The 284,747-nt window shown below is 50.3% G+C and overlaps 1 protein-coding gene across 6 annotated transcripts; it reads left to right on the top strand.

Moving 5' to 3' along the window:
• The first annotated feature begins 52,709 nt into the window (after window positions 1–52,709).
• Window positions 52,710–276,593, top strand: TBC1D1 (TBC1 domain family member 1). Of its 6 annotated transcripts, none has more exons than XM_075544442.1 (21): window positions 52,710–53,199; window positions 182,031–182,531; window positions 186,818–186,907; window positions 191,556–191,660; window positions 192,324–192,456; window positions 195,409–195,500; window positions 199,210–199,320; window positions 203,691–203,810; window positions 205,445–205,531; window positions 208,854–209,095; window positions 211,382–211,528; window positions 212,248–212,367; window positions 213,377–213,516; window positions 242,872–243,060; window positions 246,728–246,889; window positions 253,277–253,435; window positions 261,857–262,101; window positions 263,243–263,402; window positions 267,340–267,509; window positions 272,936–273,109; window positions 276,088–276,593. In XM_075544442.1, exons 1-21 carry the CDS (start codon window positions 52,789–52,791, stop codon window positions 276,265–276,267), a joined length of 3,738 nt encoding a protein of 1,245 aa, XP_075400557.1. In that variant the 5' UTR covers window positions 52,710–52,788; the 3' UTR covers window positions 276,268–276,593. The 6 variants fall into 6 exon arrangements, with proteins under 6 accessions (XP_075400557.1, XP_075400556.1, XP_075400558.1 ...); XM_075544441.1 differs by having other exon boundaries at window positions 208,854–209,134; XM_075544446.1 differs by lacking the exon at window positions 52,710–53,199 and adding an exon at window positions 132,548–132,756 and having other exon boundaries at window positions 208,854–209,134.
• The last annotated feature ends 8,154 nt before the right edge of the window (window positions 276,594–284,747 follow it).

Genomic DNA, 284,747 nt, shown 5'->3' with positions numbered 1-284,747 from the left:
GGCAGTGAGTTTGGCTTTTGAACAAGGAGAACAGGTTAACCAGCTTTATTTGTATTAAAATTAATTTCAAAAAAATAAATAAATTTCTCTAAATCTGAAAAACTAGACAGTTGGTTATTGGGTACTTGTAATGGGATTGGTTGCCCTTTTTGTATAATATAATTTTACATGATCTTTAATTCAGTGCCAGCATTGGCTATGAGTGTTCACGGCTTATTTGATCATGGTTTCTTATGTAATTAAGACTTGACTATTCTCATAGATTTCCTTTTCGAGTCTATCAGCTTGCTTCATTTCTAGGGGCTATCTTTATTTTATCATCACTTGTAGTCTAGACCTATATTCTGGGCAAAGAAACTTTCACTCTGTTTCTCTACGAGCACTTTTTGTTTGAGCATCTACCTTGGATTCTGTAACCGAGTTTACTCTGGAGCTACAAAAATGATTCAGACTCAACTGTGTTGTGCTGTAGCTAACCGTGTTGTTGGGGGGTTACTGATGTTAACTGCGATCAAGTCAGCTCTGACTCAGCGGGGGATCCCCTGTGTTACAGAGTAGTGCTGTGCGCTGTACGTGTGTTAGGCGGGGTTTTCTAGAGAAACAAAACCAAGATACTTAAGGTTTTATGTAAGAGGATCGGTTTATACAGTGAGAAGGAATATGACAGCTAATTAGTCCACACAGCAGTACAGAGGACTCAGTTCAACTCGCTTAAACTTGGAACACTTAATAGACTGCAAGCCCTTCAGCTCACGTGGGCTGCTGGGTCCAAGGTCAAGGAAGGAGACAGCCAAGTCCTTCCTCAGTCAAGGCAAACAGTCTGCCCACAGGTAGCAAACGATAGGGTGGGTCACCACCAGTCAGTAGCTCGGGAGCTTAACGAAGAAGACCTGCATGGGAAACAAAACACAGGCTCCACCAGCCTCAAGCTCAAGGGATGTACGTGCCAGCAGCATGGCGAACACAGGTTGAGGCAGAGAACTAGCTAAAGAAGCAGCACACTGATCACCAGAGAGCAAGAGAGGGCGGTGGGCCTTGCAGAGCCGTCTGCCCTCCCTTCAAACCATGACCTGATTAATCCCACATGTCCCTATTGGCCAGGTTGGCACAATAAACCTACCTATCACAGGAAGGTTTTCTAGGCAGGGGTTCAAACCAATTTTAAATGGTCCTGTCATGGCAGAGGAAAACAAGGGTATCGTGCATGTTACTTCGCAGCTAAGTATCTTGCACCTGGATTCTGGACTCTAGTTGGAGCCTCAGTGGCATAGTGGACTACTAACCCCAAAGTCAGCAGTTCAAAACCACCAGTAGCTCCGTGGAAAAAAGATGAGGCTCTTTACTCCTGTAAACAAGGTCACAAACACCCACAGGGCAGTCATACACAGTCGTTACACATCGGAACCGACTCGGTGGCCTTGAGTATTGAGGACATGTGGTGTCCCAGCTAAAAATGAAGTCTGCCTGAGCTACTTGGAATGTACCTCGCAGCCCAGTTGGCTGCCCTCTGATCCAGGCCCTGCTGCCCACGTCCTGCCCTTATCAAAGTCTGACCTGTGAGAGGTGCTTGCGAGGCCGTGCTGACATCGTTCTTGCTTTCATCGGCCTTCGCTGAGCTCTTGAACCCTTTTGAAGCCCTGCCTTAGGAAGCCGAGAGCCAGGCCTCACTTCCGAGGCCCTGCCGCATGGGGTTCACACTGCTGCCCTTCAAGTTAACAGCCAGTTAACCATCTGCACCACCTGCTAACGACAATGCTTAAACAATCCTCCACATATCATATAATTCTATAGTTCGATTGTATCAAGAAGAGGTGTACAGTCATCACTATCACATTTTCATATAATCAATATTAGTGTATTAATTTTTTACCTGTGGGAAAAATATACACAGCAAAACATTCTCCTATTCAACACCTTCTACACGCATATTTCAATGCATTGGTTACACTCGGTTAGGCAGCCATTATTGATCTCCCTTTCCAAATTATATGATCTCTAAGTGTGGTCTGCAGATTGCTTAGAGCTCAGAAGTACACGAGATTATTCTACCCAGACACGGCTCCAGCAAGGTGGTGAGTGAGCTGCTTCACCTGGTGGGATGAGTGGCACACAGCCCGGTCTTCAAAGAAGGGAAGGGAAGGGGAAGGTGTGGGTCAGGAGAAACAGTAAGTCAGGCATTGCCCACTTCAGTACCAGTCACGTGAGATCAGTTAGACCCCAGGGGCAGCCTTTCTTTTGACTTGTTTCTCTGAGAAATAAGAAACATTTTAAAATAAAATGAAAAGAAAATATTTCTATGAACTTCGAAACATCCCCGTAGCCCCCATGGATGTTCATTTAGTTGGGATTTTTCTCCCCACTCTCAACGGTGAAAGCGTCAGAGGGAGCGGGAAGTCTTCCCTCGATCTGCTAGGAAGCAGCTCTGTGCCTTTGGACAAGTCGCTTCCTCTCGGAGGCTTCATTTTGTGTTTTAAATGGAGAGACGGTTCGTACATACATGGTTCTTACATACACGGTTCTTACATACATGGTTGGCGGTTCTCTGTAGAATGCACAGCCAGCCCTCCGAGACTCGATCATCCGATTCAAAAAAACCAAGTCCATTGCCATCGGGTTGATCCCAACTCACCATGACCCCAGTGAACATAGAACTGCCCGTGTGGTCTCGTGGCTGTAATCTTAACAGGAAGGGGCTGCCATGCCTTTCTCTGGTGGGTTTAAAACACCAAATGTCAGGTTAGCCACCAAGTGCCTGACCAATGAGCCACCAAAAAATAGACACTTGGCACAAGAGGGCAGCCTTGGGTTCCTATTGTGCCTTCAGGCCTCTGAAGGGGCCATGTGCTGAAATGGGACAAGCAAGGCCAAACCCCGTGGCGTGGGGACCCAGCCAACCTTCTGCCCTCACACTGATCCCGACTCAGCCACCCACCACACCCAAGAGGGATGCCTGGTGGATTTGAACCACTGACTTTGTCTTTAGTAGCCCAAAGGCTAACCCACAGTGCTACCAGGGCTGCAACAATGTTTCCCAGAGGAGAGGTGATCAGTGGCCTGTCACGGTCGGACCCAGAGCTGCCTGCAAGAAGACGGTCAGGTGCAAGAGGAGAGAGATGGCAGCCCGTGTCCTCTTGGCGCTCAGAAAGAGCAGCTTCTAGCTTACCTCTGGGAGAGGGACTTGGAGGGGGAAACGCTGCTAGCTGCTCCTTTGTTCCCATTTATTTGTCTCAACTGTACCTCAGCCTTCCTGCTATTAAGGGAAATTATTGCTACTTCTCTTGACATTGGAAGCTCACAGGGTTTTTAAAACAAATATTCTGAGAGAACAAATGTGTGCCCTACTTTGAAGGGATTTTGAAAGGATGGCATCTTCATATTTCTCAGTTCCTTCTAAAAGCTCACAGTTATTTATTCATTCAGGCGCTCACGGAGTGACTGCGAGATAGTGGAGCCCTGCTGTGAGCCAGACACCCTGCCGAGTACCGAGCATGGACAAAGGAGCCTGGTGACCAGTGTTAAGGCCTCCCTGCTAAGCAAATGGTTGACTGTTCAAGCCCACGTGCCCCTCCAGGGGAGGCAGGGAGGGCGTGTGCTTCAGTAAAGAGCACAGCTTTGGAAACCGGTTAGAATCGGTCCGTTCTTTCCTTGAGGGCCGCCATGAGTTAGAATGGGCTCGGCAGTAACAGGTTGGGGTTGGTAATAAACAGGAAGTCATGGTCTTAAAGCCAGTCGAGCAGAGGAGATGCGCATGGACGCAGAAAGTGGGGATGCCAACTTGCAAAGCCATGAGCTGCCGCGTTGCCGTGTCAGGAAGGACTTGGCCATGGATGGGCAAGCAGCTCTATGATGCCCCCGATAGCGGAAGTTCTGCTTCTGGGTAAGTAACACCGTCTGACTGCAGCAGGCTGTTTGCATACTACTTCCCTGCGGCGGTCCTGTGTGCCATTCTGACACTAGTATTTGTGTAAAATAGCCCAACCATTTAAAGCAGTGGTCCTCAACCTTCCTCATGCCGTGACCCTTTGAGACAGTTCCTCATGTTGGGGTGACCGCCCCAGCCTTAAAATTATGTTTGTTGCTACTTCATCACTGTCATTTTGCTACTGTTAAGAATCAGGCAACCCCTGTGAAAGGGTGTTGTGCCCCACAGGTTGAGAACCGCTGATTTAAAGCAAAACATCAACCCTCCGAGGCAGATGGAGTTCAGAATCACTTCCCTTCATCCTCTAGAAGCGTCTCTGCTCCAGCAAAGCACACTGGCTATTCGTGCCCTGGGGCTGGCGTCAAACTCAACAGCAACACACACACACACACACACACACACACACACACAGACTTCAAACAACACGTTTCTTCTCAGTTCTGAAGGGCAGACATTCAAGATCACGGCATCAGCTGGGGAAGGTGTACAGGAGAATCCTTCCTCGTCTCTCCGGCTGGTGGTTTCTCACCATCCCTGGCTTGTACCTGCGGCATTCCAAATCCAGCTTCCCAGTTCACAGGGCTCCTCTGTGTATGTCTGTCTCCAGATCCCCCTCCCCTCAAAAAGACACTGTCCATGGAATTAGGACTGGCTCATGCAAATGGATGAGTCCCTGGAGCAGGGCATCACTAGGTAGAGTAGAGGGTCAGTGACAGGATGGTGTCCTGATGGACACAGTGGCTGCAGTGGGGGCTCAGGCCTGGGAGGGATGCTGAAGACGGCGCAGGCCCAGGTGGTATTCCTTCCGTTCTGTGATGCATCGGGTCGCAAAGAATCAGAACCAACTGAACGAACCTGATAATGATGACAACACCACCCAAATCGACCATGACCTCATCCTAACAGAGGGCATCTGCAAACACCCTTTTTCCTTAAAGTCAGTCTCTGGTGACAAGATAATTGTTCACAATGCCTGGGGTTAGGGCCTTCACTTGTCTTTCTGGGGTACACCATTCAGTGCACTCAGTGCCCGCCCCCAGATGGGCGGGAGGAGAAAGAGCATCTAGGGGGTGGTGCGGCCCTGAGACATAAGGGCCCGGCTGCCCGGATGAGAGCAAGGTTAGAGCCTCAATGTGGATCCTCACAGATGAAATGCGGACCCACGCAGGTGAAATGCGGATCCTCGCAGGTGAAATGCGGATCCTCGCAGGTGAAATGTGGGAGGCAGCTGCCAGCCACCTCTCCGGACGCCCCGAGCAGGCCACCCTGGGCTTGTTCTGACCCTGGCACCCCGTGATGGTGGGCACTCCAGGAGCCAGGGCCATGTCTAAGTGGCTTTGGAAAGTATTTCAAAACAGCATTGCACAATTTCCACAGGGCAGTTAGGGCTGCAGCAGGGAGAGATGGCTGGGCTTGCCAATGCCCTCAAAAGCCGTGGTGCTGAATGTGCGCTGTAACAAGAAAGGACCATTTTAGAAGCCTGTCTTGAAGGGACCAGGGGGACCTTGAGCGATGTTTGTGCAGTTGACTAAAATAAAAGTAAACTTTTAAGTGGAGACTTGGAGGCTAATTATTGCCTTTGCTGGTTCAGCAGACTTGCATTCCCCCTTCCTGAACCTTTCTGAACCTCAAGTAGCCCGTTCCCTAAGAAGCAACCATCAGCAATCCACCCTCGGCGAGTTGCTTTATGCTCTTGGCGTTACGGCCTTAAGTGGATGTCAGGTCGTGGTGTGCCTCGATGGCTTGGCAATTCAGGCTTGCTCAGAAGCATCTTGGAAGGCAGGCCTGGCGAGCCGCTTCCAGAAGGTCACAACCTTGAAAACCCTTGGGAGCATGTGCACTCTGCACACCTGGGGCCGGGGCCATCGGACATCAGAATCTGCTCCAGAGCACCTAACCACGATGACACACACTGAGGGGCAATGACAAGTGACACATAACCTTGTGAAGAATGGGGACCCAGTGCACAGCTGTGCTCGCGTGGAGCCTGCACCTGGATTGAGAGAGAATCCTTGGAACAAGGGGGATACTGGACAGTTGAAACTGGAAAAAGATGTGTTGCCTGTGCAAGAAGCACACCAGCCTGTGTGATCATGAAGCATCAATGGGATCAGGTATCAGGCATCAGAAGACCCAAAACAATCACATCGATGCCAAAACAAACAATCACATCGATGCCAATGAGAGGGGTCAGAGTGGAGACACAAAGCCCTTCTGTAGACAATAGGACATCCCCTCACAGAAGGGTTACAAGGAAGGGATGAGTCAGCCAGAGTACAGTGTAGCACCAGTGAAACATACAACATTCCTCCAGATTGTTTATCCCACCTATCTTATCTAGAAAGACATGCAGAAATGATAATATGCACAAAAATAAGACAGAGCAAAACAAAACAGCAGCAATTAAAAAAAAACAAGGACTAAAAGAAAGCCTATCATGACCCCATTTCTACCTTACAAACCCAGTGAGACCAGAGCATGGACACTGGTACAGATAAGAGCTCCCAACACACAGAATCCAGGAGAGATAAACTCCCCAGTAATAGTATTGGGAGTAGCAATACCATGAGGGTAGGGGGAAAGGGGGGGTGGAGAGGGGAGAAAGAGGGAACCGATTGCAGGATTACAGAAACATAGGTATTGGGTGACAAGGGATGATGTAAGATATGAAAAGAATAATATTTATAATTTATCAAGGGTGCAGGAGGGTGGGCGGGGGGTAGGGAGGGGAAAAAGGAGCTGATGCCAAGGACCTGATGCCAAGGACCCAAGTAGAAAGAAAATGTTTTGAAAATGATGATGACAACATATGTATGAATGTGCTTGATACAATTGACTAATGGATTGTTACAAGAGCTGTAAAAGCCCCCAATAAAACGATTTAGAAAAAGAAGATGAGATGTGGCCTTCTTGTCTGCTGAGCAACTAATCTGGCAAGGCTGTATGAGGACGAACCGGCATCAGGAAGAAGACTCAGGAATGATCTGTGACATGCGGATGACCCGGCCTTACTGACTCGAAACCCTTAGTGATGAAAATACAAAACTACCTGGCTGCAGTCTAGACAGTGGGAAAGGGAAGACCAAGGGACTGACATAAGCCAATGTCATGTTGATGACAAATGTTGAAGGTACCAGAACCGCCAGCATCCGAACCAGCAAAGCTGCCTTACATGAAGCACAGCCAGAGTGCTCTAGAACCCGGCATGATGAGAGGTCTCGCTCTTTTTAAAAATCATTTTACTGGGGGCTCTTAACAGTTCTTATCACACTCCATCCATCCATCCATCCACCGTGTCAAGCACACTTGTACATACATTGCCATTATCGTTTTCAAAACATTTTCTTTCTACTTGAACCCTAGTCTCAGCTCATTTCCCCCCTCCTCCATTCCTCCCTTATGAACCCTTGATAATTTATAAATTATTTTTTCATGTCTTACACTGACCCCTGTCTCCCTTTATCCCCTTTTTCTGTTGTTTGTCCCCCTGTGTGTGTGTGGGTGAAGGGTTATATGTTGATTATTGTGATCGGTCCCCCCGCCTTCCCCTTCCCCTTCTGGTGTTGTCACCCTCATTATTGGTCTGAGGGATTTATGCATCCTGGATTCCCTGTGCTGAGAGCTCATATCTGTATCAGTGTACATGCTCTGGTCTAGCCGGATTTGTAAGGTAGAATTGGGGTCATGATCGTGGTGGGGAGGAAGCGTTCAAGAACTAGAGGAAAGTTGTATGTTTCATCGGTACTACCCTGCACCTGGATTGGCTCGTCTCTTCCTTGTGACCCTTCTGTAAGGGGATGTCCAATTGTCTACAGATAGGCTTTGGGTCTCCATGATGCTCTCCCCCTCATTCACAATGATATGAATTTTTGTTCTGGGTCTGAGATGCCTGATACCTGATCCCATGGACACCTCATGATCACACAGGCTGGTGTGCTTCTTCCATGTGGACTTTGCTTTGTTGCTTCTCAGCTAGATGGCCGCTTGTTTATCTTCAAGCCTTTAAGACCCCAGACACTATATATGTTGATAGCCAGGCACCATCAGCTTCTTTCACCACCTTTGCTATGCACCTATTTTGTCGTCAGCGATCATGTTGGGAAGGTGAGCATCATGGAATGCCAGGTTAATAGAACAAATTGTTCTTACATTGAGAGAGTCCTTGAGTAGAGGTCCAATGTTCATCTGTTATATTAATACTAAACCTATAAATATGTGTACAAAGATCTATTCCCTCATTGAAATATATAAATATATTTACATATGTACATGCCTGTATTTATATCTCTTTAAATGCCCTTTGTCTCCTTGCTCATTCCTCTATTTCCTTTTACTATCCTCTTGTCCCACTATCATGCTCAGTCTTCCTTTGGGTTTCAGTAATTCCTCTTGGTTACATTGCCCATGATCAAGCCCTACCGGGCCTCCTACACCCTTCTCACCATCGATTTTAGATCACTTGTTTTTCCCTTGTCCCTGGGTTTGTTGGCTACTCCCTTCCTTTCCCCCACCTCCCTGTCTCCCATGTCCCCCTGGAACCATTGGTCCTATTGTTTTCTCCTCCAGATTGTTTATCCCACCTATCTTATCTAGAAAGACATGCAGAAATGATAATATGCACAAAAATAAGACAGAGCAAAACAAAATAACAGCAATTTTAAAAAAAACAAGGACTAAAAGAAAGCCTATAAATAGTTCAAGGTCTGTTTGTTGACCTTTACGAGTGTTTTTCAGTGAAGTCTGATGCAGTGCCACGCCCTGTCCCCCCTCCGCCCCCCGCAGTCTATTTTTGGCATTCCCCAGGGACTTCATTGCTCCGCTCCCCTTGCTGTTCGGTTTCATGTGCTTAGTGTTTTGCCTCTGTGTGGTGGGGCACAGTTCCCGCACTGTGACTCCAGTGTTGTCCCCATAGTGCTATGGGTCAGGGAGGGACATCGTGTCCTGTGGTGGGGCTGGCCCTATGCATTGGCTACTCTGAGCAGGGATATCGTCCTCGAAGCTTGGTGGGCCAGGATGTACTGCACTCTCTCTTCTTCCCCCTTCATTTGTTCCCGTGTGCTCTAATCAGACATGCCCCTCTCCCTGAGCTGTAGCTTCAGTGCTGTCGTCTGACGTGAATTCTTCTGGGGAGAGGGAGGCTGTCCACGTAGTTGGGGTTGGGGCCGGTCCCCTAATGACATCTTTCAATCACATAAATATCATATATAATAGATAACACATACTATATCAATGAATATACATGATGAGATTTATTTTGAGAAACCAACTCACATGATTGGATGACCTCCTGGCAGACTGGAACTCAGGGAAGAGTTGCTAGTCCTCTCTTGTGGCAGAAGTCCTTCTTTGCAAGAGAGCCTTGGTTTTTGCTCTTAGGACCTTCAACTGGTTGGATAAGACCCGCCCACATTTTCATAAGCAATCTTTTACTTTAAAGCCAGTTGATTGTAGATGTTAGCCACGGCTGCAGAAACACCCACACAGTAGCACCAAGACTTGGGTTTGAGTCAGTCCTTGGGGTCCTTGCCTAGTCAAGTTCACCCTAAGCTAACTATCACAGATAATGTTCCCAGTGGTTTTTGAAGTGTCATGGATTCGTGTTCATGGACCACTGTGCTCACGCTGCCTCTGCCCTGCCAAATCAAAGGGTGGTTGGGATGAATGGCCACGGGGCATAGTGCAAAGAAGAGGCAGACTGCATCTGTGCAGCAGCATTGTCCAGAGAGGGAGCGAGAGCATGCAGGAACTGAGGGACGCAGGAGAGGAGCCCACCCATCCACGGCCAGGTCTTCTACGAGAGGTGGGTGCTCTCTCATCCAACCTGCAACCAGAGCCACAGGCCTTGTGGTGAGAAGCCGAGGGGTCTCATTGGGGTGGGCGTGGGGTGAGCCGGTGAGGCTGGTTGAGAAGGTGATATGATATCATTGGGATCGACATCCTTTGTCTGTTTAGAACAAAGCATCTCCACGGAAGACATTCCACGGCAAGGTCATTGCATAGAAAGTTTTCACTGGAGTACGCATGTCTGTGGCAAGCAATGGACTGGGTCTAGTTCCTAAAGTCTGACGAAGGAAACAGATTCTAGAAGCAGTCTGGGCAGTCCAGTCACACAGGGTGTGGCTGAGGGCATTCTCGGGAGACAGGCTTGGGGATCTATGTCTGAAAGATCGGCCACTGGAAACCCTGTGGCACATGCTGCTGCCCCCTGACACAGGGGACCTCCAGCTGTGCATTCAGCATGCGTTCAGTGGTGACAAACCGCAACAGTGACAGGATGAAGGTTCCGTTTGTCCCCACTCTTCCACTGTGGGTATCAATAGTGTGTGCGTGTGGAGGGCTTATCCGAGCTCCTCTGGCTTCCCTGTGACCACGCAGTGGCTTTTCTGCACACGCCATCCTCCGTGGACACCACAAAGTCCTCCCAGGTCACTCCACTTCTACGCTGGGTTAAACCATTCGTTGAAATAGGTTCCCACCAGTCAGGATCACCAACATTAGGGATATTGTAATGGGTTCAAAGCAACAACCCTCCTTACCCAGCTACCAACTCTCTCTGTTCCTCAGCCTCTCAGCCACCCCATCCCGTGGGCTCTGGACCAGGAAGCCAGCCCATCCCTGTCTAACAGTCCCCATGTCTCTGAGCGCCCCCTCTTGCTCTACCCCGTGTTATCAGTGTCACAGTCTCTGGTACCTCAGGTCTCAGCTCTGCCACTTCAGATGGCGATCTGAAACATTCTTGCGCGTGCTCTCTCTGCTGCTATTTCAATAGTGGTTCAACCTTAAAGCCAGCTGGTGGTAAGGAAAATGGACCAATCCCTGATATTAGCATTGCACACCCCCTATTTGCATAATCCCACCCATTCATTCGGTGTACAGCTTTTGTTGAAAATGCCATGGTTTGGGTCAGGCATAGATTAGTCCTCAAAATTATATCCTTGCTTTTCAACACTTTCAAGAGGTCTTGTGCAGCAGATTTACCCAACCCAGCTCATCCTTTAGAGTCGTGACTGCTGCTTCCATGAGCATTGACTGTGGATCCAAGCAGGATGAACTCCTTTGACAACTTCAGTCTTCGTTCCATTGTTCCTTACCTGCTGGTCCAGTTGTGAGAATCTGGGTCTCCTTGGCATTGAGTTGTCATCTGCACTGAAGGCTGCAGCCCTTGAACTCCATCAACAAGTGCTGCAAGCCCGTCTCACTTTCAGCAAGCCAGGTGGTGTCATCTGCACATCACCAACTGTTACTAACGCTTTCTCAAACCCTGATGCTGAGTTCTTCTTCCTATAGACTAGCTTTTCTGATGAGGAACTCAGCATACAGGTGAGTAACACCTTTCTTGATTTTAAACCACGCAGGACTCCCTTGTTCTGTTCACCCAACTGCCTCTTGGTCCATGAAGTGTTCTGGAATTCTCAGTCTTCGCAAGGCCGTCAGAGTTTCTTCAAGTGTGGATCAGAACAAGCCACATTCTCATTTTAGTATAGGACAACTGTTGTTCCAATATGGTACATAGTTCTTGTTGAAAGGGTGGCGTGATGTGGCATATGTGAGAACAGTCTGTAGATCCCAGTTGTTCGGCATTATTACCATGGAGTAAATGAACAAGTTGGAGTTATAGACGGCATTTCGTAATACACAGTTTCGTGTTTGCAACACTGCCTTAGAATCTAGTCTCCTTTTTTGCTGCCTTTATCACCCAGAGGTTGGCGGCAGTCTTTAAAGAGAAACACCAGTAATTATTCTAAGCGTGCCCGCAGAAGCTCACGAAGGTTAAGGCTGCAGGCTCCTTGGCCAAACTGCCTGAGGCGGGAACTACGATGCTAGATACATTTTTGGACACTTCTGTTTTAACTTGAATTGTGACTTCCCAACATATGTGTTGAAATCCTTACCCCCGTGTCTGTCAATGTCATCCTGTTACACATCCTACGTTCAATGTGTATCCTTTTAGTGGCTATTCTTAAAATCTAAATATATGTCCATATCTTAACCAAGTCTGAAGTTAGTGTCTTTAGTCGGCACCCAAACAATAGTAGGGATTTCCTTTATGCTTCCATGCGGTACTCAAGCTGGACAAAATTCCCAAATGCACCCAACAGAGTGACAGGTTCCCAGTGGCTAGCATCCGCAGGCAGCTGGTTCACCTGGGCAGAGGCACAGCCTGTACCAGTCTCAGTGTGGCCTTTCACAGAGGGCCACACTTAAAGCAATTAAGTTGAGGGTCTTTGGTGCTGATTTGCCTTAAAAATAGTAAAAAAAAAAAAAAAAAGATTAATGCTTGCTTTATTTCACTTCCTACTTGTCTACAAGGGGAAAAAAGATACAAAATTAAACAAAGTCAGTTGACAATGTTGATTCAGACGCATGGAATTCACTTGAGTGGAGATTGGGGTGCAGAGGCTGTAAGGTCCTGTGTCACACCTCGACCAGGGAGGTCAGGAGGCCCAGACCTGGCGCTGGAAACGGTCCTAATCTGGGTCAGTGCATGTGTCCTTGTCATGCTGATTGCCCTCCTTCTGTGGTCCCACTTACAACGGAGACAAATTAATGTGATGCGAGTCCCGATCTTGTGATCGTGTAATAGCCAGAGAAGCCCTGATGGCCGAGTGAGTTAAGTGCCAGGCTGCTAACCGCAAGGTCAGCAATGTGAACCCACCGGTTGCTCAGTGGGAGAAAGGTGAGCTTTCCAAGCCCTGTAAACATGGAGTCTCAGAAACCCACACGGCAGCTTTCCTCTGTCCTATAATGTTGCTGAGAGCCGGGATCGGCTCAACACGTTTGCTTTTCTGGTTTTACTTGGTAGCCACATCCTATCATAGCCCTCTGCAGACCACGATGGCCTCATGCTCCTGGGGCCCCTCATCTGAGCTTTTGTCTTTGTTCTATCTTCATCCTGATGGTGCGATTGTTTAAGCTTTGGGCTGCTCACTGGAAGATCTGTGGTTCAAATCCACCACGTTCTCTGAAGGGGGAAAGCGAGGCTTGCTGCTCACATAAAGATGCATAGTCCCATAAGCCCGAAGGAGTAGTTCTTCTCTGCCCTGTAGGGTCGCTAGGAAAATGGATTCAATGGCAATGGATATGGATTTTTTTGAGATATCTTTTTCCCATTTAGGATTTAATAAAGATGGGTTTTTTTCCCCCTAGAACAGTTCCCAGGCTCTTATTTTTGTAAGTTTTTTTTTGCTTCATAGAGGTCCCTTGATTAAGCCTGAAATATGACAAATCATTCAGATGCGGGAGACCATCGACATGAGACTGTAATGGTGTCATCCAAAGCATTATTATGTAGAATGTGACTAATCACATAGCGCATGAAATACGCAGGAAACTGTGCCCACATCCAGATTGGTATTAGATCAATTCATCACTGTCACAAGCAGGGCTATGGAAGCAGGAAAGGCACCACGATGGGAATAAACTATTGCAGACTTGAAACGCCCACAGGATTGGCTCTGGAGCCCTCTGACCACCATGGTCAGGATATGATTCACGGTCACGGAGCCCAGGAACCCCAAGCTCCACTGGGAGCACATCCAGGCACATCTCCGAGGGTGAGCCTACCCTTCCCTAGACTGTTTCAGGGAGCCATCAGCAGCTTGACTGAACACGGAGTGGGTTTCCACTGTAAATTGTAGTCTTCCACAAACCAAGCACTGGGAGTTTAAACTTTACTACATCTGCTTTTCTGCTCATGGATTTTATTAAAAATCCTTTGATCACTTTTAGGTTGGTGTGCTTTCTTCTGCAAAGACTAGTTGATGGCTCATTTAGATATGCATTTCAGCCCCCTCCCCCCCCACACACACACACACTATCCTCTCTGCTAGCCTGGCACTATCTAATTGCTTCATTGCGTCTTACCATATCCCTCCTCTCTTCTGTGGTCATGTAACGGGGTAAGCAATGAGCAGGGCTAGACTCATTTAAGAACTAGCTGTTCTTTGATGGGGGCTTACTGTAAGATGCAGGCTCAAAATCCACTCAAATGACATATCTTGTTTATACATCTATGGTTCGCTTCATGGGCTGCACATTCACCTTCATACAACATTGGAGAATTCTAGTAATAATAGGATCCCAACACATAATTTGGAGGGGTATGGTTTAATCCATAACAGATATGATGGCAGAGAGATTTCTTAAACAAGACATTAAAACCCAAACCATGAAACAAAAGATTAAATCACTAAGAATTTAAAACCTCTGTAAACAAATGAAGCAAAATAAATTGAAATTTAATAACCATCATCTATCAACGAGAAGAGATTTACAACTCTTCTACTTATCAAAATGAATGATAACTTTTCTTTTTCATATAAACTATTTTATTGGGGGCTCTTACAGCTCTTATAACAACCCACACATTAATTTATCAAGCAAATTTGTACATATGTTGCTCTCATCATTTTCTTTCTTTTTTAGTGTGAGAAAATTATTATATTTATATATTGATATACTATATATTTTAAAAATAATTTTATTGGGAGCTCATACAACTCTTATCACAGTCCAGACACACATCCATTGTGTCAAGTACATTTGTACATTTCTTGCCATCGTCATTCTCCAAACATTTGCTTCCTACATTTTAGCCCTTGGTATCAGTTCCTCATTTTTCCCCTCCCCCCCATGAACCCGATAATTTATAAATTATTATTATTTTGTCGCGTCTTACACTATCCAACATCTCCCTTCACCCACTTTTCTGTTGTCCACCCCCCAGGGAGGGGGTTATATGTAGATCCTTGTAATCGGTTCCCGTTTACGCCCCACCTTCCCTCCACCCTCTTGTCATTTTCAAAACATTTTCTCTCTGCTTGAGCCCTTGGTACCAGCTACTTTTAATAGCTTTGAGAAGTTTTGCTAGCATCATGCTTACATGTTGGGCTGCCAACGACAAGGTCAGCGGTTCAATACCACCTCAGGAGAAAGACAAGGCTTTCTACTCTTGTAAAGAGTTACAGTTTAGGAGGGGGGAGGGGAAACAAACCCAAAATGACAGTTTTGCCTTGTCCTGTAGGGCTGCTATGCATAAGAATCAACTCAATCAAGGTGATGAATTTGATGAATTTGGGTTCATTAGCTTTGGGTTTTATGCATCAACTTGTGAGTAGGAACTCAGATGCCGTATAGCTGTGCGATGGGAGTCCCTGTAACTGGTAAAGCACTCTGTGACTAGTCAAAGGGTTGTTGGTTCTACCCCACCAAGAGCACCTCCAAAGGTAAGCCTGGCTGGCTGCCTTTGAAAGGCCACCACCTGGAAAACCTACATGTCTACTCGCACACCTGGGGTGGCCAGGCATCTGAATCAACTTGACAACAATAAACAATAACACCTGTGCACGATACCGCCTTAACGTTGTGATTTCTGATCAGGAATTCTCTCTCCTTCTGCTCCCCAAACCCCAACCCAGAGTCTTGTACAAACTACCAACCTCTCTTAGGCTTCCCAGGACCAGGGGGTAATTTTTTTTTAATCCAGTGCTTTGTTTCGTCTCGTTTCACAAGAGTCCTTGAGTTGTGCAATGCTTAGCAGGTAACCAACAGTCTACCTAGAGAGTCCTTGGAAGAAAACCAAAAAAACCCAAACTCACTTCTGACTCAGGGTGTCCCTATAGAGCATGGTAGAACTGCCCCTGTGGGTTTCTAAGACTGTAACTCTTTATGAAAGTAGAAAGTTTAGTCTCAGAGCAGCTGGTGTCTTGCTTTGGTGACTTTGTGGATAGCAGCCCAACGTGTGACCACTATCCTGCCAGGGCTCCTCCGTTGGCAGAAAGGCCTGGCAATTTACTTCCGAAAACTCCGTCATTGAAAATCCTGTGGGGCACCATTCCCTCTGACACGCAGGGGATTGCCAAGGGTTGGAGTCACTGCACAGCAGCTGGTTTATCACAGAGAGGTCCGTCTCTGCTCCGTTTCTAGGGCATTAAGGACGGTGTGGTAGGTACATAATCTGGTGTCAATTTGGGACTTGAGAGGAGTAAGAGTGAAGGGATGGCATCTAGTCTGTCAGTCCGGTCATAGCTAATGAGGCCTCTGTGTGAGCATTGCTTTCTCCTGAGAATTCTGGGAATTCCTGGATTTCTTCCTTGGAGGCAGGAGAGACTCTCTCTCATTACTCACTCCCTGGGAGACTCTATAAGAGACTCTTGACTGACAAGACACATGAAACTACACTAGTGCCCTGAGCTGACGGAGCCACGTGGAGACCCCTGCCAGCACTGAGATGTTTACAACACTGGATCTATAAGACTTCCCACCCACTGGCCTGAGATCTTCCTGCATTCACATCATTGCATGTGTTTTGTAAGTCTGAAGAGGACTCTAGATTGGTATCAGGCATACAGGCTCATATCAGACTTATGGACTTAATCTGGACTGGGCTGGGACGTTTTCTCAACCTTCACCTGCTCTCGTATGTAGAGCTCTTTCTTAGACACATAGGAGCGTCTGTGAATTTGTTTCTCTCGCCCACCCGGACTGACACAGACGGTGCTTCATTGTGTCGGACAGAGGGCTGCTGTGAGTCTGCACCGACGGGACAGCACTGACCAGCAACAGGGGCTGGGCTAGAACTGCCCTCGGGGGTTTCTAGAGAGAATCGACCACCAGGTCCTCTCTCTGGAGCAGCTGGGTGGGTTCCAACTGCCAACCTTCCCGTTGGTTGCAGTTCTACTTTGTCACTTAGGGTCGCCATGAGCCAAAATCCAATCAGTGGCAACAGCCCAGCATAGGACACCACAAATGACAACCCTAAGATTTGGACGAGAAATCACAGAACTTGTAGGGGGTTTAGAAAAAGTGTGTGTGTATATATATATATATATATATATATATATATATATATATATATATATATATATATTCACACATACACATATCAGGCAAGTTTCAACTCCCTGTCCCCTCCAGCCTGCAAGCCCGCTTCGGGCCTGTTGGGGACGTTAAGCTGCTGCCCCGTACCCTGGAGGGAGGCCCAAAGCAGGTTTCCTGCCTTCCCGGGGCTATGGCTGCTTCGACAGCACTTCTCAGTTCCCACATTTTAACAGAGAGGGAATTTCCCTTTGATTTTCTTTTGAAGCCCAGCGATGTTTTAAAAACGTGTTCTATGTTATCCAGCCCCGACCAATTCAAACGGTGTTGCCCACAGTTGCTCAGTGTACGTGAAGTCAGAGCTGCCCGACCCCTGCTTCAAAAATAACTCACTGCCATCAAGTTGGTTCCGAGGCAGAGAGACCATATAGGACGGAGGGGACCTGCCCCTGTGGGATGCCGAGACTCCAGCTCTTCATGGGGGTCGAAAGTCTTAGCTGTCTCCCTTGGCGCAGCTGCTGGAGCCCACTACACCACCAGGGCGCCTTGCACCCAACTTACTCACTGACGTTGGGTCAATTCTGACGCATGGCACCACTATAGGACACAGGACAACTGGCCCTGTGGGTTTTAGAGACTGTTTATGGGACTAGAAAGCCTCATCTTACTCCCTACACCCTACTAGCACCCAACAAATTCTCATTTTGAGGATTAAGGGCTTGAATTTATTTTGAGAGCCTTCTTCAACTGCTTAAATTTAACTTTAAAAATGTTACTGGCTTTGGATAAGCTTTCTTCTTCTTTTTTAAACGTTTTATTAGGGGCTCATACAACTCTTATCACAATCCATACATATACATACATCAATTGTGTAAAGCACATCTGTACATTCTTTGTCCTCATCATTTTCAAAGCATTTGCTCTCCACTTAAGCCCTTTGCATCAGGTCCTCTTTTTTCCCCTCCTTCCCCGCTCCCTCCTCCCTCATGAGCCCTTGAAAATTTATAAACTATTATTTTGTCATATCTTGCTCTGTCCGACATCCCCCTTCACCCCCTTTTTTGTTGTCTGACCCCCATGGAGGGGGTCACATGTAGATCCTTGTAATCAGTTCCCTCTTTCCAACCCCCTCTCCCTCTACCCTCCCAGTATCGCCACTCATACGCCTGGTCCTGAAGGTATCATCCGCCCTGGATTCCCTGTGTCTCCAGCTTCCTATCTGCACCAGTGTACATCCTCTGCTCTATCCAGACTTGCAAGGTAGAATGCGGATCATGATAGTTGGGGGTGGGAAGCATTTAGGAACTAGAGGAAAGCTGTATTCTTCATCGGTACTACATCGCACCCTGACTGACTCATCATCTCCCCTAGACTCCTCTGCAAAAGGATCTCCAGTGGCTGACAAATGGGCTTTGGGTCTCCACTCTGCACTTGCCCCTTCATTCACTATGGTATATAATGATGGTATATGGTATATATGGTATATATTATGATGCCTTATACCTGGTCCCTTTGGCACCTCGTGATCGCACAGGCTGGTGTGCTTCTTCCATGTGGGCTTTGTTGCTTCTAAGCTAGATGGCCGCTTGTTCATCTTCAAGCCTTTAAGACCCCTGACACTATCTCTTTTGATAGCCGGGCACCATCATCTTTCTTCGCCACATTTGCTTATGCACCCCATTTGTCTTCAGCGATTGTATCCTGGAGGTGTGCACCCAATGGTATGATTTTTTGTTCTTTGATGTCTGATAACTGATTCCTTTGGAACCACATGATCACACAGACTGGTGTGCTTCTTCCATGTGGGCTTTGTTGCTTCTGAGCTTGATGGCCACTTGTTTACTTTCAAGCCTAAGCTTTCTTCTTACTGACAAAACTCTGACCATAAAGGATGTGTTAGTTGCCTGGTTCTCTGAGGATGCTAACTGAAAGCTCCGGAGTTCTAACCCACTAGCTGCTCTGAGGAAGAAAGAGGAGGCTGTCTGTTCCAGTAAAGATTTATGTTTGCACTTGGCTGGGGGGGTGGGGGTTGGGGCAAGCATGTGACTGGCACCATTTCGATGTTTAGTTTAAGGTCTGGAAAAACCCACCACACTGGTCTCTCCAATGTGCGCCTGCACATGACCTCCTGTGAGCTGATAGCGTCTACAAGTATCCTATTTCTAAACACAGTCACAGAAAGGGAGGAGGCTTAAAGCCTTTTCTTGGGAATAACAAAGGGGGTCACTGCTGGCAGCCTTTGTCGACTGCGATCATTACACTGTTTCTGCAGCAACCAGATACTCCACTCCTGAGCTCTTTATTTTCAAATCTCTCCAAAGGTTGGGCCTTTCAGATGCTCCAAAGAGCGAGCTCCTCGGGTTAGCTTCCTGTTCTCCTAGAGAGACTACGTGAAAGCTGAGGAAATCCAAAGAAAAGAGAAGAGGAATTGCGTCCTACTCCTGGAAACAGTTCCGGTCTCAGGAAGCCGCAGGAGCGTTTGCAGCCTGCCTGCGGTGTCATCTGGGCTAAGAACTGACTCGAGAGCTGTGAATTCATTTTTTTAAGTAATAATGAGAGTGATGATGGCATGATTTACGACAGGCCCGTTTTGTCCTCAGTATTTTATGTTTACTCACTAAGTTAGTCAGAGAGACACTGTTTGTTGTATAGATGGAAACACGGAGACACAAGGAGGTCCTGTCAGAAGCTCACCTGAGGAATTTCACTGGTAATCGGAAGCCAGCGATGGCGGAGGACACCGGTAACGAATCCTGGGACTCAAGAGAATTTCCAAGGACACTGAGAATGGTTGCAGGTGTTGTCTGCTGCGGGGTGCAAGGGAGACCCCAAATCTCAAGTGTAATTTAAAGGGAACATTTATTAAGATTTAAACAGGGCAAAGACAGATAATAGGGACAGAGGAGACCATTAGCACAAGGTCACAATGGCGTCCAAGTGTTTACAAAGAACCGATGGTTTAAATAGGACACAAGGTCAAAGGGAACTGCTGCAGAAGCATGACTCACGGTGGGGAATCAATACTGCATAGCTGCAGGTGGGACGTCTACAGAAACGGGGCCATGTTATGTACCTTCTGCTAGATAGACGAGTTTACAAGATCGGTCCAGGACTCTCAGACCAAGGCAGTCTGGGTACTCATGAGCAGAGGATGCCAGTACCCAAATATCCTTCTAGAACACACCCAGGCCAGCCCCTGAGGGAGGCTGCTCTCCCTTTGCGGAGCAGTGGTCATCAGCTTTCCAGGGCACTCTGCCTGCGTGCAAGACTGTTCACATCCCTGGCTCCAGGTCAGGAGGAATTCAATGGAGGCTTCATCTACGTGGGCACTCTGCATGGGGATTTGGGGCTTTCGCTGCTATCCTTCCAATTGTGTTAGTTAATCTCAGGAAACCACCTTAGTTATCTCACGCTGCCAGATGGAAATACCACAAGGAGGTGGCTTTCACAAACAGAAATGTCTTTTCTCACCGTTTCGAAGTCTGGAAGTCCGAATCCAGAGCTCCAGCTGGACGGAGGGCCCTCCTGTCAGCTTTGAAAGAGCTTCTCACAGCTTGAGCTTCTTCTGCTTGCTGGTGTCATGATCTCCCTGTGTCTTGGCATTTTTCTTAGTCCATCCCTTCTTGCCCAAGGAGTTTGACTACACTTTGGGCTACTCACCACAAAGTCAGCAGTTCGAAACCATCAGCAGCTCTGCAAGAGGAGGATGAGGATTTCCACTCTTGTAAAGAGGTACAGCCTCAGACACACACAGGGGCAGTTCTACCCTGTCCTGAAGGCTTGCTTTGAGCCACAATGGACTCAACAGGAGTGAGTTAGCTTTTGGTTTAGTATTTACTAAAGGGAACTGCGTTCACTAATCCAACGGACACCAAGCCAAGCTCCTTCCCTAGATGGAAAGAGGTCTTGCCTTATTAATGAAAGGAATCAAGTAGGCACTCTTTATTTTAGCAAGATGTTAGGAAGTCATTCATTAAATGTTTATAGATTAAAAAAAATCTGTCTGGACTCCTTGCTGGTGAAATACGCAAAGCCAGAGAATCAGTACAGGATCATTGTGATCGCGGTGCAATCTGGTGGCATGCTGTTGTTAGTTGCTGATTTTAACATCGACTTAGTCAAACATTTTTTATCATCAGTTTTTATGAACACAGAAAAAAATACATGAGAAAGAAAACTGTGTTATGAAGAGTCTTGGATGAAAATATGATGTTTCCAAAAGTTCAGCATATTCACCAGCGTTTTGAAACTAAGAGAGAAATTTAACAATAAGCAGTGTAGCATAGAAAATTAGGAACACCAAGCAGTTCCATAAATAAAGCATCAGAGAGCTCTCTCTTTTTTTAACTCAGGGGGGAAAAAAATCAAAGGATTGCCCTTCACTCCATGGAACAGTTGACTCAATTCAAGTCTGTCTTTTTAACTTTATGGCCCTCCAGCTCTGGGCCTGGCCCATCTCAGCTACTTTGTGAAGACATTTGGTGAGAAGGGCATGCGTGGCTTGTAGCTTTAGAGTAAAAGAGCCAGAGGTAAGAAATGTGCTAAAATAAATGACTAGAAAGGTTAGTTCACTTGGTCCAGAGAAGATCGGGATCATACTTAAAAAGTACAACCAGATTTGGGGCTTGCACTAAATCCCAGCCTCAATTTAAGAAACATTAATTCCACCACCACCACACACACCCCCACCACCACCACAGATAAAAAATTTTTTTTTTTAAAGAACCATTAATTCTTACATCATGCCCTGCTCGTTAATTGCCCTCAGGAAGGGAACACAGAAGATACGGGTGCTATAGCAAAATGTGGCGAAGAAATTAGATGGTGCCAGCTATGAGATAAAATAGTGACTGGGGCTCTTAAAAAACACTTGTCACCAAACAAGCAGCCATCTAAATGAGATGTCAACTAAGTCCACATGGAAGAAGCACACTATCATCAGTCACTGAAGGATTGTAAATCTTATAATCTGAAGTCAAAGGAGGGATTAATTTCAGAGCCTGAATTGTGAGAATCCAGTTTGCACAAGGCTATGGAGGACAGTGGGAGCCCAAGGTACATTTGTGGGAACTTCATAGGAAATAAGCCTCCAGCGATCTCCCCCATCCATAATTGAGTGATGGGAGGAAATACTAAACAGAGCACTCTGGACCAGATCAGGTCGGCATATTTTCTGTAATTTTGTTTGTTTGTTCATATTTGGGTTTATTTCAGAGGTGTTATGCCATTGGGAGGTCACCCTCTTGAAGTTGTGTTATCTGTTTTTGGTCTATGAAGCCCAGGATTGATGGACCTACAGGGACAGCAAGTAGAATAAGGGTTTTGGAGTGGAGGAGCAGCAGGGAACAGTGGTGGTGGTCGGGTAAAAGGGAGACGATGTCAGGAGTCCAGGAAGAGAAAGACTGGAAACCGATTGTGGTAGCGATTGCACAATACTGCTTGACATGACTGAACTATGGGACGATGCGATATATGTATGAACGCCCTATTAATAATACAAATTTAAAAATAAAGTACAACCAGGGGATTTAACTACTTAGAGGGGCAGCCACGTTCCGCTCTCTGTCTTTCTCCTTTGATTGTTTTAGAAAGAGGAAGAGGTATTTGTGAAGTAGCGACAAGATAAGGGAAGCTGGCACTGGAAAGGCTTAGACATGTCCTCACACGAGCGGAAGGGAGAAATGTTCGTCTTAGGGAGAAACGGAAATGACAGGCCAGAAACGCAGCTTTAAAGAGACGTCAAGCTGGACTTCCAGTAAACACGGCCCTTGCCTGCACTCTCTGGACCCTCCTCAACAACGGCGTGCTCCATGGCTCCCAGGGAAAACCCGGAGCCTTCCTTGTATCTCTGCGGGAAGAAAAGTAAGGGAGCTAAAGAGAACGCCAAGACGAATGGCTAAGGGACCCTGAAGCTGGGACCAAGGGGTCTTGGGGGCCTAGTTAAGTTGGAGTAACTTGCAGTGGTGAGGAAACCAAAGCGCTCTGTACTTGTCTCCCTTTCCTCCCTTCCCCTTGCCTCCCCCCTCCCCCCATCCCCCCTTCCTTTCTCAACAAGCCTGTTCCAAACTGATTTCCCAAAAATAATGTTTTAATAAGCACACTCGAAAGGTCCTGTTGGCAGACGTGGCATGGAAACACTCTGTGTCGGCCTGGCTGGTCTGGCACAGCAGCCGCCGTATCATAAGGACCCTTTTGTGCCGGCCAGGCTGCGGCAAGCCCAGCCTCCCCTTCTCGTAAGGGAGGGATGTGGGGCAGGCAGGCCATTTGGATGGGGACAGATTGGCAAAGAAGACAGTGGCACCTCTTCTCTGCTCGCCGCACCCACAGCCTACAATCCAGCCTCTGTTTACTGTCTCCATTAGCATTGTGCTCCCCAAGACCCACAGCCTCGCAATTGCCCACTGATGCCATCTACCTTCTGCTGGACTCCTCTGGGACTCTCACCTTGAGAGCACAATCTTCTCTTTGCATAGAGTCCAGGGATAGCGGTGCCTGTGGATGGAAAACACGACTTTCGTACTGTTTGCTTTTCAGTTAGGTCTAGCCTCCGACAAGATGGATTGACGCGGTGGCGGAATCGATGGGCGCAAACCGAAGCGGAGTTGTGAGGATGGCACAGGATCGAGTGGAATTGCATTCTGTGGTACAGATGAGTCAGAACTGACGTAACTGACAACAACAACGACAACAACAGCCTTTCTACGTGTCTGGGTGTAAACAGCACACTTCACTGTTAACGAGAAAATTGACGACTCCTGTCCACTCGAGGTGCCTCAGACACTAGCCACTGAGGACCCCCTGGAGATCAGTCATGTGGACAAGCACGGAGTCGCTGTGAGTTGAAGTCAACTCCACTGTGGTTGGCGGTGTCTTGTTGTATCGCTAGGTGCTTTGGAGTCCCGACTCAGAGAGACAGCTGAATGGAGCACTGCCCAGTCTTGCGTCATCCTCACCGTTGTTAGCTCAGCACATTGCTGCAGCCACGTTGTCAATCTGTCGCTTCTCTGCTGCTCCTCTCCTTGGGCAAGCACGATGTCCTTTACCAGGAACTGGTCTCTCCTGGCAACATGCGCTAAGTCCATGAGAGGAAGTCTCCCCATCCTCCATCGAAGCATTCAGAAGAACAGACAAATTGGCCTCGGAAGAACATGGCCAGAAGGGTGGTACCTAGTTCTTGTAATTTCCCTTCCATTTTGAACATAGGAACAAACCACTGGGATCTAAAAATTAATAATAATTTTATTGGTGGCTCTTACAACTCTTGTCACAATCCATACATCCATCCATTGTATGTCAAGCACATTTCTCCATTTGTTGCCCTCATCATTCTCAAAATATTTGCTTTGGTATGAGCTCCTCATTTTCTCCCCTCCCTCCCCCCTTCCTCATGAACCCTTGATAATTTATAAATTATTATTATTTTGTCATATCTTACACTGTCCAACATCTCCCTTTACCCACTTTTCTGCTGTCTGTCCCAGGGAGGAGATTGTATATAGATCCTTGTAATCAGTTCCCCCTTTCAACCCCACCTTCCTTCCACTCTCCCAGTAACACCATTCTCACCACTGGTCCTTAAGGGGTCATCTGTCCTGGATTCCCTGTTTCCAGTTCCTATCTGTACCAGTGTACATTTTCTGGTCTAGCTGGATTTGTAAGGTAGAATTGGGATCATGATAGCGGAGCAGGGGGGAGGGGAAGCATTTAAGAACTAGAGGAAGTTTCGTTGCTACAGCACAGGGATTTTAATGTCTATTTTTTTCATGAATAGAAAGCTCATATTTTCAGGTCACTTGCAGGGATTGCAAGCATGTCAGAATATCATTTATTCTCATTGCTACCTCAAAATTACAGTAGTTATTAGACTCGCTGTTAGATCTTGTTATTTAATATGTTAATAGCAAGGAACATATATTGTTCTACCACACTTTCAAAGATAATATTGATAACTGTATTTCTACATAATTGATTTCCTCTGTAACCCTATGTGTGGTTAGTGGTTCAAACTACCAGGCGCTCTGTGGGAGAAAGAGGAGGCTGTTTGCTTCCATAGAGATTTCCAGTCTTGGAAACCCTATGGAGAGTCATTTTGATTTAGAATGGGTTTGGTGGCCGAGTTTGTTTGCTGAGTCATCATATATTTTAATTTACTCACCTACCACAGGGTCTGTAGGCTTCATGAAATCAGCAAACGGGGTCTATGGCATAAAAATTACCATGAACCCATGGTCTCGAGCAACGCCCAGCAGACTATGGCCTGTGGACTTGAACTAGCTGGCAGTCTGTTTTTATATGACTTACGGCCTAAGCGTGGGATATCAATGTTTATTGTTCTATTAGTTGAACATTCTGCTGGATCATCTTTCTTTGAACTAAGTACAAATACGGATCCTGTCCAGTCAGTTGGACAAGTAGCTGTCTTCCAAATTTCCTGGCATCGAGAAGTGAGTGCTTCCGTGCTTCCTCAGCCTACTGAAGCATTCCCAGCTTGCATTCCATCAGTGCCTGGATCCTTGCTTGTGGCTAATATGCCTCTAGTGCAGCTTGAACATCTTCCTTCAGCACCACTGGTTCTTACTCATGTGCTACTTCCTGACACGGTGCAAGATTGACCAGTTGAATACTGTACCACTTCTTTTTGGTACAGCGACTCTGTGCGTTCTTTTTTTTTGGTCTGTGTATTCCTTCCATCTTCTTGCTCTTGTGTGTGTGTGTGTGTGTGTGTGTGTGTGTGTGTGTGTAAGAGAGAGCCTTTATATCAACAAGCCGTTGTATATTGAGAAAACATTCCAGCCCAGTCCACATGCGATTAGCCCATATGTCCAATACTAGTCCATAAATTCCTCTTTAAACTCACACAGCCACACAATGATACCGAATGCAGGAAGATCACAGGCCAGTGGGTGGAAAGTCATGGATCCAGTGGTGGTGGAAGCATCTGAGCACTGGCCTGCGTCTACACGTGGCTCCTCCAGCTCCAGGGCTCTGGCTCTCATCAGCATGGCTTCATGTGGCTTATTGACAGGTTAGACTCTGCCCCCACATCCTATTTATCAAGTTGACATGAAATTATGTAACTACCACAGATAGGTAGTCCATTGGAGCCATATCAGTTGGTTTCCTAGTTCTTGCTTCTTTCTTTTAATCATTTTATTGGGGGCTCATACAACTCTTATCACAATCCATACATACATCCATTATATAAAGCACATTTGTACATTCATTACCCTCATCATTCTCAAAACATTTGCTCTCTATATAAGCCCCTGGCATCAGCTCCTCATTTTCCCCCCTCCCTCCCTGTTCCCCCTTCCTTCATGTAACCTTGATAATTTATAAATTATTATTTTGTCATATCTTACACTGTCCAACATCTCACTTCACCCACTTTTCTGTTGTTCATCCCTCAGGGAGGATGTTGTATATAGATCCTTGTAATCAGTTCCTCCTTTCTACCCCACCCTCCCTCCACCCTCCTGGTATCGCTACTCTCACCACTGGTTTTGAAGGGATTATCTGTCCTATATTCTCTGTGCTTCCAGTTCCTGTCTGTACCAGTGTAGAGCCTCTGGTCTAACCAGATTTGTAAGGCGGAATTGGGATCATGATAGTTGTGGGGGCAGTCGGAGGGGGGGCGGCAGTGAAGCATTTAGGAACTAGAGGAAAGTTGTATGTTTCATTATTGCTACACTGTTCCCTGACTGGCTCATCTCCTCCCCGTGACACTTTCGTAAGGGGATGCCCAGTTGCCTACAAGATGGGCTTTGGGTCCCCACTCCACACTTTCCCTCATTCACAATCTGAATTTTTGTTCTTTACATTCAAGCTTTTAAGATCCCAAACGCTATATCTTTTAATAGCCGGTTACTGTCAGCTTTCTTCACCACATATGCTAAGTACCCATTGGTCTTCAGCAATCATATGGGGAGGTGAGCACACAATTATGAGATTTTTTTTTTCTTTGATGCCTGATAACTGATCCCTTTGGCACCTCGTGATCACACAGTCTGGTGTGCTTCTACCATGTGGGCTTTGTTGCTTCTGAGCTAGAAGGCTGCTTGTTTACCTTCAAGTCTTTAAGATCCTCGATGTTATATCTTTTGATAGCCGGTCTCCACTAGCTTTCTTCACCACATTTGCTTATGTACCCACTTTGTCTTCAGCGATTGTGTGGGGAAGGTGAGCATCATGGAATGTCAGTTTAATAGAACAAAGTATAAATAAAGGCATGCATATATGTAAACGTATTTATATATGAGGGTGGGGAAATAGATTTATGTGCATATATTTATAGGTTTAGTATTAAGGTAGCAGATAGACATTGGGTCTCCACTCAAGCACTCCATTTCTTTTGATGCTTCCTACATCACTGAATAGTTTGTCTATAGAATCTTGCAATATTTCAATGTGAGCCATGAGGTTTTTTTCTTTAGCTTTCAGTTTAAGATAGATGAGTGTGTTCTTCCCTTTGGTTTTCTAACTCTAGGTCTTTACACATTTCATTATAATATTTACTTTGTCTCCTTGAGTTGCCCTTTGAAATTTTATATTCTGCTCTTTAACTTCACCATTTCTTCCCTTTGCCTTAGCTATTCGATGAGTAAGATTTCAGAGTCTTGCTTGGGTACATAATCAATGCTGATGGACGCAGCAGTCAAGAGATCAAAAGACAAGTTACATTAGGTAAATCTGCTGCACATACCTCTTTAGAGTATGGAAAGGCAAAGATGTTACTATGAGGACTAAGGTGTGCCTGACTCAAGCCATGCTATTTCCAATGGCCCCGTATCACGTGAAAGTTGGACACTGAATAAAGAAGACAGGAGAAGAATCAATGCATTTGAATTGGGGTGGTGACAAAGAATATCGAAAGTGCCATGGACGGCTAAAGCAGCAAACTAATCTTTTTTAGAAGAAATATTGCCGGAGTACTCCTTAGAGGTAAGGATGGGGAGACGTCTACTCACGTGCTTTGGAAATGTTGTCGGGAGTGCTTGGTAGAGAGGCAATGGGAGAGTGGGAGGCCCTCACGAAGGTGGGTTGACACCGTGGCCGAAACAACGGGCTCATGCATGGGACCAATTGTCAGGACAGCGCTGCACTGGACAGTGTGTCCTTCTGTTGTGCCCAGGGTCGCTATGGGTCAGAACAGCCTCCATGTTCTGATAACAACATGGTCTCACCGTGGTTTTGTAAATCTTTTAGTTGAAAAAAAATTTAAAGAATAGTATTTCCTGACATGAAAATTGCATGAAGTTCCAATTGCGGTGTCTACAAATAAATCTTTTAGCAGCATTGCCATATTGTCTGTGGTTGGTTTCTGCAGCGACAGAGAGGAAGGTTGGGTCAGAGTCTCTACGGCTAGCAAGGCAGAAACCATTTCTTAAATGGAATGTGAGCAGAAGTTGGTGTGGTTGGTCCTGGAAGGAGAAGAGTGGCCGTGTTCTGAGGCCAGGGACGATGCCTCTTCTTTTCCTGCGTCACTTTAGGGAGCGCTTCGGTGACTCTGAAGCCCTTGTGGACCGTGCCCAATAGGAAATCCTGGTGAATTCTTTGTCATAATTCTCTCTCTCTCGGCTTTCCATACAAGGACTCCGGTTCCCTTGAATCACAGAAGAACATCGTCCTGCATTTTATATTTAGCAACAGGAAAACGAGGAGAGGACTGGATGTCTCTAGCCCAGCAGCTTTGCCGTTAAAGGAAATTCCGAAGCAATCAGCAGGCTCGCACTCTACTGTTGTTGCACAATAGGCACGGTCAGGCAATAGGAAAAGCGATCATCTCCACTCCAGCCTTGCGGAGCCCAGAAGCCACCCCTTGGGTGGGGGTAGGGGTGGGGGGGGGACTCCCAGCCTCGGCCATTGTAGACAGAGATCTCAAACACGACTCTTCCTCCATGATGATCCTGGGAATTCCTTCTGTTCCTGCTTCAAGGATGGTTCATGCTCTCACCACAGCAGTGAAACAGACCAATCCCCTCTATTAGGGTTACACACACCCCATTTCCATGGTCCCCCCGCCCCCTGACCAGTCATTTGGTGGGCGTTAGAGGCATGGCTAGAAGGGACCTTCACATTCAGCAAGCACTTTTTGAATGTCCACGGCGGTGTGGTTACACAGTGGGCTGCTAATTGCAAAGTCAGTGGTTCAGAACCCCTAGTCACCGCGTGGGAAAAAGACAGCCACGGGGGCACTTCTGCACTGTTCCATGGGATCCGTTTTGACTATAAAGTCAACATTGACTCTATGACAGTGAATTTGGAGTTTTGTTTTTCACTATGTGCCAAGCACGTCGCAGAGAAAACTCTCCTCCCCCAAGGGAGGGTGAGAGTGGAGAAATCGAGGGCAAACAAATACACAAGGAGCTGAACAGACTGTGACCAGCTGCTAACCTAAGGCTCGCTTGTTCAAACCCACTCAGTGGTGCCACGGAAGACAGACCTGGCGAGCTGCCTTTCTAAGGATTCCTGCCGAGAAAACCTGGGGGCTGCAGTTTGAGTCTGTGGCACATCGGGTCTCCGGGAGTCTCCGTCTGCTCATTGGCATTGGACTTGCTGTTTTGGCTTTCTTAATATTTGTAGTATAACTGAAGGTGATTTATGGACTATGGAGAAATGTAAAGAAGGGGAGGGGGACTAGGGGTGTGCGTGTGTGTGCGCATGTGTGCGTGCTTGTGTGCGTGTATATATGTGCGCGCGCATGTGTGCATGAGTGTGTGTGTGCGCGCACATGTGTGCGTGTGTGTAGCACGTGTGCGCGCATGTGTATATGTGTGTGCGCGTACGCACGTGTGTGCGTGCATGTGTGCATGCGTGTGCATATGTGCGCGTGCGTGCATGTATGTGTGTGCGCGTGCATGTGCGTGTATGTTGTGTGCACGTGTGTGCATGAGTGTGCGTGTGTGCGTGCGTGTGTGCGTGTGTACATGTGTGTGTAAGTGATATGATGCTGAAAGCTCTGGTACTAGTCCTTCACGTCTTTCAGAGGCTGGTAAAAGGAGGAGCTCTGGAAATGATCATTGAGGACCTGAACAAGTGTGGGGCTGAGGGCGGAGCCCAGCAGGTAGAGGAAAGAGTGCGAGCGAACAGTAAGAGTAGAGTGATGAGGCACAGGGGGAACAGCACAGGAGTGGGGCAGTGGGGAAGGCCCTTTGGGGTCCTGTACGCTCTAGTGGCAGTTGTTGGGTTGGGGCGGTTAAACACCACCAGGTGCTCTAAGGGAGAAGGACGAGGCTTTTGACTCTTGTTAGCAGTTAGTCTCAGAAACTCGTAGGGGCAGTTCTACCCTGTCCTGTGGGCTCACTCTGAGTCGGAACCCACTCGGCGGCAGTGGGCAAGCCCTTAGAAGGACTTCAGGTCTTTCTCTGGGAGACAAAGCTAAGGGAACATTCGAAGCAGAGCAACCACCTGGCCCAACTTGTAGGTCTTTTAAGCGACTCCTTGGCTGTTGTGCTGAGAATAGACTGTGGGGTGGCCACGGCCACAACAGGGAGATCAGCCCTATCATCACCCATTCCGTACCAGCCACGGGAGCCTAGTATTTGGGGTAAGATAAAGCAGAGATCCTGCAGTATCGGGAGTTTAGTAGCCTTCAGTCTGAGCAAAACCACTGAGATTCATAACTCTGGCAATTACAAAGGGATTTTCACAGACTTTGGCCAAATGCCGTCCTCAGAATGGAGTGATATGCCCGGGAGCACTAGCCCAGCTCTGAGCGTGACATCGGCCCCACAAAAAAAACGACTCAGAGGACTGAATCCCTGAGCGAAGGTTACAAAGCCTGAAGGATCTGCCCCAGGCAGGTGCTTGTGTGGAGCAACAATGTGACCCAGAGGAAACTGGGGGCAGTGCCCAGAGTTTTATCTGCCGCTTCCATAAAAGGAGCCGAGGAACTTCTCGGAGACCTACGCCTGTGCTGGGGGGAGTTCTCACACTGCGTGAAGAGCTGGTTCTTGGCAGCCGCAAAACGTTTGCTGATTTCACTCACTGAAACCCTAGCATCTCTAATGACTAAAGCTGGGCCCCAAAGCTACTTGCTCCTTTTGCTTGTTTTGTTCCCAGATCTGTCACCATCCTCAGCCTTTTCATAAAGTGATCTTGGTGGCTTCCCAGTCGGCACATCATCTCTGATCCTGATGCCGGTCTGCGTTCTTATCATAATGGCTACTTCACAGACTAAGGAGCCCTGGTGGCATGGTAGTTACACACTGGGTTGCTAACAGCGTTGAGGTCAGCAGTTTGAAACCACTAGGTGCTGCACTGGAGAAAGATGAGGCTTTCTACTCCTTTAAAGAGTTAGTCTCAGAAATTCAGAGGATCTGTTCTACCCCATCGGGTCGCTAGGAGTCAGAACAGAATGGCTGGCAGTGAGTTTGGTTGGTTTGGGATGCTAATACTCAGGTGTCAGTGTATTGTACAACGGTCACCTGTGTGCTGATAGGATGTTCAAAGCTGTGCCACTGGTATTTCAGATACCAGTAGCTTGCAGACCAAGGAAGACTAGGAAGAAAGACCTGGCACTCTCCTCCTAAAACCTGGTCCATGCAAACATGACGGAGGACCGCAGCAGGATAGTGTTCGATGGAGGGAGGAAGATGAGCCCCCTCGGTGGAGAGGCACCACACAAGAGTTGCTTCAGGGACTCAAGCATAACAATGCTCACGAAGCTGGCACAGGGCCAGGCAGTGCTTTAGTTACATGTAGAGGCTACCATGGGCAGAGTCAGCTCAATGACAACCGACAACAGCAATCATTGAGCCATGTGCTGTCACGCCCTTCTTAGTAAAATGACTTACCACGCTGTTCAGATGTAATTAGTTATGCCGGGAGCTAGCAGGGTTGGCAAGTTACCTAGCTAAGGGGCTGCGAGGCCACCACCTCCCATGCTTGAGGCAGAGGCTGCCCAGTGACCATGCACTTTTTCCCACCCTGTGGCTCTGCCTTCCAAGCCTCCTCCATTACAGGCTCCACGAAGTCCCCATCTGCCCAGGGGAGCAAGCAGACCCGGGGAAGCTGTCTCATGAGCCTTGCTCGGCTTACTCAGCTCACTGCCATTGAGTGGAGGTTTACTCCTAGCGAGCCTCAGGACAGGGAAGAACCCCACCCCACCACCATGGGTTTCTGAGACTGTCCCTCTTGATGGGAGGGAGTAGAAAGCCACATCTTCCTCCCGTGGGCGTGCTAGTGATTTTGACCCGCTGACTGTGCGGTGCACACACTACCACGGTGCTCCTCATCTTCATCTTTTGGTGTGGTTGATGCCGGTTGGTCAGTGGGCCCTCTAGTTAAGAATTCACACTTTATGGTGCAGATTTTGGAATTGAGTTAAAGAGGCTCAAAGCAATCATTGGAATTTGAGGAACTATGATGAACATTTAAATAATGAGTAGATTGTATGAAAGCCCTCTTTCATAAGTTAGTCAAAGATTCATACTCTTGATTCATGAATGCCTTGGACTGGGCTCTCTAGAAAAACAAAACCGATGGAGCTTACATATGCTATTCAACAGAGAGCTTTATATCAAGGCAGTGGCTCACACAGTTGTAGAGATTGGCAAGTTCCAAGTCCTTGGGTGAGTTGTCAGGCTGGAGGCTTCTCCTGACTCACATAACTGGAGGGGCTGATGACTCTAAAGGTGGCAAGTAAGTTGGCAGGCTCCTGATAACTTCCTGGAGGTCATAGGCTCAAGTGCAAAGAACCGGAGGTCAGGTGATAAGCCAGATGCAGGATCCAGACCTAGCGAACAGCAAGCCAGCTTTGCCAGAGTTTCCACTTATATTAGAAGCAGTCACAACTACAAGATCTCATCACAAAAAAATTACTATGGCTTAACTGCCAAGCCTGTGTTATATACCTGGTCCAGCCAAGTTGACATAAAACCGTAACTATCTATGTTAGGTTGGGTTGTCTAAAGAAACGAAGCCAATGACACTCATACACGTATAAGAAAGAGTTTTATATGAAAAGGTAATTCTAACTCCAGAAGGCATCCCAGCCCAATCCAACTCAAGTCCACAAGTCTGGTGCTAGTGGGGGCCCTTTCACAGTCACGTAGCTGCAGGCAGATGATGCAGAAAGGTGACGTGGAATGCAGGAAGATCACGGGCTGGCAGGTCAGAGTCCCATGGGTCAAGGTCAATGGAGATGTGGCAGGGCTCCAACAGCTCTCTGGGCTGCCTCTAGAGGTAAGCAGAGACCCAAGAAGCAAGAGGCAGAAGGAAGTTCCCAGTGTCTTCCTTATTAGACGGCCACACCCCCAGGAGTCATCATCAAGCTGTGACCTGACTGACAAGTTGGATTCTACTCCCCACACTTTCGTGCACATTCATGTGCACATAAAATAATCATCCAACCACCACGCGATCACCATGAGAGCATGCGGTTCTCCCAACGATTTAAAAATACAGGCCACGATCTTCTTTCCGTGTTTGGACTTACACTTGATTTCATGGCACCAGTGGTAGTTCACCATCTTCAGGAATTCTGTGGACATCTTAAAGCAGATATTACTGTTCCTGGCCTTGGGCAAAGAACCATAAATTATGCAGCAAATAACAAAATTAGCAAGAGCCTATGGGGAAAGCCTGTGAGCAACGATCCACTGTAGGATTTCAGGGTGAGCTGGAGGCAGTGCAGTCATTCACACAGGGGAGCCCCACGGCCACAGAGCATGATCATGCCATCTCACCAGGCTTTTCAATGGCTGAATCAATGCTTACTATCTGATGTCTGCTAAATGCCCCTGGGGAAGATATATGAACTCCTTGTGCTCTGGGTGACTCAAGTCAAGAGAATCAGGGGGGCTGACGCTGAATCTTAGTGTCTGGGCCTATTTCCTACTTAGTTTCGTGCTTGATGGCATCACAGATTGAATTGCATCTTCTTTAAAATATGTGTCAAAATGATTCTCAGTCTTATGGAATTATCCATTTTGTGACCTGATGTAATGACCCTACGCATCGTCGATCTTAACCTCAATGATGTTAATGAGGCAGCATGAGAGGTGACCACAGTAATGAGACAGGGTACAAGCTACAAGGTGAGGTTGAATCTAGCGTGCATCGCTTTTGAGGGTACATACGACAAGAGAGACAGCGAGACCAAGAAGACAGAAGAGCTGGGAGGGGCAGCATCCTTTGGACCTGAGGGCCCTACACCGAGAACTTCCCAGACTCAGGGAGCCTGGATGCCTAGGCACATAATGATCTCCAAAGACTGCTGGGGCCGCAGAGGTTGAAAGGCGAAAAGGACTTTTGCTCCAGAGCTACCAGCAGGAGGAAGACTTATTCTAGAATTGGTCCCGAGTTCAGATTTGTAGCCCCCTAAATTGTGGGGGAAATGGATGTCTGTTAAAAACATCCATTGGTGGCGCTTTGTCTTAAAACAGCGCTAGATGTCTGCGACAAGAGACAAAGTAATACCTACAGGATATTTCCCTGGGACCCGGGGAATCTGATGTTGCCCTCACCAAGGCCCGGTGGCCCCATGCGGATGCGACAGTGGCGGACCAGCTCTGCTTCCCTCCTTCAGCAGCAGTGTTTGCAGGTAAGAGCGCTGCTTCTCTACGGCCCTGGGATATGTCTTTCTGTCTTCAACCTGCTCTCCGATATGACCGTCCCACCCAAAGCTCCTCTTTTCGGTTGAGTCCAGACCTGCTAGAACACTCAGAGCAAGCAGGTTAGATGGCAGTGTGTCCCTAAGGCTCTGGGAAAATGCTTTAAACACACACACATACACACACACACACACACACACACACACGAAAATCCTAATCACACAGAGAGGAATTTTTGTTTCCAGGAGGCTAAGATAATTAAACAACAAAACCCCCATCATCTTTCCTGGAGGCAAGGACAGTGGGTGGAACTGGGATGTGGCACCCCCACCACTGTTTCTCACAAGCCCATGGCCCTCCCCTAACCCCTAACCCTCAGTCAGGGTTCGACCATTTGCCAGTGATTTATAAATCTCTGAGCTGGAACCTGCTTGGGGTCCTGGGATGGTAGGGGAGGGGTCTCGGCCTGTCTCCCTCACCGCAGGGGGCTTCAGCCTTCTGACACTAGGGGACAGGGGATGGTTGGAGAGGGGAAGAGGGGGGGTTGGGGAAGAAAGGAGGAGGAAATGGCAAGATGGGAGGGTGTTCTGGCCAAAATGCTCTATGAACAGAATCCAGTAAAGCATCACTGACCTAATGCCCTTCCCCAGGAGTGGGCGCTGGTCACACGGTCCCACCTGACTAATTTCAGTGCTCATGTGTCAGCTCACTGGTGAAAGGCAGTGTAGGAATGTCAGGGAAATGAAGGGCCGTGTGATTGCAGGAAACGGGCCTGTTGAGTTGGAGGCAGGGTGGGCTGTTGCTGTGCTCTGACCCAGGAGATGCCCACGTGACTGGAGCCCCTTGGGGGTGGGAGGAGTTGACGTACAGTGACTGTTCACCAAGAGGGTTGAATTCTCCAGACACGCCTCGGAAGAAAGGCCTGGCCAGCTGCTTTGGGAATCAGAGATTGAAAACCTTGCAGAGGCCCGTTCTGCTCTGACGTAGTCGCCATGAGTCGGGCAACTGGCGTTTGGAAATGCTTCATTCATTCATCAGAGTAGCTATGGGTTCCATGCCTCTCTTCATCAAGGAGTTGAGGCCAAACACACAAATAACGAGGCAAAGGCCAAGAACGAGTGGAATACCTCCAGGGGTATTCATCACTACGCAGTGATGGAGGAGGAAGTGTTAGAAGGAGCTTTGGCTTGTCGGGAAAGATGAGGCTTTCTACTCCCATAAAGACGCATAGTCTCAGAAAACCCACAGGGGCAGTTCTACCCTGTTCTATAGAGTTGCTATGAATTGAAATTGACTTGATGGCAGTGAGTGTTGGGCTCTTGAAGACTCTAAAATCAAAAAGCAAACCCAGTGCCATTGGGTCAATGCGGCGCCATTGAACAGGGTAGACCTGCCACTGTAACTTTGAGACTCTAACTCCTTACTGGAGTAAAAAGCCCTGTCCCCCTGGCAGGGCATGGTGGTTTTAAACTGCAGACCTTGCAGATTACAGCCCAGCGCTTAACCACTACACCACCAGGGTTCCCATTGAGACTTTAGCACCAGCTCTTAGCTCTATGGTTCCCAGTAGACACCAACCTCTTCGTTTTCCTATTAGTCAAATGGACTTAATAATCCCTGTCCTGAAGCCTCATTGTGAGCACTGGAGCCAGGACTCATGCATACAAGGTGTCTGCCATGAGGTCCTAGACGTAGCCAATATATTGTGAGAATTTTAAGATGATCTGCTGGTGCAATGGGTTGCTAACTGAACAGTTAGCAGTTCAAACCCACTAGTCACTCTTCAGAAACAAGATGAGGTTTTCTCTTCCCCTAAAGACTTCCAGCCTCAGAAACTCAAAGGTACACTTCTACTCTGTCCTACAGGGTCGCTGTGAGTCTGATTTGACTCGATGGCATTAAATGAATATTATTAGAGCTTTAAATCAAGCTTCCGAGAAGGCTTTTGTGGCTCACTTGAATGTATGCACACCCCACAGAATATCCTATAAGAGATTGCTAACCCCCAAACGTTCTTGGATCCTCAGGGCGCTTCTAGGAGCACATTGTTGCTGGGTGGGAGGAGGGTCCTTGGCCCCCCACTTGCCATCTGGGTTCCGGCAACAAGGCCGACTCCTGAGAGTCCCATCTGTGTCACAATATAAATGAGCTCCATAGGGTTTTCTATTCCTGGTCCACCAGATGAAAATCATGCCTGGAGTTTATTTTTTGGTTTGTTTTCTTAAAAGAGCAAAACAAAAACGTTTTATTGTGAATTGGGTGAAAGTTTACAGAGCAGATCCTCAGTTTTACATTGAGAAATGTATGCACATTTCCCCCAACGATTTCCATTGCAGTCCTCTCAATGTCCCATCATTCACCCCCCTCCCTCCTCGTTTCCTAATCCTCTGAACTTTGTCCTTGGCGAAATGCTTCCCCTTTGACCTTAAATGGCTGATTCTTCTACTACTTGGTTCCGTTTTAGACCTAGAGGGTGATTAAGGGTCATAGTTTGGGGGTCCCACAAGTCTCCATCTGGCTCATAAGCTTGGTATTCTTTACCAACTGGAGTTGTGTTCCCCATTTTACTCCCGCTCCATCTAGCAGACCTCTAATACGATCCTTCTTCAGCGCGGTAGGTAGTGGTAGCTGGGCACCGTCTAGATCATCCAGTGTCAGGAAGGTTGATATTCATGTTCCCCATGGTCCCTGCATCCACTGGACTGCTTCCCTATGTCTTCCTGTTTTCCTCACTTTTCTTCCCTCTGGATGGGGAGAAGCCAATAGCTGCACCTCATGTGGCTGCTCACAAGCTGGTGAAGATCCCAGCCACCATTCATGCAAGTAGCATGCAGAACTGTCTTTGGGAGCTCTGTTAAGCCAACTGACCTCGGCATGCCCCGACACTTCATAGGGTATTCCATGGCTGATTTTTGTTAGACCTCCATGTCTGTCTTCTGAGACACCTCGGGATGAACATGAACTTTCACTTTCTCCCCTAGCACCCCGCACCCGTGAACCATTTTGCCTACTCAGGTAAGGACAGCTGCTGTATTAGTTGAGGTCCATCGTAAAAGACACTGTGCCACTTTACACACTCATTCCGCTCCATCCCCACAGGGACCCTGCAAAGGGCTGGCTCCATTCCCTGCTAGGGAAAGGCAAGCACCTTGCACAACTGTGATGCCGGCAGAATTCGGGTTTAGATTCAACCCTACAGCCCGGGAACCTCGGCCTCTCCCTGAAGCCCCCAGCTACTAAGCACACACATTTAGAAACAAAACAAAACACTGGATGGTGGGGGGAGGGGGGAGGAGGTCCCTCTCCCTAAACCCCTGGTCTTATGTCCAAAACTTCTTGCCCTGCTTACACATCTCTGGAGAGAGGATTAAACGTGCGTGCATGCGTGTGTGTATTTGCGGGTGTGTGTGCGCGTGCGTGTATTTGCGTGTGTGTGTGTGTGTGTGTGTGTGTGCGTGCGTGTGTGTGTCCTCACCTCACTCTGCAGTAGGTAGAACAGGAATAACTGGCCATTCATCGGGAGAGAACATGTCAGTCGTCAATGATTCGGTTCTCCTGACCGGATGCCCTTCTCCAGGGACCTCCCCGCCTCCGTTCACTCCCTGTCCTTTCCCAGCGCTAGGACCGCAAGGGGTGATGCGAGGAGAGCCCACGGCTAGTCGCCTCCCCGTGTTCTATGCCACGTCCGGTGGCGGGGGGTGGGTGGGGAAAGGCGAGGCCCCCGCGGGCGCAGAGCGGGCTAACAGTACCACCTGCTGAGAGCCCCACCGGCGGCGGGGTGAGCGGCGGGCAGTGCCACCTGCTATAAATAGGCGGCCCAGGACAGGGTGTGCGACTGCACATCCCGCCGCGGGGGCCTTCAGCCTGCGCCGGGCTCGCGTCCCCAGCGCCCCTGACCGCACCTGGCTCTCCCCGGCGCCCAGGGCCCGCCTGCTCTCGCTCCTCCAGGTGGGACTCCGCGCGCCCCGCCAAGGGCGGGGAGGGGCCGCCGGGAGGGGGGGGCGGCGGCCCGCACTGCAGCAGCTGTCGCTCCCGGGTAACTCGGCCGGGACAGAGCCCCAGGGCGCGGCGGGGGACGGGCACGGCCCCGCGTCCCCCTCTCTGCTCCCGGGGGACCGAGCCCGGAGCTCCCGCCCGCGCCCGGGCCTCGCCTGCCCCCGCCCGCGCTGGCCCCGCCGCCGGGGAGGGGAGGAAACGCCAGGCGCGCGCAGACACCTCCTCCTCGCCTCGGGCCGCCGCCGCGCCTGTTGCTGCCGCCGCCGCGGGACCCGCCAGACCTCCGCGGGCACCGAGCCGGGGACCCCGGGCCCGCGCGATGGCTGCGCCGCTAGCCCAGGCCGCCCCCAGGCGGGCCCCCGCCACCTGCTCGCCCCGGCCGGGCCCCGCGCCCTAAGCCGCCGCCGCCGCCAACCAGGTAGGCGCCTTCCCGGGCTGGGCGCACCCCGCTCGCTGCCCGCTGCATCCCCGCCCCGAGCCCAGCTAGGGATGGGGCCGCCCTGGGCGTCCATGCCCCGCCTGGCCGCCGGAGGAAGCTCCCGCCCGCGCGCTGTCCCCTTACTTGGACAAAAGCGAAACCTTCACCTTGCCGGCGACCTGGAGCCCTGGCAGCCGACCCCCTCCACTCGCCCGACCCGCACCCCCCGCTCCCCATCCTCCCACTAAATATCTCTGGGGACGAGCGTGGCTGAAGGGCGGCCGAACTGGGCGAGGGTGGTCAGCGTGCCCCCGAGCCTCCCCGGAAAAGTTCAGGGTACTTTGCAAGGCTAACTTTGGCAGCTCCACCAGGGCGCCCCACGTTTCTCTCGAGGGGCACATCCTGCCCCAGTCATTTTGAGACGCGCCTGAATGGTTTCTGGCAGCTTCCTGGTCGCTGCTTGACTAAGAGACCCTCTGACGTCACCGCCTACAGCTCCCCCCATTTAAAAAAAATTTTTAATTTAAATAGGTGTCATTTTGCTTGCACTCCGCCCCGCTGTGGCTTTTCCTGTTGTAATTTTCTTTCGAAGAGCGCGTCCTCTGAAAGTTGCTTTGAAAAGGTTTAGAAATGGAGGGATACGGCTTCCCCTGGACAAGCGGCTGAATTTTCACAAAGTCCCACCGGAACGGGCACGTGTGGACTTCACCGGGCGCCCCTTCTTTCTTTTAAGTGATTGGGTGATTTCGCTGAGGAATATAATCAGACACTGAAAAGAGCATTAAAAAAAATGACCTGGTTCAGATGGGTCACACCCAAGAGGCTCAGCGATTGGCTCCAATTTTAGACTTCTAAACGTCTTGCCCTGCCCCTAAGCTGCAGACAGTGCCTGAGAATCGGGCCCCTCCTTAGGAAGGCCCTCCTTAGGAAGGCCTTTCTCTCCCGGAGAGAGGGGAATGGATGGAATGGCTGGGGCTGGAGCGGACCCTGGCTTTGTTGTTGTCTTTGGGGAGCCCAGGCTAAGTGGGAGGGCTGGGGTGAGAGGCTGGGAAATCACCTTACAGAACCACACGGATGATGTTTCTGCAGATGGCTGGCTCTCTGGCCCTCTTGGGTTAGAAATCCCTGAAGCAGCAGGTAAGTTAGGCAGCACCGTTTCCTAGAGAGCAGGTGGCGGTGGAGGGCCCTTCTGACCAGCTCCTTCCTGGGAACTGGGAGAGACTGCCCTCAGGGGTCAAGAAAAAGATTTGTTCAGCAAAGGCTTGAGTGCTTTCTTAAGCAGGTGTTGCTTTACTGCCTGGTGTGGTTGCCTTGCCTTTTGTTTGGTTTCTGCCCAGTGCTAGAGGAGAAGCCAGCGTGTCCTGGGTGCTTCCTGTCCAGTTCCCTGTGCCAGGACCCCTGCCTTTCCGTGGACTTCGGACTAGCCCACGCGCCATGTGGAGGGGACCTCTGGGAGGAGAGTACAAGGGCCATGCGTGGACTAACTGTCAGCTTGAGTTCAGGCAGAACGAGAAAAGAATAAACTCCTGTAAAGAGTTATCGTCTCAGAAACCCGCAGGAACAGTCCTACCCTGCCCTACATAGTTGTGGTTGCTTTGAGAAAGAGAGAGAGAGAGAGAGAGAGAGAGAGAGAGAGAGAGAGAGAGAGAGACCCCTTCTTGTGGGTTTGTCCAGTTGTTATCCACAAGCCAGTAAGATGGGGTGGGGGTGGAGTCATGGGTATGCTTATAAAGTATCATACAAGTCAAGTTTGCAAATGGGACTTCCCTGCTATAGCCAGTCTTCCTCACCTCTCCCCTCTCCTGGGATCACATTCCTGGTTGAGTGACAGGGGACTCAGGATGGGCCTTTTGTCTCACATGAGGCACCGTGGACCGTCCACATCTTGTCTCATCTCTGTCATGACTGGGCTACTGAAAATCCCTGATCCTCACCCCCAGCCCCTCCCCAGAAGGCAGTCTCACCTGGGACCCTGTGGTGGAGACAGGGAGGATGGGGTGGGGGATGCGTGGGGCTGCGTCTCTCATAGGCTGTGCCTGGTTCGGGCCCAGATCTAGATTGTCACACAGCTCGGGCCACTACGGCACAAGGGGTCACACTGCCTGTTTGTGTGACCACAGGCTTCTTGGTAGTGTAATTGGTGGGGGCAGGAAGTAGGGAGCCGGAGAGAACTCCCTGTTTGGATGTGTTTTTTGACTTGAGCTCACAAAAATGATAGCTCCCCCAGGCCCCTCTGTCTCCCTTCCCAGCATTTCTCACAGGGTCCCATTCCCTGCTCTCTTCAGATTCTTCAGGGAACCCAACATGTGGACCAGCCCACTGGTGGCTGAAGTGACTGATGGGGCCTGGTCCCCCTTACTGTTTACCTGCCTGCTGTGCTGCCCTTTCCCAATTTAATGGCCACGTGAGCGCCAGGACTGGACACGTTGCCAGCTCTGTTCGTTTTTCCTGGTCATTAAAACTCGGAGGAGCAGAATCTGTTCATTAAAATGACGGTGTGCTTTGAGTCTGGCCCACTCAGCAACTGAGGGTGTTCGGGCACGCATCTCTGTAGTGATGATAAAGGGTTTCAGCTTTCAGGGCAGCGCAGTGACCTTACAACTTCCTCCGCTGACTCTGATTCTCATTTCTTCCTCTCCAGCCCCACACCTCCTCCCCCAAGACACATATATTCGCCAGCCTTTCCACCAAAGACATAAAGGTTTTCATTTCTAAGGTTGCTGTGTGTGTGTTTTGGGGGAGGGGCTTTGGTATTTCCAAGCTGGACTTTCCATTTGATAGGTTCTTGCATGGGAGGGCAAGGGTCCCTTTTCCAGGTCTCAGATGTTTTGAAAAAGATGTGTCATATTTGGGTCTCTGGAAAACAGACTTGCATTTTGGTGTCAAAGAAGCTGCGTAAGATGATGGTAGGAAAGGCTTTAGCGCCAACACCAAGGCATTTAATTTTAAATGTGCCAGTTTTCTCTGAGGCGAGCCCAGCTATTTTTCTCTGGAAAAGAGAGTGCCCGGGTTTAGCAGCATATGACGTATGTTCAGTGATTCTAAACTTCCAAAACAGGTAAGCGCTTGTGGGCTGATTATCAGGGTTACATAAGTTCGTACACACAAAATGTTGACTCTCTGTGTGGTGCAGAAGGTTAATGAGGTAGAGGTTTGAGTTTACCCAGGGGCACCTCCGAGGAGCCTTGGCGGTGTAGTAGTAATATGGGTTGGGTTGGGAATCGCAAGATCAGCAGGAGAAAGAGGAGTCTTGGTACTCCTGTAAGGAGCTACAGTCTCAGAAACCCACAAGGGCAGTTCTACTCTGGCTTAGGGGGCTGCTGAGTCAGAATTGACTCAATGGCAGTGAGTTTGGTTTGGGTTTGAGGGGGCACTGCAGAAGACAGGCCTGGCAAATTATTTCCGAAAACCTGGCCATTGAAAATCTGATGGATGATCGTTCTTCTAGGAGCCCTGGCCCCATAGTGGTTATGTAACCACAGGGCCAGCAGTTTGCAGCCACCGGCTGCTCTGCGGGGAAAGACGAGGCTTTCTGCTCCGACAAACAGTACAGTCTCGGAAACCTACGCGAGCAGTGTGCCCTGCCCTGTGGTTGAGGGTGGCTCTGAGTTGGACTTGGCTTGCGCTGCTGCCCTACAGGTCTGTAGTGTGGAACCCCTGGCCACTGCTCGGGAAAGACAGGCATTCGACGCCTTAAAAAGTCACCTTAGGAACCCAGGGGGCAGTTCTGTCCTGTCTTATGGGGTCCCTAAGAGTTGGAATTGACTCGGTGGCAGTGAGTTTATTTTTACTTTTGGAATATAACTTTTGACATTGGGTTTTGATAAGCGAGCCCAAACAAAATTTAGATATAAGAACAGGCCAGATAATCAACTAGAGAGAGATTCGTTTGCTCGCTTATTCCCTGCCATCGAGTTGACATAGACTCCTAGAGACCTTTAGGACCAAGTAGAATGGCCCCTGTGGGTTTCCAAGATGTAACTCTTATTTTGTCATTATTACTTTATAATTGGGATTTAGTACACTTAGCCTGAGTTTCCATAGTTCAACCACGTCAAGCTGAATTGTGCAATTCAGTTTCCAAATATTTTTTTTCTTCCTGGACTCCTGGACATCATCTCCCTTTTTCCCTCCCACCAGCACTGTATCCACTCCCATCCCTCCCCAAAAAAGGCCTTATTCTACTTGCTTTCCTTACAAGGCTCATCAATCCTGGGTTTCAGATACTGAAGCACAGCAAAACAGAACACAACTTCAAGAGGGTGACTGCCAATGACATAATACTGAGATAAACCCTAATATGAACAAGTGAACACAAAACAAAAATACAGAAAATATTGAAAACCACACCAGGTCTAGCTTGCATCAGAGGGGGGACCAACTGACAGTTTTGACTGTTCAAGTCAAGTCTATCCCTTTGATCGTCTATATACCCATCTCTCCAATGCACTCTGTGCAGTCACCCCTTCCTCCCATTGCTCAATTGTGCATAGAGGGAGTTCACTGTAGGCCTAGTTCCAATGTAGTCACCACAAATGAATCTTCAGCTCCCACTGCCACGCATCGCCTTCTTCAAACTGGATCCTCACAATTTAGGCTCTGATACTAATCCGTCCTTGGCCTTTGCATTACATGATGAACAATCCTTCGGTGACAGAGGATGGTGCGCTTCTTCCATGTGGACTTAGTTGACATCTCACTTAGATGGCTGTTTGTTTGGAAACAAGTCTTTAAGACCCCAGATGCTATTTTATCTGATAGCCGGGCACCATCTAATTTCTTCACCATGTTTTGCTATAGCACCCCTATCTTCTGTGTTCCCTTCCTGGGGGCAAGTATCGAGCAGGGCCATGATGTAAGAGCTAATTGTTCTTATGTTGGAGCTAGGATTTAGTGGGCGCCCCAAACCCATTCCTGGATCTATGGTTATGGTTGTTGTTTTTACTTTATTATTAATTTGGGAGTTAATACATCTATCAATTCATAGTTAAATCACGTCAAGCAGAATTGTACAATTGCTTCCACGGTCGGTTTCCAAACATACTTTTTCTTCCTGGACTCCTTGACATCAGCTCCCTTTTACCTGCACCCCCCCCCGCCCCCATCCCCACGACTGTCACTTTTTACGGGAGTAGAAAGACCCGTATTTCTCTTGCGGAGCAGCTGGTAGTTTCCACCTGCTGACTTTGAAAGATCGCCGCCCAATATGTAACCACTACGCCATGAGGCTCATCTTTGAATGGCTCTTCCCTTCTAAAGACACTCTTAGAAAGGAACAGGCGTTGGGGCAGAAGAGAGGCCTGTGTTCCAGTGTTGCCACCAGCACTTTCTCAGACTGTTTTCTAAGATGTGGTTGATCAAGCATGCTTCCACAGAACTGCGCGACGACAGAAGGAAGATAACCCGTGACAAATGTCCTGGGAGTTGTCCACACGTCACTCTGGGGAAGGGCCAGCTCAAGCTCTGGACTCAAAGACCTGGGTTCAAATTCTGATTGTACCACCTCTTCCTAGGACGCCCTTGACCTTGGGCAAGCGGCCTCACTTCTCTGTGCCGCAGCTTCAAATGAAGGTTGCGAACAAGAGTACTTATAGGATTCTAACCGGCAAGGAGTGTGAGACTTCATCTGACATACCTGGGACATGTTGTCAGGAGAGACCTGTCCCTGGAGAAGAACATCATGCTTGGTAAAGCACAAGGCAGGCCCTCAAGGAGATGGACGGCACAGTGAGGGGCTGCAACACTGGGCTCAAGCGTAGGAACCATTGTGAGGATGGCACAGGACTGGGATGTATTCTATTCTGTTGTGCATGGGGTCACTATGGGCTGGAACCGACTCTAAGGTACCTAAGAACAACCACAAGGAGTCTCATGGGAACTCATTTAGCAGACACTTAGCAAGTGCGACTGTATGCTGACAATGATGCTCATTTCCCTCAGGGGAGTCCGTTAGAGTCACCGAGCAGGTAGGAGTGTTAGACACAAGCCCTGAAGGTCAGCTAGGATCCTCTCCGCTCTCTTGCGGTGACGTTTTATCTGAATGTAAGCAAGTGGCAGTGACATCCTAAAAGACCAACCTCCCACTGGCTCTAGTTCGTGTAAGAAGGAAATCATGCAAAAACAGCGTTACTTTGCCTGTCAGAGGAGAGGCATGTCCTGGCCATGAGGCAGGAAGAACCGCTGGCTGGAGGAGGAGCTGGGCTTGGTGGTCACCAGCCCCCTGCTCCAGTCACTGCCAGGCAATTCCCAGGGGAGACAGCGCTGGCTCCCATTGGGGTGGGTTTCTCTGAAGGAAAAGGTCAAAGGGCTCAGCTGAGCCAGTGACCTTGCAGCACAAGGTGGATACTTCTGGTTGTAGTATGATCCTGCTCATGTGTATGCCCACTCATATCTGGGGTGAAGAACAAAGAGAGGAAACTATCGATTTGCAAGGGAAAGTGAGTGTTCCCCAGTTCTCGCTGCCCGTTCTGTGGGCCCCCTAAAGCTAATCAAGGTGAGCTAGTTCCTGGCAGCTCTGTGGAGTAGGCATTGGGCTGTTAACCTCAAGGCAAGGGTTTCAAGCCCACCAGCTGCCCCACTGGAGGAGAACGAGGCTCTCTGCGCCTGTAAGGATGAGCAGTCTCAGAAACCGGGGAGGGGACTCCTCGGTGTTGGGATCGACTCCGTGACAGTGGGTAACCGATGGACTTAACCAACTGCAGACTCCCGCTCATGACAATGGCAGCCTTCTGCTCTGTCAGCCGGAAGGCTGCGGGAGTCAGCGCCCCCCCCCCCCCGTGGCAACTAGAGATCATCACAAGTACCTTCCGTGGCTTGCAAGGAGCCCTGGTGGTGTAGTGATTACATGTTTACCTGCTTACCAAAAGGTCAGCAGTTCAAACCCACCAGCTTCCCTACGGGGAAAGATGTGATAGATAGTCTTCGTTTATGTATTACTCCACGGTAGACTAGAGGAACAAATTCATAGACACTCCTGTGTATAAGAAAGAGCTTTAGCTAAAAGAGCAATTGAATATCGAGAAAACACCCCAGCACAGTCCAGATCAAGTTCACAAGTCCAACATTAGCCCATATGTCCGATACCAATCTACAAAGTCCTCTTCAGACTCACAAAACACATGCAATGATGCTGAATGCAGGAAGATCACAGGCCAGTGGGTGGGAAGTCTTGTGGATCTAGGGCGGTAGAGGCATCTCAGCACTGGCAGGGGTCTCCATATGGTTTCTTCAGCTCCAAGGAGCTAGCGTAGCTCCATGTGTCTTGTCAGCAAGCCTGTCTCGCAGGGAGTGAGTGTGTCTCACCTCCAGCGAACTATTTATCTTAGCGCACTGGTTCTTAACCTTCCTAATGCCGCGCGACCCTTTAACACAGTTCCTCATGTTGTGGTGACCCCCAAACCATAAAATTATTTTTTGCTACTTCATAACTGTAATTTTGCTACTGTTATGAATCAGATGACCCCTGTGAAAGGGTCGCTTGACCCTCAAAGGAGTCGTGACCCACGGGTTGAGAAACACTGCCTTAGCACCTCTGAATGAGATCATTGAGCTGCAACCCGAATGACAGGCTAAACTCCATCTTCACTCTTAAGTCTCAAATTGACAACAGATTATGTAATTACCACAGTCTATAAAGAAATTCTATGGGATTTCTTTCCTGTTGGAAAATCCTAAAAGGTAATTCTTCCCTGTCCCATAGTGAGTTGGGGTTTCTGGTAACGTGGCTTGGAAGCTAGACTTCCAGGACGCTTTCTTTTCTCTCTCTCTCTCTCTCTCTCTCTCTCTCTCTCTCTCTCTCTCTCTCTCTCTCTCTCTCTCTCTTTCCTGCAAATTAGCACTTGTTTGATGGTCAGGGTTGAAACTGCAGCTGTGGAAGTACGTTTATTGCTGGAGAGTCCCCAAAAGACAACCCCTACTTTCTGTGGTCTGTGGGAAGGGGTGGAGAGGGGCTGGGAAGAGAGGGGCTTCCCGAAAGAGGACTTACTCACTTCCTGATCAATCCGTCCCGTCTTTCTTCACGTCTGTCTGCCGCCTTCACGTTCCTGCAGAGAGCTGAGAGCAGCTTTCTCCAGTCCCACACCATGTCGGGCCGGTTGGTGTCATGGAAATGAGATTCATCAGGAGGAAGAAAATGTCGAGACCATCTTGTTCCATTCACTTATGATAATCAGCACGAGGTTTGGCAAGTGGAATGATGTGCTTTGTCAAGTTCACTCTTGAAAGTGTTTTCCCGAAGGTTCTTTGCAGCCCTGAGATGGGCTCCGGGGACTTGCATCGTCCTCATTGTGTCACCCGATTGGACAAGACCCTTAATTTCTCCACGACTGCATGTCCTCACTTCCAATATGCAGGAGGTTTCTGAATGGCTCGGTGGTGTAGTGGTTACGTCTTGGGCTGTTCATCGTAAGGTCAGCAGTTTGAAACCAGCGGCAGCTTCTCTGGAGCAAGAGGACACTGTCTACTTAGAGTCACAGTCTGGAAACCGACAGGGCCAAACCAGCGGCAGCTTCTCTGGAGCAAGAGGACACTGTCTACTTAGAGTCACAGTCTGGAAACCGACAGGGCCAGTTCCACCGTGTCCTGCAGGGTTGTTCTGAGGTGGAAGCCACACGATGGACGTGAGTTCGGTTTGGAGCTTCAGTATGTTAGGAGCCAGAATGGTTGAAGTTGTTCTAGCAAATGCTGTTTCTGTGCTTTGGGCATCTGCTGTGTGTCAGAGCGGTACTGGATGTCTAGTGCACCGAGCGTTCTGTAGAGGGATGAAAGACTCCTTGGGAGGTTCCAGTGCTTAATGCCTCAGCTGCTAACTCAAGGTTGGAGGTTCAAGCCCAGGCAGTGACACCTGGAAGAAAGGTCTGACAGTCTATTTCTGAAAATCAGCCCATGACAGCCCTAACTCTGACCCCTGTGGTAGTGTTACTCTGAAATGGAGCTAACTTCATGGCAACGGGTTTGGTGAGGTTTTGCTTGTTTGTTCTGGTGGGATAGAGCCTGTCCATAGATGGTTGTAATGATAATGTACATGAGCCCTGGTGGTGTTGTGGTTACGCATTGGGCTACCATCTGCAAAGTCTGAAGTTCGAAACCACAGCTACTCCTTGGGAGTCAGACTGGACTTTCTCTCCCGTAGAGAGGTGCAGTCTCAGAAGCTCACAGGGGGCAGTTCTGCCCTGTCCTACAGGGTTGCTGTAGCATCGATTTGATGGCAGTGCGTATGGAGTTGGAATGATGACGTAAATGGAGGACCATGGACTTCATCTGGCTGAGGGTCAAAGACATAAGAGGCCTCTTTACTTATGTATTTTGATGGTTGTATGTCTCATTGTTTCTCCAATCCTCTAAGTCAGGGCCTGTATTTCCAGTCGCATACATACTCACCTGACTGAGGAGACTAGATGATGTCATGGTATATAATGAGGACATAGGTCGAAAGCAGGAAGCTGGTAGGTAAGCCATGGGATGGCCACACCGTTTTTCACAATAAAATGACATTCACCAAGAGTGAGCCTGCCATGATATTAAGAGTAGCGTTCAGGACATAAATGTATGTGCAGTGTGCTCTGAGCTATGCAAGAATGTGCATAGAAAAGAAACCACAGGGAAGCAGCCAGAATGCTCACCGTGGTTATTTCCCATGAGAACCGGAAGAAGACGATTCTATTACCTTCTGCACATATGCAGGTGACTGACAAACACTTGAAGAAATGCCTGTGACCATTAGAAGAGGCCTCTTGGAGTCGGTGCTTCCACCTGAGACTTACAGGATGGTCCGAGGTTGTATGCAAATACTGCCAATTGAGACCTTTGAAAACAATTTAGTGGCTTGTACATTACTATTTGAGTAGCCTGTTTCTTGGAACTTTTTAATGGAAAGGCAGTGAAAACAATTATTCATCTGCTCTGAGTTACCACGAATTCAGCAGAATCTGAGTTGCTTACAAATGAATAGGACTCTATCCGAAGAAAGGAGGCCTGGTGGCACAGTGGGCTACACAGCCAGCTGTTAACCAAAAGTTCGGCATTCAAACCCAGCGGTGGCTCCTTGGGAGAAAGATGAGGCTGTCTGTTCATGTGACGACTGAAAGTCTCAGAAACCACAGGAAGAGTTCTATGCTGTTCTACAGTGTCCCCATGAGTCGGAATCAGTTTGATGTGAGATTGATTGATTGATTGGCATCTGAAGTAGAGTTTACAGTGTTTAGAAAACAACTCAAGATTGAAAGGTAACAATTTCAGGGGTTCAAATAGCATGCCAATGAAATGGCAGAGCTCATTTGTTGGCGGGTTTTCGAATTGCTTTATGGTGATAAGAAAAACAGACCTCACAAAACATTTGCCAATTCCACCTTGGCTGTAAGTACAGATCAGTAAGATTGGGTAGGTGCATCATGTTGAGTCATCACACCCACATCATTTCTAGATTATTCCCCCATGACTAATGGAACCTTCATGTCCTCTGGGCTGAACGTTCCTTCCCTCCCACACCTGGTTATCACTAGTGAACTGTGGTCCCTGTACATGGGCTGATTTCATATATAAATGAGATCACTCACTCCTTTCACCTCTGTGACTTCCTTCCCTCAGCCGAATGTTGTCCAGCTCAATCCATGTTGTAGGACGATCAGGAGTTCATGGCTCTTCCAACTGAGGGCCGCTCCTTGGCCTGTCGACACCACACTCAGTTTCTCTTGTCATCTGTGGATGGGTAATTAGGTTGTTTCCACCTTTTAGCTGTTCTGAGCAATGTGACGGTGGCTGTTGGTGTACAGGTTTCTGTTTTCGTTTCTTTGGGGGATAGAACTAGGATTGGGACTGCTGGGTCATAGATTCTTCTGTGTCTCACGGTTGGCCACAGCAGCTGCACGGTTTTGTATGGTCACCAACAATGGCGAGGGTTCCAATTTCTCCACAGACTTTCCAACATCTGTGATTTCCTTTGTTGGCGTCATAGCCGTTCTAGTGGGGGTGGCAGGGTTAGGAAGTGATATCTTATTACACTTTCATTTGCATCTGCTTATGATACGTGAGTTAAATTTTTTTTAGCCAAATGTTTGAAATGACTCAATTGAGCCTTTAACAAAAATTTTGGGGGTGGGGGGCGTGGGCACAATGTGCATGTACATCCTTACAAGAAAACTAAAACGGATGATGCTGTGCATATTCCCACTTTCCTAATAGCTGTCACACAAGGAGAATTGATAGATCTTGGGCTTCTCCTTTGTAATAATTCTAGTACTTCTTTAAACATGTCTTGGGATTAGCAGCTGTCAGCAGTTAGGTCTGAAAACAGATTTGGTTACAGGAATGGAAACTGAGCCAGGCGAGTCATGCTGCTTTCACCTGTAGGCGAGAGAGAGAGAGAGAGAGAGAGAGAGAGAGAGAGAGAGAGAGAGAGAGAGAGAGAGAGAGAGAGAGAGAGAGAGAGAGAGAGAGAGGAAGTAATAGACAGGGAGACCCTGCCACAACGCACCTTTGGAATTTTACTATCAGGAGGACTTGGGTGGCCTTCATGGGAGAGTCTTAATGACTCTACTCCACACTGTGGTCTCACTATTAAGTCTGGCTGGGCAGTGGGAAGTAGACACAGCAGCAGTAGAGGTTGCCTGGTGTAAGACATCTGCGTGAGGAAGGCCGAGCTGTGCTTGGGGAGATTTGGACTCTGGAAGTGTGGGAAAGAATATATATATTGTTGTTAGGTGTAGGTGAGTTGGTTTTGTGGCCCATGAACAACAGATGGAGACACTGCCTGGTCCTGCCCCATCCTCACAATTGTTCTTCCGTTTGAGCCCATCGATGCCGCTGCGTTTCAGTCCATCTTTTGGGGGGTTTCCTCTTCTTTGCTTCCCACTGCTTTACCAAGCACGGCAGCCTTCTCCAGGGAATGGTCTCTCCCGACAACATGTCCAAAGTACGTGAGATGAAGTCTTAATATCCCTGCCTCTAAGGAGCATTCCGGCTACGCTTCTTCAAAGAGACACTTGTTTAGTTTCTTGGCAGTCCAGAGTGTGTGTATGTGTCGCAGTGAAAAAGAAGACCTCCAGGCCCCACGTGGCTGCTACAGTGGGCTCAATCAGGAACAATTGTGAGATGGCTCTGTTCCCTTCTGTTGTGTACACGACCACTAGGAGGCAGGACCAATTTGATGGCACCTAAAAGCAACATGAGATGCTGCCTGACTACCTCTCTATATGTATATATGCATCCACTCTTTTAATTGACACATATTTACCCCTTGAAAATATCCATTGAGTCTCTACTGGGAGTCAGGCACTGTGGCAGACTGACGATACAGTGAGCATTAAGACCGAGGCACCCTTGAGCACCAGGAGACCCCTCTGTGTGCCCATGCATGCTCGCGGAGCAGAGACATTACTGTGAGGGCGTGACATCTTGTGGACACACCCACTTTTGCACTCAGTGGGACTGCGAGTGACGACCACCCCCTGCCACTGCCATCCAGTCGATTTCGCCTCCTGCTGTTGGTGCCACCACGGTGTCTGACTCCTGGGAACCCTGTGTACGACAGAAGGACACACTGCCAGGTTCTGGGCCATCCTCCCAATTGTCCCCATGCTTGAGCCTGTTGCAGCCACGGTGGCCACCGTCTCCTTGAGGACCTTCCTCTTGTTCACTGACCTCTTCTTTACCAGCCGTGATGTCCTTCTGCAGGGACGAGCCTCTCCTGACAACCTGTCCAAATGGGTAAGATGAGGTCTCACCATCCTCGCTTCTAAGGAACATCCTGGCTTTACTTCTTCCAAGATAGATTTGTTTTCCCAACTCACAGCGACCTTATATGACAGAGGAGCACTGCTCCCTATGTTATCACCCCACCTGAGGGTCCTGGTCTTGCTTCTTTGCCAACTGCCATGAAGGGGAGGGGACACAGGGTGCCCGAGAAACAGAAAGGGAGTTGATTGGGCATTCAAGGAGCTGTTAGGAAGTCTGGCGACCAGAATGCCACAGACTCTCTGAAGTGGAGGCATCTGACTCTCCTTATCCCCTCCGACTTTTGAGATGTTTGACTTCCTCCTGCCCTTCCCAGACGTAGACAGAGATCTGACTGGTGAGTCGTGTTCTCTATATAAACCATCTGCTTGAAAAATAGGCCTGCGGAGAGTGGTGGGTTGGATGACATGTTCCTTTCCGGGCGGTCTCGGGTGGGGGTTAGTTGGAGGATGTGGCTGTGTGGACCACGCTGGCTCTCAGACTTGGAAGGGTGTTGGGATGGACAAGATGGACGGTTTAGATCGAGCTGGTTGGCGAGACAACTTATCAGCAGCCAGGCAAGAAGTCACCCACCAGCCCTGTGAGGGAAAAAGATGAGGCTCACTGGGTGCCTGACCCAAGCCATGGTATTTTCAGTCACCTTCCTGTGTGTGAAAGTTGGGCATGTTCCGTATTTGGTGAGATTTTTGGTCATTTTTAAACAACTGGTAAAGGCAAGGTATTGGGGGGAGGTCTTTCAGTACATGGATTAAATACAGCTACGTTTCTAGCGTGCTCAGAACACTGTAGTGCTGAGAGGGACAGGGGGGGTTCGGTGGTAGAATGTGAAAGAACCTTTTGGGGACCAGACAGCTTTATCTTTCACATTCTACCACCGAACCCCACTGTCCCACTCAGCACTACAGTGTTCCAAACACCCAGCAACAACAACACAAATGTATGTTCAGTAACCTAGCTGTGTCTAGGCCCGTGAAGGTGTTGGTGTGCTGTTTGCTAGGAGGGTAATGTTTGACAGCCACTTCCCGGGGGGATTGCTGTACCTGGGAGTGAGCGAGGCAGGGATGGGGTTGTCAGGGTTGATGCGTCACCTCATTTCATGAAAGCTCTTTCTTGGTGAAACAGATTCTTTGAGCCGATATTCACGTCTTCCTATGTTTGGATTGTTATAAGTTCGTTACGAGATGATCTCACTTTGAACATCGCCACGGCTGTGACATCATTAAACTAGAATGCCTCTCCTTCTCTCCCCTCCCCCAGGGATCCGCGTCCAGAGGGTGTGCAAAAAAGAGTGCTTGGTCTCAAGTAGACTAGCCGTGGCGGCCTTGTGCTGAGCTTCCCAGACCGGACTCAAGATGGAACCAATCACGTTCACGGCCAGGAAGCATGCGTTCCCGAACGAGGCCTCGGTGGACTTCGGCCTCCAGCTAGTGGGCTCTCTGCCGGTCCATTCTCTGACCACCATGCCCATGCTGCCCTGGGTCGTGGCTGAGGTGCGCAGGCTCAGCACCTCCAGGAAGGAGCCGGTGAGCAAACAAGTGCGGCTTTTCGTCTCGCCCTCTGGGCTGCGATGTGAAGCGGAGCCGGGAAAAAGTCAGCCCTGGGACCCACTGCTCTGTTGCAGCGTCTTTGAGTGTCAGCCTCAGCAGGTCCACAAACTGATCCACAACAGCTACGACCCCAGCTACTTCGCGTGCCTGATCAAGGAGGATGCAGCCAGCCAGCAGAGCGTCTGCTACGTGTTCAAAGCGGACGACCAAACAAAAGTGAGTGCACCTGGGTGGTGGCTTCGCTGAGGGGGAGAGGCAGGGGTGAGTGTGTGTGTGTGTGTGTGTGTGTGTGTGTGTGTACCACAGTGTGTGGTGACACTGCCTGAAGGAGGGACACCAACATGACTTTCCTTAAGAGTTTTGTGCAGTGTTCCGTGGGAAGGTATTATGTCATGAAAAGCCCCCTAGAGTTGGTTGGAATAACTGAACGCTTTTAGTGCGCTCAGTCTACAAGAATCAGTACACCTACAAGACTGGAACGCGGTGCTGATGTGTAATCTTTTCCTCTCTACTGCAGTCTGGTGTTTTTGTCATTGAGGCCTTCGTCGAATTTTCTGCTGTTGTTTTCCGTGACAATATTGTGGTCATTAGTATTTGTGAACCTGGCACGGGAGTTCAAAGAGTTCACGGGAAAATTGTGTCATTTTTTAATTCTGGTTTCCCCGAACAGCTTTTGAAGCCCCCTCCTCTACTGTGAAGGCTGGGTTCTCTAGAGAAGCAGACCCAGTGACAATTGTGTGTGTCGTCTGTAGAAAGAGATTGATGTCCAGAAACGGCTCACCCCATTGTAGAAATAGTCCAGTCAGGTTCAAGTCAGGCTTCTCCTGACTCGTGAAGCTGAGGAACAAGGAAGCAGGATGATGCAGCAGAGACCACAGGGGGCACAGGCTGGTAGATGCAGAGGCCCGAAGTTGGCCAAGTGAATCCACTGCCCGGTAGCCTGCTGAGATCGGCAGGTGGCGCAGCAGGAAATGGAGGAAACAGTTACAAAATCTAGCATCTGGCAGAAGGCGAAGGACCATCAGGAGTTGATTGTGTTCTGTCTCTCTCTTATACAAAAGGCCACCTCCTCCAGCCCCCCCCCCCAAGTGTCATCAACTGTGACCTGTTTGGTAGGTTGGTCTGTGCCCCTACCCTTACCCAGGAGTGTCCAGTTGGCATCATTCCCAGCCATCACAGATCCCAGTCACCTTCTTGAGAATTAAATAATAAAGAAAAAAAAAAGGACTAAAAACGTTAAGCTTCTTTCCAGCTACTGTACACAATATTTTTATTGTTCATATTCACAGGATCTAAGAAATGTTACATGTAAGCAGTTTACAATTGCAGTGATCACATACTGCTCTAGAGTTAGAACAGATGATCAACATCACTGAGGATTCGGTATGGGCCGGCACGGGAAGGGGTGCTGGCTTGGATGGGGGGACAACGTGAGATACCACCCTGAGGATGTTACCACTGGATCTGGCAATCCAAGAGTATGGTGTGGTGGGAGATTTTAGTCACAGGGAGATCCGAAAACGTATTTTCAATATGCTGGAATGAAGAAAAGAGAGAGTGGTTTGGTGTAGTGGGTTATGCACCGGGCTGCTAACGCAGGGCCAGTGGTTTGACACCACCCGCCTCCCTGCAGTTCCATTCTGCCCCAGTCAGAAGTGACTTGATGGCTGTCAGTTGTTTGGTTTAATGTCATTGTTGTTGTTTTGTTTAGGAGTTATTTTTGTTATCGCTTGGAAGAACATTTGTGAATGGATATGAGAAATGATCAGTTTATGAACCGAGAGATCTTGCTAACGGTATACACAAGCCTTGCGGTGCTTGGATGAAGTATCATAACTTAAAGCCAGACTTCTTAAGCCGAAGTATAGGTACAAATCACCTGAGAACTCTGATTCAGATCCTGTGGGCCCAGGGTGGGCTCTGGACCCAAAGACAAAATCGACTGGTCACAAGGTGCAGCTTAACTTAAGACCGTGTTGTCCCTGTTGCCGTCAGGCGCCTTCGAGTCCGTCCCGCGACCCTGTGCACAGCCGACATCAGTGGGCATGGTTGAAGCAGAGAGAAGATAGCGTCTTGGGTCAGAAGGCAGGGATTTTGACATGTAGAATTCAGCAACGTTAGTTAATTCCCAGACAAATCTGTCTTGGCAGAAGTACAACCAGAATGCTCCTGAGAGGCCGGGTTGGTGAGACTCGGTCTCACGTACTTTGGGCATGTTGTGAGGAGAGACCAGTCCCTGGAGAAGGACCTCGTAGTGGTGAAGTAGAGGAAGACCTTCGGCCAGATGGACTGACACAGGGGCTGCACGGATGGCTCAAACCTAGGAACGACTGAGGCGGGCCAGGACCAGGCAGTGTCGCGTTCTATTGCACGTAGGGTCGCTGCGTGTGGGAGCTGACTCAGGGCACCCGCAACACAACAAGCCGCAGTTTGGTCCCCTAGCAGGAACCCAAGCCCCCAGTGGAGGACCTCACCAATAACCCCGGATACGGAGGAATCGCACCCCGGCAACGGGAGGGTGCCAGTGCTGGGAAAGGTGAAGGGTCTCAGCTTTTCACAAAACTGTAACTAGACTGCTGCTTTCTCCTTCAGCCTACTGGGCTGCTTTGCATGCCCTCCGGGGTGCAGACGTCTCAGCTGGGAACCAGTGTTCTTGGCGCTCATGGTGATCTGGGGGGGACTCGCTCTCTTGCTCATCCCTTGGTTCAGACCCACCTGCCACTCTGCAGGCGCGCCATGAGACTCCAAGGATGGGCAGTCGCGGCAGCTCGAAGGGGCCACCCTGCTCCGTCTCGAAGGGTCTCCGAGAACGGGGATTGACTCCACGGCAGTGGTTGAGTTGGTTTGGAATATCTCCTAGAAGTGCTGGGAGGACTACACGGTGGAACAGAACCTGGGACACTGGCCCTGCCCTCACCACACTCCCTGGCATCGACTGCCAGCGACCTTGTGGGCCAGGGCAGAGCCAGCCCCACGGGTTTCTTCGGAGCGGCTGATGTTTCCACACTGCCGACCTTGCAGTTAGCGGCCCAACGTGCAGCCACGAAGGCACCAGGGCTCCGAGCCGGAGACATTTTCCTTTGACTGGGAGCAGATTGCAAGCTAATTTCAAAATTAGTCTCAGTTTAAAAGCCAAAACGGGAGGGCAGTGAGAGAATCTGTCGCCCTCCACATGAGATCCTAGTTACATTTGCACCGATTTTATACACGAGACACTCAAAAAACCGCCTCAATACAATCTAGTGGTTGCTGGTCTTTGGGATTCATTCCAGCATGGAAATTAGAGGGTTGACAGGCAGGCTCTCTGGCTGGACTGAGATTTTCCCGGCGGGGAGAAAGGAGAGTTAATCCTGATGTGGATAGTGGTTCAGAACGTTACCTCTTCCTGCCTTTCCCAAAGTCTTTTGCAGCTTGCTGAAAACACACCTGCAGCCAGCCATCCAGATAGCTGAGCGAAGCACGTAATTTATAACAAAATATTGTAGTTAGGGCTTCCGGCCTTGCCCAAAGTCAAGAAGTGGCCTTATTCTCTGTTCTAAAAAGCTATGGTTGAAATATGAATGAGCCCTTCAGTTATTTTTGGCTTGGGCACAGGTTTCCAGTGGCCACTACGCTGTCATCACGCTCATGTTATCAAAGAATCATTTGTGTCTGAGGGACCTCAACCTGTGATTTTTTGGGGAAGGGGGCTGGGGGCTTGTTGTTGGAGACAGAATGGTAAACCAGATCGGCCATGGTTCTGGCGGGGGATTTCTTATGTTCTCACGGGTGTCCTGGGGGTATCCCATTTAAGGGATTGTTCCACATGCTGGGTTACCTGTGCAGAAGCATGTTAGCCTACCCCCAGCACTCACTTGGCTTTTGGTATCATTCTCACATGAACGCATTCTCCAGATCAAGAGTACTCAAACTTCCTAAAGCTGTGACCCTTTCATACAGTTCCTCATGTTGTGGTGACACTCAAACATAACATTATTTTTGTTGCAACTTCATCACTGTCACTTTGCTACTGTGATGAATCATAATGTAAATATCTGATATACAAGATGTATTAGGCGACCCCTGTGAAAGGGTCTTTCGACCCCCAGGTTGAGAACCGCTGCCCTAGATTGTCTTCTACAGAGATGAGGGGAGGTCCGCCGAGACTGCAGCAGAGAGGAGGTGGCCATTGACTGGGATTGTCAGCACAAGACTCTGGTGAGAAGGGAGCCTTGTCACCATATGCATCAGCTCTCGGAAGACTGTGAAGCAGCCCTGGTGTGCCACGGGAAAAGGTGACATGAGGGCAGCGCATCGCAAACGTTTTTGGCAAGAGGTCGGTTTTTCCCTCGTGAAATAGATTGAGAATCCCAGAGCATTTGCTCACGTGGGCTATATATGTCTGTATGTGTATCTGCGAACCTCCAAGTCAGGAGTCCCACCCCAACAACTCCATTAGTGAAAGTTGAGGCTCTGTGCTCCCGTAAAAATTTACAGCCTTGAGAACTCACCGGGACAGTTCTTTTTTTTGTCCTGGGGGGATGCTCTGAGTCAGAATCAACTCAATGTCAGTGGAGGGGGAAAATATATATCTCTATCTATCTATCTGTTGTTGTAGGTACCATCGAGTCAGTCCTGACTCAAAACAGCCCCAATGTATAACAGGAGTCAATATTGCTGGGCCCTGCGCCCTAACTCATAATTGTTCTTATGCTTGAGTCCCTCTATGTATCTGCTGTGTCTTCCTCTTTTTCACATGATATTCTTTCCCAAATACTGGCCTCTCTTGAGAACATGTCCAAAGGACGTGAGGCAAGGCTGACCGACCTGGCTTCTAAGGAGCCTTCTGGCTGTACTTCTTCCCAGACAGGTTTGCTTGTTCTCTTGGCAGTCCACAGTACTTTCAGTGTTCTTCTCTAACACCATAGTTCAAATACATCCATTCTTGACTTCAGTCTTCCTTCTTCAGTGTCCAATTTTCACATTCATATGAGGCGATCGAAAGGACCATGGCATATACACAGTAAATATATAGACATATAGACTTATATTTCACTGTGTTGGAAATTAAAGCGGAGACTCCAGAGCCCTGTAGGTACACGGCCCTTCTCAGTCACTGCTTGGGACTTAGCGTTCCCTCTCTCAGCCTCTGCAGACTCAGACGTTGTTGTTTGGTGCGGCCAAATTCAGTCCGACCCCAAGGATGAATGAACCATCCTGACCACTTGCTGTATGTGAGCCCATGTTGGAGCCACTGTGTCAATCCGTGTCTAGGAAATTCTTCTTCTTTTTCACTGCCCTTCTGCTCGATCAAGGCGATGTGCTTCCCCACGGACTGACCCCTCCTGATCACGTCAGAAATCCACACGACTCATCTACCGGGTGTGTAAAAGGAGAGGGTGGTTGAAGTTACTCTCCTCAAATAGACTGCCATCAAGTTGATTCCGACTGCTACAGGCCAGATAGGACAGAGTGGAACTACCCCCTGTGGGATTCGAGACTGTAATTCTTTATGTGCGTCGAAAACCTCTTCTTCTGCCCATGGAGCTGCTGGTGGTTTCAAACTGCTGACCTTGCAGCATGTAGCCCAATGCATAACCACAGCACCACAGGGCTCCTATGGCTTCGTTTTATTTTGAAAAGTCTTCCCTTAGTTTTAGCTTTGATTGTAGCTTTGTTACGGCTGCATCTGATCCAGTACAGATGTGCTTTACTCCTTCACTATCTGCTTGAAGGTTTTACTCAGTGGATTAAAATGAGCAACCGCTGGACCAGAGTTTTCCCCGGGCCCTCCTGACCGTGTCTGTTGCTTGTAGTTGGCGGCACATTACTTTTCTCTCTCTGCTAGTGGGAAAGGAGGCGGTGGGAGGGTGTGTGTGTGCGAACAATGACTGACAACACAGCCCTAGAGCACCCTGGTCCTGGGAGCAATGACTGGGAAGTCCAGCTCTTTATTGGAGCTAACCTTCCCAGTCTCCCTGGTTACGTTTCGTTATCATTTTGAAATGTCAAGAGATGACTCTTCTTTAAATAAATATTATATAAATATAAATACATATATTTGCTACTCCGGGAATGAGTTCCATGCACAGCTCGGAAGACTCTTCCTCGACGCTGCCTCTCCGCTGGGCATCTCGCATGGCGTCCTGGCTTACTCTGTGAAGTTTTACGTGGGGTCCCTCACAGTGGCCATGACCCCGTCACGCCGCGGGAACAGTGTCTCCCATCCAGCTCACCGACAGTGGACCGTCTGTGGAGTTAGATCGAAGTCAGTGGCTGGGTGCTAGGTTGGCAGGGATCCGTTCTCGTCTATAAAAAGCATGGCCAGGGCTGCATGAACTCCAAAGAATTTGTGGGAAGGTTTGGGTTCATGACACAGGATTGATTACAAACTTTATTTTTGAATTTGAGAAATGACTAAGGGCTTCAGAAGCATTGACCTTGTGATGAAACAAAACACTAAAAAAAAACAACCCCTAAAAACCAAACCAACCCATGGCTTGAAGTCGGTTACTCTGGCTCATAGCCACCTTCTAGTCCCTTGTGATAGATGCCTGGAATTATTTTTCAATCCTAACATTTTAGGTAGCTGGAAATTTTCCACTCTATGTATTGAGTTTGCTTGTATGATTGCTAGTTATTAAAAAAAAACAAAACCAAAAAGCCATCACTAAGAATAGATTTTACAAGTCTCTTGAACCTAAGCTTGACTTGCATTTTAAAAGGATGTATTTATAGACTAGACCATTCTCTTGAAGCTGTCCAGTCCCTGTGGTGGCATGTATCCCCCGTTGGGCTGTGATCCTCATGGTCAGCAGTTTGAGATTACCAGCTGCTCCTGGGGAGAAAGACGGCCTTCCCCCTCCTGTGAAGAGTGACAGGCCCAGAAATCCACAGGGGCTGTCCCGCCCTGCTCTAGGGTTGCTATGAGTTGGCAACGACTCGGTGGCAGGGAGTTTGTGAGTCTGAGTCAAGGAGCCCTGGTGGCGTAGTGGAATTTGCATTGGGTTGCTAAACACAAGGGCAGCAGTTCGAACCCACCAGCTTTTCCTGGGGCGGAATAGGTAGCTTTCTACTCCCATCAAGATTTACAGTCTCGGAAAGTCACAGGGGCATTTCTACTCCTCTGCCTGTAAATCCGAGTTGATTTGGTGGCAGCGTGTACTGTATAAACAACCTGGTGGCACTATCCAGTAAGTGCCACTGCCCACTGAATCGTCTGCAGTTCAGACCCACCAAGGCTCTGAGGGAGAATGACGACCGTCTGCTCCTGCAAAGATTTACAGCCTGGAAACCGCAGATAGACAGGGCTGCTGTGAATTGGAGTTGACTTGATGGCAGTGAGTTTAGTCTTTTGGTTGGTACTTACAATCAATGGCAGTGGAGTTGCACATATCGGACCTCCGACTTCCCTATTGCCCCAAGGCAGGGGTCAGACATGCCTCCACGCTCCACCTTCCGTATCTATTCTGACAGCACCGTCCCTGTTTGACAGGCTACTTCTCTGCTGGGCTCGAGCCTTTGTTTCAATGGCCACGCAAAACTCACAGGCATTGTGGGGACCCGCACAATCAAATGGGTCCAAAGGGCGGTTGTGTGATTGAGGGGTAAAATTAGAGAGAATCAAACAAGATAAAGCATGCAATTGCTCACTTCCCGGATGGCCACGATATCAGCATCCAGGTCTGTGCAGAGAGATCGAATATATTTCTAACCGAGGCTTATATATACTTATAGGCTTGCAACCCCCCCCCCCAATTACATAGTAACAGGAAGGGGCTGTACAATAGTCATACACGTAACAGGAGGGGATGAGCTAGGGGTGTACACGCAATAGGAAGGGGAGCTACTGGGGTGTACATGCGACAAGATGGGCGGACTCCAGATTCAAGATGGCAGCCTCACCTTGGTCCTCCCTGAGTTGCCTTGACCTTGTCTCTGGGCGCTCCTTCAGGGGAACAATCCACTGTCCTTATCAGAAGGGAGTGGGCCCACCTAGAGTGGGACAGACTGTAGGGTCTGGTCGTTCTAGACAGCTGATCACCCTCAGGAGATAACCTTTAAGCAGTTGACCTCCAAGTGGATAACCATTGACAGTGGGTCAGCAAGCAGCACCTTAGGTTTGGCATAGAGTACAGGAGGACACCCTGGGGTATAATCACCTTTCTGTTCCCCACAAGGCACTACTCAGCATTATGGAGATTTACTAGGGAAGTTAGCGGCTTGCCACAAGCCAGGCTAAGTGAACAATGCGGAGACAGTCACTGGTTCACAGCGACACCTCTCCTCAGCGAAGTAACCAGGTCTCTTTCAGTTCCTCAGCTTCTGGGTGACATGGTCCCTCAGCCTCTCCCTCCATGGGCCAGAAAGCTAGCCTCCTGCTCTGTCTCCCAATCGCATCATGTTTTACACTGCTCTCCTGTTCTGTCTCCTGGTCTCCATGCGCAGCCTCTGGCGTCTCTGTTCTTGGTCCCTGCCGGTACTTCTGACAGACATCTCTGGACTTCCTCCTCTGCTGGCTCTTCTTTCAGTGGCCCTCGCTGTTCTCTGTGGTCCTGAGATGGCTAAAATAGGCAGGAATGGCTTTGATTGGGGGTGTGGTTTTCCAGCAGACTGTCCCCTAAAAGAAACAGGGTGGTGGCTTGGTTCACACCCTCTCTTCAGATGGACATTTAACCCTACCATGATCCTATCTATCAGCATAGCTGACAGCTCCCTTCCTCAGTGGGGGGATAGCCACTAGCAGAAGCTGGAAGGGATGATGGCTCCCCAAACCTCGCTGCTTTGAATCATTCTGAGTCATGATAGCCCTACAGGATGCTAGAACAACTCCTGTGAGTTTCCAAGACAGTGAATCTTTACCGGAGCAGAAAGCCTCATCTTTGTCCCATGAAGCAATGGGTGGTTTTGAACTGCTGACCTGGCAGGTAGTCGCAGGACAAGTAATTCATGGTGACACCAGGGCTCCTGGATTCTGGCTAGAAGGGCCATATTAATGGACTATCCTCTAAGGTACAAAATCAAGCAAGGCCTGATTGTGCCCCCAAGAAGTATAATTGTGTTTTATATGCTAACTGTAGATTCTGAATGCCAGGAGTTTGCAAACATCTGTTTGTTGTCAAAGGGAAAACTTGAGAGAATGGTAGGAGACCTAATATAATAAGTGCCTGCAGGCATTTGGAAAGCTGCCTTGAAGAAAAAGAAAGACTAACTTTGAATTGCTCCAGTGGGCAGACGTTGGAAGAATAAAAATTTATAGGGAGACAGACTTTGGACTCTTCCCAGCAACTGTAACTGTCTAATAATTAAATGGATTATATTGAACAGCAGTTGTGGATGGAAATTGTCTAAAGGAGCTTTTATCCTGATAAGCCATCTTTTTGCTATTTCAACAATGCCCCCTCTGAGGAAAGCACTACCGCACAGTCTCCCTCGGTGGCCTTTTCTTGGCATTTGTTGGTGATGGTTCTGGAATAGGTTTCATGGATGTTGAGCAGTCTTTACTATGGACAAATTCTATCTGGTGTGGATGTGAAGTCTTTTCTGCTGTGATTTGAACCCACTTTCTTTGCACCAATCTTAAAACATTTTGCAGTTCTAGAGATTTGGACATGTAGTGTTCAGTGACATTAATTAATTCACGATTGCAGAAAATGGCATGATGGCCATATCTGGCTTCCTCATTGCCCACGAGGCAGGCATCCAGCACACCTCCACTCTGTCCTCCTGTCCCTATTCTGACACCAAGAGTTCTTCCCAGCGCACGCCACTTCTCTGCTGGGTCTGATAATTCCTTGCAATGACCACCCAGAATTCACAGAAAAGGCTCACCACGGTGGCAGTTTCTCAGGGAAACTGACAAGTCACCACAAGTCAGAACCAGTAAGGATCCAGTCCTTGTAACATAGCAACACCTCTTCTCAGTCTCTTTCTGCTCCTCAGCCTCTCAGCCACATGGTCTCTTGACGTCTGCGTCTGTGGGCCAGGACACCAGCCTCATGCTCTGTCTATAGTCTCATAGTCTCCGCGCTGCTCCTCTGTTCTGTCTCACGGTCTCCTTGCCTTGACCTGAGGTCTTGACCCCACTCCTTTGCTCTGTGTTAGGGTCTCGTCCAGCGAGACCCTCACATGGTGACCCTGAGGGGCAACGAACCTGGATGGGAAAAAGAAACAGAGACATGGGGCAAGACAAGTGCTGATCAAGCCCGTTTATTTTGCCAAAACTCTGGGTATATATTCACAACAGAGAAGGAAGTGGGAGGCACATATTCCAATGAAGCACACTGTGAAACAACCGCACACTGTACAACAACCAATCAGCCACATGTTCCCAATAAGGTACAAAGGGTGCGCAACAGTACTCAAAGACGTCCGTGGTGACGTCCGCAAGCAAATCAAGGCTTACCGGGTGAACTTATCACGATGTTCCTAACATGGTATATCTGCAGTTCAATGGGTGCTCAGTACTTTGACTGATGGCAACAAGGTCAGTTATCGCAACTGCTCATGCTACTGAGCACGTAGTTTGGAATGTGGGGGCGAAGTTGGGCAGGAAACAAAGCCTTGCTGTTAGAAAGCGGCCAAGTTTCTGCTACGTGTCTGAGGCCAGGGTCTTAATGGCTATCGGCTCCCAACAGCCCTGTCCCATGGTTTCCATACCACAGCCTCTGATGATGCCTCTGGTCTTGACCCGCGCCACTTTAGACAGAGATCCCCAACTGGCTCCACTGGTGTCCCCTCTTCTTGAAGTCCTAGGGTTTCTCTCTCTGAGTTCCTGCTTCTTAGATGGCTCTTGTACATGGAGGAACGGCTTCCATGGAGCTGTGGTTTTTGTCTTTCAGTCAGAAGTGAAGTGGCGATTTCGTGCACACCCTGCACCAAAGTAGAAACCTGATGCCACCTTAATGCCGTCCATTCGCAAAGCCGCGAACTCCCTCCAAAGTGGGATTATGGCTACATACAGAGGCTCGATGGGATGATGGGTGGACTGGCCTCATTAATCTCAACTGTGCTGTGCTGCGTCAGCATCTTCTATTTCTAAAACTTTTGCATCATCAAAAACCAAAAATCAGTCCCCCTTTAGTAATAATTTCCATTCCCTTCTCTCCCTATTTGCTAATGTACTTTGGTCTTGATACATTTGCTTACTCTAATTATTTCATATAATTGGAATCAAATAATACAAGGATTTGCCCTTTTATGTCTGACTTATTTCATTCAGCACAATATTTCTAAGGTGCATCCATATTGTAGCGTGAGTCATTTATCTTTATGGATGAATAAGATTCTGTTTCATGTATACAGCTCACTTCTGTTTCTCTATCTCTCTGTGCTGAGGAATTTGGGGTTATTTCCATGTTTGGGGGATTGTAAATAAAGCCACAATGAACACTCATGTTCATGAGCCTTCTTTAAGTTTCACTTCCAAGTCTCTGGGTACATTCCTAGGAGTGGAATTGCTGGGTCTTAGGGTAATTTTAGGTCTTATTTTTGGGGAAGTGCGAACTGTTCCCCACGATGTCCATAACATTTTTCTTTCCACAGCAGTGCACCGGCATTCTCGTGCCCCCCATTCTTTCTAGCTCTTGTTCTTTTCGATTGTTCTGATACAGGGATCCTAGTGGGCATGAGATGGTATCTCATCGCAGCTTTGACCTGCATTTTCTAAATGACAAATGACATTGAAGATGTTTTCATCGTTTGACTTTGAGCCATTTGTACTTGACCTGTGAAGAAATACGTAGTTACTCTAGTCAACTGCCGATATTTTAGTTGGGTTGTTGGTCTTTTTGTTGTTGAGTTTCAGGAGTTCTTTGCATATCTGCACGTTAAACTCTCATCAGCTCTGTGGTTCTCAAACACTCTTTCCTATTCTGTTGATCACCTCTCTGCTTTCTGAAAAGTCCTTTGATACAAGTTTTTAATTTGGCAAGTCATTTTTCTTATCTACTTTCTTTTTTTTTGTGACTTGAGTATGATGTCATACTAAGAATTTATCGTGAAAAAAGGTAAGTTTTACTTCTATGTTTTCATTTAAGAGCACTATGCTTTCAGTGCTTATGTTTGGACCAGTTTGAATTCGTTTTTATATATGGTGTGAGGTATTATTTTTCACGTGCAGACCCAGTTTTCCTAGAGTTGGTTATTCATTAGACAGGCTATTCTCTCTTCATTAAATTAACTCGGCAGCCTTAGTTGAAAAATCAGTGTATGGGTTTATTTCTGAACTCTCTCCATTGACTTATTGTATGTCTATCATTATAACAAGACCACACTATTTTGTTTAGCTTTATAGTATATTTTGCAGATAGGAAGTGAGTCTTCATTTTTTTCCCTTTTCCAAGATTGTTTGGATACTGGGGGGCCCTTGCAATTCCTTATGAATATGAGGATTAGCTTTTCTATTTCTGCCCCAAAGTTTGGAATTTCTGGAGGGATTTCACTGAATCTGAAGATAGTGTTGATAGAATTGACCTCTTAACAACATTAAGTTCCCAACCATGATTGTGGGATCTTTCAACTTATTTAAGTCGTCTTTAACTACTTTTAGCAATGTTTACTAGTTTTCACTTTAAATGTCTTTTACCTGGTTAAATTTCACCTCGATTAAATGCATTCTTAGATACTGTATTATTTTAGATTCTCCTATACATCTTGTAACTATGATTGGGGAGCTCTGGTGGTGTAGGGGTTACACACTGGGCTGCGATCCCAAAAGTTCAGTAGTTCAAAGCCACCAGCCTTTCAGAGGGAGAACGACAAGACTTTCTACTCCCATAAAGAGTTACGGTCTTGGAAAGGCACAAGGGCGGTTCTTCCCTGTCCGATAGAGGTGCTTTGAGTCAGTACTGACTCGATGGCAGTGAGTTTAGTTTTGGGAAATTAAGATCATTTCTTGGTTTCCTTTTAAAAGTTCTCATTGCTGTTGAAAAAAACATATCTGATGCAACACTCCTTTTTTTTTCTCCTAAAAGTAAATATTGATTTTCTGGTCATAGAAGCATTTATGTTATATGTAAACAAAACAAAAACATTTCAAGAGAGTTAAAAGTTATGGTTCTCTTGTAATTCAACGTCTTAGAAAACAATAGAACTGAATTTGTGTGTCGTGTATAGATTTTCTTTTATCATGTAAACAGGTGTTTCTAGATGAAATCCTTTGCTCTGGTTGTTCTTTTTAAACTTGGCTTTTTCCCTCTCCCATGTATCCTACATTACTAGTTGAGCTGCGGCCTTCTTAGTGGCCGTGAAACTTGGCCTGACGGCTAGTTTGCTGGCTCTGGCAGAACTGCGTTTAGTGTGTTTCGCTTTGATGAGTCATTTTGGTTGAGCTAAGGAGAGCACAACTACTGAGGGATGGAAGGTGACTCAGAGCAGCCAAATCTGTTTAGCATAAGAAAAGAACAAGTGTTTATAGCGCATAGTAGACTGCAGTAGGAGAGGCAAGCCAGAAATGGAATCCAGTGGCGGAGCAGCAAGGCCAGTGACCAAAATGTTTGTTAGCTGCTCTGTTCCCTGCTGTGCGATGTTGCAGAGAAACACCTCACTAGCACTCTTATAGGAGCCCTGGTGGCATAGTGGTTATTCACTGGGCTTCCACCACCAAGGTAAGCAGTTTGAAACCACCTGCTGCTTTGTGGGAGAAAGATGAGACTTTCTACTCCTGTAAAAATGTAGTCTCTGAAACCAGTTCTACGCTGTCCTGTGAGGTCCCTATGAGCCAGAATCCACTCAATGGCACTGACAGCATGCCTTTGGCTTCCCCTTGTTAATGTCCCCAAACACCTGAAACAGATAAGGACATGCAAGAGTGTACGTGTTGGTTGTGAAAATCATAGAAAAGGGTTTATGCATTATGACTGTCCACAGTTATGCAGGATGTCTCTCCACAGTGGACCGAGAAAAGAAGGGCAGGGGGATGAGAGGCAGGAGTCACTCACTGGAGCAGGGAGCAGGGAAGTGGGGGCTGGGGTGTCTGAAGGCATCCTGAAGAATGACTCATCAAAGCTAAACACCCCACAACTTTCCAGACAATATCGGGTGGGTTGTGGGTTCTCAGAGCCTTGAAAAGAGATCTTGAGCTGGTTTTTTTAATCTCTGAAAAGATGATGTGACTCCTGATATGATCTAGACTATACAGTATACGGATGTTGGACCGCTAACTGGATCATCAGCTGTTCAAATCCACCAGCGACTCCACAGAAGAAAGGATGGTCATTTAGATTCCCCCTCCCCCACATGTTTCTTCACTTTGTTCTAGAATGTTCTCTGCATTGAACATCTTGCATAGCTTGATGCTCATTCTTAAGCAGATGTTGTCAATTACTATGGACGACATCCCCCCACCCCACCCCACCCCACCCCACCCCACCCCACCCCACCGTGGGCAGGGAGAGAAGGCAGAAAGCTTTGAAGAAGACCCTTTAGCTGGGGGAGGGCTGCGGGGCGTGGGGGGGTGAGGGGTATTCATTGCCTTGTGCTACTTCCGTGATGTCGATTTTCAAGCCAGAGAACGCGTTGTCATGACGAGGGGATGCCTTGATGGGATTTAGAGTCTAAAATCAGTGACAACTGGGCACCGTTTGCACATGCAAGGGGATAAATGTCACATGCATGTGGTTTCCATTCTCGAAGCGTGATTTATACCACGTGGGCTTCTCAAATCTGTTCTTCCCTGCCCCCTTCCACCGTGCCACGTAGGTTATCATGAGAAACGGGGCGGGGACTTTAGTGGCTTTTCTACTAAAGAACAGACGAGAAGAAGGCTCGTTTTACACATGGACGCCGCACCAATCTGCAGTGGTTTAGGAAGAAAATAAAAACGAGACGTGGGAGTTTGAGGTTTTCTTTTTCTGACTTTTCGGCTTTGCACAGTGAGCACAGCAATGTCATCACAGAGTGTTTCTGGCACGTTCTTTTTGTAAGGACAGCGGTTGTTAATTTTTGGTATGGATCCAGAACCAGGTACACTTAATTTATCAACAAATTATAAATTATGTTCTTCTTCATATATATATACAAAGCTATACCTATAATTGTGTGTGTGTGTGTGTACACAAGGAGGAGCCCTGCTGGCATAGTGATTATGAGTTGAGCTGCTAACTGCAAGATCAGGAGTTCAAAACTACCAGCCGCTCAATGGGAGCAAGATGAGGTTTTTTTTTAATTCCTGTAGAGAGTTATAGTCTCAGAAACCTACAGAGTCAGTTCTACCTTGCCCTGTAGGGTCATTATGAGTTGGAATCAACTCAATGACAGTGAGTTTGTTTTTTTTTATATGTACAATAGTCACTATTTTTTGCTAACTCCATTTCTGGTATATATACTAAAAATGTGAATTAACAATTTCACATATTGCTAAAAATTCATGTTGAATATTTTAAGGTTTGAGACAATGTTCTACCTCTTAAACAAAATGGTGGCAACAGAGAGAAAGGATGTACAAGACATTGATTCCTACCTGGATCCTTGGAGGTTGATCTGCCTCCCCCACCTTCCCCATCCTGATAGGTTTTCAACTGACGACTTGCATCTTAGATATGAAAGATTCAAAATAAGACATAACCTGAAAAATTGTAAGGTTATTATTTAATTCAGCAGTTTGTGTGCAGTTTGTGATTGGAAAAAGAACAGCTACTGCTATTTAAGACTTAATGGGATTCTGATTTTTAAAAAAAATTCCATGTACTTAGTTCCCAATATAAATTCTCTAATGTAAAAGCAGAACCTACGGTATTATCAGTTGCACAGTTTGTATAGAAGAACTTTTCCCTCTTTGATTATTTTTAACAATTCTATCAGTACTAAGGGATACGTTAGATAATCTATACTTGCTCTTGGTAGGCTTTGGACTGCTAACTGCAAAGTTGGTGGTTCAACCTCACCAGCTGTTCTGGGGGAGAAAGATGAGGCTATTTGCCCTCGTGAAGATTTACAGTTCCAGAAACTCCTCTGTAGGGTTGCTGAGCCAGAATTGAAGGCAGTGGGGTGACACTAGCACTTACAAATGATTTTAGTCCGAAGTAACATGCTCTTGTGTAGCTTCACTGCAGCTAATGAGAATTGGATCTCTTCCATAAGCATTACCTGAACAGTTACTGTGTACCAGCCGCCGTGCTAGGCACAAAGAGTACCAAAGCCGACAGGTTTGCCCTCGAGGAATTTGGAGTTCAGTGGGGTGGGAAGCTCGAAGAACAGTCAAGAGACAGATGCTTTGACAGAGGCTTTGATGTAAGAGGTGAGGTGGTGGAGGTATGCCCAAAGTACGAGGCGAATGTCCATACATTTGGGAAGCCGTCTTGGAGGAGGCGATGTGTGAGCTCAGCTTTGAGGAACGAAAATCAAGGGGGAGGCAAGCCCGTGGCCACAAGAAGTGTGAGGTGAGCAGTGGCGCACATGAGGAGGAAGAATGAGTGTTTAGGTTCTGGCCGTAGTGAATCGGAAGACCAAAGAGCAGGTTTGGGGAGAGGAGCCGATGACTTCTGCTTTGGACTTGCGGGAGGTTAACTGAGAGCCGCCCAGTGAACACTAGCTCAGAATGGTCAGGGTTGGAGATGTACCCATGGAGCATGCAGATGGTAGTCTAAACTAGATAGTGGTTGGCAACATTAAGGAGAAAGGAGTACCGGGACTATAAGAGGTTTCGGAGGGAAACAGAATCTGTATAAATTGTTTGTGGAACGGAAAACCGATTTGCTCTGTAAACTGTCACCCAACTCATAATACAAAGTTAAAATTTCTTTTAAGAGTGTCAACTTGGCTAAGCCATGATTCCCAGGATTGCGAAGTTGCTCTCCGTTTTGTGAGCTGATGTAATCACCTTCCATTTTATGGTGTGTTATAAGTGCTAACCTCTATGTGTTAAAGAGGCAGCGCTGGTGTGGGTTGTATCTGAGCCACAGCCTTGCAGGAGGATGTGAGTCAACTAACACCCTTAATGGAAGACGCCATCATTTCTCAGTTACCACCGGGACACATGCATGGCATCTCGATGTCATTACCTTCTGTTCACTGCTCAGACACCTGGCACCCAGGCCTGCTTCTCCACTGAAACCACCAAAGCGCATTCCCACCCGAATTTAGACTTCACGCCTGGACTCCCAGAGCATGAACTAATTGTAGGAGGTCGGGGGCTGGGAGAAGGTGAGCGCAGAAAGGAACATTAGGTAGGAGACCTGTGAGGCAGGAGTGACCCAAGAGCAAAGGCACTAAGGAGTTTCAAGAATGGGCAGATGGGCAGCAGGGTTCAGAGCAGATACGTCGTCTGTGAAGACAGCCCAGAGGGGTCTCCTAGAGGTGGCCGTGTGGGTGGTCACAGATGACCTTGGGCACGTCGGTGAGTAGGGAGTGGGGGATAACGACATGAAGATGCCATTCAGGACTGCTCATCCTACACTGGAAAGGGACACAGCCTTGCTCCCCAATGAGGACATCTTTTGAAAGTAAAAGATCCTCTGAAACCTTAGTTACTCAACATGCTGAAGCAATGATGGGAAATGCGATGCATCGTGTATTTAATTTTAATTCTGCCTGCCCCATTTTGCTTCCGTTTTTTCTCTCTATGTACGCCCTTCTACTTTCGCTTGTCCTCCAGTCTAGCCACCCTTGCCTTTGACCCTACAAGCCATCACCAGGGTTCTTTGTAACCTCTTTGTAACATACAGTACTGCATTTACCAAGCCCTCTCTCTCTTTGGGGTGGCATCAGCATCCCTGTCAAGTTGTCTAGGATGGGGACTCTGCAGTCTTGGGGTGAGTACAGCCAGGATTCTCCTGAGAGGTGAGGAGGACGGATGCGGACTCGCTCCCTGGGGACGCATCATCAGGAGGGACTGATTGCCGTGCACAACATCCTGCTTGGTAAGGCTGAAAGTCACTGTCAAGGAGGGAGATCCTCCGTGGGATGGAGTGACACAGTGGCTACAGCAGTGGCTCAGAGAGCAATGAGGACACAGGGTTTTCACTGGCTGATACTCAGAAGTAGACAACCAGGCCTTTCTTCCTAGTTTCCCTTCACCTGGAAGCTCTGTGCTGAATCCTGTTCAGCATCATAGCAACACGCAAGCCTTCTCTGACAGATGGGCGGTAACTGTGCAGGAGCGGTGCCTTGACGGGGAATTGAACTAGGGTCTCCTGCATGGAAGGAAAGAACTCTACCAGCGAGCCACGGGTTCTTCGTGGGCTCTTCAGTGGATTGAGAGGAAGCACAGTCGTGGAGCAGATACTCTGCAGGGCCTGGCTGCTTTTTCACACGTGTCTTCATTTGTACTTCCAGCTCATTCTTGCCAAAGCCTCTGGCCAACCTTTCAGAGCTAAAGAGGATGCTTCTCTCGTCAACCCATTTCTGTCTGTAGGCGGAGGGATTAAGGAAAACACCAGTCAAAGAAAACACCAGTTACACCTTTCTTCTGTTAATGAACAACAGCACATTGTCACTGTAGACAATTGGGGGGTGGTGGTGAGGGGGTAAAGAGCCATCTAACAAAGACAATAAAAACCAGCTCATAATCATGCCATTTGGAGATCATGGTTTTTAGTGGGAGATTAGAAAGAAAGCAACATAGGGATACATTGGAAAGAATAAAAGGAGAGAGAAAGAGAGAGACGAAATTAACCTTCAAAGCCCGGCTCCTCTCCCTGACCTGTTTGGATCCCTTAATGAGGGAAGTGCAGAGTGATGGCTTCCTGTGTGGCCGACATCCATCCTGCAGAATTTGCCAGCTGGTGCTCCGCGACGCGTGTATGAGGATCCATCATCTCTAGAGGAAACCGCTTCCGAATCTGTCGGCATCCACTTTAATGATCTGAAAGGAATGTGGTGTTTTGGAAGAAAAACACCCCTAGCTGAGAGCCTGCAGGGAGACCCCAGCAGGGCAGAGGGCAGAGGGCAGAGGGGGCATTCCAACAGCAAATGTCTGGGTCTGAATCTTCTTTGCCAGAGGCAGACAACGTACAACTGCCATCAGGTCTGCTCCACAACGTGCATTCCTTCCCTTTGTGGCTCCCAGGTGGACCACTCTTTCGTACTGGCCTCCAGGGCTGCCGAAGACATGTGGCATTAGGAGATAGATGACTTCCTTTCCTCCCTCTGGAGCCCCGGTGGTGCTGTCTGGTGAACATTGCAACTGCAAGGTTGGTGGTTCAAACCACACAGCCACTCCACCAGAGAAAGATGAGGCTGTCTTAAAGAAACAGGGGTCGCTGTGCGTCAGACTCAGCTCAGGGGCAGCGGACTTTCCTTCCGCTGGGAAGAGGCAGCACTTTCCCACAACTCGGCAATGGAGCAGAAGTGAATTCTTGCTCACTCGCTTCTTGGACCAAGTACACTTGCTCTGTCAACAACATTTCCAACCGTGTGTGGTGTTGCTGGCTCTGGCTTTCACAGCCCCGTCCTCCGCTGGAGATGTGGAAGCTGTTGTTATTCGGGGTGTTGGTGCTGCAGCTTCAGTTCCACGTGGTTTGTGGGTATGTTGCTTTCCACTGAACGTGGCATCTAGTGAGCGCTGCTGTCTGAGCCTCGCCTGCAGTTGGACCTAGGATATCAGCCCCACCTTTTCCTTGGCCACTGTCCCCATCAACTCCGAGTTACAGAGGCTAGAGTTTGAAGCACATTTCTCTGAGTTGTTTTTTGTTTGTTTTTTTCATTTCTCTGAGTTTTAGCTGAGCTTATTAGAAGTCGCTTTAACTCCGGGAACTTTAAAATACCATTAAACAATGGTTAATGCCTATTCTAATTAGCCAAGAACCCTGGTGGTGTAGTGGGTTATGAGTTCGCCTGCTATTGCAAAGTCAGCAGTTCAAACCCACCGGCCACTCTGCGGGGGACAGAGGAGGCTTTCTGCCCCTGGAGCAGAAGAGTTGCAGCTGCGGAAACCCAGATGGGCAGTTCTGCTTGGTGCTGCTGGGTTCCTCTGAGTCTGAATTGATTCGGTGACAGTGAGTTTGGTTTATTGGTGATTCTAATTGACAGAGGCTGCTAATATTACAGACAAGAACAGATTAGATAGATCTTCCAAAGCCATTGCATTTGCTTTGGGGGGGGGCGCTGTTGAGTCAATTCTGACTCACAGGGACACTGGGAAGAACAGAAGGCAGCTGTCTGGTCCTGCACCGTCCTCACAATTGTGGCTCTGTCTGAGCCCGTAGTTGCAGCCCCTGTGTCCATCCGTCTCGTCGAGGGTCTGTCTCGTTTTCCCCGATCTTCTGCTTTATCAAGTATCATGTCCTTTTACGGAGACTGAGCACTCTGATACCATGTCCAAGCATGTCCTATGTCCCTCGCTTCTAGGTATCCTTCCGGCTGTTCTTCTTCCGAGACAGATTTGTCCATTCTTCTGCAGTCCATGGTGCCTTCAGTGTTTTTCCCCGGCCCCACAATTCCACGGCCCCACAATTCCACTGCACCACCCCTTCTGCAGTCAGCCGTATTCATTGTCCAACGGCCACATGCGTGCACGGCGATTGAAGAGAGTTTCCAGAGCCGAGGACAGGCTCACCTAATCCTCACAGTGACATCCTGGATCTTCCAAACTTGAAAGAGGGTGTGTGTGTGTGTGTGTGTGTGTGTGTGTGTGTGTGTGTAGCAGTGTGTGTGTGCAGCAGTGTGTGTGTGTGTAGAAGTTTATCAATGCAGTGGGTCCTTTGATCTCTTGACTGCTGCTGGTTCTTCCAAACTTGAAAGAGGGTGTGTGTGTGTGTGTGTGTGTGTGTGTGTGTGTGTGTGTGTAGCAGTTTACCAATGCAGTGGGTCCTTTGATCTCTTGACTGCTGCTTCCAGGGACTGTGGTGGTAGATCCGTGTGAAATGAAACGCTTGGCAACCTCAGTCTTTTCTCCAGTGATCATGCCATTGTCCACGGGCCCGGCTGTCTGTGATCACCACGCACCTCGCCTGTCCAGTTATGAGGGATTTTTCTTCTTTATGCGGACGTACAAGTTGTACATGAGGCTGAGACGTGGTGACTCTCAAAAGTGCTCGCTCTCTGTTGTCAGCCCAGACAGCCTGATGGAGCAGTCCTGCTCCGTAGCGTCTGGGACGCCACACGTCGGCATCGGCTGGATGGCACGAGGCCGCAGGGTGTTGGCTTTAGCAAATAGAACTCTGCTCCCTAGTGTGTTCAATGGCTACGATCTTTCAAAAGTGGGTTACCGGGCCTTTTATAAAAACAAATAACAGCGATGACATTTCCATAGTGGTTGTGGTTAGGTGCCGTCGAGTCGGTCCTGACCCACAGCGACACTATCTATCCACACAGAACGAAACACTGCACGACCCGCCGTCATCCTCATTGGTTCCTGTGCCCGAGCCCCTTGGTGCAGCCACCGTGTCAGTCCATTTCCTTGATGGACTTCTTTTGTGCCCCGCCCCCCCCCCCCCACATTATCAAGCATGCTGTCCTTCTGCAGGGACTGGTCCCTTCTGACAACATAGCCAATATGTGAGGTGAAGGCTCTCCATCCTGGCCTCTAAGAAGCATGCGGACTAACCTTCCAAGACAGATCTGTCTGTTCTTGTGTCCGTCCCCAGCACTCTCAGTATTCTTCACCCGCTCCATCATTCCAATGCATCGATTCTTCTTCGGTCTCTCTTCCTCAGCTCCATGCACGGGAGGTGATGGAACATTCCATGCCTCGAGTCCTCAAGCAGCAACATCCAGTCGTCACTGGCTGAGGGTGGTGAAATGACTTGGTAGGTCTTTTCACTCCATGGTTTTTGTTACGTCCTGAGAATGAAGGGCCAGGAGTAGAGCATGTCCTTCCATCCCAGCTTGTTGTATTGAGAACGCCCGCCCACTAGGAAACAACCGTGAGCTTTATAACTCCCTGCCGAACCTGCAGGAGACAAGGAACAGCAGTGGCAGAATACCGCCGTCAGAGACAGCACGACAGTTGAGAGCTAGAAGAACAGGGTACCCCTGGCACTTACCTGTGTACCAGAAGAGCTTTCTAATACCTGAGGAAGGTAGAGGGCAAGGGGCCAGCGATGAGGGGGAGAGGAAAAGGGCCAGAGAGAGGTGTGTCTGTGGGCACTGCTGAGAAAAAAATGTCTCTTCGTAGAACTGTATCCTTTATGGTTTCTGATCCTGAAGTGTAACCCATCAGTTCCCTAATAAGCGCCATAAGCATGTCTGTGGGTTTTCTGTGGCCACCCCAATGAGTGATCAAACCCAGCAGAGACCCAGAGCACTCTGGGAGAATTGGCGGGCGAGGGTGGATGTATGTCTGACCCCTGCCTGATAGGCATCAACCTTATGCTGTTGATCTTGATCTTCTTCCGAACTTGTGACGCCAGAGGAGGGCAGCCACCTCCTCCGTGCCATTTTCTCACGTCCCCTCACACAAAAAGAGTGGTGATCGGCACATGGCAGATGTGCCCCCAAGGCATGCGCCCTAGACCTTGGCAAAGGTTCTGAATCTCTGTGCCTGATTCTTCATCTTGCAGTGGGACCACTAACAGTCACATGATCCTGGTTGGTTTTGAGGATTCAACGAGTTCATAAACTCAAGGAGTAAAACTTTAGTAGAACAGGGAATCCCTCGTCTCACGTACTTTGGACACATTGTCAGGAGAGACTCGTCCCTGGAGAAGGACATCGCACTTGGTAAAGTCAAGGGGCAGCCAAAAAGAGGAAGGCCCTTGTGTTAGACAGGGTTCTCTAGAGAGATAAAACCAGATTGCTGATAATTGTGTGTGTATTTATAAAGATAGATATATAACATACGAAATGAACTGTTAAATTATAAACAGATTGATATATAATACAAGATACGAACAGTTAAATTATAAGGCAGTACAAATGGCTCAGTGCAACTCACTCCCGTGAGAGTTGTGAGACACTAGCAGTCCTTCAAATCTGAAGGCCGCTAGGTAGTTCTCTGTAGAGAGAGCTAGGCTATCCCAGCACAGGCAGCAAACAGCAAGGCAGGTCACTAACCGTCAGCCAGGTCACCAACTGTCAGTCCCTTGCTGCAGAGATGTAAATTCCAATCGTGTGGTCTTAAAGGGACTTCAACTGTCAGCAACACACTCCACAGGCTAGGTGTCTCATAGGTAGTGTGCCCTTTAAATTGAGGCACAAGACAAGCAAGGCAGCCACACACTGGTCCGATGATTAAAGAGCGAGAGACAAGAAAGGCGAGGCTCACCCAGCCATTTATCTCTCTGCCCTTGAATTAATCCCACTGCGTTTATCGGCCAGGCTGGCACAATAAATTAACTATCTGAGCCCTCGACAAGGTGGATCGACACAGTGCCTGCAACAATGGGCTCCAACTGAAGGACAGTCGTGAGGCTGGTGCAGGATGGGGCGGTGGCTTCTTCTGCGGTACTATGTCGCCGTGAGGCAGCCCCGACTCAGGGGCACCTAACAACAGTAACGGCTGGTGTATAATAAGTATTGGGTACTACATGGGAAATACCAAGGCCTACAGCCATCGCGTGTCCATTGCGACTCTTAGCGACCCTATATAGGTTTCTGAGACTGTGCATCTTTATAAGAGCATACTGCCTTATGTTTTTAATCCCCAGAGCCAGGGGTAGGTTTGAACTGCCGACCTTGTAGTTAAAAGCCTAGCACCTATCCCACCTCGCCACCACAGCCCCTGGCCGAGACATCGCATGATTACGTGATGCTCTGGAAGTCAGCGTGAATGTAGGTCTGTATTTGATTACACAGTGTTACTTTCCAGGCTGCTTTGGCCAAGCTAATTGTGATTAAACCCAATAAAGATAAATACCACATGCTTAAGTGTTTGAAAGCCAGAGTTGTGTTTTCTCTTTGTTTTGCAAGCTTTTGGGTAATTGAATTACCCAGGGGTTTTCTCTCCGTTGGGTCGGGTATGTTGGATATTAGAGGCAAGTTAAGCGCAATCAATAGAACCATGATTTTCCTCTCTCCTGGCTTCCCCATCTGCTAATTGAGCCTCTGCTGCTGTGCGCATTTCTTCGTCGCGGGGCAAGCCTGCTCTCCTCTCTGTCTCCGGCCCAGCTTGTACAGTTGCTGCTGGCCCTCGTTGCAGTGAGGCAGCCAGCCTTTGCAGTTGGTGTCTTTTGAGAATTTAACTCTTGGTCTTTCAGCTTTTCTGGGCACAATAAACAGTCAGCCTGTGCCAGCATCTCCCCAGGCCCTTGGCAGTGGTCAGACGGCCGGCGTGCCAGGCTGAGGGTGCTGTGGACTGCTGACTGCGCAGCCAGTGTGTTCGCGGAGACCGAGGACAGCCAACCTTCTTTCTCAAGCTTCTCCGAGTGTTTTGGTGGCCATTTGGGTGCCTCAGTCCTGAGAAATGCACAAGGACCACTCACTCTGTTTTTAATACCACAGTCGCTGTGTTGAGCAAATCATTCCTGAGATCGAGGGTAATTGGAGCCGCAGGCAGAACTATGTGAAGCACTCACTGTGTGCCTCCTCCCAAAAGGGCTCTGGGCTCGGCTTAGGGGCTGGGGAGGCAACAGAAGGTGCTGTGGGCAGCTATCCTGAACCCATCCTTACCTCTCTTTATCTGCCGGACCCTCTCACTTGCCCTCACCCCCATTGAGTGCGTTCTCACTCACAGCGACCCTGTACAGAGTCCAGGGGAATGCCCACTGTGTCCCGTAGGGTCTGTGAGCACCAGTCTCTCTACCGAGGCTCTGCTTGTGTAAGGAGAGTGCACATCAGCCGGCCTCAAAGCCAGTCCCAGTTACTGCTATCATCTTGAGACTACATTGAGTAATTAATCTTAATCTATATTTGGTGGCTTCCTAGGGAGTAGCGGTATCTTTCACGGGGTGCCCTGGTGGTATCATGCCTGTGCAAGGGGGCTGCGAACCCCAAAAGTCAGAGTTCGAAACCACCAACCTCTCTGAGGGAGAAAATGGGGTTTTCTACTCCCTGAAAGAACGATCGTCTCGGAAAAGTCCCTGGGGCAGCCCTGCCCTGTCCTAAAGAGGTCCGTGTGAGGTGGCATTGACTCAATGGCAGTGAACGAGTGGTGTCTCTCAAGGTCTCCAAGGAGCCCTGGTGGATCTGCATTGGGCTGCTCACCACAAAGTCCACGGTTCAAATCCACCAGCCACTCAGGGGTGGTAGGGGAAGCTAGCTCGCTCCCTTCAAGGTGTCCAGCCTCAGGAACCCTGCACAGGGTCAGTCGGAGTTGGAGTCCACTTGATGGCAGTGGGCTTGATTATTAAGATCTGTGGGTGGCACGGATGGTTTGCACTGATTGCTGAGCCCCCTCCTGTGCGCTTGCATTGAGATTTCCGGTAAGGAAATCCTAGGGGCAGTCTCACTGTGCCACACAGGGCTTCGCTGTGGAGGGACACCATGGCAGTGACACTGGGACAAGGAGGTTTTGTTGTGTGTGTGTTTGGGTTTGTTTTCTGGTTAAGTGGTACTTGTAGTTGAAGGTTTGTGATGAACTACTCATTTACAGATTAATTAGGGGCCCTGTTAGTAGTGGGTCCCTGTTGGGTTACTAACTGCAAGGTCAGCAGTTCGACACCACTGGCCACTCATTGGGAGAGAGTTGGGGGAAAGAGTTCAGTTTCAGAAAGGGGCAGTTCTATCCTGTCCTATGGGGTTGCTATGAGTCAGCATCGACTCACTGGCCGTGAGTTTGGTTTGGCTTTCAAGTTAAATGTTACAATCTACCCAACAGGACTTTGGGAGGCGAATCTGGCATGAAGATTGCAGTCAAGAAAAAACCCCTCGGATATTTGTACTCTGTCACATACAGGAGCGTTTACACCCTGGACTGCTAGCCACAGGTCAGCAGTTTGAAATTACTCCAACTGGGAGAAAGATAAGGCTTTCTACTCCTGTAGACAGTCACAGCTTCAGAAACTCACAGGGATAGCTCTACCCTGTCCTATAGGGTCACTGTGAGTCAGCATTGACTTGAAGACAGTGAATTAAAAAAAAATCTGTCACACAGTGAGTCACGCTGAGTCAGAACCAACTTTGATGGCTATGGTTGGCCATATTTTGTAGTTGAACACAAACCAAACTCACTGTCACTGAATTGATGCCGACTCATAGTGACCCTCTAGGCCAGGGTAGAACTGCCCTGGTGGTTTCTGAGACTGTGACTTTTTATAGGAGTAAAAGCCCCACCTTTCTCCCTTGGAGCAGCTGGTGGTTTGGAACTGCTGACCTTGCTGTTAGCAGCCCAACGTGTAGCCACTACGATGCCAGGGCTCTATCCTGTTTTGTCAGCACAGGGTGGCCAGATCAACTTTTGTTTTCTATGCAGCTAGCTTAGCATTCATCTGTCTATTCTTGAACCAGAAAGGATCATAAGTGATTTATAAGTTACATAAAATACAACACTATCCCATGAACCAACTGAACACTGAGTAATAGAGGAAAGAAGCAGTAACTGTGTTGGTCTGGGTTGACTAGAGAAACAAATCCAGAGACACTCAGATGTGTATAAGAGAGAGCTTTAGATCAAAGAACAATTGTATATTAAGAAAACATCCCTCTCACCCCCTACTATCATGACCCCAGTCTGGCCTTTCACTGTGGGCTAGACCGGAGCACATACACAGGTTCAGATAAGAGAGAGCACATGACACGCAGAATCCAGGAACAGAATGGGAATAGTGATACCAGAAGGGTAGGAGGAATGATTGACACATAACCACACACCCCCCTTCCAGGGGAACGAACAACAGAAGCAACGGGGGAAGGGAGACAGTGGTCAGTATAAGATATGAAAATAATAATGATTTAAAATTTATAAGAAGGGTTCATGAGTGGGGGGATTGGGGAGAGAGAAGGAAAAAAGGAGCTGATAGCAAGGGCTCAATAGAAAGTAAACATTTTGAGAATGATGATGGCAACTAATGTACAAATAAATGTACATGACACAGTGGATGTATGTGTCGATTGTGATGAGTTGTATGAGCCCCCAATAAAATGATTTAAAAAACCCTAAATGTCTAGAAAAAAATGATGGCAACATATATACAAATATGCCTGATACAATTGATGTATAGATTGTTGTAAGAATTGTAAGAGCCCCCAATAAATTATCGTTAATTAAAAAACTTAAATTTAAAATTAAAAAAAAGAAAGAAAACATCCCAGCCTATCAAGTCCATAAGTCCAATATTAGCCCGTATGCCCTATACCAGTCTATAAATTCCTCTTCAGACTCACGCAACACATGCAATGATGCTGAATGCAGGAAGATCACAGGCCAGTGGGTGGGAAGTCTTGTGGATCTAGGGCGGTAGAGGCTTCTCAGCACTGGCAGGGGTCTCCACGTGGCTCCTCCACCTCCAGGGCTCTGGCTGCATCAGTGTAACTTCATGTGGCTTGTCAGCAGGAATGTGTAGCAGAGAAGACAGGAGTTCCCAGAATCCTCAAGAGAAGGGCAGGCCCACCCAGAGTCACCATTGGCTATGACCTGATTGACAGGCTAGACTGCATTCCTCCATTCAAGTTGACATGAGATTATGTAACTGCCACAGTAGCCTCTCTAGGGGGCCAGGGGGTGCAGATCACACCCCAACATGTTTGTTTGGGGAGATGATGTAATGGGCCCAGGGTGCTGGCAGGTGGGTTGTGGCATTTGTCATTGGGCAGAGAGGAATATCTTCCATTTGGCCAGTAGGAGAGGGGAGGGCTGTGGGGAGCCACAGGGGGCGGGGGATCAGGAGGGACAGGGAAGTTCTGTGCTGAGCTCTACCGCTGTGGGTGACCTCAGCCTTGGTGACAACGTGGAAAAAACACAACGATCTGAACATAATATTAAGTTGGAAATAAAAGTTAAGATGCAACGCTTGTCATGTGGTATCCCAGTCTTGGGCTCCCTGCTCCCAGTGCAAGATCCATTGCCTCCTTTCCGAGCACTGGCCCCTACCTGTTAACATGCACCCCAGGAATGCTGATGCCGGGGCTTAGACACCGAGAACGGATCTGCCGACTTGCAGCATCTGGCTCCAGTTCTCTGGCAGCCAGCATGAAAAGGAGTACTGTCTTCTCAAAGAGTGTGGAAGATACCATCTTTGGCATAAGGAGTAATTGAAGGTTTAATTAGTGCCGCTGTCAACCCGAAGAGCTGACTCGAATAACCTTGACTTGTACAGGAGTTCAGAAAAGAAACTCGTTTCTGTAGTCCTTCGTAATCTAAAGTAAGTCTCTGATTCTGTTGTTTAAAGAGGTGACATTAACTTAACGCAGGAGGCGACAAGGCTCAGCTGCTAACGAAAAGGTGGGGTGTTCTAGTCCACCCAGAGGCATCTACAGGGAAAGGGCTGGTGATTTATTCCAGAGGACTCAGCCATGGCCATCCTTACGGAGCACAGCCCTGTGGTAATGCACTCAGTCACCGTGACCCAATGAGACCTGGCTTCCCGGATCTTTTTGGAGTAAAAGTCTGTGAGGGAGGAAACAAAGCCACAGGTGGGGAATTCCCAAGAAAGTAGAGGAATGGGAGATGAGAAAGTGAAGATGGCCACCGCTTTGGACACTCGTTGGGTCCCTATCAAAGGTGAGCCCCGACACTGCCCTTGACTGGAGAGCCTGTTGTTCTGTTGTGCGTGGTTCCACAGGAGCCAGAACTGACGCACGTTGTCTAACAGCAAGGCCAGTCGATGCGCGCACAGCCTGGCTGCATCTCGCAGCCATGATGCTAATGCAGGAAGCTAGATGGCAGAGAGTACAGTGCACGACTCCAGGGCCACACATTCTAGAAAATGACAACTATTCTGCGGTGACAGAAGCCCCGTTTATGCCTGGGAACTGAATGGAGTGGGAGGGAATGTGGGGGTGTACAGGGTGCATGAGGACACTTTGGGGGAGTGGTGAACGTATGCTTTCATGATCGATTGTACACATTAAATATATGCAGATCATTTATGACCACTCTGGTTATGCATCCTGGTCGCATAGTTGTTACTCAATGGGGTTCTGAGCACAAGGTCAGTAGTTCAAAACCACCAGCTGGTCATGGGGAAAAGAGACTTTCTACCCCCCGTAAAGCATGATAGTTTTGGGGCCGTTCGACCCTGTCTTTTAGTGTTGCTATGAGTGGAATCAACCTCATGGCAGTGAGGTTCCCCCCCCCCCATCATATACAAATCTTGCAAGACAGCTTATTCTATCTCTGTGTTTACTTCTTAGAAACTACAGTCTGTTTGAAAGACAGAGCTGCATGGTGATGCTCTGTATTTGTAAGGACCAGGCTCAGGGGTGTGGGTGCACACAGCACATTCCACTGTACTGCGATTCGGGTCTGTTTCCACTTAAGAGCACTTTTAGAAGAACATATCTAACAAGTGAAATACGGAATTCCAATTAGGCCTTAGCGGCTCGCCACAAGGTCAGTCGTGTGAGCCTACCAGCGCTCTGAGGAAGAACACGGAAGCTTTCTACTCCCTAAAGATTTCCAGCCTCGGGACCCCCCGGGGCAGTGCTACTCGGTAGGTCATGGTGAGTTGTAATCAACTCAACAGCAGTGAGTTTCAGTTTCGAGTCTGAGATTTGGAATAAGTAAGCGCTTTCAGGCTGAAATAAACCCAACTCTGTTCTTGAACTTGTCCTTAAAATGCGGAGTACTGTGATGATGGGTTTCCCGAAGGACCACTAACTGAAAAGCAAGTCTTCTTTAGCTAACAAAATCCTACGTTGAATAACATGAATGCTGACACACATGTAATTTGTTTTTCTAGAGAGCTGTGTGCCAACTATCTAAATATCAGTCGACCAGCCAGTCGCTGTTGATTCAGACTCTTGGCCACCCTGCTGTGAGGTGCAGTAGAAATGCTGCTTAGTAGGGTTTTCATGACTGCAACTTTCTGGAAGCAGATTACCAGGCCTTTCTTCTGGGGCACTTCTGGGTGGGTTTCAGTGGCCATCCTTTGGATTTGCAACTGAGTGCCTAGCTGTCTGCACTACCCAGGGACTACCCCAGTCAAAGACTAAGTGATGTTCTTAAAAATGATAAATTACATGCATGCAGTAATAACAAAGTCAAGGATTTCCCACATTCCTTATACCACAAGGGAGCCTGGGTGCAGCTGTGGACCAAGCACTGGGTTATACTAACTGTAAGGTCAAGGGTTCAAACCTACCAGCTGCTCTGTGAGAGAAGGCGAGGCTTCCGGTCCTTGAAAATATTTACAGTTTCAGAAATGATTTAGGGTTGCTATGAGTTGGAATTGACTCGATGACAGTTGATTTTTTGTGGGGGGGTTATTATTTATTTTGTTATTAATCCAGGCTAGAGGAAATTACCCTGGCTTGCACATGGGGAATTCAAAACGTTTGGTGGGGAGAAATGCCCTGATCTCTCCGCCCCATTTTCCATGAACTTTTCGAAGTCCCCTCATCCTCTGAGGACTCGTCCATTCACCCGAAGACAGAATAAATGCGGAGAACCGTGCGGCGGAGAACCGTGAGGTGGTCCGTTCTTGCCGTACCTGCTTTGTGCCGACCACCAGGATGGAACCTTCGGTATCTTATTTTGCACTCGCTCCTGAGAGTCGAGAACGCTTATCTCTTTCAGCCAGAGGCTTTCTACTCCCCCAGCCCACTCTGTTCACACGCGTCCAGCCACACCAGACTGTCCCCAAACACACTTTCTGATACCAACTAACGCCCGCGCTTCTTGTGCCTCAAAGCTGAAGTTACTTTGCCCCTATTATAGTAACTGAGCTGGGTCAAAAACAAAACCACAAATGTTAAAATCATTAGTGATATCTAAAAGGCTTCTGTGTTCTATCCGGTCCGGCCCCCTCTCCCCCTTCCTCCCCCTCTCCCCCACATCCCCTTCAGTCCTGGGAAGTTGATGAACATTCAGAATCCCTGAGAAAATCTCCAACTCATCATCATTGCTTTGGTTCCCCCTCCCCCACCCCCGCCGCTGGGGCAGCTAATGATTGCCCTGTGGGCTTCAGCCAGAGTAAACAGCCTGGCGGCTTATGGAGCTGAAATGTTAGGGCGAGTCCTTGGGGAAAGCTGGGCCAACATGAAGCCTCTGGAGTTTGCCCTCCACAATAGCTGTGTGAGTCTTCTCCCACACCGACTTCTGCCATCACGCTCATTATAGTTCGAGAGACTGTGCTGTTACAGTGATCTCAGAGCTTTCACGGCGTGTGAGAGATTCAGACTGCTCAGCACAGGGTGTGTGTGCACACAAGGAACCCTGGTCGGGCGGTGGGGACAGCGTGGACTGCCAGCCGCAGGTGGGCAGGTGACGCCCACCGGCTGCACTTCAGAAGGATGAGGATGAGGTGGTCTGTTTCTATAAAGATTTATAGCAGCCGGTCCTCAAACTTTTAAAACGGGGGGCCAGTTCACTGTCTCTCAGACGGTTGGAGGGCCGGACTATAGTTAAAAAAAACAACAACTATGAACAAAGTCCTATGCACACTGGATGTGTCGGCTGCTAAGCAGGACAGGCAGCAGCAGCAAAAACACCCGGCGGGCCGGATAAATGTTCTTGGTAGGCTGCATGTGGCCCGCGGGGCGTAGTTTGAGGACCCCTGATTTACAGCTTTGCAAGCCTTATGTGGGGTCACTATGAGTTGGAATCCACTTAATGTCGATGGATTATTTTTTTAATGCACACACACACACATCTAGTATATTAGGTTGGGTTGTCTAGAGAAACATATCCAATGACACTCATCGAAGTATAAGAAAGAGCTTTATTTCAAGAACCAATTTTACACCAAGAAAGCATCCCAGCCCAGTCCAACCCAAGTCCATAAGTCTGACGCTGGTCTATAAGTCCCTCTTCTGACTCACGTAGCTGCAGGCCAGTGACCCAGAGAGGTGAAGCAGGAAGCAGGTAGATCACAGGCTGGTGGGCGCAGACAGGTGGATCCGAGGTCGGTGCAAACATGGTGGGTTGCTGACAGCTCTCAAGAGCAGAGCAGAATCCCAGTGGTCAGGAAGGCAGAGCGGCAGAGAGAGAGGGAGGTTCTCAGTTTACCTACTTATAAAAAGTCCACACCCCAAAGAGGCGTCATTAGGCTGTGACCTGATGGACAGGTTAGATTCCGCCTCTACACTTTCATGCATCTTCAAGTTGACATAAAATCATCACATATCAATATTATCTCTCTCTATATGCATACAGAGCAGAATAGTAAAAACCAAGACCAAACCCTGGAGTCAGGCAAAACTACAACCCTACCAGTACTTTAAATCCAAGTTTATCACCTGTGAAACGGGACCAATAACACCTGTTAACATGCCCGTGAGAAGCAGATAATGAAGTTTGGTCCGTTACCAGCCATATAATACGTGTTCAGGAACTGCCTAATGCTGTGAACAGGTACAGACTATAGAACAGATAAGCACGGCTCATCCCCTTGGCCTCTGGGTGCACTGTAATCACCACAGGGAGGTGGGTGCCCTGGTTTGAGGTCTGGACCCGAACCAGGAGATGCAGGGCAGTCTCACTTTGGGGGGGTGGGGTGCAGGGGGAAAGGAGAAGAGGGATACTCTCAGTCCTGATCCATGGTGGAAGTAGGAAACCTTCCCAGGAGCCTGGAGGGTGGAGGCAGCCCGACCGTCATTGACTAGCCTTGTCCTCATTTCGGTGAGCCGAAGTCCCACAGGCTGGCTTGTGGCTCATGTGCATGAAGACACTGGCATGTGCCCTCACTCCGCGTACACAGTGACTCTCTGGATTAGTTGGGAGCAAGCTAATGGAGAAGAGGCTTTGGAAAGAGACAGCAAGTGTGCCCCAGTCTGCCTTCTGTGGCTGGCTGGTGGGAGTGTGAAGTCAAGAGGAACCAGACTGATTGGAATCTGGAAAGGTCAACTGGCCGGACAGCTGCCCGTTTGGGACACCTCCAGGAGCAAAGGCCAGAGCCCAGGATGAGTCACAATGGACGCGAACAGCACAGGTGCGGGGTGCCCCAGGGGCACATGTGCGCCAGGCAGTCCTGACAGCCTCAGGCACAGGTGGCTTCAAGCCCAGTCATAAGGTTAGCCAGAAGCTAGTGTTTTACACTGAATGTAAACTGCATGGAGCAAAGACCTGGTCAGGACGGGCACAGCCTGGAGGAGGGAGAAGGTCCATTGTTTCGATTGTCTCCTAGCCGCTGTTGTTCTACGTGTGGGGTTTGTGCCAGGAGGCGGGTGCGGGTGGCTTCTGACAGCAGTGACCAGGAAAAAGAGAGTTTGCTTTTGTTAGGCTGGAGACCTCAGTGGCCCAGCAGCTCTTGCTCTGTTCCATTGATCACTACGGACCCCACAGGGCAGAGGAGAACTGCCCAGAGGGTCTTCTTGGCTCTAGTCTTTGCAGAAACAGAATCACATTGTTCTTCAGCAATGCAGCTGATGGATTCAAACCACTGTTTTACTAGTGGGCTGCCGAGAGCTTCAGCCACTGCGCCACCAGGCTCCCTTTGTCCAGCATACCAACCCTCATGCTATTCTGACTCAGAGTGACCCCATAGTAGCATTATTCCAGGGGGTTTCCAAGGATGTAATCTTTATGGAAGCAGAGTGTCACATGTTTCTCACACAGAGTGGCTGGTGGACTCAAACCATCGACCTCTCGGTAAATGGCTGAGTGCTTTAACTGGTGCGTCACCAGGCCTCTATTGTCCGGCACAGAGGAGTCTAACTTGCTGAGGCTACTTTGGGCCACGGGGTTTCTCTGTAGTTGCCATCTATCAGCTGCTCTGTAAGCGCTCCTTTCTCTCCGTGATCCAGAGCGGCTTCTCTTCCTACCTGTATTTGTTGGAGTGGACCGAGGTTTGCCGTGGTAACGCATGGCCCCCAACTCTCCGTGATTGACGACACGTCCGTTGTGAGTTGGCTACTCTGTGGTCCCGCATAGTCTACATTCTGAATCAGTATCTATCTAAAACTTACTGCTTGTCACAAAGCAAAGCAAACCAAACCAAAACCAAGCTGACTGCCATCGGGTCGATTCTGACTCACAGTGACCTTATAGGACAGGGTAGAGTTGCCCCCATGGGTTTCTGAGACTGTACCACTTTGTGGGAATAGAAAGTCTCATCTCTCCAATGGCTGCTTCCTATCCCTCACTGATATTGAGTTGATGCTGACTCACAGTGACCCCACAGGACAAGGTGGAACTGCCCTTATGGGCTTCTAAGACTGTAACTTTTTGTGGGAGCAGAAAGCTTCATTTTTCTCTCTTGGACCAGCTGGTGGTTTTCAACTGCTGACCTCGTGGTTAGGAAGCCAACACATAACCACCTGTTCTTTCAAGCTAGAAGACTCTGTATCCTCGTACGCTGGTCTGTTGACATGAAATGACTTTCTATGGCTCTCTCATCCATAGTCTCTGTAACTCCTACCCAGTGTCTGTGTGCAAGCTGGAAAATAAAATAGGTTGAACATCCAATCTATTGCTTGGCAATGGATGGAGTACATTACCTGTGTGCTGTGCCCAGCACATGCCCCAAACCAACCCCCTGCCGCTGAGTTGATTCCCATTTGTAGCCGCCCTTTAGAGCAGCGCATCTCCACCTGTGGGTTGTAGCCTTTGGGGGCTCAATGACCCTTTCCCAGGGGTCGCCCGATAACAGTAGCAAAATGACAGTGATGAAGTAGCAAGGAAAATAATGTCATGGTTGGAGGTCACCACCACGTGAGGGACCTGTGTGAAAGGGTCACAGCATGAGGAAGGTTGGGAACCGCTGCTCTAGAGGGTTTCCGAGTGATCGCCACAGGGGCGGACAGGCTCATCTTTCTCCTGCGGAGCTGCTCCTGGGCTTGCCTGCTGACTCTGCAGTTAGCTCCTCTACCCCTTGCCCACCTTGGCACCAAGGCTTGGCGTGGAGTAGGCAATGAATGTATATTGATAGATTGAACAAAATACATGGTCGGTCTCGGTTCTTGGTTCTAAGAACCAACCCTGGCTGACTTAGGCAACCCCAATAATGTTTTTGGAAGGAAATAGAGTTCAAAGGATAAGCCTAAAGGCCAGAGAATTAAGCCTGGAGAACTGAGCAGCACCCAGAGGGAGCATTCAGGCAAAGAGAAACACGGCCAAGGTCACATCACAGGAAGACCCTGCTGAGGGCACCACTGTGGACACGGCTCCTGCCAAACACTGCCGTTCTCGACCCTGGCACATCCACTGTGGCGCCAGTGGACTCCCGACTCCACTGCCCGCCTAGTGAGTCAGCTCTCACTGACCCCATCTGTGTCTCAGTGTGGTTTCTCCTTGGCCCGAAGCCCCAGACCAGTGTATTGACCGGCTGAGCCAAGATGGGTTGTTAGTTGCCAGAAAGTTCAAGAGAGAGGATGTTTATCCTCCGTCAGCAGAGGGGGCCATGCTGCCTCTGGTGTTAGAATTTCTCCCCATGTAGGACGCTGGTTCAATGCTAGGGAGCCAGGGGGAAGGGCGCTGCTTGTGTGGCAGCTTATGCACAGAACGGCCAGTGGGTTGAGCCCACCAGCCACTCAGCTGGACAAATATAAGGCTGTCTGAAGATTTAGAGTCTCGGAAACCTGAAGGGGCAGTTCTCCTGTGCCCTAGAGAATTGACTCAATGGCTGTGTGTGTGTGTGTGTGTGTGTGTGTGTGTTAGCCAAAGAGGAACAGGGGTTAAACACTTGACTGCTAACTGAAAGCCTGTGGGGAGAGGAGAGTCCACAACAGATCATCACAGATCTGGCAGGCGCAATTGTACAGCGATAATAAGTAAAGATTGTAGTAAAGTCATAGAGAGCATGAGAGGTAGAGGAGAGATTGGAATAATGGAGTCAGACACAATTCATGGTAGCATGCTCACCTCAGCCCCGCTTGGTGGTCCTCATGGGGGCAGCCCAGCCACGAGAGCCTCGGGAGCAAGAGCAGGAGAGCTCCCCTCTTTTATTGCTCACCAAGGGTTATAGCTCATTAGGGGTACATGATTACAGGTAACCACATGTCACAGGAAGGGCAGTACAACAGACACACACATTGTAGGAAGGGGATGTCTGATAGGCACAAGCGTGACAGTAAGGGGATGAGCTAGGGGTGTGCCCAAAGGAATGGGAAGGTCTAGGCGTATACATGTGACAAGATGGGCGGACCCGAGATCCAGGATGGCAGCCTATCCTTAGTCATCCTAGGGCGGGTTTGACCTCTCTGGTGTCTCCTACAAGGAAACAGACAACTACTATCCTTATCAGAAGGGAGTGGGCCCTACTTGTTGTGGGATAAACAGTGGTGTCTGCTTGGTCTAGATGGCTGATAACCCTTAGGGAGAATGACCTCTGGTCTACTCCTGATGACCTTAGTAGTTTGAGCCCACCAGCCACTCCCTGGGAGCAGTATGCCCCTTAAAGATTCCAGCCTAAAGGTAAGTCTCCTCTGTCCTATAGGGTTGCTGTCCGTTGGGCTCAGCTCAATGGCGGTGGGTCCCGTTTCCTTAGAGGGAAGCCACAAAGGCTGCAGGCATCCGCTTCTGGAAAGCTGGACAGGAACGATTCAGAACCAAGGAATGTATTTTCTCATACTTTTTTTCTCTCATCTATTTGAATTTTTATGAGAGGCATGCCTTATATTATTCATCACATTATTAATAAATGCTCCCTCAAAAAAGTCAGACCAATCAGAAGAGTGTAAAGTATAAAATGTCAGCCCCTTCCTACTTCCTAATCCCCCTTACTCCTGGCGACGGCTGGCTCACTGCTGAATTCTGTCCTTGCCTGCAGGAGCCCATGCGGCTATGATTCTGAATGGGTCACTTCCAGACTCGGATGGACTGGGAAGAAACCCCTGACCATCTGCTTTGGGAACCTTTATCAGTCACAACAGTCTGATCTGCAACATCAGGGAGATCTGACAGGGCCGGTGTTGTTCCAATCCATTGTGCCTGGAGCCACCAGGAGCCAACCGCAGCAGACAGCAACTGCAGTGGAAGCGTGTCCTTATTTGCTCTTGAGAAAGTGCTTGCATAAGACGTGTTTCTTAGCCTGGAAGTGACTGGTCTTCATCGTGGTTTCTCTGTGCATGTAATTTACATGGAACACGTGTAGTGTAATGCTTTTCACTTTAGAATAGGGTAGTTGTTTGCACTGACAAGATCTGTCCACGATCCGAGAGTGTAAGTGATAAAATCCAAGGTGAGAGGAGAGAATTGTATTTGAGCTTAAGTTCTGAGCACCTGGTCTGCAGAAGACGGTGGGTGACAGGGAAAGCCTCAAATCAATTTGCAGAGTCCCCTCAGGGGTTGAGTCTCCATTGAGACACACACCCCACCCCCCCACCCCCGCCCCGGGCCCTTCACCAGCAATGTGAGCAGTCTTGCCTCAGATCGAGTGCATTGGAACGTGGATTAGTCCTGATGAGTTAGGTTGAAATTTATCCTATTATCATTTGCTTTCTTAATTCCTTCTAGTTTCTATTATCTTCTGCTTTCCCTCAGATTGAGGCTTCTCTGTGTATTTCATTGTCATTGTTGTTTCTCCTCTGATTTTCTTGATAAGAAATCCAGGATAGTTAGAAAGATAGAGATAGTAACTAGCTTAAGTGTTCCTGAGGGTGATGGCTGGGGAGACTGATGTGTAATCGGGGATAATCATAACGGGTACAAGAACGAAGAACGTTTTCTGAAGTTGATCGTGGACATGGCTGTGCAATTTTTAAAAGTTCACTGAAGCAATTGAAATGTGTGGGCCACGTATTACATGTCAACAAAGCTGCTGAATAATGAAGTTTAACAGGCATGGGTTACCTAACAAAACCTAAACCAACCAACCAACCAAAAGCTCTGCCATTATGTGGTACTGTATTGCTTGTGACTCATCAGTCCCCGGAGGGGATTACCTGCCTACTAAAGAATAAGCAGGCTGGGTCAAACTATTACTAGATAGCTTTGGCTCTGGTGGGTTCAGATATGTGATGGTAGCTAACATTTTGAAGGATATCTTGATTACTTTGTAGTCCCTGGTTGGTGCAAATGGCTAGCAGGCATGTTTGTCTGCTAAAAAGAGATTAGAGGTTCAAGTTCCACAGAGGGGCTTTGGAAGAAAGGCTGGCTAATCTCCAGACCCAAACCCATCCATTGACAACCAAGCAGAGCACAGTTCCACTCTGACACGCCAGGCGTGGTCATGAGTCAGAGTTAACTTCAAGGGAACTGGTTTAGTCGGGTAGTCTGGTGGATATGGGCTTGCTAACCACAGCAGCAGCAGTTTGAAGCCACTAGCTGATCCCTGGAAGAAAGAGAGGCGTTCTGCCCCTGTAAAGACTTACAGTCTCGGAAACCCACAGGGCAGGTCTACCTGCCCAATAAGGTCCCTATGAGTCAGGCTCAACTGGGTGGCAGCCGGGGAGCGCTGTTGTAACTAAGTACCACGAAGCGGGGATTTTAGTGGAGCAACAATACAGCTTCTGCCCATTCCCATCCTGGAAGCTAACAGTTCCAACTTGGCGTTGGCCAAGATGAGAGCCTGGAGGGAGGGAGGATCTGTTCTCTTCCCCTCTGCATCCCGTGGGCCTCGGGCCTCCCCCGAGGGCCTGCTCTCTCTTTTCTCTCAGATACTGGTTAGCACCCACCCGACTCCTGTAGGGCCTCCTGCTAATTGATAACATCTTCCAAGGCTCTGGATCCAGGTAAAGTCCAGCTGACTTTCACATGCCTTTGGAGGGAGGCATGCATCACTCCATAGCCGTGGAGAAGCAGAACTTGGTTCCGACGGTAGGAAAGTATCCATGCCATCTCTTCCCTAATTAACTTGGGCAACTCGTGCTCAGAATGTTTCCTGTGAGGAATTTTACTTCCCTTAAACATCAACAACAACCACAAAACTGACCCCCAAACTGAGCTTTTAAAGAAATGGCGTTTTCTATTTAACGTATCCTCAATGACCTGCGGGGAAATGCGTTCTGGGTGCACGTCGATTCTTTTTTCCTGTGCTGCCAGTTGGCTGGAGGTGAATGCAGGGAAAGCAGCACTCGGGTGGCACACTGTGGTTGGGAGGGCAACATAAGACACTTACAAACGAGACCGTGTTGCAGCAAGAACAGAGATTCATTGCCCAAATTAGTGATACACGTTTTAACAAAGCAAAACTGACCACCGTTGCCCACCGTGGCTTATGTAACAGCGGTAACTAAGCTGTAGACCAGTAGAAAGGGACCGAATGGGAAATCCGATGCAACTTGGGAGACACTGGTGGAAAATTCCATGGTCTGTTGATTTCCATTTGGAAGCCTTCTCATTCAGTGCTATATATAATTTGTTGATACTACTAAGATACAGCTAAACACTTTGCTATGGTTCTGAACCAACTCAGTGGCACTTAAAAACAACCACCACCAACGTTTCATGGGATTACGTTGTTGAATTCGAAGGCTGAACTACGTTGCTGAATTTGATTGGCTCCATCCAGTCAGTCGACCTAATGTTCTTTTTAGAGCTTCTGTTCTGCTCCCTACAGCCTTCAGTATCGATTACCATTCAGTGTAAAGAAAAGCAAATTCCTGGCAATGGAACTAATAGGCAACATCATGGTACGTGGAGAAAAGTTGCAGTTGGACTTTGTCTCGCTTGACCCGCAGTCACTGCTCATGGAAGCGGCAGGGAAGAGATCAAATGACGCACTGCAGTGGGTCAGTCTGCTGCACAGGTCCTCCTCCACGTGCTGAAGGGCAAGGGCGTTGCTCTGAGGACTAAAGTGCTCCAACGCAGCAGTGGCCTTTTCAGTCGCCTCCTAGGCACGTGGAAATTGACAAGGGATCAGGAAGATTGAAGGAGAATTGATGCATTTGAATGCTTTTGTTGGTGAACAATGAAAATACCATGGACTTCCAGAAGAAAAAGCAAGTCTACCCTGGAGGAAGGACAGCCATACTACTCCTTAGAAGGGAAAATGTCTCATGTCCTTTTATTTTCCTGGCAAGTCTACTTTGTACTTACTTATTAAAATTTTTTTATTGTGAATTAGGCAAGAATTTACATTTCAGATCATCAGTTTTGGAATCAACACTTTAAACTATTTCTCAAAGCCAACAGTTTAAGCTAATTATCCATCCCCAAACAGCTTTCCCTGTTCCCACTCCTTTGATGTCTCTTTTGTCTCTTGTGGATTACTTACCTTCCCCTTCCCCCCAGTTAAAATCTGTCACCTCCCCAACCCATTACTTCATCTTCCATCTCTTGGTTCCCCTACTCCCAGCCAGCCTGTGCCCTTTGGTAAGAAAGTCTTTTCCCATTTGCCTTTTAAAAATATCAGGAGTCTTATACGATATTTGTCCGTTTGTTTTGGACGAATTTCATTGAGGACAATGTGATGAAACCACAGCTCCATCTCTCGCCCTTTGCACGTGCTGTCAGCAGAGATGACTCCCAGGATTGTGATCGGCAAAGTGCGGGGTCATCCCCACCGAGGAAGGCCACCTAGGAGATGATTGAGACAGTGCGGCAACCATGGACTTGAACTGAACACAACTGCGAACTGGGCAGTGCTGCTTTCTCTGGTGCATAAGGACGATGGAAGCAACCGAAGTGCTCCTCGGTGAAACGATGCTCAGTAAACCTCGGTGCCTGGCACAGTGGAACAAGACACGACGCATCATTAAAGCATGAGATCAAACTGAAACACCTCGTGACGTAGATGGGCGTATGCTGAGTGAAGCTAGTCGAATACAAAAAGACAAGGAGTGTTTGAGACCACTGGTGTGATTCATTTAAATCAAGAAAAGGTTTTCATACCAATAGAAACAGGCTTTGATGGTTGCCGGGGTGGGCGTGGAATGACGATAAGGTGAAGAGAGGTTTAAAAGCCAAAAAACTCACTGCCATCTAATGCATTCTGACTCTTAATGACCCTGCAGGACAGGGTAGAACTGCCCCTGTGAGTTTCCAAGACTATAACTCGTTAAAAAAAATTTTAAATTAAAATATCATTTTACTGGGGGCTCTTACATCTCTTATGACAATCCATATATCAGTTGTATCAAGCATATTTGTACATATGTTGTCATCTCTGTTTTCTGAACATTTACTTTCTATTTGAGCCCATGGTATTAGCTCTTCTTTTTTTCCCTCTCCCGACCCTTGTGACCCCTTGATAAATGATACATTATGATTATTTTTTATAGCTTACACTTACCACTGTCTCCCTTCCCCCATGGTTTTTGTTGTTAGTCCCCCTGTGTGTGGGTGTGTGCTTATGTGTCCACCATTGCAATTGGTTCCCCCTTCCTCTCCTCCCCTCCCCACTCTCCCTTTACCCTCCTGATATCACTACTTCCATTCCTGTTCCTGTATTCTGTGTGTCCTGAGCTCTTACCTGTACCTGTATGCATGATCTGGTCTAGCCGGAAGTGAAAGGCAGGACTGGGGTCATGATAGTGGGGGTGGTTGTGGTGGTAGTGAGGAAGCCTCAAGGACCCAGCGGAATAGTGTGTTTCGTTGGTGCTGTTATGAGCCCTTGTTGACTCATCCCTTCCTTGTGACCCTTTGATGAAGGGATGCCCCATTTTCTACAGATGGGTTTTGGGTCTCTGCTCCGACACCCCCTCCCCTTGTTCTCAACAACATGTTTTTTGTTGTTGTTTGTTTTGGGTCTTCTAATGCCTGTTACTCACTCCCGCTGACACCTCATGATTGCACAGGCTGGTGTGCTTCTCCATGTGAGCTTCTTGCTTCTCTGCTAGATGGCCCTCGGTTCGAGACTCTTTAACTCTTGAAGAGAGTCGAAAGCCTCATCTTTCTCCCTCAGAGCAGTGGGTGGTTTCAAACTGCTGATGTAGCAGTTAGCCAGCCAACTCGTAAAACAGTACACCAGGGCTCCTGAGGCCGAAGGGTACATAGGTATCAACTTGGGTGAAAGAGAGGGTAATATACAAGTGGGCGATGGGGCGGGGTGGGGGTGAGGGTGGGAAGGTGGTTGGAAGGAACAGGGCCAGCCATCGGGAGATTAGATAATTGTATTGCCTGGATTGGCTTGTATGCCGATAGATTGTCCTATCACAGAGAGCATTGTACTTCAAAATAGATCTTGAATGACCTTTTGGACAATGAATGTGACACCCTTTCTCTTGAATCTGCATAAGAAACCATATGAGGAAAAAAGTTCTAAAGACGTAGGCAAACTTTAGTGGAGAGGATGACTTAAGGTAGTGGTTTAAAAAAAAAAAAAAGAAACCATATGAGTTTCTGATTCAAAATGGCTAATACGAGTCAATTTCAGGTCACTAATGCCTAGAATGCTAATCTTTATGCGTCCCATTTCATTGTTGACAGTTTCCAATTTTCTTACATTAGAGGTTCAATTATTAAATGGTGTTAACAGCTTTCTTTTCATTTTGAGTTATTCTCTATCAGCAAATGAAGGCCCCAAAGATGTTACTCCTGAAGGCTTTACCTTACCCACATCACTTAGGTAGACTCTACTTTGAGAAGGCAGCTCTTCCTCAGTCGTATTTTGAGTGCTTTCTGATCCGAAAGGCTGATCTATTGGCACTATCTCTGATGATGTTCTGTTCTATTTATTAAGCTTTCAGTTTCTGATCCTGTTGTGATGCTATCCTAAAGTGTTCAGAAGTGGAGCCTAGTTCTTCTTCATAGTCTGTCCTTAATCTGGAAGCTCTGCTGAAATCTGTTCACTTTAGGTATTTGAAACACCAATGACCTAGCTTCCAGCATCACAGCAACACACAAGCAGTTGCCACAGTACGACAAACTCAGAGCAGCGGTTCTCAACCTGTGGGTCACGCCCCCGTTGGGGGTCCAACGACCCTTTCACAGCGGTCTTCTAGGACCATTGGAAAACACATATTTCTGATGGTCTTAGGAACCAAGACACCTTTCCTTTATTCGTCTCCAGGCAGGTCTGCCCACATGCAGATACACCCACATATGAGTGCCTGGCTTGAAGGCTGTTACCCATGCTGTGCCATGCTTTAAGACAAAATATTATTGATTTGTAAGTAGAAATAAATATTTCACTATGTTTTTGTGATTAACCGCTATGCTTTAATTATGTTCAATTTGTAACAATGAAAATACATCTTGCATATCAGATATTTACATCATGATTCATAACAGTAGCAAAATTACAGTTATTAAGTAGCAACGAAAACAATTTTATAGTTGGGGTCACCACCACATGAGGAATTCTATTAAAGGGTTGCAGCATTAGGAAGGTTGAGAACCACTGCGGGAACGTATTTGAGAGTAAGTCCAAATAAAGTCTGATAAAGAAATGTAGATAATCTTAATTAGAGTGAAAAATATGGTGTAGAGAAAACGGGTCAGATATCGTTTGCAGCTCTGTGAAGGTTATAATGAGGATGGGGAACTCCTTGGACGCTCTCTGTTGCTTGAGCAGCTTGGGTGGTCAGTGTGGGCGGGAGTTTGGTCGATGAAGACGGACAACAGACTGACATGAAGAGGTCTGCATAAGTTGTAGGAAACCTGCTACCAGGGGCTTCTGTCTTGGTTTCTCAAAGTTTGGTCCTTCAACCGCAGCATCACCTTGGAACCTGCTTGTAGCAAATGCACTTCAAAAGTGCTGGATTAAAAAATTCAATTTTAATGAGATTCCTAAATGATTTGTAGGCACACTGTTTTGTTTAGACAATAAAGACATGTGGATATCGCATTAAGACTAGATCTACATCAATAACAGACTTTCACCTCATGCCACGCCTCCATCCTTTGCTATTGTTTCTAGTAGCTCAGACTCATGACAACCTTATATACAACCCAATGGAATGTTGCCTGGTCTGTACCATTCGTGATGATTGGTATGATGGAGTCCATGGTTGTGGCTACAATCCCATTGGCTACAATGTCAGTCAATCTCATTGGCTACTATGTCAGTCAATCTCACTGGCTACTATGTCAGTCAATCTTCATCTTGACTGATTTTCTACCAACCATTGTCTAGGGATCAGGCTTTTTTGATATGATGTACCCAAAGTAAGCAAGCCCAAGTCTTGTAATCTTTGCCGAGGAGCTCCTAAGGTGGAAAACTGCAACCTTAGCAGGTCGACTTAGGCCTCTTGGTGGAGGCTCTCCTGCCTACAAGATGGGTGTCATTGAGCTCCAAGAGGCAAAGGAGGGGCAGACGTCTCCTAATATCTCCTAGGCTACGCTAATGTGTAAAATAATCATTTGGGAAGAGGAAAGGGATTCACATGATTAATTTCTCCCTTATAATCATTCAACAAGAAAATGATTACCTGATATGTTCCAACCCAGGAATGAATATACCTTAGGGCTAAAACCCAAGATCACTGGTCTCTGTTGGATTACCTGAACAAAATTAGAACCCTATTAATTAAAAACAAACAAACAAAACCCCAGACCACAACTCACTACTATGGAGTTAGTTCTGAGTTCTGAGTACAGGTGGCCTCTAGTATAGGATGGGTTTCTGACTATAGCTCTTTAAATGAGTAGAAAGCCTCATCTTTCTCTTGATGAGCAGCTGGTGGTTCCTAACTTTGACCTTGCAGACCACAATATGTAACTACTACACCACCAGGGCTCCTCTGTGACTCAGAAGGACAGGGGAAAATGATTATTAGGTAGAAATCAATGTCTGCCGTAATCGGGTTGAGGATGAATTTGGAATGGTTTTAGAAGTCAGGCCAGGAGAACTGAACTTCATCAAGATAGTGACAAAATCAGGCCTTAAGCCTGACCAAGTCGAGAATGGACTCTGCGCTTAAGAAACCTGTGCAGTTGTGCATGTGAGGGATGCTGGCTGGCCGGAGGCTGCGGTCTGTGAATGGAGAGTGGGGACATGTGGAAGGCCCCTCACAAGCCTAAGTCTCTGCCTAGTGCTTCAGGGGATGTGGGTGGTGAGGAAGGAGAGGGACTCAGACATGAGTCACCGAGACTCTGCTGGAAGAATCCACGCTGCTGTCTTAACATTAGTGATGTTGCTGTTTTTTTTAAAGCTAGGTACTTAACACATATATGATTACACAGTATCATATCTAAGTCCCTCCTCTACCTCCTGGATCACGAACTCATATCTATGCCAGTGTATCCGGACCCTGCAAGTCCATCTGTGAGCTAGCTCATCATCCTTAATTCTGTTTTTATTCCTTTGAAAATACCAGGAGACACAAGTAAGTGAAAAATCAGTTGTCATTGGAGACATTGAAAGTATGAGACGAGAAAAACCCTGGCCTCCTCCATCATGCTCCTGGCACGAACCACTGTTTCCGATGGGAGGCACACCCTCACAAAAACCCTTCCCCGCCAAGGTAGCGCACATAGACGGACTGCTGCTGCGACTGCTGTTAGGTGCCGTCAAGTCGGTTCCAACCCATAGCGACCCTGCGTGCAACAAGACGACATCCTATCTAGTCGTGCGCCCTCCTCACAACTGCTCTTGTGTTGGAGCCCATTGTGACAGCCGCTGTGTCCGCCACCTCATCACAGGCTTCCTCCCTTCCACTGCCCCTCCACTTTATGAAGCACGATGTCCTTCTCCAGAGACTGGCCTGTTCTGATACCGTATCCAAGGTCAGTGTGACTTCAGTCTCTATTCTTGCCTCTTGCGCGAATTCTGGCCATCCATCTTCTACGACGTTCACTTGTTCTTTTGGCGGGCCATCGTACTTCCAATGTTCTTTGGCAGCACCATACTGCAAATGCCATGCCTAACTTTCGATGTTATCCATAAGATCTCCAATACCTCAGACGTGCACAGCCTACTCCTTCTTCATAGTATCTTCTTAGTCTGTGTGTTAGTCTGGGCAGACTAGAGAAGCAAATTCATAGACACTCAAATATGTATAAGAAAAAGCTTTATATACAAGAGCAGTTGAATATTGAGAAAACACTCCAGTCCAGATCAAGTCCGTAAGTATGATATTAGCCCATATGTCTGATACTAATCTATAAAGTCCTCTTTAGACTCATGAAACACATGCAATGATGCCGAATGCAGGAAGATCACAGGCCAGCGGGTGGGAAGTTTCGTGGATCCAGTGGTAGTAGAAGCATCTCAGTGCTGTCAGGGGTCTCCACGTGGCTCCTCCAGTTCCCAGGGCACGGGGTCTATCAGCATGGTGCCATGTGGCTTCTCATCAGAAATGCAGGGGGTGAGCAGAGAGAGAGTCTCTCCAGCCTCCAAAGAGGAATCACAGGAATTCCCAGAATCCTCAGGAGAAGGCCATTCCCACACAGAGGTCTCATTGACTCTACAGTGATTGACAGGCTAGACTCCACTCCTTCACTCACAATTGTCTCAAATTGACAACAGATTATATAACTACCACAGCCTGAAAGCCCTGCTGAAACCTGTTCACTTTGGGTGACCCTGCTGGGATTTGATGGAGCCCTGGTGGTGTACTGGTTACTCATTGAACTACTAACTGCAGGGTCTGAGGTTTGAAACCACCAGCCCTTCCTTGGGAGAAAGACGGGACTTTCTATTCCCATAAAGAATCACAGTCTCAGAAACTCGCAGGTGCAGTTCTACTTCGTCCTTTAGGGTCATTATGATGGCAGTGAATTTGGTTTGGATTGGTTTGTATTTGAAATACTCGTGACTGGCTTCCAACATCACACAACACATAAGCTACCATAGAAAGACAAACTGACAGACAAGTCGTGGCATAACTGGATACATACGCATTTATCATTTGTATCACTTCCTTTCTGTCTCTAATCATGAGATTTCATCCTGGTGTGATTTCCATTGATACGCCTTTTCATAAGAGCCTTGCCTTTTCTTTGTCTTGGGAAGCCCCCCGATTCCAAGAAAGACCACTATATTAGCAATAAAGGCTTCGCCTCAAAGTTTTTAAGGCTTTTGCTTTTCTAGTGATACATGTAGATTATGACACCAAATCGGTTTCTAATGAACACTTAACATAGTCTATGTAGTAGTTGGGTGATTTTATGTCAACTAGACCTGTCTAGGGGTAGAGTCAAACCTGTCAATCAGGTCAACCTGGTGCTGTGTGGTCTTCTCATAAGGAGGGCCCTGGACCTTCCCCTCTTCCTCTTCTACTGACCATGCGAGCTGCTGGAGCTCCGCCCGTTTCCATTGACCTCGGATCCACAGGACCCTGCACCCACCAGCCTGTGACCTGCCTGCACTCTGCATCATTGCGCGTGGCTGTGTGAGTGTGAAGAGGGACTTATGGACTAGTATCGGATTTACGGAATCGAGGTGGACTGGGCTGGTATACTCCCTAGATACAGTGACTTCTTTATACAAAACTCTTTCTTATACATTCAGGAGTATCCCTGGATGTTTCTCTAGACAACCCAGCCCAACACAATGTATCAGTAAATTTTTGGTTTGGTTTACTCTCTATTTTACTTTTTGCTAAACCTCTCTAATACATTTCAGAGATCTTAGTTTGTTCATTCACACGTGTTCCTCAAGTCTCAGCAGCACCTTAGCCTGAAAGAACTGCTCAGTGAATACAAGTGGAAGAAGGTTCTCCTCATTGTGCTTGGCTTTGATTGATGTTGTATCTCCAATGACTGTCCCCTGCACTAATGCTATTCTGTGTTTCTTCTACCTGAGCTCTTGGGCTGTGCCCAGGGGTGCCAACTACCTTAAAGAATTACCTAAAGCAAACAGCAATGAATTCTTCAACTCACTGTCCCCACCCCAGAGAACTGATGCACGCCCTAATGAAGTGTGTTTGTTTGCTTATGCTCATTGACCATGCAAAGACACTCAACTGTAGGGATTATAACACACTGTCACTAACATTCTGAGGAAAGGGAGTTCCAGAACACTTCATGGACCAAGAGGCAGTAGTTAAAACAGATCAAGGAGATATTGCATGATTTAAAGTCAAGAAAGGTGTGTGTCAGGGCTTGATCCTTTCACCATATTTGTCTGTATGCCAAACAACTAACCCAAGAAGTGGGACAATATGAAAAAGAGCGTGGTATCAGAATTGGAGCAGACACGCTCACAATGTGCAATATGTATATGATGCAGCCTTGCTTGTTCAGAGTCATGGAATCTTGAGGCACTTGCTGATGATGATCAAAGACTGCAACCTTTAGTTTGGATTAAAACTCGGTGTAAAGAAAAACACAATCCTCACCACTGGACCAATCAACAACATCATGATAGAAGGAGAAAAGAGCGCAGTTGTCAAGGACTTCATTTAACTTGGATCCACCATGGACATGGAATCAGCAGTTGAGATCAGACAATCAATGCATTGAGCAAATCTGCTGTCCAAGACCTCTTCCAAGTGTTGAAGAGCAAGGATGTCGCGTTGAGGACTGAGGCGTGCCTGACCCAAGCCATGGTGTTTTCATTCGCCACATCTGTTTAGGCATGTTGGACATGCAGGAAGAAGATCCATGCATTCAAACCATGGTGTTGGTGCAGAATATTGAAAATACTACAGATGGTCAGAAGAACAAGTAAATCTGTCATGGAAGAAGTACAGCCAGTATCAAAAGATAGAGCGTTTGGGGTCTTAAAGACTTGAAGATAAGCAAGCAGCCATCTAGCTGAGAAGCAACAAAGCAAAGCCCACATGGAAGAAGCACACTAGCCTGTGTGATCATGAGGTGTCGATGGGAACAGGCATCTAAGACCCAGAACAAAATCCTACCCAATGTGAAGGGGTAGAGGGGGGAGATGGAGTAGAGACCCAACGCCCATCTGTAGACATCCCCTTACAGAGGGGTCACAGGGAAGAGATGAGCCAGTCAGGGTGCAGTATAGCACCAATGAAACACACAACTTTCCTCTAGTTCTTTGGTGCTTCCTTCACCCCACTCTCATGACCTCAGTTCTACCTTACAAATTGGATTAGACAGAAGGTGACATCGTTAGCTCTATTTTATTGAGATGGACTTCAGTTTGAAGTATCTGTAACTCGCCCTTGGTCTCACAGCTAACAGTAAGTACCAGTAAGCTTTGAGATTCGCAGGGAGCGTATGCTTTTTACACGAGGTCATGCTGTTGCCTACATTCTATCCCGAGCACATCGGTTATTACAACAATTTCTTCTAGAAACAGCATTTTATGTAAATATAAACTCACTGCCATCGTGTTGATTCTGACACATACCGACTTCATAGAACACAGTAAAGCTGCTCAGTAGGGCTTCTGAGACTATAAATATTTCTGAGAACAGACGGTCTTCTCTTTTGTCCCTGGAGTAGCTTAGTGGTAAGTGCCATCGAGTAGGTTCCAATGTATAACAACTTCATGTACAACAGAGAGAAACACCGCCTGGTCCTTCCTGCGCCTTCCTCACATTGTTCCTGTACTTGAGCCCATTGTTGCAGCCACTGCATCAGTCCATCTTGTTGTGGGCCTGCCTCTCTCTCTGCTGCCTCTCCAATTTACCAAGCATGACGTCCTTCTCCAGGGTCTGGTCCCTCCTGACCACCTGTCCAACATTTTTTTTTTTCGTGATCCAAGTGAATTTAATGAGAGTTCAAAGAAGCTTCAGGTTTTACGAGGTACCCATAGGATTCCTCTGACCATGCGGCCTGGCAGAGACTGCTCCGGGACACGCAAGGATCTCTCCCCTCCCACGGAGACGACCAGACCACCCAAGCAAGACAAGACCAAGAGCCCAAGAGCACCTCTCCCTTCCGGTCCCTGCTTTTTCAAGGGTTCCCAGGAGAGGTGTGGTGAATGACCCCAGGTCAATCCCATTGGCTGAATTGCAGTCACCCGGCCCAGGTGGGTTGCTCCAGGTGTAACACCCATCTGGGCCCACCGGCGGGAAAATCCAGCTTTTGTCCTTTGCTGGCTCTCCTGGGCATGTGTAACTGGACTTCCCAATTCCCTAGGCTAAGCTACCTAACATTCCCCCCTGAAGAGATATGGACCCAAATCTTTGGGGTACTGGACGACGACATCTCTAGCTGCTTCCTGCTGACAAAAGGGCGTAGTGGAGTTTTGGGTCCATACCCTTCCTACTCTGTTAGAAGGGGTTGTCCATTAAAAGCCCAGTATAGATAAGGTCGAGGTGGGTTTTTTGGAGGCGGTGGTCCTGGATCTGGCACACTGGGTTTAGAGGCCTTTGTGACCTGAGAACTGGAAAACAAACAACAGGTGAACAGATTAAGTGAGACATGGGTAAGATTGTAAGGTGGCAGTGCCCTTGAAGTTAGGTTAGTGTCACAGACTTTGGTCATTGTAAACACAGGAATGGAGGAAAAGGTATTCACTGGCCTAAGGGCTGTGAGGGGTTTGAGGTAGACTCATCTGTGCAGCCCTCCTCTGTCCTGGGGTGGCGGTGAAATACCATCCTCAGACCATACAGTGGCTCACAGGAGTATTCGGCTGTTCCCACGGTTCCTGTGGGGGAATCTGAGGCTCCTCCACTGTGAGGAACAACTGGAAGCTGTAGAGGGACCTGGATGAGGCCTGATGACTGCAGGTGTGCAGTTTATGTCCAACATTTGTAAGATAATTCATGCCTTCTGTGATAGTTTTGTGTGTGTGTGTGTGTGTGTGTGTGTGTGTGCCAGCAGGGCTTCCATAGGCACATGTAGGTGAAGTTTAGCCTGTTAGTTAGGTCGCAGCTTGATTGGCAGGTGACTGAGATAAATGGCCTGCTAGAGGGGTGCCATTCTCTCTCTTTGCTTCACCTTCCTGTTGGAGAGCCACACAGCTGACACTGTCAGAGCTTGTGATACTTGCACCACCATTGAATCCACAAGACTTTTCACTCACCGGCCTGTGACCATTCTGCATCATTGCATGAGGCTGTGTGTGTGAGTCCGGGTTGACTCGAGAAGCAAATCCCGAGACACTCATGCATGTATAAGAAAGAGCTTTATGTCAAGAGTAATTGTACATTAAGAAAACATCCCAGCCCAGTCCATAAGTCTGATATGACCCCATAATTCTGATACCAATCTAGAAATTCCTCTTCAGACTTACACAACACATGCAATGATGCTGCATGCAGGAAGGTCACAAGCTGGTGGATGAAAAGCCTTGTGGATCCAGTGGTGGTGGAAGCAGCTCAGTGCTAGCACAGGTCTCCATGTGGATCCTCCAGCTCTCCACGTGGAGAGCTTTGCAACAGGAAGGTGAAGCAGACAGAGAGAGAGAGAGAGAGAGAGAGAGAGAGAGAGAGAGAGAGAGAGAGAGAGAGAGAAAGAGAGAGAGAGAGAGAGAGAGAGAGAGAGAGAGACTCTGACTCTTACCCAGGTCTCAGCAAGTCTCCACGTGGCTTGTCAACAGGAAGACCACGGCAGAGAGAAAAGTTCCCAGAATCCTCATAAGAAGGCAAAGGACTTTGGGCCTCCACTCAAGTACTCCCTCGATGCAAGAATGCTTTCTTCTATTAAATTGGCATTCTATGGTGCTCACCCTCCCGACACAACTGCTGAAGACAAAGAGGGTGAATAAGCAAATGTGGTGAAAGCTGATGGTGCCTGGCTATCGAAAGATATAGCATCTGGGGTCTTAAAGGCTTGAAGGTAAACAAGTGGCCACCTAGTTCAGAAGCAACAAAGCCCACATGGAAGAAGCACTCCAACCTATGCAATCATGAGGTGCTGAAGGGATCAGTTATCAGGCATCAAAGAACAAAAAATCATATCATTGTGTGCTCACCTCCATGATCCGATCACTGAAGACAAATGAGTGCATAAGCAAATGTGGCAAAGAAAGCTGATGGTGCCTGGCTATCAAAAGATATAGTGCCTGGGGTCTTAAAGGCTTGAAGGTAAACAAGTGGCCATCTAGCTCAGAAGCAACAAAGCCCACATGGAAGAAGCACACTAGCCTGTGCGATCATGAGGTGTTGAAGGGATCAGGTATCGGACATCATCAGAATAAAAAATATTACCATAGTGAATGAGGTGGAGAGTGCAGAGTGGAGACCCAAAGCCCATTTATAGGCCACTGGAGATCCCCTTGCAGGGGGATCTCGGGGAGGAGATGAGTCAGACAGGGTGTGAAATACAACTTTCCTCTAGTTCCTAATGCTTCCCCCCCACCCCACACACACTATCATGATCCCAATCCTACCTTTCAAGTCTGGCTAGACCAGAGGATGTACACTGGTACAGATAGGAACCTGGAATCCAGGGCAGATGATCCCTTCAGGACCAGTGGTGTGAGTGGCGATACTGGGAACATAGAGGGAGGGTTGGTTGGAAAGTGGGAACCGATTACAAGGGTCTACATGTGACTTCCTCCCTGGGGGGCGGACAACAGAAAAGTGGGTGAAGGGAGATGTCGGACAGGGCAAGATAGGACAAAATAATAATTTATAAATTATCAAGGGTTTATGAGGGAGGGGGGAGTGGGGAGGGGAAAAATGAGGACCTGATGCCAGGGGCTTAAGTGGAGAGCAAATATTTTGAGAATGATGAGGGCAATGAATGTACAAATGTACTCTACACAATTGATGTATGTATGGATTGTGATAAGAGTTGTATGATCCCCTAATAAAATGATTAATAATAATAAAAAAGAGAACAGAGGTACAGGAAAGATAAATTACTTGTTAAAATGATACAGTTTAATTGCTCTCAACTTTGGAATATGATCACAAAAGGCAACTTGTACATTTGCTTACCCACATTAAATAGCTACATGTGTGATGCCAAACAAAAGAAGGCCATGCCCACAAGAAGGCATCATCAAGCTGTGACCTGATTGACAGCCTGGACTCCACCCCTTCAGGTTTAATACCCTCCAGTTGACAGGAGATTATGTAACTACCACACTGCTGGAGTTTGAAAGATTTATGGACTAGTGTCAGACTCATAGATTTGAGTTGGACTGGACTGGGATGTTTTCTTGATATCCAATTACACCTTGATATAAAGCTCTTTCTTACACGTATGTGAGTGTCACTGCATTGGTTTCTCTAGTCTACCTTTCCTAACACACCTTCCTGCTGCCTCTCAGGATTATCCTGGGTGCAGTTCTTCCAAGACATCCTTGTTCGTCCTTTGACAGCCAATGAGATGCTCAGTCTTCTCTGCCAGCAGCAGCTGGTAGGTTTGAACTGCCAGCCTTGTGGTTAGCAACCCCATGCTTAACTCATACAAAGCTTGGACGTCTTATTTTTCTATAACGTGGAGGTCGTCTCTCTTCCTCCTACCTGTCCACAGGTTCCATGCCTTTCCTGTGTTAAGGCCACTGCTTTTCAGACTATGAGAATATAATTCACTCTTGCAGAGAAAACAGGCAGCAGGAAATAGCAACATTTTAAAAAGGGGGTGGTTGGGGGTGGGGGTGGAGGAGCGGGGGCCTGGGCACAGGGAGAAAGGTTTGAGAAAAGGCCAGGGTCGGGTCAATAGCTTCCCACGCCTCTTCTTCCCAGCCTAGAGGGAACCAGGTGGGATCTTCAAGGAGGTCTTGGGAGCAAAGGGCAGAGGAGCAGATGATCAAGAGAAGTGTGGGAGTTGAGTGAAATGCTGTAAAAATTAGGAGACCAATTTGTAAGTTGTGACTAACATCAATTATCTTAAAATCTCCACATACTTTGATATACTATTCATGGCTTCTCATTTTGCTGCCAATGCGTTAGCCCGTGACTTTGAAGCAGTTTTATGTGAAGCCCTGCATTCTGTGCACAGCTCTGTCTCACGCAAGGGAGGCTCACCCAGGAGTCAGGCACGGCCCAGGTGGTTGCTGAGCGCCTGGCTCTTGTCGATTAGAATGCGAGGTTTATCATACTGGCTAGGTGTTTGGCCCAAGAAAGTGGGCATTCATTTCGTCTCTGGACACACCTCATTCTACAAAAAGCCACAAGGGGAGGCTAAGGGTTCCCTCTTCTGTCTTAAGTCAAGGGACGCTCGGAACTAACTTCTAGGGGAAAAAAAGTAAGGTCTTCATTCTAAACTATGATATATTGTTCTTATGGAAGGTCACGATTTTGTAACTAGTCTCTTTCCCCCCCCCCTTTTTTTTTGCTTCCAAATATTTAAAACCTAGAGATTGAAGTTGGAGACTTAAAGGCAAATCATAATACGTTGGAACATTAATTGTAGTTGGTTTCTTACTTACCATTTAAAAAAAACCTTATAGCCTACAGTCAATCTATCTGAAAGGCCTGCTTTTCCCTTCTCCATTTCTAAATACATATATCAAGCCCATCCCATCTATCCTGTTTTTAAAAAAAATTTTTTTTATGGCTACCGTCCTAATTGAAGCTGCTGCCACCACAGCCTCCTGAACTGAGAGCTGGCCTCGTGTTCCCCCAGAGTGGTCAGGGTTGCTGGGTGAAAAAATTTGACTCATGTGATTCCCCTACTTCAATTCACCAGTTAGCTCCCAGTTCACGAAGGCAAAGTTCAAGTCCTTATCACAGCCTTTATGGCCGTGGGTGATCTGTCTCCTGCTGGTGATGTCTTTAACCTAATATTGCGCCAGTTTGCACTTGACTCCTTCTGCTGTGTCCATAGGACTATCTTCCCCGCCCTTTACAGGGCCTTTGCACCTGCTTTTCTGCTTCATCATTTCATGGCAGCTCTTTCCCACGTCTCAGGTCTCCGGTTCAGTACTACGGGAGGCCATTGTTGATGGATTATGCTGAAGTCAGTCTCTTGCCCATAAACTTCTCTCTCCTGACATCTTGTTCTGTTTTCATAGCTCTTGGTTCTTTAAAGCTTTTTTATTGTTGTTTGGGTGAAAGTTCACAGAGCACATTCGTTGTCTAGCCAATGATTTCTGCACATTTCGTTTTGTGACATGGGTTGCAACTGTCTTGATGGAGCGGTGTTCTTTCCCCTCTCTCCCAGGGTTTCCTGACCCCTTTATCCTTTTATTTCTTGTCCCTTCTTGTCTTCGGGGTGTTGTTTTTGGGCCAATGCAGGGCTCTTCTGGTCTTGTCTGTTTGATGGTGTTGAGAACGACATTCTTCCTTGGTGTTATTCTGAACTCTGTCTGTCTGTCTGTTGTTTGGCTGGACTTCATCCCCAAGAGTGGGTTCTGTTCCAGGATTGCAGGGTGTCTTCCCAGAACTTACTCCAGTGTGTGATGATATATGCAGTCAAATGCTCTGCCCCCTGAGCTATACCCCCGTGTGATGATAGATTGAGATGGTCTCCTCGCTTGCTTATGACCTGGCTCTGCCATTAAGCGGTGGACCCCAGGAGGTCAGGCATCCTGTCTGTCTTCTTCTTCAGGTTGCTGGAAGAACCAGAGTGAGGAAGTTCTTACTCTGGAGCTGATCCGTGATGAACTTTGTAATCTCAGTCTGAGGCCAGTGGTCCGTGGGTTCCTCTGAAGCCTGGGCCTATGATCCTCCCTATCTGTTGCTCTCTCCAATGGGAGGCCCTGTCTGCCTCTAAACTCCATGTATCTGCATTTCCAGTACAGGTCAGGCCTCACAGGCATCTCCTTATAACACGGCTGGATGTTGCAGTCAGACGCCTTCTGCTGGGCAAGATGTGCATCCTGGGGCAGGTTGTGTCCTGTCTCAAATGTTACCGCCTAGAAACACACAGTGTAGTACTTTATCGGAAGCCAATTATGTCGATACTTGGTATATGGTGCGCATCTGAATGATTTTGGTCAGACAGATCTTCAATTCATAGTTGTTGAATGTCTAAAAGAATCGATGGACTTCAGTGTCATCACCTGCCAACAAAGACGTTGGTACGTGTGGTCAGCAGCTCCAGTGGTTGGTATGTTGGTACCTCTGAGTCAGGCGGATCCTTTGTATAACAGAACAGACACTGCCTCAGCATGGACGTCCCCACCTCCCCATGGGGTCTGTACATTTTAACCCTTTGTGGCAGTCACCATATCAACCCATCTCAAAGAGGATTCCCCTCAACTTTGTTTCCTTCTTCAGAATCTTTGCCAAATTGGATATCCCTTTAAGGAAGACAAAAAACTCACCCTTTGCTTCGGAGGCGCATTCCGGCTGTACTTTCTCCAAAAGGACTTGTTCTTTCTTCTAGCGGCTCACAGTCTGTTCAGGAACATCCCCCTGCCCCACAATTCAGTTCTCTCTTGGGCGTCCTTTGTCACGGCCCAGCTTTCACATGGACAGGAGGTGATGGAAAGATCCTGATTTGGTCAGATGCATTTTGGGCATCAAAGTAACTGCTAACCACGAAGTCGGCGGTTCAAACCCACTCATCTTTTTGAGACAATGCTGAGGCTTCTGCTTCCATAAAGATGTAGCACCTCAGCTGATAGCGAAGAGTTCAAGGAGAAACAAGATGTTTTGAAACTGATGGTTGTAGCAATTGTGAAATTATTCTTGATCTCACTGAATGATGGATTGTTAAAATATCTGAAAGAGCTCCCAATAAAATTATTTAAAAGAAAAGACTTCTGAGCTCAGAAACCCTACAAAAGATTGCCTTGAGCTGGAATGGACCCATAAGCCTTGGGATGGGGAGTGGACAGGGAGGTATCAGTAGCCCTCGTGGCCTAGTGGATTGCTAACGGCAAGATCAGCTGTTCAAATTTCCCAGTTGTTCTGAGGGAGAAAGTAGCGCTCCCTGCTACTGTAGAGCGTTACAGCGTCAGGAACCCACAGGCAGTACTGGCCCTTCCCGCAGAGCTGCTGTGAATCAGAACTGATGCGATGGCCGTGAGTGTGGGTTTGGCAGTGTCAATAAAGTTGAAGATGTAATGCCCTAACACAGAAATTCTGTTTCTGGGTAGCTGACTTGAACGTGTGTGCATGATGAGACAAGTCAAGGGGGTCGTTGCGATGGCAAAAACCTGGAAGAAAGCTGGCTGTCCCCCAGGAAGGTAATGGCTAGTTAAAGGATGGAATAGTCATACGCTTCAATGCCTGCCTCGTGGTCTGCAGCCCTGATCACCCAATGTTGAGAGAATATTTTCCCAAAGAATATAGACACGATGAAGCCGTGTAGCAAAGTTTCTGAAAGCATAGCATGCCACTTTGTCCTGGACGATGAACCTAGTGCAGGACAGTGGCCACCGCTTGGGACTGAAGGAGACCTCTCTATACGTTACCTATCACTTCTTTGAGAATGCATACAGGAGGGTAAGGCAAAACGTATTGATACAAAAATCATAGGCCGCTTTACTAAAACTATCGAAATGGGATAGAATGTTTCTCCCTCTAGGCCTGCAGGCATTTGAAGGCAGTGTTTCCATCCCTCTGACCCTTCCCGGAGCCGGTCGTGCGGTGGTTACACAGCATCGGGCTGCCGACTACAAGGCCAGCATGTCAGAACCACCCGCTGTGAGCCGTCCTCTGAGAATCGCAAGGGCAGGTCTTTCCTGCTCCATAGAGCCAGCGTCGGCTCTATGGCAGTGAGTTTGGTTGGATTTTTGGTAACTCTTTCCCAAAGCACGCTTAAATCTACCCCACACCCAAATGGTAGTGTCAGCATCCTGAAGGGACTTGGATCATCGTCCTTTTAGTCTTTGAGCTTGGGGAAAGACAGACAAGTCTGCAGGGGCAAAATTAGGGCTGGAGGGTGGATGCTGAGCTTCCCAAGAAGCTTCTCAGAGGACAGTTCTTGGTTCCCTCTGAGCATGAGCAAGTGCAAGTGCAGTGTCGTGATGCAAACTCACTTCAGCACAGCCCGCCTGGCCTTTCTCTCACCATTGTCGCTTTCTATTTGGTTCAATGTCCTCATGACAGGACCCACCACTTTGCTGTGTCTTCCTAGAAAGTTGACCCAAATGACCCCCTTTGGAATCTCCCCCAATCGTCACCGTAACCTTCTGAGCTAAGCTTCAATGCTTCTGGATGATGCCCTCTTCACTTTTGCTAAAAATGTCATATGAGCTCTGACCTCCAAATCATTTTTTTCTTATCGCACAAAAGCATCTTTTCCCCTCTCCTCCAAAGCACCCTTCAGAGACTAAGAGAAGACTATTACTGAGGGGAGGGAACGCATCCACGGCCCTTCCTGATGGGCGAACCTTTTCAACCATGGTGTGTTGGATTAAGCCCATGCCCGAGTCAACTGGAATCCAAGTAGCAACACTTTTTGACTTACATGAGGGGGCTTCTGAGAAGTTCATGGGAACACTCCGTCTTTTTCCTTGAGTAAACTTTCTCAAAGACGCTGGTCAAATGCGTACACCTGGTGCTTCACAGGGATTGAGTTCCATGACTGCCTTCAGTTCCTAAAATACCCGATGAATTCCATAGCTCAGCTTCCTTGCTGCTCTACCAGTTCCTGGAAATAAGGAGGCGGAGACTGCTCACCGAGCTCTGACTCTCACTTACTGAGCACAAGCTGCTGGGTTATTTCGTCTCTCTCAGCCTCAGTCTCCTCATCTGCACGTTGGGGATGATATTGTCTCTTAAAACCCCCGAGTTGCTATTGGGACACTGAGAAAGGATAATGGAGGTTACACGTCGGCCGGCGATCCGCGTGGCAGCTCCCCGGGAGAAGGATTGCGCTTTCTACTCCCGTCCCCAGTTATAGTCTCGGACACCCACTGAGGTTCGCGAGGCGTCAGCATTGACTCGAAGGCAGTTAGCAGGGATCGGGCCTCAAAAATGCGATGCTGTTACCTTTCAGTTCCATTTCCCCATGAATGTTAGCCCCTCTGTATGCGTGCAAAATACTAAGAGCTGTTATCACCAGGTGGTAGCTATGTGGATATTTGTAATGCTCTCAGTATTTAAAACATGTTTTAACCCCCAGCTTGCAATAGTAGGCTACAAATACCAGACGCCTGCTTGCCCTGTCCTGTTGGCGCATTTGCCTCCCTCTGACAGTGAAGGCGAAGCAGCCCTCAGATCATACTCTTCTTCTCCATACTCCTCTTCACAGCCTGTGCTTGCAGCTTGAAGTCAGTGATCAGGTTCGTGCCCCCCCCTCTCCCCTCAAACCATTTTATTGGGAGCTAATACAGATATCCTGTCATTCCATAGCTCAATCACATCAAGCAGTATCAGACAGTTGCTACCACGGACAGTTTCAAAACCTTCTCTTCTGTCTTGAACTCCATGCCATCAGTAACCTTTTACCCACCCCTCCCCTTTGCCCCCCCCCCGGAACCCATCTTCTACGTGCTGTCTCTAGAGACTCATCATATACAGAAAAACATACAACAAAAATTCAAGAGGGCTACCCCCAATTACAAAATGTATCAGAGATAAAGCCCAAGATGAAAAAGAACACGAATAATAATATAAAAACACCATAGAAAGTGTAGAAAACCAGATCCAGCCCAACGCACACCAGAGAGAGGGTCAACTGACAAGGATTTCGTTGGTCGAGCCAGGTGTACCATTTTGCTCTCCTACAGCCATCAATGGAAGGCTCTCTGGTTGGTGACCACCTTCTTCCCATCCCTCCGTGATGGAGAGGGAAACCACCAGAGGTTATTTCCTCTGTAGTTCGCAGAAATGTATCTTGGGTTTCCATCCATCGCCTCTGCAAACCAGGATCTCACAATTTAGACTCTGATACAAGTCCCTTCTTCGGCTTCAGACTATATGATTTACAATCCTTCGGTTACTGATGTTGGTGCGCTTCTTCCACGTGGACTTAGTTGACACCTCACTTAGTCGGCTGCTTGTTTGTAAACAAGTCTTTAAGACCCAAGACACTATTTTAATGTGATAGCCGGGCACCATCTAATTTCTTCACCACACTTTGCTATAGCACCCATATCTTCTGTGTTCCCTTCCTGAGGGTGAGTATCCAGCAGGGCCATGATGTACGGAGAAATTGTTCTTAAGTTGGAGCCAGGATTTAATACAAGTCCAAAGGGCATTCCTGGATCTGCGTGGTTGTTGTTTTTAATCTGTTTTTGCTCTCCTTGGAGACCCCCTTGTTAATTTATGGTAGAGAGTTTTATCAATCATCTCTTTAAACATAAAGAGCTTATGTTCATATTGCCATTGATTAACCATGGTGCAATTTGTAAGACACTATTGAGAGAGGGATATTGGACCAGCGTAGGTTAACTACATATCGCAATACCTGAATTATTCACTTAAACAGAATAAATCCGTTCGCGAATAAATCCGTTCGCGGCTGGATGCTACTTTCACAAACAAGGGGCATTTGTTGCCAGGGAAAAGTTACAGTAATGTTTACTGACAATGTCAGTCACATGTTTTCTGGAAACAATATATATCTTCATGCAGCATGTAGGACATTGATGTACTAAGTAAATGTTTGTTCACCCACCGACAGTTTTGTACTCTTGGTAAAACTGCCTTCTTCTTCAAATACCGTGCAATTTCAGTCTTACGCCCTCAGGTTGTGGGTGATAGAGGTAGAGCCCAGCTTATCTAGTGGAATTTCCACATCAGATCTCTCTGGTGTGGCCTGTACAGCATGTTGTGCACCTTGAAAACCCAGGAATCAATGCCCCAGTGTTCTATGCCACGTGGCCTAGGTCAAGTCCAGGGTGTGTCCAGAAACTCGGGCCAATGTGACTTATTGGATGCATAGTGTCCCTGGTAATATGATTTGGCTTTCTGAGGCTTTTCCTGCACTAACTCACTCACTGCTAGCAAATGGATTCCAACTCGCAGCCACCCTGCGGAGCGGAGTAACCTGCCCCTTTGGGTATCTGAGACTGTGAATACTGATAGGAGCCGGTAGCCCCATCTTTCTCCCGAGGAGTGGCTGGTAGCACTGAATCCCTGACCTGACGGTTAGCGCCCACTAGGTATTTCTCTTAGAGAGTGGAAGACAGGGTGAGGGACAGACCTCGTTTGTAATTGGGGTGCACCTGTGAAAAGCCCCAGAAAACACTATAAAACCAAGTCCAGTATTGGATTCCATGCCTTTGTCGATTAGGGAAGATCTTTCCTGGTGGCAAAATTCCACTTGGGCTCACCAGCATCACTTCCTCGAGGAACCGTGGTGGCATAGGGATTACGTGCTGGGCTGCTAAGCGAAAGGTCAGCAGTTAGAAACCACCATGCACTGCATGGGAGAGAGACGCTTTCTGTGTTAGTCTGGGTAGACTAGAGAAACCAATCCAGAGACATTTGTGTGTGTGTAAGAGAGAACTTAATATCACGAAGTAATTATGCATCAGGAAAACATACCAGCCCAGTCCAGATTAAGTCTATCAATTCTAACTTGACCCATAAGTCTGATATTAGCCCATGAATGCCCCTTCAGACTCACACAGCACATGCAAAGATCACAGGCTGGTGGGTGGAAAGTCCTGTGGATCCATTGGCAGTGGAAGCATTTTCAGGGCTCTGGCCACCATCACCATGTGGCTTGTCAACAGGAAGGTGAGGCAGAGAGAGAGAGGGAGGTGGGGAGTGGGGTGGAGCCAGCCTCTTCTGATGGTGGAATCATGCAAGAGGAAGTTCCCAGAATCCTCATGAGAAGGCCATGCTCACATCATCAGGTTGGGACCTGATTGACAGGCTAGACTCCACCCCTTCATTCTTTAATCAAGTTGACATGAAATTGTGTAACTACCACACTTTGCAACGCCGTAAAGAGTTACCGTCTCGGAAACTCACAGAGGCAGTTCTAGCCTGTCCTAGAAGGTCACCATGAGTCGGCACGGACTCGATGGCAGAGTGGGCTGCACCCAGGCTCCTAGTGTTGGCGTAAGGTGCCTCTTTTGTAGGTTTGCCCTGCACACCCTCTTCTCTTTGGAGAGCTGATTACCCAGTCATAGAACAGTTTCCTGTTTACGTGCTCTGTGGGCCCACTGCACCATACGCCATTCCTCTGGGGTGCTGTTCTAGAACTGTAGCATCCGCAGGGACTGCATACCTGTTTCTGAAGTGCTGGCTTAGTAGCTACCCCAGTGGCCTGAGTTTGGTGCAGTTTGGGCATGTCGAGTTAGGTACAGAGTCTCTGTGTGATGACTCAAAGCTGCAGTGGAAGTCTTGTTGTCTCCCAGGGACCATGTGCTGCTTGGATTTTGCCGGCTGGTGGCCCGGCACTGCAGTCTCACCATGGGAGAGCACGAGCAGGGTGATGTGCTACAAGTAAGGAACCTTGTCATAGGCTCACTGACACACCCAACACAAAGATCCCAGGAGGCGCTGTCAGGGACACATCCACACTCGGTTTCCTGGGTCCTGGGAGCCCCACTTCTACCTCCCTGGCTCCCAGCAGCCTGGACCTGGCTCAGGTGGAGGCTGGATGACCAGTTTGCGCCAAGTCTCCTGGGGGAGCCAACTGCAGGCCTCTTTTCCTTCCCCGACAGCCCTGGACCCAGGTACCCGTAGGAAGGGGTCCTGAAGTCTCAGATCCAAAGAGAACTTGTTTCTTTCCCTTTTTCTTTTCTCCTTTTCCTTTTATTCTCTCCCTCCTCCCCGATTCCTTAGACTCTGCTGCCATGTCAACACCAATTCTCATCTGGTCTAACCGGCTTCAGCCCAGCCCCAGCATCACGAGAAAAGCCGAGCCTCTCTCCTGCTCTTGGCCAGACGCTGCCGGAGCCTGGCAGCCCTGCTAAGAGCCTTCCTCCACCAGCCTGGTTCCTGGAGTTCTCAGAGCATCAGGCTGTGGCTGTGTGGTTAGAGCAGCTAGGACATTCTGACAGGTGGCCCGGCCAACATTTCAGAGAGGCTTGTGCTGAATTATTTTACTTTTGGAACCTTAGAAAGAAGAGCCTTTCTACTCCCGTAAAGAATTAACAGCCCTGGAAATCCACAGGGCGAACCCCTGTCTTCCAGGGTCGCTATGAGTCAGAATCAACCTGACAGCCGTGAGTGAGTTCAAAAGGAAAGACTCGTGGTTTGAACTCACCCGGATGTGCCTCGGAAGAAAGGCCTGGCGATTTGCTGCTGAAAAATTTCTTTAAAAACTCTCTGGGGCAGTTTCTACGCGGCAGCATAAGGGGCTGCCGGGAGTTGGAATCAAGTGGATAGCGACTGGCTTGTTTTCCGTGGTTTTTAGTGAGGTGCATCATGTTGACAGAGTGCCTGGGCTTGAAGTGTGGGACTGCCCCCACCCTGCTGCGGGCCTCAGTCTCCCCATCCGAAGCGCACAGGGAGACAGAGGCCATCACAGGGCCTCTCTTGCCCAGTGTAAGTGCTTAGAACAAAAAGCGCCATCTGACTAGTTGCTGTTCAGCCGAGTGCCTGGCAGATCGCAATCGCTCAACACTTGGTAGGTTTTATTACCGTTATCGTTGCTCTTAACTTCCTAGCGTGTTTTTTGATTGTGATAAATATTAACATTTATTAAAAAGTACATTCCAGAACGTGATTTGAAACGACATTGCTTTAAATTTCCACTAAACTTAATGGCTCTGCTTCGTTCTCCTTTGCCAGCTGTGGGTATTTAATCTCTGCCAAGCCCAAGTGGCAAATGCATTCCTTTGACTCAGTGGTTCTCAACCTTCCTCAGGCAGTTCCTCATGTGGTGGTGACCCCCCAACCACAAAATTATTTTTGTTGCTACTTCATCACTGTAATTTTGCTACTGTTATGAATCGAGCAACCCCCGGTAAAGGGTCGTTCAACCCCCAAAGGGGTCGCGACTCATAGGTTGAGAACCTCTGCTTTAACTGTGGATGAGGCTGGAGACAAGGAGCTCAGGCTTGTTGGCTGCTTGTACTCCTTTGTCTGTGCTTGGCCTTCTCCGGTCCACTAGCCATTGTCACCTATTGCATCTCCATAGGAAGGGTTTAGAACAGCTGGTCAGCATTGGCATTTGGTCCTTCTAGGGTTTTTTGGGGGGGTTTAATGCGATGATGGGTGAAACCCGTAGCTTCAGACAGTCTCCGGGGATGCTGTGTCACTTGCCGGGTCGTTCTCTGAGGCTTGCTTGCGGAGAAGGGCTGCCGCAGAGAGCGAGGTGGCCTCTGCCTTGAGCCAGAGCGTCCCTTCTCTCCTAAGGGAAGGAAGCCATGGACTCCCAGTTTCTGGCAGAGGTCCACGGATTTTGAAGCTCATGCAAGAGTAGGACGTTGTCATACGCTGGATGATGTCCTTGAACATTCATGTTGGTCTCGAACTTGGAAATTGGAGTCTTTGCAGGTCTAATTGGGCCTAGGCTCTGGATGACCTCTTACGGGCTGAAGGTGTGGCTCTGTGTTGGGTATAACTGGGCTCCTGTCTGAAAAATTCCAGGGGAAGAGAGCAGTGACCCCGACTGTCCCCTGGAAAGTGCTTGAGAAGATAAGGGGATCCCACACAATGGAAAAGAAGCACCAAGTCCTTCTATCTCCTTACGTCACCTTTCTGTTAGAGCCTGTGGGCACTGTTCTAAGTGAGGCCCCTTCCCAACCAGCATGTCCAGCCCAGGGCACAGATGATGGCTTATTTTATATCCTACAAATCCCTTCCCATGATCAATCAAGGAAAGATAGAAGTTTTCAAGGATTTTTTTTCACTCAGAACTCATAGCGATTTATCTATCTAGCTACCTATTTGTTTATGACTTATAGGTTCATCAGTCCTGGGGTTCATATACTGAAAAACGGAAACGCATATAACACAGCTTTCAGAGGGTGACCTCCAATTACGTAACACCTCTGAGATACACTGATAGGAACAAACAAAACATTACAAACCAAAACTACAGTAAATTTTGGAAACCAGACCAGGCCCAGCCTACATCATAGGGGGGATCTACTGACAGAGTTTTAACTGTTCAGGTCAGGTTCATGCCTTTGATATTTTGTACTCCTCTCTCCCAAGCACTCTGTTCAGTGACCGCTCTCCTCCCATCCCTCAATCTTAGATGGGCAGTTCTCCGGAGGCGTGTTCCCTGTGTAGATCCACAAATGAGTTTTGAGCTCACACTGCCATCCATCGCCTTCTGCACACCGGGTTCTCACAATTTATGCTCTGATACTAACCCCTCCTTTGACTTTGCGTTGTATGGATTCCAATCCTTTAGTGACTGATGATGGTGTACATCTTCCATGTGGACTTGGTGTCCAGGATTTTATCTTGCTTGAATCCACAGTCAATGCTCATGGAAGCAGCAGTCAAGAGATCCAATGATGCATTGCATTGGGTGAATCTGCTGCACATCACCTCTTTAAAACGTTGAAAAGCAAAAAAAAAAAAAAGAAAGTAAAAAGATTTTACTGTGAGGACTAAGGCACCCTTGACTCAAGCCCTGGTTTTTCAGTGGAAAGTTGAAGAAGAGTCATTGCCTTTGAGTTATGGGGCTAGTGAAGAATATTGAAAATACCATGGACTGCCAGAAGGACAAACAGATCTGATTTGGAAGATGTACAGTGGAAATGTTGTATGGAAGCAAAGATGATGAGACTTTGTCTCACCCACTTTGGCCATGTTGCCAAGAGAAACCAGTCCCGGGAACAGGACATCATGTGCGGTAGAGGGCCAGTGAAGGGGAAGGCCCTTGCTGGGACGGACTGACGCAGCGCCGCAACAGTGGGCTCAGGCACAGCGCAGTCGTGAAGGTGGCGCAGGACCAAGCGGAGTTTTGCTCTGTTGTGCATAAGCCCACTGTGAATTGGAACTGACGTGAGGACACCGAGCCACACACACATCCCTTTTGGTACAAATTGGGCCCAGAGAGATATCTTTTTAAAAAATGGTTTTCAGAAGAACATTTGCCTAGGAGCATGGCCATTGGGTCTGAATTTCTGGAAAGTGCGCTTGTTCTGTGCGCCTGACCACTGTGCCGAGTGTAAGCAGGGTCACTGTGGTCAGGAGGTGACGCTTTGTACATCAGAACACGATGCTGCCCATTTCGGCGCAGTCCTCCCCCCTGTGGCCGCCACTCTGTAATGGAAGGTCTCCAAATAAAGGGGACTCAAAACCTCTAGCACTGTATGAAGGGGCTGCATGAAGTTTAGGGAAAAAATGTAATCAAAAGACAATGCGATTTTCCCACGAGATTCTTATTTTTAAAATCATTTTATTGGGGGCTCATACAGCTCTTATCACAATCCATATATGCATCCATTGTGTCAAGCACATTTGTGCATTTGTTACCATCATCATTCTCAAAACATTTGCTTTCTACTTGAGCCCTTCGTATCAGCTCCTTATTTTTTCCTTCCCTCATGAACCCTTGCTTATTTATAAATTACTATTATTATTTCATGTCTTACACTGACAGATGTCTCCCTTCATCCACTTTCCTGTTGCCCATCCTCCTGGGAGGGGGCTATATGTAGATCATTGTGATTAGGTCCTCCTTTCTCCACCTACCTTCCCTTACCCTCCTGGTATCACTACTCGCATTATTGGTCCCAAGGGGTTATCTGTCCTGGATTCCCTGTGTTTCCAGCTCTTATCTGAACCAGTGTGCATCCTCTGGTCTAGCTGGATTTGTAAGGTAGAATTGGGATCATGATAGTGGGTGGGGGCATTAAAGAACTAGAGGAAAGTTGTATGTTTCATCTGTGCTGTACCGCACCCTGACTGGCTCGTCACGAGATTTTTTTAGCTATCTGTCATCTATCCATCTGTCTGCCTAGCTCACAATAGTCTGTTGATATGGATGAGGTTTCCAGTGGCTAATTTTCACAGATAGATTGCCAGACCTTTCTTCTTCGTCTCTCTTATGTTGCAAGCTTCCTTTAACCTATTCTCCACCCTGCTGGTAGCTTCCAGCATCACCAAATGAACTAACTAATCTCTGCTATCCAGTCAATGATGCCTCACAGAGATCCTGTAGGACAGGGGGAAACTGCCCCTGTGGATTTCTGAGACCGTAGCTCTTTACAGGAGTAGAACGCTCCATCTCTCTCCCATGTGCGCTGGTGGATTTACACTGCTGACCTTGCAGGTAGCCGTCCAGTGTGGAACCACTGTGCCACCGGCCTTCTTCCTTCCAGCGTCACAGCGCCATGCAAGTCACTGCAGCAGGACAAACTGACAGGCGATTGGTGGAGCAAGGCACACGCTTGGTGATGAAGTGCAAGGGTCTGTGGCTCGGTGGACATTCCAGGGGAATCTTGAGCGACGATGAGAGCAGAGCTAAGCATTGTTTGGCACTTCTCTGCCGAGATGCAGGATTGTTCCTGACATGCGTTCACACGTCAGGAGGAGCCAGCCTTCTGCTTTCTAGGTGCTTGCTGCCCGGTTCACACCCAGAGTATCCAAGCACACGAATATGAGCTTTGCCAACGGTGAGAACATGCACGCTCAGTTCACACACAGTTCACACACAGTTCACTTCTGCTGGAAACTTGGGGAATATCCAGCCAGCGTCATGGTTGTGGTTCTCGGCTGCCTTTGAATTGGTTCTGACTCATGTGCCGCCAGAGCTCCTGGATTCGGGTCAGAACGGCCATAGTCAGTGGATGGGGAGTGAAACTCGGGGTTACCACTGAGACTTTCTGTATGCAGCTGACGGGAAAATGGGCGGTGGGAATCCACCGGCTGCTCCACGGGAGAAAGATGTGGCAGTCGGCGCCCGAAAGGCCTGTGGCGTAGTTCGACTCAGTGCTCTTGGGTTATTGGGAGTTGGAATTGCCTTGATGGAAATGCATCAGTTTATAGGACAGGACTGGAACCGTCAGAACTCAAAGGCATGTGCTGTCAGATGCCATCCAGCCCGTCCCAACTCATTGCGACCCTGTGTACAACAGGGCAAAACACTGCCAGCCCTGTGCCGCGCTCACAGCTGTTCTGTTTGAGCCCATTGCTGCAGCCATTGTGTCAGCCTGTCTTATCAAGGGCCTCTCTCTTTTTCCCTGCCCCTCTACTTCACCAAGCACAGCGTCCCCTTCCAGGGTCCCGTCTCTCCTGATAACATGTCCAAAGTGCGGGGGATGATTTTTGCCATCTTTGCTTCTAAGGAGCATTCTGATGGCACTTCCAAGACGATTTGTTTGCCTTTTGTCCTGGGACCTTCACCAGCACTGCAATTCCAATGCACCGATTCTTTAATGAATGTCCAACTTTCACATGAAAACACCCTGGCTTCTTTAATGAATATCCAACTTTCACATGAAAACACCCTGGCTTGGGCCAGGTACACCTCAGCCCTCAAAACGATGCTCTTGCATCTCAGCACTTTAAAGAGCAGCAGACGTACCCGATGCAACAGTTTCTTGACTGCGGCTTCCATGAACTTTGGTGGTGGATCCCAAAAGATTACATTCTTGACTATTCCAATCTTTGCATTTATCATGATGCTTCGTGTTGGTCCGGTTGGGGATTTTAGGTTTCCTTTACATTCACCTGTAATCCATACCGAAGGCTGTGATCCTTGGTCTTCTTCAGCAGGTGCTCCAAGTCCTCACTTTCGGCGAGCAAGGCTGTGTCATCTGCACATCGTAGACTGTTCCTAAGCCTTCCTCCAATCCTGATGCCACAATCTTAATCATATAATCTAGCTTTTCAGATTATTTGCTTAGCATACTGAGTGAATAAGATGGTGAGAGGATACAACCCCGACCCACACCTGTCCTGATTTCAACCCGGGCAGGATACCCTGTTCGCAAAACTGCCTCTTTAGCCATGTACAGGTTCCCCAGGAACACAATGAATAGTTTTGGAATTTTCATTCTTCTCAAGGCTGTCCATAATCTGTCATGATGCACACAGTCAAGTGCCTTAGTATAATCAATAAAACATAACCAAACCTCCTTCTGGTACTCTCTGCTTTCAGCCAGGGCCCAGCTGACATCAGCAATGATAGCCCTTGTTCCACGTCATCTATGAAACTCAGCCCAAACCTCTGAGCCTTACAATGTAGTGCTGCTGCAGCTGTGGTAGAAAGATCATCGACAGCATCCACTTAGAGAGAACCAATGATATGGTTCTCTCATTTGAATATTCTGTTGGGTCACCTTTCTTTGGAATAGGTACCAATGTGGATATTTTCCATCATTTGTCATATAGCTGTCTTCCAAATGTCTTGCCATAGTGTGGCAGTTAAACTGTATGTCAACTTGAACTTGTATGAAAGTGTAAGGGTGGATTTCCATCTGTCTATCACGTCACTGCCTGGTGATGCCTCCTTGGGGTGTGGCCTTTAAAAAAAAGAGACCCAGGAACTTTTCTTTCTTCTCTTTCCCCTTTTCCAGGACTCTGTTTCCCTCTAGGTGGGGTAGTGGTGGTGGTGCTGGTGGTGGTGGTAATGGGAGGGTGCGCCCATTTGGGCTGTTGACCCTGCGAGCCAACCTCCAAGCTGTGAGTGCCCTTCCATGTTCACACTGGCCTTGGATCCATGTGACTCTGCATCCACCGGCCTGTGAGCTCCGTGCATCCCCCTTCACCTTTCTTTGTCATCAGCCTGCAGCTTCGTGAGTCTGAAGAGTGTTCTGACTAGCATCAGACCCACGGACTGGAGTTGGACTGCACTGGGACGCATTGATGGAAAATTGCTTGTTGATATAAAGTTCTTTCTCACACCTATATGAAGGTCACTGGTTTTCTTTCTGTAGACAACCAGCTTAACACACATAGAAAGGGCACATGGGTCATATTAAATGTGTAAAAAGAGCCAGATGTAAAGAGACTTGTAGAGCTTATAGAATGTGTATTCAATGAGTAAAAGGTTTCACCTGTTCATACAACATGTGTCAGCTGATGGAATTAATAAAACTTCATACCACACATGCACACATGTTTGTAAGTGTGTATATACACACATACATATAAAGGTAAGTCAAAACATATTGCTACAAAATGATGGAAGTGTTTATAAAACAAACATATCAGAATACTTTTGATATATCCTCCACCCGGATCTATACACTTCTGAAAGCAGTGTGTCCGCCTGTGGTAGTTCCATAATCTGGTGTCAATTTGAGGATTGAGAGCGTAGGGGTGGAGTCTAGTCTGTCAATTAGAATATAGCCAATGAGGCCTCTGTGTGGGCATGGCCTTCTTCTGAGGATACTGGGAACTCCTTCCTGTATTTCCCCCTTGGATGTCGGAGACAATTTCTCTCTCGGCTCAGTCCCTGTGAGACATCCCTGTGGAAAGACACACGGAGAGAGGTTGATGGAGCCAGACCTCTGGAGATGGAGAAGCCACGTGGAGACACCTGCCAGTGCTGAGGTGCTTATACTGACACTGTATCCACAAGGCTTCCCACCCACTGGCCTGTGATCATCCTGCATTCAGCATCATTGCATGTGTTTTGTGAGTCTGAAGAAGACTTTATAGATCTATATCGGACATATGGGCTAATATTGGACTTATGGACTTGATCTGGACTAGGCTGGGATATATTCTCAATATTCAACTGCTCTTGTATATAAAGCTCTTTCGTATACACATATGAATGTTTATGAATTTGTTTCTCCAGTCAACCCAGACTAATATAACCCTCCCCTGAAGAATTCCACTCTTCAATGAAGATCACGTTGAAATGTCAGCTTGGGCATCTCATAGGGATCCTAATATGATTCCTTTGAGTCCTTGAGTTTGGGAACAGAAAGAGGCCTGGGGGGACAAGATCATGGCTGCAGAGTCCACACCCAGTGAAAAGCCTCGTGGGACAGCCTTTGTCACCCTGGAAGCATAAGCATGTGCATTGTTGGGATGAAAAAAAAATTCCCCTGTGTAACTTTCCTAACTTTTTTCTCATTAATGCAGTTTCAATGTTTTTAATAAAACCCTGTGATTGCCTTGTGTCCTTCCAGAAAACCTATCCAGTTTACCCTTTGAATTCTCCAAACAGCAGTCAACATAGGCGTCTCAGTTCTGCCCTAAATTTAGCAGGCCCAGCTGTAGAAGCCGCTTTTCCATTGGACTCTTTTTGAAGGTCCCCCAGTGAGAATAAAACAAGTACATTATTGGGAGGACTGGCCTGCAGCCATCCACTCATCATGGAGACATGTGCAAACACATTTTGTTTAGAATAAGCCTGTGCATGCATGTACTGGAACCCCAGAAGCAATGCTTTTTCACACACGTACACACACACACACACACACACACACACACACTGCTCCAAGAAGAGATTCTGATTGACAGCCATGTTTAGTCATCAAGACCCGAGTCCTAAAAAGACAAAACCAAACCACTTACGGTCATTGAGTCCATTTTAGCTCATAACAACCCTGTTGGACAGAATAGAACTACCCCTGTGGGTTTCTGAGGCGGTAACTCTTGATAGGAGTGTAAACTTTGTCTTTCTCCCAACCCTAGTCCTTAGGCACTTCTAAAAATAAACATCCGTCCTAACTCTATGGAAAGCAATGACCTGAGGCTGTCAGTTGACTCTGATTCATGGTGACCTCATTCTTGTCAAAGTACAAATGTGCTCTCTAAGATTCTGAGCCCTAGTGTTGCTTTTGGGTCAGTGTTGGGCTGATAACCACAAGGTTGGCAGTTCAAACCCACCAGCTTCTGTGAGGGGGAAAGATGAGACTCTCTATTCCTGTGAAGATTTAAGGCCTCGGAAGCCCTAGAGAGGTTCATTATGAGTTAGAATCAATTCCTTGGCAGTAGATTTGGAGTTTGTTGTTGTTGTTTAGGATTTCAATGATCACTGTCCAGCAAGTAGATGGCTGTTGGTCTGTCTTCAGAGGTCAAGTGAGTGAGCTCAAACTCACTACCTTTTGTTCAGTACATTAACTCTTTGCAGCCCCCAGGTCCCCTATGGAAAGCAGTAGTCTATCAAAACAAAACCCTGGAGATGAGACCACGACAATGTCCTTCTGGACAATGTAGGGAAAGCCTGAGTTAAAGGAAAGAGGTGATATCTTCGATATCCAGGGAAAAAAAGAAGGCAGGTGGGCAGTTTGTAACAGCTCTACTTCAGAATACACATACACACACACACACACGTACGCTCCTCTTCCAAAACTAGAGCAGCCACCCAATGAGGCCTGACCAGGCTTGTCAGAAGCCGGTGTGTATACAAATCCGTGTGGAGCCAACACAGCGTTCCAAGAGTTCAGTCCAGTTTTCCCTCTTGATGAGAATTTGCATTTATGCTTCATTTGCATTCATATCAAATTAGAAAGCACATTTCAAGATGGGGGTTGGTGACTGTGACAGGGTAGACTCTGGTTCAACATGGCATGTACACATATGTACGTGTGTGTTTGTGTGTGTGTGAGTGAGAGAGAGAGGGAGGAGTCAAACTGGAACAAACCTGTTTGAATCCCTGGTTCAAACTTTTGACCCTGGGAATTCCACTTGTGAGAATTTATTTTAAAGCCTCATTCAGAAATAGGGACAGAGAGGAATGCACCGAGATGATTAGCACTATTTCTACCCCGGAAACCTCTCAAACTTAAAGGCACAGCAGTGGGAACGTGGTCGTTAAAATACTCAGCTGTGTTTAAAAATAATAGTGACCTGGGAATGTGCTCAGGGAAGGTGGGACGAAGCTGGGCCTTAAATCGCATGTGTATCCATTATGTGAGAATCATCATGTCAAAATTAAAAGGAAGTTCAACCTCGAAATGTTACAGTAATTCTTAGGTAGGTGGAAAATTCTTTTGTCATTACCATTATATTTTCTCCTTTTCCAAATCTGTACACGTTTGTTAACTTGACTTCAAAGACTCGCCTTGTAGCCCTTCTTTATTAACATCCTCCAGGGGGGACAGGAGGAACCCTGGTAGCATATTGGTTACAAGTTGGGCTGCTAGCTGCATGGTCAGTAGTTCAAAACCACCAGCTGCTTGGTGGGAGAAAGATGAGGCTTTCCATTCCCTTAAAAAGCTACAGTTTCAAAAGTCTGAAGAGGCAGTCTGCCCTGCCCTGTGGGGTCACAGTGAGTCAGAACAGACTCAATGGCAGTGAATCGGGGTTTTGTTTGTTGGTTTTGTTTTGGTTCGTGGAGGGTCGGGCATGGGGTGAGAGTGTGTGTACAGCCACTCAGACCCAGCACTGGCTTTCCCTGTGGGTGATTGATCCCAGGTGTTGCAGACGAGACCTGAGCTCTGTAGGGTTTTCTTCCTTAGAATCCTCACAGAGCAAATTTCCAGGCTTTTCTTTAGTGGCCCTGCTGGTGGGGTTCCCACAGCCAACTTTTGGCTAGTTGTGGGCTTAGGATGGATTCTCTAGAGAGGCAAAACCAATGATGCTGACATGTATTTGTCTATAGAAAGATGCGTACGTAGCAAGAAACGGCTTTCACCGTTGTAAGAATAGGTAAGTCCAGCTTGAACAGGTACACGTCAGACGTCTCCTGACTCATGGAAGCGCATGATCAGGAAGCAGGATGACGAAGCAGAGACAGGGGGCACTGACTGGCAGACGCAGAAGTCCGAAGCCAGCTGAATGAATCCGCTCTTGGTAATCAGCTGACGGTTCATGGGATCTGCTGGCAACACAATAGGAACTTGAACCAGATACAAAAGATGCAGCTCCAGCAGAAGGCGAAGGGCCCACGTGGGGTTCCGCTCTGCTCAGTCTCTCTCTTGTATCAAAGGGCTTAGGACACCAAGGATGTACCATCAGGCTGTGCCCCACTAGATAGGCTGGGCCCTGCCCCTACCCTTATCCCAGAAGGATAGTTGCCGTACATCATCCTGAGTCAGCACAGTCGTCCCATGAAAACCCCGCATGCCACCCGCAGCTCTTGTTTGGACCACCACGCACTCCCACCCCAGTCCCAGGCCAGGAGCACCAGTGGACCTTTGAAGGTGCATCGTGGGTTATGCACTAGGCTGCTATCTGCAGTTTGAAACCCCCAGCTGCTCAGCCAGAGGAAACTGAGGGAGGGAGGCTTCCCACTCCAGGTAAAGAGTCACAGTTTGAGAAATACACAGGGGGCGGTTCTATCCTGTCCTGTCTGACGGCAGTGAATGAGCTGCGTGAAGGCATGTACCAAAGCAGCCCCGTTGTCCTAGTGGGTTCTGGGTTGAGCCACTAACCATGAGATCAGCAGTCTGAACCCACCAGCCACTCCACGGGAGGAAGTGGAGGCTGTCCGCTCCCGTAAAGCTCTACATCCTCAGGACCCACAAGCCAGTTTTCTGTCCCAGAGGGTCTCGAGGAGTCAGAGTGGACTCAGTGGCAATGAGTTGGCTGTTCCCTGGGGAAGGCGGAGAAGCCAACAGGCCCCGGCCTGGAAGGATGGTTTTCCTCCTGTGGCAGCGGGCACTGGGCACTACATTCCACTGTCCGCATGGCTGCCGTCTTTCTAAAAACCTTTGAAGGGGTGATTTCATGTTATAACCTCACAGGCTCCTGAGACATAAAGGAAGAAGTTGAGAAGCAGAGAGAAAAGAAACAACAAACTAGGAACTGGAAGAGTTGTTTCCCGACTGTGGCTAAACCGACTCCCAAATCAGTCCCCGCCACTCCTAGTCTGCTAAGTCCCCCAAATTCCTCGTTTGAGAAGGAGCGTGGAGCAAGGAGGGGCAGGCATCCCCACCCCTTAAATGCAGAGGGCAGATGGAGACAAACCCCACCAACTGGGTCCCCTCAACACACTGCCTCACACTGGTTAGTCAAAGTCGGAGTCGTCCTGGAGATTCGGACTCAGCATCCTGACAGGGCTGAGGATGACTGCTTCCTAAGCTCTCCTAGGAGATAAGATTTATGGGCGAGGCTGGTGGTTTAGTGGTTTTGTGCGTTGGGCCGCTAACCTCAAGGGCAGCCGTTCAAAACCACCAAAGGGAAAAGATGGGGCTCTCTATTCCCATGAGTTACAGTTGGAAACCCACGGGGAGAGTTGGGCCCTGTTCGGTCGGGTCGTGGCGAGTAGGCACCCACAGACTTGATGGCAGTGAGTTTGGGGGTGTCTGCTGTTTGCTGTTCAAACCTTGTGGAAGCAGCGGATTGCCTAGTCTTTCTGCCACCCTCCCCACAAGCCCCTGTGTAACCCGAAGGAGTTGCTCAGTTCATTCATACTAATTGACGCCTAATGTGGATAACTGTGCAGCCCCACGCAGGGAACCCTGAAGGGGGAGCAGGCTGCCTCCTGCTCCAGGGATGAACAGGCTAGCAGCCCGCGGGCAGGGAAAGAGTGAGGAAGGCCCCAGGCAAGGCCCATGCTGGAAGCTCCCTGGGGCCTTCCAGGCAAGAAGGGTAACCAGCCTGCATGGAAGAGCCGGGGCTGGCCGGCATGCTCCAGGGCTCCACCAGAGGGTGTCTTTTCTCGGTGCTGCTGTAGCACAGAGGCCACCAGAGAGTGGCTTCAGGGGTTAAGCTACATGAGGCGGAGGGGGCTGCCTCTGCTCTGGAGGACAGCTTTGTCACATCTTCACCTTGGAGATTTCCACTCAGCGTCAGGCTTCCCCTAGCTCCGCTGGCTGGCTTCTGTCCCAGATCGGTTGCTTTTATATTTCAAAGGTGGTTGCTTTAAGACACCCATAGGGGCTCTGCATAGTAAAGTAGCAAAACCCAAACGGGGTCCTGCATAGCAAACCCAAACGGGGTTCCATGATTACCTCCACAGACACACCAAAGCGACCCCTTGCTTTCGAGCTGATTTTGACCCCGAGTAACCCAATAGGATGGGGTGGAACTGTTCCTGTGGGTTTCTGAGACTGTCACTCTGTAGGGGAGGGTGTTAGGGTGGACTAGAGAAGAAAGTTCATAGACACTCGTGTGTATAAGAAAGAACTTTATATAGAGAATAATTGTATGTTAAGAAAACATCCCAGCCCAGTCCAGATCAAGTCCATAAGTCCGATACTAGCCCATAGTCTAAAATTTCCTCTTCAGACTCATGCAACACATGCAATGATGCTGCATGCAGGGAGATCCCAGGCCAGAGGGTGGAAGGTCTTGTGGATCCAGTGGCAGTGGAAGCATCTCGGTGCTAGCATGGGTCTCCACATGGCTCCTCCAACTGCAGGACTCTGGCTCCATCAGTGTGTCTTCATGTGGCTTGTCAACAGGAATGTGAAGCAGAGGGTGTGAGTCTGGCTTCCAGTGAGCTATTTATCTCTATAACGCCTCCAATGAGGTTAGCAAGCACGACTTGATTGACATGCCAAACCGCACCCCTTCTCTCTTAATAGTCTCAAGTTGACACCAGATATGTAACTACCACAGGGAGTGTAAGGCCCCATCTTTCTCCTGTGGAGCAGCTGGTGGTTTCGAACTGCTGACTTTGGGGTTAGCAGCCCAACGCATAACCATTACTGCCTTGAGGGGTCTCTAAGGCTGGAATCTTGACAGGAGCAGACTGCCACATTTTTCAGACGGCTCAGTTTTGGTCAGTAGCTGAGCACTTAACCATTGTACCGTCTTTGTTCCACATCAGCGAAATTCATCATCTTTCCCCCGCTGTGTGGTGCCGTAGGGGCGGTGGACTGCCAGGGCTGGGAACCACTGCCTGTGTCCATGTCTGTGAGCCAAGACTCATAGGTCTCTGGAGAGTCTCTGTCTTAGTGACCTGGGCCACAGTTTGAAAATACCGACACCCGTGCTGCGTCTTGTCCCGCTGTGGGGAGCTTACGGTGACCTGAGAGAAGGGTACCTTTTATAAGATTGGAGCCAGTGCAGTGTAGCCTTTTCAGGGAACTGGTCTGAGTGGCTCTGGGCTCAGTCAAAGCTCTGGCAAGACCAAACACCCTTAACGAAACTCCCGGTTACACAACAGAGACTTCCTTTGTGCCGTGTGCCTGGCAAGCTACACGCTGGCAGCAAATGCAAATAAGACTTTTCAGGTTTATGCCTTAAAATATTTGGGGTTAAAATCCATTACAGTTTATCAGATCCACCCTGGGCTCAGGGCCACCTCACCCCCCCCCCCCCCCCCCCGTCTTTCCACAGAAGGAGGGATTGTGTCCAGTCGTTCCAGCCAGGCCCTCAGAGCCTCGTGTGGCACGTGGAGAACAGGATCTGCGTGGCCCTTTGTGGCCCTGCTTCCCTGGCTGTACGCTTCCCTCTTTTGTTACCTTCAGGATTTGGTCTGACTTTACTAGTGGACAGACATTGTCTTGGTTTGGGCCCACCTGTTTCCTCCACCCAAATCCCAATTCTCTGGCCCTCAATGGAATGGACTGTCTCCCTCACTCAACCTTCTCGTGCCGCCCAAGTGCCAATAAAGCTTGTCAGTCAGTTACAAGCAATAGAAGTGCCTCTTCAGGGCCCCTTGTCCTTTCCCCAGAGCTGCGTCTGTGGCGCAGGCACACTCGCCGAGCTCTGGGGTGGAACTGGAGCGAAGCAGAGGTTGATGCGTGCCCTCTGTCCAGCTGGTCAGCTTGGTCCTGCACTGCTCTTCTCTCACGCCAAAGCCTTGCAGCTGCCTGGAGGGTCTCTTCGGCTAAAGGAGTGCACATTGTGCCAGGGACACAGCAGAGTCTTGGCTACTTTTCCAAGAGCTCTTGGCTAGGCAGGTGTCTGGGTGGCGCAGATGGCTTGGCCAATCCCCAAGATTGGCATTTTGAACTCCCTCGGCGGCACCACCTAAGAAAGGGCTGGCAGTCTGCTTCTGGAAAGCTACCTATCAAGACAATCTGCTCGCTCATTTGGGGTTGCCATGAGTTAGAACTGACTTTTTGGGGAAGTTGGTCAGTAATATCTTATTTTGTTATTTTATTTTACTTGGACCCACACTCAACATACATGGAAATAGCCGTGAAGAAACCAGTGGCGTGCACCGGGTGAATCTGCTACAAAAGGCCTCCTCAGTGTCGGGGAGCAGAGGTGCCTCTCTGAAGAAGAAGGGGTGCCTGGCCGGAGTCACCGTGCTTGTACCACCGCACCGACATGCTGACGCTGGGCGATGACCAAAGAAGATGGAGGAGCGCTCACGCGTTTTCTTACCGGGTGGACGAAGGAGATTGAACATTCCATGGGCCGTCAGAGGAAAGACCAATTTCTGTCGGGGAGGAGGTACAGCCAGAATGCTCCAGAAGGGAGGACAGCGATACTTCCTTTCATGTATCCTGGACAGGTTATTAGGAGGGATTGATTGCTGGAGGACATCGTTCGTGATAAAATAGAGGGGCAGCAGAAGAGAGGAAGACTACGCCAGGGGGTGGACACAGTGGCTGTGGCATTGGGCTCAAACACAGCAGTGGGTGGGGGAGGGTGGCGGCCTGGGCGGCGTTTCCTTCTATTGCGCACAGGGCCCAGTGGGTTGGAGACTTCAAGTCCCCTAACAGCAACAAGACCAATGGTAACGAAACCGTCACAACTTTACTGGGAAGACTAGTCACTGTGACCAGGAAGGGTCACATTCTGCAGGCTTGCAGCAGTACCTGCATTTTTAACAAATTCCCACGGGGTGCCAAATGCATCGGGTCTATGGACCTCAATTTGTGTAGTGGTGTCAGAGAGAACAGCATCGCTTTAATGAGGCTCTTTGGCCTCTACTCGTTTGGGAAAACGATATGGTAATGGACAGTGATTTGGTTAAATGGCTGCAAATGCACTACCCCTTTTCCTGCTCGTAATTTATTCAGGTTGCATCACTGCCTAAAAGAATGAGGTAGGATGACCCAAGATGCCGCACGGCAGCGGCTAACCTGGGCGCAGGCACAGCGAAGATTGCGAGGCTGGTGCAGGGCCAGGAGGTGTTTCCTTGTGCACAGGGTAGTAGGAACACACTGGGTGGGGCTAAGAGCAGCAGCAGATGCTCCCAAGGAGGGCTGGTGGCAGAACGGTTGAGAGCTCTGCTGAGAGGTTAGGGGCTGGAACCCACCAGAGGCCCGTGGGGAAAAGGACATGGCTTCTTCTGGTAAGATTCCACTCAAAATAAACTTGCTCATTACCTTCGAGTCCAGGCCAACTCACAGTGACCCCGGGGACAGAGTAGAACCGGCCCATAGGGAGAATGTGAATCTTTCATGGAGCAGACAGCCTCTGTCTGGGGCGGAGGGGTCCGGTGCTTTTGAACTGCTGACGTTAGTGTGAGCAGTTCTACTTGGTCCCGTAAGGCCAAGCACTGTGAATCAGAATGTTTTCTAGAGCTCTTCGACCCTTTCCCACGACTGTTCCCAGGTCTTAGGTTTACCTTTCTTGGAAGATGAACAGTACATGAATGGAGATGCAAGACATGTAAGGGAAATACTGGCCCACCACGAAAATAATTCATGTCAGTGTAACAAAAGGGAAAGGTCAGATTTCTTGGGCCGGGCTGGTCATTCATTGGTCCTGAGTGATGACAGTGACTAATGGCTTGATATGACGCAAACATTTGCATGTGAACTCAGAGACCTTTGCACTTTATTAAAAGGTGGGATCAGGTGTGTCTGCGTTTGAAACTGTTTTACTTTTTGCTTCAGGTACAAAATAAAAACGGGTGTAATTCACATACTTTAAGTTACTCAACCATGGCTCTGTGGGGCAGCATCCGAAGGTGCTATTTTTTTTCCTGCCCGCTTTTAGCTTGCATAGCTGGGTTCTCGGACTCCACAGAAAACCACTTTTGATTATTCAAAGGTATTAGGGGCTGAGGAAACACTGGTGCTTTTTTTACCAGCAATCTAGCGAGTTTAGGAAGAACTGCCCTGGCCCGTGGGGGCTGTCCCCTAGCAAGGTGGGCGGGCTCGGGGCTCCCTCCCTCCAACGCTGGGGCTTTGGTTAAACACCCCAAATCAAACAAACCCAACCCACTACCCCTGGAGACCTGGGACTGGGACTCCTAGGGGAGCCGGAGGGCAGGGCAGAACCCCCAGGGCTGTACATGCTCCAGGGGGCCGGCTGGCACAACGCTCTCCCGCTGAGCAGCCGGTGCGTTCCACCGGCTCCAACCGCCGCCTTTTCGGTTAGCAGCCGGGCGCTTTAACCACGGCGCCACTAGGGCTCTTTGTGGAAACTCCCGGGGCAGTAATTCCAAGTTTTTGGAAAAGTTCTGCGAGACGGGCTCTAGCGACCTCCGGCAGCCAGGTGGAGCCGCGGCCGCTCGGGGCATGGCCGGGAGGGCGACCCCCGAGCCCCGAGCCCCAGCTTCCCGCCGGCGGCACTGCGGGGGTCGTGAGGAGGGCGGGGCGGGCGGGGGCGGGGCCGGCCGCGCTCCTTCCCTCCCTCCCTCCCTCCGTCCGCGGCCGGGCGCTCTCCCCACCCACTTCCCTTTCTCCGCCCGCTGCCCGGCGGGCACGGCCCCACTCGGCGGCGACGAGCCGGGAGGAGCCCGCCGCCGCCCCGGGAGCGATGCCCAGGCCCCGCCGCGCGCCGTGCCCGCTCCGGGCCGCCCGCTGCCCCACTGGCCGGCCGCGGGACTGAGCGGGAGCCGGCGGGCGAGGAGCCGCCGCCCGGCCCGCGATGTCACCATTGTTCAGCTGGGTGGCCAAGGTAGGCAGCGGCCGGCTGCTTCGGGCGGGCGCCCGTTACGGTGGCACCAGGGACGGGCGCGGTTCTGGAGTGGTGTAACTGCCGCGCCGGGCCGGGACATGGCCCGGGGGCGACGGGGCCGCCCGCGGCGGGGGGTCGGATCCGTCCCGGGGGTCGGCGGAGGCGGAGCGGTGGGGTGGGGTGGGGTACCCGGGCCCCGGGCCCGCGAGCGCCTGGGCCGCTCAGGACGCTGTGCCCCGGAGCCGCTCATTCATTAGTTTCTCCGCGCCGCGGGGACGGGAGGGAAAACTGGGGTCACACCCGTTGCACAGGTGGGAAGATCGAGGCTCGCCTTCCAGACGGCTTTGCCGTTGCTTCTCTGAGCCCCGCCCCCGCCAGTCCCCCGTGCCCGCGGCCACCCAGCCACTGCCCCCCACCACTAGTCCCCCGAGCCCGCGGCGCCCCAGCCACTGCCCCCCCGCCAGTCCCCTGTATCCGCGGCGCCCCAGCTACTGCCCCCCAAGTCATCGTGGGTTCAAGTTTTCTGGTCTAGGCGGTCTGAGCCAGTTCCCCAGAGCCTGGACTGGGTGCACACAGAAGGCGCCTTTTGCTCTGAACGCTCAGCTTTCCAAGGGCAGGTTCTGGGGTACCGGGAAGGAAGTTCTTCACTTTCAACGCCAAGAAGTTTAGCGCATCCGAGCTTTCCGGGTGACTGAGCCGGTTGTAACACGTCCAAACCAGACCCCTCGTTTGCATCTGTAAAATGCAGGGACTGGGGCTGATCATTGCAGAGTTGCCACAGCAAGAGGATCAATTCCAAGTTCTCCTTTCAGGCCCAGCATTTGTTTTGAAGACGAGTACACCCAAGGCAGCTTGTACAGGTGCCAGATTCACTGGCGCACCCACCTTTAATTCACCTGCCTGCAGGGCCTCTTCTCCCCACCCCACCCCACCCCACCCCACCACCTCAGCCTTGCTGGCCCGCCCAGAACAGGCCTGCTTCCTGGCTGTGGCTGATTGAGTAAGAAGCTCTTATTGAGAGAACCCGTTAGCCACTCTCTGACCCTTTATGAATAATAATTACGTGGCTGATGTATTTCTAGCTATGATGCAACACTTTTGGAGTCTTTATTTTCTAAGTTTTTTTTTTTAATGAGACTGAAAGGACTGCGCCTATAATTTAACTGATAAAAAGAGGGCAGAAACCAGATGCCAGCAGCTACTACTCGGTGAACACTCACTAATACGATTCCATCTTTACACCCACACTAGGCTCTTGCCATCCTCAAAGGAAGCGTGGGGGCCTTTCAACTAAGCACCCCTGGCTATGACTTTTGGAAAGCAGTTTTGTATTGAGGAAAAGTAGTTGATTCTCAGATTATTCTGGTTTGAAGCGCTGTTTGTTGACGTTAAGGAATGAGTGAGCTTTTGAAAACAATGTTAGGTGGTTATAAAGCAACCCAGGGTGTGTGGTTTAATTATCGGTGACTTAGTCATTGAGGATTTTGAATCTCCGTTTAGACTGAAAGTTGTTAAAGGGACAAAACAAACGGATGTGGCTTATGTTTTATTTCAAAAACAAGGAGTTAATATTAGAAACAAACAAACAAGCAAACAAACCAAAACACAAGAACCAGAAACTAAACATTATGGAAAGTACTATTTTACAGCCTTACTTACTTTTCTAAAACATACCTTAATTGGATGTAATTGACTACTGGCACGAGGTGGACATATGTTGAACTTGGCCTACAGACATGAGAACAGGCAATTGCTTTACTTAAAGAAAAAAATAAAAGACCAAGGACCCTTTCGCCAAGATGAAGAAGCCCTGATGGGGCTGCATGGCTAAGGCATTGGCTGCTACTTGAAGGTTGGTGGTTCAAACCCTTCAGCCACCTCTAAAGAGAAAGATGAAGTTGCCTGCTCCTGTTAACATGTACTGACTCAGAAACCTTAATGTCCTGGTCTGGCTTTACCCTACTGGGTTGATACGAGATGGAATCTACGTGATGTCGGTGGGTTTGGTTTGTGGGTTCTTAACAAATTTCAGGAGCCCTGTTTTCATAGTTCGTAAGCCCTCTGCTGTTTAGATCATGAGATTGACAGTTCGAACTCATCAGCTGCTCTGAAGGAAAAAGACCTGACAATGTGCATTAGTAACAGTGATCTCACACACTGCCATCTAGTCAATTCAGACTCATAGAGACCCTGCGTATGGTTTTGCGACTTAAACTTCGAGACCAGACCACCTCATCTTTTACTCCAGGAGAGGCTGGAGGATTTGAACCTCTGATCTTACAGTTTGCATGCAGCTTGATGCTTAACCCACAGCACCAGCTTCATTGCCTGGGAAACTCCATGAGGCTGTTCCATGCTGTCCGACAGGGTTGCTATGAGTTGGAATTGGACTGGTGACAGGATTTGGGGTTACCAAGATTTACCAGCCCTCCTTAAGTAGCCAGACTTTGGAAAAAGTCATAGAAATGAACTCTATAGGTTGATAAACTGATTTAGATTCTGAGTCGTGGTATTTCCAAAGCTGTTATTTAAACTATAGAAGCAAAATAAAACAAACAACCCCCCCCACTCCTTGTATGAAATGTGTTTTGAGAAAATTTATAGCTGTCGCCAACTTTAAAAAGTGTCGTTGATTACTTTTTGTTTATAGTTTTCGTGTGGGTGGCATTGCTGTTACAGACTGTATCCAGAAATGGAATGATTTGTCTAGACAATATGCTACTCCTCAGAAGATCTGAGAATGTGCGATTTTTCTTTGCAAGTTTGTAAAACCAAATAGCTGTTTGACTTAACAGTTGAGACAAGCCATCATCGCATGTTGCATTACGTAAAAAAAAAGGAGTGTTTGGAAATTGAAGAGGCACAGATAATTCACACAAGGTGGGTCATGGCACAGTGTGGTGGGGTTTGTGCTTGACCTTCCAAGAGTACACAGATGCACGCGCACATGCGTGGGCATCCACTGATTTCGCTGACTGCCTTCTCCCAGGGTGACCCTTTCAAACTGCAGCTGCTCCCCTGGTGGGGCTGGTAGGTGGTGAATGGAAGTTGCGGGATGCAGGTGGACGCCTGGAGGTGAAGCTGTTTTTCCTGGCTGGTTTTCTCATAGTGCCTGAATAGTCCAGTGTGCAGAGGGAGCAGCTTCATGGTGGAGGAATCACGTTAACTAAAGGGGGAGGGTTTTGTTTCAAGGTTGAACTGTTAAAAAAAAAGACGTCATTGTCTTTGGTGGAAAAATTTTCTTTTTCCAGCACATGATTTGGAATTCGAGGGCAGGTGGGCAGGGCTCTCAGTGAGGCCCTGTTCAGTCTTCGCTGGTTGTGTGGGAAGGCGTCTTGGCCCGCTGCAGTGGTGCTTTGGGGTGTTCACGTCAAGATTAGAGGTTGTCTATTCCTATAAAGATCTACTAAAGATATATCTTGGAAACACTACACGGGGCCACTATGGGTCGGGATTGACTTGATGGCAATAGGTTTGATTTGGGTTTTGTGGGACATTGGGTTTTTCAGATAGATAATAAAAATGAATTTCTAGAGCTTTATAGTCTTTCCACCGACATTTACAACAACCTGGCAGTGGTGAAATCATGGTACTGATTGTTTCTGAGCTTCCCTGTATCTGCTGTAAACTATGGAGAAAAATCACAGGGCTGGCAGGCCACTCTCTCACTTTCCATGGATTTGCACCTGAGGTTTGAAGTTTGAAACCACCAGCTGCTCCTCTGGAGAAAGAAGGGCTTTCTACTGCGACTCACAGGGGCAGTTCTTCCATATACTGTAGGGTCACAATGAGTTGGCATTGACTTGATGGCAATGAGTTGGGGGGGGGTTGGGGGTAAATATTATGACTAAGAATCTTGCTACTTTAACATACCTATTAATTATGAATGTGATTTTATCAACTAAAAGGAAAAAACCCTTAAGCATTCAGTGTCACCATATTTGCTGTGCTCTCAAATCCAAGTTTGGTTTCATGTAGTTTCTGCTCTGTAGTAGGTTACTCTGTCATGTCCTCATATTTAATCAGCAAACATTTATTAGAGCCTTGGTGGCACAGTGGGCTGTAATGCTGCTTCAGTGGTTCAAACCCACCTGTAGCTCCTCATAAGGAAGCTGAGGCTGGCTGCTCCCAAAAAGATGTACAGCCTCGGGAACTGGTGGGGCAGTTCTCCTCTGTCCTACGGGGACTCTGCGAGTTGACATCCACTCCGTGGCTGTGGATTGGTTGAGCTAGAGCCAAGCCATGTCTTGAAGGAGTCAGTTTGTATAATAGGCGATCTTTCTTGTAAAAAAAAAAATCTGAACATTGAAGCTTTATAAGTCAAATACCATATATACTCAAGTAGAAGCTGAGTTTCCAGCACATTTTTAATGCAGTTTTTGTGATGAAATTAGGTGCCTCAGCTGATATTTGGGTCGGCTTCTACTTGAGCATATATGATACTTAAAAAAACACAGTAGGGGAAGGGTCCTTTTTTTTACAAGTAGTGGATTGCTAAGACTATGGTAATGTGATCAGGAGGGACCAGTCCCTGGAGCAGGACATCGCATTTGGTCAAGTGAAGGGTTCGAGAAAAAGAGGACCTGTAGGAACATGGTTGACCCTGTGGGTAGATCACTGGGCTCAAATAGCAATGGTTGTGAGGTGGGGAAAGTGTTTCATCGTCCGGACTCACTGGCACCTACTGGCAGCAGCGTCTCCAGGAGCGGACTGCCACGTTTTTTCTCCCACCGAGCCGCTGGTGGGCTCCAGTAGCCCACCTTTGGATCGGCTGAGTGATTCGCTGTTGTACCACTGGAGCTCTGGGTGAGCAGGTGAGGTGGTGAGATGCTGTTAGCCCAGGTTGACTATAGAAACCAACCCAGTGACACTCAAATACGTATAAGAAAGAACAATTGTTTATTAAGAAAACATCCCAGCCCTGTCAGATCAAGCCCTTAAGTACGATATTAGCCCATAAATCCAACACTAGTCCCCAAATCCTTCCGACTCACACAGTCACATGCAATGATGCAAAATACAGGAAGATCACAAGGCGCTGGAGGCAAAGTCTTGTGGCAGTGGCAGTGGAAGCATCTCAGCGCTGGCCTCCACGTGGCCCCTCGACGGAAAGGTGATGCAGAAAGTGTGGTCCACCTCCTGGGAGAAAGAGGAAGTCTCCAGAATCCTCATGAGAAGGCCACGCCCACAAGGAGGCATCATCAGGTTGTGACCTGATTGACAGACCAGACTCTACCCCAGTACTTATTAAGCTGACATGGACTTCTGTAACCACCATTGAGGTCATCTGAGTGTTGAGGGGCACTGAGCATGTACCAGGCTCCAAGGCTTTCTAAGCAGAAACAAGGTGGGTGCGGTCCATCCACAGAGAGAAGGCAGCTCTGGTTGCAGGAAAGTGTACGGGGCCTGCAAAGGTGAGCGGTGAGGTCTTGGGACAGATAATTTGGGCTGGGCCCACTAGGCCATCTAGACCCCTGCAGACACGAGCTGAGAGGCCCCAACTTAGGCCGAGGCGTCCCGGGAGGAAGCTCTGTGGAGCAGGCCTCTGCCGATTGAGGACCACCGGCGCTCCAATCAGATCCTTGGCAATGGGAGTTCTGGGAGGGGGAAATGGTTGCACTGCTCTAATGGATTGGAGGCTTGAGACCTTAGAGGGATCTCAGAAGAAAAGCCTGTCACGTGGCGTCCCCCAAACCCGCTGTGAAAAGCCCATGGGCCTGGTGGTGCCCAACACACGGGAAGCGTTGTCCATGCACTGCGGATGGTTGGGTTTCGGTTTGGCCGTGGCAGGGGGTTGGGAAGCTACTAGAAGCGCAGTGCTCCCAAAAGTGGGTGATAACCGCCTCCCGGGGGGCGACGCCTAAGCAGATGGGCACAGTGGCTGCATCCTGCGCTCAGACATGAGACCCACTGCATGGATGGCACGAGACCAGGCGGTATTGCCATCTGTTATACACAAGCTTGCTGAGAGTCGGAACCAACAACGTTGTATCCTGGAGTACAAAAGTTTTTAATTACCGGGGGGACTCTGAGGAATGTGGTTTTTTTTCCCCCCTGAAAAGTCAGGGAGCCCTCCGTCTAGGGAGCGCACAGTGCTAAGCAGGGAGCCAGCCGTGGTGTGTGGTGGGCCCAAGGAGAGGATGCCCTCTTGGACTTTGGCAGGGGGCAGGGAGCACGTGATCCTCTCTCATCTGAAATGACGTGACCCACTGCCTTACTTAACTTGCTGCCCTGACAGGGTTGCAAATGACTGAAGAATCGCCTTTTGCAACGTGACCTTTGGCCAGCTGCTTCGAAGCTTTATTTCTACGGCAGTCGTGTGTGGATGCTGTGCTTATTTATTTATGTTTGCGGCTGCCCGCAGCCCGGCCTGGGCACCTCTAACCAGCTGGCTTTCCTGTGAGGTGCCGGTCTGCACCGGGCAGTGATTTCAGCAGCCTTTTCCCTTGCTGCCTTTGTTTAATGGCAATGCAATGTTGATCTGTCTTTGAGGTGATCCCTGGGCTAAGATGACTGATTATTTTCAGAAAATTATCTTAAAATTATTCTTTCACAGACTTACAGTGAAAATGAAAACCAAACCACCCTCTGCTGAGCCAGTTCTGATCTGCGCCCGCCCTCCCCCCACTCCCCCGGGCTTCAGAATCTGTCACCTTGTACAAGGGTAGATGTCATCTTTCACCCAGGAGGGTCAGGTGGTTTCAAACTGACCTTGCCGTTAGCAACCCAACGAATAACCCACTACCCATCCAGGGCTCCTCTAGTGAACTCAGGTAACCTCTAATTAGTGCACCTTTGAGTCGCAAGCCAGTAAAGAAGGGGGAACTTGTCACAGTCAAGCTATTCAGTGAATGTCAAAAATGTGCTGCCTCTGCTAGTGTGACTCCGTGAGATTCATTCTGGCTTTGCTCTGGTGGGGATGTCTGTCTGGCAAGGCGAGGCTGGGTCTCCGAGTTGTTGCTTGGTGCCATCAGGTCGGTTCTGACTCATAGCAGCCCTCTGTACAGCACAGCAAAGTGCTGCCTGGTCCCCGCCAGCCTGCCGGTCCTCGCCAGACTCGAGCCCATCGGTGCTGTCACTGGGTCAGTCCATCTCATGCCAGTTTGTGGTTCTCATGTTGGGGTGCCTCATTTGTGGGCCTGGGGGATGTGCATTGCTTAGAGTGACAGTGGAGTCCCTAGTGCAAATGGTTAGCACACCCGACCACTACCCCAAGGTTGGAGGGTTGAGTTTTTGCAGAGAGGCCTCAGAAGAAAGTCCTGGCGATCGACCGTAGAAACACCAGCCATTGGAAAGCCTAGGGAGCATAGGAAGTCCTGAGACACCCACTGGGTCACCAGGAGTTGGCGTGAGTAGTCTTAGGGTGATGGTAACTTGGTTTGACTAAGAGGAGAGAGAGGAAAGTAGAAGTAGAAACTACATGTTGTCGTCAAGAGAACACTTAGCCCAGAGCAGATCTTAATGTGAGAAATAAGCTAAGTAGCATTTGTACCTTTAGGCCAATTCCAGAACTTAGCTTATAGATGCCTTAGATGCCCTGGTCTTTCTTTCCCAATGATCAAAATCCTTCTTAGCCTTCATCCTTTGCTAAAGCAAACCCAAACCAAACTCACTGCCCAAAGCAAACCCAAACCAAACTCAGTGACCCTCTAGGGCAGAGTAGAACTGCCCCTTTGGATTTCTGAGGCTGTAAATCTTTACAGGAGCCAAAAGATTTATCTTTTTCCTTCGGAGTAGCTGGTGGGTTTGAACTATCAACCTTGTGGTTGACAGCCCAACGTGTAATCCACGACACCACCAGGGCTTCTTCTCTAAGTACTTATTCATGTAACCATCCACCCACTGGCTGACTCTTCATAGAGAAGACAATATTCTGTGAAGCTTCTCTATACCCAGCAGGAGCTCTCTTCCCTGATTCCCTCTGGGGAATAGGCCCATAGCCGGCGGGGGCTGGACTCAGTGGCCTGAGCAGCGGCCCCTGACCATCCACAGGTGACTGAGGCCGAGCAAGGAGAGAAGGAGCAGCCGGCCTGGAGTTCTGTTGGAGTTGGGTGGCGCTGGAGGGAGGGAGAATCAGCTGTCGGCAGTGGCAGAGGGTGAGACCGGACAGGTGCATGGGGGCCAAGATGAGGAGGGCACACTGCCCTGTTACAGGAGGTGATCTTTTACTCCCCAGTAGGGCCGTGGCACCCACGAGGGAGCCAGAGTTGGGATTTCTCCAGACACCTGCCACTGTGAGTAGTCCGTTCTACGCCCCGGTGCCTTGGGTGGGTTGTAATTAGTTGAATATTTTATTTCCTCTGCCGGCTTGTAAACCATGAAACTAGGGCTGGTGGGGTCCTCCCTCTCAGCACGGACACATTGTACACATCGCTCCGGGCGACTTGTTACAATGTAACCCGGAGTAGTGACCTTGAGGTGGAACTCAGGATCCTGTGTTTCTCATCAGCCTGGCTGCTCTCGATGCTGCTGGCCCGAGGACCACACTGAGCATCCGGGTGAGGGTAGCCTGTTCCAATGACCGTTGCCTGTGTCGCTCCAGAGTTTTGGAATAAATGTCGTGAATTCAGATTCTTCACTTGTATCTTTTAGGATGATACCTGTGGAATTAATGTCTCATGAAATGAAACTTATTTTAAAAAATCACCAATGACCATGAACGCGGGTGTCTGGGAGCACGAGTGGAAGGAAATGTTTGTATAGCGTCCTCCAGCACCTGTTTAAACATTTGAACTCCTAATGTGTAACTTATCCAGTTTCTCAAATTATCTCTAAAGTAAAACAACAAATGAGGGCTGGTTTTTTTTTTTTTTTTTTTTTTTTTAGTGTATTCAACTTTGTTCCAAATTCCGTTAGACTGTGATGATAGGATTGGATGCCTGTTTGATTATTAATCAAAGAATAGACTCAGTTTGCCTCCCTCTCTTTTGATTGTTAGCTCTTAAGGAGTGGAAGTAACTAGTTAGTTGCAGTGGGCTCTGGTGCATACTATACCTAGCATTTAGGAAGGAGCCCAGTGGTGGTGTCGTGGGTGGCTCATTGGCCTGCTAGCCATAGGTCAGTAGTTCGAACCAATCAGCTGCACCGAGGCAGAAAGATGAGGCTCCTCCTGATACACTTTGGGAAACTCCACGGAGCAGACTGCCCTACAGGGTCTCTGTGAGTTGGAATCGACAGGACGGCTGTGGGCTTGGGTCTTGCAGGGCATCCGAGGAAGCTGCGTCGTTGGGTGCAGTCTGGTTGAGTTTCCCTCAGTGACTCACCTGTAGTAGCGTTGTAACCGCCCCACCTGGTTTTCGGAATGGGAGATGTTTTGTTCTGCACTGTCACCGTTTTCCTCGCACTACAGTGATGCCTTTCATCGTTCATGAGGTTATCTCATTTGCACAACACCATCATCTCCTGTAGTTAGAAATAATTCTGAGTGGACATTAAAAAAAAGATTGTGGTTTGGGGAAAAGTTCACAGAGCAAATTCATTATACACATTTTGTTTGGTGACTTTACTTCTCGTCCCTCCTTGGGGTCTGTTTGCTGCTGCTTCCTGGGCTTTGTTTCATCTGGCGGATTGTTGGAGGGACAGATTCCCCACAGGGGTTGCGGTTCACTTTCCAGGTAGGTCTGTTGTTTGGCTGAAAGGCGATCCCAGCAGTGGGCTCAGTTCTAGGTGGAGGGCATGTAAAGGCCATACTCTCAGGTGTTTCTATCTGGCCAGTACGTCTGATTCCCTTTGATGAGTTTGACTTGTGTTTGACACTTGTCCCCGCTTGACCCGGGACCTTGTGTTGTGCTCCTGACCAGAGCCCGTTGGTACCGGTAGCTGGGGGTACCATCTAGTTCTTCTGGTCCCAGGTAGAGAAGGCTAAGGTTTGCTTTAGTTAATTAGTCCTCTGGACTAACTGCTTTCTTGAGTCTTTGATTTTCTTAATTTTTCTTAGTTCCAGATGGAGCAAGACCGATAACTGCATTTTTCATAGCCACTCTTCAGCTTTATAAGACTCCCTCACGGTTCACCTAAGTCTTCGTGGGCTATGTTCTGCCAGGGGAACTAGATTCCCCTCTCCTCATGCCTATTCCAGGCATATTGTATTACAACCATCATTGATATCCATTTTTCAAATTACTCAGCAGCTGCTGAGCTTGAACCACCCACCTTGCAGTTAGCAGTGCAGTGCTTAGCCTGCAGCATGCCGGGCTCTGAAAGGAATCGCACAGCTGTGTTTTTCTGACGTTTGTGAGTCTGCCTCTGGTTGCTCTACAGTTTTAGTTCCCGTTTTGCTAGTGAGTGGCGGAGGGACAGGCCAGCCTTTACACCGCTTCATTATATTGGCAAGAAAGGGGCGGCAGAACAAGAATGTCCTTTCCTGGGTTACCTCTGTTCCCCTTTAAAACAAAGTGTCTGTTTGTCCTGTTTGATGCGGATCGACTCAGCTCTGCTCATTTCAGCTGCACCTGGCTGAGTTCACTTTGCCGAATTCATTTTCTGCTCTGCAAGAGCAGCATAATATGATTTGTTGTATATCGATAGTTGGTTTTCGTTTTTTCCTTTTTAATAGACCCTTACCATAAACATTGATTAGTGTCAAAACCTGCCTCAGGAATCGGCGGCGGTACTGCAGAAGTAACTCATTGAACGCGGTGCTGAGCTCACAGTTGAGACCAGCAGCTGGGGTTGGTGCCACTGTCAGCTCCAGCAGCTGGCGGGCTAGCGGAGAAAGCGCCACCTGGGAGGGGACTTCCACTGTCAGGTGATGATGTGCGGCTGGGGTATGGGGAGAGCATCAGACCATAGGTCATCGTTGGGGCCCTTTGGTACCGTCCAGTCAGTGCCGACGCACAGTGACCTGTGTAAGAAGGAAACACTGCCCGGCCCTGCGTCCTCCTCTTGGTTATTGGCCTGTCGGATGGAGGCCACTGTTGTAGGCTCCGTGTGAATCCAGGCTGGCCCGGGGTTGTCTTCTTTTCCACGGCGCTCCTACTTCACCTCGCGTGATATCTTCTTCTTGAGAATTTGCCCCAAGCCCCGGAGTGGAAGTCTCGCCATCCTCCCTTCTAAAGAGTATTCTGGCTGTACTTCTTCCAAGACCAATCTGCTTCTTCTCCCACGGGACGTTCGGTATTCCTCGCCAACACTGTAAGTCAGGTTTGTCTTTGCTTCTCCCGTCTTCCTTAGTCACCGTGCCCCTCTCACGTGCCTGTGAGGTCATACATACAGTATCACGCATTATGAAAAAGAATAAGTGTCCAGCCTGCCTGGTAACGGATTACTCAGCGACTCCTTACTCTGTTTAAAAAAATCTATATATGATAAATATCTTGAGTTCAGTACACCACCCTAAAATTGACCTGATTGAGGGATATTTCCAGGCTCCAGAGGGTCCGTTCCGCTCTAGAATGCCCCAGGAGACGGGCACATACCTCTTGGCTAGCAGGGAAGGTGGGGTGGGATTTGGGTGTAGAGCCTTGGATTTAATGTTGTTTGCTCTTTTTTAAATTAAGGAAACCGAGACCTGGGCAATGAAGTAGCTTGGTCCGAAACGATTAACACAACTCGTTTTTGAGGGGACTTAACTGAGAGTACACGTTCTTAGACAACGGTTTTGGCTTACTCGTTATTGTTGCCTCCCTGATTGGCTTACTCTTGGCCTCTCCGTTATTTCCCTAAAAACAAAAAACGCATGTCTATCTCCTACACAGCAGAGCCCCTCTCAGAATGGCTTGGATGTAACAAAATAATTTCCAGAGTGGGTCAAGGGCTGGGCTTGGGAATTCACCGTCTGGCTTTCCCACGACTGTGGTGATGGATAGAAGACGGACCAGTAGCTGGTTGGAGTGGGTGGGGGAATCCCCTGCCATTGGTGGGTGTCATAAATGACCCTGTAGCCTGGGGAACCTGACCGGTTGCTGGCAGAAGTAAAGCAGGGCCTGAAGATGGGAAGGGAGTGGAAGTTTCCAAAGCCCAGGGTGCGGGCACGCCTCCTCTTCCAGGAAGGCGCCCAGGGGAGGTCAGGGAGGGAGATGTACCACATCCCATCTGCCATCTACCAGGGATGCGTGGCTCACTGGGCAGGCCCAGCCAGCAAAGGGGAGTGAGTAGGAAGGAAGAGGATTTTGGCGTGAATGGGACGACGAGAGAAACGATGTGAGTCAGCCCTCCCTCTGGGAGCGCCCTTTTCATCATTTATGCAGTTCCTCAGATCACGGAGGTCGGTGACTGTGTTCCCTCTCTGACTTATTTTCAGGGGGCGAGGCGGGGAGAGAGGATGAGGAGCTGGAATGTAGGAGGTTTGGCAGTGGTGCGTTACGGTTGGCGCTTGCTCTCTGGCTGAAGGCATGCCCATGCTTTGTCTTGTGCACCTGTGCTGGCTCTCTACCGAGGGGAAGATAGCAGGTCCTCAGGCTGAACCACAAGGAACCAAACGAGCCACGCCCCCGCCCCCCACCTCACACACCCCACCCGGAGGGGAAAGGTATAAAAATGCTCAACTTAGTCTGCGTTTAAAAAATAAGTGCATAAAAATTGAAACCAAAAGTGGTTTAAAAAAATCCTTGAAATTTGTGATGACCTTGGCTGGGGGGTGGGGGGTGGGCGAAGAAAATAAGAGAAAAAGAGAAACTGTTGATAGGAAGATTGAAGATAGTTGAGGATAGGTCAAGATTTGGGGGTCGTTAGGTACTGTCCAGTCGGTTTGGCCTCATGGCCCCGCCGTGCCCTGTGCCAGCCCCGCCGCGGTTGCAGCCGCTGTGGCCGTCCATCTTGTGCAGGGTCTTCCCCTGTGTCTGCTGACCCTCTACACGCTTGGCGAAGGGTGGAAGGACCTTTGCAGTTCCTTGGCTCTGTGCTGTTTTCAAAGACAGGGTGGACGTAGCCTGTTAAGCATTCAGTTGCGTCCCTCCACAAATCTGCGCGTCAGTCCTGATCCCTGGAGTCCTGGTGGTGCTTTGGGATGGGTGTGGGACTGCTAACCGCAAGGTCTGTGGTTCAAACCCACCAGCTGCTCCCTGGGAAGCCGATGAGAGACTTTCTGCTCCCATCCAGAGCTCGACAGCTTCAGACACGCTGTACAGGGTCCCTGTGAGTCAGAATCGGCCGACAGTGGGTTATGGATTTGGAACTATGGAGAGGGAGCCACGATGGTGCCGTGTTAAAGGGCTTGGCTGTTAACCGGACGGTTAGTTTGAGCCCACTGGGGAGAAAGATGCGGCAAGTCTGCTGTAAAGGTGACAGCTCTGGAAACTCTCGGGCGGTTCTACCCTGTCCTCTAGGGTGACTTTGAGCCGGTATCAGCTGGGTGGCAGTGGGTCTGGTTTGGGTTTTGCACCTGTGGGTGTCATCCTGTTGGAGGGGTGGGGTTTTCATTATGTTCGTAGTTCGTGAGTGCTCTCTGGAGTGTGTTCTGACTCAGCGTCGCTCCTGCGTCCAACAGAGGGAACGACCGCCCAATCCTGCGCCATCCTCACAACTGTATGTATGAGCCCATTGTTGCAGCCCCTGTGTGGTTTTTTTTAACACTTTACCAAGCATGATGGCCTTTTCCAGGGACTCTTATTGGTGGAGCCAGCTTAGCAGTTTGAAACCAGCAGCTCCTCAATGGGAGAGAGATGAGGCTTTCCACTCCCATAGAGTTTCAGCCTCAGAAACCCACAGGGACGGTTCTACCCTGGGTCACCGTGGGTCACATAGGGTCAGAAGCAACTCAGAGCTAGAGAGGGATGATCAGGTTAGGTTTCTGGAGCGGCCTACCTGGGTTCTTGCTTGGCGGTGCTGAAAGAATTCACACGGCACAAGCATTTTTGTAAGTCCAGTGACTTTTAGGAGAGAAAGGGAAGTTTCAGGCATTACAGTCTCAAAAAGTCCACACTATCTCTTGAAAGCGTGCAGGGCTGCAGCAAAGTATGAGGCTGAAAATTGCCGTTTCAGGGGAGCGTGGGAAAAACACATGGAAGGAATGCCGCAACAGGGGTGGGGGACCCAAGTGCGGAGCCAAGAGCAGGAAATCCCAAATTAGCGAGCAGTCCCTGGGCAAGCAGAGCCCACACTCATGTGGGAGGATCCCACCTCCTGGCTGTTGCTTGCAGCTAGCAGTAAACAAGAGAAGAGGGAAAAGAGCAGGAGCCCTGCCCTCAGCCTGTTTTTAATCCCCTCCTGCTGTGGAGGCGTGGTTGAGGGTATTGGCTGGGTTGAGGTGCACCTGTGTGATGTCATGTTGCTGGCATCTAGTATGGTGTAGGGGCCCAGGCTACTTTCCATCTGGGCCTAGTGGCTTGGGTCTGAGCATGCTCAGTTTTGGATTTTCCCATAGGTGTCCCACTAGTGGGCTTGGTTCCTTTCTAACCCCCTTATTGTGGCATGGACAGCTAGTTGTTGTTTAGCGTGGGCATGTGGGGGAGACATCCCTCCTTTTCCCTGTCTGGCTGCCTTTCAGTAACAAGTCCAAAGTGTGTGAGATGAAGCCTCGCCAAACCTGGCCGTTAAGAAACATCCTGGCAGTACGTCTTCCAAGACAGATCTGTTTGTTCTGGCAATCCAACACCATCATCAAATGCATTGATTCTTCTTCGGTCTGTCTCATTTAGTGCCCAACCTGTTTTTGAAGAGCAGTGTTGGGTGTGTTGTAAGCCAATGGGCACACAAGCAAGTCAGTTTGTTTAGGGGTAAGAGATGCCGAGGGGGCATTTCTGGGGTGCACAGAGAAAAGAGTAAGGGCAGCGGAGGCAAAGATTCTACCCTGAGCCAGTCAAGAGATGCAGTTCCTCACACAGTGCCTGAAATCCAGACCCCTGGCCCCCTAAACGTAGAAAATAAGTCTCTATTCATTAAGACCCTTACTGTAGAACTAGAGGAAAGTTTTATGTTTCATTGGTGCTATACTGCCCCCTGACTGGCTCATCTCCTCCCCGCCACCCTTCTGTAAGGGGATGTCCAATTGCCTACAGATGGGCTTTGAGTCTCTACTCCGTACTCCCCCCCCCCATTCACAATGATATGGTTTTTTGTTCTGGGTCTTTGATGCCTGATCATATCGACACCTCTTGATCACACAGGCTGGTGTACTTCTTCCATGTGGGCTTTGTTGCTTCTCAGCTAGATGGCCACTTGTTTATCTTCAAGCTCTGAAGACCCCAGACGCTGTATCTTTTGATAGCCGGGCACCATCAGCTTTCTTCACCACATTTGCTTATGCACTTACTTCCCCACTATAATGACCCCAATTCTACCTTACAAATCTGGTTAGACCAGAGCATGTACATGGGTACAGATAAGAACTGGAAACACAGGGAATCAAGGAACAGAGAAAGCCCTCGGAACCAATATTGAAAGTAGCCATACCAGGAGGGTAAGGGGAAGGTGGGGAGAGATAGGAGGAACTGATCACAATGATCTATCTATAACCCCCTCCCAGGGAGATGGAAAACAGAAAAGTGGGTGAAGGGAGACATTGGTCAGTGTAAAACATGAAAAAAAATTTTTAAAAATAAATTATCAAGGCTTCATGAGAGTGAGGGTGAAGGAGGAAGGGGAAAAATGAGAAGCTGATACTAAGGACTAAAGTAGAAAGAAATGTTTTGAAAATGATGGCAACAAATGTACAAATGTGCTTGACACAATGGATATATGTATGTATAGATTGTGATAAGAGTTGTACGAGCCTCCAATACAATGATTAAACAACAAAAAAAAGATGGTGAGAAAACCAGAGAAAGTGATAGAAGACAAATATTACTTCTACTTTGAAGAGACTCAAGTCTAGATCAAAGGCTAGATCACAAGCTATATTGCAGTCAGCAAAAAGTCTTTTATTAGGTCATGGAAAGGAAAAAGAAAGAATAGGGTTTGTTGTTTGTTTGTTTGCTTTTTTCTTGTCTCACATAGTAATAAATGACTTTGAAGAGGAAGTCGTCTTTGAATTAAGTTTCAAGAATGAAGAAAAAATAAAACCAAAACCCATCATAGGAGCCCTGGTGGTATAGTGGTTCTATGTTGAGTCGTGAATCCCCATGGTCGGCAGTTCAAAATCACCGGTAGCTCTGTGGGAGAAAGACTGGGCTTTCCACTCCTGTAAGCAGTGACAGTCCCGGAAACCCACAGGGGGTTGTGGTGAGTCCAGATTGGCTCCATGGCAGCAAAGGAGGAGACCTGGTGGCATAGTGGTTATGCAGTTAGCAAGGTTGGCAGTTCAAAACCACCAGCTGGACTGTGGGAGAAAGACGGGCTTTCTACTGCACTAAAGGGCTATAGTCGTGAAAACCCACAGGGGCAGCTCTACTGTGTTCTGGTGGGTCACTGTGAGTCGGATGTGACTCGATGGCAGTGAGTCTGGTTTTGGGTCAGGGGCGCCTTCGTTAAAGCCTCTCTAGACAAGGAGCTCTGTCTGGCAGGTGGACTCCCCTTTGAGCTGCTAACTACCAGATCTGCAGTTCAAAACCACTAGGTTCTCCTTGGGAGAAAGATGAGGCTTTCTGCTCCAGCAGAGATTTGCAGCCTTGGAACCCCACACAGGATCCGTGCACTACCCTGTGGTGCAGCGTCAGGGTCGCTCAGCGTTAGAATTGACTCAGTGACCGCGAGCTTGTTTGAAACTAAGCCACAGAGCCTTTGACAGTTGAGCTGGAGTTCCCGTGTCATAGGAGAGGTTAGAACCAGTTCTTACCACCTGCTACTCAGATTATCTATTGTTCTGAAACTTCATGTTCGAGTTAACCCTAAGCCCTGATCCAGTAATTCAGAACAAGCACAAACCACTTTCAGTGGGCCACGGGCAATGCCAATCAGATAAGGGGCAGCCACAGCCAGGCCGGGAGACAGATACTGGCCTCCGCCTCTGGCAGCCTGCGTGGACTTGCCCAAGGTCTCCAGAACATGCCTTGATTTCCTCTTCTCTAAAATCAGCACGAGCAGTGGGGGCCGCTGTTTGGAAGTCCTTTTTATTTCTCAGACACAGTGAGCGAGTGACTCAGTGCTGTCCAGCCAGAAACCCCAGACAATTCTTCATTCGCCAGCCAAAGATTGTAGAATTCTCCAATTTTGGAAAACTCTTAAAAATAGGAAGGAAGTTTATTTATTCCGCAGCGTCTCTTACAATTGTCGGCCCACCCGAAGACAGAGAATCAGCCAAATGGCATTTTGAGGAAGTACCCGGTGACAGGGCGGCCACAGAGGAAATGGCTCCTGAGGTGGAACTACACTGTGAGGTCCGGGGACAGTATCTGCTCAAAGGGCTTTACACAGGTCTATTGTGATGGGCTGTGTTATATTTAGTTTCTGTTGTGTCAGGGTTCCGCCCCCCCCCCTTACGTGTAAGTTTCCAAAGTGAAAGCATCACACTTTAGTGATATGGTTGACCTCAGAGACACAAACTGGGCGCCTTCTCTGGAATGGCAAGTCTGGCTCCTTGTGTACTATTTATACTTTTTTTTTCTTAAAAAAATTTTTTTTTTGTGTGTACTATTTATAAATCAGCTGCCTACCATGCAGCTAATACATTTGTTACCTCATCTTTCTCCTGCTGAGCAGTTGGCGGGTTGGGAGATCCAGCCTCACATCCCGATGGGTCCTAAGGGCCACCTGTGTAATTGAAGAGAAGAAATTAAGAGACAGATGTTTTGGGGTACCACCCCCATGATGTCAGCAACCAGGTCCAGGCAGGAGAGAGTGTATTCTCACATTTCCTTACGGGGCATGCCAGCCCCTCTAGTTACAGGTAACCACATAACAACATGGGCTGTACCCTAACCCTGAAGGTCCTGAGTTCGTTAGAGGAGTCCCTTAATACCAGTGCCTGCTCAGCTTCCTAGGAACATGGACATCCACTGACTCGGCTTTCCTCCTGCAGTCAGCATCATAGTGTGTGTTTTGTGAGATGGAGGAGGACTTTGTGGATTGGTGTTGGACATATGGGCTAATGTTGGCCTTGGGCAGCACTGGGTTGGGATGCTTTCTTGATGTGCACTTAACCTTTATATAAAACTCTCTTATACATACGGTTTTCTGTGGATTTGTTTCTCTAATGTACCCAGCACTAGATATTGAAAGCAGAAACCCTTTGAGCCTACGCCCCCCAATTTTAATGGACCCAACACGGAGCATCATATTGAAGTTTGGATGCCTTGCTCGCCTCAACTGTGTAGTGAGTAAGCCCGCTGAGACTGTGAAAACGCTCAGTGTACCAGACCTCCAGAGTATTGAACTCAGGATTGATTGTTTTGCAATCTTTATTTGGGTGTAGTAGTGTGATGTTTCCAGATCTTATTGGCCAGGAAAACACACCGCAAGTTCCTTCATATTCAAGGTCAATTGTTTTTTATTTTAAAGCCTTTGCTCAGAGCCAGGCATTCAGGATCCAGAAAGAGATACCAAGCAAAATGCGCAAGACACATGTCTGCCCTTGGGGCTCAGAGTAGGGAGCAGGCAGCCCCGTGTAGAGAGGATTAGGTAGTCATTAGAATTGCAAGACCTACCTTTTGTTAGAGTTGCAAGTAGCCCTTTGGTAAGTGGAGGTGGCAGTGTTCCTCATTGTGTCATCTCGCTCTTGATTTTAATCAGCAAGGTTGTTCAGAACCCGCTGTACACTGAAAACTTAAATATGGCTCTTACCCACCATTTTTGGCTTGAAAGTCAGAGATGCAGTCAGGGTATAGGTGTTCGGAAAGGTCTCTAGCTGACGGTGGCTAAGTCTACACAGATGGAGCAGCACCGGCCCGTGTGATCCAAGGATTGTAAAGAATAAAATCTAAAGCCAGAGGAAGGGAATGCGTTAGAGCTTGACGTTCTGAGCCTTTGGTGGAGGCTACGGGTGACAGTGAAAGGCACTAGTCCCTTCAGAGTCCCTCTGTGGATTCAGCTGCCACTGACTCCTTCAGACTGTCGACCAGGGATGTCAATAGTCTGGTCCTTAGAGTGTATCAGTGAGTAGATTTCTGCCCAATTATAACTTATTCTAGATTTTAGTATTTTCTGTTTTCTTTTGTATTAAGGTTTTTTTTAATGTTTTATTTATTGGGGGGTGGGGTGGGTAATGATTTTCTTTATATGTATTGCCTTTATGTTCTCTGTTTACCTTTCTGAGGTCTAATATCCACTGCAATGGCTATCCAGAACATACGGACAAATATCATGGTTAAAGGGTTTATTAGGGAAGTTAAGAGTTTGTAATGCCAGTGAGAAGTACTTAGGATAGTTGTTGATCAGGACTTGTTACAAAGTTCCTGCAGGTCTGCGAATACATGCCCGAGGGGCATACCACTCTCCCGTAAGCCTCGTTCACAGCTCAAGCTCTGTGGGTCAGCAACCCTGCTCCCTGAATTAGTGCCCAGAGGTACCTCGCTTCAGTAAGCATGAAGGCACTCAGCTTTACTTCTGAGGGAAGCTTTCCCATTTGTGTCTAGAGGCGCCCCCACCTTGGCAAGCCAGCCTCCTGCACAAAGCTCTCCGCTCTGTGGGTTCAAAGCCGCGCTCTGGCTCCTGGTTTTGCCGCTGCTCTTCTGATGGTACAGCTGTCTTCTGTACCCATGAGGTCCACTGTGCAGGGATGGATCCCAGGTGCAGAGGATGTGCCCCACTCCTACTCCTTGCTAGGAATGAAATCCCTCCTCCTTCACAGAGACCGCATTTTATAAGCAGCCGCCTAGCATTCCAGGGAATCGAGTTCACTGGCGAATCCTATTAGTATCTCCCCACCTTCTTATAGACCCATGGAGGGAAAAGGTGGTTAATAATTTACTGCCCTTGCATGTGGTACTTGAGTTATAAGTCAATGAAACAGTTTTTAAGAAAGGTCTCCAGTATCCCGAGCCCTTCTCCTGCAGCCGCCTGCTGGTTTTGAGGCCACATTGGGTCTGGTTAAGTGTTGGACTGCTAACCTCAAAGACTGGTGGTTGGAACCCACCGGCCGAGCCACGGGAGACAGATGAGGCAGTGCGCTTCTGTAAAGATACACAGAACTGGCAGTTTTGCAGGGCAGTTCTGTCCAGTCCACTAGGGTCTCCACGAGTCAGAGTTGAACCAAGGATCAGTCGGGTCCGGTCTCTTTGTCGCTGTTAGCCCTGATTAGAACAGAGAGAGGGCAGCCCTTCTGGCCCCTCTGGAAGGTTAGGGGAGAGGACAATGGCCCCTCTGGCCCCTTAGACCAGGTGTCCTCAAACCACGGCCCGCTGAGGACATTTATCCGGCCCGCCGGGTGTTTTTGCCCCGTTTATTTTTTTTACTTCAAAATAAGATGTGTGCACTGTGCATAGGAATTTGTTCATAGTTTGTTTTTTTTTAAACTATAGTCTGGCCCACCAATGGGTCTGAGGGACAGTGAAATGGCCCTCTGTTTAAAAAGTTTGAGGACCCTGGCTTTAGACAGAATGTTGGCTTTGGGCCTCAAAGCCTTTCACACCCACACCTCACCTGCTGCCAAACCTGAAAGCACAAACCACAGGGAGGCTGAGGATCTAAGAAAAAAAACAAAACACCGCTTTGGGGTCACAGCAAGTGGGGGCACAGGCCGATCTATCTAGTTTTCTCTTTTAAAATTGATTTAGCGGGCTTAGAAATCTTATCTTGCAATGACATTTTATTTGAATTAAAAGCCAGTCTCGGAGAGTGAGTGTGGTCCAGGAAAAGCACCCCGGACAGGAGGTCTGGGCCTGCCAAGCCCCCTTCCCCTGGCTTTCCTGACCCGTGAGATGAAAAGATGGAGGGCCTGGGATCTGTCCCCTCAGGGCAGGCGAAGGAAGGACAATCTGCATGCGAGAAGCCCAATGGGCAAAGGCTTGGAGGTGGGAGGTGGAAACCCATGTGAGCAGATGCCAGGAGACGTGTGTGTGGAATCCCCTCTGGTTGGTGAATTGGGGAACTTGGAGCATTAGGGTTGATTGAAAGCACACCACGGAGGGAGGGTCTGAGGGTCCCAGGCTGAAGCTGTCAGAGCTGTACCACCACAGTGCTCCTTAGGGACAAGGATGGCAGACTTGGTCTCACGCACTTTGGACGTGTTGTCAGGAGAGACCAGCCCCTGGAGAGGTCGGAGCCGGCCTGCTAAGCTGATGTGAAAGGCGGCTGGGAATCTCCACCGAGGCTCCCGGCTCCTGGGGAGAGAGTATGCCCTTCGATGGCCGGTCCAAAGATGGAATCAGGAGAAAGAAGAGAACCCCCTTCCAGATTGTGAGTTTGTTCATCTGCAAGGTGTCTGAGCATCCAGGAAAATACAGAGACAAACCCAGGTGTTTTTTTTTGTTTTTTTTTTCTCAATTCAAAAGAAAGCAGAAAATAATAAAAGTATAATAAGAAGAAATAAAAAACAAACTAAAACTGGGTCAAATGCAAACCCAGGTTTTTTAGGGCCAAGAGAATGAACTCGGGCTGCGATGTTTTGAGGGCAAGGTACCGGCAGAGCAGGGGACTCTTTAAAAAAGAGGATGGGCGGTTGGGCCATGTTTCAGACAGAATTCAGAGCAGAGGATGAAATCACCTTGTAGGCCTTGGGGTGGGGGCCGTACATGGGATGCCTGGAGAGAGAGTGAGGAAAGGCCTGGGAAGAGGTGAAGAATCTTCTCTATGACATGCGGATGCTTGTGACTACACCTGTTCTGAGTGAGAGAATTACTTCTGAAGATTTCCTTCCCCCCTTTCCCTTTAGGGCTTCTCTTGATTTTATTCATTCATTCATTTATTCATTTTTTAAAAAAACTCTTGGTCTTTGTAAGACACAATGAAAATGTCAGGCACAGAGATTAGAATCCTCGCTGGAGAATGCTTGCTCCCTGAGCCGGGCTGGTGGATCACAGTTGGGTTTCAGGCAGCCTCTGGCTGTGCCTTGGTGGTTCCTCTGTGCTCATTAGCCCTCAGGCCGGGGAACCTCAGCCAGGCTTGGACTGGGCTCCCAGGATGGCAGTGCCTGGCTGGTGTCGCTCGGGCTTTATCTCTGGGCGGCCCTGGTTTCAGTGTTGATTCTCTAGGACTGTTCTTGATTGTAAAATAGTCACGGCTCTTCAACACCCCACCCCAACCCCCTTTAGAGAGTGTAGAGAAGTCTGAGGACGGGAGAGGAGCTGGGGGTCCATCCTCCACTCTGATGGCAGTGGTGGGGCTAGGGGTGGGGAGTCCGGACAAGGCTAAAGGAAGGAAGGTCTTGAAGGTGGGAAGCAGGTCTGAGGACCCAGTCCTTGTGAGAAGCCCTGGACCCCAGCCAGTTGCTATTGAGAGGCTTGCAGTCGGTGTGTCTCTGAGCCAGACCGGGCTCTGTGGGGTGTCCGTGCCCCTGAACTTTCTGAAGCAGATTGCCAGGTTTTTCTTTTCTTTTTTTTACATTTTATTAGGGGCTCATAACAACTCTTATCACAATCCATACATATACATACATCAATTGTGTAAAGCACATCCGTACATTCTTTGCCCTCATCACTCTCAAAGCATCTGCTCTCCACTTTAGCCCTTTGCATCAGGTCCTCTTTTTTTCCCCCTCTCTCCCCGCTCCCCCTCCCTCATGAGCCCTTGATAATTTATAGATTGTTATTTTGTCATATCTTGTCCTATACGGAGTCTCCCTTACCCCCCTTCTCTGCTGTCCATCTCCCAAGGAGGAGGTCACATGTGGATCCTTGTAATCAGTTCCCCCTTTCCAACCCACTCACCCTCCACTCTCCCAGCATCGCCCCTCACACCCTTGGTCCTGAAGGTATCATCCACCCTGAATTCCCTGTGCCTCCAGCCCTCATATGCACCAGTGTACAACCTCTGCCCTATCCAGTCCTGCAAGGTAGAATTCGGATCATGGTAGTTGGTGGGAGGAGGCATCCAGGATCTGGGGGAAAGCTGTGTTCTTCATCGGTACTACATCGCACCCTGACTGACCCATCTCCTCTCCTAAACCCCTCTGTGAAGGGATCTCCAGTGGCCAACAAATGAGCCTTGGATCTCCACTCTGCACTTTCCCCTTCATTCACTATGGTATATATATATATATATATATATATCTTTTTTTTTTTTGCATGATGCCTTATACCTGGTCCCTTTGGTACCTCGTGATTGCACGGGCTGGTGTGCTTCTTCCATGTGGGCTTATTTGCTTCTGAGCTAGATGGCCGCTTGTTCACCTTCAAGCCTTTAAGACCCCAGACACTATCTCTTTCGATAGCCGGGCACCATCAGCTTTCTTCGCCACATTTGCTTATGCACCCGTTTGTCTTTGGCTATCGTATCATGGAGATGTGCACCCAATGATATGATTTTTTGTTCTTTGATGCCTTGTAACTGATCCCTTCGGGACCACGTGATCATACAGGCTGGTGTGTTCTTGCATGTGGGCTTTGTTGCTTCTGAGCTAGATGGCTGCTTGCTTATCTTCAAGCCTTTAAGACCCCAGACACTATCTCTTTTGAGAGCCGGGCACCATCAGCTTTCTTCACCACATTTACTTGTTCACCCGCTTTGGCTTCAGCACTTGTGTCGGGAGGGTGAGCATCACAGAGTGCCAATTTAAAAAAAGAAAGTATTCATGCATTAAGGGAGTACTTGAGTAGAGGCCCAAGGTCCTTCCGCCACCTTAATACTAAACCTATAAATATAGACACATAGATCTATTTCCCCATCCTCATATATATATTTGCATGTACATGTCTTTGTCTAGACCTCCATAAATGTCCCTTGACTCCTAGTTCTTTCCTCTATCTCCCTTCACTTTCCTCCTGCCCTACTACCATGCTCCGTCCCCACCTGGGCTACAGCTATACCTCTTCTCTACGCAACCTTACCCTTGATCATTCCCCACCAGGCCTGCCACTCCCCCCTCACTACCATTTTGGGCCCCATATTGTTCCCTTGTCCCTGTGTTTGTTAACACCACTTCCTTACCACCCCCACCTCCCCCACCCCAAGTCCCCCCGGAACTGTCGATCCCATTGTTTTTCCTCCAGATAGTTCATCCAGCCTGTCCTATTCAGACAGACCTGTGGAGACACTAACATGCACGAAAACAAGACAGAGGAAAACAGAGCAATAGTCTACAGCCAGACAACAAAACAACAAAAACAAACCACTGACAAAGAACAAAACAAAACACTTCATGAAAGAAAAGCTTGTAGTTAGTTCAAGGATTATTTGTTGGCCCTTAGGAGTGTTTTCCAGTCCAGTCTGTTGGAGCACCACACCCTGGCCCCAAAGTCCACTTTCAGCATTCCCTGGAGACCTTGCCACTCCATTCCCTTGCTGTTCCGCTGCACTCCCCCAGTGCTTTGCCTCGGTGTGGTGAGGTCAGGTCAGGTGCAATTCCCACACTGTGTCTCCGTTAGTAGCGCAAACCTTAACTGTTTGCACCACGCAGGGACTCCCACGAAGTTCCTAGACTTGTGGAATAGAACATCTGACATCGGAGAACTGTGAACAGGTTTCCTTTATCTGGTGCCCGCTCTTTGGTCTCTGTCGTTGTATCATGAGTCAGGTGGAGCTTTTACAGAGCAGATCCGCAGCTCTACATTCAACAGTTCCTACGCATTTCGTTTCAGCACATTCATAGCAAACCCCCAGTGTAGCCTCACCTGCTCCACTGCCTGTGTTTCTGCTTCTCACTCTTCGCCCCGGCTGTATCCTCGGAACCTTGATGCTGCCTGAATGCTGCCCTTTGGATCTTAAATGGTTGATGATTTTATTATTTTAACAAGAGTGGGTTCAGTTCCAGACTGGTGACCCAGGGCTCTGTTCGGGACCCCACCGGTCTCTTTCTCACCAGCAAGCATGGTCTTCCTTATGATACTGTTTTGTTTTTCTCTGACCGTCCAGGGTGACCCTTAGCAGAGCAGCTCGTAGTGGCAACAGCGGGGGACCATCCAGTTCTCCTGGTGTCCGGTTGGGGACTGGTGTGTGTGTGACAAGCTGTTTCCGTGGCTTGCCATGGCCGTCACTCTTCTTTCCAGAAGGTCACGAGAGACCGGTGGTGGCACCTTAGATGGCTGCTCACGAGCTTCAGAGACTGCAGCTGTTAAGTCGGACAGCCACAGATAGTCTTGTTCTTGCTGCGTTTTTACTACAAAAGTATCAAATGCATAAAAGTACAAATCTTTTAGCAGTTCTCAGCGTGTGGGTCGCGACCCCTTTGGGGAGTGAACGACCCTTTCACAGGGGTCACCCAATTCGTAACAGTAGCACAATGACAGTGATGAAGTAGCACTGAAAATAATTTTACGGTTGCGGGTCACCGCCACATGAGGACCTGTATTGAAAGGTCGCGGCATTAAGATAGTTGAGAACCACTGCTCTAGACTGTTTTAAATGAGTACCCTTTACCGGTCAAGGTCTCCTTTGCCTGGTGACCTAGACAAAGGAAGGGCGTAGAGTAATTTCAAGAGCTGCACCAGCGTGGTGAGGGAGCGAGCTCCCACTGATCGACAGGAAGGTCGGGATTGTTACGGCGCGTGGTTGGCTCATTTCAAGAAGGAAGCCAGTACTGTACAAAGGTTCAGACAAAAAGATTCACGACTACCGAGTCAATTCCAACTCACAGTGACCCCCTAGGACAGGGCAGAACTTTCCCAGACTGTAGCTCTTTATGGGAACAGAGAGCCCCATCTTTTCCCCATGAAACGGCTAATAGTTTTGAAGTACTGACCTGGAAGTTAGCAGACCAATCTATAAGTACTACATGTATTTCAATATTGTGGAGAGTGGGTCTCCAGTGTCTAGTCATGAGCTGCAGTCTGACGACCTGCACAGCCCAGGAGTAGGTTGAGTAAGTTGAGCCCTTCTGCCATTCGTTGGGAAAAAGCATGGCCGGGCTCGCACAGACGTTGGTTGGAAGGCTGCTGCTTGTGCAGGTTGCTCACTGCACAAAGGCCCGAGCGGACGCACACCCTGGTGACTGGAGCTGGGCACCCAGGGGTGTTTGTCAGTGAGGTGGAAGGTGGACAAAAGTTTGATTTTCGGTAACTTCAACAAATGTGCTGTGAATTACTGTCTCTGTAATTACTGTCTCTGTGATATTGGTGTCCTATGATGATTCCACATTGTGGTCCCCAAATGTGACTGTGTGAACGACGTTTCTTTCTTTTCTGATATAATTATTTTTTAAATCGTTTTATTAGGGGCTCATACAACTCTTATCACAATCCATACATCCATCCATTGTGTAAAGCACATTTGTACATTCATTGCCCTAATCATTCTCAAAACATTTGCTCTCCACTTAAGCCCCTGGCATCAGCTCCTCATTTTCCTCTCCCTCCCCGCGCCCCCTCCCTTGAACCCTTGATAATTTATAAATTATTATTTAGTCATATCTTGCCCTGTCCGACGTCTCCCTTCACATACTTTTCTGTTGTATGTCCCTCAGGGAGGAGGTCACATGTAGCTCCTTGAAATCGGTTCCCCCTTTCCAACCCACCCTCCCTCTGCCCTCCCAGTATTGCCACTCACACCACTGGTCCCGTAGGGATCATCCACCCTGGATTCCCTGTGTTTCCAGTTCCTATCTGTACCAGTGTACATCCTCTGGTCTAGGCAGACTTGCAAGATAGAATTGGGACCATGATAGTGGCGGGGGGGGGGGGGGTGGGTGCAGGGGGAGAGCAAGCATTTAGGAACTAGAGGAAAGTTGTATTTTTCATCATTGCTATATCGCACCCTGACTGGCTCTCTCCTCTCTGAGACCCTTCTTTAAGGGGATGTCCAGTGGCCTCCACATGGGCTTTGGGTCTCCACTCAGCACTACCCCCTCATTCACTATGGTCAGAATTTTTGTTCTGATGCAGTTTTTTCATGAGCGTCTCGAGGAGGTGCAAGGTGAGAGCTAACCGATTCCCGAGTTTGCGTCGTCAGCAACTAATTCTGATTTGGGCCCCAGTTTTGATTTGAGGTGCAAGTTTTTATCGATGCGATTGCAGAGACAGTCTTTCAAGTAGATTGCTGTCTGTTCGCAGATGCTGACGATTTATAATCACATTGTGCTCCATGATTCTTAATGGCTTTGGGGGATACGTCGAATTGTCTGCCGTTCCACCTCTATATAGAAATAACGCATCACTTGTTTAAAACAAAGCTTTTGTTCCTTGTCCCCTAGTAATTTTTCCCTGAAAGGTTATACATACCGTACATACTCGAGTATAAGCTGAGTTTTTCAGCACATTTTTAATGTGTTTGTGGTAAAATTAGGTGCCTCGGTGGATATTTGGGTCGGTTTATACTTGAGGATATACAGTAATAACAGCAGATATCAACCTCTAAAAGATGGTTTCCCTCCACCACCTAAAATACTCAGGAAGCTGAAGGAAAAAAAAATTAAAAATATTTTATGGTAAAAGTTGTACAAGCTAGAGCCCGTGGAAAGTGGAAACCTGTTGTCAGGGAAGGAAAACTCCAAATATTTTCTACCACCCCACCCCCGCCCCCAAGAGGTGGGAACCCTAGCAAACCCCAAACCAAACCCACAGTCCCTGATTCCAACTAGCAGTGACTCTGGATCAGGGTGGCACTGCCCCTGTGGGGCTCCAAGACGGTAACTCTGTACAGGAGTAGAAAGCCTCGGCTTTCTCCCTTGGGGCTTTCTGCTCACCAAGAGTCCTCGTCTGGGAAACACAGGGGCAGTTCTACCCGGTCCTGTGGGGTCGCCGAGTCAGTGGCAGTGAGACGTGATTTTCGGCTTCACCCTCTCCTCTCCATTGGCACCGGCACAGCCCGTCGTAAGGTCCCTGGTTGCTGGTTCACTCACCCATCCTTTGTGCCCGCTTTCTGTTCCCGGGATAACATGGCCTTCCCTCGCCTCACTGGGGTCAAAGGCATTCCCTGAGCCCTCTCACCTCTGCCCCACCTGCCCCCATGTGTAGGTGCTTCTGCTCCCAGTACCTGGTGCTGAACCCCCACCCATTGCCTCCTGGCTTAAAAAAAAACCAGTATGACCGTTCCATCCCCATTGTAGACGCCTGGCTTAATTTGCCTGTAACCCCACTGTCCAGCACAGCTCTGGACACACATCTCTGTTCCACATTCCCATAAACTGAGGTTAAGTGCTCCTCTCAGAAGTCTAGAAAATAAAGGCTTATTGTTTGTTTTATTCTAATCTCTGGAGTTGCTGTATTTTCATGTAAATATATTTAAATGCAGGTAAGTTAATTTTTCATTACCCATTTTAATGGAGAGACATAGAAAATTGCCGCGTCTTTGCCTCACACCGCAAGTGTGTGTGTTTAGTAGACACTCTGAGGGTGTTTAGAACTGAATCACACGGCTCCCGCCCCAGCCCAGAGTGCTGCGTGGGACAAAGTCCTGATCCTGTGTGCCCTGTGTCTTGATCAGGCGGGGGGCAGGGGCGGGGCAATGCCATGAGCCTGGACATTGTCTAGGATTTCCTTTTGCTTGGCTTCACAGTCTGCCCTGAGCACTCACGGCGTTTGCAGTCACCTCATGTCCGTGTGAAAGCTGGGCGCGCAAAGAGGAACTGATTCACTTGAGCTGGTTCACGCGGAGCTGGCCAAGCACACCGGCAGTCCCACGGACTCCCAGAAAGAAACACACCATCTCAGAGGAAACACAACCGGATCGCTCCTCAGCAGTGCGAATAGACGGACCTGGTCTCACCTATGTGGGACACGTTATCAGGAGAGACCCGTTCCTGCAGGAGGACAGCAGATTTGATAAAGTTGAGGGTCAGCAAGAAAGGGGAAGACCGCAATGAGACGGATCGACCCAGTGATTGCAGCAACGGGCCCACGTCTAGCAGTCCTTGGGAGGCTGGCACAGGGGCAGCATGGCTTTGTTCTCTTGACGCAATAGGAGTGGAACCAAGGACCGATGGCGTGGGAGCCTGGCGAAGAGCAGCTCTTCCCATCCCTGTTAGACTATATAGTAGGTGAAGTTGTTTCCATATTTAAGTTGGCATCAGGAGCCCAGGTGGCATAGTGGTTACGCATTGGGCTGCTAACCACAAGGTGAGCAGTTCAAAACCACCAGCAGCTCCGCAGGAGAAAGATGGGACTTTCTACTCCTGTAGAGAGTTACAGCCTCAGAAACTCACGAGCAGTTCGACCATGTCCTAGAGCGTCGCCATGATTGGGTAGCGACTTGATGGCAGTGAGGTTGGTGGGTTAAGTTGTCATCATCCAAGGATTCATTAGGCACTCAGTCACATCAGTCTTAACTTGAGCAGTCATGGCATTTGGAATGAATGGCAGTGGTTCCCCCTGACCCCCAAACCATTTTCTTGGGAGCTGGTACTGATATATCCTCCCATGGCTCAATCACATCCAGCACAATCAGTTTCAGAGCATTGTCTTCCTAATCAGCTTTCTGTCATCAGCCCCCTCCCCCACTTCCCACCGTATTCCCGGGAATCCTTATTCTACTTGCTGCCGCCAGTGCTCCATCAATCCTGGGTTTCATACACTGAGAAACAGAAACTAACGTAACAAAAATTCAAGAGGGTTACTTACCCCCAATGTTTTTCATATTAACGAAGAGTTTGCATTCTGTCGAAATAATGGCTATGATTCGAACGAGTGGACACTTGAGATATACTTGATTGAAACTTGCTTCCTTATCGATGTATCAGATCGATGTCATTTCCCTCTGCAGACGTTGACAGTGGCAGCTGTGACTGGCTTTCCCTTCTTGACATGTGGGCTTGGATTTGTGCAGGCACTGGCGGCAGGATAGGCTCAGGCGCATTGCTAGTGACTGCAGGGGACGCAACCCAGTGGGGGCGGCTCTCTGAGTGAGTGCTCTCCTTTGCTGGGTCCCCTTTCCCTTCCGGTTTTCCCTAGTCCCAGGGCTCTTTACCTGGTGTCCGAGGAGGGAGAGAATGCAGAGGTCTGTGGTGCCCTCGGGGGTTGGCCCTGTGTGCGGCATTTCCCGTGGACTGCCAGGCAAAACCAGCCAGTCTTAGAAGAAACGTGACAGGCGGGGTTCTCTGAGAAGCAGCGCTCAGCGGGGACTGTTGAGGGTCTTGAGTGAATATTCGTGAGCACAGAGCAAAGCCTTCGTGGTCCCGTATCACTTTTAGAAACACCTTCCTCCTGAGAAGGTGCCAGAGACTCCAGGCGCTTAAAAAGTCCGTGGCACAAAAAGCTTCAGGCCCTGTGCTTTAGCCTCCGCGCTGGGTTTGGATGAGAGCTTGCCAAGGTGTGCCCAGCACGAGACTGGTGGGGACGTGGGGCGCGTAATGGAACAGGCTTCCATCTGTCATGCCTGGCCCCCCCCCACCTGCAGCAGCACCCCGCTGAGCAACTCTTGTGGACACCTTGTCGTACCCACTTTTTCACATTATGTGCGTGCGTGTGCACGTAATCTGCAGAGCGCACATAGGTAGCTAATGCCGGAGAGGGTTTGCACACCCCTTCCCCCACGTATAGCACGCATGCTGTTTGTGTAAAATGTGTGCTTGCTACACACACAATAGAAAGGGTTAAAGTACATTCTCTAAATGAAGTCTTTTGAAAAAATGTACCCAACGACTCCCTTCCCCAATGGTTAAAATAAAAACAGCTTAGGTGCTTAAAGGGATCAGCCTTCAGCTGTCTGAAAAGAAAATCTTGTAATCCAGAAGGATTTATCCCCAGTACTGCTGGTTCGCTATTTTTATAACATTTGTTTCTCCTGTAAATGTCTATTGTATGCTTGCACAGGGCATTGTGCTGAAAGGACAACCAGTTTATCATGGTGCGTTAGGCTGGGTTGACAAGAGAAACACATCCAGTGACATTCCCATACACTTACACCTAAGAAGGGATTTTATATCAAGAAGTAACGATGTATCAAGAAGGCATCTCAACTCAGGTTCGTAAGTCGGAAGCCAGTCCCTACAGCCTTCCTCAGACTCACCTAGCCTCAGGCCAGTGACACAGGACGGTGAGGTGGGATGCAGGAAGATCGCAGGCCAGCCAGCGCGGTCACATGGAGCCAAGGTCAGTGGAGACATGGCAGGGTGCCCACCACTCAGGGTTGGAGGCAGGCAGAATCCCAGCAAGTGGGAGGGAAGGCGCAGGGGTAGAGGGGGAGAGGGTTCCCAGTGCCTCGTACCCTTACACAAACAGGCTCTGACACAAAGGGAGGGGCATCAGGTGGGCCCCACCCCTACCTTTACCCAGGAGTGTCTAGTTGACATCATTCGTGCTAAGATATATTTGAGAAGTTTCCTTTTGTATGATTTAAATAGTTGGCTTTATTTTCAGTGTTGTGGTTGAGAACAGACTCAGCAGCAGCATATCCACGCTCTGTCAGCAAGTTAACTTTCTTTCACTTGTGTAACTGCGCTTGCCCTCCGTTTCTGGCTGGTTCTCTCCTGATGACCACAGAGAACTGGAGGAGATAATGATCCTGTCTCACGCTGCTGAGCTCCTGCCAACCATTAACCTGAACTCACTGCCGCTGAGTCGACGCCGCCTCATAAGGGGACCCTGACGGAAGGGTTTCCAAGTCTGTAACTCTTTATAGGAGTCAAAAACCTCACCTTCCTCTTGCAGAGCTGTTGGTGGTTTTGAACTGCTGACCTTGTGGTTGACAGCCCAAGTCGCCACTGTGTACCAGGGTTATAGGCCTGTAAGTCATAAGGACCCTGTGTAGGACAGGGTAGAAGTTCCTAAACGTTAAATCCTCTGGGAGCGCACAGCCTCATCTTTCTCCCAAGGAGTGGCTAATGGTTTCAAACAACCAACCTTGCTATTAGCAGCCCAATGCTTAACCCACAGTGCCACCAGGGGTGCTAAAGGGTCATAAACCAAAAAACCTCATTGCTGTCAAGTCCACTCTGACTCATAGCAATTGTATAAGACAACATAGAACTGCCCCTTTGGGTTTCCAAGGCTGTAAATCAGTGGTTCTCAACCTTCCTAATGCCACGACCCTTTCATACAGTTTCTTATGCTGTGGTGAGCCCCCCAACCATCCATTATTTTCGTTGCTACTTCATCACTGTCATGTTGCTACTGTTAGGAATCAGGCAACCCCCGTGAAAGGGTAGTTCGACCCCCAAAGGGGTCTCGACCCACAGGTTGAGAACCGCCGCCCATGCCCCCTTTGGCTCTTTAAAAGGGTTTAGAGAGGGCAAGAATTCAAGAGCCAAGTGAATACTTTTCAATTCTGATGTGCGGACTCTGTTTGTAGTGTTTTAAATACAGAGTGTGTAAGACAGACGCCGTTGGAGCCCCGCTGGCACAGTGGTTACACGGTGGGCTGCTACCCCATGGTCAGCAGTTCTGCACTCCCAGCCGCTCAGCTCCACGGGAGAAAGCAGGCGGTCTGCCTCTGTCCATAATTCCAGCCTCTGAACCCACAGGGCAGTTCTGCCTGGTCCTCTGGGGTCGCTGTGTGCCAGCAGGGACTCGATGGCGGCAAGTTGTGGTGCGGTGCCGTCGGGCTTGGGTGTGAACCGTGGGCATGCCGAGGAGGAAGGTTCTGAGTTACGGCTCGGTGATCCAGGTGCCACAGTGTTTTCCCTGGGGGCCTCTGCGCCTGCTATTCCCCAGACGCAGTCTGAGTTGCCTTGGTTCTGCCGCACAAGAGCAGCCTCCCTGGGGCACCGTTCTGTTTCTTGGCGCCTGTGTTCCAGAACCCTGTCCACGTGGCACCGTGCACTTTGCTTTTCCCACTCAACCGCTTTGCCGAAGAAAATCTGCTCTCTTACCTACGAAGTGACGTCCTGCCCTGGGCATGTGGCTGAGACCCGGAACATGCCTTTGCTGCGTTTTTCATTGAGACAGACTCTTGCTGGTAGATAAGCAGAGGGTGGAAGTGAGGTCCAGAGGGAGGGAAGGCCATTCGATCCTGCAGATGGACTGGAGGGGGGCAGGCTGGGGTGCCCAGGAAGGAAGGGCCCTGTGGGAGAAGCAGCTGACTGCACGGCGGCTCACTGGGGTTGGATCACTAGGCAGGGGGTGGATCGCCGCACACCAGCCCTGCTGTCTGGCCCGGCTGCAGGCTGTATGTTTGGTCACCGACTCTTGTCCTTTTCCATGACGGAGCCCAGCGGGCGTGGGAACACCGTGCAGACAAGTCAGGCACACATAAATCCCACTCCGTTTCTGTTTCCGAAAACGTTTTGGTGTGACCTAAAATTTCCTTAAATTATTGTTTATTTATTGGGGCGGAGGTACACAGAAAAACCGACAGGCGTCAGCGTGAAGTCCCTGAGGATGTTTCGGTGGCTGGTTTTGTTCTGAGAAGGGCCGAGCTGTGCGGATTGTTTGTTCAGTCGTCCTGCCAGCTCGTCGTGGCTAATTTGAAATGTCCCTCAAGTATGAGATGCTGTGTTTATTTATTCTCTACCCTCCCTTCGCCCTCCGATCGCCTTGGGGATTGTTGCCTGTGCAGGTGCAAACTCCTTTATTCTCCTCCCTTCTCTCCGTCAAAGAAAGAAAACAATTGTGATTCCTGTGAAACGGCACACGGCAAAATCATTTGGGGGGTAGGCTGTTGCTGCACGGGTGGGTCATGGCGCCCCTCTTCTCACCTGTTCCTTCCTGGTTGTTTCTTCCCCGGCCGTCTGGGTTCCAACAGTTGGAGACCGTGCTGTCTCAGGGAGAAGATGGCTGTATCGGGTGACACACTCACCGGCATTAGCTTTGACGAGCCAGTCACTGACTCTGCTGCAAGGTGACCTTGGAGTTTGGCTCAGGGTATATGGAGCACTTCCCAGCAGTCATTTTGGGGGGCCCTGTAGTCTGGACCAATTCAGTAAGCCTGGACTTCATCCCTGTCATTTTGCTACTGTTATGAATTGTCATGTAAATATCTGATAGGCAGGATGTATTTTCATTGTTATAAATTGAACATAATTAAAGCTTAGTGATTCATCACAAAACAATATGTTATTATATATTGTGAAATATTTCCTTTTTTTAAATCATTTTATTAGGGACTCATATAACTCTTATCACAATCCATACATACATCAATTGTGTAAAGCACATTTGTTCATTCATTGCCCTCGTCATTCTCAAAACATTTGCTCTCCACTTAAGCCCCGCATCAGGTCCTCATTTTTTCTCCTCCTTCCCCGCTCCCCTCTCCCTCATGAGTCCTTGATAATTTATAAATTATTGAAATATTTACTTCTAATGACAAATAAACGGAAGTTTGTCTTGAAGCATGGTGTAGCATGGGTAACAGTCTTCACGCCTAGTACCTGTATATGGGCGTATCTGCATGTGGACGGACCCGCCTGGAGACGGATAAAGGAGCGATGTCTCTGTTCCTAAGACCATTGGAAATGTGTGTTTTCCGATGGTCGTAGGCTGACCCCTGTGAAAGGGTTGTTCGACCCCCAGAGGGGTCATGACCCACAGGTTGAGAACCAGTGTGTTAGAAGGATAACGCACAAATAGAAAATCCCAAATTATATGCAGAGTGGCTGGTCACCACTTAAATGAAGTAGTGCACCCAGAACACAGACCAAGAAACAGACTAAGAGAAGCCCTTTACTAAGACCCTCTCCTGGCCATTCCTGCAGATGCTGCCTGGCAGCCAAGTCTAGCTTGGCTGCTTTTGAACTTTGGTAAAAATGGAATTAGACCACATGGTTGAGTCTGTCCTGCCCGGGGTCTGTCCCGCCTCACGGTGTTGGCGACAGTGCCTTCATGCTGTTGCAGATGGTGCAGAGACCCCACTGTGGAGCTGACCCCACTGCGTTAGATCCCGTCTCGGAGACGCCTGGCTCAGCCCAGTTGACATAAAACCCACTGAGCACCACCTGCTTTAAGTCCTTCAGCGAGAACTGATTATTTGGACTTGGAAACATGGCGCATGAGCACGTGGTTTGAAAGTAAATGTGAACAGATTCACCACATCTGGGATGATTTTAGACACAAGCCAAACAGTAGTGGTGCCCCACACTCTACTCCGGGGCTCAGCAAAGTTTTGAGATGGAAGAGCCAAGCCTGCTCCTCACAACAATTTAGAAATTATTCGAGAGCCATGAGTACATATGTACAAACAAACGAAATCACCATGGTCTGAATAAGATCCTCTGAAAATCTGCACTGTCCCGTCAGAGCCACGTGCGCCCACCGAAAGAGCCACCGGTGGCTCCCAGGCAGCAGTTGGCCCACCCCGGCGCAGGCTGATGCTACTGTTGTGGCTGTTTCTTATTGATGGTCTCGCCCTCGCCCTCGCCCTCTCTGCATCACAGCTTAAAGGAATGTCATTCCAAAAATTTTTTTTTGATTATGTCGTGTGTTCTGGAGAATGGAACCAGTTGTGTCGCTAAATAGCTTCTCTGGGCTAATTTGCTCAGTGCCGAGTTCCGCGCTTTCGAAAAGAGTGCAGGCAGCATCCCTTCGCTAAGACGATTTAATACCGGTACTTCATGCACAGGCAGAATGGGGCTTGTATGATAAGTTGATAGTTCATTTGTATTTCGCAGCCTGTGTTCCTGTCTGTTGGAGAGATTGCTAGAAATAGAATATCGATAAATTGTATCGTGGACTAGCATTTGTTACAATGCATCCAGGCTTAGGTATTGAATTAGCTAAAGGCTCAGATGGTACCTGGGTTAAGTGTTGGAGCTGTTAACTCACCTACCAGGTCAGCTGTTCAACCTCCCCCCCCCCCCCCCAGCTGCTCCGAGGGAGGAAAGTAAGGCTCTTTCCACGAAGGTTACACTCTCAGAAGCCTTAAGGAGCAGTCCCACGCTGCCTTCTGAGATGCAGTGGCTTTTTTTTTTTGCTGCCTGTGGTCAGGCCTCCTGCTGGGGAGCTGCCCTAAGTTTGGCTGCCCTCCAGTCAGCCCCTCCATCACCCATGCACAACAGAACCCGATGCTGCCGCGGGGGCCTCCTCTGTCCTGTTGTCCTTTACGGTTCAGCTGATGTGATCCAGAGGGAGTCTTTGGAAGAAGATCGACAAGCCTTTCTTCCTAGTTAGTCTTTGTCTGGATGCTCCCGTGAAAGTGATGTTGCATCACGGTGACATGCAAGCCTCCACGGCAGAGAGTCGATGGCAGTGTGTGGGGTGTGCGGATCAGGAACTGAACCCAGGTCTTTCCAATGGAAGGCAAGAATTCCACCACCAAACCACTCCCGGCCCCACCTCTACAGTTCACCAATCTGCAGCCATCCACTTGATTCTGACGCCTATGAGGCAGGGTAGAACGGCCCCTGTGGGTTTCCAAGACTGTAACTCTTTATGACAGGAGTAGAAAGCCTCATCTTTCTCCTATACAGTAGCTGGTGGCTTTGAACTGCTGACCTCGTCATTAGCATCCCGGGTGCTATGGCACTGTGGCCAGGGTTGGGAAGAGGCAGTTGTGAAGCACTGCCTTAGCTTGGTGTGTGACAAAGGATAGGTGCTTCATCAAGGGGTCTGAGTCCTGGCTACTGCAGGCAGGGCCAGTGACTTATGTATGAATGTGGCTCTTTAACTGTGGCCCAACAACCTTTTCCTGCATGAGTCTGGTAAGAAGGTGGAGGGAGATACTGATAGGATTCCCTGTGGGTCATTGTAAACAGGCTTCCCTGGAATGCCACCCTGCTGGGTGAAAGGAAAACAAACAGCCCTCAGAGAAGCCACACCTGGGCTGCTGCCAGCAAGAGCCCAGAGTGGAGCTCCTCTTCTGGACCCCAGAGCCCAGTGAGGTGAGCCTCCTGGGTCGGGAAGACCACTGGGACATTAGACAGCAGCCAGAGCATGGAGCAGAGTGATGGACTTCGCAGCCCATGGGGCATGTAGAGCTGAGCGCTTTTGGGCAGGAGGCTGGTTTCCATGGGGTCCCAGTGGGCACTCAGTGGAGGGAGCTGGGTTTGCTGACCCATGGACGTGACACTGAGTGCCTTTGGGCTGATGCGTAGTGAAGTGGGGATGTCTCTGGGCACTTGATTGAGGGAGCTGTTTGCTGAGGCTTACGGTGAAGAGGCATGCCCTAAAAGCATCTGTTCATAGCCCTGAAAGAACTTCTTAACATGTCCCTGAGGACAGCACTGGGGCTGCAGCTTGAGGGGTGGGTGGGGCGTGTCAGATTAGAGCACAGGGGAGAAATGAAAAGGGATGGAGAGGGAGGAGAGGACATCCTGGCCCACCAAACCCGGAGGACAATGTTCCTGCCCAGAGCAAACACACGGGGAGGACCATAGGGCTGGCCCCACCACATGACTCAGTATCCTTCACTCTCACCATGGCGCCGTGAGGGACAGTACTGAAGACACGGTGAGGAAATAGTGCACGATCTGACCCCATCACGCTGGGGCGAGGCACTGAGGGCATGCAGCAGAGCAGCAGGGGAGCAGAGTGATGAATCCCCGGGGAATGCCAAAATAGACTTTGGAGACAAGAGTGTGGCATCCCATCAGTCTCGCCTGGAAAACACTCATAAAGACCAACACACAGACCTTGAACTATTTATAGGCTTCTCTGTTTTTGTTAGTGGCTTTCCTTTTGTTATTTTGTATTTTTTGCTGTTATTGTTTTGTTGCTTTTGGCTTTGTTGTTGTATTTGACTGCCTGTCTGCATGTCTATCTAGTTAAGATAGGCAGGCTAAATAATTCAGGGGGGAAAAGAACGGGGCCAGCGGTTCTGGCAGCGGGGATGGGGGACAGGAGAAGGGAAGGTGGGAGAAAGAAAGGTGGGGGGGACCAATCCAGGGACAAGGGAACAGCAAGTGAACTTTAATCAATGGAAGGCGGAAGGTCGTAGGATGCCTAGAGGGGCTCAATCAAGGGCAATATAGTAGCAAGGAATTTATACAGGCCTAAATATAGGCATGTACACATGTAGATCCATATATAACAAGAAGAGAATAGAACTATGTACTCATATCTATATGTGAAGAATTAAGGTTGCAGATAGACAATGGGCCTCGACTCAAGTACTCCCTCAACACAAGTACACTTTGTTCTAACAATCCGGCGTTATGTGATGCTCACCTTCCTGACACGATCGCTGAAGACAAATGGGTGCATAAACAAATGTGTTGAAGAAAGCTGATGGTGCCCGGCTATCAAAAGATATAGCATCTAGGGTTTTAAAGGCTTGAAGGTAAACAAGTGGCCATCTAGCTGAGAAGCCCACAGCCTTTGTGATCATGAGGTGTTGATGGGATTATGCATCAGGCATCTAAGACCCAGAACAAAATCATACCCAAGGTGAACTGGGTATGTAGACATTTGGACACCCCCTCACAGAGGGGGCACAGAGAAGAGATGAACTAGTCAGGGTGCAGCATAACACCGATGAAACACTCTAGTTCTTTGGTGCTGTCTTCCCCCCACTATCATGACCTCAATTCTACTTTATAAATCAGATTAGACCAGAGCATACACACTGCTACAGATAAGAGCCTGCAACAAAGGGAATCCAGGATAGATAAACCCTTCAGGGCCAATAATGAGAGTAGAGATAACAACAAGATTAGGGGATGGTGGGGGGGTGAAGGGAGGAATTTATCACAAGGATCAAACTATAACCCCCTCCCAGGGTGACAAATAATGGGGTGAGGGTGACTCAGTATAATGTAAGCTATGGAAATAATAATCTATAACTTACCAAGGTTTCATGGGGGGAGGGGGGGAGAAATGGGTAGCTGATATTAGGCTCAAGTGGGAAGAGAATGATTTGAAAATGATGATGGTGGCATATGAGCAAATGTGCTCGACACACTGGATATATAGATCGTGATAAGAGTTGTAAGAACCCCCAATGGGGCGTGCAATGGAGCAGCAGGGGAAGCAGAGCAAAGAGATCCTGAGGGAGTATAAAGGATGGACTTTGGGGCCAGGACATGGCACCCCACAAGACTCATCTGGAAAACACGCCTAAAGGCCAACAAACAGACCTGGAACTACTAACAATTTTTTTTTTCTTTTTTGGCTGTCTTTTTGTTTTGTCTTTTTTACCTTGTAAATTTTGTATGTTAGTGGCTTTTTTGCCTATCAGCGTGTCGGTGTTGCTGCTGTTGAAGCCATGTTCTTATGTGCCACTTGGGTGCTGTCAAAGTCATCTGCATTTGTATGCACATATTACTATATCAGCAGGTCCACCTAGATAAGATAGGCTGGACAAACAATGAGAGAAGAAAATAACGGGACCAACAGTCCTGGAGGGACATGAGAGCGTGGGAGGTAGGGGAAGGGAGGAGGTGTTGGCAAACCCAGGGACAAAGGGAACAACGAGTGGTTCAAAACCAGTGCCAGGGAGGGGGTGGGAGGACGGGTAGGGAGTGACCAAGGGCAAGGTAACTGAGAGGAATTACTGAAACCAGAATGAAGGCTGAACATGGTAGTGGGACGGGAGGAAAGCGTAAGGAAATAGAGGAAAGGAGTAGGAGGCAAAGTGCATACAGAGAAGCCTAAATACAGACATGTACATATGTAAATCTATTTATGATTATGGGGGAAATAGATCTATGTGCATATGTTTATAGGTTCAGTAGTAGGGTAGCAGATGGACATTGGGTCTCCTCATGCATACTTCCTCAATACAATAGCACCTCGCCCTGCTAAACAGTCATTGCAGGATACCCACCTTCCCGACATGATCGCTGAAGAGAGGTGTGTGTAAGTAAACGTGGTGAAGAAAGCTGATGGTGCCCGGCTATCAAAAAGATAAAGCGTCTGGGGTCTTAAAGGCTTGAAGGCAAACAAGCGGCTATCCAGCTCGGAAGCGACAAAGCCCACAGAGAAGAAGCACACAATCCTAAGCGAATACAAGGTGTTGAATGGACCAGGTAGCAGACACCAAGGAACAAAAACAATCATTGTGCGATCACCTTCCTCACATAAACGCTGAAGATGAATGTGTGCATAAGCAAGTGTGGTGAAGAAGGCTGATGGTGCCCGGCTACTGAGAGATATAGCGTCCGGGGACTTAAAGGCTTGAAAGTAAACAAGCGTCCATCTAGCCCAGAAGCAACAAAGCCCACATGGAAGCAGCACACCAACATGTGTGATCGTGAAGGGCAGAGGGGACCAGGTCTCAAACAACAAAGGCAGGGGGAAAAAAAATCACATCACCGTGAATGAGGGGGAGTGCATGATGGGGACCCAATGTCCATCTGTAGACAGCTGGACATCCCTTGCAGAGGGGTAATGGGGAGGAGATGAGTTACTCAGGGTGCAGTGTAGCAACAATGAAACTCAAAACCTGCCTCTAGTTCTTGAACGCTTCCTCCCCTCCCAATTATCATGATCCCAATTCTACCTTGCGGACCTGGTTAGACCAGAGGATGCACAACAGTGCAGTAGGGATCTGGAAACACAGTGAATCTAGGACGGATGAACCCCTCAGGACCAGCGGTGGGAGTGGCGACGCCGGGAGGGAAGGGGGTATAGAAAGGGAGAACCGATCTTGGAGATCTCTGGGAGATGGGCAATGGGAAGGTGGGTGAGGGGAGACTCCGGGCAGTGTAAGATGAGATAAAATAATTATTTATAAACTATTAAGGGTTCAGGGGGAAGGGGGTGCGGGTAGGGAGGGGGAGGGAAAAAAAGGAAAACGAGCTGATTCCAGGAACCCAAGTGGAAGGCGAATTCTGAGAATGACGAGTGCAACGAATGTATCAGGGTGCTTTACTCAATTGATGTATGTATAGATTGTGATAAGAGTTGTATGAGCCCCAATAAAAAGATTTATTAAATAAAAAAGAGCCCCAATAAAAGTATTTAAAAACATTTAATTATATACATATAAATAATAAAAACCATTGTTGCAAAGTTAAAAAGTTTGCTGTTGGTTATTCTGAGGTATGCACACCTCATTCATGTTACTGCTGCGTTGTAGCCTTGTTTATTGCTCGGCTGAAATTTGAGCCATAAGGTTAGTTCAGTTGCAGATCTTGGGGGTGACTCACCAGTCTCTATCAGACCAGTAAGCCTGGTCTCTTTGAGGGTTTTGAGTTTTGTTCCACATTTACCTCCCCACCCCCATTCTGTTCAGGACCTTAAAAGCTCCTGAGAGATTATCTAGCTATCCACTGCTTGCCATTTCAGAGCTAGAAGCTGAGTCACACGCCTTCTGTTTACATGTGATGAAAGATGAAGAGGCCAGCTGGCGAGACAGGGCGGAGGGGCTGAGCGAGGCTCTGTGGCCCCCTGTTAGGGGCTAGCGGGCGTGAGCATCTTGGACCTCCTCATGCTTCCTCAGCAGTTACCGAGCAAACCCAGCTTTTGTAAAATTAATCATCGTATTTTATTGGGACCTCTTACAGGTAGCATAAAAATCTATAAGTCAATTAGATGAAGCATAATTTTACAATGGCGGGCACCATCAGTTTTCATATTTCATATTCGCTCCCTTTTATCCCTCCCCTCCCCTGCCCTCCAGGAACCTTTGTTACTGTATTACTTATCTTTTGCTCTATCTTATACCATCCAATGTATCCATTCACCTACAGTTCTGTTTTTAGTTCTCCAGGTCCCCCTCCACTGGGGTTATACAGTCGTCAATGTTATCAGCCCCCCCCTTCCCTTACCCTCAGGGAATCATTACTCCCATCACTGTTTGTGAAGGGTTATCTAATGTGAAGTACAGTGTGTCTAACTATTAACTATATTTCTGTAGTTCTAGAATGTGTGAATATTATGCAATAGGAGCAGTGGGTTATTATTTTAAATACACACCCCTGGCTTCTTCATTTGCACATATATTTATATTTCACAGAATTACAAAATGTGTTCAGTAAAATGACTGATTTTCCCCCCAAATATTAGGTTTCAAGAACTCTTTCTTAAGTTCTTGTGAATAAAATTACACGTGCAGTAAGTCTTCTAATCCTTTAAAATCCCTAAGCCCTTGAGAAGGAAGTTGACTCGAATGTTTAAATAAGGGCTTTGTTACTAGAACTTACCGTATATACTCGTGTATAAGCTGAGTTTTTCAGCACAAAAAAATGTGCTGAAAAAACCGAGGTTGGGCTTATACCCCGCCCCCCCCCCCAAGGTAATGGGACGAGCGCCCATTATCTCGCGGGTGATTGCCGTTTCTCTGCTGTCCATTCAAAGCCTCACTGACACTGCAGGGCTTTGAATGTTTGTTTACTCACATCTAACTAATCAGAGCCGTCCTATGACATGTATCTTTGAATAAGCCTTTTAAAGACCGTGTGCGAAGGATGTGGCATGAATGGATGTCATCTGGTCAAGTCTGACTAACAAGAGGAGGACATCTCATGAAGCCTGACATAGAGTTAATAGCAAAGTGGGTTCGAGATGCATGGGAAGACATTCCAGAAGACAGGGTGCGACGTGCCTTCCAGAAATGTAGTATTAGTCATGCTATGGATGGCAGTGAAGACTGCGCTTTGTATGAAAATGACAGCAGTGATGGTGATGACGGCGATCTCAGTGAGGACAGCATCTCTGATGACCTCACACCAGCTGAAGCTCTGCACTGGGATAGGGATGATGATGAGGAATCCAGTTTTGAAGGATTTTAACTGTACATTTTAGCTTGGTTGCTGATTGAGCTCAGGGAATAGTACTCTTAAGATATCATTGTTGATACCTTATTGTTTTTGTTGAACCTATTTTCCACTTACTGTGCTGGTTTACTAATGTTAAATGACTTGTCCTTTTATTTAAAATAAATATTTAAATACATTACCCCACTGATAACTCAATTTTTAGTAATTTTATTTTCATTTGTTTTGATTAGTGAAACTCACCAATAGCTTATACTCGAGTCAATCAGTTTTTCTGGTTTCCCAGGTAATAATTAGGTACCTCGGCTTACACTCGGGTCGGCTTATATTCGAGTATGTACAGTAGGTATTTTGAATTCTATTAGAGTATCATTTTCCTGCTAGCTATAAAGCAATCATAACTTCCTTCAGAAACGTTAAGAGTGTACCACGCATTCTAAAGACGTGGTTCAGTCCTGAACAAAGCCAAGGTTTACTTTCAAAGTGGGGCTTTAGATGGAACTGAAAACAGGTAAACAGGACACTTCCACTTTGCCATCTAGTCGATTCCCACTTGCAGTGACCCCGTGGGTTTCCCAGACTGTCAGTCTTTTCGGGATTAAAAGGCCTCATCTCTCTTCTTCAGAGTGGCTGGTGTTTTTGAACTGCTGACCTTGTGTGCGGTTAGCAGAGTAATTCATGCGTAACCTGCTTCGCCACCATGGCTCCTCAACAGATAGGTAGTTTGACAAAGATTTGTCTAAACAGAACTTGTGTCTTCATTAAATATCCTTTACCGATCGATCAGCATCAACAATGTTAATACTCCCCTTAGAGACCTATCCATCGTGTGGCTGAAAAGTGAGCCACAAGGGTGGGTTGAGTTGGAGACCCGACGGGTGGCCCAGGGCCACACATAGCCTTGAGGGTTCAACAGTCTCTGTGTGGCCAGGGAGCCTCGTCTCATTCACCCTTCCTTAGCTCTTGGTGATGGCTGTTAGGTAGCTGATGTTTTCGCCCCGCTTTCCAACCAGCCCCTCACCCTTGTTAAATGTATCACATCCGCAGGTTTTCAGATTCTTTTATCTGGCTGCCGTTTCCATTGACTTCATCTGCTTATCTGTGTGCAGAAGTGACGCAGATCATCGGATTGCCAGGACTACATAAAAAAGCTATCTTTGTTAAAAGAACCAGATCACATTGGTGGGAATAAACCATTGACCACACAAAACATAATCTGTGTACTGTGGTAAATATTGCTGCTCCAAGTATCCGAGGGGCTTCAAAATGTTCCTGGAGGGAACCCAGTACCTTTTCATCCCGCTGTTCCGCAGACGTTGGAAGGGTGCTCCTGTGTCCCTGAGGATGCGTGTTCTGTTGTAATGAAAACCATTGAGTTGGTGTTCTTGGAGGGGTTAGTGCTGTATGTGAGAGACAGCTCATGGCAAAAGCCTGCCCTCGGTGCTGGAGCCCAGGGCAGATTCCCGGCCCTCGGTGCAGGAGCCCAGGGCGGATTCCTGGCCCTCGGTGCAGGAGACCAGGGCGGCCGGCCCTCTGTGCAGGGGACCAGGGCGGATTCCCGGCCCTCGGTGCAGGAGCCCAGGGCGGGTTCCCGGGCCTCGGTGCAGGAGCCCAGGCACTGTACCACCCTTCTGTCAGTGGAAGGTCGTGGGAGCTGGGTTTGCAGGATAGTAAGGGAATTAGACTCATCGATAGAGGTCTGCACAGATTCCTTTACTTACATAACCTTCTAGGATACAGATTCCTTTACTTACATAAACTTCTAGGAAACTGCTAAAATGTGGGCCCTCTAGGTTATACAAGAGCCCTGGTGGCGTAGTGGTTATGCATTGGGCTGCTAACTGCAAGCTCAGCACCATCAGCCGCTCCTCTGGAAAAAGATGTGATTGCTTTTAAAAAATTTTTTTAAAAATAAATTATTTTATTGGGGGCTTTTATAACAGTCCATACATTAATTGTACCGAGCATATTTGTACATGTCATCATTTCCAAACTGTTTTCTTTCTACTTGAGCCCTTGGTATCAGCTCTTCTTTTTTCCCCCTCTTTCTCCCACTCTTCTACCCTCGTGAACCCTTGATCAAAAAATTTATTTTTATTATTTTACACTGTCCGCTGTCTCCCTTCACCCATGTTCATCACCCTGGGGGTGGTTGGGTTCTAAGTTGATCATTGCGATCTCTTTCCCCCTTTTCCCCCACCTTCCCCCTACCCTCACCGTATCGCCACTCTCATTATTGGACCTGAGGGGTTTATCTGTCCTGGTTTCTGTGTGCCGAGAGCTCTTATCTGTACCAGTGTACATTCTCCGGTCTAGCCAGATTTGTAAGGTAGAACTGGGGTCATAGTGGGGGTGGGGAGGGGAGAGGAAGCCTTAAAGAACTAGAGGAATGTGTATTTCTTTAGTGTTATACTGCATCCTGGCTGGCTCATCCCTTCCTTGTGACCCTTCTGTTAGGGGATGTCCAATTGTCTACAGATGGACTTTGGGTCTCCATCCCGACACCTCTCGTTCAAATCGAAATGGCTGTTTGTTTTGGGTCTTCTGATGCCTGATACCTGATCCCATTGGATTAGTGTGCTTCTTCAATGTGGGCTTTGTTGCTTCCCTGCTAGATGGTCACTTGTTTAACTTCAAGCCTTTAAGACCCCAAACACTATATCTTGTAATAGCTGGACACCATCAGCTTTCTTTACCACATTAGCTTATGCACCATATTATGCACCATTATGCACAATCACCTTTAGCCCATAGGAGACGGGCTTTCTATTCCTGGAAAGATGCATAGTCTCAGAAACTCACCATTGCAGTTCTGCCCTGCCCCATAAGGTCGCTATGAGTCGGCATCAACTCGATGGCATTGAGTTTGACTTTGGAGCAGCTTGTACAGCCATGGCACAATGGCCACTCTGTAGATCCAAACCAGCGATCCTAAGGTGGTGCGTGGTGCAGGGCCCGGCAGTGTTTTGTTCCCTTATGGACGAGTTTGCTGTGAGTCGGAGCCAGTTGATGACACTAACCATATATGAATCACAAGCACTAATCAGTAAACACATTGCACTTTTAACTGTTTGCAACGTATTGTTGGAATTTTATTAGACAAGATATCCGTTGCCTTCAGATAATCTGAAAATACGGGGTCAGTAGCCCCATATATATATATTTTAATCCTCGTTCTCATCTCTCTAGCCCATAATGGATCCCTGCTGGTGTACTGGGCTGTTAACTGCAAGGTCAGCTGTTTGGCACCATCAGTAGCCCCTCTGGAGAAAGATGAGGCTTTCTACTCCTGTAAAGATTTAGTCTCAGAAATCCACAGGGGCAGTTCTATTCTGTCCTTTAGGGTCAGTGACACTGAGTTTGCTTTGTTTTGTGGTGGTTGTTTTTGTTTGCTACCCGTAGGACACAGCGTGGTGCTTCTGAACAATGGACTGCTCCTTAACCTGGCCACGCTAACCCCTGAGGAGAATTGTGACGGGAAACGTGTGCTCTTATGAGCGTAGGAGGGAGCGAGACTTGGGTCTTGGATTTAAAAAAATCTGTGATTTTTTTAAAGTGTAGGAAAGATCAGTGGCTGTAAAACCACCACAACCTCAGTCTTACCCAGGCAGGAATGGGGTCCTCTATCCTCTGCTGACCCTGTGAGCTCTCTCGGCAGGGGGGGGGGGTAACTTTTGGTTGTGTTGTTTACTGCCAGTCGCTGTCAATTGACATCTTCACACATTTTCCGTGCTCCTGCTACCCCACCCTTCACCCCCTGGCATATAGTGAAGTAATCCATTAACTTTGGATGCAGGGAAAGATGGGGTAGCTAGTAATGTCAGAGATTTTTTAACACATCTCAATGGACTGACCAAGCTTGTGTGTGACTTTGTGCCCACAGAGTGGGTTAATGATCTCTGGAAAGCTTCAAAGCTTCTGATAGCAGTGATCACACACACTTGCTCAAAATTCCTTGTTTGCCAAGCCCACGAGGAAGAAGCACCCCAGCCTGTGTGATCACGAGGTGCCAACAGGCATGGTAGAAGTTCAAAAACCAGCAACCAAATTGACATAAAGGGGCGTGGACAAAGTGGAGACCCAGAGCTCGCCTGTGAGATAATTGGACAGTCCCTCACAGAAGGGCCACACGGAAGGGCTAATCTGTCCAGGATAGCAGTGGTGAAACATAGCTCTCCTCCTGTTCTTTAATATTTCCTTCCCTTACTATTACGGTTGTTGTTTTACCTCACTTATCCTTCTAGACTTGCATATGTTCATTTGTATAATTAAGTTCGATGCAAAAAAAAGGAAGTTCGATGCATGAACGCCAAGATAGATAACCCTTCAGAAACATTAATGGTTTGTGTTAGTCTGGGTTGACTAGAGAAACAAATTCAGTGATACTTATGTGTAAGAGAGGGTTTTAATATCCCAAAGTAATTATATATTAAGGAAATCTCCCAGTCCAGTCTAGATCAAGTCCATAGTCTGATATTAGCCCATATTTCCACTACTAGTCCATAAATTCTACAGACTCCTGCAGCACATGCAGTGACGCGGGAAGTTGGAAGATCACAGCTAGTGGGTGAAAAGTCTTGTGGAAGCATCTCAGTGCTGGAGTGGCTCTCCATCGGGCTCCTCCAGCTCCAGGGCTTTGGCTGCCGTCAGCGTAGCTTCATGTGGCTTGTCAGCAGCATATGAAGCAGATAGAGTGTGTGTCCCGCCTCCAGGGAGGAAGACTGGAGTTCCCAGAAACCTCAGGAGAAGACCATGCCCACACAGGCACCATTGGCTATGACCTGATTTACAGGCTAGACTCCACCACCCCTTCCCTCAAGTTGACAGATTATGTAACTTCCACAAGGGAGGCCTCTGGGTTTTTTGGGCAGGCTGTCTGGAAGGTGTGCTGGACAGGACACCCCAGGGAGAGAGGGCTTTGTAGTGTGTGGTAGGCATGCAGTTCCCATAGTCATGGGCTCGGTGGGGTTGCATTAGGAACTCAAAATGTGCGCACCGTTTGTACCACCCGGAGACCATCTCCCTTTACTGTACAGGTTGACCGTTGGCCGAAACCGAAAAGGATTTTTTGTTAAGAAAACATTAGGCCTTCGGGTATTTGGACTCAAATAGAATTTTCCTTATTTAGAGAAAGGGAAAAATTGGCTTGGGTGTTAGGCCATATAAAACACGCGACCCCGTCCTCTGACGATGAAACCCAAGCCTGCCTTGTTTTCGCTGCCATGAATATTACATGTAGTCCGATGACTAGGCATCGGATACTCCTTGAGTTGTGTACTCATTGAGTTGTGGCTGCATCTTTATGCCTGGGGCGCCAGTGAAGGTTTTGTCAGAAGCTAATGACGAGGGGGAGGGACTTGGGGGCAGAGACACAGGTGACAAGTGGGACTGCTAACCGCCAGGTCAGTAGGTTGTAAGCACCAGCTCCTGCAAGGGACAAAGATGAGGAAGGATTTCGACTGTCCATAAAGAGTTACAGCGAGGAGCCTGGTGGCTAGAGTGGCTGCCCATTGGGTTTCGATGCGAATGGTCAGCTGTTCAAAATCACCAGCAGCACGGAGGAGAAAGCCTGGGTTTTCTACTCTCGGTGACAGTTAGTCTCAGAGGACCCCCCACCCCCACCCCAGGGGGTTGCTAGGAGTCAGCATTGTCTCAATGGCAATGAGTGTGGTTTTTTTTTTAAGAGTTACAGTCCTGAAGTCCAAAGGGGACAGTTCTACCCTGTCCTACAGGGTCACTGCACGCTGGAATTGACTCTATGGCGGTGAATTTGTTTGGGTTTGGAATGAAGAGGAGATTTTTCCACTTGAACAGCAACGGGCACCAGCACAGATGGGACCCTGTGGTACATTAGAAACCAGAGCTTTATGTATTGTCTCTTAGAAGATGCCTTACTGCGTCGCTGTGAGCGTGTTAGCAGTGACTTAGACCTGGATGAAAATCTCCAGGCACTTTGGCCATACTCCTTACCGGTCAGACCTATGCTGTTGTTAGGTGCCTCCATGTGAGCCCCACTGTTGGTGACCTGTGCAGCAGGACAGAGCTCGGCCAGGCCCGGCGCCACCCCCTTTTCTGCAGCCGCTCTGTCAGAAACAGAGGACCTTAAGTCCTACCCCGAGGAGAATCATCATGTATTTTCTAATTCCCCGTAGAGCTTTTGCTGGTCAGTGTCCCCCGACCCGCGACGATAGAAGACTTCCCAGCGAGCACTGACATGGCGTCTGGGGTAATTGTATGATGTTTGGGTGAGCCACAAAGGAAAAGTGGCTCTTTGACAAGTGTCACCTTCCCCGGGAGGATTGGGACTTTGGAGTGGGACCAGCCTGGTTTCAATCCTCGTCCTTCCCTGCGGGTCCTTGGGCTAGCGCCACTCGTCTGTAAATCCCATCGCACCCCTCTCGCACATGCGGATCTCCCCAGCTGCCCTCGTTCAGGCCAGCAACTCCCAGTGGCGTCCACACTCCGTAGACTGGAATGATTGGACCATTGCAACCCTTACGGTTTTCATTGGCCGAATTTTAGAAGTAGATTACCAGGCCTCTCTTCCCAGTCCGTAACAGGTACTTAACCATGTTACCCTTCTGCGGACATTTGCATGCTTCTCCCGAGAAGACATTCACATCCTTTCTCCCTTGGTAGCATCATGGGTTAGGAGTTGAACTGGCTGCTAGCCACAAGGTCAGCTGTTCTAACCCACCATCCCCTCATGGGGAGGAAGCTGAGGCTTCCCCAAAATATTTACAGCTTTGGAAACATCCCCGCACCCTGGGGCAGTTCCACTCTGTCTTGTAGTGGGGCCACCATGAGTCAGAGTGGCCTCCATGGCGGCGAGTTTGGGATTTCTTCGAGTTGCTCAGGGTGGCTCCTTCCCTATGCGCTGGAGTATTCCGGAGATTCGCTTTTAGCCCATCAGCGCCCATGCCACGTGTGTGCCTGCACCCCGAAGTAACGCGCCTCCCTCTCCTCCTAGGTGCCCGAGATCATCAGCTCCATCCGCCAGGCCGGTAAGGTGGCCCGCCAGGAGGAGCTTCACTGCGCCTCCGAGTTTGACGCCGCCTTTGCCAAGAAGTTCGAGGTGCTCTTCTGCGGCCGCGTGACCGTGGCGCACAAGAAGGCCCCGCCGGCGCTGATCGACGAGTGCATCGAAAAGTTCAACCATGTCAGCGGCAGCCGGAGAGCCCACATGGACCTGCCGCCCGAGAACTCGGAGAGGCCGGCCCCCGTGGGGGGCGCCGCGCCCGCGGAGCCGGACCGCCGCCCCGGGGAGCAGGCCCGGCAGCCCATGCGGAAATCCTTCTCCCAGCCCGGCCTCTGCTCCATGGCCTTCAGGAAGGAATTCCAAGGTGGAAGCCTTAGAAGCAGTCGCTTCTTCAGGTCTTTCGAGGAGAACGACATCGAGAACCACCTCGTTGGTGGGCACAATGTGGTGCAGCCGACGGACATGGAGGAAAACCGAACCATGCTCTTCACGGTAAAGGAATGCCACTTCTCATGCTCAGGCTTTCCCCTCGTGGGCAAGCCGCCCCGGGGACGATGTGCTGCCCCGAGCCTTCTCAGTGAGCTGTGCGGGACTCCATCCAGCCGGTGCGCCTGCTACGGTCCTGACGTCCCCTGGGGCCTTGCAAACCCTCCCAGGGGCATCGCAAGAGAAATCGTGTTCCTTTGAGATTAGTACCCCCTGCCCCCATAGGAGCCCTGGTGGCATGGTGGGTACACACGGGGCTTCTAACCATAGGTCAGCAGTTCAAAAGCAGCATTGGCCTCTGCAGGGGAAGGATGAGGGAGGCGTTCTACTCCAGGACAGAGTCACCGATTCAGAAACCCCCGGGGACAGCTGTGCCCTGTCCCATAGAGTTACTCTGTGACTTGGGGTCGACTCGATGGCAGTGGTTTTTTGGGGTGTTTTCCTCCTCCCATGGCTGCACAGACGCCCCTTTCAATGGAATGGAGAACATGTTTAGGATCTGTGGAAAAGGCCCCAAAGGATGTCCTTGTTTTTAAAAGTAATACATTTTGACAACATTTGTTAGTTGGAAGATGCCTGTCTCTGAATTAAGGGTCTTGGTGGCGTAGTGGGTTACCCGTTGGGCTGCTAACCACAAGACCAGCAGTTCGATACCACCAGCTGCTCCAGGGAGAAAAATGAGGCTTTCCACTCCCATACAGGTTCACGGTCTCAGAGACCCACAGGGGCAGTTGCCCTCGATGGCGGTGAGGTTTGTTTCCCCTGCTGGTTTTCCCTTTTCTCTCTGGATTATTGTCGTTAATTAAAAAAATTTGTACTCCTTGTTGGCGCTCAGGGTGATTATCAGGATGAGTGGTTGACATATTTGAGATTTACACCCAAGTGGAAATGCTAGTTTAGCCAACTGCTCCTTTTTATCCAGGGGGGAAATAAAAAGACTAAGATGGAGCCAAGTAGCAGAAAGAGAATGGACAGGGCAGCCTTCCCTGGATTTGGGGGTTCCTGGGTTCCCAGCAGGACTGGGGCTCTTCTGAGCAGTTTTTATATTCCACTTGGGCTTTCCCTTTCCCCCGGGAGCTCCCTGGGTCAGAGTGTGTGAGCGAGGTGACGGGACCAGTGCTGACCCAGACTTCTGATGACATGAGGAGCAGGCTGCTCTGTGGGCCCGTCGGTGTTTCTGCGACAGCTGCAGAGAGAGTGTTAAGGTCCATGGTCAACGGGATGTCTTGTGGAGATAAGGAAGGTGACTGCCGAGTGGTTGTACTCAGGTTTAAAATCAGGTTGGTGTCTCACAGGTTTATAGAGCTGGTTTCTTCTCCTTTCACGCAGTGGCCTAGTCTGTGATGGAGTGCTTTTTCGGCATTCAGACTTGTGTTCCAGTCTGAGACGGGTACGTTACACACAAGCAAAGCCACTGGTCACTGAGAAAGCATCACGTCGACTCACACTCCCGGCCACCCTGTAGGACAGGGGAGAAGTGCCTCACTGGTTTCCGAGTTTATTTCATGTAACACAGATGTGATGAGTGACTGCCACATGCAGATCCTTACGGCACAACAGGCTAGAAACACCGCAGCGAACCAGACTCTTGGTGGGGTTTATTCCAGGAAGTCCCTAGGTAGTACAAACAGTCTTCGATTGTCAACTGAAAAGTTGGAGGTTCAAGTCCACCCAGGTGGGCCCCTTGGAAGAACCAGCCATTAAACCCTAGGAGCATAGTTCTATGCTGGCTCATGAGTTGGAGCTGCCCCAGTGTCTTCTGGTTAAAAGAGAGATGGTGGGCAATGGATGGCACAGGTAATTATCTCATTACATTGTGATAAATACTAAGCAGGAGAAGCAGAGGGTGCTACAAGACAGCTGGGGCATCTGGGAAGGCCTCAAGAAAGTGATTTTGACAGAATAGAGGGTTGGTCGGCTGGGAGCCCGTCCCCAGTACAGGGCGCAGCAGGTAAGGCGGCCATACGGAGGGATGGAGCGTGCTTCCTGCCTGGAACCCGGAAGCCCTTGCAGGTGTTACTTGGTTTGCTTGACAGACTTTCTCTCCAGACTTTCACAGGTCTTACTGCCTCGCTGCCTTAAGGACTGTGCCGAGATACTGACAAGTAATGTACCTCCCGTCTCAGATGGCCCTAGAAGGTGCGCTCCATCCACGAGGGTGTGGATTTTCGTGCTTGTTTCCTGGTGTCACGGGGGCTATCGCAGTTGCTTAGAGCACAGCTCAGCACGTGGTAGATGCGCAGTAGATACTTAGTAAACGAGGAGGAGGCCCACCGGGGGCCAGATGGGGCCGTGCGGGGAGATGGGACTGGAGGAGAGGCCGGGGCTTCCTAGACATCCCTTCATGTGTCTTATGGAGACCTTTGGATTTCAGCCCAATACTAGGGGACCGTCACTGTAGACTTTGCAACACAGATTGGGGTTGAATGGTTTTGCCTCGCAGTGAGGACGTGCCTCGAAGAAGGGCAAGAGTGGGCTGGGGAGAAGCACTCCGAGTCCATTGGGCAGTAGTCCAGGTGAGAGATGGCGGGAGCAGGAAGGCACGGGGTGGGCATGAAGGCAGGGGCATGAAGGCAGGGGGCATGAAGGCAGGGGGTGGTGATGGAGAAAGCAGAGGGCGGACAGGTCTCAAGGTCCAGTTCCTGGGACGTGGAGATGGGATGGAGTGATGGCAAAGGAGGAGGGGCCTTAGGGCCCCACGCGGCACCTTCTGAGTTCTCTCTCTACCCGTACAAGCGACTAATGTTCTAGGGCTTCTCCCCCGGGAGCTTTCACCAGCTTCTGCTTAGAAAGAGATGCCCTTCACTGGGTGGGAGTCTTCATTGACCTCTGCAGAAACGACTGGCAGCCCATGGACAGACTGTGCGTTGTTGGCAAACGTTTTCCTCTCTACTCTGTATCGCCCTGGGCAGGCTCCTACCCCGGAGACCCACACCGTCTGGTCCAGATGGAAAGGAAATGGTTTCTCGGTGGTGCTCAGTTTCCGATAAGCGTGTACACCTGCCTCATGCCTTACAGCAAAATACCAAGTGTTTCAAGGAAGGGGAGTGACTGCGAGTTAGGGTGACATCAGGACGTGACCCCTCACTTCTTTACTTTGAGGGGAAAGGACTGCTGTCCCATGGAGCATTGTCCCCGGCGACCCGGCTGGGGGCTGGGTACATAGGTAACAATAATCGGGAGAACTCACTGCCATCGAGTGGGTTCCAACTCGGAGTGACCCTGCAGCTGTGTGCTTCGGAGGCTGTCACTCTATGGGAGCAGGCGGCCTCATGCTCCCGGGAGCAACTGGTAGGTTTGAACCGCCAACCTTGTGGTGAGCAGCCCAATGTGTAACCCGTGATGCCATCAGGACTCTTCCTAATCGTAGGTATCGTACGGCAAGACTCAAACTCTAATGCGGTCTACTATGATAAGCCAATTCGGCATTATCGTTACCTAGGCTAATAGGCCAACTAGAAGTCATGTAAATGCCTCACACGCAGTATGTACTTAAGAAATGGGGGGCTGTTTCAGCCATAATGTAGGAAGATTTGACAATAAAAAGTAGAAGCCAGTTGCCATGATTCTGACCCATGGCAACCCACTCAGGAGAACTGCTCTCTCCATAGGGTTTTCAGTGGCTGCTCTTTTGGAAGTCAATCACCTCTCTTCCTAGGGACTTCTGGGTGGATCCAAATCCTTTTGGATAGCAGGAGAATGTGTTAACTGTACCACCCCCAAACTCCATAATAATAGTAAAAAATAAATCTTTAGGACTTTTTTTTTTGGAGAAGCTTCAGTTTTCCCAAAGACTGACGTCTACAGAAACCTCACTTTTATAGAAGAGGGGTGTTCAGTTCGAGGCTTCATTGCTTCTTTTTGGATATTTGAACCTTTCACCCCAAGGTTGCTGTCTTCCGCGGGTGAAGTTAGTATTAGCCCTAGCCTGCAAGAAATCCTTGGTGTGATTTCCTGGTCACATAGCCACTATCCATTCCGACTCACAGTGGCCCTGTGGGACTAGGTACAAATACCTGTGTGTTTCTGAGGCTGTAACGCTTCACAGGAGTACAGAGTCTTGTGTTTCTTTCACAGAAGCGACTGGTGGTTTTGAGCTACTGACCCTGCAGTTAGCAGCCTGACACAACCACTAAGCCTCCAGGAGGCGTATAGAGCTAGTCTTTCATAAAGGAGTTTGTTCCTTCATTATTTGTTTACATACATCATGCAGTAGGAAAGGTTCGTTTGACAGCTTGAAATACAACTTTCACGTTAAACCAGTTCCTTTTTGTTTTGTTTCTCTTTTTAAGATCGGCCAGTCCGAAGTTTACCTCATCAGCCCCGACACCAAAAAAGTAGCGCTTGAGAAAAACTTTAAGGAGATCTCGTTTTGCTCTCAGGTAAATGGAAGCAGGCCATCGAATCACAGTGGATGCTTTGTAAGTGATTTCTTTTAACGCAGCAGATGCACACTGGGTACCAGGGCGTGTTCTACGTACTAGATCTGCTCTCTCTGCTTGCCTTTCTGCTTGCCCTGTACAGGAAGCTTCCTGGTTCAACTCTGGTTACGGCCAACTCTCCCAAAGCCTTTTATAGTCAGACGCTGCCTACATGTGCCCACATGTATGTGCAGATGTAAAGCCCATTGTGTTAAAACTTGGAGGTGCACACAGTGGTTTCTGAAAACAAATGGGCACCACTCTGCAACATCAAAACATGGCCATTGACCCAAACTCTTCTGTAGACAGTAGGACACCCTCTTACAGAAGGGGGTCACAAGGAAGGGATGAGTCAACCAGGGTGCAGTATGGCACCGATGAAACAATATTCCTCTGGTTCATTGAGGTGCCCTCACCCCCCACTATCATGACCCCAGTTCTGCCTTTCAATTCTGGCTAGACCGGAGCATGTACACTGATACAGATAAGAGCTCACCGCACACGGAATCCAGGTCACATAAGCCCTTTAGGGGCAGAATTGGGAGTAGCGATACCAGAAGGGTAGGGAGAAAGGGGAAACTGATCACAATCGATGCATAATCCCTACCCCTCACCCCAGAGGGATGAACAACAGAAATGTGGGTGAAGGGAGACATTGGTGGGTGTAAGATATGAAAACCATAATGATTTATAATTTATCAAGGGTTCATAAAGGTGGAAGGGTGAGGGAGGGAGGGACAAAAGAGGAGCTGATACCAAGGGCTCAAAGGGAAAATCAATGTTTAGAAATTGATGATGGCAACATACATAATAAATATGCTTGATACAATTGATGTATGGAATGTTATAAGAGCTGTAAGAGTCCCAATAAAATGATTAAAAAAAAACGAAACAAAGAAACAATAACAAAACCCCTTTGCTTCACCACCTTATGTTAGTGCTGGTGCTGGGCACCTGGAAGTGTTTCTTCCCTGTGTCTGATGCACAGACACGAACACCCTGGATTCTGCACCGAGACCGACAGTTCACTGACTTACAGGAGCCACCCCATGGCTGCAGTCCATGTGCACACTTGCCCGAAAGATTTAGGAATGAAACTTTTTCCTAACCCGTGAACTGCCTGAATTAAGGTCAAGGAGAAACAAAATTTGGAAGTTAATTAGGATTTTGCTCTCCGTGACCGTAACGAACAGGAGAAAATCATAGTGTCTCATTCGGTAATGATCAGTAGCCCTGCTCCGCCATCGTGGTTTCTCTCTCTCTCTGTGTGTGTGTGTGTGTGTGTGTGTGTGTGTGTGTTAGATGCAGGTAGCTCCCGATTCACAGCAGAGCTCCGTATTTTCGTAAGTCGAGCAGTGTTCTGAGCCATAAATCGTAAAATCGAACATCAGTGGGCGAACACAGCGGCCGCGGCGCTGCAGCGTGTACTGCTAACGGCATGGGCGCTGGGGGAATGGCCCGTTGTCGTTAGGTGTTGAGTCGGGTTCTCCCTGAGCAGTCACACGTTCACCTCTCTACATAGAGGTCGATTTCCGCTTTCCAGAAATGTGCACCAATCATCAGTTATCTTTTCCCTTAACATATAACACACGCAACGGGGAGCTGTTACCAGGGCTCAAGTGGGAAGAGAATGGTGATCGTGATGATGGCAGCATATGTGCAAATGTGCTTGACACACTGGATGGATTGTGGTAAGAGATGTAAGAGCCCCCAATAAAAGTATTTAATAAAAAACCATATATCACACAGTGCAAATCTGAGATACTTTACTCAGACTACCATGCCAACACGAGCATTGCTTTCTTGGTAATCTCTTAACAGAGGTACTGTGAGAGACTTTTGGGAGAATTCATCTGTCAAGGATGGTGAACTAGACCAGTTTTTACTCAGGTCTTCTATCAAATATGACACATCGTTAGGGACTAGTCAAGTTATGCTTTTGAAACCATTTAAACTCACCGCTTATTTCCATGAGTAATGAGGCCCATTAGCTCAGTGTTTCCTCATGTGTGCAGGGGGATTTCCATCAATATCCTAAAGGAAAAGTTCCTTTTACCAAACATGAAACTAACATTTGCTGCCCATTGATAACGCGTGATCTCTCTGCTAAAGCGTCCTCTCACACTGGTTCTCACCCTTCCTGATGCCTCAACCCTTTGTTGCTACTTCATCACGGTCATGTTGCTACTGTTATGAATCGGGCGACCCCTGTGAAAGGGCTGTTCGACCCCCAAAGGGGTCTCCACCCACAGGTGGAGAACCGCTGCTCTAAGAAGTCACCTGTAGCAGCCTCGTAATGATGAGATGCCCGGCTCTGCCAGTGACCATTCATTTGTTGGAAAGTATTTGGCCGGGGAGTGAGATCATGTACGGTTTTTTTTTCTTTCCCTCATGATTTGCTGCTGGTTTTCTGGTTTGAACCTGTGGTGCTAAGTGCTAGCCACTACGCACAGCAGAAGGACTCGGTATGCCGGCCAGCAAGGCTGCGCGAGAGCGTCACGCTGTCTCTGGTCCTCAGTGTGCCACCTTGATACCTGCGGACGGTGTTGTTTTTCTCTGAATTCAGGTGCCTCCCCCAGCCGATGTTTTCAAAACAGGTTTATATGTTGACGTTATTGAAAAGAGCCCATAGGAAGTGAGGGGAAAGCCTGGCCTCAAAACCCTGTGTTTAGCTTCCCTCCTCTGCGGCAGCCGATCAACCCTACCAGCCCCTGAGGGAGAAAGACAGGCTTTCTGCCCATGGAAAGACCCACAGCCCCAGCCACTTACAGGGCAGTTCTCTGCCCCAAAGTTTTGCTACGAGTGAGAATTGCCTCAGAGCCCGTGGGTTTTATTTTGGAGCGCACTCTGTGTGTGCTTAGCAGCCCCTCCGGTGATGACCCCGGAATAGCTTCACAATGTGCCCCCAAGCTGCTTGTGTGTCCATCCCTTGGATTCTCCGTGCTCTGTTCTCCCGCACAGCCCACAAAATGCCAGGTTCGAATGGCTCTGTGTTTTCTCCGCTTCCTCAATTTAGTCCTAGATTGAACATCTCACAATGTCTCTCTTTTTAAAAAAAAATTAATTAATTTATTTATTTTAACAATTTATTGGGGCTGATACAATTCTTTTCACAGTTCATACATATACATACATCAATTGTATAAAGCACATCTGTACAGTCTTTGCCCTAATCATTTTTTTTCTCTTTTCTTCTTTTACATTTTATTAGGGACTCATACAACTCTTACCACAATCCATACATATACATACATCAATTGTATAAAGCACATCCATACATTCCCTGCCCCAATCATTCTCAAGGCATTTGCTCTCCACTTAAGCCCCTTGAATCAGGTCCTCTTTTTTTCCCCCCTCCCTCCCCATTCCCCCTCCCTCATATGCCCTTGGTAATTTATACATCGTTATTTTGTCATATCTTGCCCTATCCGGAGTCTCCCTTCCCCCCTTCCCTGCTGTCCCTCTCCCAGGGAAGAGGTCACATGTGGATCCTTGTAATCAGTTCCCCCTTTCCAACCCACTCACCCTCCACTCTCCCAGCATCGTCCCTCACACCCTTGGTCCTGAAGGTATCATCCACCCTGGATTCCCTGTACCTCCAACCCTCATATGTACCAGTGTACAGCCTCTGTCCTATCCAGCCCTGCAAGGTAGAATTCGGATCATGGTAGTTGGGGGGAGGAAGCATCCAGGATCTGGGGGAAAGCTGTGTTCTTCATCGATACTACCTCACACCCTAATTAACCCATCTCCTCTCCTAAACCCCTCTATGAGGGGATCTCCATTGGCCGACACTTGGGCCTTGGGTCTCCACTCTGCACTTCCCCCTTCATTTGATATGATATATATATATACATATATACACATACATATATACATATACACACATACATATATACATATACACATATATGCACATACATACACACATATCTTTTTTTTTTTTGCATGATGCCTTATACCTGGTCCCTTGGGCACCTCGTGATCGCACTGGCCGGTGTGCTTCTTCCATGTGGGCTTATTTGCTTCTGAGCTAGATGGCCGCTTGTTCACCTTCAAGCCTTTAAGACCCCAGACACTATCTCTTTTGATAGCCGGGCACCATCAGCTTTCTTCACCACATTTGCTTATGCACCCATTTGTCTTCAGCGATCCTATCATGGAGGTGTGCAGTCAATGATAGGATTTTTTGTTCTCTGATGCCTGGTAACTGATCCCTTTGGGACCCCTCGATCACACAGGCTGGTGTGTTCTTCCATGTGGACTTTGTTGCTTCTGAGCTAGATGGCCGCTTGTTTATCTTCAAGCCTTTAAGACCCCAGTCACTATCTCTTTTGATAGCCGGGCACCATCAGCTTTCTTCACAATGTCTCTTTTAAGAGCGGACTCCTCCCATCCTTGCGGGGCTGTCAAAGCAGCAGTTTTGGAGAACGGTATTTGTCTCCCTGTTTGAGAGGGAGATACTTCGTTTCCTATTTATCGTTGGTGAAAAGCACCGAGGGGAGTGATTTTAGAGTTCGCTTTAGGCTTGGAGTGCATAAAGCTTGACTTGCGTCTCTGGGAATGGTCGTAACTTAGCAGTCCCTCCTCCTCTCCCCACCTCCCACAGGGCATCAGACACGTGGACCACTTTGGGTTCATCTGCCGAGAGTCTTCCAGCGGTGGCGGCATTCACTTCGTCTGTTACGTGTTTCAGTGCACAAACGAAGCTTTGGTAAGACCCAAACCAACCAGCCAACCAACTCACTGCCATGGTGTCGGCTCAGACCCTTAGCAGCCCTGTAAGACAGAGTGAACCTGCCCCTGTGGGTTTCCCAGCCACCAACTCCTGTGAAGCCTCATCTTTCTCCCAAGGAGTGCCTGGCGGTTTCGAACTGCCCACCTTCCGTTAGCCCACTCATGCCACCAGGACTCCACCATAACACCTGATGATAAGGCACACTGGGTGTCTTCAGCCAAGCCATACAAAGCCTCACTGACATGCCCTTATTTGACCTAATTATTCACTCCGACTGCTTAATAACTGCTTCGCATTGGAACTGTTATTTGGGCGTACAGTTAAATTTTTTGAAGAACTGCGTACTTTCTCCCTCTGGTCTACCATCTTAACTTGTCGCCTTGGACTTTCCCAGGGGTGGAATTAGCCGTCAGTATTGTGCTTTTAGTTTTGGCCTTCAACTTCCTTGCTTCTAAAGATCCGAACATCAGGGTAGCGTTTCTCAAAATGGGGTCCGCGAAGCTAATATGGTTAGAATCTGCCAGCCTGTAGCACATAGCACAGAAAACGGTCCCCAAATAGGAAGGCTAGCTGCAACGCCCCTCTGAAGCCCAGCCAGTTAAAACGTCGGCCCACTGCCTGTTTCTGCTCTCCCATCAGGTGGATGAGATGATGATGACGCTGAAGCAGGCCTTCACGGTGGCCGCGGGACAGCGGACTTCGAAGGCCCCCGCTCAGCTCTGTGAGGGCTGCCCTGTGCAGTGCCTGCATAAGCTCTGTGAGAGGATAGAGGGTGAGTGCTCGGACCCCTCTGGGCTTTCCAGCAACGGTCCCAGGAAAAGCTTAGGGGACACCCATTGGGGAGTTCTGCGCAACTCAGACTTGTATGTGCCAAGCGGATTGTGGGTAGACTTCCAGCAGATGTCTGCTGTGTATCGGTATGGTCCTGAGACTGGGGGTTGTTGTGGGTCGTTCCCACCGAGCCCGTTGACTCATGGCGACCCTAGGAGCCACAGAAGGGCATGCTGCCCAGTCCTGCGCCAACCTCGCAACTGTTGCCCCGTTGGAGCCCGTGGTCGCAGCCACTGTGCCAGTCCACCCAGTGGGGGGGGGGGTGTCTTCCTGTGCCGCCTCGCTTTACCAAGCTCGCCGTTGTCAGGGAGACCACCCTCATGTCCTGGTAGCACGTCCAAAGAGTGTGAGGCCAGGCCACGCCATCCTTGCCTCTCTGGATCACTGTGGTTGTACTTCCCTCGAGACAGATGTGTGTTCTTCCGACAGTTCCGAGCATATGTTACATTCTTCACCAGAGCCCCGTCGGTAAGGTGCGCTTTAGTTTTCAAAAGTGACCTTTTTGCTCTTGAACGCTTGAGAGCCGTTTATCCAGGGCATAGTGTCGGGGTTGGGGGTTGGCAGGTGGTCCATTCTGCCATTTTCTCCCCAAGGTGCTTTGGGGCTAGGTTCTGAAGGGTCAGAGGAGCAGGAGGTCCAGGACCAGCTGTAGAGCATTTCGAGGGGTTTGTGAGTAGGCGGTCATATTGACCTCTCTCCCCAACCTGACCCACTGCTCCTGAGTCAGTTGGAACTCACAGCCGCCCTACGGTACAGGGTAGAACTGCCCCGGTGGGTTTCCAAGACGGTAACTCTCTACAGAGGTAGCAAACCTCTTCATCCTCCCGATTGACCTCTATAGGGAAATTAAGAGCCGAAGAAGTTCTGTGGATTTCTCCTGTAGGAAGTTGCCCGCGGTGTCTGCCAAAGCTGGGGCGCTGGTGGAGCCAGGCGGCAGGTTGCACTTGAGGGACGGATAAAAAGGAATGAGAAAAATGCCTACTTGTGCCCGGCTGCCAGCACCGTGGTTGAAGAACAGACCGTCGTAAAACTTGTGATTTGTGTCCAGTCCTCAGTTAAGGCGTCCGATGTGCCTGACCCCGGGGCCAAGTGTTTTATTTGACCTACATTCCTCACTTACTTCACCCTCATCTCGTCTCCGGGAGGAGGGGCTGTTGACTTTGCCCACTGTAGAGGTGAGTGACCTGAAGATTAAAGAAGTCGGATAACAGTCTCACAACCCGCTCGTCTCTGCTGAACCCTGGGCTTAGCTCTCGATGAAAAAGCCCGGAGCTGTCGCCGTCCTCAGTTAAGTGCTTGACTACTGGCCCAGAGACAGTGACTGGAGCCCACCCGGAGGAGCCCCAGCAGAAAAGCCCCAGCCGTTCCTCTGCTCACACAAGGCTGCCTCGAGCGGCCACTGCTTCCTGTCCTCTCGCTTCCTTGCCACAGAAAGTCGAAAGTGCCTTTCTAAGACAGCACCATGAGGGGGGAGAGGCAAGCCCAAGGTAGCGGGGGAAACCCAAGCCCAAGCCCAAAGTCTCCAGCTGACTTCTGTTTCTAACCAGAAGAAAGAGTTGAGCAGCTTCAGGGTCAGACGCAGGCCATCAGAGTGGGATGGAGGCCATGCCTCCGGGGCCAGAGCTGGGTGGGTGGCACTCAGCCTTAGGCGAGAGTGTTCTTCTCTGCATCCAAGGGAGGGCTGATGGGGAGCAGAGGCAGTGGCTCCTCCTGGGCTGGGAGCAGGGGCTGGTCTCCCCAGGTGGATGATCTTTGAAGACGAGTTTTCTGGGCATCAGTGTCCTTATCCAAGAAATGGGGGAACGAGGATGGACTTGATGGACGCTGCACTACTTAATTGGAGGATGACGAGGCTGGTCTCGCATTCTTTGGACGCCCCGTCAGGAGGGTTTCATCCTGGAGAAGAAGCTCCTCCCTCAGTAAAGGAGAACATCCAAAAAGACGATGACATGACATTCAACACGCTGCGTCAACACAGTGCCCGCGACGGTGGGCTCAGACACGACAACATGGTGACGATGGTGTGGGCGGGGCAGTGTTCCACTCCCTGTGAACTGGGTCGCTGTGAGCCCGAGCTCACCCAGCGGCATCCAATAATGACGTTTTAATGTGTGCGTGTGAGGTAGTTAGTTTATTGTGCCAATCTGGACGATAAACACATGTGGGGCTAATTGAAAGGCGGAGGGATACATGGCTCCGTGAGCCTTGCCTTTCTAGTTCTTAGGTCTCTTGCTTTGTGATGGTCAGACCAGGGGGCAGCTGCCTTAGCAGTTTCCTGCTTCAGCTGGCAAGGCTGACTTCCTGCACGACATCCCCAAGGAGAAGCCACATGGACCTACCCTGATGCAGCCCTGGATGCTGGAGCAGCTGTGTGGAGACCCCTGCCAGCACTGAAATGCTTACACATTCACTGACTTGACTTTCCTCCTGTAGTCGCATCGTTGCCTCTGTTTTGTGAGGTGGAGGAGGACTTTGTGGATTGGTTTTGGACATATGGGTTAATGGGTTAATGTTGGACTTGTGGGTTGGGGAAGCACTGAGTGTGGATGTTTTCTTGATGTGCACTTAACCTTTATATAAAACTCTCTGTTATACACGAGTTTCTATGGATTTGTTTCTCTATAAAGTATCCAGACTAACACAGTGTGTAAGGGTCAGTTGAGAAATGTCAGCTGCTTTCCCTGTTGCTAGCATCATCATTGGTATTGATTAGAATCTCCAACGCACCTCCAAAGCCTGGAGCAAATTGTGATGCTGGCGCATGCCTACAAGCCCGGTTGGTACGAATGTGAATGCACTGTGTATGGGTGTGTGTGTGTGCGCGTGTGCGTGTGTGTACTATGCTTCATAACTTTTATGTGAGCTTTTTAATGTGTCTCTCTTTTCTTGATAGGAATGAGTGCGTCCAAAGCCAAGCTGGAACTCCAGAAGCACCTGACAACATTGACTAACCAGGAACAAGCCACTGTTTTTGAGGAGGTTCAGGTACTGTGCTGGCTTTTGGTTTGTAGAAGGAAAGAGATGGCAGGCAGCTTCCCTAAGCAGCGTGACCTGCGAAAGCCAGCAGACTAAATGGCATCCGAGTGCCCAGCAAGTGACACCGAGCGCCTCGTGGGTTAGGCTCGACAGTCCCTGGAGAGGGCGGTGTGGCAGATGCCGCCCAAGGGCGTCTCAGCGCTCTGGTGAGAATGGCTTACACTGGCAAGTCTTTTCCTCAAAAGTTGGCAATAACTATTTTAGACCCTCTGCCATTGAATGGTACCAAGATCATAATGCTGCTGTCACACCAGGACCCCAGGGGAGTGGGTTTACCAATAAATCCGTTTTCTCACAGTTCTGGATGACAGAGGTTCACACTGGGCCTCAGCTGTGCCATTCCTTCCCTTGCCGGTAGCTCCTTGACCTCTTGGTGTTCCTTGACTTGAAGATGATTCTCGTCTGTTCTTCCTCTACCCTCTGTGTTTGTCTCTGAGTGTGTAGCTGTGTGGAAGAGAGTTGGGAGTGTAGGAAGAAGCACACACACACACACACACACAATGTCTATTCTGGCCTTGTGTAACTCAGAAGTGATTACTTTTAGGACCCATTCTACACCTCCATGACTACGAACATTGTCTATAGACAGACGCAAACTCCCTGCCCAGCCAGCATGCTACCCGCAGGTGTAACCTGAGGCATTGTGCACACGTGGGGGCGCTCGCAGTTCAATCCCTGAGGGCAGACTGTCCTGGGAGGTGGCAGACGTGGCCGCTGGCCCACATGTGCCAATCCTTTGCTCAGAGGACTACCGCTGCCGCCCTCAGTGTGGATTGACGCCGTGTCGGCACCGATGGGCTCAGGCGTAGGAACAGCTGTGAGGATGCCACGGGCTGGGCGGTGTTTCATTCTGGTGCTTGCAGGGTCGCTGTGGGTCGGAGCCGACTTGGCGCTTACCCCGACAAGCAAACAACCGAGTAGTGTGTGACTCCGTAGAGTTTTCCCAAGGTGAGCACACCGTGCAGCCAGCACCTAGATTTAAAAACAACATTTTCCTCACGCAGGAAACCTCCTTTCCCCCTTGCACTCTCAGGCCCTCACCTTGGACCCCATGGCTTTGTCTGAAGGAAATGAGTAAGTGGTTTGAGTTGTTTTTGGCTGGAAAATGATATCATTGGCTTGCCTGCCCACTCTTCCTGGGACTCTTGCTTTCACGGGGGTGCCTGTCAGGAACATTGGTTTGCTGCTGTTGGGGACAGTGTGAGTGACCCGGGGCCACTGAGGAGAGGACCCCTGACTGATGGCTGGAGTCCTGGGGAAGGAAGCCGCCGTGCCCGCTCAGAATGCCTTTAAGGCAGGGTTTGTTTCCTGATCTCTTGGAAAACCAGCAACGTGGCCTTCACTGCTTCAGTGACATCTCCTCGGGGTTGCTTGATAAGCCTTCTGACACGTGTTCTGCTTCTTGGCTTCACTTTCTTAAGGAAGACATGATTGTAGCACATTATGTTCAGCTATCATGTTATTGTTCATTTGAATAACATCTTCCGTGCATATGAAGAAGAAGAAAATTCCTCTCATTGCTATAGACGTAAAGCACACTATTCTTGCTACGGGAGGGGAACCCCGTGGTTAAGCGTTGGACTCTGACTTCAAGGTCAGCAGCCACCAGCCGCTGCGGGGGGAGAAAGACTGGGCCTTCTACTCTTGCCGAGTGACAGTCTCAGAAACGCACAGGGCAGTTCTGCCCTGCCCCAGAGGGTCACTGTGAGTCAGCATTGCCTCCAAGGAGTGCGTTTTTAGTTCTTGGGACTTTGAAACGAGCTCTCATGAAGAATTCAGCAATGATTTGCCCAGAAAGTGAGGGCACAGGTTTAATTAAAATAAAAAAGGCGAGGGAGCCCTGGTCGGCCCTCAGGACCCGGAACTTGCTTGGTTGCCTTCCGTCACACCTGCCTGTGCCTCTTCCCGGGATTGTGGACCCACATCCCCTATTGTGGCTCGGGATAACAGGGAGTGTGTCCCAGTGTCACGGTGCAGGCAGGCATGACCTGCCAGTGTGGTCCTTGTTTACTCCCGCTTTCCTTTTTTTTCCTTCTCCCCTGTCAGTCTTAGAACATTGACGGCTTTCCTATTCTCAATGGTCTTCAGCTCCCCACCTGCCCCAGCATCCCCTCCGCGACCTCTCTGTCTCGACAGCTCCAGCCAACCTGGATTTCAGAGACAGAAACCCCAAAACAACAGACAAGCTAGAAAACAATGCTAAAAGCCCCACTACACTCTGCCTGATAGCGAGGTGATTCCCATCCCTAGTCTGCGGTCAGAGGGGACTCACGGGAGGCTGCATCCACGTGGGGAGCCTGCTAATAGACTCTGGGTCCGCTGTCATCCCTACGACCTTTCGCCCTTTGTGAGGGACAGATGGAGCCCTCCGCTGAAGCAGCCACCTTTTTGCCTCTAAGAGCCCCGACATGTCATCATCTCTCCGGCTGGCCTGGTGTGGGGCCCAGGGCGGCAGCCTCTGCTCCCACCTCGGAGACTTTCTCCGTCAGTCTGGCGCTTGGAAAGAACAGGACGTCCCCGACGTCCCCGACGTCAACACTGTGCTTTCTCACGCACCAGGAGTGCCCTGACTTTTAAAGTGGCCTTTTTCTTGGCGAGCGGAAATGTCAGGAGGGTTGGGCTGGTGTCACCTTTGCATTCTGGCTCCTGGGACAGGCAGGAATCCCATCCCTCAGACGCTGGGGATGCCAGAGGTTGCCAAGGATGGCGTTGACCAAGGCCCCTCACTGCACCTGGCTGCTTCAAAGGGCAGGCCGACGCCGGGTGCAAACAGTGGTGGAGCTGGCACATGGGCAGAGCCAGCCAAGGAGGCCCAGCGTCTGAGGGCACAGGAGAGCAGCTTTGTCTCTCGGTGCTCATGGCGTGCGCTTTGAAGGCCTTTTAGAACCGGCTCTGGAGCCTACTTCTTTCTCATCTTTGCGTGGACAAATGAAGCCGCTGAGATGCAGGGACTGGCCTTTGCCATGGTTTTAGGCACCAGGCTTTTAGGCATGCTTTTAGGAACCTCCCTGCTCGGAGTTCGAGTCCAGGGTGCGTGTGGTGCCAGCCACTGCGCTGTCTGGAACAGAGACGGCGGGGCTTTGAGAGAGGACCAGGGCAAGGAAAACCGGGGGAGTATCCTGCCATGTTGCCCCGTGTGGAAGTGCGGCCCTCGGGGGTAGAGTGTGTGTGTGTGGGACCAGGACCCCGAGTTCAGGTCCTGTTTTTCTTTCCTGTTTCCCGTAACCCTAACACTTGATAAACGGGTAGTTGCTGGAGCTCCTGACCTCTGGGTGTGTACTTAGATTTTGACCTTTTCCCCGTTTTCAAAATGATTTATCTCTTAGCCATTTCGAGTAGTCCTCTATCTGATGTGAAATATCAGATATTTAAGGTAAGAAGACGCCAGGGATGGAAAGCTAAACCCTGGTGCTGCTCTGTGTGAGTGTGTGTGTGTGTGTGTGTGTGTGTGTATGTATGTGAGAGTGTGTGTGTGTGTGTGTGTGTGTGTGTGTGCCTGCCAAGTTCAAGGTCATTGCTGCCCCCTAGTGAGAAGGTGGGGTAAAGCCACTGGTCAACGAATAGGTGAAAGCTATTAAGGTTCCCACAGGGACAATTGAAAATAAATGTGATCCTACTGCCTTGTGTTTTACTACTTCTTTTTTTTTTTAATAAAAAGAAACTGAGACCAAGAAACGAGCAGCGAGAAAATGAATTGATTATTTCCTTCCTGAGGGGCTTCTATGAAGAGAAACAGAAAGACCACGTTCACATCGGGGCGACGAAACAGGTAACAGCACTTCAGTTTTAGAGTCCTCTCGTTCTGTCCTCAGAACCTTTCTGGTGCACTGTGGAAGCAGGGTCGGGAGGGCCGTCGGGAGCTTGGGGACCGTCATTTGCCCCGTGTGTTTTATTTGAATTTGTTGTGCACACGTGGGGCCTGGCATGGGGCGGGGGGTTTATGTTGCACCAGTCCACATCCTAGTGGAGGTGGGGAGTGACCCAGAGGGCCCAGACAGACATGTAAGGCAGGAATCCCTCCCACCCTCCTCCCTTGTCAAACGGAAATGACATCATGTCCCTGCTTTGGGACTTAGATAAAGCGCCGGAAGTTCTTTGTGATGTACATGCTGAGGGATGTAAGACAGCCTCGGGGTACCCTGTTAGTTATCTGCGCTTCAGAGGGAGAACATGTGTTCATCCCGTCGTGTGCTTGGGAGCCACCAAGCGTGGCTCCTGCCCTCCACTGCCCTGAGGTCCACGGGACTTCACTGCCCAGGGGTTAGGTCAGCAGCTGGGGCTCCCTGAGCACCCTTATCCCTAAAGAGCGGCCCCTGGGGACTCGGCGCACGGGCGCCGTGGGCCATCCCTGCGTGTTCAGGATGCGGAGGGAGCTCATGATGAACTGGCATCGGCCAGATCCGGTGCGTTTTCATTTGCTAGGGCTGCTTGCTGCCAGGAATTCTAAAGAAGTCCGTGAAGAATATTAGAATTTCTGTTTTCCAAAAAGTCAGAGAGTCTTTCAAAAGGCATGGCATGTCCGGAGTGCTTCTTCTGAGCTGGGAGGACGCCTCACCCTTGCTGTCTTCCTTACACACTGACCTTCACACTGTCCTTCACCCTTCGGGTGACGCATCACATGACGACGCAGCCTTACTGGAATTCACGCAGAGCAAGTGCTCCTTCCCTTCTTCTTCTCTGAGTTGGCTCTGGCCATCTTGGGCTTCTCTTGAGCTCTGAGAGCCTGTGTGGTGTCCGACAAGGTGTACGTCTCCTAGCAGTGACGCTCAGGCCAGTCTCTTGTCTGGGGCTTTGGCCTTTGGGGCGTGTCCGTTGTAATTCCGCTCTCCCTATCTTGGACTTCTTGGAAAGCAGGAATGTTACTTTGAGGACTACGGTGCCCCTGACCCAAGCCACGGTATTTTCAGTTGCCTCATCTGCATGTGGAAATTGGACACGGAATGAGGAAGACCGGAGAAGAGTTGATGCATTTGAATTACAGCGCTGGTAAATAATATTAAAGTACCTCAGAGTGGCAGAAGAACAAACAAATCTGTTTGGAAGAAGTGCCGTCCAGAGGAGCAGATGCCAAGGGCTCAACTAGAAAGTGAATGTTTAGAAAATGACGATGGCGACATGTGACCGAATAGCTCGATACAGCGCATGTGTGGAATGTTATAAGAGCTGTTGATTGACAAAAAGAGAGAAGCGCAGATGAGGTGCTCCTTCGAGGCAGGGATGGAGTGGCTTCGTCCCGTGGGCTTTGGACACGTGGTCCGGAGAGACCAGTCCCTGGAGAAGCCCAGCCTGCTTCCTCACGCACGGGGGCCTCGGAGAAGAGGAGGGCCCTTGTCAAGGTGATGGACACAGGGGCCGCATCGATGGACTCCAACATCACCGTTGTGAGCAAGGTGCCAGACCTCCGGGGCTGGCTCCTTGGTGCACAGGGTCCCTGCGGATCAGAGCTGCCTCCACGACAGTCCGGACTCCTCTGGTAGCACAGGAGTGTGTCCCTCCCTGTCTGTGTCCACTAAACTCCCCAGCCCGCCCTTCACGCGCCGCCTTTTCTCCATTTCCGCCCTCTTCCCTTTAGGGGCGTGCCTGTGGGGCGCTGGTAGCTTTTTCCCTGTTCTGATTCTCTTTCCCCGGAGTCATTCTGCCTTGTTCCGACAGGAAATGGATCATCTGGTGAAATCATGAGTCATTTGTAACTCTCAGGAAGGGGCGACTGCAGCACTGTTGGTGGAGGGAAATGGTTCTGTAACTAAACACGAGGCTGCAAATGCAGGCTCGTTTTTTAGGGAGCAGGGTGATATCTGCGTGATCCTGCAGGTATGAGTTCAATCTCTCTTTCTCTGTCTCTCTGTCTCTCACTGCGACTCAGAGCAACCCTATAGGAGAGGGTGGAACTGCCCCTGTGGGTTTCTGAGACCGATTCTTTACAGGCGTGGGAAGCCCTATGTAAACCCAGAATTAGTACAATGGAGGAGTAGATTTAATGCCCCCCCCATCCCCTTCTTCCCGTGCTTTCAGAACATCAGAGAAGTCAGGTACCGAGCCGTACAGCAGAGCCGGCCTCTGCTCATCACCTGCCCCAGGGTCCTGAGCACACAAGGCCAGGTCTGTCTAGAGATGTTACTGGGATGCCCAGATTCATGTGGGCACCCCCGGGCCGGGTGCCAGACCAGAAGCCGGTGTCCAGATGGATCAGCTGAGGCTTGGAGACTCACCGTTAGAATCCTGCTCTTGCCTTTCTGCTTTCAGTCCATTTGATCTTTGTTTCACCTGGAAATTCTGATGTCCTTTAAAAACGTGTTGACACTTAACCTAGGAAGAGGTCGAATGGTGACCTTGACGGTGGACTTCAGGGAACACCGGTCTGCAAAGGGGACCAAGAAGAAGAGCATGCGCTTCTAGCCTTGAGCTGCTCCGTGTCCCTGGGCATGCCCATCACGCGTGCTCCACATCGGGTAACAGTGTCCACATGTGTGGGCTCAGAAGGGTCGTTGTTGAGATGGAAGGTTACTTACGGAGGTGCAGGCGGCGGCTGGCAGTGTCGGGGTTCGGTCCACCATGCCCCCTGAGCAAGCAAGGGTTTTTACACTCAGGGCGGGAAGAGGGGCAGTGAGACAGGCCTGGAGCAGCCACACTGGCCACGGGCTCCCTGTGCCTCCAAGTCCATCCCACAGTCACTGCCTTGAAATGCCTGCGTGACAATGTGACCTTGGTGGTCAGCTCTGGCCCTCTGCCTTTCAAGGGGAGCAGGGAGGCCAGGGGCAGGACCTGTGGGGTGCCTGTGTACCCTACAGTCTCCAGGGCTTGTCTCCATCTGTGAGAACGCTCACTTTGCCAATGCTGGGCGGTGGCTAGAGGGATTGGTTGTATTCGTTTCTACACCCTTGTGTATGCTGGAAATTGTGACCAAGAGCTGTGCTCGGTGTCTTGCATCCCTTACGTGCTTTGTCCTCATAACAGAATAATGACTAGAGTCTATTTTTGGTGTCAATTTTCAGAGAGGAAGCTGAGATTGGGAAAAGAGTAACTAACCTTGAGCAAGGCTACATTTGGTAATGACAGATAAGATTCCACAGCCTGATCATCAGAACAAAAAATCTTATTGTAGTGAATGAGGAGGGGAGTGCGGAGTGGAGACCCAAAGCCCATTTGTAGGCCACTGGAGATCTCCTTGCAGAGGGGTCTCGGGGAGGAGACTAGCCAGTCAGGGTGCGATGTAGCAACGATGAAAAATATAACTTTCTTTAGTTCCTAAATGCTACCAGCCCTCCCCGCCCCGCTATCATGATCCGAATTCTACCTTGTAAGTCTGGCCAGACCAGAGGATGTACACTGGTGCAGATAGGAGCTGGAGGCACAGGGAATCCAGGGCGGATGATCCCTTCAGGACCAGTGGTGTGAGTGGCGATACTGGGAGGGCAGAGGGAGGATAGGTTGGAAAGGGAGGACCAATTACAAGGATCTACATGTGACCCCCCTCCCTGGGGGCCAGACAACAGAAAAGTGGGTGAAGGGAGACGTCAGACAGGACTAGATAATGACTAATAATTTATAAATTATCAAGGGTTCATGAGGGAGGGGGGGGCGGGAGGGAGGGGATAAAATGAGGAGCTGATGCAAAGGGCTTAAGTGGAGAGCAAATGCTTTGAGAAGGATGAGGGCAATGAATGTACAAATGTGCTTTACACAATTGATGTATGTATGGATTGTGATGAGTTGTATGAGCCCTAATAAAACGTTTAAAATAATAATAAAAATAAAAGATAAGATTCCAGAGCCTGAGCTTTAAACCACTTTGTGAAACTGACTCATTTCACAGTGCATTCCCTGCTTTCCTTTGGAGGCAGTCACTGCAACCCTCTGTGGCAAAATCATTCTAATGGGGATTGCAGTCAACGAGACACAAACTTGACTGGAAAGCAGATCTGCCCTGTAGACCCTATACCCAATTTGTAAGAAAAAGCTTAAAAATAAAGATAAACTGAATTGTAAGAATACATGTATTTTCAGGATTTGTATGCCGTGTCACAGGCAGAATCAGAACAATGACTGATATCAAAGCACCCTAGAGAGTTCTCCTGCCCAGAAAGAGACAGGCAGGACCCAACTGACTTCTCCCGTGTTTGCTTTCTCAAACCTCCGCAGGTGGCAGCAGAGACCGTGGGGAGTGAATTACTACCCAGTGCCACTCGCTTTAGGCTAGATCTGCTGAAAAGCAAAGCAAAGCGATCTTTAACGGAGTCTCTAGAGAGCTTTCTGTCCCGGGTAAGTAGCGGCGTCTCCCTGGCTCAGGTGAGCTCCCTTTGAAAGGGGAAAGACTTCGGCTCTCTCCTTTGATTCCATGAGTGTTGCTCCTAAAAGAACAACGCCCCAAACCTCTTGTTAAATCTTGTTGGTCTCAGAGCAACGTCACTGACTTTTCAAACTTGGTTTATAGCTGGACCTCAGTTTAAAAGAGATTTCCCCTCTTTTGCATTTCATGTTCTAGATAGAATTACTACTTTCCCCACAAAAAGAGGCCATTCAGTGACCAGTTTCTGTAGCGAGCAGAGAGGTCAATACATTGAGGTGGATCTTGTTCTCCGAAGTGCCACCAGGTGCTACTTTAAAAAGCAGTTACTGTAAGCTGCTGCGCATTTGGACTCCTCTCTAGCACCAAGGCCCTTGCAAATAAAGTTTTATGAGAACACAGCGACACCGTGTGTCTGCTTACAGTCTAAGGCTCCTTCTGTGCAGACAGGTGCTACGTGGCCGACAAAGCGTGCCGTGTCCGTCGTCTGGGCTTTTGAAGAAGTACACAGATATGCTATATTGCGTGCTTGTGTTAGTGCGTTAAAACATTCTTCATCGTGCTTTTTTTTGGAGGGGGCTCTATATTTGCATAAAATCTTGTAACCACGGCTCCAAAGAAAGCTAGTGACACCGTCCGTACGCTGAGCGGGAAGCCGTGAGAACCGGGCTAGAGTTAAGAAAGAAATCATTGCAGAATTTGAATCAGGTTGCTGCTTGTCTGATTTGGCAACCTAATACAACATGGCTAAGTTGACATTAATAACATTTTGGGGGGGGAGAGACAAAGAAACATATAAACAGCTAATGTAGCAAAAGGTGTGAAATTGTTAACTACAAAACTCAGAGCCCAGACCATCCATCAACGAGGGTGAAAAGTTACTGTGAATTTGGGTAAATTAGAAACAACTCAGTGGCAGTAGCATGTGCCAGACAGTGACCTTCCAGTGACCTTCCAGAAGGCCAAAACCTCGACAGTGATTTAAAGTCCTGGAAAAATGAACGTAAGTGTGATTTTTGCCCATTTGGTGTTCCATGATTTCTTATGGGAAGAGCATATTCAGTTCCCGAGCTTTTTGGTGTTTGAACTGGAATGTAGAACGAATTGAGTTCGACAACTGAGGTGTCACTAGATACAATTTTTGTTTCGTCCTTTTTAACCCTCTCCAGTTACAGAAAGTTCAAATTTTGTTTGAAGATGTTGCTGAGAATTTCGTGACATCAAATAAAACCAGTCCATTTTCAAAACCAGCCCTGGGTGGGTCTGCCCCGAGAGCCCCACACGGAGGACCCGGGTTTGGGTGGCATCCCCTCCAGCCAGTTCCCAGGAGAGAGCTGTGGGTGGGCCTTCCCAGCACTTGCTTTTCCTCCCAGAGGGATTGGTCTCCTTGTACCCTACCAGTCCCTTCAGACAACTGCACACCCCAAGGGTCGCAGAGCACTTCACTCGCGGAAGTGTGTGTTTTAAAAGGAGGACGTTGACGCTGACCGTTTTCACGGACATGGCTCCGCGTCCCCAGCAGACGCATCATCCTGGAGGGTTGGCACAGTCCAACCCCCACCGAGCCCCTGCCTCCCAGGGGATAACTTGCTGCCTTTTCTTCCCGTAGGGCAATAAAGCCAGAGGCCTGCAGGAACGTTCCGGAAGTGTGGATCTGGACAGCTCCTTGGCCAGCACGTTTAGTAACACCAGCAAAGTAAGCACATTCCTCTTCGAGGACATGCTGAAGAAACCAGCACCCGGGCCCCATCAAACAGCGGATGAAGCCTAGTTCCTCTGCTCGTAAAAAATGTGGTACTTCCAGCCTTCCCGGCAGGGGTCAGGGCTTGGTCCTGGAATTCTACCAGGAAAAGTTGTGCTTAGAAAGCAATCCCAAACCCTACTTAAAAAAAAAAAAAAAAAAAACGGGCAACCCCACTGTCAGGGAGCTGATCTGACCCCCTTGGACCCACCAGGTCAGAGTGGAACTGCTCCCTGGGGTTTCTGAGGCCACCTCTCTTACAGGTCCATAAGAGCCTCATCTTTCTTCCTTGGGGCGACTGCTGGGTTCGAACCACTGACCTGAGTTGTAAGCAACTCAATGTGCCACCAAATGCACCACGCAGGGTTCCTTGCTTTTGACATCTAAGACACTAATTTCTTTCAGAGTAGCCGGTGGATATTTTTTCCTCAAGTAAGTTTTCCAGTCTTAAAAACCTTTCAAATGGGTGGGGGGGGGGGGACCTGCAACGTGGGCTTTTAGATACAGAAAAGCGTGAACTTGAATTTCTAGAACCTTACCACTAACTGGCTCTCCAGAGGGAAGTTCGGAAGTAACACTACCCCCCCCCACCCCCCGTTCTTGTCAACAAGCCACTAAACTTCACCTCTCGTGTCTGCCAGGAAGCGCAGCTCGTGATCTTGCACGGACCACTGGTTCTCTCTGCTTACAGCCGTGTCTGTGCCCTTGTCTGGTTTTTGGCTTTCTAGAAGGGCAAGCGTACTTAACTAGATTGTAACGGTTTATCCTCCAGAGGGGTCTTATGTGGGGGGGGGATGGGCCTTCCCTCCTGCAGGAGGAGAATGAGGGGATTGTGTGGCAGCTCCTTACCTAGGTCCCTGTGAGTTCTTCTCCGGGCGCCTTCAGAGTCAGGTGACTTTCCCAGCTGTAGCCTACAGTAAGCACGTTTCTCCTAGCGCTTAGAAGACATGCTCCCGTGAAAGCTGCCTTCAGCTGAGGCGGCAATGGCTGGCAGACCCCATTTCACTGCGCTCTCCTGTGCTTTGGCGCTGCGGTGTGCTTTTGTTGTTTACCAAACTAAAGGCCTGGCAGTGCTTCACAGACACCTCTGCCGGCGCCATTATGTCTCTGCATCACCGTGTGTCTCTGTATCACATGTTGGGACGTTTTCATAATGTAGTTACACACTCGATGGACTACAGTGTAGTGTAAACAGATTTACATGTTACCGGGAAACAAACAAAGCCGCCTGTGACTCATTTTCCCGCAGCGTTGGTGGCAGCTGCAGTGATCTGGCCCTCAACCCACCGGGTCTCTGAGGTACACCTGCACCATTGGCTTACATGGGAGCACAGCTGCGTGTTCCCACACCTGAAAAACAGCCCCCCAAGTCCTAGCAAGTACCACGTGCAGCCCGGAACACCACCAGCACGTAGTCAGAGCCGGGACCGAGCAGACAGAGCCCCGGGCGTTGGCAAGCAGCAGTCGGGGCTGCGAGGGGCAGTTCCTGGGTCAGCCACCCTCCTGCTCGGGGGCACACGTGTGTGTGCATGTGTGTGCATGTACGTGCGTGCATGCAAGGTCTTTTCAGCAGCTTGCCATAGGGTAAACACGGGATGCTAGTTTCACCTCCTGCCTTTTTCCGTAACACCTGCAACCCCTAAAAGGATTGTCAGCACAAACAGGCACGGATGTCGGGAAGTGGATAGAGAAACTTTGGAAAGCCGGGTGGCTGGTGGGTCGGGGAAGATGCTTGTGGGTCGCACGTACATGCAAGTCCACCTAGGCGTGCATATACAGACTTGGGGACACAAAACAATGCTGTAAGACAAAACCCGAATGCACAGCCAGGAGAGCCGATGCGGGCTCCTGGTTACCGTGTAGGCCAGGGCAGGACTGCTCCTGCGGGTGTGCGAGACTGGCACATTAAGGGAGTAGAATGCTTGGCTTTCCTCTCAGGAGTGCCTGGTGGTTTTGAAATGCTGCCTGGTGGTTTTGAACTGCTGCCTCGACAGTTGGCATCCCTGTCCGTAAGCTCTATGCCACCAGGGCTCCTTGTGAGACGGTATCTGCTCTAAATATTACATAGCTGCTCTCTTCTGTGGTTTGTAAAATGCGTGGCAAGCCATTAAGTTGTCCTCACGGCCTACTAAGTGGGGTCCAGAGTGCAGTTTGAGAAACGCCACCTCACGGAGCGCGTCTCAACTTTGGGCATCCCTGGTTGGAATAGTCGTTTAACCTGCGGGATTACTAACCCAGAGGCTCCAGCTGCCTTTGCCAGATGAGCAGATGGAGGTACAGGAAGTCGTTACAAGTGGTTTGCCTGGGGTCCCGGCAGTGAGTACCTAGAAAGAGGTCTCCCATCCTCTACAGAATAGTTTACCACAGCCCTCTCGGGTCAGTTTCGACTTCAGAGACACCTGTGAGGGTTTCCAGGTCTTTACTTTAGGTCTTTCCAGGAGTAGCCGGAACCCTCTGTTTCTTGCGGAGCAGCTCCTGGGCTTGAACCACTGACCTCATGGCTGGCAGCCCAACGGTGACCTTTAGTGAGGCCACCAGGTCTCCTTAAAATAGGATCTGATGTATCCTTAACCCCGAGATGACCAATTTAGAGCCAATTGAGAGTTCACACATTGTAGAGATTAAAAAAGAATTGAATTGGTTGCAGCAGTAGAAAACAGTCTAGTGTCAATGGTTGATATGCGTGATCGGGGGTTAGAACACACCCACAGTGCCTTCGAAGGGAGGCCTGGTGCTCTTCTGAATTCACAACCCACAGAGCACATTCTACTGTGACCCCTGAGCCAGCATTGACTGACTCAGTATCTACTGGTTTTTATAAGCAGTACTCGAGAATTCAGTTCCTTGACAGGAATTTTTTTCAGCCAAGTGGCATCTTGTTTCGGACAGTCGGGCTTTTTGCTATATTCCTGTGTTTTGGGGGGTCCCTACCTGGCATGACAGAAAATTAGTTTGCATGCCAAAATGTTTCCCTGCACTGAGGTGGCAGTCTCTGCTCTTGGGTGCCAGCCATCGAGTGGCTTCTGACTCAGTGATACCACAAAGGAGACTTGCCATGCATGTCGGGCTCCCCTGGCTGTAAGTCTTCCCATAATGGATCCCTAGGCCTAGGCTCCCCTCCTTATCCCCTTGAATCACTGGAGGGGATTTGAACCCCTGACCTTTGGGTTAGCCGCTAAACACTTAGCCATGGTTGCCAGGGCTTGTGGGATCAGGGGTGCGGCGATTCCGTCACTTGGCCTGGAGAGAGATCTGATGTGCCGTCTGTTTGCCGCAGGAGCCCGTGGTGTGTGAGAGAGGGCCCTTGCCCCTGCTGGACAGCTCCTTCACGCTCCTCGGCTCCTCAGATGACCTGTCCAGCGACTCCGAGAGCCACCTCTCCGAAGAGTCTGCTCAGCTCTCGCCCCAGCAGGGCTTCCGACGGCGAGCCAACACCCTGAGCCACTTCCCTCCGGAAAGCCAGAACCGTCTGGAACCCGCCGAGGCATCCCCGGCGGTCTCCCAAAGGAAGCTTTTGAGGTATCACTCAGTGAGCACAGAGACGCCTCACGAGCCAAAGTAAGATTTGTTCAAGACCTCGCTTTGCTGTGTAAACAGCAGGGGGGGTATCCATGACGACCCAGGCATGTGCACCCCAAGGGTGTTCTCTGGGTGGAAGAGAAACCTGAGGCAGGTTTTTTAATTCTTGGCTTCAAGAAAGGAACCTTGGGTCAGCGGCATGCCCTCCCCTGCCCGACTCTCAGGAAGCTTGTAGGTGCAAGAGGGACTGTCCCCTTTGTCTGTAACAAGTGCAGGTACCAAGTACATGCATGGCGAGGAACAGGTAAAGGGGAGCAGCAATGGACTTAAGACGTGTCAGTAATTATCCCCTAAACAATGCCAGCGACATGCTTGGCTTTGTAACTGGGATGCTGGCTCTGAGGAGAGGTAGCAAGACGGTGAGCGTGGCGCCACACTGGTGCACAGACGTGCCCACCTAGTTAACGTGCGCACTTGTGCAACACATAGTGTGCCCAGGAAATTGTGCTCAAGGGGCTGCCTGGTTGGCAACACACCCGCTACACAATGATGCCACGTTATTTGTGTGGAAACACAGTAGTCTGTTATTTTGGAAATCTGGACCAGAACCGCCCTGCGATGGACATGCGGTGAGATTGCAGAGCCGTGCGTGAGAGAGGCCCAGGACACACAGTGATACGGATGTCTGATGACCTTGGGTTCTGGTCCCAGCCCTGTCATGAATTAGTAGTGACCCGGGCACATTTGCTGTAGCCTCTCCTCTGCACGAGGAGATTGGAGTCGTGTTTATAACGTCTCTTCCATGGTGGCAATTCTGAATCCTTCCGGTGGGAAAGAGTTGCGCTCCAAAGAGCAGTTGGGATTTTTCTGGCTCTAGAGCCGGGTAAGCCATGAGGCTGACAGGCAGGCTTCCTGTCGCTTCTCGGGTCCCTGCGTGATTCATTTGGCCCTTGCAGGTTCCACAGACTATGGATACAGACAGACCTTTTAAAATAGCTTTTAGGATCTCTTGGAGACTCCTCCCCTCACAGAGCAACCTGAGCTAGGGCTGCGATGCCTGTACGTGGTCATGGACGCCATCGGGCGGACATCCGTGGCCATGCAGTTCACACACGGGGAGTGGCGCGCCTGCACGGAGGCGTTTGAGGGGCCGCGAGGGAAGACGTGGGGCAGTAACGGTGCCGCCGAGTGACCTAGTTGCACCTCCCCCGTGCACCATCGCTCAGCCCCTCGGGTCACTGCCGATGGCTCTGGTTAACTGTGACCACAAAGCAGGACACCTTGAGGGGCTAACTTTTAACAAGTGGGCCATTTCAGAAGCAAGCAGGGTGTGGCTGACGTTTCCGAAGACGCTCTGTTGAAGCTGCTTCCAGTTTGCTGTGTTACCTGTGTCCCCCCTCCTCCTTCTGGTCTCCCCAAGGGTTGTGGGACTCTTTCTCTTGGAGAGGCCTGGTTCTCTCGTCTGCTGCTTCGCACCAGCCAGGGGTGGCAGGAAATGAGGCGCTGCCTTCCTTTTCCCTTCTCCCCCAGGGCTGCAGCTTCCTAACGGATCAGGGGTAGGGTAAAAAGATAGCACTCGCTCACTCTCTCATCAGCATGGCCCGTTCTACTGCCCACGGGGGAATCCTTTCTTCATTTCCGCTTTACCCGCAAGAAACAAGACGTTGACACGCAGTTCCGTTTTAAAGAGAGGTGCGTTCTGAAAATCTCCGGGTTTTCTGCGTGTCCCTCTGCTTTTTGCTGTTCTCTTTCCGTTTTCCCCCTGGCAGTTCTCAGAAAGGGGTCGCAGGTTGCCCCCGATTTATAACTTTATTTGGGTTGCAACGAACCACACGTGGAGTCTGTTGTTAAGTCATTGGTTCTTTTTTTTCTATGCTACATCATATCATGGCGTCAATCGTACAGAGGACACACAATGTTAAGACACATCTAGGCTTGTGTGTAATCTTTCCAACCCCAAAGACCCCCGGACCCTATCTTTATATTGATAACGAACAGCAATAATAAGTGAAAGCTAAGATAAAATAAACAAAAAGCGGTGTGGAACCGCAGTGGGGGGTGCTGTCTCACAGCCTCGCTGCAGGACGGGAGCCACAGCCACCTTTCAGGGGCGCCACCTTGCCAGACGGGCACTTGGGCCGTGGAGGAGGAGACACGTTTGGATGGAAATGAGACTAGAGCGGCCCCCTCCCCGTTTCCCTGCGCCCTCCTCCGAGTAGACTGGCCAGCATGGCCCCCCCGCAGCCCCTCTAACCCTGCCTTGCTTTCTCTCGGATTACCCTCTAGCCCGAACCCCCTGCCGGCCGGTGAGGCCCCCGGCGGTGCAGGCCAGCAGCCAGCTCGGCTTAGTCCCTCTGACTCCTCGCCTAATGTTTTTAAGTGCCTAAAACATAACTCCGGTGGAGAGCCCGGTGGGAATGCCGTGCCAAAGAGGTGAGCGCCCTGCATGGCAAGCGCACTGGCGGCCCTTTGCCTCCCCGGCAGTTCAGCCCGGTGACACGCAGGGCCGGGGGTGGCACGCTGCATGGAGGGCACGTCCCGGGCCGCGGTGGGCGCATGGGCGTTTGGGCCTGCTTAGTTGTGTCGTCCCTGGAGCGGACCTAATGTCGCTCTCAATGTTCGCTCACAAGCGGGGGATGACCGCAGGCGTTGAAGGTTAACAGCCACTCTTGCTAGGTCGTGGGCGACTCACACGGTTCACAGAGGTTGGGGGCTCCAGTCCACCTAGGGGCACCTGGCGCTCTTCCGACACCCCCGGGCACGGAAAACCCTGCGGAGCACAGTTGTACCCTGGCGCACGTGGGTCGCCCTGCTGTCGCATCCCCCGGAGCCTGTGCCATGTCAGAAACGTCCTCGGCCACACGGCCAGGTGACTGCTGCTCACCAGGGAGAGTGGCTTGGAAGCTGGATTTGTTTCCCTACTTTTAATTTGAATCATTCATTCATTTATTGATTTCCTGAATCTAAAGCAGAGTTTTATTGACCAGTCTCGAAATTGGAAAGCCACTTGAACATTATGTCCTGTTTCTGACCTGGCTTGCTTTTCCAGCACAAGAGCGAAACTGTGCCTTTGGTTTTTTGAAGTTTATGTTTTACATTTCGTGTGCTTGCGTTTCTGTAGCCTAAACTCTCTTTTTCAACCATACTCTCAGCATCTCCTACCGTAATGCCCTGCGGAAAAAACTTCATTCTTCTTCCTCTGTGCCAAATTTCCTAAAATTTCTGGCTCCTGTAGATGAAAATAACACCTCTGACTTTCTGAGCACAAAAAGGTAGGGCTGAATTTAGACATACTAAGCCTGGGCATGATGACGTTTGAATTATTGATCGATATACAGGGATTAAAATACTTTTAAGCTGTTGTTTTGCCATGAAAACAATTGCTTTAACTAAAACTATTGTATTAGCTCTCTTAAGTTTATTTCTTACTGGATGTACGCTTCAGTTTTGATAAGGATTAAGTTTATTGATGTTGCTATTGGTGTCTTCAGAAGACAAACAGAACGTTTTAGCCGATTCGTGAAAGTGGTACCCCCCCGTGTTTCTGAATCCTGAGCATGTGACGATCTTCCGTCCGTTTCCCCTTACCGCCTGCTGCTGTTACATGTCCTTGAGTCGATTCTGACTCGGAGCCACCCCTAGATACACAAGGGAGCTCCAGGAAGTCGGGGCATGGAAAGGCGCACCAGGCACTAGCCGCTCCTGTGCCATGCCCATGGCTTCTGCCGTTGGTTGGAGCCCATTGCTGTAGCCACCGTGTCGTGCCGTCTCGCTGAGGGTCTTCCTCGCCATGTGCAGATATCAGGTGTAAGGACAAAGCTGCCTGTGCTTAGGAACCCCGTGGGTGCTAGATTGTGTCTGCACAGGCAGGTGGAGGCCCATGCTTTGTTTTGTCCTTTTGGAAAGGCAGTCGCTAACTGCCCTCAGCCAGTGGCCGTACACTTGTGGCCTGGGTGGTCCCGTGTGTAACTCACCGGGACCCTCCCTCACTCCTCGGTGGCCAACCACCGTGATGCCGGCCTGTGCCTGGAAACAGTCCCATCCTCCGCCGAGGCCCCAGGGGCTGCTGGTCACCTGTGGGCCTGGCCTCTTTTCCTTCCCTGTCAGAAGTCGTCCTTCCAGGGGTTTCAGCTGTAGTGAGCTGGACTTAAGCCCAGTGATTGCCCCATTACGTTTGTTCACACAGGGGAAAGAAAATGATACTTTGCTGCTTTGCTCAGGAAAAGAAAAAACGTTTCGCGTCTCCCCACAGGTCCCAAGTCAGGTCTCCTGTAATTTTAGGGATTTTGAACCCAAAGCAAACCACCCAGCGGACGCCGGCGGGACCCCCGGGAAGACGCGGAGGCATTCGTGGCGGCAGCAGATCTTCCTGCGAGTGGCCACCCCCCAGAAGACGTGCGATTCTCCGAGCAGATACGAAGGTAAGGCTCCTCCTGGCGCAGACGCGCTCGCTTTGGGCCTGTTTCTTCCTGTGCCCGGAGTGCACTGGAGGACCAGCTGTGGAGATGAGATTGCTGGCTCGCCACCACCCCACTGCTAGGAGGCTCCTTGAGGCCGGCATTGAGTGACATTGTCCAGAATAATCTCCAGAAGCGTGTCCCACGTTCTCTGTAAATCTGTGACAGGACGGTGCCTTGGCAGCACCTGTGCTGAAGGTGGCGCCTCCCCAGAGCTCGTGTGACCCACCTCTCGCCCACCCTGCCGTGGGGATGCCTTTGAGGTGCAGCTGGAGGTCGTCCCCCCACCCCTACTTCTCTCTCTCCCTCCCCACTGCATTCCTGAGCTTGTCTGTTTTCTCTGCCAGCCAAAGGTAGCTTTGACATGGCCTTTGACTTGGTGTGGCCAGAGAGGCACCCTCTGGCCACACCTGTCATGTCCCTGCCTGGGTCCATTGTGATCTGTCAGTCTGGGGTCATGGGAGGGGCCGCCTTGTGCTCTCTCGTCCCTCCTGCATCGTCGCTCCCCCTCTACACCCCCCCCCCCACACACACATGGCAGTGAGTTTGGCTGGTCTGTTTTTGTTTCTTAAGCCAAACCCACTGCTGTCCAGTGAATCCCTCTACATGGCAGGGACTCCACAGGACAGTGTGGAACCCACCGCCCGTCGGGTTTCCAAGGCTGTGCCTCTTCACGGGCGCAGCCTGCCACGTCTTTCTTGAGAAAGGCGGCCAGGGCTCCCGCTGCCAACCTTTCCCTTTGCAGCCACCACTGGGCCACTGAACCCCGGGACTCCGAGATTCTGTTGCTATAAACAAGTGAGAGTGGGGGAAGCTCTCCTTACTGTAACTAGGCAGTTCTCCCCTCTGCCCAGTGGTGCCGTAAACTTCCAGCAACAAACACCCCCTTAACGCTCTTTAACCCAAAGGACAAAAAACGAAGAAAATGCTAAAAGTGATTAAACAGTAACTATAAAGGAGCCTTGGTGGCGTCGTGGTTAAGTGTTGGGCTGGTAGCCACGAGGTGAGCAGTTCGAAACCCCAGCTGCTCTTCAGGAGAAAGATGAGGCTGTCTGCTCCTAGGTGCCGCTTCAGGCTCAAAGCCCACCGGGGGCAGTTCTCCCCTGCCCTGTCGGGTGGCCGTAAGTCAGGAGTGACTCGATAGCATGAGAGTGCGTGAGAACGCTAGGACGTCGCTCATGTCACCCCACTTACCTTGGTTGCTTCCGTTGTAAAGCGGCTACAGTGCGCGGGACTCTTTGCAGCGTCTGGAATCACGTGACGTTAGGGGTGTGGAAGTGGGTTGAAGGTGTGCTGGGAGAGCCTGATTTCCGTTAGTGTTGTGGAAGCTAGAACCCTGCTGTCTGTTTCCCATCCGGGCAGCTTGCCCAGAGGGGCTCTTGTTGTCCGTGTGGATTCTGGCGCATACTGACCTGGCAGGTAGAGTAAGGATTTCCAAGGCTGTCGGCTCTGTGGGAGCAGATTGCGAGTTTTGGTCTCCCATCAAGCTGTTGGTGGGTTTGAACCACTGACCTTTCAGTTAGCACCAGAAAGCTTACTTGATAAATTCAGTCTCCGTTAAAAAACAAAAAAAGTAAAAAGTCAGTCTGTTCAATGATTTTAGGGATTTTCTTTTCATATTGTGGACCGTCTATTAAATTCCAACAGCCAGACTGTAACCCCATTCCTGTGTGCTTAAAACACAAAAAAACAAACATGGGTTCGATTCTGACTCATAGCGGCCCAACAGGGCAAGGTAGAACTGCTCCCATGGGTCTCTGAGACTTTCCCTCTATGGGAGTAGAAAGCCTCATCTTTCATCCATTGAACAGCTCGTACTTTTGAACTCCTGACCTTGGGGCTAACAACCCAGTGCGACGCCCATCAGGGTTTGGCTGCCTTCAAACACCCAACCACGGGAGTCTGCTGGGTGGGGAGTGCCTGCAGGGAGCACCCAACTTGTAAATTGTGCAGCCTAGAGCTTTCAATTTCCACCTGCCCCTCCTGTGCTGTTCCATGTGTCTGTGGATGAGGGTCCTGGTTTAGAGGGTCCTGGCTTTTGGAGAAGTTCAGTCTATTCTGACTGGTTGCAACACTGTGCTCCGTAGGCTGTTTGGTGGCTGATTTGTAGGAAGGAGCTCGCCGGGCTTTTCCTCCGAGGCTCCTCTGGCCGGACTCCAGCCCTCAACCTTGTGGTGAGCAGGGGAGCTTGGGTACTGTGTGCACCCCCCAGGAAGAGGCCAGGCAGAGTGCTTTGAGTGAACCTTACGGGCTACTGGGTCATTGCCTCGGTGGTTTGGATTCCTCTGCTGTAGGGCCCTGGCCTGGACCCCAGACGTTGAATGGCACGGTTCTGGGGGACCGGAGAGTGGGGTGCTTGCTGTGGTCCACCTCCCTTGCTAGAAACACTACTCAAACAGCACCCAAACGGTCAGCTGCCAGAATCCCTCGAGGCTCGTCCTGGGATTGGTGGGAAAGTGGAGCTGGCTGCCTCAGCGTGGAGGACCTGGGGGAGTCTCAAAGCCCACCTGAGGGATTCGAGAGCTCATTGTGGGCCACCTCTTCCTCTGAAAGCTGGAGCCAAGCTCCCTCCAGCTGCTGGTCAGAAGTAGAGATTTAGGAGCCTGCCCTCGAATCCCAGCTTTTTCCTGTACAGACTGATGGGAGCAACCTGTCTAAATTTCTCACCTGTAATATCATGTAAATTGTGCCGCTTGCCAAGATAGGCGTCCTGGTAGCATATTGGTTATGTGTTGGGCTGGTACTTGCAAGGTCAGCAGTTTGAATCCACCAGCCACTCTGCGAGAGGAAGGCTTCCTATTCCCATAAAGAGTTACAGACTCAGAGACTCACAGGGACAGTTCTGAAGCGTCATTGTGAGTCACAATCAACTGGATAGCAGTGAGTTGTTGTTGTTTTTAAATCTTATTTATAGAGCTTACAGCTCTAGATCATCCCATACGTCAGTTGTTGTAAGCATATTTGTACGTATGTTGCCATCATTATTTTCTAAGCATTTACTTTCTGTTTGGGCCCTTGGTATCAGCTTTTCTCTCACCCTCATGACCTCTTGATAACTGATAAAAGTTTTTCATAACTGATAAATTTTTATTGCTTTCATGTCTTACACCAACCACTGTCTCCCTTCACCCACGTTTCTGTTGTTCATTCCCCTGGGGTGGGGTGGGGTGGGGTGGTTATGTGTTGATCACTGTGATCAGTTTTCCCTTCTCCCGTTTTTTTTTTTAATGCCAAGCTGGTTGAGATAAGGTGCCATAATGTCATTAAACGCAATCATCATTGAGTCAGTTCCAGCTCTGGGGGGAACCCTCTGGTATCAGAATAGTGAACCGTGCCCCATCGCGGTTCGTTAATGACCAGTTTTTCGGAAGTAGACCACCAGGTCGTTGTTCCAAGGCACCTCGGGGCTGACTTGAACCACCAGCCTTTGGGGCACCAGCGAGTGTGAACCCTTTGCACCATCCCGAGACTGCATATTGCCACCACGGATGTTTCACTTACAAGGGATCAAATGTGTTGGGGAGATTGGGAAGAAAATTCGATGACATCAATGTCTCCCCTGTTAAGTCAGCCCCTTTTTGGGTGAAAGAACCCCTGTGCCTGCCGCCCTCTGTTTCTCGGGCCTTTAGTGCCCTGATGGTGTTAGTAGGTGGGCTGCTGTCCACAGGTCAGTGGTTCAAAACCAGCAGCCACTCCGTGGGAGAAAGATGAGGCTTTCCGCTCCCTTGGAGAGTTACAGTCTTGGAAAGCCATCGGCGCAGTTCCCCCTGTCTTGTAGGCTTGCTGTGAGTTGTAATCAGCTCGGTGGCAGGGAGTGAGTGATCCCGAAATGAAAGTCTCCAGCTGCAGTGTTTGGGCCTCAGACACAGCTGGGTCGGCAGCAGCAGTAGTTTGAAGACCTGCGCTGTATTTGTATGTGACCGCCATGGTCTGTCCCACCGCCTTCCTCCGCGGCCTGCTGGTTTGCCATCAGTGTCTCACAAGCCAGCAGAAGCCTCCTTCGTGGGCAGGTTTCAGCAGAGCTTCCAGGTGAAGACCGACTAGGAAGAAAGATTTGGCAAGGAACTTCTGAAACCAGCTAATGAAAGCCCGTCAGTCCACATCCGGCTGGACCAGAGCGTATGCACTGGTACAGATAAGAACTGGAAACACAGGGAATCCCGGACAGGTCAGCCCCTCGGGACGAGTGGTGAGAGTAGCAATACCAGGAGGGTAAGGGGGAAGTGGGGTAGAAAGGGGGAGCAGGGGGAACCTATCACAAGGATCTACATATAACCCCTCCCTGGGGAACGGACAACAGAAAAGTGGGTGAGGGGAGACGTCAGACAGTGTAAGAAATGACAAAAATAATAATTTATAAATTATCAAGGGTTTGTGAGGGAGGGAGCGCAGGGAGATGGGGGGGGTGGGGTGGGTGGGTGGAATGAGGAGCTGGTACCAAGGGCTCCAGTAGAAAAAGTTTTGAGAATGATGGCAACAAATGTGCTTGACACCATGGATGTAGGTATGGGTTGTGATAAGAGTTGTATGCGCCCTTAATAAAATGATTTTTAAAAGGAAAAAAAGAAAAGCCGCTAAGTCACAGGCGCATATTGCCCGGCGAGCCTCCTAGGTTGGAAGGCTACAGAACACGCCGGAGGGCGCAGTGCCTCCTGCTGGACGGGGACACACCCAACCTTGCAGCCTCTCGGAGCAGCTCCCTGTACAGGGCTGTCCCCTGCGGGTCCGGGAGCACGGTTGGGGAAAAGCAGCAATGGAGACAAGGTCGGTAAAGAAACATCCAGTCATGTGCCAAAAACACCTATCCAGGCGGCTTTTCACTTCTTCGCTGCACTCTTCCGTTCCCAGGAAGCTCTGTCTTCCCAGGAGCACACAGGGCTCGGGAAAGGGCTGGAAGTTGTTCCTGAGCCGGGGCTCTGACCTGACTGTTGGTTCAGCTAAGGACGTTTGGGAGTGGAGATTCGCTGAACTTTCCCCTCCTGCTTGATCTTACACAAGGTGATTATTTGCTGCTGAGCGGTATTTGCGTTGGACAGCTCCCTGACTTTGGAAAGGGGAGACCGCTTTCATTTACTTCTGTGTGTCGGGGAGGGAACCCCGCAGTTAAGCGCCCCAAGGCTGGCTCCACCAGCCACTCCATGGGAGAAAGAGTGGTTGCCCGATGCCGGGAAGATTGCAGTCCTGACAGTGCTCTGGGGCTGTTCATCTCAGGCCGTGGGGTTGCCCGTGTCGGAATCGGCCCGAGGCAGCGTCCATTCCTGGTAGGGTGCGCCCTGGGGCGATTTCAGTCTCCGTCCAATCCCTGGCATTGGAAGCACTTCAGGTGGCTTTGCGCAGATCCATACTTCAACAACAATGGAAGCCTTCAGACTTTACATCTCTTGTGAATAAAAACCAAACAAACCCGTTCTCATGCAGATAAGAATGGCTTATTGATCTGGAGCCCTTTGTGTAAGCCAACAGTCCGGGGAACCGAAGTTCAAAGAACGTCTGTTTGGCGTGGATGTGTCAATATGCTCAATCCCTCGCAAGGCGGAGTCTGCTGGCTTCCTTCCAGATGTGTGCGGCCCATGCAGAGCGGGAGAGTGGCACCCGGGCAGCTTTGTGGAAAACACAGCAAGAGAGGGCTTCGATACACTTGCACTGTACGTTGAACATTGTTGAGTTTTTAACAGTTTGCTTCTCTCCAGGGCGCTACAATGGTATCAATGGTATTACTGGAAATAATGACATCGAGGCAGGCGTATCTGCATTGAGCCCTTTTGTGCTGACCTTGGCTCTGACCCTCATTTGTGCAGCAAAAGCACCTTCTTGAGGCGTTTCCAGCTCCCGGTGACCCGGTAGAACGGAGCACCACTGCTCTTCAGGGCTTCCAGAACCACCTTCACCTACCTACCGCCCTCTAGGCAATTCTGATTCTTTGCATCAGGCTGCAAGCCACAAGGTCAGCCGTTCGAGTCCACCAGCCACTCAGCAGGGCCTTCATGAGATGAACTGCTCTGTAGGGTTTCCAAATTCACCGTAAACCCCCCACTCCCCAATCGCCTTTACCCACTGTCATCAAGCCCATTTCACCTCCTAGAGAACTGTCCCTTTGCGGTTCCAAGTCCGAAAATCTTCACCGGAGCCGAACGCCTTCTTGTTACCTCCAAGGAGTGGCTGACGGGTTTGAGCGGCTCACCTTGTGGGTAGCAGCCCAGAACGTGAGCCCTTTCACCAACAGGGCTCCAAGATCACCTTCCCGACCAAACCAAACCAGACTCACTGCCGTCGAGTGGATGCCGACTCGGCGACCCCCCCTCCCCCCCTGTAGGTGAGGGTGGAGCTATTCTTAGGGGCTTCTGACACTGTAACTCTTTGCAAGAGTAGAAAGCCTCATGTTTCTTCTTTGGAGCGGCTGGTGGTTTTGAAGGGCGGACCTTGCAGTAAGTAAACAGGCCAACGTGTAACCACTACACCACCAGGGCTGCTCTGGAATATTTAAAAAGTACAAACTAGACCTATCCCCTTGCTTGTGCCTCTGAGTTAGTTTGTGTGGTGATGAACCATCGGGCTTCATCTTTCTTAAAAAGCCTCCAGTCCTTCATCCCACCCCTGGCGTGGGGTGGTGAGCTCTCCCAGGTACAGAGCATGCGTGGAGTTATTAGGGCTCAGGGTGATTTGAGACAGTGTCACCACTTGGTGGCACTGTTGCCCCCTAGGTCCTAATGGCTCTTGTCTCCAATCCCTGAAAAATGGGCTAGGTTTTTCTCTCTCCTTCTTTCATTCTGTGGCATTTTTCTTCTTTGCTCACTCGCAGCTACTTGCTGAACTGGGGGCATTTCCCTTTCGTTTTCTGTAGGGTTTAGTGAGTGGGCGAACCACACTAGACAGTAACCCTGCCTGGGTTGCACGGGGCACCTGGCGCCTTTGCCGCCTTCTCCCCCCATAACATTGCTTTTCAGCGCGCGATGAATGAAGGCCAGCCCTAAGGGAAGATCATGCAGGCCAGGAATACGCTGTGCACAGCCGACGCTCAGAGCTTAAAGCTACTGGAGGGTTTTTTTTCCTTCTTGTGATTTTTGGCTTACCGTTCCAGAAGTCAAGAATTTCATGGCGAATGGCAAATTTTCCCTTGGCTTCCTCCATTTTGGTAGCAGTGCAGAATTTTTGTAGGACTGATTTAAGCTTTTCCAAATGAATCACTGGCTTTTAAGCCAACCTGTTCTCAAAGGATTCCACTGGGCAGGAGCTGCAGCTAGGGGCTGCAGACCCACAAAGAGCCTCTCGGTCACTTCTTGGGTGGGGGGTGCCGGGAGGGGCCACGATGTGCTGCTGAGGGTCTGGGCACCGAATGGGGCAGTGCCTGCGTGTCCCCCCAGCCTGCCGTGAAAACACCAGTGGCCCAGCGAGGGCTCACCCCACCTTTGCCAGCAGGAGTGGGGGGGTATGTCGGGGTGTGGAAGGGGTGTCAGGGGTTGGGGTTACCTCCTTTGGGCTCATTTAGCCCCAGAGCATGCGCCTGTTTGCCCACAGGGTAAAGTCCAAGGTGAGAGCTCTTAAATCTTCCACTTGGACGTTAATCTCTGCCACACCTACTCCCAAGAGCCAGCAAAGGTTGGTTTTAAAGTCGGGGAACAGCGAGTTGTTTGGAAACATGCAGACGGCTTGGCACTCGAAGCAGCCTCCAAACCAGGGTCGCACCTGGGGTGACACCATTGAGCTCGTGGGGTACAGCCTCCAAGGAGGCCTTCACTGTCAAGGACACTTGGCCCGCACTCAAGGTCCCCTGCCCCGAGACTGAGCGCCTCCCAAAAGCACCACCACCCCACCCCCCATTGCCTTCAGAGTCTGGGCCCCCCTTCAAGTGTGCTCTGGCTGCTCTTGTCCGCACACCGTGCAGACCAGCAGGGAGGAAGGAAGGTGGTCGCTTTTCAAGCCTGTCATCGAGATGTAACTCTCCTCCCATGTGACTCATCCATGTACAGCGCACAATTCAGTCTTTCCACCAGAGGCACAGGGCTGCGCCACCATCTCCCAGTCTAATCTCAGCATTTCTGCGGCCCCGGAGAAACCGCATGGCCGCCCCTCCCCACTCCTGCCGACCCCTGGGCCTTGGGCCACCACTCATCCACGAATGTACCTTCTGCCTCCACAGATCTTCCTAAAACATGTAAACTGGAACCCAGCTTTTACTGTCACACCCGCGGACTCCCCTTGGCTCACAGTCTCCCGGACCGCCGCCTGGCGCAGACACCAGGAGCAAAATGAGCCCTGCGCGCTTCTCCGTGGCCTGTGATGTGCCTGAGCCATGATGTGCCTGAGCCTGTGCATGAGCCACCTCCCCCAGGCCTGTGGGTCCCTCGCGCGGGAGAGTAGACCAGGTGCATGTCATGGGACCAGGCCTTTCCTGCCAGTGGAACCCTGCCGTCTGTGGTCCTGCCCGGGGCTTCATTCGCTTGGTGTGCCCTTTCCAAGGTCCGCTAGTCTTTCAGGGGCGGCTCTGGGTGCACTCTTCGTTTCGTCTTGTTTTGGCTGATCGTATTTCTCACTGTTGTTAGGTGTTGCCCAGTCATGGCGACCCTGCCCTGCGCCCTTAGTACTTCCATCCCTGTACTTCAGCCCTGTGTGGAAGCTGCCACATCAGCCCGTCCCCTTCAGGGTCTCCCTCGAGTGCGGCTTTTTGGTCTGCCTCCGCCTCTTGGCGGTTGTGAACACGCAGCAATAAACAGTCACCTACATGGTGTGTTCTGTGGGCATGCGCTTAGAACGTTTTCCGTTTAAAGTGGCTGGATGGTGCTTCTTGGGAGCTTGGGGTTGTTCCTGTGGATTCTCGCCAGTCCTGCCTGGAAGGGTGGGGAGGGAGGCCTGTGGGGGAAGTGGGCCCTGGCCTCAGCTCCTGCTGTCTGCTGGCCCATTCACCTCTTCCCCTGACCTCCAGCTGAAAGGAGCGGGCAGGCTGAGGAGCCTCAGACGTGTCTGTGCAGGCTGAGGGGAGCCAGGCCCACAGGAAGCAGCCCTGCCTGGGAATCGGGAGGCCCCGTCTGGGACAAACCTTGGGAAGATCCCTGGCCAGTTTGCACGGCTGTCCCGGGTCCCCTGGGAGGCAGCCTACAGGGCCTCAGGGTGTATGGCCTTTGCGACTTGTCTCTGCGGGAGTCCTCAGGTGGCCTATGGGCTTATGTGCTCAGCAACCAGCCAGAAGGTTGCCAGTTGGAGCCCACCCAGAGGCACCTTGGCTGGGGGTGTGGTGGGGGGAGGGGAAGTCTGGCGGTCTACTTTGGAAAGACCCTCCACTGAAAACTGTGGAACCCAGCTTTTACTGTGGCACCCGTGGGCTCCCCTTGGCTCACAGTCTCCTGGACAGCCGCTGGGTGCGGACACGAGGTGCAAATGAGCCCTGCGCGCTTCTCTGTGGATAAGCCACCTCCCCTGGGCCCGAAGGTCCCTCATGCCGGAGAGTAGACTGGATGCCTGTCACCGGACCAGGCCTCACAGAACACAGGAGTCTCTGTAGAAAGTTACCACACAGACAGTCCGACCCTCGGTATATAAGCCACAACCAACCCGCTGCCCTGGGCTTGATCACACCTCATAGCTAATCCTGCGCCGTTTCTGAGGCTGTTAATCTTTATGGGGGCAGAAAGCCTAATATCTCTCTCCCTGCTGGATTTGAAATACTGATCTTGTCATTCGCAGCCCCACGAGCAACTACTGTCTGTTTCCAGAAGGTCAGTCGTGGAGGCCCATTGAGCCGTGGGTGGAGTTGGCCCAGGAGTGACTGGAAAACGTTCCTCTCGGCTGTTATCACAGGGAACTTCCAACCTGAGGCCAGCGGAATTGCTTGAGCCACAGCGGCACCAAACCCTGATGCCCCCCCCCCCCCCCCCGCATGTTGGACAAGAACCCAGCATGGTTGGTAGCTCGTAACCAGCAGATTGGAAATTAGAAACAGCTGACATCCTGTTTTCCCTGCGAGGAAGCTAATTAGATGACAATAAGAGCCACGGTTTTGGTGCATTTCTACACCAAAAACAAATTGACCACCTTCAACTCCGTTCCGATGCACAGCGACCTTCTAGGACAGAAGTAGAACTGCTCTTTGCGTTTCCAGCCCAAGCCTTGGTAAGAAAGGCTGTCAGAACGGGGACAGGAAGAGCTTGCCCATCACTTCCTGCCCTGACGGAGCCATCGCTGTGAATGATTCCAAAACCTGGAGCCACTGAGGTCAAACTGTCTCCTCGTCACTAGACCTGCCCTTGATCGAAATCCCTCAAGCTGTAAATCTTCACAGGAACAGAGAGCCTCATCTTTCTCCCTCAGAGCGGCTGGTGGGCTCGAACCACACACTCTGGTTAGCAGCCCAACGTGTAGCCCGTCACACCACCAGAGCGCCTGCATTTTCCCAACGAACCCCAAACCCGCTGCCATGGAGCCCGTCCTGACTCACGGTGAACCAAGAAGCCGCGATAGAACCGCCCTGTGGCTTTCCGAGACCGTAACTCTTCACGGGATTAGAAGCCTCACTTCCTCCCACGGAGCAGGCTGGTGACTTTGAGCTACTAGCCTCTGGTTGGCAGCCCAGCAAGTAATGGGCATCGGGGTCAGAACTCCCGGGTCAGCTTGGTGGTGGTCAGTATTACCACCTGTGCTAGAGATGAGCCTGTTGTTGTCCGTTGCTGCCCAGCCAGTGCTCCCTCAGGCCAACAAAAGGAAAGGCTGCCCAGCCCTGCACCCTGGCCTCTGTCCCCCACATGTTTGAGCTCACTGTCACGGTCACTGCATCCTGAAGGCTCATCTTCAGACACAGTCCTCTTGTGGCAGAGTCCTGTGGCAGGTAAGGCTCTTGGTGGCAAATTTTCACAGGTAGATTGGCAGCCCTTTATTCCTAGTCCTTCTAACCCGGGAAACTGCCGAAACCAGGCCTCCAAGGCTGACCCTGCTGGCATTTGAAACACCGGCAGCACAGCTTCCAGCCCAGCTGCCACAGGCAGGCCACCCAGCAGGACACAGTGACAGACGGGGGTGGAGAGAGGCCTCCTAACAGACCTACGTATGTATCCAAAGCCCCTGCATCTGTGAGATCACACATCGAGGCTTGAGTCCACGGCTGACTCAAATCCAGCCTCTTGGTGACAGTTGAGAACCACGGACCAACTCAGGACCAATGGCCGAGGCTTATGACGGGTCTGAGCTTTGTGCCACGCAGGCTGTGCTGGCGAGAAGGAGGCTCTGTGTGCTGGACGGCTTCTCGAGCGAAAGGTCAAGCCCACGCTCTGGACGTTACTGGTAACCCCGCGTCCTTGTTTAGCAGGAGTCTCCTTTGTTAAGTTGGTCTCCTGGCTTCATTCGTTTCGCCGCGAGAATGCATGTCTCCCCCCTGGGGGTGGCGGAGCCCCCTGCCTCTCTCCACGGTGCCTTCATGAGCCGCTGCGGTTACATCTGCTCAGGCTCTGTCTGACCTTGTAGGACCCGGGGGCGCACCAAGGGAGACATTATACCGCTTTCTGGATGGACCTTTCCCGGCTACGTTTGTTCTGTCCCTTCCATGTACAGGAAAAGACTCGCAGAATCTCGTAAACACCCCTTAGCCGAATGGGAGCGAAGCAAGTACGGGCTTGGACGATCCTGCGAATGGATTGTAGCGCCGAGCTCCGGGCTGCGTCCCTGAGAGGGTAACGGGCCCTCCGCAGCAGGTGGTGCGTTTCCTGTCCAGGTGCCTTCACTTGAGCGATTTCGATCAAGGGCAGGTCTAGTGAGAGGAGACAGTTTGACCTCAGTGGCTCCAGGTTTGGGAATCCTATTTGCAGCGATGGCTCTGTTGGGGCAGGAAGCGCTTGCCCATCGCTTCCTGTCCCCACCCTGCCATCCTTTCTAACCAAGGCGTGGACTGCAAGGTCTGTGACTTGTGGTGATGGGATTGGTGTCTGAGCTGACCTGTGCTCTGTAGAGGTGTCATTGCCTGAGTTTTTGGAAGTAGACCATCAGCTCTTCTCTTCTATTTTGGCTGTGTCTGGGTGGGGGTGAACTGCCGACCTTGGCTAACTAGCCAACCTTGGCTAACTGGCCCCAAGAGGGGTTTGCATGTGACCTTTGAGAAGTAGATTGACAGGCCTTTCTTCTGAGGACCTTGGGGTGGATTTGAACCGCCAGCCTTTGGGTAGTAGCTGTGGCTGTTAGTTGGCATTGAGTCCATTCTGCATGCAGTGCTGACCCCTGCTCCACAGGGTTCTCAAGGCAGTGGCCTTTCTGCTTACCCGTGACCCTCGCTGAGTGCTCACCTGTTGAAGCCATCCAGCAACGCCTGTCAGAGGGCCTTGGGGTCACGAGACTGCAGCTCCACCTTCAGCTTCCCCTGCAGTTCCGAGCCAGCGAGGAAGGAAGCCGCGCGGGAGGGGCTGACCCCTCTGCCACTTGGCGGCGAGAGAGCTGTGTGGCCTGACCACGCGTAGCTCCACCGGAAGCTGGGGAGTGTGGCTTTGGGGTGAGGGAGGTCGTGTCCCTCCGGACAGAGTTAGCCTTTTGCTAGGAAAGGGGGTAGCCAGAGGGACTGCAGTCACTGCCCCAGTGGAGTGTCCTGGCTCTCCCTGTGCGTGCCGGGCAGGCCCACTCATGGTCACCCCTCCTCACCCAGCCCTCTGCAAAGCTTAGCACTGACAGGAGGCCCGTCACCCTTTCCGGCCCACCTCAGATGCCACCGTTCAGGTGGGGCACCCTCTCCATTTAGACTCCCCGTCGGAGCACCCCTATTTATCCGCACCCCTGGAGCTGTACTGTCCAGCACGGCGGCCGCTGGCCACGTATGTCCATGCCAATGCAAGTTGTGATGAGGAACAGGACCCCCGGAGCCGCTCACCGGAGGCACGTTTCAGAATCCTCAAGGGCCACTGCTGGCTACGGACTCGGGACAGCACAGCTCTCCTCCGGAGCGACCCCTCAGGGACTTGCCGCCCTACAGCGCCTTTGAGGGGCTCCCTTCCGCCACAGGCATGAGCAGTGCTTCCGTGGTGCAGTGAGCTGGGACAGTCAGACGTCTGCTCTTAAAGGGAGTGATACTGGGTGGGCAGTAGCTATCGGGACGGCTACTTTCAAGGCGTCTTAAAGTAGTGGAGATTCTGAAAGTCATCCGTTCCTCGTGTTTTGCGGACTCACACCGAGACTAAGGCGGACACGGACTCACTGAAGGCCCTCAGGACAGTTAGTGGTAGAACACAAGGTGACCAGACGTCTCGGTTTTGAACAATTTTTCCCACGTCCCACGGCGTTTTAAAAATGTCCCAATTTTTGGAAAGAATGCTGGACAAGCTAGGATACACGGTTTTCAGCTGCCATGTGGCTATTTCGCCAGGATATGAGTGTTCTTCAATGGTGTCCCGCTTTACCAGTGGTAAAATCTGATCTCCTTAGGCTAGAACCATGGTGGCCTTGTCTGCGTTCCCTGCTCCTCCTGTGAAACCAGACCTGGCTGACTATTGCCCGCCTGTTGGCTTTCCCTAGTCGTGCCGGCTCCTGGAGAGAAGGACTTGTTTTCAAAGCCCAGAGCAAGTAGGGGCTGCTGAGGCAAAGCCTGGTGAACAAATGAGCACAAGCCTCTGTTAGTCAATGACCGTGTTGTTGTAAGACACAAGATGAGTCAAGCTCGCTCGGTCAGAAGGCGGCTGTGAAGCATCTGGGAGTATGACTCAGAGCTGGTAACTCAGAGGTGGCAGGGACCAAGGAAGTCTCCCTGCCCCCTCTCTTGGTGGCCACGCCGTTTCTCTTCTCTCCCTGGTCTCTTGCTTCTGCCTGCCAACTTTCCCAGCGAACACATCAACTTATCACGGACAGTTACCCTAGCCCCTAAAGGGCCTCTAGCTGAAGAGGCACCACGGTCGGACTGCCGACCTGTGTTTATCCCAGCTTTCGGCTGGAGGACCGATTCGAGCAGCTGTGGGTTGCTCGTCCAGGGAGGGGTGGGAGAAGCGGAGAACCACCCAGGATACGCTCTGGGGCTGTGTGACGCTGTGGCGTGGCCACACCAGCTGTGTGAGGCTCAGGCATAGCCTCTGGTCCCCGGAAGTTGATGTGCTCTTGCTAGCTGTATTGCTTACCAGCTCGAAGCAGACCCTGGGCGCGGTGAAAACAAGGTGGGGAGGAGCCAGATGAGGACATGGGGGAGTGTCACAATTAAAATTATATATATATATAAATATATATATTTAGAACAGTTCATTGTTATCTGAAAACAGATTAAATTGTATGTGAGCAAGAAGTGTAACTTCCTTGTTACTGGAAATACTTGGACCTGAGCCTGGGTAATTTGTCAGAGACGACTCGGCCAGAAAAGAAGTTTGATTGATGGGGTGCATTCATCCAGGAATGAGAAGCAGGGACTCATAGGCCAGCTTGTTGTCATGCAGCTTGGCAGCGCCAACGGCTGGGGTGGCCTCGGAGGTGGAGAGATGGCCGGGCCACTGCTGGCCACAGGCCACCGGCCTCAGACATACGGTGAGCAGAGAGCCTGCCTTGGAAAGGCCCCACACTCCCTTGCCTCCTTGTGGACATCTTTACTGCCTCTCCTCAGATCCATGGTGGCCCACTCCCCGCCAGGCGGCTCCGACTCATGCCACGGACCGACCTAAGGTGCGACAGAGGAAACGCTGCCTGCTCAAGGAGCCACCTCCTCGCTTGCTGGCATGTTTGCGTTCCCGCGGTGGCCGCTGTGTTGGTTCATTCATTGGCCCTCTATGGGACCCCCCACGGTGACCAGTGCCAACAGTCGGCCTTTCCAACTGCAGTGTCCGAAGTCTGAGCTGCAGCCTCGCTTCTGAGGGGCACTGGGTCGTGTTTCTTCTGAGGCTGGGTTGCCGGTTCTGTTGGTAGGCCCTGGTGGGCAGGCCCCAGTGACGCCGTTGTGTGCTGTTGAGTAGATCCCAACCCGGACGACTCTGAGGAGCACTGTCCCCGCGGGGTTTCCTCGGTGGCCATCTTTCCAGGCACAGATCCCAGCCTCTTCTCACCTGCGGTGGCTGGAACCCTAAGGCGTTTCCAGCCCACAGAGGCAGTGAGAAGGTGCCGTTGCCCCTTCGTGTCTGCATTCAGTCCCGCAGTGTGCCGTGGTGGCTCTGTGGTCCTATGCTGTGGTGGCTCTGTGGTCCTATGCCGTGGTGGCTCTGCGGTCCACCGTGAAGCCGCTGCACCCACAGAGAAAGCACTGCCCGGGCGGCAGCCTCCGCGTGGTGCGTCGTGGAGCCGCTGCTGCTGTCAGCCGTCTCGCCGAGGGTCCCCTTCCCGCTGTCCTGCCCCAGGCATGAGCCCCTGAAGCAGGTGAGACCAGGCATCGCCCCCACCCCCCTATGCTGAGCAGCACCCTCCTTGACTCCTTCCCAGACGAGTGTTCACGGTTGTAGCGGGTCACGGTCTGTGTGGAACGTCCTTCACCAGCACCATAATTCACAGGTGTCCGTTATTTTCCTGGACTTCCATAGTAGGCGTCTGACATTTCAAATTGAAAAATTAAAATCGGGAAAGTAAAACAAAAAAACACAGAAAAAGGCGATCTATTTAATCCCCACAGAAGGTTACAATGGAAACCTTTTTCTCCCATGACTCATGAAAGATGGAGTAGAAATGTGCAGGTGTGTTCAAACGAGCCCACACAGAGAAGCCCTGGGGGACTGGAGCGACAGTCATTAAATCTGATGGCACTGGACGGTGCTGTGGGAAAGCGGCAGCTCGGAGTCACACACCTGCCGGGGACCCTGGCCTCTCCTCTGGAAGGCTTTTCCTTTCCGCCAATTGCTGGTTTCCGGGGTGCTCGCTCTGCAGCGCCTCACGCCAGGCTGTGCCGCAGGCCCCTCTGCTCCCTCCGACCCCCGAGTTTCTCCTGCTCACCCCCCCGCCCCCCCCAGTGGTGAGGAGCCTTTTGTTATCTGTAATGCCCACATCGAATTCCTAATTTCTCTAGTTCCTGCAGGAATGAAGGTGTCCGGATGTTACAGCTCCTGAGCTCACATCCTAGAGAGAGGTTTAGGAACTGATTGTTAAAGTTACATAATAAAAGGTAAAAGCCCACGAGTGAAGTCTTCTTTCCCCTCCCCCATCCAAGTACTTAGAAGACACCACATTCCATTTGCTCCGATTTACTCTTCGTGTCACCAGCTGCCACCAAATCAATGCCAGCTCTCAGCAGCCCCATGGCTGTCGAGCAGAATTGGGTCCCGTGGGTCTCTTGAATGACTGATGGGGGGAAGTCGACAGGCTGCCTGGCCTTTCTTCTGCGGCACTTCTGGGTGGGTGCACTTGAACTGCTGACCTTTCAAGGATGATAATCATTAGCAACAATCAGGGTGCTCATGCATCCCATAATATAATTGAAAAAATTGTCAAACCAGAATACCCCACCCCCACCCCCAATCAAATGTACTGCCTCCGGCCCTGGCAGGGTTTCTAAGGCTGGGATCTTCATGGGAGCAGATCACCAGGCCTCTCCTGAGAGACCCAGAACACTGTCCAGGGTTGCTGAGTAAGAATGCACTCGCTGAACAAAGTCCTCACCGCATTAAGGCCTGTTCTGACCCAGAGAGACTCCCTTGGTCAGAGAAGGACTGCCCTTTAGGGTTTCTGAGACTGTAAATCGTTACAACTCTTAGAGTGTGTGGAGCCTTGGTGGCATAGAGGGTGACCCATGGAGCTGCCAGCCGCAAGGTCAGCAGTTCAAAACCACCAGCAGAAAGACGAAGCCCTCTACACCTGGCAACATTTACAGCCTCAGAAACCCACAGGGGCAGTTCCACCCGCAGGGGCAGTTCCACCCGCAGGGGCAGTTCTGCCCGGTCATAGAGGGTCGTGGTGAGTCAGAATCGACTTGACGGTAACGAGTCTTTTTATTGTTGTTCTCAAGGTGTGCTGCCTTTGGAGGGTGAAGATAGCCCGGGGTCCACATAGCCTGCGCCCGACTTCTTCTCTCACTTTTTACTTGTCACAGTGTTACTGCTATAACTGATGCCATAACTGACATAATCCACATAGTACATAATTCAGTGGCTTAAACGTATTAGAGAGTCATACAAGCGTCATTATCTTCTACTCATTTTATTAGCTCCATGACCCCCAAGGTCCCTGCCAGAGCCATAAGAAACTCCTCATCCAGCCACCGGCCTCGGTTCCCGGCCCTTGATTTCATAGCCGCCTTGTGTGGTTCTCAGCCTTCCTCACGTGGTGGTGACCCTCCCCCCCAACCATTAAATTATGTTCGTTGCTACTTCATCACTGTCATTTTGCTACTGTTATGAATTGTCATGTAAATATCTGAGATGCAGGATGTATTTCCATTGTTAAAAATTGAGCATAGTGATACAAATTGAGCAAAATGAGCAGAGAGCATAGTGATTGATCACAAAACAATATGTAATTATATATTGTGAAATAGTTATTTCTGATGACAAATCAGTGAAATTTTGGGTACCAGTCTTCACTCTGGGTACTCGTATGTGGGCGTATCTGCATATGGGCGGACCCACCTGGAGACGGATAGAGGAACGGTGTCTTGGTTCCTGAGACCATAGGAAATAGTGTTTTCTGATGGTCTTAGATGGCCTCTGTGAAAGGGTTGTTCCACCCCCAAAGGGGTCGCGACCCACAGTGTGAGAACCTCTGATATGTAGACATACAAAAATGAAAAAAAAAAAAACCCAATGACAATAACAAAATAAAGCAGGAAAACCTTAATCAAAATAGAGCCGCAGAAGCATTTTAAATGGGTTCAAAGGGAGAGCAGTCTGACCTAACTGCAGTGGTCCAGCTCCCCGTGCACTCTGTCTGATGGTAGGGCTACTCCTCACCCTGGTCAGTGGGCAGCAGGCTTCGTGGAGGCGTACTGGGAGCCTGCAGCTGGGTCTGGGGCTTTCCCTGTCAGCCACAAGCTTCCGCGTGGGCCAGGTGTGGCCATGGAAGCTCAAAGGCTCGCACAGACCCACACAGCTAAACCCCGGCTCTCCAGCTGCCCAGCGGGCCTGGCTCCTGACAGAATGGGGCCTTATAAGGAGAGTGGTGAGGCCTGGGTTTTTCCGGGTGGGAAGGTCACGCTCCCACGTACAGACAGCCCCATGAGCGTTGTGTTGAGTGACGGGGAGAGCGGGATCCTGGCTCTCAAGTTCATGCTTCACCGTGTGCGTGGACTTTCCTACCCCTTCTCCCCAGAGACGCACACAACTATTTCCTAACTTTTAGGTCACGGGCTTCCTTTCATGGATTCTGACCCCGATCCTCCCAGATAAGCATTGTGAAATGGGCTGGGTGGGGTTCGGCTTTTGTAGTCACTAATGCATGTGAGCGCGAGGGAGGGAGGGAGGGAGGAAGGGAGGTTGAGGACAGCACAGTTTTGAAGAGTTCATTTGTTGTCAGCAGTTGTGTCCCAGGGCCCCCCTGGGACCGTTGTCAGAGCCCACACCCACCAGGGCTGTGCACTGCTGCTCCTGACCTGTGCGTGCTGAGAGTGTTCCTTGCCCCTGGGACCTGTCCCCCACTGGGCGCACGTTTCTTTCTTACATTCCCTCTTTATCCTCATTCTACATCCTGACCCTCTCCCCCAAATAATACTATACTTTAGGTGAAAGTTGACCATGAACTAGGCTCCCATTTAACAATATTTTCGACACATTGTTGCATGACAATGGTTTCATTTCCCACCATGTGTCAGCAGCCTTGTGCCCTCTCTCTCTGGCTCATTTCCATGAACCTAGCAGCCCTGCCCTCCTTAGCTCCTCATTTCTGCTGGGGCGTGGCTTGGAACCAGGGAGAAGTGGTTCCATCACTGCCGTGGTCACCAAGGACTCGTTTCCTCTTTAACTCTTTGGTTTCCTTCTTTCTTTCTTGTTCCACCCAAGTAGAACCCATTCGTTGTGTCTCAGCTGGCCTCTCGAAGCTTCTAAGATCCCCCAGCTGGCAGACGTGAAACTAGGAAGCAGAACTTCACTGTGATGAATGATGGCTGCCAGTGGATGGCGCTGTCTCATGAGGCTGTTGGTTAAGTCTTTCCATCAAGTAAACCAATCTCATGAGGGGTTTCGATATGCTTAGGCAGACCCCGTAACTGGGTCCCCTATTTGCTTTCATGTAAATGTGTGTGTTCATGTTTATACGATGCCTACAGATACAGATGTATATGTTACATGCATATGTATGTGCTCACATAGGCCTTCCTGTACATATGCACACAAACGCACATTTTTGTGGTTGTTACCTGTGTTGGTACAAAATTGTTTGTTATAACTGTTACTGGATGTTGCCCTTATTCTTGCGTACTTCTGGGTGTCTTGTACCCTGGCCGAGTTGTACAGACATCATCTCTACTGGCCATTGCCTTTCCCATCAGCCAGAGGAACAAGTGTCCATTAACTGCAGCATAATTCTTGAGTCCCTCCCTAGGAGACTTCCAAGAATGTTGCTGTGTTAATCTGAGTGGACTAGAGAAACACATTCAGGGAGACTCGTGTATAAGAAAGAGCTTTATATAAAAGCGCAATTGTATATTTGAAAACATTCCAGCCCTGTCCAGTTCAAGTCCTTAAGTCTAATATTAGCCCAAATGTCCAATACCAGTCTGTAAACTCCTCTTCAGACTCATGCAACACATGCAATGATGCCGAGTGCAGGAAGATCACAGGCCAGTGGGTAGAAAGTCTTGTGGATCCAGTGGCGGAGGAAGCATCTCGGCGCTGGCAGGGGTCTCCACGTGGCCCTCCAGCTCCAGGGCTCTAGTGTAGCTCCATGTGTCTTGTTAGCAGGAGGACGAAGCAGAGCGTGTGTGTATCTGACCTCCAGTGAGCCATTTATCTCTGCGGTGCCTCCAAATGAGGTCACCACGCTGCGACCTGGTTGACAGGCTAGACTCCACCCCTTGCCAGGTGGCACTAGATCATGTAACCAACACAGTTCCCTTCTCTATGTATTCCCGTCTCCTGACATTTTGAAATAGGGAGACCATACAATATTAGGGCTTTTGTGATTGGCTTGTTCCCCTCAACATGCTGTTCTTAGATTTGTTCCCTTTCTAAGATGTTTCAGTGACTCATCCTGATTCATCGTTGAGTAGTATTCCAGCTTGTATAGGTTCCACAGTGTTTTTATCCAAACCTGCTCTTAGCTTGTTTCCGCCTCCCTGCTACTGCGTACCATGCCGCGCTGGGTGCAGTATGCCGGCGACTACCCATCCTTTGGTCTTGAGGCGGGGGTATGAGGGGGCTTTTGATTCATTTTCCTGTATATATGTTTTGAAGCCCCCTTTTATGATTGTGAGTTATTAGGCAGTTCTATTTCTCGCTGTGTGAGGAAGCGCACTAAGTACCGACTTTAATTTTACAATCCTAAAATTGTAAGGTTCCAGTCTCCCTACAACCTCGCCTGCGTTTGTTGTTTCCAGGACGGACCTGAAATGCAGTAAGCTTTGAATGAGGAAGCAGGAAGCGTCTGACCCGGTTGTCCATCTCAATATAGCTTTAGCTCTTTGGAGGCCGCTTTCTGCTCCATGTGAATGAAGTGGGTGATTTATTTCCCCATTTTGTTAAAGAGCGTTGTTGGAATCTGCAATGGTGTTGGTACTGACATTTTCCCAATACGGAGTCTTCCGATCCAGGAGCATGGGTAACGTGTGCAGTTGTGTAGTCTTCCTAGCTGCTCGCGGGCCTACTGTCTTACACTTTTTCTTATACAAGTCTTTTGCCTCCCTGGTTAGGTTTGTTCCTAGGCATTTGATCCTTTGGGGGGGCTCTTGTCAACAGAGCTGCTGCCATATTTCCTTTTTGGAGTTCTCATTTTGAATGTAGAACATAGATTCCCAAGCTTATCTGACCCATCGTCCCTGCTCAGAAAAAAAAAAGCAAAAACAAAACAAACAAAAAAACCCAAGATTCCTCATTCCCACTTCCCTCCTGGCAATGAAGAACAGTTGCACTCTAGTTTATAATCCAAGATAAAGTGTAGGTCCCTGGATTGCAGCCCCCTGGATTTCAGCGGCCCCAGGAGGTGGTATGAATAGCCCACTTTTTGGTGAATCCTTCTGGTTGGAACCAGTGGCTTTCCTGTGGAATCTCTGTGGTTTCCTATGTACAAGACCACATTAATTGTGACGAGGGATAGATTTACTTCTTCCCCTGTGTGTTTAGCAGGGCTCTATATATATGGATATGGATAGGTTTGTATAGTGAGAAGGAATTTAAGAGCTCTGTAAGTCCACACAGCGATACAGAAGGCTCAGTTCGTCTCACTTTCATGGAACAGGTTCTGTACTGGAAATCCTTCCATTCACATGGACTGGCGGGTCCAAGGTCAAGGAAGCAAGGAGTCTTCCCTGAAGCAAGGCAGGCAGAGCATGCCCACAGGCAGCAGACAGCAGGGTGGGGCAGCAGTAGTCAGGAGCTCAGGAGCTTAGCAAAACGCAGGCCCTGATGGAATCTCTCACTCAAGGCTGGCAACAGGACCCACCAGCCTAAAGCTTAAGCAATGTACTCATTAGCTGTGTGGCAAAGTAGGTATTGAAGGAGCTGCAAGCTCTAGGACATGATCCACAGGTAGTGTAGCACACAGGTTGAGGCAGAGAACTAGCTAAAGCAGCAGCACTCTGGTCTGATCACGAGGGAGCAAGAGGGAGATGGGATGCAGGCTGTCTTTGTTTATTTCAGTCATCCTCCAATCAAGTTGCAACCCAACCAGACTCCGCCCACATGTTCCCATTGGCCTAACTGGCACAATAAACCCAACTCTCACAGCCTACAGTCCAGTAAAGGGTACTCTCTACCTCTCCTCCTGCACTGACTAGGACTTGGAGGACAATGTTGAATGGTAGATGTGACCGTGGGCATCCGGGTTTTGTGCCCTTTTTCAAGGGGAACAGCGTTGGCTGCTTTCCCATTCATGCCCTTGCTTATGTTGAGGAATTTCCCTTTGGTTCTGATTTTGCTTCGGCATGTCAATCAGGAAAAGGGGATTCTATTTTATCAAATGCCTTTTCAGCATCCACTAAGATGATTGTGTGCTTCTTTACATTTATTATATGGTGAATTAATGATTTTCTACTGCCTAACCACCCTTCCATACCTGCTGTGATTCCCAACTGATCATGAGGTTATTAATTTTTAAATGTGCTGTGGAATTGCTGTTGGCTACCATTTTGTTGAGTATTTTTACGCGTGTATTTATAACTAGAATGCTATGAATATAGCATGTTTGATGAAGCAGAAGTGTGTTAAAAAAGAAGATGACTCTCAGTGAGTTGGATTAACAGTGGCTGCAACAAGGGCTTCCTGGAAAAACACCTGGAGGCCCACTACGTCACTGTAGTTGCCCCTGAGCTGTCCGGAACCTTGGCTGCTGGCACATGCCCTGCTCAGCCATCCCACAGGTCCGGTGCCTGCAGGGAACTGCAGGGTGGTGGCCACATACCCCAGTCCCTCCTGGCTCCCAGTTCTGACCAGGCTTCCCGAGCTGCTCAGAGACAGCCAAAGCCAGGCATCAGCAGAGGAGCTCCCTGGGGTTTGGCTTTGATAAATGCATGTATAACTCGGTTTTCACACAACATCCAAATCATGGAATGTCTACTACACTTGAAGGGACGCCTGTTTGTACTCAAAACCCACTCCTGAGTGGCAAGAGGCAAAAGCAGGCTCTTCTCTCCAGCATCTGCATGTTGGACTACTACCTGCAAGGTCAGCAGTTCGAAACCACCATCTGCTCCGTGGGAAAAATATAAGGCTTTTTACTCTTGTAAAGAGTTTGCCTTGGAAACTCACAGGGGCGGTTCTACCTGGTCCTATCGGTTTTCCATGAGGTGGAATTCACTCGATGGCATTGAGTTTGGGTTTTTTCTTTGTTTTTCTTGCGCATCAGCAAAGGGTTCTGCCGTTTCGCCAGCCTCTCTGCTCCCCTCCTTGTTCACCCACCCCTGTCTTCTTGTCCCTGAACTGCCTCTTCGACTCAAGTGCCTGCCCTTCAGACCTCACAGCCACCACGACTGTTCCTGGTGGTTCTTGCCGCAGCACAGCCTCGGCCAGTACCTCACCAAGACCCGCCTCCCTACTCGAGCTTCTGTCCGAGAACCTCAATGCGTCTCAGTCTATGGGGTGTTGCCCCTTTCCCTTCATCTGCTGATGGATGTCCAGTCTACGTAGACGGGAAGTTGGACTTGGGAATTAGGTCCTGTCACTCTAGAAGCACACTTGGGTCTGCTCCCACACGTGGCTTGGAGCCCTCCTGGGCTGGGGTAAGCCCTGTCCTCACTGACAGGGAAATAGGCTGGGCGACGGAGTGGGGTCAAGACGGAAACCTGGGAGGAGGTGGTTTTGAACTGCTGGAGGGGCTGCTTTTAAGACCCGCCCCAGTGTCTGGCGGAAAGGTAAATAAAGGCAGCAACAAGAATACCCAAACCCGTTTTCTGTCCTGTCTAGTTCAGCTCAGTGGCCGTGTGTGGCCGGGGCAACCTGCCCCGTAGGGTCTTCTTGGCTCTTATCTTTCCAGAAGCAGGTTGCTGGAAGTCTGTCGTGGCGCCACTAAGTTCAGACTGCCAGCCTTTCTGCTGATAAACGAGACAAACCCCACTCCCTGCCACTGAATCGATTCTGACTCACGTGGCCCTGTAGGACAGGGTGCAATTGCCCCTGTGGGGTTCTGAGGCTGCAGTGCTTTAAGTGCCTGGGAAAGCCTCATCTTTTCTTTCTTCCATGGAGCAGCTGGTGGGTTTGAACTGCTAACCTTTCACTTAGCAGCCCAACCTGTGACCTATTTGGCCACCCCCCCACACACACACCAGGAGGACAACAGGAAAGGGGCCACGTCAGTGACCGGACAGCAGGTGCTGTGGATTCAAAAGGGAGACAGTCTGAGCAAGGGCAGTTGCTGGTTTTGCTCTGGCGGTTTCCCCACTTGGGGTCCCAAGTCTAGACTCCCCTCCTGCAAAAAAAAACAAAAACAACCAAAAACCCTGGGTCTTGTCACTCCTCGAAGACTCAGCCCTGGCCACCGGATGTTGCTTGGTCACAATAAAGCATGGAACTAGTGTGTTCCACACTGTCCTCTTCTATTTTAATGTCACCATAGCTACTGACTGTGTTTTCACCCATCACCGGCTGCCTCAGCGTCGACACTGACTCACGGTGACCCGGCTCTGCTCTGACACACAGGGCTGTCAGAGGCTGGTGTTTCAGAACTAGGTCCCCAGGCCATTCTTCCCAGGGGCCTGTAGGTGGTCTCAAACTTCCAGCCTTTTGGTTAACAGCCTAGTGTGCTGTTTGAACAGCTCCAAGAACGCCTACCAAAAGAGAGCCAATCCAACTCAGAGCAGCCAAGACCACCTGACAGGCTCGACTTTCCCAAGGACTTTCATCCTTGAATCATCCCTCTGCAGCCCCCGAAAAAACAAAAGCAAAAAAAAGACAAAACTTTACAGGAAAAGTTCCACAGATGGGCCAGAATGGAACCTCTCATTGGGGCTTCTGAGGCTGGAAATGCTTCCGGGAGGAGACAGCCTCCTCTTTCCCCCTCAAAGCAGCTGGTAGAGTTGAACTGCTAACCCTGCCGTTGCAGCCCAACGCACAACTCACTTTGCTACCAGGGTTCCCACAGGTCCTATGAAACAGGGGGCTCAGACCTGCTCTGCCACAGTGGGGTGGGGGCTTCTGAACCACAGTGGCTGGGTTCCCCGGCATGTATCTGGCAAACCCTGAGTGAGCTTCACCTGGGGCTGCAGATGCAAGCTGCTGCCTGCTCCCAGGTTCCAGTCGAGACATAAAGGCCAAACAAACAAAGCAAACTCATTGCCATGAAGTGGATGCCGACTGACTCATAGCAACCTTATTGGGCAGAGAAGGCCTGCCCCTGTACGTTTTTGAAACTGTAACTCTTTATGGGAGGCCTGCCTTTCTCCCTGGAGCAGCCGGTGGTTTCGAACTGCGTGCCTTGCCGTCAGCAGCGCAGCTCGTCATCCTCGGTGGAATGTCTGCCCACCAGATTCTGAGTGAGTGGAAAGTAGGACAGGACCCTGGGCTGGGAAGTGAGCCGCCTGGGCCGCAGACTAAGTCTGTGCCTGTACCCTCTGTGGCCGTGGTGGGGCGGGAGGGGCTGCCCTGGGGGCCACTCTTGCCCCTTGGTCTGTGTTGGCTTCTCAGCAAGGCCATCAGTGTCAAGATGGGTCTGCCTAGCTGGTGTGTGTTCTCAAGGAGAGACCGAGAGGTAAGTGGTCGGATGAAGTTCATAGGGGAAAAAAGCAATAGATGTGGTTATCCGTTGGGTGCACCAGTCTCCACTTGGGTTAATGCTCATGAGACCCCCTGGAGCAGGCTGGCTTGGGGAGGCCTTCTCTCGCCTCTTCTCCGGAGCTTAGGCCAAGAAGACCACCTGGCCCAGCACATTGAGATTTGACCATCTCTTGCCACCTGTGGCTCCCCCGGGCCCTGAGGAACTACCTGGGATCCCCAGACTCAAGGCGGGACCATAGTTCCTGTGCTTTGAGCGGTTGACCTTCCCTCTGGCCTTTGGCAGGGCCTGGGTGGCCAGGTTCTCGGTCTGCGTGTGGGAGCCCACGGTTTGCTGTCCGGCCACCGTTGGCTTGTGTGTTGCTGAATACCTAGGTTTCAGCAGAGCCTCCGGATGAAAGCGACTGGGGAGACAGTCCCTACACCTGCTTCCGAACGCCTGCCTCCGAGGCTTCTGTGAATCATAGCCGAACGGTGGCTGACTCCTCGTTGTCATGGGGCCCGGAGCGTTCTGTTGTGTTTGGTTATGCAAGGGATCACCCTGGAGTGTGGGGGCAGCGATGACAGCTGTCCTTCCCCGTCGTCCTTCAGGAGGGGGTGCTGTCCGCCGCCCCTCAGCTTGAGAGCATCACTTTAGCGAGGCCACGTTTATACCACTCCTGTCAGGAGCCCCCCCCTCAAGTCCCCCCAGCTCCTCTGCCATTCTCCCACATTTCCTAATGTTCTCTGGTGGACGGCAGGAATCCTCACAGAGCTGATTCACCTCATCTGTGAAACTTTTCCTGTAAAATTTTATCCTTTCTTTTTTGACCCCCCCCCCCCCCCGGGATTGAGGGAGTAGGGGCAGGGGTACGGAGGAATAATTCACAAATAAAACTGCTTTGAAAAGTTGAGTCCCAGGCAGGTGGTCTTGGCATTGTAGGGCCCGGGCAGGGGGTGGTGATGGCTTGTTTGGGTCTTTCCCATTCTGGATGTGTGTCACCCTGTGTCTGCCATCTGGAAAAGCCCCAAACTCCACTGCCTCGGAGACATGCCCATTCAGTGACGGGTCAGCCCCCGGGCAGGGCAGAGCCACCCCGCAGGGCTCCCAAGGCTTGGATCTGTGGGCAGCACAGTGCCACCCCTTTCTCCCGCAGAGCAATGGCTGGCCTTTCAGTTAGCAGCACCGGCTAGGCCACTGCACCGTGGGGGCTCCTTCCCCCACGGAGGCTGCTCCCACCCTGGCTCGTCCATCCCAGGATGTTCCAGGCAGCCTCAGCCACCTGTGCTTCACTGCGCACTCGGCCATTACTACCTGTGTTCAGCCCCGTGATTGACAGCAGCAGAAGGCCCGTCCCAGACTCCCTGACCGAAGGGGCCAGAGGTCGCTGCAGGTTTGCTGCAGGCTGTGGGAACTGAAGGGAGGCCTTTCCAGAAGGGGCTGGGCCTGGAGTGGCCTGAGGCAGCCTCCCAGAGGGCATGACCTTGAGCTGAGCCTGGGAGGAGGGAGAGGGAAAAGACAAAGAAAGGGTAAGAGGGTGTCTCGGGCTTTGCAAGGAGCCAGTTGCCTCTCCGGAGGCCCCTCGTGACCGCGGGGCTGGACACGCTGAGAGCAGTGGTCAGGGGCCCCTTCAACGCTTTCTTTATGCTCCGAATGGAAAGAAGCTCTTCCCCATTGCTGTTCAGTTTTCTTTCTCAGCCCCAGCCCCACTCAGCAGCAGAGCCTCGGAAACCCACAGGGGCAGTTGGGAGATGCTGCAGACGCCCCCTCAGTGCACAGGGAAGCCCCCACAGTGAAGGGCACTGAAGCCCCTGCTGGGAACTGTTATCAGGTGGACCTCACCAGGATTAGATGTAAATCAGAACCTCTGGGCATTCGCTTTCTTGTTGTGATTTCAAAAGCCTTCATAGGATTTAGAAAAGAGAGGAAATTCCCAGGACAATGCTGGCCTGCTCCTGCTCCTGCTCAGCAGTTCTTGATCAAGCACTTGCCGGGTACCATGAGAGGACTCTGTGCCGGGCATATCCGGTGGATGGGGCAGCAGGGTCCTGCTGTCTTACAGTGGAGTGGCTACAAGGTCGATGTGTCCCCTCCCTAGTAGCTTGTGTATGTGCGTGCCCACTGTGAGTGCCTGGTGGTTGGCACTGTTAATATCCACTTGGCCTGACTGGGAAACAGAAGCAGAGAGAGTAAGACTTGTCAAGTCATCCCAGCAGGACTTGCTGACCTTAAAAAAACACACACCAAGAATTGTGAGCGTCCCAATTAGAGTCCAGCAGCCTGGCTCCACAGTTAACCTGCCTCTTACCATCTTTTCAAAGGCAAGCTCATGTCAGAGCATTTTGATTCATGATTCTTAATGTTTTGTTCAGTGTTACCTGTAATTGCTCTCTCTCCTAATATGTACATAAAACTATCTAGTTATTTCTGGCTTTCCCCCAAAGAAATTGAATTTTAATCTATTCATTCTTCAGCAGAAGTGGTAATAATCTCTTTTAGATGAATTAATCCCAGACAAGTCGCAAGGAATTGGAGATTAATGATGCCCCACATATCTAACTCTTTCATGATTCTGTTCAGCTGCAAACCCCCTCCCCCTCACTTGAGTATGTTTCCCTGCATCCCTGGGGGCTACGACTCACTGCAGTGTCCCACAGGAACTCAACAGAGCCCGAGGAAATGTCTCATTGGTGGTGGGTGCTGTTGGTCCCAAAGCAGAGGTCAGACAGAGGTAGGCCAACGGGGGTCCAGAGTCAGAAACCCCGAGTGTCCAGACGACATAGCCGGTCTGCTTGCTTCTGTCAAAGCTCCCTCAGGACAATGGGGGTCTGGCGAGCAGGTGGAACGATCCCACGCATGTCTGAAAAACAGGTGCGTGTTAACAGCAGCGCCGCATGCCAGTATCAGATGCGCTGCATTTGACATGGGTACGCAGGCGTGCCATGTGAGGCGGCTTAACGGGATCAATAGAATTGTGGGGCACATGGTAGAGGGCCTTCAGTGGCATTGCTACTCTAGTTTTTGAGTATGTTTTTGCCGTCTTCCAAAATATTTCACCCTAGCAAGGAGCGTCCAAAAGTTGGTGAGATAATTCCATTCTCGTTTCAGATCTTATTTTTCCATGAGCTGTTCTAAGCCCCCCTCATTAACTCAATGGTAGAATTCCTACCATGCTCATGGGAGACCCAGGATTGATTTCCGGCTGATTTGCCTCATTCGTAACCACTAGCCACTACTGTCAGTGGAGGCTGCGTGATGCCACGATGCCAACAACTACCAGCAAAAGCTTCCAGACTAAGATGGACTAGGAAGAAAGGCCTGGCAATCTACTTTTTCGAAACCAGCCCCTGAAATCTCTTTGGATCCTAGCAGTCCTCTCCGAAACCAGTCATGGGGATCTCCAGCACCAGGCCGCGTTTGGTTGCTTTGTGCACGGGGCCAGGGCAGTGACTGCTCACAGCAATGGCAGGACGTCTAACTCGGTGAAGACCGCACATGGGCACTGCTTCCCAGCTGGGTGCCAGTGGCCAGGTCCCTTAAGCCCCCTTGGCCTGTTTGCTTTTATCCAATACATGAGCAGCTACACATCATCGGGAGGTTGTGAGGGTTACGTCAGTCACTGATCTCAACGTCGTGGAAGAGTCTGGTGCACAGGGAGTGTGACCTAAATATTTGCTGTTGCTGTCAACACACCGGTCTTAACTTGGCCAGACATTTTTTTTTTTTAAATCCCATTGCCCTTCAAGATGTGGATGTCTTGGAATAGTTTCTCAGCCACCGTGGTGGCATGTGCGTACTGCGTCCGTCTGTGACCAGGGCAGCCAGGACGGCTCGCTGCTTCTGCATGGTGCTGCTAACTGCAAGGCCGGCAGCCGCTCCGTGGGGGAACGAGGTGGGTTTTCTTGTCCAGCAAGAGTCCCGCCTCAGACACCCACAGGAACGACTGACCCTGTCCCGTGGGCTGGCCGTGAGTTGGCACTGACTTGCTGGTCATGAGTTGGCTTTCTTAAAACCTGGCGCTTAAAGTTGGTGGTGTCATTATGCTTAAATGAGCAGAGCCTGCCGGTGGGGCACGGTGTTGTGAGTGTACGTTTTTACCGAGAAATGACCCTGTGGTGTGCTCTCTTCCCTGTGCAGATTACTCGGAGCTGGGAGGAGAACTGCCCCCGCGCTCTCCCTTGGAGCCAGTCTGTGAAGATGGTCCTTTCGGCCCTGCCCCCGAGGGGAAGAGGAGGACGGCCCGGGAGCTCCGCGAGCTGTGGCGGAAGGCTATTCTGCAGCAGATCCTGCTCCTCAGGATGGAGAAGGAAAACCAGAAGCTGCAAGGTGGGCCCGTCCTGCTTTTAGTATTGCGCACATGCTTGCGGCCACACCGCAGGGCGGGGTCTGGGCACCTGGCAGCAGCGTCTCATAGGTGCGTGTGCTTACGCAGACGCACCCGGTTTATCCATCCGTTTGCCTTTTCAAAAGCCGATGATGCACTCTCTCATGGGGATTTAAGGACGAGCACGCAGCTCAATCCGGCCTCCTCGTATGGGCTTTATTAGCCGAGGCTCAGGAAGTTGGAGGATGCAGCCTTCCTCCAGGCTCAAAACCCAAACTCCAGCCTTGACTGCCATCACGTCGATCCCACTCGTAGGACAGGGTAGAACTGCCCCTGTGGGTTTCTGACACCGTAACCCTGTACAGGGGTAGAAAGCCTAGTCTGCCCCCAGGAGTGGCTTTTGGTTTCAAACTACTGACCTTGTGAATCTCAGCCCAAGGTGTAACCACCATGCCACCAGGGCTGTTATTTAAGCTCTGGAGGAAAAAAAGGGCTCTTATTTTCGCTCCCTCTCTCCTTCCCTCATCCTACTTAGTCCTCCACCCTAACCTATCCTTGAGTGTAGTCCACCTATCCTCCCTCAATCACTAAAGTTTACACATCTTGCTCTGTATACATTTTCGTGGACCTAACAACAGGTATGAGACTTCAGCATGTAACCAAACTCTAACTGTGCTGGTATCGAGAGGATCAAAGCAAGACATGGGTTTTGATCGTCTAGACGTTGTTCCTTTCCTGTGTCCATCCTGTCACTTGAACTAACAAATACTATTGTCCGAGTAGCTGAGAAATGAAGCTTATGTGCTGTCATGGGCAAGAGCCTTGACTTGGAGGGCAGGGAGCTGCCTGGACTTTTACTAGCGAGTGTGTGGTACAGCGAATTATGGTTCTTGTAACTGCCTCCAAACGGTGAGGTGCGACCATGCAACTAAGGTGCGTGGGAATGTAGTGAATGGATTGGCCAGGTTTGTCATCCTGCTAGGTTTAAAAAGAGCCACCGCAGAAGCAGGAACAGGGGGGTCCATTGCCATCAAGGAAGAAGAATCGGGTGAGCTTGTTCTTTGGATCCCCAGGATCCCCAAGATCCCCGCCTGAACCTCTTTGACCCAGGAGACAGAGGGCTGTGACAGTGGAAAAGTGAGAGAGAAGCAGTGACCGGGGGGGGGGGGGGGGGGGGGGGGCAGAACCAAGAGCTCAAGTCAGAGCGGAGCAGTGGCTTCCTCGTTTTCGGTGCCCCTCCCCTCTCCCAAGCATGATGCCTCGCCCCAGGGACTGGGTAGAGCAGAGCAGACAAGTCCGCTGCCTAAAGTGACCAGGCCTTGCATTAAGTTTGGCGGCCCTAGCCCGCATCTTTCTGCCGCCACCTCGTCCTTTCCTCTGACCTCTGGGCAGTGTTCAGTTCCTGTGGTCTTCTGTGTTACTGCGTGAGTGCATTGTACAGAGGCCGTGGGCAGCTCCATCCTGTGCTGCCGGCACGTAACACATGGTGCGTTCGCCCACTGTCTTCAGTGTGTACAGGCATTCCCTGGGGAAAATAATCGGCAGCAGGAGCCTACTCAGGAATTGCCTAAAAATATCTACGGAGATGTGTTGGGTGGGGTGGGTGTGGAGCTTTCTAATGTTAAATTTCAGGAGCAAGATTTGAGGAGAACTAGCCAGGGATGTTCTGCCCTTGAGAGAGGCGTTTGCCCCCATTGCAATTTTTATTTTTTTAATGACTTCCTGCCCCATTGCAATTTTTAATTTTTTTAATGACCTCATAAAGGAAGGTTACATTGTTTCTGGGTGTGGCTCTTGGAATTTATCAAAGCTTCAAGCTAACTTAAATGAGAGGAACATGACTGGGGAGGTTCTTCCTATGGTTATGCCCCTTTCCCGGCTTTTGAAAATGAGGGAACGCCTATTTATTATTATTCTGGAAGCAAGTAATGTTCAGTGGCATGGGATTAAAGTGTCCCACCTCGTTCAGACCCCCGGGAAGAGGCGCCATCGACTTGTTCCGCCTCACAGCCACTCTGTGCAAAAGAACGAAACACCAGCTGCTTCTGCACTGTCCTCCTCCCCATCGTTATGTCTGAGCTCATTGCTGCGGCCACTGTGTCAGTCCATCTCGTTAAGGGCCTTCCTCCGGTTTGATGCCCCCACAGCAGATACCTCTATTATGAGCACTGAGTATTTTTCTGAGAAGGCAGCAGTAGACCTACTAAGCTTGGGAACCTATCTTCTATTCCCTCCCAAAAGACCACTCGAAAACAAACAAGAAACCTGACTGCCATTGAGTCGCTTCAGATGCAGCGCGACCCTATGCAGGGGCCACACACTCGAACTCACAGCCTCATTGGTCCCCCATGGAGCAGTTGGTGGGTTTGAACCTCCAACCCCTCCCCACCAGAGGCCCTTAAGTGAAGGGTGAGCTGCGTAATTACTGCCAGGCCGCAGAGGGTGGTGGATGTGCCCACAGTTCCTGGTCGCCACGTTATTACTTGTTGAGCTAATTCCTTAACGCTGCTGCTCATGCTCAGCTGACATTATGAGGCCCAGCGGGCCTCGTTGTGTTGGGAGGTGGGTGTGATGTTGTGGGTCCCGTCTTTGCTAGAATCGGCAGTTCTCTTTCATGGACAGTCCCCCCCCCCCAATTTCCCCCACCCCACCCTGGGTCATTTAGGTAGAATAGTTAGTGCTGCTGAGAAAGAGCAGGCTTATGGACTGAATCGCGTAGCTCTGGGAAGCGGGACCACTGGGCAGAAGACACCCTGAGACCAGAGAAAAAGAGAACCTGCCCGGGGGTGGGGGTGGGGGTGGGGGGGGGGTGGGGGGAGGTGGTTACTCCCACCATGCCAGGCATGGGAATTGAACACACAGCTCCAGCTCTTGAGATGTTGATGGTTGAGTAGTACAAAGAGGTGGATGGAGCCAAGGGGGTGCCGGGTTTAAAGTGCACGGCTGCTATTGGAAAGGTCTATGGTTTAAGCCAGGGGTCCTTAAACCTTTTAAACGGGGCCAGTTCACTGTCCCTCAGACCCGTTAGAGGGCGGAGCTATAGTTTTATATATATATATATATATATATATATATATATATATATATATATATATATATATATATATATATATATATATACTATGAACAAATTCCTCTACACACAGCACATATCTTATTTTGAAGTAAAAAACCAAAATGGGGCAAAAACACCCGGCGGGCCGGATAAATGTCCTGGGCGGGCCGCAGTGTGAGGACCCCTGGTTTGAACCCGCCAGCCCCTCTGCAGGAGAAAGAGGTGGCCGTCTGATTACTTAAAGATGACAGCTCTGGAAGCCCCGTGGGGCAGCTCTGGCCTGCCCTGTAGGGACCCCGAGTTAGAATTGACTCGTTGGCAACAGCCTATCAGCTGGAGATGGACCGCGCTGAGCAGGCACGGGATGGGTGTGAGCAGTAGGTCCACAGGACGGTGGGGAAGAGGAGCGAGGGAAATCGTGGATGATTTGATCTTCTGAGATGAGCGCAATTGGGGGACTCTGTGGGGAGAGGTGGGAGCAGTGGCTTTCACTGGGACAACTGCTGCCGGGAACTGCTTGCCAGCTGTAATGAGCACAAGTTCTCAGCCGTGCCGAGGGAGGGAGGGAGGGCAGGCCGCGCTTACGCCCTAACCCTGAACCGGTCTGCTTCCAGCCTCTGAACATGACCTGCTGAACAAGCGCCTGAAGCTGGATTATGAAGAAATCACTCCTTGCCTTAAAGAAGTGACCACGGTCTGGGAGAAGATGCTGAGCACTCCAGGGAGATCGAAAACTAAGTTCGACATGGAAAAGCTGCATTCAGCCGTCGGGCAAGGTAAGCCTGGTGGGGCGTCCACCCCGCCACCTCTGCTCTCGTGGCTCTTGGAGAAACATGGAATACAAAAATTAAAAGTCACGCCAGTTTGAAAATCTTGATTTTTGTGTGGATCCAGTGGCGTTGTAAGCATCTCAGCGCTGGTGTGGGTCTCCCTGTGGCTCCTCCAGCTCCAGGGCTCTGGTTTTATGAGTGTGTTTCCATGTGGCTCGTCAACAGGAATGTCAAGTAGAGAGGGTGTCCAGCCTCTGGGAGGAAGACAGGAGTTCCCAGAATCCTCAGGAGAAGCCCATGCCCACAGGGAGGCCTCATTGCAGTGGTTCTCCACCTCCCTCATGCCACGACCCTTTCATACAGTTCCTCATGTGGTGGTGACTCCCAACCATAACAGTATTTTCGTTGCTACTTCATCACTGTCATTGTGCTAGCAACTGTTAAGGATCGGGCGACCCCTGTGAGAAAGGGTCATTTGACCTCCAAAGGGGTCGTGGCCCACGTTTGAGAACCGCTGCCTCCTTGGCTGTGACCTGTTTGACAGGCTAGACTCCGCCCCTTCACTGAAGTTGACAGTAGATTATGTAGCTGCCACAAGGGGTGACCCAAAACCTGGGTAAAAAAAGACCCTCCTCTGGGCGGAGCTTTCTCAGTATGAATGTTCCCGCTAGGACAGCATCCATCGACTTGCTTGAGGGAGTTAGTGCTCCAGGTGGTGCGGTCTGGGAAGGTGCCCTCTGATTGCAGTGAGTTTTTTGGTAAAAGCAGTTTCACTTGAACCTCATTTGTGGTGATGGCTAATTTAAGAGAAGAGCATGCAGCTGTGAACTTGTTTCCTGCTTGGAAAAAATGCCACAGAATCTGCTGTGTTGTTGAACACGGCTTACAAGGACAGCGCTATGGCTTGAACGGACAAAAATGTCAGTTTGTAGTGCGTTTGGAGTTCATCCCACCAGGTCAGACTGTTAATCAAGCTTTCTACTTCGAGGTTCTGAAAAGATTGCCTGACAGTGTGCAACAAAAAAAAGCCCTGATTTGTGGCAGATGTGGGACTGGTTTTGCACCATCTCAGTGTGCCAGTTTTGGGCAAAAAACAGCATGCCTCTCTTGCCCCACACACCTGACTCATCTGACCTTGCTCCATGCAACTTTTTTGTTTCTGTAAATGAAGAGGGACATGAAAGGACAGCGATTTGAGGAAGTAAAGAGGCGACGAAGAACTGAGGGAGGTGCTGTCAGCCCTCCAAACAGAGATGAGTTTGAAAAATGTTTCCAAGAATGGAATCACAGATTTGACAAATATATTATGTGTAATGGAGAGCACTTTGGAAGTGATAAGGTTGTTTGGTAATAATATTTAAATACATTGGGGAGGAAAAAAATCTGGTTGATTGAGGGTGAGCCTTCCTACAACAGAGTGAAATGTGGGCTGGTCCTGAGCCACCCTCCATTGTCCTCAGGTTTAAGTTCATTGTTGTAGCCACCGTGTCCATCCATCTCCTCGAGGGTCTTCCTCTCGTTCAATGCCCCTCTACCAAGCTCGACGTCCTCTAGGAACCGGTCTCTCCTGGCAACCCATCCAAGTCTCACCATCCTTGCCTCTAAGGAGCATTCTGATTTTTGTAGCTGTCATCTCCTCTTTAGCTATGAAGTTACCCACCTGTGTTCTTGCCAGCCAGCACGAATGCTGTGGGCTTCCCCGCCTCTCTCGATTCCTAATGGAAGCCAGAATGCTCCAAAGGCCGGGAAACAGGAAGGCAAGCGAGGAACACCCAAGCTCTTAGTCTCTACAAACAGGCCGATGAAGGAGAAGACTCCCTGTGCTGTTGGCTCTTGGGCACATGACCCACCTGTCTGAGCCCCACTCTGCACACGTGTCAGGTGTGGGTGATGCCAGCCCCCGTCTCCCTCCCTGCTGTGCGGAGTCAGCGAGCAAGCACTCACACCTGGAGCACACAGTGTATCTCCCGGACCCCGGGAGGCCTGGGGGAGCAGACGCGATCAGCTGCTTTTGAAGGGCGGCCAGTCCTCACGGTTATGGGTTAGGGGGCTCCGGTGAGATGAGCACAGAAACAGACAAAGCACTCGGAAGTGTCGTCAGCCATTGACGTAGGTTAAAACCGCCAGCGCTGTTTCATCTTTGTCCGAGTTCATTTGATTGTGTAATCGGTCTGGAAAAGGAAAAGGAAACACGGGTCTTTCGGGACAGGCGGTTTTGAGCAGCTCTGTTTTGGAGCTCGGCGCCAGTGATTCGAGTGCTCCCGGCGTCTTCCTGGGAGGTTGCAAGCCTGCCGACGCTCTCCCGGCTGTGTGCGCCTGGGGTCTGGGCCACGTGGCCACGTCTAACCAGGTGTGTGGGAGGAGTTGCGGTGTTCCACATAGACGACGTGCTGGCTTCACGCAGGTGACCTCCTTCCAGCCTGTAGCGCAGCATACAAGGTGAGACAACAGAACCAGCCACTTCAGAGACCTCGCAGGAGCGCAGGCCTTATAGGGATCGTGAGAATCACTCATCCTGATTCATAGTGACCACGCCGGGCACACTGGGCTGCCCCCGAGTGTTTCCTCGCCTGCAGCTGTGTGGGAGCTCACCGACCAGGCCTTTTCTTCCCGGGAGTCACAGGTGGGCTCCAGCCACCGGGGTTCACTTAGCAGCCGAGCACTTAACCAGTGCGCCACTAGGGCCTCTTTCTACACCTCTGCATTCTGGTGGCATGCTGGGTTACATGTCAGGCTACTAATCACGAGGTCAGCAGTTTGAAGCCACTGCCTGCTCTGAGGGAGGGAGGCAAGGCGTTCTGAGCCCTTGATGATTTACAACCTGGGTCCAAATGACTGCTCTCAGGCAGTCAGGACAGGGCCAAAGCCGTATAAGCCGGGTGCCCTTTTCTCAGCCTGAGTCACCTGAGCACTCACCCACGGGAGCCCCTTGTGAAATCTGGTTTCCCTCTGACCCAACAATGCCGTCTGGTGGAGTTTCTTCTAGAACCTCACCTGACAAAAGTGTCCTGAAGCAGAAGAATGCTCATTGTGACTGCTGATTGGGCCACACCCACAGCTCCCAGGTGACCGCTCACATCACGTGTGGTCCCTGGAAAAGGAGACAATAGACCTGTATTTAGTGATGTGACAGGCGCCGGAGATCACTGGCTTCAGGAAAAAGAAAAACTCCAGTGCAGTGTGACCTCACATGCCGTTTGCTGCTAATCGTCACGGAGTTGGCTGTGACTCAGGTGGCCTGCAGCAGTGGGCTCAGGCTGGGAGCAGCGGTGAGGATGGCCCAGGACCTGGCGGTGTTTTGTTCTGCGGTCCGTGGGGTCACTCTGGGCCCCAACCGACGCAGTGCACCTACCAACAGCAGCAGCCATAAGGTGGCCTTGAGTAGACCAGGTGTACATAAGGATAGTGGTCGGTGTGCATGGGGCCTCTGCTGTGACTTTGGCGTCAGGCTGCCTCCTGGAAGCTCTCCCTCGTCCTCCACAAGCCTCTCCTTCAGTGGACATCCGGAGGATGCTTGAGCGCTGTGACCACAGACAGACAAACGCCATGATGCAGCATTTGCCGCGGGTGGCACATGAGCATGCCTCCGTATTTCAGGGCCTAGCCCTGTCTCTCGACACTCGCGAGAGCTTCCGTGAGGGGTGGTGAATGCGTGTTCACGCTGGTGAGGCGGGGCTCCCCGGCCCTCTCCATCCCGTTGACATTCCGGATACTGATGTTTTCTTGTTTGTTTTTTAACAGTGAGCCTACATCACTTTGAACGGCAAAGCAATGTCAATTAAATGAGCCACTCACAACAGAGCAAATTGTAAATGTCAATAAAAAAAAGAAGAAGAAAAACTATGATCAGGACGTTGGAGTTTGCCAGAGCGGGGAGATAGGGCAAAGCCGGGAAGAGCCGCTCCTGTCCCACACAGCAATTTAGGAATTATTCAAGATCCATAAATGTATTTTCTACAAACAAATAAGATCACCACCAGTTTTGTTTCAGAGCCGCACGTGTGTGTCGAAAGAGCTGCGCATGGCTCAAGAGCACAGTCTGCAGAGCCGGCTGGCCGGCTGACATGTGCTGGCCCGGGTGCCTGGAAGATGGCCACCCAGCAGTCCACTGGAAACGGTTGGAGGGGTGCTGAGTTTAAACTGCTGCATACAACCCCCCACCTAATTTACATGCTTAAAAGAAAAGAATAAATGCGATGTAAATTAAGTGTATGTCTAATGCACATTAAGTAATTGCTGGCAATTCTGTAATTTTACTAAAAAAAAAACACTTAAAGTTAAAATTGGGTCAGAGGTCAGGATCAGGGTCGTCAGCTTGAGGGGAAGGAGGACCTGGGAAGCGTGTTTATGGGCCAAGCTGCTCACGTGTCCTGAGGTCCTAAGTAAGAATTAAGAGCTGCTGGCATGTCGGGCCCTGGCGTGCGGCCCACCCACCACCCCGCCTCCAGACCTGGGGTGAGGAGGTACGTACGGGGGTGTGGGAAGGGTGGCCGGGGCCTTTCTCAGCAAAAACTCTGGTTGAAATAACTCTTTGTTTTCAAATCGCAAGATCCAAGCATACTCTTAATGACCAGACTGTGTGCTACTCTCCAGAGACTGGACCCATATCCTTTCCTTTAAAAAACTAAAGCCCTGATAAGATAAGGGGAGTGATTTAGTAAGGAGAGGAAATAGAAAAACTTGTGATTTGGGGAAATTTTCCAGTTAAAAAAAAAAAGTTTCAAAGTAGCCCCACTATAAATCACTTAATGAACATGCTGTTTCTTGACTGACATTGACTTCTAATCAGTGTTTGAAGGACTAAGGAGGAGCAGAAGAGCGGCGTGCATGTGTGTATACACCCGTGTCCACATACATACCTACACACATACCAAGTGTATGTGTACAAACTCACTGCCATTGAGTCATTGCTGACTCATCGTGACCCTGGAGGTCAGGGTCGAGCGGCTCTGTGGCTTTCCCAGGCTGTAACTCTTTAAGCCCATCTTTCTCCTGAGGAGCTGGCTGATGGCTTTGAACTGCACCTAACAACAACAGCCCTGATCTAGAAGGTCGCCCTTAGTTAAAGAAAAGCCCACCCTACAGGACGTGACTGGTTACAGTCCACAATCTCCCCTCCTTGATTCGGCCACCCCCGTCCCAGGTCAGAAGCGCATGTTCAGCGGTTCCCCACCACCACCAAACTGAAGTGCAGGCTTCTCGCCGCCCATCTTGCTTTTAGCAGAGGACACCCAGCCTTCCTGCTCTTCCGCCCCACAAGGGCCCTCCCCTCGGGGCCGCCTGGAATGCTCCCAGTCCCCTTTCGCCTCTGGCCTCTCTCCATCCTAAGTGAGGGGTCCCACACAGCCGCCTCCCCCGCTCCATTAGAATGGAGCGAGCTGGCTTCTCCTGACCTCCTCTCCACTGGGATCAGCCCGCCTGTGGCCCCCAGCACACGGGCATGGCAGAACACGGTCCGTTGGGGACTTGCGTAGATCTTTATTGGCGTGCTCTTTGCGAACACTCAAAGGGGGAAGGGGAGGAAATATGACAAATGCCTGCTAACATGCTTTCCAGTCCTGCACGAAGGGTTCCTAACAGAACAAGAATTTGGATCCGTGGACTGCTTTGTAGTTCATTTTCCCCAGTGAGTTGTATTCAGTGCAAATCAAGTGAATTCTTCCTCAGGACAGCCTCGCATGTCAGAGGGACTCTGCTCCTTGAGGTTTTCGGAGGCCGGGTTTTCTAAATTAGGTGGCCAGGCCTGAGGTAGTTAGTTTATTGTGCCAACCTGGCCGAGAAATACATGTGGGGCTAATTGAAGGGCGGAGGGATAAATGGCTCAGGGAGCCTTTCTGCCTTTCGAGTTCTCGGGTCTCTTGCTTTCTGATGGTCGGACCAGGGTGCAGCTGCCTTAGCAGTTCCCTGCTTCAGCTTGCAAGGCTCACTTCCTGCAAGACATCCCTGAGAAGCCACATGGACCTACCCCGATGCAGCCCTGGGTGCTGGAGCAGCCGTGTGGAGACCCCTGCCAGCGCTGCGATGCTTACACGTTCACTGACTTGGCTTTCCTCCTGCAGTTGGCGGCAGTGTGTATTTTGTGAGCTGGAGGAGGACTTTGTGGATTGGTGTCAGGCATATGGGTTAATGTTGAACTTGTGGGCTTGGGCAGCACTGGGTTGGGATGTTTTTTGATGTGCACTTAACCTTGATGTAAAACTCACTCTTATACATGAGTTTCTGTGGATTTGTTTCTCTAAAGCACCCAGATTCACACAAGGCCTTTCTTCCAAGGAGCCCCTGAGGGGACTTGATGGGGCACCCTCACAGTTTGCAGCTGGGTGTACCACCCTGGGACGCCACGCCACTCTGCACACAAAAGTCACTTTCTGCTTTCTGCTTCCCGTCCTGAAGGTGTGCCGCGCCACCACCGGGGTGAAATCTGGAAGTTCCTCGCAGAGCAGTGCCACCTGCGCCACCCGTTCCCCAGCAAGCAGCCGCCGCGGGACACGCCCTACAAGGAGCTCTTGAAGCAGCTGACCTCCCAGCAGCACGCCATCCTCATCGACCTGGGTAAGGGAGCCCGCTTGGCCGGCAGCGGGAAGTGGCCCCCGCTTGGAAAAGCTGGAGAGAGCGATCTGATCTGCCTCTGGGTTTAGCCATTCGCTACCAGGATTTCCTGGGGAAAAAAACCCAGAGCAATCACTGCATTCCTTCTCAGAGTCTGTGAAAGCCTCCCCACTTCCCCGGGGTGGCTTGTTCACCCCTGATTGGCGTGGAGACAGCAGTTCGTTAAGGCTGCAGATCCAAACAGTGATTCTTGATAGGAGAGTTTTATAGTCAGCCAAAGGAACATCCTGGGACATGTGTCGGCTTTCAAACCGAGGCGTTGGTTTAATTTCAGGAGCCACTAAGAAGGCTGTTTGTGTGTATGTTTGTGTTTGTGTTTGCCAGGGAGGTTTGACCAGGAAACGGGGCAGGCCTGCCTGTGCCAGCTCACTGAGTATGTTTGCAGCCGGAGCAAGAAGAATGCGTTGACTTAGAGCGCATTGCTCTGTACAGGAGAATTCCTGGGTGCTGCAAACCGGGGATCTGTTTGGGAAAGATCTCGGCCCCTGAAAGCACTGCGGAGCGCAGAGCTGCTCTGCACAATGGCTTTCCCAGCAGAGTGACAGTCTCCCTGTTAGCCGACAGGTGGTCGTGTGAACCCACACGGAGGTGTCTCAGTAGCCAGCCCTCCCCTGCCCACCTGCTTCTGAAAGACCCAGCCTCGACACCCCGATGACACGGGTTCCACTCTTCACACGTGGGGCTGCCAGGAACCGGAAACAATTTGCAGGCAGCACCCCCACCCCCCACCTCTTTGTGTGCAAGCCTACATGCAGTCACGGCCCCCACCTCCAGACTGGACCCGGTGCCTCCGCTGGGCACTTCTGTGCCACCCCAGCCTCTGGCCCTGGCAAGACTTGACCACAGCTGTCATCCTCCTTCAGGAGTAACATTTTGCCTGTACCTTGTACAAACATGGAGTACCCGGGCGGCACGGAGAGTTAAGAACTTGATGACTAGGTAAAAGTGCGGAGGTTTGCATCCAACCAGAGGTACCTCGGAAGAAAGGCCTGGTGCTCTCCTTGTGAGAATTAAAGCCACGGGAAGCTGCGTGGAGCAAAGTTCTACTCCGAAGCACCCCCAGTCAGAATCAACTCGATGGCAACGTTGGTCTGGGGGCCGAGCGGTGCTTCAATAAATGATTTTCTTTAGAACTCAGTGTCCAACTGAGCCAGCCCTCCCAAGTCTCATGGACGGACCCTGCCGCCTATAAGGATTTCAATCTTGTCATTTTAGAAGCTGACTTCTTCCCCCGGAACGGCTGGTGGGTTTGAACCATTGACATCTTGGTCAGTAGCTGAGTGCTTAACCCATGTGCCAACAGGTTTCTGGGCCGCACAAAATAATCAGATAGCTCTCATTCTGTCCCTCTTTCACGCAGACCCACTGCCTTCGACACTACTCCAACGCATAGCAGGGTCGGAGGACAGGGCAACACTGGCTCTGTGGGTTTCCACACTGAGACTCTTTCCTTGAGCAGAAAGCCTCCTCTCTCTCCCTTGGAGCGGCTGGTGGTTTCGAGCTGCTGACCTGGTGATGAGCAGCCTGACGCATAACCTCTACACCACCAGAGCTGCTGGTTTTTAGGGCTGAGGACAGTGGACACACACGAAGCGGGGAAGTCGCTTGCTAGACTCATGCAGCCCTGGCTGCTGCTGAGCAGGGTGTCCCCAGCCCCCGGGCTCCTTACCCCACCCACCTGGCCATAGTTCTGCCTCAGCAGCATTATGTCTCCACGCTCTCCCCCACAAGGTGCCCTGGGTGCGGCTCTCTGACCATGCCACCTTCTATCACCTATGGAGTGGGTGCTCAGGCTCCCACCCTGTGACCTACAAGGTGCCGGCGGGCTCCCCAGCCTCATACAACCCTCCCACAGCACTGGAAGCCGGCCTGCATCCTGTTCAGAAGTGAGGAAACTGAGGCATGGAGGGGTTCAATGTTGGCTAGCTGAGTGGAGGTCTGCCGTTGGGAGGTACCTCCGAGTCAGTTCCAGCCCACAGCAACCTGATGATGCGCAACAGAACCTGACTGCCTGGTCTACCCCACCACAGCTCCTCTGCCTGAGCCACGGTTGCAGCCACTGTCCCAGTCCATCTCCCCGAGGGCCGTCCTCTCCCTCACTGCCCCTCTACTTGACCTAGTACGGTGACCTTCCCCAGGGACTGGCCGTTCCTGACAACGTGTCCTAAGTACGGGAGAGCAAGTCTCACCAGCCCTGCCTCTAAGGAGCACTCGGCCCTACTTTTTCCAAGTCAGATCCGTGTGGCTTTCAGCAGTCCGTGGGACTTTGAGTCGTCTGCTCCCACGGTTCAAAGGTGTGCTTGGACTTCGGGGAACCTGTGGTTCAAATCTCAGTGCATGGAGTTGCCAGGACCTAAACTCTCAGCCAGTCTGTGTGACCGTGAGGTGCCCCCAGACCAGCATATCGAGGCTGCGGGGCTGGAGCCGTTTGGAGCCACTGACCCGCCGCCCACCCCCCCCCAGGAGAGCTGTTTCCATGAACGGGGCCGTCGCTTGTGTTGGCTAACATGATGAGTCACGGACAGAATGACATCACGCTCCCATCGTGTGGAATGAATGGAAAGTGAACTTAGGCCCGGGTTCACGTGAAAAATGAATTTAGGCCTGGAGTTTGCTTTGCTCTTCCAGTCCCGTGGCCGGAGGGAGAAAGGGCCCGTGCTCGCTCTTCGTCAACCCAGATGTCCTCTGCCTTCTGCTCCCCTTTAGTCTCGTGTTTCCCAGATCTTTCCTCAGAAGAAAAGGCTCAGTCAGCACTCGGGCCTCCCTCCAGGCTGGAGCAGTGCTTGCCCCGACCCTCCACGAAGGGACACTGGCCACCGCCTTTCCTCCAGCTGGCCCAGCATCTGCGTGGGCCCGTGACTCAGTCTTTTCTGTCATAGCACGGCCAGGCTCACCCCCCCACCCCTCCCCAAGGGCACGGCCTCCCTCCCTCCCTCCCGCCACCGCTCCTCTTTCTCAGTCGGCCTGGCCTCCATCCTGTGTGTCCTCCTAGCACCCTGCCAAGGGGCAGAAATAACCTGCTTCCAAGAATACATTTCTCAAGTCACCCTGGAACACCTCTGTGGGTCCTCTCACCGTGACCTGGCCCGACTCAGTCCTTTCTCCTCACTTGAACTTGGAAAACTGGATGGTGTGTTCTGGTGTCCTGCCGGCCAGCCGCTGGCCTGGCTGTGCTGGCTACAGACACGCCTCACCTAGAAGTCTCTCTGGAAACTAGACTCCCTCCCCTCCTGCCAAGAGCGGGTGCAGGTGCCAATTGTTGAATCTGCACCCTCTATCTGAACGACAGCGTAACCCACAGGGCCCAGCGGCACCGTGGACTAAGTATTAGACTGCTCAGCTGTGACCCGCCAGTTGGCGCTTCTGGGAAGATATATAGCCTCGGAGACCCTGTGATGGAGCAGTCTTCCCCCGTCCTGTGCAGGGTCCCTGGGAGGTGGGGTCTGACCGTAAGCTAGTTCAGTGGGTTGAAAAAGCACACAGGAGCATAGCTCACTTAAGAGTCTCTGGGTGGCACAGATGGTTAAGTGCTTGACTAGTAATCCCAAGGTTGGCAGTTCAAACCATCTCAGAGGCGCCTCCAAAGGCAGGCATGGCAGTCCGTCTCCTTCCAAAGGAGCAGTGGGGAGCAGAATTATGTTCTGTACACGGGGGCTTATCTTGAGCTGCAATCCCCTTAACAGCAACGAACAGCAACGTGGCTCACTCGGGAGCCCCTCCAAAGACCAAGTTCCCTGCCATTGAGGCGGTGCTGATTCACAGCCACCCAGGAGGACAGGGTTGAACTGCACTTGTGGGTTTCTGAGGCTGCAACTCTTCATGAGACTAGGAAGTCCCGTCGTCCTCCCACAGAGAGGCTGGTGGTTTCGAACTACTAACCTTGCAGTTAGCAGCCCAACACATAACTACGTACTGTGCCATTGGGTGCTACAAATGGTCAACACGCTCTGCTGCTAACGGAGGGGTTGGATGCCCGTGTTCACACCAAGGTCCGCGACGGAGATGCTTTGGAAGAAAGGCCTGGCCATCCACTTCCAAACACCCATCCCTTGAAAACCCCGTGTAGCACCCTGCTGCTGCTCAGACACACGGCGGTGAGCCTGTGCACCGGGACCCCCCCAGCGGCAGCTGGACTGGTGTGCTTGTTAGCGGCTAACTCAAGGCCCAGTACTGACACTGGCGAGGACTGGAACTGAGCGGGGCTGCCTGGCTCTCCTGGGCCCCCCAGGTTGGCAGGGTGCAGGCACTGCTTCTGTGCCAGTCTCTCGTTGGTGCAAGGACAAGTCGGTTACATTTCGGTCCCTGACCTTCCATGGGTCCCCACTTCCCCTGATGCGTCATGTTGTGTCGTCATGAGACGTCTTCATACCACCCACCAAGAGAGCTGCCGGGGAGCAGGGGTGGTTGCCCCAGAATGGGCTGTATTCTAGAGAAGCAAACAAGCGACGCGCAAGTGGACGTGAGTCAATCCAGTCTGGCTCGAGTCCGTGAGTCAGATGTTCAGCTGGAGGCTTTTCCGGCTCACCTCGCTGCCGGGGCGGCTACCTTGTCCCACCCAGCAGGAGGACCAAGGGCTGGTGGAGGCAGAGGTGGGTGGACTCTTGACTGCAGAGTGGAATGAGCCAAGGTCAGCAGGCAAGGTGGCAGGCCATTGGCCAACGTCCAGAGAAGCAGAGGTTGAGGCGTTAGACAAAAGCTCCAGAAGGGGGGGCAAGAAGGCAGGAGAAGCCTTCCTGTAGAATCTGCTGAAATAAGAAGTAGGCGACACCCCTATATCCATTCAGGGGAAATATACATTCAGGGGTACAAGGGCTGGGACCCGAGGAAGCAGGTAGCAGCCCACCCTGATCTTTGCCTGGTTGCTCATAGAAGGTCCCATCATGGAATCGGCCCCATGGTGTTGGATCGCATCATGGGAGAAGCCTGGCTCAGCCCAGTTCACAGATGTGCTGTGTTCTCTCAATTGTTGTCACAGTGGAACAAGCTCTGCTACAACGGCCCCGAGATGGGTTGCGACCTTGTGGGGCCTTGTGATCCGTGAGGTCCTCGTGGGCTTGTTTTGGGGAAGTGCATCTCCAGGCCTTTCCTCCTAGGTCACCGGGGCAGGGGTGACTCATGGTCGGACACTGATCTCCATGCAGGAGACCATGTTTGGTCCCTGGCCAGGACCCTCGTGCAGCCACTGCCCCTCTGTCCCTGGAGGCTTAGGGTCGGTGTGAGGATGGACAGGTCTTGGCAGAGCGCCCAGCCTAAAGTGGGCCAGGGATAAAGGCCTGGTGATGACCACATTAGAGGTGAGGGCTGATCTTTTTATGTACACTGCTGCAAGTCCCGTTTCTCTCGTTACGCACTTACGTACTCCTATATAAGGACGTCATGCATGCATGCATACAAGGCACGTCAGTATGTGTGTGCACACTTATGTATCAGTGTGTGAGGCTGAGAAACACAACCACGGGCACTTGTGTGGATTGTCTGTAGGAAGAGGTTGCTGTCAAGGCCCCCACAGTGGTGGAAGAAGTGAGTCCAGGGTTGGTCAAGTCAGGCTTCTCCCAACTCGAGGCTGCTGCTGACCAGGTGCTGAAAGCAGAGCAGCGGGGGGCACAGGCTGGTGGATGCAGAGGTCTGAAGTCGGCCAAACGACTCCTCTGGAAGTCCGCTGACGGCGTTTGGGGTCGGCCGGCAACGCAACAGGAGATGGAAGGACCAGATGCCAGATTCAGCTCTGGGCAGAAGGTGAAGGACCACCAGAGAGGACTCGGCTGGGCCGTGCTGTCATGTGTGCTGCTCTCTCTCTCTCTCTCTCTCTCTCTCTCTCTCTCTCTCTCTCTCTCTCTCGCTCGCTCTCTTTCTCCTAGAGGCTCATGGCTGTGATACGATTGATAGGTGGAGCTCCGCCCCTGTCCTTACTCAGGAGCGTGTAGTTCAGTGGTTCTCAACCTGTGGGTCACGACCCCTCGGGTCATCCAATTCATTATAGTAGCAAAATGACAGTGATGAAGTAGCAATGAAAATGACTTTATGGTTGTGGGGTCACCACAACATGAGGAACTGTATTAAAGGGTCGCAGCATTAGGAAGGTTGAGAACCACTGGTGCAGTTGATCTAATCCCCAGCCATCGTCATCAGTCACCTTTTGTCTGTCACGTGACATTCTACTCCGTTCGTGCAGCACAGGAGAAACTGCAGAGCACAGGTCAGAGCTGGGAAGGAACCAGGGCAGCCCTCCGGTGAGCAAGGTGGGCCCCGAGAGTCCACGGGTGAGAGGCAGGTTGCCAGGTGGCCGGAGCACTCCCCAGAGAGACTCAAAACCTCCTGGCTCTCAGCGAAAGGAGCAAAGGAAAGAAACCCCCGTGTCAGTGAGCTGCTCCAGGCCCCACAAGAAGAGCTGAATTGCCCTGCAGGTGGCCGAGTGTGCTGTGGGAGACCTCTGGCCTCTGCCCTGCAGCTGCAAGGTCGCAAACAAGTTCTGAGAGGAGAGTCTGGCAGGACACCCTGGGCTCGGAACGATGCTTCACGCCACATGGCGGGTGGATGCCCTGCCGGGTCCCTGGAATATCTGGGTGAGGGCGCTGGACTGTCCCTGCTTGACAAGCACTATGTGACGCTGCTGCCCTGTGTGCGTGGAGCTACTGGACTAGAAGGCTCTTCTAGCTTCACCCTGGGAGACGGTTCCTAAGGACAGCAGGGAGATCATGCAGGGCTCCACAAAGTCTAAGGCTGAGCTCGTTTAGAGAGAACGTCTGGCTTGTGCATAGGCCACCGTGGGGACCGATGAGGCACAGAAGGGGCACCGTCTTGATGACGGGCAGGCAGCTTTCCCTGGGCCTGAGGGTGCCTTTGTCCACTAAGATGCCCATCCCTGCTGCGTGAGCCAGGGTCCCCACTGCCCAGGGAGACTGAGAGGACTCTCCTTTCCTACCTTAAGAAAAATAGTAAAATGCAGCTGAAAGTGGCAGGCCTCTCCCCTTCGGGGTGCATTGGTCGGAAGGATTCCTCTTTTTAGCTAATTCCCCTCTCCTTGGCATGTTGTTTGTTGAGTGCTATCGACTTGATTCCAGCCCACGGTGACCCCTGAGGACAAAGTAGAACTCCCCCAGATTGTGGTTCTCTGGCTGCCTTTCCTGGGTAGAGGACATGCTTCGGGCCGTCGTTCCTAAGCTGGACTCTTCCCTGGGACCTGGCTGCCAGGACTTTCTCTCGCCCAGCTGTTGGGTGCAGCATGTCCTCCTGGTTGGCAAGCAGCCAGGAGTTGAACCCTGACTCCGCGGTCTGGCTGCATAAGCGTGCTCCTCCAGGGACCTGCCTTTTTGCAACCTTGGTCTAGACCCTTTTCACCAACTTTGAACACACAACACCACTGGTCGGTAACGCGCGGCTTGTAGTGAGTGTGCTCTGAGGCAGCAGAGAGGCTCACGGGTCTAAAGAAGGTCTCGTGTGAACATTACCCAAGATTCGAGTCACCTGCTTCAGATGGACCTATCCACCCCAAACATCACGTGCACGTTGCTGCTTCAGGCGCCTCTGAGGTCACTCCAGCTCACAGCCACCCCGCGTACAGCAGGACGAACCGCTGCCCGGTCTTGCACCATCTTCAGTCGTCGCTGTATGTGAGCCCACTGCTGCAGCCACTGCGGCGGCTCACAGGCTTCCTCTTTGTTTTTGCTGAGTCTCCACTTTATCTAGCATGTTTCTTTCTCAGACATGCCCAAAGTGAGGGAGGCAAAGTCTCAGTACCATCTTCTCTTTTCTAAGGAGCTTTCTGGCTCTATTTCCTCCAAGACAGATTTGTCTGTCCCTCTGGCAGTCCCTGGTTTATTCCATCCTCTCCAGCAACACGGTACTTCACATCTGTCGGCTCTCCTCCCGTCTTCCGCATTCCGTGTCCCGCTTTCCCGGGCATTCGAGGTGATCTAGAAGGTCGTGGCTTCCTAGGTCAGACTTGCCCTCGTTCTGCTCCTTGGTGCTCTGCAGGGGTCTCAGGCCCTGCTTGAAAGAAGGAGTCCGAGGGTGTTGTGGGCTAGGAAACTCACCGGCTGCTTCTTGGGGAAACGACACTTTCTGCTTGCGTAAAGATGTATGGCCACAGACACCCAAAGGGGCAGTTCTGTCCTGCCCCGTGGGGCTGCTATGAGTCTGAATCAGCGTGATGCCAGTAGCTGAGGTGGGAACAGTGATGACATGGGTAAGGTTCATTGTGCCAACCTGGCCGATAAACACGTGTGGGGTTAACTGAAGAGCGAGAGAGAAATGGTTTGGTGAGCCTCACCTTTATAGTTCTTGGGTCTCTTACTTTCTGATGGTCGGATCAGGGTGCAACTGCCTTAGCCAGTTCCCTGCTTTTGATGCATGCTGTCTTCACAGGGCGGACCTTCCCGACCCATCCCTACTTCTCGGCCCAGCTTGGAGCCGGGCAGCTGTCACTGTACAACATCCTGAAGGCCTACTCGCTGCTGGACCCAGAGGTGGGGTACTGCCAGGGGCTCAGCTTCGTGGCCGGCATCCTGCTGCTGCACATGAGCGAGGAGGAGGCGTTCAGAATGCTCAAGTTCCTCATGTTCGACGTGGGGCTGCGGAAGCAGTACCGGCCAGACATGATTATCTTACAGGTAAAGATGGGGGGGACGGCCGTTACCCCTTTCCAGCTCTGCCTAGGGAGCTTGTTTGCTTGCCTATCCCACCCCACTGTAACCAGGGAAGACAACGCGACCCTTTGGCTCCATTAGGAGATAGGAAAACGAAGACTCAGCGAGGTCGTGTCCTCCAGCCAGGCCAGTGGCAGAGCTGGGCGTGACCCAGGCGTGTCTGGCTCCCAAACCCCACCACCCTCCACCTTTTGGACCCAAACTGTGGCCCAAGGAGCCCTGATGGAACCACCCCATCACCCACCCTCCAGAGCCTCCTCCATTGCCTGCAGGTTGGGTCTGACTCCTGGCAACCCACGAGTGTCAGAATAGAACTGGCCCCGCAGGGTTGGCACTGGCTGCCTTTTCACATCTAGATCGCCAGACCTCGCTTCCAGAGTTCCTCCTGGGGGACTCGGATGCAGCTCCCAGCCCAGCACTCCAACCGTGTTGGGCGATGGAATTCCAGCATCAGAGCCTTTGCAACCTGGCTGTTTCCACCTCCAGCAACACGCCCCAACCTGCCCCCGGGCCTCACTCCCTCACTCAGCCATCTCCCAGACCTCAGGGCTCGCTAGGCTCAAATGGCACATCCTGAGAGAAGCCCTCTGGTCACCCCACCTCCACGCTGACCCTCTGTCCGTCTTCTCCTGTGTCCTCACCTGTGCACCACGCACTCTCCATCTGCCATGGCCTTTCCAGGTTCCTCCTTCACGTTCTAGGAGCCCCGGCGACCTAGTGGTTGGACTCACGTTCCCCACCAACCTAAAAAGGTTTACCTGTTCAAACTTGCCACACACTCCCCGGAAGAATGCTGTGACAGCCTTTTCCAAATGCTGCTTAAAAATGCACAGTATTGGGTGGAAAGGGAGAACAGAGCCCCACGAGGGAGAAGATGGGGTGGGGGATAGGTGGGGTGGGGGATGGGGAGGAGATTGGTGAGGGGTTTGAACAGTTGAATGCAGAGTTGGTGGTCTGAAATGTCACAGCGCACCCCACCCCCACCCCATTGACACACACACACACACACGAATGAGCAGTAGCATCCTCATGAGCTGGGTAAGTAGCTTCGTGGCAATAGCCGTGTACTTCATCCTCAGCCTAACCGGGCGGACTGTCCCTGCAGATCCAGATGTACCAGCTCTCGAGGCTGCTGCACGATTACCACCGCGACCTTCACACGCACCTGGAGGAGCAGGAGATCGGCCCCAGCCTCTACGCCGCCCCCTGGTTTCTGACCGTGTTCGCCTCCCAGTTCCCACTGGGCTTTGTGGCCAGAGTCTTCGGTGAGTCTTCGGTGACAGAGGGGACAGCGTTTGTTACACCCCCGAGTGATTCTGCTTAGCTGTCTGTCTGTCGCTTGTCCAAGAACTGACCGTCATCTGAGTTCAGTCAGGGTTGGGTTTTGTGAACTTTGGGACCAAGCTTTGTGGTCAGGCCTGCCGAGATGGCCCCACCCAGTCCTACTGGATTTCCATCAGTTTCTCTCAAAACAAGGGTCCCCCTGATGCAGACATTTAAAAAAACCCTTGGACAGGGAGCCCCAGGCACGTCACCCCCTGGGCCCTCTTCCTCCATGCCTCTGGTTTGTGACTCATAAAAAGCAAAACCCAACTCGCTGGGAGGACTGTGCCCCAGAGCCCCCCAAGACCCCTCTGCGCAGGTTCGAACCACCAGTGGTTTGATGAGCCCAGCACTTGGTGCTTGTGCCCCGAGGGAAGGACACCAGATGACTGACGACTCCTTCATGCTCTCCCTCCCGGCAGCTCCGGCTGCTGTTCTTCCTGAGTCTCCTTCTCATGCCCTCCTTCCTCCCGGCCCTCCCCGCTTTCCTCCCATGACTCCCCACTCTCCTGAGTCGCCCTCTTGAGGTCCAAAGGTCAGAACTTGTTGACGTGTTGGTGACCCCCCCACCCTCTTCGGTCTTGACCTCTTGCACATGACGTCAGAGACCACACCGGCCCCAGTGGTTTTCCTCATGTCCTGCCAGAGCAAAGGGACCTCCCGTGCGAGCCCCGCCGCTGCCCTGAGGCCGGGGCAGGGCCGTTCCCTGGCCTGTGGGAACCTAGCAGCCCCCCAAGTAAGTGCTTGCACAACTTGTTTTCTGGACTCCACAGTGAAAGGAGTACATTTGATAACTCGGGTTCTTTTCTGTTTGTTATTGTGTGTCTTGGGTCTCTGGAGAAAAACAGGACCGGTAAGATGCTATCTTTCCCCATGCGCGCAAGCGCGCGCACACACAGATGGTTTATTTTAAGGAGCTGGCTCACGCAAATGTGACTAGCAAGTCTGGGAAGAGGGAAGTGTTCTTACAACACATCTCTATTTATAACTTGGTAGCAGAAAACACTCCCTTTTTGCTGGTAAGGCCCTCGGCCGATTGGTTGAGGGCCACTCAGCTGTCCCACGCACCCACGGCCATCCAGTCTGGTCTTGCTCAGCATGGCCCTCTAGGGCAGCGGAGAACCAGCCCTTGGGAGTTCTGAGACTGGGAATCGTGATGGGAGCAAACCGCTTCACCCGGTGGGTTTCAACTGCCGACCTTGTAGTCAAGAGCTCGATACTTAACCCACTGCGCCACCAGGCCTCCCCGTCCACACTGTGGATGGCATTATGTTTCACTTAGAGCCGACTGATGGCGTCACATGTAGCTACTTCCTACGGAGCCCTGGTGGTGCTTGGCCATGAACCGAAAGGCTGGCGATGCAAACTCCCGGCCTCCCCTCTTCTAGGTGGGAAAGATAGAGCTGTCTGCTCTTTAAAGGTTCACTGGCTTTGAACCTCTGTGTTTTAGGGTTGCTGTGAGTCAGACTAGACGTGATGGCAACTCTTTTTATGTTCTTCGCAATAGCAACTTGCCTAGTGTTTAGCCTCTGTCACTTAGGGCAGAACATTGCCCTTCCGGCTCCGTGGTGGTCGGGAGCTTTGTGGTATCACCCCATACCCACTGTTCATGCCCGGGTTCTCTCTGGGCCTGGGGTCCACTTCATCGTAAGCCTGTGGGCCTGGGTTCTCCCTCAATGCAAACAAGCCTGTGTGGAGTCCCCCCTGTGACATCTGTAAGGGGAGTGGTTCTCGGCTCACCCCCAGTAGAGCCCATCTCTACATGAAGAGGCCACCTGGTATTCAGGCAGGATTTGCTGTGTGCATGGACAGCTGCCGACGGTGGACGGCTGACCCACGGTGATCTGACTCCACCTCCCTGTCCACCTCACACCCCACCTTCCCTGCACACAGCCATAGCTCCGGCCACACCACATTGTCTTCAGATTCCTATCCAGGACATGGCATGGGCCTTTTGCCTCTTTGAGCCTACACCTTTTGCCTTAGACTACAGAAGCCTTGGTGGCATCTAGGGTTACTCATGGGCTGCCAGCCAGAGGGTTAGCTGTTCAATCCTACTGGTTGATTCACAGAAGGAAGAGGAGGGTTTGTACAGCCTCAGAAGCACACGAGGGCAGTTCTGCTGTGTCCCATCGGGTCGCTGTGAGTTGAGCCCACTCGAAGGCGATGGGTTGGCAGTGAGTCAGCCTGGCAGGAGCCCTGGTGGTCCTGTGGGCTAGGTGTTGGGTGGCTGACCCTAAGTAAGGTCAGCGGTTCAGAGCTACTCTAAAGACAGAAACTGGGGCTGTCTGGCCCAAGCTAGGCCTGTCTTCTCAGAAACACCTGGTGGGTCCCTGGGAATCAGCCTTGGCTGGAAGGTGGTGGGCTTGGTCTTGGAGAGGTGCAGAAGCAGGGTGCAGGGTGCTGGAAAGGCCTTGTCTCGGCTCCCTTGATCTTCTTGGATTTGATGGGTCTCTGATGCCTTGCCTCTTCCATCATCCTGCCCCCAAAGAGGGGAACAAGCTGGTAGTCAGCCTCACGACTACCGTTCAGTCGATTCCAACTCATAGCAACCCCGTAGGACAGGGTAGACCTCTCTGGGCTTCCAAGGCTGCAACTCGACGGGAGCAGAAAGCCTCGCCTTTCTCCCAAGGAGCAGCTGGTGGTTTTGAACTTGCAATTAGCAGCAGATTGGGTAGCCACTGTGTTGCCAGGGCTCTTTGTTAGGTACTTGGTCACCCAGGTGCTTGAAAGAGCCCTGGTAGCTCAGTGGGTAAAGAGAGGTTAGCAGTTCAAAGCCACCAGCTGCTCTGAGGGGGAAAGTGTGGTCTGCCCTGGAAAGATGTGCCATCTCAGAAACCCCGTGGAGGTGCTCCTGCCCTCCCTTGTAGGACAATTACTGTGGGTTGGACCAACCAGGCCGCTTTGCTTAAGTGGGAATCAAGGCCTGACCTGTTGCTCAGCGGGCTGCGTTGGGCATGCCCCCCTTGCACCCTCGTGTACACTTAGCATAGGAGTGGCTCCTGTTCGCCAGCCTTGCAAGTTGGGCCGCCAACCACAGGGTCAGCGGTTTGAACCCGCAGCCACGCCTCCATCTCCCTTGGAAAAATGAGGCTTTCCGCTCTGATGAAGTTCACAGTGTGGGAAGCGCGCAGAGGCAGTTCTGCTCGGCCGCACAGGCTTGCGGCGAGTGGCCACTGGCTCGCGGAGAAACCACAGCAGTGCCAACTTCCTCAGAGGAAAAGCGTTTCCCTCTCCACAGTCGTCGCTCTAGACTCCAGCATGCTCGCGTGTCATGCGATGCTTCTGCAGGCGTGTCCCGGAGATGATCTTAGCAAAGCCCGTGATTCCAAACAGAGGGAGCAGGTGCCCCTTCCCGCGGAAGTCTGTCTGAATTTCGGATGCTGCGCCCATCACACAAGCTCTTCATGGTTTACCCATAAAGGCCTGTAGAGCCCAGAGTGTCCTGGGGGAACAGACTCATGGGAAGCTATCATGTCTCCTTTCTCATTTAAAATGTTGAAGCCTCTTTGGGTTTGGTTCTTCTTGTAGACTGAACTAGCATTTCCTTACATTGCACACCGGGCTGGCCGAGACCGAGACAGGTCAGGACCGAGTGGACGGCTCCTGACAGCACTCGTGCCAACAGCCTCCTCAAAGGCGGTGGCAAACCTCCGCACAGTGCACGTGGTATGCTGTTATTGTTTGCAGCGCTGCCTTCCCGCCTGAACTGACGTTTCATGCTAGACGGGACGGCCAGCCCACGAGTCGGGGTTGCCAACCGCCCCCCCCCCTTGCAACTGCCTGGCACGCGCAGGCCTTGACTGTGGGGAGAATGCGCAGCGTTATGTCCTCAGAAACGGCTTTAGTGTAACTTGGGGCATTTCTGTGTTCCCCCAGATATGATCTTTCTTCAGGGATCAGAGGTCATCTTTAAAGTGGCGCTCAGCCTGCTGGGGAGCCATAAGCCTTTGATTCTGCAGCACGAGAACCTGGAAACCATAGTTGACTTCATCAAAAGCACACTACCGAACCTGGGCTTGGTGCAGATGGAGAAGACCATCAGTCAGGTGAGGGCAGAAGTCGGGTGCTGCCACTGTGCGTCCTGAACAGCATCTGGTTATGTGACTGGCACAGAGGAGGCACGTAGCAGTCTGTGTCTGTGTGCCTGGGGGGAGAGGCTCGCGGTGTGTGTGTGTGTGCGTGCATGCGCACATGCGTGTGCTGTCTGAAATGCCACATGGACACATGGCGATGATGTTTACATGTCTTCTCTCTCGGGCTCTCGTCCCTTGATGTCTTTGGCTTTGACTGTTGGGCCCTCATTTCTGCCAGGTTCTGCGGGCAGCTGTCCACACCTGGTGTCACTTCATAGTGACCACATCCCCGAGAGGACAGGGAGTTTTCTGAGGGCTGCCAGTGGCTAATTAACTGGCCCGCAATCTACTCCCATGACAGCAGTTATGCAGAGCCCTCTGGAACCCAGTGGCTCTGCTCGGGCACACCGGGTATCATGCCTTACAATCACTGGGGGGGGGGGGGGAACAAATGATTTGTTTTGTTCTGGTCTTCCTGGCATTTACACTCGTCTGTTCCCTTAGGAGCCTCTATAGTGCATGTGTTAGGGCTGCCGAGGCTAACCCGGAGACCTGTGTCTGTCCAGCGAGTGCCCCGCTCCTTCCCTAGCTCCTGGCCGCACAGCTGGTGGTCTGACTATACTGTACCTCCCTAGGTACCGAGCTCCTGCTCCCCCAAGCCCACCTCTCTCCCCTGTTTCTGTGGGGGATGAACACACTGAGGGTGCCCCCTGTACGTCTGAAAAAGAGCTCGGCTCAGTGCTTGGAGAAGGGCAGCGGCCGTGGCGTCTGTGAACCTCGTTTGCTCTGGGCCACGGGCTCTGGCAGGGGCGCTTACAGTCAGTCCCCCTTTGTGTAGACGAGGAATTTGGGGATGGAGCAAGTTAGGCCTGCCCTGAGAGAGGGGGACACAGGGCTCAGAGAGACTCAGCTGGCTGCAGCCACCCCAGTCCCCCTCACAGCAGGGACGCAGCCCTGCCCTGTGTGCAAACTCAGGGGTCTGGCTGGTGCTTCAGGAAAGCTTTGTTTACAGAAACATGGTAGATGAGACCCACAGCCATCGTTGGCCCTTTCTGGGACTAAAAATCCCCTGCAGGGGCTGTGGAGCCTGATGTTTTCAGAGTTGAAGGGGCAAGGAGAAGTTGGGGGGGGGTGCTGTGCAGCCAAACTCTATGTTGTGGAACTTGGGGTTTTCCTTCTTCCCAAGTCTCCCTGCGTGTGATGAGAGCTAGGCAGCTTCAGCCCTGTCTCCCGCCCCACTGTGGCCCGTGGGCCTGGACCTCCCTCCGCCTGGAGGCAGGCTTCAGTGTGCTTTCCTGAGTGCAGAAGCCGCCTGGGCCGGGAAGGGGGTGTCCAGGGCTCCTCTGGGCCAGCCATGGCTGCCCTGTTTCCTCAAGTGTCCTCCCCTCAGCCAGTGGGAAAGCAGCTGAGGGCAGGCTCTGAGGCGCTGGCTCCGGCGGATAGGGCAGGCAGCTCGCAGAGTCCAGGCAGAAGGACAAGGGCTTCTAAAGCTTCTGCCAGGGTCCTGCGTGAAGGGAACCTGTATGAACCAGAGCCCACCCCACCTGTGGGGCCAGGCTCAAGACTCTTGATGTTCCTGAGCGGGTTAAAGGCGAGTGCAGGAAAGAGGTTGGTGGTTTCTCGGCTCCAGAAGCGGCACCGACCAGGAGCCTAAGGGTCAGTTGAAGGAAGACCAGCAATCGAAGTACGGGGAAAGAGGTCCTTTGGCAAATGGGCCGAACCGCCTGTGCCCAGCGCCTAACGCTCAGTTCACCATCTCAAATGGAGACCCGTTAGAAACAGAGTCCAGGTGTCTGCTCCTGGTCCCTTGGGTGGGGCCAGTGCGTACTTGACAGCTAAGCTAAAGGTTGGTGGGTGGAGCCCACCCAGCTCAAAAGGCTTGGGGCCCTGCTCCTGAGATGCTCCCAACCAAGAGAACCCCATGGAGCCCTTCCCTGTGGCCCCTGAGCTCACCAGGATGCAGCCGGAGGGATTCGGTGGCACTGTGGGTTGGTTTTTGGGGGGGCGAGAGGAGACCATGTGTTTGCTTCTGGCCTACATCGAATCTACATTTGTCAGGGTCTTTTTTGAGGGGGGGACCTCCTATACAGATACATCTGCACTTAGCAAGCTCTCCCCCACCCATCCCACCCCACCCCTACACCGGGGACTTAAAATTTGTGGAACCCCGAGGTGGACTTTTATCTAAAACACACAGTTTCTTGGTTGTGCTGAAGCTCCGAGGACGGAAGCCAGCCTCTGGAGGAGTCCCTGCATTCAGGTGGTCCCTGCCTCCTGGCGGTGCCCAGGCTACCGCCCTCTGGCCTGGGGGGAGCCTTCCCTGCTGGCGGGGTTCAGAGTTGCTGGCACAGGGGGTTGTAATAAAAGCAGCCCAGTGTTGAGTTGGTTTTATCATTGTTTTGAATTGATCACAGAGAGTGCACCCACTTCTCCTAGGTGCCCGGAGACGTCGCCCACCGGCCCACCCTGGAATGCCACTGAGACCAAGGGAGAGGGTGGGGCTGAGAGAGGGAGGGAGGGACACAGCATGTCACTGCCTGCATAGACAGCCGGGCTCGTTGGCAGCAGCAGGCAGAGCCAGCCCAGGGGGTCTGTGAGAGAAAAGCCCAGGTCTGGCTGCAGCCAGTGGGCCAGGAGCCTCCCCAGACAGCTCACTGAAGAGACCCAGCCAGTCAGCCGATCTCTGGCTTCCTGAGTAATTCCCATGTAAATAGCATGCAGTGCTTTACCAGCCTGCCCGACCAAGGCTGTTCTTGCATGTCCCCATCCAGTGGCAAGCACAGGCTGTGTCTGGTACGTTGTATTTGGCTGACGGTCATGGACACAGATTCTTCCCACGTGGGAGCAATTTGGCGATACGTTATCACTGGCCAGGAAAGCAGTCATCCCTTTCGACCCAGTGATCCCTCTTCTTGGAGCGTATCCCGTAGGAGAGAATCCAGCATCAGGGTGGAGGGGTGGGGGAAACCAGATGGACAAGAACAGTTTCTTAAGAATGATTATTTATGTCAACAACTTGTAAGGTAACTAGACGTGCACCCACGGACACGTTAGGCAAACAGAGCGTGCTGGGTTGATGGACTAGTGCGAAGGCCATGGCGGTTAAGTTATGAAAAATGCATAGCAACGCGTGGAAGCTCCTGGGTGCAGAATGCCGATTGAGTTATGTCGGAGGAAGGAGCGTGGCTGTGCTTACCACTCGGAAAGCGTAATCTAGAACACGGGTGGAGGGAAATACAAGATGCCGGACATCGCATTGGCAGCATTTCCTTGTTGTTCAAGCTCCCAACAAGGTAACTCTGGCTTCAGTGGGAGCCCGGGCTCGGTGGTTAAGCGCTGGGCTGCTGAGACCAGCCGCACCACGGGAGCAAAACGGCTCCCCTAGTTCTTTAAAATAATAATTTATAAATTATGAAGGGCTTGTGGGGGAGGGAAAATGAGGAGCTGATTGATACTATGGGCTCAAGTAGAAAGAAAATACTTTGAAATTGGTGACAACAGGTGTACTTGATACAATGGATGGATGATGGATGGATGGATGGATGGATGATGGATGGATGGATGGATGGATGGATGGATAGATGATGGATGGATGAGGGATGAATGGATGGATGGATGGATGGATGGATGGATGGATGGATGGATGGATGGATTGTGGTCAGAGCTGCATGAGCCCCCAACAAAATGATTTTAAAAAGAGGTACGGCCTCAAACTCCAAGAGGCAGTTCTAACCTGTCCTGCTGGGTCACTGTGAGTCGGCATCGACTCCACGGGCGGTGAGTTTGGTTTCGAGTGTTCGAGTTGCTCCAGTGGCTTTAAAAAATGGATAAATGAGCTTGCTGACACAACACTGAAAACACGAAACTGGGTTAACTCCTGCTTCCCCAGGCAGGAAAGTGTGCTGTGAGTGCCCTGGTGCCTGACATGTACACACCACTCTTAGAGAAGCAAAGAGCCAGGAGGGATGAAGACACCGCTAGTTCCTGGCCACGGGATGCCCCCCTGCTCCCTCGCCCTCTGGCCCACCCCCCGTCTGCCGGAGTCCCTCTGTGCTCGGTGTAGTTGTCAGTGGATGGCCTTGTCGAAAGCGATCACCAGGCCTTCCTTCTGAGGGACCTGCTGAATGGACTCAACCCTCCAGTCTTCCGGTCAGCACAGCCCAGTGCGTTAACCCTCTGTGCCACCCAGGGGCTAAACAGACCCACGCCCATAGTGCCCACTCATGGCGCCCCTGGGTAGTGTCTCCACGACTCTAGAGCCCCCTGGGAGCACATAGCCTCCTTGTTCTCCCAATGGGTTGGCGACTGGTGGCTGTGAACTGCCCACCTCGTGGTTAGCAGCCCCAACTAGCCCACTGCATCCCCAGAACCACCTCCCCAATAGGTGGGAAGCTGTTGGAATTGTGAATAGACCGGTGACTTCCATGGGCTGGGATGCTCACAGACTTTGGACCTGTCATCTGGGAGGGACCAGCCCCTAGAAAAGGACATCATGCTCGGTCCAGTAAAAGGGCAGCAAACAAGAGGATGACCATCAAGGTAGGGGACTGACACGGGCTGCGACCGTGGGCGCAAGCATGCCGGCAGTGGTCAGGATCCTGCAGGATGGGCCGTCTTTCACGCTGTCACGTACAGGGTCGCTGACAGTCGTAGCAAACACAAGCCATAACATTGCTCCCCAGTGGCGGCCCCTGACCTGGTTTCCCAGCCTTCCAGATGCACCCGGGGCTGCACTCCGGGGCCAGGAGACTCATCTCCTTGGGACAGAAAGGCGAGGCCGTGAGCAGCAGTGTAACCTGTCCCTGGAGCCCGCACCACCCTGCACAGATCACGCAAAAGGACCAGCAGGGGCAACTCGAATCACGTTTGCACGCGGCGGGTCCCATGTGTGTTTTCTTCAGTGCCGTTCGGATTTGGGGAAGGGAGACGGTGTGAGCCTTCCTATCCATGTTTGCTCATGGTCGGGGGTGAGCTGTGGGCCCAGGCTCATTTCTGTACATCCCGTGTGCAGGGAGGGAGTCCCAGGACTTCATGACTGAGCTGCTCTCGTGACTCTGACAGCCCAGGTGGACTCTGATTAAACTTTGGCCCGGCAACGCTGCCTTTTCTCCTCGTAAACCCGTGTTGATGGACCGAGGCTTCTAGATGCTTCCGCAAAAAAGAACCAAGTGCTGAAATAATATCTAAACCTGGCTTTTCAGTAAGCCTTCTTAAACAGGAGGTTTGGGGAGACAGAGGCCGGAAAGCCTGTACTCACTGCTGCTTTGGAATTACTTCTCGATGTCTCTCACATGCGTTGGCCCCCTCTCAGCCGAGATGCCGTCTCCCTGGCCCCCCCCGGGCAGGCGTCGTGCTCAGTGGATGCTGATGGAGTGACTGCGTCCGTGTGTCTGTCACAGGTGTTTGAGATGGACATCTCCCAGCAGCTACAGGCTTATGAAGTCGAGTACCACGTGCTCCAAGAAGAACTCATCGATTCTTCGCCTCTCAGCGACAACCAAAGAATGGACAAATTGGAGAGAACCAACTGCAGCTTACGCAAGCAGAACCTTGACCTGCTCGATCAGCTGCAGGTAGGGCGTGCTGGTGGAGCTGCTGCCTGAGCCGCACAGGGGTAGGGTGGTTCATTAACTCGCCAAAGGCCCTGCACGGCAGGCTGGGCTCTCCCAGGGCTGCAGGACCTTTCTTTACAGGGTCGGGATCAAAGGTCTGCCAGGCATCAAGGTACCGGTGGTGTCTAACCCATAAGAGGCAGACAGACGGATTACGCTGGTGCATGTTCATGAGGCCCTCTAACCCTCTGGGAGGGTCTGCCTCCAAACAGCCTCCTGGAAGGGCCCAGAGTGAACCGGGGCTCAGAGCGGCGAGGCCCTGGTTGCCGAATGCCGGCCATCATACTTTGAGAAGGACAAGGGACTGGGGCCTTTGGCTCCCGCAGGTGAAAGCAGCCGGCACTCTGAGGGACAGGGAGACACAGAATCTCTGGAATAGGCTAGAGGGTGTTTGCTCACTCTTCGAGAGCCCTTGGTGCAAATACAAAGATTCAGTTGATAAGGGGCCACGGGTCTTTCTAGAAGCTTTCATCTTACTATGGATAAAAGCAGACAGACACAGGGTGCAGTGAGGCACAGAGCATCTGGAGCTTGCCAAGTCTCAGTGTAGCCACTCCCCGCCCCCCCGCCCAGCCCTCGGTCACCCCACGTAAGCCGATAGCCCCTCTGCCCCGATTCCCTCCTCATATGGAAAAGAACCCATGACTGCTTAGCAAGCACCTTTGTCAGGCCCGGGACATAAAGCAGGCACACTCCCGGCTCCCCGAATGTGACAAGCGGGTGGCCGTGTGTCCCTGTGGGGAGTTGTCTTTGGGGTATGTTTTATTTCTGGTTGTTCAGCGATATAGAGTTATCGATCTCTAGCTCCCGTGGAGAAAAGTACACATCACACACATGCACACACACACACACACACACATCTTCATGTTCCTGGACTAAGCTGCTACTTTGTCCAGAAAGTCGCTGCCTGGGGACGTAACCTTGGCTCCGTGAGGCAGGCCAGCCACGGAGAGCCTGATAAACCCGCCCTTGTCGAAAACGCCGTCCTCCCCGCAGGGACTTATCCTCGTTGGCCAAGGTTGGAATTTACTGAAGAGGAGCTAAGAGTGCTTCCTCTGCCCAGGCCTAACTACCAGTCACATCCCGACATTTCGCTGCTTTTGACTCCCCCCACCCCCGCAAGATTAAGCTGTTCTCACTGAAAATATTCCTGGCCCCAGGTTTTCCAGGAAGCCTCAGCTTAGTGTGACGGGCTTTGGGAATGCAGGAAGTCTCAGGAGGAGAAAAAGCCTTGCTTGTGAGCCTGTGTGATACTCAGGATCATTGTATTTTTTTAATTAAAAAATTTTTTTTACTCCCAACAGTTTTATTGGCACATGATTCACATACCATGCAATTCAGTGGTTCAGCCACATCAAGAAGAGCTGTACAGTCGTCGCCACCACCAGTTTTAGAACATTTCCTTCTTTCTTGTTCACATTGCTGTTGGCTCCCCATTTTCCAGAGGGTCATTTTAAACGGCTGCCAAGCAAGGGCCGTGCCCCGGCAACAGAACGTGGTGGACAGGTTTCTAACCAAGCCCTTGTTTGCATATGACTCCTTCAGCTAGGCATTGCCCCCATTCCAGGTCTGTTTTCCCAGGCTAACGGAACCCCGTGGGTCACCAGGACAGTGCCGACGCATAGCTGACTGGTCATGGGGGCGGCGCAGGACCGGTGCCCGTGTTACTCTGCTGAAGGGCGCCCTGACTGCCACCCATGTAACAGCAGCCGCAGCAGCGCCAAAGTGGCTTTCTTGTGACCAAGCAAGACAGCCGTTTGGGAAGTTTGGGAGTTGTGAGAAACTGTTCAGGTGGCCACACACCTCAAGAAGGGCATTGCCCTGTAGAAAGGCATTGTCCAGTCACAGACCCGGCCGTGGGCGCTCCTCACAGGACCTTCTGGTCTTCAGGAGGTGTCTCTCAGAACTGTAACTCAGGTGCATCCACCAGAGTGGTCTGGGGCCCCACTGTGCTGGGAGCCGAGAGCCACTAGGACGCAGAAGCCCCAGCTGCTCTGAGTCGGGGCGGGGATTGTGGGGCATCCCTTTGCGAATGTATCTGCAAACCTGCCCCACAATCCCCCGGGAGAGTCAGACCGTGTAAGTCCATTGGGGTCCACACGTCTTGTCCTTTAACAAGCTTGACGGGCTCTCCAGGGCTAGGTGTTGAGTACCACAAGGCCAACTCCTTGCCATCGAGCCGGTGGCGACCCAGAGTGACGTGACCCTGCAGGACAGGGTAGGACTGCTCAGGTGTGTACTCGAGACCATCACTATTTACCGAAGTAGACCATCTCATCGTTCTCCCACGGGGCTACTGGTCCTTTTAAACTTCGGACCTTATGGCTCACGGCCTGATGCGTAACCGGCTACCTCTCCAGGACTCTCAGGTTCACGGATGACAGTGTGCCAAAGCTGGCCATTCTCTGCCTTTGCCCTGTTCGTAGCAGTATAGTTCTTGGCTGTACCTGAGTCCTGTTTCTTTGCTTACTATTCGGCACTGGAGGAAGCCATCCAAAGGCCCATGGATCACATTAAACTACTGCAAACAGAAAACAAAAAACAGCAAGACCACACCCATTGCTCTGGAGTTTGACTCTCACTCACAGCAGCCCTGTCCAACTGCCCCCTGGGTTTTCCACGCTGAGGGACTGGTGACTATCAACCACTGGCCTTTCAGGTCCTAGCCGGGTGCTTAACCACTGTGCCTGTCCAAATGATGGCAAATACTGGTACACTGGCTTGTGTCGGCCTCTGGCGGTCCTGAGTGAGGTGCTGTGGGAGGGTAAGAAAATGCTGTCATCGTCTGTGGCCCAGAAGAGCTGGGTGGAAGCACCTAGACTTGGCTCTACACAGTGTGGCCCCACGCTCCTCCATGGCTGGCCAGTGGTACATCCCGCGGGAGCCTGCAGTGCTAGCCCTGGGCAGTTCCCTTCTTATTTCTCCTTTTGTCCACCCAGGTGGCCAATGGTAGGATCCAAAGCCTGGAGGCCACGGTGGAGAAGCTTCTGACCAGCGAAAACAAACTGAAGCAGGCGACCCAGACGCTGGAGCTGGAGCGGTCCGCCCTGCTGCAGACCGTGGAGGAGCTGCGGAGGCAGGCGGCCCAGCAGAACAGCACAAAACCAGCGGGGGACTGATGGTGGGGAGAGCCTCCCCAGCACCACTACCACCACCCCCCGCCCCTCCCCAGGGGAGAGTGCACCACCACCTCACGCTGCCCAGGCCTTAATGGAGAGACGGGAACGCAAGCAGGAGACAGCGAGGCGTGGTGCCTGCTTCTCAGGGAGGAAGCTGGCTCCGCCAGCACCCGGATTCTTCTGAAGGAAGACTTGTGACTCCAGGGGGCGAGAGTTCCCTTGTTTTTCATGTTGTGTTAGGTTCCAGTTGGACCCTTCTCTGGTCCTGATACTGTCCTCAGTAGATTTAGATGGCATGGACACGAATAAATGCACCTTTATGTTTCCTGGTTGCTTCCCTCTTCAGTAAAGCCGGTGGCTGCCGGGGTCGGGAGGTCGGGCGCAGGCCCACCGCAGGGGTGCAGGAGGACTGCCCGGAGAGTGTTCGTGGCTGTGACCTCTCAGAAACCGGGCCTGGCTTACAAGATACCTCGCGGCAGGTTCTAGCTGCACCTTGGGGTAGGTCCCCTTAGTAGCTGAGCACCCTGGGAGCACCATGGATGAGTCCATTGCCAACCCCACACCCCTGGAGAGGGATGGAATCAAACCTGTCAATCAAGGGGTCCTTTGATGATTCCTCCTTGGGGGTGGGGGGTCTTTTTGTATGAGAAGGAAGGACTGGGAGCTGTCACATGCTCTCTGCCCCCTCGGCCTTCCTGCCTGCTGGAACGCTGCCTCTCTGGGGGACTGACCCCTGTGCGGGTCGCCGACTCAGAGCTGCCAACACCCTGCCAGGTTTCTACTGACCTTGGCCCCATGCCACTCGTCACCCACGTCCTGTGATCCTCCTGCTCCCTGCCTCACCTTTGCAACACTGGCATGTAACTGCATGAGTCTGAAGAGGGAGTTAAGGACTAGACAGGGACTAGGCTGTGATGACGTCATGATCTATAATCACTTCTTGACATAGAGCTCTTAAATGCATACATGAATGTCACTGGATTTGTTTCCCTCGATAACCCGGCCTCACACACGCACTTAACCTTTCCTACCACCAGCGGCTTGAAGAACCTGCCAGGACCACGATGGGCCCTCTGATTGAGTGTGTGGTCCTCATTCTTCTCTCGAGGGCTTCCGGGAAGAGCCTGCCGGCATTGCCGTCACTGGAGGAAAACAGCTCCTGCCCATTCTAATTACAGACAACTAAGATGGCCATCGCGAAGGACTGAAAATGATTTCTGTAAGTTGGATAACTTGCATTTGATCACAGTCTTAGGCTGGGTTCTCAAGAGAAGCAAAAACAGCAGCACCTGTATGTATATATACAGGGAGGGTTATATCAAGGATATGGCTCAACCAGGCAAGCTCTGAAAACCGCGGCTCAGATGTCAGGTTGGAGGCTTCTCCCGACTCACATAGATGCAGGGACTGATGAATCCAAGATCATCAGGTTAAATGACAGGCTTCTGACAAATTAGTCCAAGATCGATAGTCCGCTGACAGTTCCTAAAATCATCAGGCAATATAGCAGGCTATTGGCTCAAGTGAACTGGTCCATGAGATACATGCAGGATCCAGAATCAGCAAAAAGCAAGCAAGCTTTCCCACAGTGTCCATTTATATTGGAAGTAGGCCACATACCCAAGGGGATTGCTAGGTTTTAATTCTCAGCAGAATGATGAGAATCTCTGCCCAGCCAAGTTGACGCAAAACCCCAGCTATCACAATGACTGCCCTTGGTATTTAAGGAAATGTGGTTTTTGTTTTTAAATAGAAATATGCTTATACACTTTTCCTTATCCCTTTAGCACACTGCTCAGAATCACAGTAGACTAATGTGTCTTTGTAAAAATAACCATTTTCTGTAGGCTCTGCGAGCTCTTCCCAGCCCGCGACCGATAACCGTGGAGTCTGAGATGGGCACTTTGCTGCAGTTTCATTCACGTGCAGAGTTGTGCCTCTGGGTCTGCTTGTTGCCGAATGTCATACAGCCCTGAACTCTTCTGAGTCTCCCCCCTTGGAAATCTGATTCCTCGCAGAATGACAGGGTCCATCAAGATTTGCAAAGGTGCCGGGGATTCTGGGATAGTCAGAAAGAAAGGAAACTGGAATTGCAATTAGACAGATGGTGGCAGACAGTTTTCCCAAGGTGGTTTGTGGTTGTTAGCTGTTGTCAGTCAGCCCCCAACTAAGCTGATCCCCCTGCTCAGTGGAAGGACATGCTCCCTAGTCCTGGGCCATCCCCAGGATCAGGCCGATAGGACCATTGTGATCCAGAGGGCAGTTTTTTATTGGCTGATTTTTGGAAGTGGATCACCAGACCTTTCTTCCTAGTCTTCCCCTAGAAGCGCCACTAAAATCTGCCCAGCATTGCAGCAACAAGCAAGCCTCCCCCGACTGGCATGTGGTATAGTTCCAAATGCAGGGTGTTGGTCAAGAAAGGAACCCGGATCTCTTGTCTAGGGGGGCGATCATTCTGCTGAACCACCTTGTTCAGAGTAGAATGTCCATTGTGAATGTAATTCACAACACAGTGATGCCTGCCCCCGGGACGAGGAGGCTCCTGGGCCGTCAGCTAGCCACTCACCACCCGTGGCTCGTGGAAAAGCAGCGGGGCCGAGGTAGATGGACACGGTGGCTGCTTCGATGGGCCCAAACATAAGAACAACTGGGAGGATGGCGCGGGCAGGACAGGGCAGCAGTCTTTTGCCGTATGTCGAGTTCCTACGAGTTGGAACCGACTGTGGCTCTTCTGTCCTAAAGCAGAGGATGTTCTTTTTTTTTTATTAACAATTTATTGGGGCTCATACAATTCTTATCACAGTTCATACATATACATACATCAATTGTATAAAGCACATCTGTACAGTCTTTGCCCTAATCATTTTTTTCTCCTCTTTTCTTTTTTTACATTTTATTAGGGACTCATACAACTCTTATCACAATCCATACATATACATACATCAATTGTATAAAGCACATCCATACATTCCCTGCCCCAATCATTCTCAAGGCATTTGCTCTCCACTTAAGCCCCTTGCATCAGGTCCTCTTTTTTTTCCCCCTCCCTCCCCTTTCCCCCCTCCCTCATGTGCCCTTGGTAATTTATATATCATTATTTTGTCATATCTTGCCCTATCCGGAGTCTCCCTTTCCCCCTTCTCTGATGTCCCTCTCCCAGGGAAGAGGTCACATGTGGATCCTTGTAATCAGTTCCCCCTTTCCAACCCACTCACCCTCCACTCTCCCAGCATCGTCCCTCACACCCTTGGTCCTGAAGGTATCATCCACCCTGGATTCCCTGTACCTCCAGCCCTCATATGTACCAGTGTACAGCCTCTGTCCTATCCAGGCCTGCAAGGTAGAATTCGGATCATGGTAGTTGGGGGGAGGAAGCATCCAGGATTTGGGGGAAAGCTGTGTTCTTCATCGGTACTACCTCACACCCTAATTAACCCATCTCCTCTCCTAAACCCCTCTATGAGGGGATCTCCATTGGCCAACACTTGGGCCTTGGGTCTCCACTCTGCACTTCCCCCTTCATTTAATATGGTATATATATACATATATACACATACATATATACATATACACATATATACACATACATACACACACATATCTTTTTTTTGCATGATGCCTTATACCTGGTCCCTTGGCACCTTGTGATCGCACTGGCCGGTGTGCTTCTTCCATGTGGGCTTTTTTGCTTCTGAGCTAGATGGCTGCTTGTTCACCTTCAAGCCTTTAAGACCCCAGACACTATCTCTTTTGATAGCCGGGCACCATCAGCTTTCTTCACCACATTTGCTTATGCACCCATTTGTCTTCAGCGATCCTATCATGGAGGTGTGCAGTCAATGATATGATTTTTTGTTCTTTGATGCCTGGTAACTGATCCCTTTGGGACCACTCGATCACACAGGCTGGTGTGTTCTTCCATGTGGACTTTGTTTCTTCTGAGCTAGATGGCCGCTTGTTTATCTTCAAGCCTTTAAGACCCCAGTCACTATCTCTTTTGATAGCCGGGCACCATCAGCTTTCTTCACCACATTTACTTGTTCACGCACTTTGGCTCCAGCCGTTGTGTCGGGAGAGTGAGCATCATAGAGTTCCAATTTAATAAAAGAAGGTATTCATGCATTGAGGGAGTGTTTGAGTAGAGGCCCAAGGTCCTTCCGCCACCTTAATACTTGACCTATAAATATAGACACATAGATCTATTTCCCCATCCTCCTATATATATTTGCATGTACATGTCTTTGTCTAGACCTCCATGAATGCCCTTTGACTCCTAGCTCTTTCCTCCATCTCCCTTGACTTTCGCAGATGATGTTCTTAGAGACGCTTAGATTCATAAGACTAGTAAGGCTGCAGGTGCCCGTCGCTTCCTTAACAACGGAATCACTCTGCTCTTTCCTAATGGTAGTCTTGTCTCAATGCCATTCCAGAGGGGCTGGGGTGGGGGGTTGTCCTTTGACCTCTGCCTGTGGTGGGGGTGGGGCTCTCAAGCATGGAGTGAAAAGAAGGTTCGGTCGTTTGGAGTCACTCTAAACCTCCCCGGCCATGTCAAAGGGAGAGTTGGCCGTGAGACTCTTGCCCTGTTGCTTGTGCCACGGGACGGCAGTGCATGTTGATGTTGCTGTGAGCTGCTGCCAAGTCGGTTCTGACCCTGGCTGGGTACAGTTTAACAGGACCCGGCCCTGAGCCATTCTCAAACGTGTTCTTAACCTTTAAGCCCAGGGCTGCAGCCTCTGTGTCCATCCTTCTTGTGGACGGTCTTCCTCTTTTTCACTGTCCCCCCACTGTGGCAAGCATGGTGTCTTCTCCTGACACTGGTCTCTCTGACAACATGTCTGGAGTGTGAGAGAGGGTGTCTCGCCATCCTTGCCTCGAAGGAGCATTCTGACTGCCCTTCTTCCTGGACAGCTTTGTCCTCTGGCTGTCCATGAGTCTACTCCGTGTTCTTCACCAGCACCACAATGCAAGTGGATCGGCTCTTCACTCTTCTTAGTCAGTGTCCAACGTCCCATGCCTGTGCTGGGAAACGCAAATGACGGCTCCTGTTCCTCCCAACGGCTTCACCATCTGATGCTGCTGTAACCAAAGTCCCCGAAGGGGTGGCTCCCACACACAGATTGTATAGCCCCACAGTCCGGGGGGGTTATGCAGGGTGCTTGCTCCAGGGGGAGGCTTATTCTGGAGGAAGGTCCTTCTCCCTTGACCTTCTGCTCCTGGGTGGCCTGAGAGCTGTCTTCCCACATCTCTGCTGCTTCCTCTTGCTCGTACAGTCTCCTTCATATCTCAAAAGCGATGGACTCAAAGCACACCCTGCACTCATTGTGTCTTCAGACCTCTCAGAGACTGCCCATTCCCAAATGGGCTCTCACCACCGGCACGATGGAGGTGGGGGCTCACATTGCAACCCATTACACCAAGGAATTCTGCAAGAGTTGGCCAAGAGGAGGTGACACCTGAAGGCATCTTTCCACACCGTTGTTACAGTTTGAATGGCTAATCAGGTTGACTTTGGGATATTGTGTTCCATTCCGCAAGAATATTGGCTCTGCCTTAAATAGGAGCAAGCAAGCAACAAAGCAGTCAATCATTCAAGCTCACTCTTCTTACTACATTTTGTCTCTCAACTGTAGAGTGTTGCTTTGCAGGCCCGGAATGCACAAATGCCTCGTGAACACAGCTCACAGTGTGCGTATTTTCTAAGCATCAGGGAGACCTCGTGACCCCCTGGCATCCGTTTCTGGTGCTGTCGCCCAAGTGCTTGTGCTGTTGGAAGCCTTCTGCCCAGGGTGTGAACATTGGCCCTGGACCAGCCACATCAGGTGAAGGGGACAACCAGGGCTTTTTCAGGATCGCGCCGGGCGGCTTGGACTGTTGACAGAACCTGTGGGTATGGTGTGGGCAGGGTCTCAGCCTGGCTTAGGAAGAGAACGAGGGCTCATCGAGCCAGCTCACACCACGGTGTGAAGACTCGAGGCACAATTTAAACCAATGAGACCTGGCGGCACAAGTGTGAAGCACTTGGCTGCCAACTGCAAGTTCAAACCCACCCAGAGAAAAGACCCGGCAATCTGCTACAGGAAAGATTGCAGCCAAGGGAGAGGCGGATCTATTCTGTCCCATGGGGTTGCTTGGAGTCAGAAATCAGCGGTCCCCAACAATAGCAAGTTTTCTGTTCCACTTCCGTCGGCTGCACACGTGCTCACTTGAAGGGCCTTTGTTTGAGAGTGTGTGTACCATCTTCCACTTGAAACTACGAGCCTTCAAGCAGTGCACGATTCCTGGGTAAAGCACAGGTACACATGCCCTCTGCTGAACACTCACTTCCGTTTCCTGCAGAACCAGTGTCCACTTGGGGGTTAGGCTTTTGGATGAAGTGATAAATCAGCGAAGAGTCGCTCTAAGGGCTTAGGTGTGTCCCCAGAACACACACAATTGTGCGAGGAGCCGGGGAAGTGGCAGTCCGGAAGAGATGGAATCTGGGAGGTCGCTCATGGACCTTAGAAGCAAATCATGCAGCTGCCAACACGGCCTGTGCCAGGGGACAGAGGAGGCATCTCGGGAGAGTGGTTACCACCGTACAGCAACCAGTGTTTGATGGCGGGCCTGGGGCCTCAGCCGGAAGAAGCGCCGACGGTAGAGTGGAGGAGAGTGAGGCCCACGGAACCCACCAGGCACCTCTCCCTCCACCAGCCATCGCATCTGACTGTGGCCATCTTTGGAGAGAAATGGCCCTTGTGTAAGGCCCGCTTTCTCAATCACCAGTCTACGGATCCATTCCAACTTAGAACCTGGATCCATTCTAACGTAGAACCATTGGGGAAAGGAACCAGGTTTTTGTTGTTTTTACTTAACCCCACAGTTGAATGTGGGACCAGTCTAGTAATCTAGCATGCATGACGGCTGCCAGGACAAGCCCGGCGGCAGAGCTCCAGGGGCAGCCTACATGCCGAGTCGTCTGTAGAGCCCAGAGTTAGCTTGGGAAGGTTGCTGGTGGTGCGCGATTGAAAAGCAAACTGCAGAAGACCCCCTCCCCACATCTCTGTCAGATGTTATCAAACATGCCACAGATTTAAATCCACACATTCTCTGTGTGCTGTACAATATCTTGGAGGAGGAAAGCCAGAGCAAACCGTCTTCCTCACACTACCCTCCGCTTCCCAACTTATTTATAAAGAAACCTGCTAGGTGAGAGTCAGGGTTCTTCCCCTGCCTTCTGACGATCTGAGTTTGGGGAGCTGCCGCTGCTGACTTCCAAATGCAAAGCAAGGGCACGGGTGAGCCACACAGTAGGGATCCCAAAGCAGGTCCTCTCCTGAAATGGACTGTCTCTGGTGGCCGTCGCTTATCCTGTGTGCATCCAGTGTATGCATCCTTGAAAAAAGCTCCTTGAGAGTCTTTCTTTTGTTGCTGACCCTCTTCCAAGCAACTTGCCCGTACTGGTTCCTCCTGATAGCACGTCCAAAGTCCAATGAGACCATGCCTTGCCAGTCACATTTCTAAGACTGTTTTTGGACTAGGAAGCTAGCAATCCAAACTTAGGACCTAACTTTAGAAGGAAGTTCTTCTCTGTCCATATCAGCTTCGAATACTTGACGGTGTATGTCACTTTCTAGTGCCTGCCTGCCTGCCTGCCTGCTATCCATGGTGTCGCTGGCCTTGTAGAGGAACCTGCCGTGTGCATCTGTCTCTGTCCTGTGTGTGCCTCTGACGCAACGCTGGTCTACTTATAGGACGCACCCTCCCCTGGTATGACATAGTAAGCATGACAACAGAAAATCCCTATTGCCAATGGTCATACTGACAATACGAGAGCTGGGATATCCACACACACTGCGCTGCAGGGAGGACAGAATTCATATAAAACACCAGCTTTTCTTTAACTTTCAGACTTGGAAACTGAAATGAAATTGTAGGCATTAGAAAGCTGAAATGGCCATTTTTGAATAAGATAACCATAGGGTCTACGGTATTAGGAATGACAAATTGAAGCATGGCATTCCATTCATCTTCATAAATATTATTTTAAGATCTGCCCTGGATACAATACTGTTAAGATAGGATCCAATCACAATGATTGACATACAGCACTCCCCACTCCACACCCCTCCAGGACAAACAACAGAAACGTAGGTGAAGGGAAACAGCAGATGGTGTAAAATATTAAAATAATTTATAAATTATCAAGGGTTCAGGAAGGTGGGAGGGAGGGGGAAGGAAAGGAAAAAAGCTGATACCAAGGGCTCAAGTAGAAGGAAAATTTCTTGAAAATGATGATGGCAACATGTACAAATGTGCTTGATACAATTGATGTATAGAATGTTATAAGAGCTGTAAGAACCCCCAATAAAATAATTTATTAAAATAAAAAGATAGTATCCATACTATACAAGGACGATCAATCAAATTTATGCACCAACTATAAAAGCCAAGGATGAAGAAATTGAATTCTAGCAAATTCTGCAGTCTGAAATTGATCGGGT

The sequence above is a fragment of the Tenrec ecaudatus genome, chromosome 3, assembly GCF_050624435.1.
Source record: "Tenrec ecaudatus isolate mTenEca1 chromosome 3, mTenEca1.hap1, whole genome shotgun sequence".
Taxonomy (NCBI): domain Eukaryota; kingdom Metazoa; phylum Chordata; class Mammalia; order Afrosoricida; family Tenrecidae; genus Tenrec; species Tenrec ecaudatus.
Note: the sequence above shows the minus strand (reverse complement) of the source record. Positions and strands in the feature narration are given on the sequence as shown.

Bases quoted from the DNA above. Each gene is read 5' to 3' on its own strand.
- TBC1D1 (XM_075544441.1), top strand. From the start codon at position 52,789: ATGGAACCAATCACGTTCACGGCCAGGAAGCATGCGTTCCCGAACGAG. The intron at 243,061-246,727 runs GTGGGCCCGTCC...GTCTGCTTCCAG, and splicing joins GGAAAACCAGAAGCTGCAAG to CCTCTGAACATGACCTGCTG. The intron at 253,436-261,856 runs GTAAGGGAGCCC...CTGTCTTCACAG, and splicing joins CGCCATCCTCATCGACCTGG to GGCGGACCTTCCCGACCCAT.